Source organism: Solea senegalensis, linkage group LG9 (genome assembly GCF_019176455.1).
Source record: "Solea senegalensis isolate Sse05_10M linkage group LG9, IFAPA_SoseM_1, whole genome shotgun sequence".
NCBI lineage: Eukaryota > Metazoa > Chordata > Actinopteri > Pleuronectiformes > Soleidae > Solea > Solea senegalensis.
The window spans coordinates 19,575,686-19,858,582 of NC_058029.1; the positions used below are offsets into that span (position 1 = coordinate 19,575,686).

Genomic DNA, 282,897 nt, shown 5'->3' on the forward strand with positions numbered 1-282,897 from the left:
CTGACTTGGGTAGAGGTTGAAGTCACTGTTTATTATATTACTTCAATAAAAGTATATGACATTTACTGTAATCAACATCAACTCTTCCCCTGATTTCATTTGTTAGTAACGAGTAACAAAGATAGTAGATAGAGGAAATGTAGTGCAGTAAAAGTCAAAGTTGCTCGAAATATAAATAACAAAGTTGCAGTACAGACACGTGAATTTTGCACTGAAGTACAACCCTGACTGAAATGAATGATATTCGGTGCAGGGTCTACCTAGCATCTGTGTGTGTGTATGTGTGTGTGAGGGTCCTTTGTCCTTTCCATACATTTACATCTACATTTTCTCCGTAACAGCTACTCTTCAAATTCTTCTCCAGTCGACCTCGTGCTGTACGTTGTCATCTCCTATAGTGCGGCGCTTGTGTGGCTTTAAACTCAAAGCGAGACAAGACAGAGAGATTGATCACGCTCAGCAAGACCTCATCTGTATACTACATCGTTGGCATAGCAACTGCCATCCCACTTTATCATTCCTCTTTGTATTCTATTGGTAACTAGGTTGCATACCTGTTCAAAATTTAGAGTGGGGTAGGGTTAGTGCTGTGGCCGCGACATCCACTCAAACCAAAGCATTTCACAGTGAACACTGTTTTCTATTATTCACATATTTGCCACAGGGTGAGACTATGGTCGAGTAACCTTTTCATTCGTCGGGGGCCGGTCATTCCTCCTCCCTGTCACTCCTCTCCACTTTCATTGCTCCTAACCCTCTATCTTACTCTGCTGCCCTCTAACCTCTGCCACAATATTAAGTCTTGTGAAAGATATACAGCATGGCTCGCAACCATTGCTATTTTCTGTCAGTCCTAATAAATCCCTGGGATCCTGGCAGCCCTACACTTCATTGTATTTTACTGCGTCTCTAATCTCTTTTTTCCCCTCTTTCTCTGTAAAGAAACATCAACGTTGTTTTCACATCTGTTTTTAAAGAAAGCAAATGCAGCCATTTTAGAGCCATCATTTGGACAATGTTTTTCATTCGTCCATTTGATGATTTGATGATTAGATATTGATCATTAAGGAACATTAACATGTCAGATTATAACCATTGGCCAAGTGACATGTGTAGTCACTCAGCACATTGAAGGAATAAAACCTACCACTGGAGTATTTATACGACTGAGTGACAAAATTAGAAAATATTTATACAAGAAAATAGCAACAATATGATCAAATAAGAAGAAGCAGTTAAAGAAGACTGACTATTAATGATATAATACATGTGATGTAGGAAAGCAAACAGGAAGAGTCGACCACAAGTTTTAAAGTCATTAAGCGGTGAAGTGAATGGAATAGAATGAATGAATGAATGAACGCTATTGTCATTATACATATTGGTACAATGAACTCTTTCTCTTCGTAAAGACTAGAAGAACCGCAATAAGGAAAATACAAATATACACCGACTAATAAGAAAATAAATAATCTGAAATTGCACATGTTGTATAAAACCACCGTGTAAGAAAACTGCACATATGTTACAAGACATTGCACATGTATAAAAACTGCACAGATGTCAAATTGGACATATTGTGTGAGTGACCAGTTCAGGAGTTATACTGACTGGTGTTTAAGTGCTTATTGTATTGTATTTAGACACATTTCCTTCATGTTATTGCACTTTGACTTGAAAGGAAATTACACATTGCCCTTTTCTATATAGTTTCAGAATTCACAATTTATATAAAATGGTCACATCATGTCAACAATGAATCAAATTCTGTAAAATGTTGAGGCACTAATTCTTATTTCATTCCCTGCTATATAATTACAGTATCACTTATTTCATACATGGTAGAGCATTGATATTCTGTCACAGCAACTTGCAGTTTCTCTGATCAATCCTTTGTTTGTTTTTCCTCTTCTACTGTTTGAAAATGGTTATCAAAGTGTTAAGGTAATTTAAAATAAATGAAATCAGTATTGTACAGAATGGTGCTGATACCTAACAACATAATAACTCTGTCGCTCTTCTACTCCCTACATGAACACTGTTGGAGAAACATCAGGAGTGAGCCAATGAATTATTTGTAAGTCAGCTAAATTAGTTATGTTGATGACAACGCTCGCTGTGTGCACTTGTAGCACTTTCCCTTGGCTGATATCCCCGCGCCCCCCCCACCCCCCGCCTAAATGCAAAGATATTTGGTTAGTTTACAGGAAGAAAATCGCTCCATCATTGCTCCCCTGAGGACTTCTGAGTAATTATCAAAGCACTGCCAGCATCTCTACATGACCTACCACGTCTTCTCTCTCTCTCTCTCTCTCTCTCTCTCTCCCTCTCTCTCCCCACACACACACACACACACACACAGCAGCTGCGACTGACACATGCCAACATGATGTCAGGCAGTTGTTTGGGGAGCATTTGATTTGCATTGTTTGGTGGAGGGAGCATGCATTTTCAATACTTGACAAATATTGACCCTTTAAAGCCTCACCATCAAAATGTCTACCTTTTTTTGTTGTTGTTTGTTTTGCTTATTTTAACCATAAAAAGTCCACAAAATTATGAGTGAGCAAGTGAATAACTTTCAATATCTGGCAGTTATTTACAGTGTATTAACAATTTAAAATGAAGAAAAACAAAAGAGTGTGTTAAATTTGAAATGTGAACAGCAGAAAACGTATTTAAAATAACATTTGTTTGAGTTTTTGTCTCAGTTTTCAGCGGGTTTCTTAACATGTTAACATGAGCAAACCAGTCATCACTGATTCCTATTATAACACTAAACAGAGCAACAATCATCACGTCCTCTCACATGTAACGTAACGACATGTACAGGCACTCTCGCTCCTCTTTGGCGACAAAGACGCTGATTCGCCGGCTTCCTGCAACAGCACGCGTGAAATTACCGTAATAACCATTCGTTGGCTTTGATGTGCAACTTCTCAGCTTTCAGAAACTGCTGACATTTTTCCGATCGCACAAACCCGCCGCGTTATTGCGGTGATGTCACGTGTCCTCTGTGATACACTCGATCTTAAAGGGTTTAAATACTATTGAGATTTCCTACCCAGTGTACTTTTAGCAGTAGAATCCACTTTGATGTCATTTTATTAGCACTACACAGTAGCGCTGTTGTGCTTCTACCTTGCTTCCAACAGTCTTGACATAAAATGTGTCACTCTGTGCAGCGTGGGCATGTCGTAGGCAACACAAAAACAGAACACTGCTATACTGAGAAACACGGAGAAGGTTGTTTGGAGCTGATCAGCTTTGTGTGAACTGTTATGACAGTAGTTCGAAAAGTAGTGGGGCATTTGTTTACGCGTAAAAGTTACGCAGCGTAACTTTAAAGGTAGTTTGGTTGTATGTCTACATCATCATGACCCCATAGGTCAAAGGTTTTGGCTTCGTTTGGCACTTTTATTTGCAGTTTCTCTTCTCTCAGGTGGATGTAAGCAGCCAGGTTTGAATTTGAAGGAGATTGGTTCACCGTGAGTGGATGAAGAGATCGGGGCCTGGAAAGCAAAAACCCTCCCTCACCTGCACTCTGGGCTTCCTGCTCACCATCGTCATTGCAATGGTAGTGAGTGAAGACTGGATAATTAAGTTGAGTTTCATATTAAGTGAATTTTTGAAAGCTATGTAGATGTTTTGCTTTTGAGAGAGGTTTTGTTTACTTCAGATAAATAACAATTGTTGTAGTGTTTGGGCAAAATTGTTCATTTCTATGTTCAATTTAAAGTTAAGGTAGTAGAAGTGGTAGAGAGAGAGAGAGAGAGAGAGAGAGAAGCCATTTTGTTTCACCTTTTCTTTTCTCCTGTTTTAATTTGGGAGCTTAGATAAGTTTTTTTTGGTCATTTATTTTCTGTTTTCTTTTTGTAGCTAAGAAGGTTAGGTCAGACGTTTTGGTTTGTTATTTTGGCATTGTTCCTCTCCAAAATTAATAAAAATGCTACACTTGGTTGAACAGACTTTTGATTTATTTGGCTTTCTCTGAGGAAAGAGGAGATGGGAGACACACACGCATGCGCGTTACCCCTGGTTTCGTAACAGTCTAGGTGAAAGATCCAGCTGGTGTTTATCTCAACCAAAAAAAAAAGCCCAAATGACATTTTTAATTGAAAAACAATACAGACGAGTCATTGCTTATCTGAATAATTGAAGTTCACGGTCTGTTGACTGAAATCTCCCTGTGTCATTAAAACCTTAATCCTATTTTGACCAGTGACGGTGCATGCATGACTTCTGACCTTTCCTTGCCCGCGTCCAAGATAAAGTCACAGAAGCAGCGAGTCTTCCATCACTGACTCATCATGAAGCTGCCCAGCATGTGTCTACAGGCTCCTCACAGGGGAAGAAATGAAGAAATGAAAAGAATAGACACACAGCTAATAACTGTGACAACAGCATTAGCTTTCCTTCTCTATCACGTGTGTGTGTGTGTGTGTGTGAGAGAGAGTGGCGTTGGTGTTGTATAAATACTTGGAATCATCCACATGATATGATTTGCTTTACTGATGTGATGTCTGTCAGGTTACATAAGTGCAGGAGAGGCTGACCTGTTATGAGGAAACGGTCTAATCCGCTCCCACACGGCATCGACACTCATCCGATTAAGTATAAGCACATAACGCACACAATAAAAGCATAGTTTTAAACCGATTAGGTCAGGTGGAATAGTCTAATTATGCAGGATTATACCACAGGCTGTATATAGACTCTATAGAGTTGGAATTATAAATCTATTAGTACACTCAGAGTGAAATGGGAGAATCCCCAATGAAAGACTGTGGTCACATTCATCTTCTGTAGCCTAAGATGAAAGATCAGAAATTTACTTTGACAGGATTTTCCCTCAAGGAATTCATCATTCACATGGAATTCAATACAGATTTAATGATCTCCGTAAAGGCAGTTTTTAACCTCACAGCTCTCCACGGATGCACTCCCAACACTACTGTATGAAAGAAAGAAAATGATGAATTAGGACGTCCAACATATTAGCCTATGGCATTTTATCATATAGCCTAAAGCAGTGGATTCCAAAGTGTGGGCTGCAGCCCACTGGTGGATCCTGGAGGTATTGCAGATGGGCTTTAGTCTGTACAGTAAACATACTCAAATTCCCCCAATTTATTCACACATATAGTATATTTTAAATTGTCATAATACTGTATGTATAAGACATTTGAAATATAATAATACTAATATCCGTATGACGTATCACAGTTAGTTTAAAACATTGTAATTAGGATTATTTCTGATCGAAGAGCCTCAATCAAACCTGTAACGTTTGAGAAGATCTGATCAAAACTGTAAACTGTTAAAATCTCAAAATGCAAAAGGTCTTTCCCATCTGAGCTGGAGGAACAGAGATGCAAAGCGACACTGCTTTTACACCCACCTCCTCCTCACCATGTGTTTTAGATCTACCTCCCCCCTCTCTCTCTCTCTCTCTCTCTCGCTCTTTCTCTCTCTGGTTAGGATAAGGTGTTAGAGTTAGGCCAGTAGTAGTTATGGTTAAGGTTAGAGTAAGTCCTCTGAAGTCATGGAAACCAGTCTCTCTCTCTCTCGCTCGCTCTCTCCCTGTGCATGTTGTAGTTTTAAAATGATAAATAACTGTAATGATGTCCATGCATGCGTCCTATGGCGCGCGTAACAGGTGCCAGGCGCGCACAAATAGTCCAAGCAGGACATACTGCCCATGGTTTCCTGAGACAAATGATATGACAATTAAACCTATTTATAATAAACTAGTCGGATCAGTGTTGTGGTGAATCCCGTGCCACCTGTTTCCAGCGCTGATTTCGCCTCTGACTCCGTCCAATGGGAGTGAACGGTGAGACTGAGGGCGGAGAAAAGAGGGAGAGAAGTTGGAGGAGAGAGTGAGAGACGCATCCGGGGAGATGGTGAGCTGTGTTGAGTGGAAGTCGGTGGATGAGTCGCATTTTAAATCACGGACTCCACTGTTCGTCTGAAGACTGTTACTTGGCGTGCAGCTTTGCGGGGGTTTGTTTATTTTATCTTCTTTATGTTTCTTATGTATTTATTTGTCTCGCCCGTGTTTTTCCCGGGTTGATGCTCCTGCACGTTTTTGACGCGCAGCCACAGGTTGACCGATTTAATCCAGTCACCATGGATTATGATCCCTCCTCTTCATCTCGTGTCGATTGCCACTGACAGTATCGAAATGGGCACCGTCCACAGATCAGAGATGACAGAAACAAAGTGATCACACCTAGAGAGCAGACCCGGAGGCAGCATCTGTGAGGAGCGACGCGCAATCTCGAGAAACAAGCGAGGACCTGTGGAGGAGCCACATGAAAGGAGGCGATTAGATGATGGGATGGCCGTGACAACATGAAAAAGAAAAAGTGTGGCGGTCTATTTTCATCCAGCCAGTGATTCAACACACAACTAACCTGGAGGACAGGGACTGAGGGAGAAGAGGTAGGAGGAGGTAGGTAGAGAAACAGACAGGGAGGAGGGGCGTGAAGGTGTCTGGTTATATCATACGGAAAGTAGGTTATTGTTTTGGATCAATCAAACGCAGACAGCTTATGCTTAACTCCAGTCACAGTGCGTGCATTGCTATCAGAATGGACTGATGTGGAACCATTGTCCTTTAGTCTTTCAGTCTGATCTCATTTCCACATTGCAAAGCCAGATGATTTGCACCATTCACCAGACTAACAATGTAACACAGAGGACATTTTATGGCATAGATTGCTGGATGTATTGTGTCATATGAGAGATGGACACTGGAGCACACACACACAGAGAGGCTGACTGGACAGCTGACTCAAATGTGACTCAAAGAATATCATATCCCCAGATTATGGCCACTTTTCTTTAGTCTTCTGCCCTTCTTTATCAGACATCTTCTGTTTTTCCCAACTGCCCCCATCCTGCTTTAAATACAGAAAATCTCTATTTACAGCTCTTCTTCTCCTCTCTTCTTGTTTCTCTGTAGACAGGTGTGTGGCCACAGCTGTGACCATGGAGCCTCCCCCCTCTTTGAGCTTGGCTCTGCTAGGAGGCAGTGAGGATGAGGAGCAGCGCCTCCTCTTTCCCCTGGGCATCATATCCCATCCCTCCAGCACAGGCAACCAGCCGGGATCAAACCACTCCAACCACATGGGAGGTTCAAGCCTCGACCGCCTAAATGGCAGCACCCCATCCCCCGCCACGCCCAACTTACCTCCAGCATCGCTCCCTAAGTTACCCATGTCCTCCTCTGGAGTTCAGCCACTGCCCCCTCCCATCCCCAATGCCCTGCACCCCACCAGCACCCCGTTGTCCTCCTGCTTGGGCTCACAGCACAGCCTGAGCGGGGACAACTCCCCAATCTACAACGCCCTTTTTTACTCCTCCCACTCACCCTCCATGGAACGGGAGAGGGATAGAGATCGAGACAGGGACAGGGAGCGAGAGAGAGGGTGCAAGCACAGACAGGCCAGCCCTCTGGTTCATCGTAGGGACAGTAACCCTTTCACAGAAATTGCCATGAGCTCCTGCAAGTACACAGGTGGTGTCATGAAGCCCCTGAGCCGCCTCAGCGCCTCCCGCAGAAACCTCATAGAATCAGACAGCAGCAGTGAAACCAAAGAGGGTGGTGTTTTAGCTGTTGCCGGAGCAACGGCCACTGGGGGCCATGACCGACCAAGGGAGGCCCCTCCCACTTACTCTGTGTCCCAGTCATCCACCAATCAACCCCCAATCCAGAGCCCTCCAGAGATTGTGATTTCATCCAAGGAAGACTTGCCATACCCCAGAGGAGGCTATGACATCACTGACTCCTCATCTAACCAGATGTCCATCTACCACCAGAATCACACGTTGGTGGAGAGCAGGCGGACACAGTCAGGGGGGAGGAGCAGCAGGCAGGGAGGGAGTGGATCTACAGGCACCGGCGCCAGGGGCAGCACATCCAAGGCCCACAAACGAAAGAACCAAAATATTGGCTATAAACTGGGGCATCGGAGGGCATTATTTGAAAAGAGGAAGAGGCTAAGTGACTATGCCCTCATCTTCGGAATGTTTGGAATCGTTGTCATGGTGATTGAGACGGAGCTGTCATGGGGCGTGTACACAAAGGTGAGAGGGAAAGACCAGCTACACATGGGCACACAATGATTCAACTCAAAACGCCCCCTTTTCCACCAAGCACTCCATTTTGGTTCAGTATGGTACAGCACACAATTATGAGCAAGGCACAGCGGTCCAGCTCCTACAGTTTGGAGCTAGACGCACTTGATGTGTCGACACAGAATCATCACTTACATGAGACAGTAGGGAAAAACAGTGGTAATTTCCCCTGTAGCCACATCCTGCGTTAAACAGCCACATGTCACGCTGGATGTCCTCCATTGGTGCTCTTTGTTTACCCGAATTCCTCTTCTTTGTTTAATGTATCGCTGAGTTACGACAGTATCTTATTCGCGTAGCTGATGCATATTATGTAATTAGCTTTGAAATTTGCATATCTGGCTCACACACCTCACGTTGGAAATGCATCTCAGACCAGAGTGTACAGCTCCAAACCGTACCAATCGTGATGAGCTGAACTGGGCTTGTACTGCTTGGTGGAAACAAGGCTATAAAGATCACATTAGTAGTCATAGTTATTGCTACTCAGCCTGGAAAATCAGTTTAGTGTCTTCTGGTTTTCTTACAATGTCACACTCATGTCATCAGGGTCACCTTGGCTTGAGTGTGGAGACTATACACATTCTTTAGAGCAGAGCAGTGTGTGTCTGCATGGCTTCACAGCAAAGAGTTACTAATGTTGCTAAAGTAATGGCAACGTAATGTCCACTGTGTCCACCATTGAAAGTCACAAACAGTTAGTGCCTGTGTTATAATATTTGCACAGCGTGATATGATTGACCACAATTCACACTACTGGGAAATAGGGCTGAACATCAAGATTGCAATACGGCCTACTGCAATTTTCAAAATAATGTGTGTCGTATTACCATTTAAGATTAAATTGTCTTAACCTATACGCATCATATCCGACGGACTGAAGAAAACGTCTTTGTCTCTCACGGATCTGCACAAATATCACACAGTAATCATTTAAAATATGTTATTCAAATGAAAATGACAATCATTATTTAAAAATTACATTACAAGTTCCAAATCATTTGATATTGATAATCATCACAATAAAATGTCAGATAGGTAAAAAAAAATGTTGCTCCTGAGGCAAAACATCCTTTAGAAGAGTTTGTTTACACAGTGCATGGACATTATATCAATGTATATTTAACCTTTGTAAAATTGTTTATTTATTTTATTTATTAGTTAGTTGGCTGCGCCAGAATTAGCCATTAGCTAATTTACATCTGCTGGAGAACAGCATAATAAAACCTCATTTACAAAACAGGATCACAGCAAACGTGGAACATAATCACACATGATGACAATGTAACAATGACAACACTAAGACGTCACTGACATTTGAAGAAAGTTATACATCGCGATATAAATTGTTACTGAATTACTGCCCTAAATCTGCTGCTGGCAAAGCAACAGTGTAGTTTAACATGTGACGCTGCCCACATCTCAAAGCTTTTATGTTTGAAAGTGAATGAGCAGCATTCCAGTTGTGCGCAGTGTAACAAAATGGGCGTATGGCATATCAAGGACTTTGGCATATACCAGGCAGGAAGGGTCTAATCAAAGGCATTTCCATGTTGCATTATGGGAAATGTAAGAGACAGTTACCCACACTAGGAGCTTAAAGTCAGGATAAGGCAGCCCAACCTTTTCGACTGCTGTGGACGGGTCACTGGTTAGATAACTACAATCGGCTTTACTTGGTTGATAACCAAATTCATGATGTCTGACCAGCACCGTGTCCATGTTGTGATGGGGTTGTATACTCGGCCTGACCGGGCCTGACAGTTGCTGCTTGTGGGTGATGTAATACAACAATGTGGAGGACACAGGGATCAGGTTATCAGCAGGAGGCCAGGATCTCATTTGTCTGTGTAATGGGGAGTGTAATAAGCTGAATCGGCCCCTGGCTGCTATTGTGGGTTTATTTTGGTTGTTTGTGTGTGTATGTGTGTGTGTGCGTGTGTGTGTGTGTGTGAGAGAGAGAGAGAGAGGGTCCCACTGAGCCTCTGAGCATGTTGTACTCGCCTTCCTGATCTCAAGGTGTGTCTATCCTCGATCCACTCCTTACTTTCGCTCTGACAAATCACAGATTTGATTTTCTTTCACCTGATAAGGTGAATACACGAGTTCCACAGCTGCTGCCAGTCCTATAATGATCACTAATCCTGGGAAAGAGGATGAGGGATTGTTTTGAAATGACAGAAAACACAGGTAGTCCCTTAGAATAGGCCAGCTGGGTGTGTCTCTCATCTCCATCTCCCTCCTCCCTGTTTCTGGTTCAGTCAGATTTGTTGACTCCGTGGTCTCCGGTTGATACTTGCTTTCTGTGTTATTGCCAGTGCAAAAAAAAAAAAAATCAGATCTGCTTTGCTGGCTGTATTTTGGCTTTTTGGTTTTTTTTTTGCTTCTCTCAATTATTACTTTAAGAAAATCACAGTTTCAGAGGCAGTCTTTAATTTATTCATGACAGTTTGTGGTTTGAATGTTTCTCAACACCCCTCTCTCTCCTTCCCTTTTGTTGACCTATTCTCCTTCCTGAAGAAAATGGCCAAATCTCTCTCTCCGTCTGTCTCTTTTCTAATTCAACTCCACGCCTTCTGTCTTTTCATCTATATCTTTCATTTTCCCCCTCACTTTCTCGCTCCCTCTGCTCCTCTGCTGTTCCAGTAGGCGTCAAACTGGGGGAGTGTGATCGGAAGAGCAAAGCGGCTGTGCGAGAAATGAAACGCTGCAGAAGGAGAGGAGGGAAAAAAAAAAAAAGGAAATGCGATAATGAAAAGTCTGTCATAGGTTATTAACCTACAACCAAGACAATCCTCATCTGAATCAGGCAGCATTGTCGGTCAGTAAGAATTGATGGACATCAGAGACCAATGTGTTTGGTGGTTATATTGATCAATGCGTGTTCATTAAGAAGTCTCATTAACAGGGTGTCAGAGGTCAGAGTTTTTAAAATATCTTTAGATCCGATCTTTAGATCTTTAGTCGTCGCCTTTCATGCTTGTACATTTTACACAGAGGTTGAATCCTGAAAGAGAGTTAGGTGTGTGCTTCAGCAAAGCCTAATCAAAATTCATTTTTAAATACTGAGTGCCAAGTTATATATTTTGTCTTTTTTTTTTTATGGTTGCGGATTTGGTTTGACTCCAACAGATACTGGCGCCCTATTAAACGGCTCAAGCCCTCACTTAGATAATTGAGGTGGATAGAAGCCCGCTGGTCGTGGTGAAAAACGGTCAGAGATCATGAGGATGAAAAGGAGATCAGGAAACGAGATGGATGGGAGGATCACGCAGCGCTTCAAGCCTGTCTAAACGGGGGGAAGCCTTGAATGATTTTTTCCCCCCTCTATTGATTATTGATAATCACTCACTCACACGTGCACTCTCCGTCACCACAGACTCATGTTGAAAATGGACGCTGACGTTCAGAGGTGCCGTATTATGTGCTGTGTATTGACAGACATCCTCGAGAGGGGAAGTGAGAGCTTGTGGGGAAATGTGATACTACATACCACAGAACATATACACATCATGTATTATCTGACCACTTCATGGGACAGTGGCACCGTTTACTGCCCCTGTGCGAGTATGCATGTCCACCAAAACACTTTTTTCAGCCAGTCCAGCTGCTCTAAGTTGCTGCCAAAAATAGAGATGAAGAATAAGAATGGGACTAAGTGGGATGGGATGTATGCAAGTGTGTGTCTGTGACTGTGGTAGCAGGGATAAAGAGGAAATGTAAACAGAGGAGGGCAGAGCGGTCGTGACTGTGGATTTAGTGAGTAAGCATATGTACCGTATATTCATTTGCAGAAACAGGCTTCACGCCCTGTTGACAACTCATTCTGGACCTTCGGCTAACACAGTCCATTCATTGTATTTATAACCTCTGTGTTCAGCTAGTATACAGTCCAGCTTATACTAACTGAACTGTACACTGAAGTGGATGTACGTGTATGCAGCAGTCTGTAGGCAGTAAATTGATGTTCTTCTAAATGGTGTTCAGCCATTTTCAGATTACACAAAGAAAATTCTGGACGGTAAAATAATTTATGAACGTGAAATAATTAAATTTTTGCCAAAGGACAGATTTGTGTTTTCTCACACAAAAAAAACCCCCCATCCCACACAAAAGTGAAACAGCATGCAGCTTTAAGTTTGTTATCATAGTCTGTAAGATACTACAGAGGTACTACAGAGATACTACAGAGATACTACAGAGATACTGCAGAAACTCTGCGCTGCATTTTAATGTCTGTGGCCTCTCTTAAAGACCAGCGTCACCCCCTTCCCTGCCACACTGACCCAGGACCTTGACACTTCAAACAGTAAAAAACCCTTATATGAGCTTCTATTATTGATTTTATTAGGAACAGGTTAAAGGGGAAAGGGTCCCTGTTTGACAAGAATCTCTATCTGAGAATAACTGAGGCCGCGGGACTCCTGGGACCTTAGAATGTGGCCTGTCTCTGCCGCGTCAATATATCATTTCACAAAGACCCACTTGAAACCTCGATGGAGCATGGCTATGCTGAGGGAATGCACAGCTGTCACACTCTCAGTGGACATGTTTGACACCTCAGCACAGAGATGAGGCTGTTATGTTTAAGCGACAAAGGGACGTGGAGTCATGTAAGAATATGTACCCAGCCTTTGTATGTTGCACACTGTTCCCTTTCTTCCATCCTTGCATTTACATTTAAACATTTAGCAGATGCTTTTATCCAAAGCGACTTACAAAAGAGGAACAAGCTACCTAGAGGAAGTCTTGGAAATAAATCCATTAGATAGGGACAGTGGACTGACAGAGGGTGACAGAGGGTGAGCGTGCAGAAGTGGATCCAAGTGGATCCAAGTGCAGAAGGAGATTGTGCAGAGAAGGTGGTATGGTAAATGGTAAGACACAAGATGCTCTTGGAAAAGCTGGGTCTTCAAGAGCTTCTTGAAGATAGACAGGGACGCCCCGTTCTAGTAGCTCCCTTCCTTCCTTCCTTCCTTCCTTCCTTCCTTCCTTCCTTCATTCTGCCTGTAAGGAGTGTGAAACTTTAAATACATGCATTCCCCAAAGGGGCCATTGCCATCTCAGCGGGCATAAGCCATCTCCCTCATTCCCCCCACTGCTACCTCCACCTCTCCTCTCCCACCCTCATCCTCCTCCCGTGACATTTCTCACAGACATTTACTCTGAGACCTTTCTGGACCTTTCCCTGCACCGGCCACTTACGGCGGACACATGCTGCTTTTTCAGAGCAGACATGACGATCACCAGGGAATTGAACTCGCTAACTGCCAGCATATTCTCAAAAGGAGCCGTCGTCTCATCTCAATGCAAATATGCTAAATTGTTTCAGGGTAACACAGCTAGACTCCCCCTGCTAGCAGGTGTGAGGGTGTTGGTACACAAAACTTGCGTCATCCATTGGTAACAATTGACGTCACTGAGTGTATGGCATCTCCTCTGTGTACACACCTATGGAGTGTTTGTACCTATGTGTTGTGCTCGGTCATATAAGTAATTGTGGATTGTGCGTGTGTGTGTTCCTAACCCCCCTTGTTTGAATTTAATTGAGTGTATAGGGCCATGATAATGTGGTGCAGTGTGTTTGTGTGTGTGTATGTGTGTGTGTGCGAGTGTGTAATTATCCTAGTAAGGTGACATCGCTCTTCTGTCTATTGCCTGTTTCCCTGGAGACTGATTGCAAAAAGGCATTGCTCTGACATGGACAGACCCCAAGGCTAACCTATTACCACACAGTCTGTGCTCGTGCACACACACACACACACACGTATGTTTATTACACATATTGAGAGCAACTTAGAACTACGTGGGTAACGTGTTGGTTAGCGTTGTGTATATGCATTTGCGACAATGAGGGTGACGCGGGGACAGATGGGGAAAGCCCTCAGCTACAAACCAACTGGCCGTTCATGTGAGTCTGCGTGCCTGTGTGCACGCTAATTGGTTGAACAACAATGTAAAAAAAACAAAAGAAATGCTACGTGTGCTCCACCAAGCCTTTGATAAATACAGCTGGACAAAAATAAACTGGGAAATGTAAACATAATACACACTTGCACACACACATTATACATGCGTGCACAACTGAGAGTTTATGGCAGCGACAGGCTACTGTGATCAAATAACAGTAAAAACAATCAGTTTGGCTTCTAGTCTTTGTTAATAAATTGAGAAATTCCCCCAAAGTGTTGTTACATCTTGGATGGACATGTGTACGGACGTAACACACAGACAGACACACAATGCTTCAGGCAACAACTGTCACTGATGGAAAGCTGTAAAATCTGAAATAAACAGTACAGGTACACAAACACACTCACACACTACTGTCACAGTCAAGTCATTTCCTATAAAGACAGAGTAAGTGAAGTGGAAACAGGCAGAAACAAAATGCTCTTGACAATGAGATGGGCAGAGCTGAAAAACACATCCAACAGACGGTTGGAGGTAAACGACGCAGTGAGAGAGGTGAGAGACAGAGGAAGGAAACTCGGAGCAAATCTCATTTCAGCTCTCGGGAGTGACAGTATATTTAAACAGATTTGCTTCTAAAACCCAACTCTACATTTCTCTCATTAGCAAAACAATGTTGGCTTCCATCGCACCTAGTTTGCTCCAGTGACTACAAATGAGATGTTAGCAGAGGAGAGACAGGCTGGAAAAAAAAAAGAAAAAAGAGCACAAGCTAATACAGACGAGGGGACAGTTTGAGTGGTTTGGGCGCAATGATAGAGGAAATCAGTGGAGATCTAGCTCGTCATAGCTAGTTGGTAGTTGAGAGTGGTGTGCAGCGGTCCATAATCACACTGATGGAAGCAACAAATGAACAACACTCTAATGTTCTCCTTTATGTGACTCTATGTGTTTGTGCATTTGTATAAAAGGTGGAAAAAGGGCATCTACTCTCATAATCACTCATTGATATGACGGCCACAGAGGAATGAGTAAAGGACTAAACTGCGGGTTTGTGTGGTGTTGAATTAGCAACATTAAGGCCATGAAGCATCTTTGGGAAACCCCTTAACACACAGACTAACACTCTCCACTTTCCAGGAGGTGGTTTGCAATTTAAATTCATGATTTTAAAAATGCAGCGCAAATTGGACTGCACTGTTCTTACTGTAGTATTGTTGTGACAGAAAGTTTTTGGTGATAAATGCTTAACAGCATCTTCATTGAATCATCTCATTTGAGACGCAGCCGTGTTAAAACTGGAGTGCATGAATTTTAAATATGAATCAGTGGTGAGGCAGACAGCAAGGGAAGCTCAGCCTCCTCTAAAATGTTGTCAAAGATGTACTGAGTTGTGTTTGCATTTCAATACTATACTTGGTTTTCGTATTCCCGTAGCAGCCTCCGATTAAAACCACAGCTTCAACTGTTTTCTATGGGACGACACAGAATAGGTTTTTGTCACTGCGGTGATTGGACAAATGTGGCAAGATCGTCCCTTCCAGGGAAGCTCAGCTTCTCTCATTAGAGTCAATAGAGCAGTGGGCGGGTGCGGACGCTGGGCTTCTGCATGATGATTAGAGGAACTGTCTGAAACAGTGGAAATCAGTCCTGTGTGGATTTTGTGAGTGAAGTCTGTAGACAAATAGTTTGCTTGGTGATATTGAAAAACACTCTTAAACCATTTCAGTTTTCCATAGTTGTGTTTCCTTGTTCCAGTTGTTCTTGTTTGCAGTATTTAAAAAACTGGGCCTGAAATGAGCTTCTCCTGTTTCAAAGACCACCACTGATACATATGTATGTTTCAGTCAAATTAGTTCACACAATGTGACACCGAGAACATCTGCATGTTGCAGCAACCCTCGCTGGAGGCAGTTGTGACTGTTTGTCCATCTGTTTGTAAAATCCACTCCTGTCTCATAAACACAATGTGACAGGCACACCTTGAAGGAATGGCAGCAAAACAAGGGCCTTTCTGCATGGAGTTTGCATGTTCTCCCCGTGTGTGCGTGGGTTCTCTCCGGGTTCTCCGGCTTCCTCCCACAGTCCAAAAACATGCAATGTGGGGATTAGGTAAATTGGACACTCTAAATTGAGTGTGAGAGTGAATGGTTGTTTGTCTCTAGTTGTGTGTGGCCCTGCGATGGACTGGCGAACTGTCCAGGGTGTACCCCGCCTATCGCCCGATGTAGCTGAGATTGGCACAGCACACCCCGCGACACTCTGGTGGAGGATAAAGCGGTTAGATGATGACTGACTGACTGATGTTCACTTGGACTCAAGGACATACTCGTTATGTTGTGGTCAAAGGTCAAGGTCACTGTCACCTTGGGCTCCTGTGTGCGTGATATATTAGCAAAGAAAATGCAAAGGTGTCATGAAATCCTTGACATCTGACACAAAATCCATGAGAAACCATTAGTCATTAAGGTCACTCTGACGTTGACACACACACATTTGGAGCATATGTCAACAAAGGAAACGTTTGATTATGATAAGAAAAGACATACAGTACAACTGCGAGGTGGTGATTCTAGCTGCATATTCTTTCTTTTTCTGCTATTCAGAACAAAGTCCTTGAGCTGGTGTAGACAAATGAATCAGTTTAGACAGTGTCGCTTCACTAACTGTTGCACACGGAATGCAGCTAGGTTGGTTTTCTTTGAGGATGAGTCCAAATAACTGATGTTTACTCACATTTTACTTGATAGGTTGGGTGTGCTTTTAAAACCACATATTAACTCTAAAATATCATGGAATTTGATTGAAAAAAATCTAATTGCAAAGGCATTATAATAATCTTACCTTATTTCCCCTTTTTATTTTCAGTAAAATGTTCATTTTAATGCAGTGGTGTAAATGTAAATGTGTGTTTATGTGTGTGCACATGTATGATAAGGTGTTGCTGTGCTCAGACTGTGTGAGGTGAGGGGGGTTAAAGAAGCCACTGAAGTGCTATGAGTTGTATTGATCGGAAGTTCCCCACTGCATTGATTATAAACCCTATGAAACCAGACAAGTAGTGGATTTGAAGCTTGACTGCAGAAAGTTATTGACGGATAGAATACTACCATTCTACCTGTAAAACTGCTTTGTAAATGTTAGTTCTTATTGCTGAGGGTATGTGGTACACATGCCACTTTAGCTGCTGAGTGACATGGGCATGACGTGACATCTGACTATTAAACTGAATTCTGTATTATTTTCTGTCATGTTTATCATGTTTTCTTTTTCTCTCTACAGAGTTCCATGTATTCTCTGGCCCTGAAGTGTCTGATCAGCCTGTCCACAGTCATACTGCTGGGCCTCATCATCGCCTACCATGCACGGGAAGTTCAGGTAAAACACATTCATCGGCACCACACGCCGCAGCTATAGCCTATATAAACAGTGAGAAAACCCCAGATAGGTGTTTGACATTTTGGCCGAGAGTTAGAGAGGAGGATCGATACCACTCTAATATTTGTGCATGAAGTATGGAGCTCAAGCTGGAAGGCAATTAGCTCAGCTTGTCTTAAAGACTCAGAGCTGAGGGAAACATAACTCTGTGCCGTTTAAAATGTAACATAATCAGCCCAAAGTAAAGCTCAGTCATTAAGATGCTATATCGTGTTTGTTTATTCTGTGCAGAAAGTATCATGAAAGAGTCAAAAACAACTGTTTGTGGTTTCACAGAGTTCACGTAACTTGACCCACTGCGAAACATCTGTCCTGAGAGATCTGATCATTAGTGGGCAGTGCGGTTGTTCACAGCCCCAGAATGTGTCTCCTGTAACTTTATAATACTTTTGTGGTATAGAATATTGAAATATTTAAAATACTTAATCTCATCAGCGTCAATGAGCCAATATGCATGCAGCAAGCGGTTTGACCAAGATCTAACAGTGCTTGTAATTAGCTGTCTGGAGGCGTGCACAAAATTACGACCAGAGACGGAGCTCGTTCTGGAAAGAAGAAGAGGAAGGCAGGACTGTGAGGGTTTGTGTTGTGTTTTTAGAGGCTGGCACTTTTTTAATGAAGAAAGGTATGTTGGGAAGATTTCAAGTGACACAACTGTGCCAGCTAAAAACGAAAGAATTGTTCCTTAGTGTGCAATGATTTTTTGTTCAAATAGATTTTGTAAAATTGGAATTGAAAAAAGTATCATTCAGGTGTGAAATTGTGTATGAGGTGATGTTTTGTAAAGTGGCTCAAGCGGAAATAAAATCAACATTTTGCCACATTTAGCTTCAAACGATGTTTAAAAAATGACACAGTCTGATCAGCTAAAGCTTTTATTTTGGTACTTCCGGTTACCGACTGTGTGTATATTAGCTAAATATTTGGTTTCACCCAGAACATTTAGATTTAGCATTTGTGTTTAACATTTAGATTCAGATTTAATATTTAGATTTGATATTGAACATTTAGATCTGAATTTAATATTTAACATTTAATATATAGACTGAACATTTAGATTTAAATTTAATACTTAGATTAATATTTAACATAACATTTAGATTTAACTGTTAAATATATCTGTATATATATATATATATATATGTATACGTTAACAAATATTGGTGTAAATGTAGAAATTCCCAACACATTTTTAAACATTGTTTGAAGTGAAATGTGTCAAAATGCTAACGTTATTTTCAGCTTGAGCCACTTTACAAATGGCACCTCATAAGTGTGCTATTGGTTTCAAAGTTCAGACATTGAGACCGTATTTAAATGTTTGAATCAATACTCAGCCCTAGTGTAATGTGACAACTTGACAACAATGTGATCAGATCTCATGAAATTCTGTTTGTGTGAACAAAATTGTGTTTTAGCTGTATTAGCTGGCTGTACGTATGTGTCCACAGACGGTTTATTGTGGTGGTGGCTACTAATAAATAATATATGAGGACTGAGAAATGTAATAAAATACTGTGAAACTGCTGTGGGTCAGAGGACCTCCACTGTAAAGGAAGTCTCTAACACGTCGTTGCGATTGACTTTGGTTTGTGTTCCCAAACCACCTCTGAATGTGTTTTTTATGTGTGTATCTGACGACACGTTCAGGACACACTGGTTGCATTTAGCTGTGTACTTTCAGGACAGATGTTAATATCATGTCTGAATGGAGTTTATGATGTCAAGTGGTGAGCTGGAGCAACTTTTATGGCATGATTTACAAAGCAAAACAGAGATGTAAGAACTATCAAACACTTTGTGAGCTACAGATACTCCCCATATCTCCTTTACTGCTTAAATGTCAAATGTGCAAATATGCAACATGCACCATGGATTCATGCATCAGCAGACAATGTTTATCGAAACTTTTCTATTTTCTTTGTATGGAGCATACTAATGCGAGTGCCAACTATAAATGCCTCTGTGGCTGCTCATAGGTCATATGCGACATCTGTGGAGGTCCATGCCGCCGAGCCGCACACGTGTAAAGACAGTGGAAACATAATAGACAGCCAACAGTCTATTAAGTATATCATTGTGCGTCTGAATGGCACAAATGTACACAGCAAAGAAAAAGATTCATAAAGGTTCTTTTGTCTCAGTGCAATAACTGTGATAAACCAACTGTAGTCAATTTGAATATGAGAGTGTAAGCTGAATGTTGTGGGTATGAATGCACCGATGATGCAACATCTTCTTTTTTCATATGTATTGTTCTTATTCATGTGTTTATCTGATAGTGAGGTCAGCAACAATATTCCCTCGCTGGCTGGACAAGCTAACCGGCTGCTAGCTGGAGCTTCACATTAAAAAACCCGAGAGCAGCATTGAGCTTCTCACCCTTGGCAAGAAAGCACATTTCCCAAATTTCCCACATAGCTCCGTCCATAGTGTAAACATTATGTACGACGTCCCTCAGGCTCCAGATATAGACCAGGGGACCCAGGTGTGTGTCGGCTACAGCCAATTAATGACATTAATGAGAGTCTTTGTGGGATTGATGAAACACTCTGCATGGCTTTGCATCAAGTAGATATTTGACAAATGTTGGACACACACTCGGCCAATAGCAATCCTGTAATGCAACAGACGCAGGGAGAACACACATAAACGTGCACGCGCTCACACTCACCCGTGGCGTTCACAGACACACACAGACTCAACCTCTTGTAAGGGCTGAAACAATCAATCCCAAATGCTTTCATGCTTTGTAATATCTGTTTTGCTGTTTGTCATTTCACTAATATAATGCTACCACAGTCATTTAGCCGGGGTTTTCATCTGAAGCCATTTGCGATCAATACACATTGACTATTTATAGGCGCCTTGTGGAAATCAGACCCAATGAGTGCCCCCACACCAGCTATTACTCTTAGCAACCAAATCATGGAGCCTCTCTCATCCATCTAACCACATATTAGTTTAGTGCTGTGGCTCTTTTTTTCATTACATCACAGCTTGGATGTTGCTGGAAATGTCTATTAAAGTTCCAGCAGGTCTGTGGTGGGGATTCTGATGCATTCTGCTCTGAGGCTCAGGCTCTCTGTCTTTGGATCAATATCGAGATGACTGTTGCTTATTCACTGTCATACACTGTCACTGATAGACCTGTAATCACTCCATAACATGCAACGGGCTGTGTATTAACATGTGTGATGAAAGGCAGCCAACTCAATGTTTGTATCTTACCAGACATTGACTTTGGTAGAAGTTGAAGTCACTTTTTATAATATTACTTTTTTTTTAAAAAAAGATCTTTTATTGCATGAAAAGTAATGTTCTGATATAAAATGTACTTTTTTTTGCTAGTTTTAGAAATAAAAGTAAACATATCAAAAGTAGTGAGGAGTTATAATTGAGCCATGGACACTTCTAGTCTATATGTGTCCTTGAGCAAGACACTTAAGCCCACAGTGAAGCGTATGAATGGGTATGAAAGATGTGTGAATGGGTGAATGTCAAAACTTTAATGTAAAGCAGCTCATCAAGACTAGAAAAGACCATTCCCAACTCTTCTTCTTCTGATTTTATTTGGTAGTATCGAGTAACAAAGATAGAGGAAATGTAGTGGAGAAATATAAATAACAAAGGAAAGTACAGATGTGTGAATTTTGTACTTAAGTACGTGACAAAATATAACACCTGCATGTGTGTCTTTGCGTTCAGTATGCATTCATGCAATCATTGACAAAAGAGCTGGGACACACAGTAGCACAGTGGCTACAGTTGTTGCCTCACAACAAGAAAGTCACCACTTCAGATACTGATTTGACTGATTTCTTTTCTGTGTGGCGTTTGCATGTTCTCTCTATGTGTGTGTGAGTTTTCTCCTATAGTCCAGAAACATATACAGAGATAAATTGGACACTCTAAATTGACCATGGGTATAAATGTGAGAGTGAATGGTTGTTCATGTCTGTGTGTTGTCCCTGTGATGGACTGGCGACCTGTCCAGGGTGATCACTGTCTTTTGCTCCATGTCAGCTGGGATTGACTCCAGCTCCCTGTGACCTTCATGTGGAGGATAAACCGGTAGAAAATGAATGAATGAATGATAAAAAGATCTCCTTTCTGCTCACAAGTTCGACGTCATATTCACATACATGAGTTTTTCATCCACCCACGCACACCGTGGTCGCTGCACGTGACAGACACACTAATGCTGACGGCAGAAGAAGAGATTGAGAATTGCCACTGTAAGGCTGACAGAGAGAGAGACACACACGCAGACAGATAGAGAGATAATTCCTTTTGATTAAATGAAGTTAGGAGTTTGGGGAGGGTGCTGTGAAGGTATGGGAGGGAATCACAGCAGGTTGGGGGAGGTGATGTTGGGATTTAACCCAGAATCACTTTTCATAATAACTTGGTTTTGGATGCTGATAATTTACATTTTCAGCCCTTAGCAGCTTCCTACTTTAAAGGTTATTTCTGGTTTATTACAGTGTCAGTCTCTCTTCTTTTGTTCTTTTTAGCCGCCCTTTCCTTCAGCTACACCAGCGGTTCCCAATCCTGGTCCTCAGGGACTCACTGTCCTGCATGTTTTAGATGTTGCCCTGCTCTAACACGCCTGATTCTACTGGTCAGCTCATCAGCAAGCTCTGCAAAAGCCCGATAACGAGCCATTCATTTGAATCAGGTGTGTTGTCGCAGGGCAACATCTAAAACATGCAGGACAGCGAGTCCCTGAGGCCCAGGATTGGGAAACACTGAGCTACACTAACATCTTAGTCACCAGAATAGCAGCTGCTGTTGTGACCAGATGGTCAGACAAAGTTTAACCAGGTAATCGGATTTGTTTGAACAGTGTATGTAAATGAGAGATTAAAGACCAAAATCTAGCAAAGGAGTAGCATTTTTAGTTTCCACTTTCCTATTCTTATCTTTTGTTTTGATGTTTATTCCTTATGCTTGGTTTGAACGTGTCCAAATACAAATGCATTCATTCATAAACCATTCAATTAGGACGATGTGCATACAGCTGAATGTTCTGCACAGGATAACTGAAGTTGGTGCCATCCAATGTAAAACTTGTAAGTAAGTAACTTGTGAGTAATGCTTGGAGTATTACAATTGATTGCCTCTGTTATTTTCACTGATTTAGTATTTGAATGCCAAGCACGTCATGTTCATAACTTCCCATGTCATAAACACAAGATCGCAAGTCCCATTTGACTGAGGTGATTTGACTTAATTTACATAAAACCTGTATGATCATGTGACTGCTTTGTTGTTTGGGCCCAGTGGTTATTCTGTGTAGCAGCTTTCCTGATGTGCACAATGTTAATTAGGCCAATAGGAAAAAGATGGCTCAACAAATACGACCCACACTGTAGTAAACAAGTTATCATTTACATAATTAAGAAATAGGGGCCACACAGTAGGTGTAGCAGTGTAGTACTCTTGCCCTTGCAGCAAGAAGACCCAGGTTTGCGATCCGGTCAGAACAAGGGCCTTTCTGCATGGAGTTTGCATGTTTTTTCCGTGTGTGCATGGGTTTTCTCCAGGTTCTCTGGTTTCCTCCCACGGTCCAAAAACATGCAGATTGACCATAGGAGTGAGTGTGAGAGTGGATGGTTGTTTGTCTCTGTATGTGGTCCTGTGATGGACTGGCGGCCTAGGGTGTACCCCGCCTTTCACCCTATGTCGTATAGACATATTCACACTCCTTTTGTTTCTATTTGTTTTTTATCCCACTAATATGATCTGGCTCTTTAACCCTTCTGTTGTTGTCACCAACAGGATTGAAAGCTGAAGTTATCTTGGAAAAAAAGTTTGCAGTAGCACTCACTCACTGAACATTTTTTGACAATTCTACAGCTATGAAATCAAAATAAATCCAGGCGGCCTGAATATCATGTCATAAGAGGGTTAAAAGAAAATGCTACTCGACTTTCGGCTCGTCACTATAACCATGTCTGTCTGCTGTTTGAGACAGAAAAACAGTCCATTTATACTCCATTTATCATCTGCTGGAAACAATGCCAATGAAGTGAGAGGGAACCATCTGTAAAATTTATGAAATATTGATTAAGCTGCAAGAAGCTGGAGCTAGGATGTGTTTAGCCTAGCTTAGCACAAATAAGGAATGCAAAGGCAAATAGCACATTGTATGTTGTTGTTGTTTTTAACCCATAAAATTGTAATGTAATGTATAATGTAAAATTGACAATTTGTGTTTGAAGAAGTCACAGCTGTGTCAGAGTTACACAAACTACTTTCATGAAGGCTACACATGAATCATACGCATTACATTTTATTATTCAGCACCTGCCTTACTGGCTTACGTCTTTTTCTCATATACATGATTAGCATGGGAACGGCAGGTTTACCACACAAACACACACACACACACACACACACACACACACCCACACAGACACACACACAATGAAAGGCATTCTTCAATAAAGAGCTCATTGTGAGATTATGGCACACTCCGCTGCAGCATTTTGCCCATGTAACAGGATATGACACACATGTATATACACACACAACACACAGTCATTCATACGCACACAGCCATAATATACACACTTGTGCAGAAGGTTGGAGCGGCTGCACATCAGAATGATGTTATCAGGTTTAGCTGGCATTTATACCACCTTTCTCTCGCCTCTGTTCCCTGATCTCTCAGTTTCTCCCCACACACGTGTCTTTTATCGCGGTATCTTTTTGTTTACCTCCATCAGTGTGCTTCTTTTTTCTTTCTTTTCCCTTCTTTCTTCTCCTGCTTCTCCATCTTTATCAGATTAGATCTGTCTCCCTTCTCCTCCACGGGGCCTAAATTCAATTTTGTTGTTGAGTTTCACATCCTTTCTTCCTGATTCTTCGCGTTCCTTGTTACTGAGCGTTCAGCTTCTCTTCTATCCAACCTTCTCGTGTTGTACTTGAACACTCACCTGCACTTCTCTCATAGAAGCCACACTCAATTTCATCATTTTATGTTGCCTCCTTTTACACAGTGGTGTACATCTTTCCTCTCTTCCCCCTTCACTGTCCCTTTAGTCTCTCTCTTTATGTTTCTAATAATAAAAAAATCACACATATTATTCCCTTGAAGACTTAAGTTCTTATTGGCTTTTTATTATCTGACAAGAACATAGAGATGATATTTTTTAAACGTTACAGCACTTCCAGCATTACAGTGAAAAGTGTTTCTTATTTAAATGAAACACATTCAGCCCAGACAAATGAAAACGTTGTTCAGTAGATGGTGTTTTTTAAATCCCATCACAGTGACAACCTTGCTGCTAAACTACACAACCTTTTGATTTTTATTGGATGGCTTCTGATTTGTGTTTCTCTGTTCTGTGTTGTTCTCACATATCTTCTCTGATCAAAAGGTGTCTCTTCACATAGGAAATTTTGTGTTAAGGACGCTAATTCAATTATTGATCATTGAATTAGATTTATGCAAATCACTGTTAATGTTGTTTGTGTTGTCTGTGTGTGTCACATGTTAAAATGACCATCTGTAAAACTCTAGAGTTTCCATAACTCATTAACAAATGTGGCAACGGTGTATTATAATCAGAAAACTATATTACCTCAGACATTGAGTGGTATGAATGAAGTCATTGGAGCAGTTTACAGCCAGTTTCAATTAACCGTTTACCAAACCTAGATACAAAGTCCTGTCAAGAAACTAAATTGGCCATTTGTAAAATAAATGTTGCTGTCAATATATTCAATTAAAGCTGGGTCTTATTTACCTCTAATTTAATATTGAGAATTGTAAGTCATTTTCTTTTTTTTTAATGGAAAGTGTCTCAGTTTTATCAATAGATATTAAATCTGCAACACAAGTTCACACAAGGCTGAAATTGAAGACAGATGGAAGCAACATTATGCTCATAAAGCAAGACTGCCACAAACATCCACAGAAAAATTGAGAAATAAAGTCTACTGCTAAAAAAAAACAGTATTTTCACAGTTTGATATAATATGAAATCCTTTACCTCCACTCTCACTCATTTAAAGGATGAGAATGCAGTGTATGTTAATTGCTAATAGTATTTTTGTGACAGACCTGCAGAGAGATCTTTTCATACAGTAACTCAGTAACCTTGACATTACTTAATTATTTTAACTATTAATTTAACTAGGCCTCTACCTCTTTGTAGTTTTCATCTTTGTGTATTTTATGTATGTCTCTCCTCTGTCCTTCACTCATACAAAACACAGAAACTTTTACAAGCGTGGAAACATGAAAGAAAGTACTCTAAAACAAATGGATTCATTTTTGCTCATAAAAGAAATCAAGAAATCCAGACTTGAAGGCAAAATTGAATTGTTGTTGAAATTAATCAAATAGAAATGCTGAGAGAGTGAGAGAAGGGGATATTTCTCCAGTCCATTAGTGCACTTTATGCATTAGTGAACTGTGTTATTTGGTTACTTTTGGAGGATTTTATCCATTGATAAAGGAGACATCGGCTTGGCACTCACAGCCACTCATAAACAGGCACGATGGCATTAGGAAAATGTGAGTGAGCAATAGCCTTCAATAGAGGAATGTTTCCTCAGGTCCTGGAATGTGTTCAGCAGTCATTTTATGAGGTCAAGTTCTACAGATTCTGCATAATATAATGTACATACAGTAGTGTAAACAACTGTATCCTCCGTCTACTGTAGGGCAGGGGTCTCAAACCCAAATGAACTGGGGGTCACTAATGCTGCTTTTCCACTACATGGTCCCGCCTTGCCTTGCCTTGCCTCTGACAATATAGTAACGGGGGCGGAGTCATCGCAGTCTGATGATGTTACGCATGGTTTCAGGTCGCTTGGAACCTCACTAAATCAGGTACTAAAAAAAGTACCATGTACCAGGTACTATCGCGAATGGAAAAGCAAAATAACCGCACCGCGTCACGCTGGCACCATGTAGTGGAAAAGCGCCATATCTAGTCTGGTCAGAAGGGGGCGGTCAAGTGAAAGCAGTCCCGACGTTTTAGGAAAAGACAATTGTTTAGTGGGGGTATTCAATCACGTTAATGCAATAGCAATATTTGTAATGATATTTTTCACAATTTTCTAAATAAAATTGTTGGAGTGATTAACTGTTAATATTTGCAATGTAAAATAAATCTATAAATAAAGAAACATATAGAAATAACTCTTCATAACTTGATATTAAGTGCCACCTCGAGTTTGAGACCTCTGCTGTAGGGGTTTATTTATTTCCAATATCTTGCCATTTTTAATAAAAATGTTTCCTACATTTCAAATGAAGGGAATTCCTCGTCGTAAGGCACCACAGGTGGAATCCCCCTTTTCTTTTATTGCAGTTGCTTTTTTTAGACTTTCTAGTGGCAAATAAGACAACATCTCTCATGCACACTCCACAACCACAAATCTCTCCTCATCGCTCACACTTTCCTACACTTCCTTTGCACTTAGTTGACACCCTCTCCTTCCCTTTCTGTCTCGTCTGTGCCGGGGCTGTTCTCTCCTCCCTGCATATTTGTGTGTGTGTGTGTGTGTGCGTGTGTGTGTGTGTGTGTGTGTGTGTGTGGCTTGCCCCAGTTATTTCCCTCATTCCACAGATTTCCATGCTGTAGCACCCAGACAATTCCCATAGGTGTGACTATGTGTGTCAAAGTATGTGTGCATGCTGCTCAGTGTTCATTATGTCTCCATCTCCTTCAGTGATCAGGACTGTCTGCATCCCAGACTGAGATTTAGCCTTTTTTCCCTCCCATGAGAAATGCCGACTTGTGGCAGTTTTGCCCGACTCTACCTCTTTGTAGAGTCTGTGCTGAATTTGACAAGGCGACTCGTTTTGTGTGTGCGCGCACAGAATTTTTCCCTGCATGTCTCGCTTGTTTGCCCGTCAGATTCTGACCAGCACTGTGTCTGGTTCCATGATGAGAGACATCTGCAATAAGGGACTTAACACGATTACAAAGCTTCACCAGCCTCAGGGACTGTAGGAGGTTGAAGCACAGTTGGCACAGGAGGAACGATGGATGGGTGACAAATTCCTTGAACAGGTTACATATTGTGCCAGGAACAGAGGGAGGGCAAGGGGTTTTTTGTCAGGTCGAGAGGATCCTTTCAGAACTCACACCTTCACTTGTGAAAAAACCTTTGCCAGTCTTTCCTCCTGTCATTTTCACACATTTGTCTTTTCTTTTTTTTTTGTCCCTTCTTGTCTCACACTGGCCTGCTCTGTGTGTTTTCTGTCTGACTTTGCCCTCTTTCTGTCCTGTCCACATTCTGTTTCCTCTCTGTTTTATTTTCCTCGTCCCTCCCTCCCCACAGAAGACACTTCTTTTGTGGGGTTTTTTTGTAACCCGCCTTGTCATTTATCCTCTGGGGCTTGTTCTTTTTGTCCAATTTTATTTAGTTTTGCTGTTCTCTGACCTTCCTCCCAGTCTAGTTTTTCTAATGATAGAGTTGACAGGGTGTGTCACACACACACACACACACACACACTTAGAAACCTTGACAATCCCTACCTACTTTTCCTCTATACCAACGCTTCCTCCTCCTAACTCCCTTCCTCTGTCCTGGTCATGTTGGGGCAGTGGCACTCACTCACTCCCATTGACAGATTACTTTCCTAATGGAATTTAATTATTTATCCCTTCCTCATGGCGATTTAGCCAGGAAAAGACCGACAGGGGGAGCGTGAGGGAGGACAGCACAGCGAGGGAGGGCGGAGGAAAGAGGAAGGGAGAGGTGCTCATTTCCTCCAGTGGCAAGAGACTGGATCATCTCTGTTTTCATTTGAAGATATGTCATTCAGATAGAAGAGAGAGGAGTGTGAGGGATGTTAGAAGGAGGAAAAACAGAGAGGTGGGCAGAGATAAAAAATAAGGGAGAGTCACGGCTGATGGAGCAGCACGGACACACAAGCTCACTGTGAGGAAAAAATAGAACAAAATACTGAAGAAAATGAGTATATATGACATTTAGTGTCATACCATGTCTAACTTAAACAAGCATATGAATATATTGCTTTTTCTTGTCACAAAGAACATCGTATTGAGTTACATTCAACCCCGTAGTGATTTTTTGTGTACATGCCTAACTCTAATCATTAGTCCTGCGTCTCAGTCGTTTACTATGTGGCAATCAGATTTCTGTCCTTGATTGGGAGGAAAGTCCCTGTCGAGTAGATCACTGACGCCAAAGTGAGAGTGACAAACAAACACACACACTGAAAGGAACATGAGAGTGAGACAACATTTATTTCCTCTGTGTTCCTCTCCGTACTTCACCTGCGCTACACTCGTCACACACCTCTCCATCTTCTGCCTGCACCTTCTTTTTCCTTTCTTCGTCTGAAGCTGCTTCTCCCTCTCTCTCTCTCTCCCTCTCTCTCTCACTGGGGATCCTAATTAAGCTTGGCTGCTCTTTGATGTTGTCGCCTTGGCAACAGTCACCACGATGAGGCTGGGTCTGCACACTCTCTCAAACTCACTCAGGCATACACAAATACAGTACACACAGACACACACACACACACACATATAGAAAGTACTAAAGATTGCAGCCGGTGTGTGACCCCTGGTTCAGATGATAGCTAACACAATGACTCAGACATGTGCGTAGGCTTCGTGTGTGTGTGTGTGTGTGTGTGTGTGTGTGTGTGTGCGCACGTCTTGACTACATGTGTGCACACATGTTACAACAGCAGAGCAAAGAAAGCGTCCTCCATGCTGCTGAGCTGGACACAGATAATGAAGAATTAAGCCGGCTGTATTTGTAGAAGTGGCTGAAGAAGTGACAGAGCTTCGGTTCACAGTGTCCACTGAGATGCGACGCACTTTGTTCTGACATTCAACCTCTTACCTGTCCCTGTGTTTTGTCTTCCTAAATAAATGTTTGTGTGGGCTGAAAGCCCTCCAGATGAATCATGTGCAACTGTTAGCACTGGCTGTTACTCGAGGCAGTACATCATATGACAAACTTGTCTGACTTGTAGCAGGGGAGTTCCTCATTTTTCTCACTGAGCCCTGGCCTTTCTTCATCATCTCTGTTTTGAGCTTCTTTTCTGTCCACTGCAAAAATCTCCTATTAAGGCATCCATGTCCACGTTTGAGAATACATGCTTACTGTTTAGTTTTGGCTCAATATGGTTATATGTTGTTGTCCTTCCTTGTGCAATATGATCATTGATATTTTTGATTTAATAAATGAAGGCGCTCTAAAGTAAACGGTCTCTGTCAGTTTCACTCACTGGGCGTCGCGACTTGATGTCTCCAGTAAATGAAGAAGAAGAAGAGTTTGCTGCAGGATAATGGTGGAGAAAGCTACATGCTCCATCCACGTTCAATACATAGACTTCATGTTCTCTATGTTGTGAATAAATTGAGAAATCCTGCACTTTTAACTTTTCACAGACGTTTTGTTTTCTTCCGTTAGACAGATATCGGGATGTACCGCGATATATGTCTTTCCATATATTGATTAAGACAGAATCAGTGTATTAGACAGACAGACAGACGACTTTATTGATCCCTTTGGGAGGTTCCCTCGGGGAAATTAACAGTCGTGATATTGTGATATTATTGGTATCGTGGACCGGGTATCGTATCTTGAGGTTCCCCTGCTATTGTTGCTAAGTTAGTAACCTGTTTCCAAAGTAAATCATTTGTTCAATTACTATAGTAAAAAATGATTCTTAAAGACCGTGTAAAGCAAATGCACAGTTGTACTTCTTCACACACTTTACTATGTGGCTGAGGACATGTAAAAAAATACGACACTGTGGAGTAAAGACTGAAAACTGTTTCTCCTCAGTCTTCCACGTTTAAAAATATGGTTCAGCGACACACTGGAGTCATATAGTAAACATAACTCTAACTCAAACACTTCACCCTCAGTAAGCTTCATCAGCACTTTACCAGTTCACCTGTGAGTAACTGCACCTGCTCCTGCACTAGATCCTTTGTTTTGCTCGCTACCTGAGATTTCTTTGTCCCAAAAATGTGTCTTACCTTGAAAGGTAATAAACAGCAGAGTCCTGCTGTGAAGCTGCAGGTGCCACTGATAGACAAAGAGGCAAATAGAGGACAGGACTGTGACCAAAATGGTGAAAATGTCTCTTCTACGTGAACAGGCAGTTTGATCCCGGAGTGTTTGCATTCTGTGCAAACACTGACAGACAGCGACATTCGCCTGCTTTGGTCCCCACTGAAGCGTGTCTGTGTCTGTGTCTGTGTCTGTATTCGTATTCCCCAGCATTTCAGGGCATAAAATGTTGCTGAATTTTGCATGATTTGAAACCTTAGTTTTGAACACTTGGCACCTTCTTTAATCATTCAAATTTGGCAAAGTGGTTAGTAAGACGTTTTCCTGTGGGGTGACAGAGTCAGAGGATATTTTACATCACTTTACAGGCACTTTTAAACTCAAGCTCTCAATGCTAGAAACATTTATATTTCATGGTGTCCTTTCCCCTGGTGCCCGTCTTTATTCCCTTTAACGAAACCCGATTCTTACCACTTGCTTTTAACAACGCTGCTTTGATGTTAATATAGAGAGTAACCACAGCAATTACGAACAAAAAACGTCCTCATGCACAGAGACAGAAACTGCAGATTAAGTAACATTATTTAGTGGCGATGAGACTGGCAGAAAAACTCTTATTGTCATCGTCTTTTTTTGAATATTGTGTATGATTGTGATAAACTGGAACGTGTTTCACTCCAGAGCCGCAGCTTCTCATGACTTGGCATCTTTGGTTTAATTTAAGAGTCGTAGTTTAGATGAAAATGAGCCGAAGCACTGAATGGAGACTGAATGGATTACTGATTAGATGGATGTTGTTTTACATCTCGAGAAAACAACATTTACTTCAAATTGCTTCTGGTTCCTTTAATCATCAGATCAGTCAGCTGTACTGATGAGTGGACTGTGCCAGCCGAGGACCATGATGAACGGTTGCATTAAAACAACTCCTCACCACTTTTAATTCTCCTCATGTCCTTCCTGTCCCTGCAGCTGTTTGTCATCGACAACGGAGCAGACGACTGGCGCATTGCCATGACGATGGAAAGGGTCCTGCTGATTGCGCTGGAGCTGCTGGTGTCTGCGGTGCATCCGGTGCCCGGGGACTTCAAGTTTCAGTGGCGGGCGCGGCTGGCCTTCTCGTATGCACCGTCACAGGCGGAGGCTGACCTGGACATGGTGCTGAGTGTGCCCATGTTCCTGCGCCTCTACCTCATCGCCAGAGTCATGCTCCTGCACAGTAAACTCTTCACCGATGCCTCCTCCAGGAGTATAGGTGCCCTAAATAAGGTTAGATTGGTTTGTGCTTGCAGGTTTGTGTCTGTGCAGTATGCATTCCAAATGTGGTTGTCAAACATTTCACTGGAAACAGGCGACAGAGTTGTAAATGTATTGAGGTCAAGAGCTCTCTCTTCTGCATTAAAACTGTGCCCATGCTGTCCTTCCTTCCACTACGTCCTTCTAGACACCCTGGTCCTCTTTATCTTCCACTTCAAATCCCATTTTTTCTTCTTTTGCAATAATTGTCAATAGAGACTTAGATGTAAGCTATGGTTTCATAAAACAATATGAGACGGGGGCGTGAAATGGGAACAAGAAATTGCATACGGCTCAAATGGGGCATAAAAATCAAGTACGAGAATGAGATTGCTATACGAGCACGGGGGAAACGTGCACAGAGCATGTAATAAATGATTGGTGCCAGTTTCCTAATGAGTTTAAACTAAAGACATTCCTCTGAAATCAGGAAGCGGGTGTTGCACGTGTTGGAAATATGCGGTCTACCAGGAGTAGAGGAGAGGAGAACAGTGGAAGAGAGCAAGTCACTTCCAAATGAGTGATTTAGCAGTTTGAGAGTGTATCTGCGACGGCACGATGCTGACCCGCAGGCTGCAGTCACAGAGAGAAGAGGTGAAGTTGCCGTTGACGTGCAGCTCTAACGTGTGACAGCATATTTATCAGCTACTTTACCCTTCCAGGGCACAACTGCTGTACTCTGATGATCTATTTTCCTGACATGATGGTCTGCCTCTTATTGATAAATGAGCCACATATGAAAAAAAGGAAAGAAGAAACTGCACTAGAATGAGCCAATTACTCAGAGACATCGTATAGGTTGACCCGGGTCAGAGGACGAGCCCCGATCTTGACTCACATGACTGCAGAGTCCCATCAAAAGCTACTCAGAAGACTAATAAGTAAAACATAAAGTCCGAGTGGGAGACTGTACACAAATACAAATGTCTATTACTATGTCATTTTTCACCTCTGGTTTTTACTAACTGTGAGTATATGTGTGTGTGTGTGTGTCCATGCATCGTAGGTGCATTTTAACACCCGGTTTGTAATGAAAACCCTCATGACTATCTGCCCTGGGACGGTGCTGCTGGTCTTCAGCATCTCTCTGTGGATCATCGCTGCCTGGACTGTGCGAGTGTGTGAGAGGTCAGTAACAAAGCTGGTCCATTTCCATGTGTGTGTTTGTGTTGTGTGTCTGTTGTGTGTGCCATAGGACAAGGAATTAAAACTCCAGTGAATAAGAATTAGTGACTAATCTAATCTAATTTTGAGACTACAGATTGTAACAAATGGAGTCCTCCATGTGTGGCCTTCACATACCAGAAGAGATCATCATTCTTCATTTCTGCATCAAAGTGCACAGCACAAAGAAATATGATTGTGCCCTGTGTAAAGCAAGGCCGTTGCCTAAAGAACAGAAAAGAAAAGACTTATTCTTAGGCTATGAAAAGCAAACAATTTTTTATATAATAAAATGATAGAAACATAAACTATGGGTAGTATATTTCATTTTTGCCAACAAATCCTCACAATGGACCTTAAAATCAATGGTGCCTTTTTAGGCTGTTTGTATGTGGTGTACAGCAGATCACAGCAAGTTTGTTAAAACTTCCTTTTACTTCCTCCTTACCTCCTTCAGTATTTATAACTAGAACACAAACACCTAAGGGGCACTCGCAGGTTCTTCAGGGAAAATCTGGTTGGGATTTGTGATGGTGGCAGAGCAGAACTGTTCCTCCAAATGTCCTTCCAATAGGCAACAAATGAGATTCCAGCTCCACGCGGCTCGAGAGCTGAAGCCAGTGTGAATCCCCGTAGCACAAGGAAACGGAGCCTTAAGGAAAGCAGACTGCCATAAAGTGGCCTAACATTTACTGCACTAGTCAACACAACAGTGTGGCTCCAACTGGAGAAACGAGTCGACAGGCTCTCAACCACAGACCTAAAGGGACTTTAATATATAATTGTATTGTCTTGCCTTTAACTGTTTTTGATATCAGTTGGGTACGAAGCTTTGAATGCATCACTGCAATGCTGCTGAAAAGCCGTCTGGCACGACACAGCCGAACGAACGGAGGAAAAACACACACATCTTCATTGACTTTTTTTCTACCAAATAGTTTTTGTGAAAACTTTGTTTCCAAACTGCACCAGGCTCAGTTACTACGGCAACCATTTTGTGTGCAGGGCAGAAATTATAAAAGGAAGAGCTGCAGTTGCATGATATGTTCTGTGTCAGGTAAAATTGCAGGGCACGTGTTTGAGGCATTTATTTATGCAAATTTTGCATAAATGAAAAGGCAAGGTTTTCTTTTTATCGTTAATATTTATATGTGAATATAGTTGACGACCAGCAGCCTCTGAACCTTTGATCTTTGTTTTTAGGTATCATGATGCTCAGGACGTGACCAGTAACTTCCTGGGAGCCATGTGGCTCATCTCCATCACTTTCCTGTCCATCGGTTATGGAGACATGGTTCCGCACACCTACTGTGGCAGAGGAGTCTGTCTCCTCACAGGAATCATGGTTAGTAGATTTCCTCCCCCTCTGTCCTTTCTGTCCATCTCGCTGTGTCACTCTCGCTCCCCTTGCAGCTGTCCTGGCGTCATTCAAAGGTCAGCAGATTAGAGAGCATGCTGCCATTTGGGAGAGACATTCTGCCATTTGCGTAATTTGGGCAATCCTCTCTGAATTAGCCTGCATCTGTGTGTCTGTGTTTTGTGTGTGTGTGTGTGTGTGTGTGTTCTATAAACTGTTTCTGTCCTTATTGCATAATGAAGGTCCCTCCTTTCAGTGTGCCATGTCCTCCCACTCTCAATTTCTCTTTCTCTGTCTGTCAGTCACTTTCCTTCTGGACCGCTCTCTCATCCCTCTCTTTTTCTATACATCCATCTATCTCTTTCTTCCTCTCTGTCCGTGTCTTCTTCCCTGAGGCCATGTGTCTATTTCTATCTCCCCTCCATCTGTTATTATCAGTGTTTAAGCTACCAACTGCTACTCTGTTTGCTTCACTTCGCAGGTGTTCCTCCGTCCTCCGAACTCTTTTACGTTCAGTTTATATTATTTTCTTCTTTCTTGTAGTGTCTTCGCCTTCATGTCTTGCCTCTTTTTGTCAAAAAAAGGAATTACCACAGGTCTTAATCTACTGATGTGAATGCAGACCATTGTTTTCCTTGCTGTCACAGAGTTAGACGCTTTCAAATGCAAACGGAAAATCTCTACGTCTTAATATCAAGTAATGTGTACTAATAAGTACGGCAGCTGATGAAAGACAAAGTCGGATGCGACCTGGGAATGCTTTGCTCACAGGACACAGTGTTCCACATGTTTTATGTTGCAGAGGGAGAGAGAACAGTGAGTAATAGAAGACGAGTGTAAAGCTAGAAACTGAAAATTCACCTGAAATTACTGAATGACATAACAATTCATTATTTCCTAAATTGCAGACGTGTGCATTGCATTAAGCACGCCACTATCACGTTTGTCAAATAAGAGTTAGAGTAGGTAGTCTGGGTATGATGTTTAGAATGTCATATTTCGTTACAATGACATTTCTTATCTTTACTTATGTTGCCTTTTTAAAAGCTACGGCAGCCATTGTTCAGTCTTTGACGCTCACAAATCGTTTTTAAACAGTCCTCAGATCAGCCCACTAATGATATATAAATTCAACAAGCAAAGCTTCCAAATTGCTTTACTTGTATCATGAAATTGTTCATTCTTGACCATGTAACTGCTGAGCAGCATTCTGATGTCAATATTATTATCACTGCTGCAGACATCCATACTCCAGTTACACACTTACATGTCTAGTACACCCTCGAGTGTTCAGCAAAGGTGTCCCTGAAATAAAGTAGCAACCATCTTGACATCATTAAAAAACAATTAGAGGTCCAGTGTGTGACATTTAAGAGGGTTTTTTGGCAGGAGTGGAATTTAATATCCATAAATATGTTTGTATAAGTGTATAATTGCTTTAAAAATAAAAAAAATCATGTCGTTTTCGTAGCCTTAGAATAAAGCCGTGTTTCCCCTGAGTGGTTCCGTTCAGTACGTGTCCGAGGGAGTTGTAGCATCGTTCTCTTCTTCTTTGGTAGGAATGCGTCATATTCCCTGTGTCCAGATTTGTATCGCCACCCGATGGCGAAGTGAGATACTACAGGACCCTGACACGAGAGTATAGCAGGGTCTGTGGTATGCGACGTGCACCTCGGCGCACGTGGCGTGTGCACAGAAGTATACCAGGGCCTTTAGAGATCCATCAACATGACCCTAAAATTGTCATTCAGAATGTCATTTTTCTGTTCGTTGAGCTCCTGTGATGGTTGTTTCTATTTTGCATTGAAAATGATGTCTCTCACTATAGTTACTTCAACCCTAAACTAAACGGAAAACCTCCGCACATTCCTATATAATCCCTATGTCTGCATTTGTCAGTGCACTTTTTCCCTAACTGAATAAACAGACACTTTAACAAAGACATACACAAATGTCCATTTGTTGAGTGAATCATCCAATCAGTGCTTTAGTGTTTAGTGTGAGAGTGAGAACACTTACTGTAATGTTAGCACACTCACACACACATAAAGGAACAAAACAGGGGGTGGATACGCGGTTGTCCCGAGCCCGCTGCTACAGACTGCATCCTCCACACAACACTGACACAGAACTTGACACACACTCTTAGTATGACTCCCACACACACTCTCCTCCCCTGTCACACACACACACACACACACACTTGCCACACTCGTCAGAGTGTTCATGAGTGGTTTATTTTCGTTGATAATCAGAGATAAAGGGAGTGAGGATGCAGGTGGAAGAGGGGAGCGGGCGCAGCAGGTTGCTGGAAGTGAAGTTAACAGAGGATTTCTTTAAAAGTGGAGAGCAGGGGTGACGGGTCGGGGGCAGAAAACAGGATGTTGGGTTTTTGTTTTTTTTCCTTGGTTGAAAATTATTGTAATGAGTCTCTATAGGAGAAATTCTCGCCCTTGTTACTATGACAACACATGAAGGCCAATGTTGTTGGAATATACCACTGCCCCGAGGCTACTTGGGGGTGTGCAAGGTGTAAGTGTGTATGGATGTGTGCGTGCTTTCATGTGTCTGTGTGGGCAGGCGGATGGTGGTGGAGTAGACTACAGCAGAATGTTTGTACTTACATAAAGCAAAAGATGACTGATTTCCAAATTAGAGCACATATCAGATAATGCACAGGGCCCTTCGTGTACTACATGTTTATGTGGTGTGTGTATTTCCATTATGTGTCCATCCATGCATTTTGTTGATTCTTAACTTTTACTTTGACTTACTTAGCATATATAAGCAATATGTGAACATTCAGCAAATGGTTTAAAGAACAAAATAAGGTACATGCTGTCCTCTATGTGTGTGTGTGTGTTAATATGAAAATAATAGAAAATATTTTAGTATGAGAAAGTGTAACTGTTGACAAATGCTGTACATTGATACGTTTTTACAATACAATGCAACACACCAAAAGTTAAGTCATACATGATTTAAGTGTACATGACTTGACATACATAAGAAAATAAATAAATTGAAAATAAAATAAACAAAATGAAACATTTTGGTACATTTTAATCAATTCCAGTGACCAAAAACACATCAAAATAAGCATTTCAAATCTGTGTATTGTTACACTGATCGTATACTTATGAGCGTATACATTATAAATACATTACAAATGCTAAACATGGCATGAAGACAAAGTGTTACCATGCAAATGAGTGTTTATTGTTATGTCTTCAGCTTCCTGATACAGAAGGAAGAGAAGGAACCATTTTAAACTGTTGGGTTTTTTCCTTCATGAAGATGAGTAATAGATGTAATTGTTACCTGGAGAGTGTGAATTACAGAGGCAGAGATTGGTGATTCCCCATTTCTCTGACAGCTCTCTAGATGGCTGTGCTGTAGTGGAGGGAGCGAGGGAAACACCCAGGCATATGAAACAAATCACAACAGCACAGCCATCATCAGCCGTGTCGCTCTGTGGAGATTGCACAGGGAAGCCTGCTGGAATCAAATGGATGCAGGCGTCTACACAAACAAACGCTCGCTCTCTCTTACACACGCGCACGCACTAACACACTAACACACACACACGCCGGCACATGCACAAAGCCTGCCTTGACAAACCAATCAGCACCCCGCTGTTTTTGACCGAGAAGGACAATTTTCAACATGCTCGCAGACACGTGCACACAGCTGGGAAACAGTCAACGTGTAGAGGGATCTTTGCGCCCAGAGCACAGACATGTACGAGCTCTGAGGCTTTCCCATCAGTTTTCATCATATTTTATTCATAGTTGTCGAATAAACACAAATAGAGTAGATGAGTGTATAGACGTGGGCACTAATGCCTGTTTGTGCATTACATTTTACTGAACCCAGCCAAAGTTATTTCTGGCAAACCTGTCTTGTCTCTTAGTAATGTGCACGATGAAGACCTGACTATTCACCCTTCCCTTCATGCTTCAAAAAAGCTCTCCCTCTAACTCACTACGATTCTCTCCTTTATTCTCTCTCTCTCTCTCTCGCACTCGCTCACACTCCCTTTCTCTCCCACTGTGAGTTGCACAAACTCACAAGCAGCACTCATACATTTTCATTAAACTCTCTTAATCTTAATTCATTACTTATCAGATATGTGACCTCATTAACACGGCCTTCTCCTCTGCCTCTCTCTCTCTCTCTCTCTTCCTCCTCCTCCTTGCACACACACACGCCCACTCCTCCTGCATTCATCGCTCCCTTCATGTTTCCTGCCTTCCCCATTTATATTTACTCCTAGCTCATTGCTCTCTTTATCTTTTCTTCCTTCTCCCTTTGTTTCCACTCCATGCCTGCACCCATCAGAGGAACCGGTTAGCACTCAACAGCCCATTGAAAAATAGTGTCTAATCTGGAAGTTAATTAAGTCTGTCTCCCCCCCCGTGCTCCTGCTTCTCTTCTCCTCTCAAGCATGTCTTCCTGGATGAGAGACTGCTGTCACTCTCTCCCCAATGACTTTGCCATATGTTTCATGTGGGTCAAGCTGAAAACATACAAAGCAGTCGACGCGTTTAGACTGACTTCCTGCAAACCTTGGACCTCGGTTGACAGTAGAAGATTGACACCATGTACTTCAGATTGACAGCATCTAATTAAATGAAATTAGGTTGTGTCAATCTCGGGTGTTTATTTTTTTTTCATCTATAAAAGGGGCATATCTTTCAGCTGTAGTGGTGATATAGAGAGCATCTCACACCAGATGGATTGCAAGTGAAAAATAGACTTGGCTTGCATTTCAACATGAGGAAATGTGGATCTGGAACAGAGCTATCCCTCCTAATCCTCTCCCCTCTCTCCTCTCTCCTCTCTCCTTTTCACTTCTCCTGTCTTTCTTGTATTTGTCCTTGGCCCGTTCAATCATCTGGGCTAATTCCCCAGCGAAAAGCCACCGATTTACCCATTCCTCCTCTGTACTGACTGACTCAGTGCTCTGTTTTCTGCTCCTCCCTCTCTCAGGGTGCAGGCTGCACAGCTCTGGTGGTTGCCGTGGTAGCCAGGAAGCTGGAGCTGACCAAGGCTGAGAAACACGTACACAACTTCATGATGGACACGCAACTCACCAAGAGGGTGTGTAGGCCTGTGTGGTATGAATGAATATGTCGTTGTGTTTCACAAATGAGGCAAAACTACTGAATAGTTGGTGAAATAAATGGCGTGTTCTCTGTATGCAACGTAATTGAGCTCCCGACAGAACTATAATTTGTAAAACTGCCGGGGGTTTTATCTGTAAATGCCCTTTGGTGGGATTTGGCTCTGTTGATTTGGGATATCTCTGCTGTTAGACAAGGTATTTGAAAAGTCATCTAAATGGCTTGTCCTTTCACACACACCCTCCCTCACCCCGCCCCTACCACAGCATCCCACTATCACTGTGTATTTTTGTGAGCGAGTGTCGTGTTATTTGAGTGAGTAAAGGCAATAAAAGGTCATTTCTTTCTCGCTCTTTCTGCTCAGCTCCCTCATTTACCATCTCCCTCTCTTTCTGTCCATCTCTTATCTCCTCCCTCCATTTCATCCCTCGTCTGACATTTTACAGTAAACACTTTTCTCTCAGTCGCTTTCACTCCTTCCTCTTTTGATTTCTGTTTTCCTTGCCACCTGCCTCCCTCCCTCCTCACCCCCTCCTTTCCCCCCGTAGTCCTTTTCAATTTTTCATAAAGTTGAAAGACCCAAGTTTTAAAAATAGCTCCCATATCAAATATGTAGGGTACATTATGGCAGTGGGGTATCTGTGTAACTAAACAGGGCAGAATGATCAATAATTTCAGTCGGTATAAAATATCGATAGAGGAGCATTATTAATCCTTCTCTAACAGTTCAGCCGTCACCACGTCTTCCTGCATTCAACACCTTTGTGTGTGTGTGTGTGTGGAGAGAGAGGATTTGCACACCTTTACAGAAGTTGTTACTGAAGATGTTTACCCTCACTTTAAAAAGGATTTCAAACTTCATTTAACAACATTGTTTTTATTGTTTTTCCAGTGTAAGAAGAAGTGACAATTAGGGATTTGTCAAACTTAACTTTTGTATCTTTGCAATGTTTTTAGCTCAAAATCAATCTGTCAGTAGATTAAAATATCTCAGTACCTCCTGTACTGGATTGTAAACTGTGTACTAATATTTGTTGTCAGCTCAGCATGAATCCATATGACTTGTACTTTGTTGCCGTGGGGTGACATTTAGGTAGCGGTCGACCAATTTGATTTTAGATCTTTTGATGACCAATATACCAATATTGTCCCTGATAGAATATGAGTGTACAACAAATAATACAAAACTAGCTTGAAAAGACTTAATTGAACAATAGTTGGGGTCTGTCTCTCCAATCTGTAGTTATATATTGCAGAGAGCACTGCCATAGATATCTGTTCTTCTACTGAAGGTAACAGACTGTTTCATTCTTTGCCATTTAATGACATCACCTGTTTTGCAGAGCTGCTGCACTGATTCACAAAGTGCTTTGACTTTGAAAATCACCTTAAATCATAAACTTTAAAATGCTACTCAGTAAAATGCCAGAGCTCTTCAGTGTGAAGCCTCTGATTTGTTGGTGTTACAAATATTTCACAATAAAAGCCTTGTTGAAAATAGTGAGTGGAAACGGGGAAAAGAAATGCTCGAGTGTTTTTACTTTGAAAATAGGTACAGGACGTATTGTGTTTGTGGCTCATGCAACTCAGGAAGCCACTGATTACTGGTCACGTCGATGTCAAGCTTTTTTTGTTGTGTGGCGTAAAAAGAAAAAGCTGGAATACAAAACCACTTTGGGGAAAAAGACAGAGGATCAGTCACCTAATCAGAAAGTGAGCAGAAGCTCATCTTGTTACTTAACTTTTATCACATGAAAAAAAGAGAAATGTTTAAATGTAAATAAAGAATATAAGAAAAATATAAGAAATTATTAGACAGTTATTTGAAAATAATCTGGAAAAATTAATTCCTACATATTAGAATTTTATTCTGCCAAGCAAGTTCAAATTTCCTTTAATGATTTTATTGTGTTAATATTGTGTATTTTTAACTGAATTCATTAGCCGGAAGTTTAAATCAGTGTCTTAACAAAGACACTCATCATCCAATAAGGGAGGTGCCATTGAGTAGTTTCATTCAGCACAGTACACCATGCTGTGTGTTGACATTTCCTTCAAAGGATCTGAGTTTAATGCAGTGGTAATTGTCTCCTGCCCTCTATTACTGAGAGCCCAATGATTGAAGCTGTTGTACGTATGCACTTTGATTTACATGGTTGAGGCCATTCTCCTCCATAACGCCGTAACAAGAGCGTACAATCACTCAAGGTTTTATAATGAATAATGCAATGGTAGACTCAGTCACATGTGCACACACACACACACACACACACACTGGCGTTCTACATCAATGAAATGAGTTTTCTTCCCTTTGAAGAATTAACAAGAATGTCAATTAAATGCCAATCAGTGAAGCTGTTCGCCAGCAGACTGTGTTTCTGCTAATGTCTGTGCTTGTCAGCGCTGTTGGAGAACAGCAATACATCTGCACACACTCACTCCACGTACAGAGGATACTTAGTCCAAATCTGTGTGGTAGTCTTTAAAATGTCTGACACATGTTTCAGACACAGAGTGGCACAGGCTTAAATCACCTTATCACGGAGGACGCTGCGCTGTAAAGACATCGTTTAAAGTTCAGTGCGCAGGGATAATTCTCGCGCAGTGTTCACTGAAGTGAAGTGCTCCTCTCCCTCTCGCTCTTTGATGGGATTAACATGGTTGTTAATTAAATAACAGTTAATATCCTGAACTATGCGTGTGAGGTTTAGTTGCTCATGTTTGATGCTGGGGCTTTTTGTGTCCGTGCACACACAGAGTTGAAGGTGTGTTTCAAAGGCTGGCACTGTGCATGCAGTTTACAGTTTACGTTGGCGCTAAAGCTGAAGTACTGGTTCGTTTAGAGCGCTGCTGGAAATCCATCTGGTCAGAATATTGCCCAGACATTCACAGAGCACCCTTGACGCTGAAAAAGCAGGACATACTTACTGTCAGTGCTAAGTTAGTGGGGTGGAGTGGTGTCTCCTTCCCCTTGATAGCGCTGTACAATGTCAATACAATGCCACTCATTGAAGCAATAAGCCTATTGACTGGGTGAATGTGGAGTCTGTTTCTGTGGACAGTGCTTTTATGTCAAGCTTTTTTCAATTGAACCTGTCAGGCCTGTGTATATATACATTTGTATTCCTGATGTGCCCTCGCTCTCCACATCGAACCACTGGTTCATTCCGAGCATTATCAGATGTCGCTGTGGCATAATCAGAGTTTCACCCTGTGAATATTCAGAGTGCACTCTGTTCTCTGGCCAAGGAGGAGATAGAGCAGTGTCTTCCAATGTTTACACCACCGGCCAAATGGGAGCAGTCTAACCCCCGAAGAATTCGTCTTTGCTAGCTTTCACTCCACACAGTAAAAATAACTCCTCATCTGAAAGCCTTTCAATTCACACTCAAGCCAGATGGATCCTTATTAGTGCAGATGCAATTATTTTGACTCAGTGAAAAGTGCTGTGAACACATCATGAATAGGATTCTCTAGTGAACCCCTCAGCGCTTGCTTTAGATGTTAGAAAAATATGTGACTGTTCTTCATTGTGTGTCGGTGCAGACATGGAAGTGTGTGAGACTTGTTTCTTGCCTGTTAGGAGAAGGTCACAGCAGCAAACGCTGTGTGGATCTATGGCCCCATGAATGGGGTGAGAGGTTGTTGCCAGGGTAATTGGCCTGTTTGTTTATGTTTTGTCCTCTTCTTGGTGGCACAATTGTGTCTCCAGCACCATAATTACTAATTACATACACAGGTCATTAAAGTCCTACTGTGTTCAAAGGGTCAGGTGTTCCAGTTACTGTGAGAGAAAACATTCCCACCACTGCAGCAAAAATAAAGGGGAAAGAATACTTTTTTCTCTCTTTCTGCTTTTTTTTTTAAGTATTTAGTTAATTAAATGAGTAGTTCATTCAGGTTGCCAACATGCACATTGGAGTAATGAGTAAAACTAGTAAAGCGAGGTGGCTGCAAACAGGTTGGAGCATGACTGAGAACTCTTTTTCTTCTTAATGATAGTTTTGCTTGACGGAGCCCATTTTGCTCACCTAACATCATCCTTGTTCATGCAGGCGACACAGAAGCAGAACTATTATTATTATTATTATTATTATTATTATTATTAACAAAAAGCTTTACTTACCATTATTACCCTACCAGTCTGTAATGCCTTCTTTACCATATTTGTACAGATTGATTTATGCTCCACAGTATGTCATTAACTGCCCAACATGCTGAGGTGTGGAGACCCCCCATTTACCGTAAGGTTTGTCATGTAGGGACGCAGCCAGAACAAGTCTTTGACCCAAAGCAGCCATATGGTCCCAACATGGTCGCCAAAGTACAGGCCATATGGCCCAGAAACGGCTGCTGCTGCCGTCGTTTGGTTTCTCGCAGAGTATTCTTAGCAGCCTCATGTTGAGTCTTTTACATCTCTTAATGGCGTTGCCGTCTCTAACTCAGTTTTTAAGAGAAACCCCAGAGGGAAAGAGGGGGAAAACATAAAGTGTATTATAGGGAATTGACTTTAAAATACAAACAATCCGGTGTTATATGTCCCTGTTGTTTGCACATGAAGCAGTTTCAGGGATTTTAATGAATGTTGAAGCTGTAGCATCACTTAATTAAATGTCCTGAAGCCGTGTAACAGGCTCCCTCTGCACCACTGGACAGATGTTGCGTGAACATTTCCACAGTGAGGCAGCCCAACGGACACAAGATGCCATCATTCATCATATTTCACTTACCCCACAGTGATTAATCAAATGATAAATAGGATTTGACATATCAATTTACAGATGGGCCTGTAGAAACGAGGGGTATTAAATGTGCTCTTCAGTAACCTGGCCCGTGATTAAAACTCCACGATCTGTGTTTTGTTCCAACATAATCCAGACAAATTAACTCTTTGTTCACTGTCGCCGGTGATAGATATCTTTTTCAACCGTGTGTATGTGGAAATGATTAAACATGTATATTAAATCCATTAAGATATGAACAGTTATGGTGACTCTTGTGCTGTTGGCTTTCTGCTGTGCCTTTAGGATCCTTGCAGCCCTGTAATCCTGTTTGTACACACACAGAGGGACATGGGATAAAACATCTTGTACCTCCTACTGCAGCTTTAGTTTTAAATGTAAATCGTATTTGTCATGGCCCTAAACATATTTCCTTTTCTTTTATATTTCATTGCGTTTCTTTTCATGAGGTTTAAATACTATATTTGAATAAACTGTCGGTAAACACGTTGAATAAAGTTAAGAAGTAATAACTGTGATGCAATTGACTGGTAATATGGCAAGTTTGCAGTATGACTTAAGCTGCTGGAGGGGTTATCATCTACATAATGTTGGCTCCGTTTGGTACGACTTCACCTGCGTTATTGAAAAAAATGAATCTCCAAGGCTCAGGACCTCGCACTCTCTTCATCTGTAGCCAGTAGTGTGTGCACATGTGTGTGTAGGCTTGTATGCATGTGAGCAGTTCTTGACTGTGGTGGATGGATGCTGATTAGCCAAGCTGCATGAGGTCTTTTGTGCTCCTCAGATGGGGGACATAATTGTTCTTTGTTCGCTCCTCGGCTCCTCTTTGAAGTCTTTCATTCAGTTTATGTCCTTAGAATGTCTCTCTCTCCCTTCTCTACGCTATCCACCCGCACTTCCCAAACCTCCGTGTTGTAATTACATAGCAACCTGCAGACACATGTAATACACAGAAGCAGATATGGAGAGAAAGCAATGTACGAGAATGCTGATGATGCTTGTCCACACAGAAATCGACCGGGAGCCCACTCTGACATTTTGAGTCCGTATTTTATTAAATTATAGCAATCTCACGTTCAGATGGTATCAACTAAAAGCCTTTTTCTGACCGGTGAAATGGAGAAAAATAACTATCCTGCTATTGACTCTGATGGCTATCAACACTTTCCATATGTGAATGTTATTCCATAGTTCCACTTCTCTAATGTGTCTCTTGTGCAGGGCTGAGTTTCTCTCTGACAGTGACTTAAAGAGCAGCGTCTCATTCCACCGTTGTTTCTTTCACTTGTTGTCATAATTAAATGGAGGATCATTGGTTTTAATGAACCACTGTTGAAATGTGCTGAATTACCTTCCACCATCCAAGATAATGTGGTCCACTTGAGTTAGTCTAAAACACAATGTGGCTTATAGACAAACACGCAGTGTGTGTGTGTGTGTGTGTGTGTGGAAATGAGACTCCTGTTGGTTCTCATTGCCAAATCTCCCTAAGGAGCTAGCTGTTTATGCACGCTTGAAAAGCATTGGCAAGGAAGTCGATGTGTGTGTGTGTAGAGAGACCGAGAGAATGAGGGCATCCTTTAAGAAGAGAAAGATGGTGTATTGTTTTGTTTTAGTTTGTTTCATTTTTACAGGATGACAATGAAGCATGGGGCGGTGGGGGTAAAGTGAAAGAGAGCAGGGTTCTACAAACCTGTTGAGTGCTTCAGCTGCCAAGGGCTTACCTGTTGCTCACAAAATGTATCTCTGTGTCTTTGTGTCTATTATCTGGGAGCAGATAAAGAACGCGGCGGCTAACGTGTTGAGAGAGACCTGGCTCATCTACAAACACACAAAGCTGATGAAGAAGATCGACCACTCCAGGGTCCGCAAACACCAGCGGAAGTTCCTTCAGGCGATACATCAGTGAGGCCACTTCTCACACACACACACACACACAGCAGTGCTGCTGAACTGATGAAACCTTTGAAAATCAGCTGTACTTTCTATCCACCCACAGGTTGAATCAACGCTGATAATCAGATGAAGTGCATGAATCCCTAGTACACACACACATACCCACAATGAATCATCATCTGCTAAAGAGCAGGTTCACTACATGCAGATACAGGTGTGGGCCTGGACTGCGTGTACGATTAGAGATACTTTGAACATCAGAAAAATACAAATAAACAGAATTACGGAAGTAGAGGTTTTGTGTGTAACATTTAGTATGTTTGCATGTGTATGGGTAGTTTGGTTTACTACCCACAAGTGTCGAATGTTTTTTGAATAAAAATTCCCTTTTTTTTGTAGCCTTAGAAAAATCCTTTCACACACACAAGAGTCTTGCTTTGTGGAGGCAAAATCCTGTTAAAGCCGTGTTTAAACAGGTTTTTAAACAGTGTGAATAGAGTATTTATTACAATCTGCAGTCTCAACATTAGATGTCATGAATTCCAACACACTAGACCTTTAAACTCCATATTGAAACGTCAAAACAATGCAACATAATATAGCAACACACTGGAACAGTATTGTTTGGTTATATTTGAACAGTTACAACTGACAGTGAGAGGCTGAAGTTTTGCTTTGCTAAAGTGTTTCCCTGAAGCCACTTGTCATTTGTTTTTGCTTCCTCCTTCCAACTGGAACAGTTCACTCTAGAGTTGAAACCGTTATTAAGTGCCTTGAAAAGATTGTGTCAAGAGACTCTTTTAAGGTTAATCTTGAAGCATGACTGGCTGACAGGCTGATTTCATGGGGATATGAGCACATTTTCTGATACAAAGCTGTGAGACAACCTCATCTGGAGGTGGAGCATTACAAAATCAGTCTGCAGTTCACTTAAATGGAAAAAGCCATTCATGAAAACACACATTAGATCTCACTAATTGTTTTATTGAGTTTACAGAGTTATCCAGGTCCAATCTTTAATTAAACCGAAGGAAAATCTATTTTATTTTAGGCAACTGCTTAAATTTTTTTATATTTTATTTGATTCCCTTAATTGTTTCCTTAAGGTTTATGAGTACTGCTAAGGTTCATGAATATTAATGACCTTGTTTGTTTACTCTAGTGCTTAAGGTCACAGTCTACGGTAATTACGTGTGTATATTTTTTTTACCAACATTACAAAATTGCCATGTTTCAGAGCACATAGTGCATTCATATCCAGTGACACCCTGCAGGTAGAAATGAGGCAGAATTTGGCAAGGTGACCGCTCCACTGTGTCGCTGTCTGGACCTGGAGGGAACAGCGCTCTGTACCAACCCCAATCTATTTAGCAGGTTTCAACTTTGTGTGTACGTCTGTTTGTGTTTGTTTGCAGATTACGTAGTGTAAAAATGGAGCAAAGGAAACTCAGCGATCAGGCCAACACACTAGTGGACCTTTCAAAGGTGAGACACACAAACACACACACTGTACACTCACATGCCGGACATCCTTTACGTACAACACACACTTCCCACACGTCAATACCCATACCGTCCATACCACAACAGTCCTCCATTTCCATGTTGACCAGCCCATTTATGTGGCATTGTGTCGCCTAGCAACCAGGAAAAAGTGTTGAAAGAGGGATGACTGAGTGAGCGAGTGAAGAGGAAATGAGAGGAGGGAGGGGAGCGCTCATGTTTTTCTGTTGCTGTGTGGGTGTGTGAGTGAGAATGCTGTGTTTGTGGGTTCATGTGTGTGCGTGCGTTCTTGTGCGTGTGCATGTGTGTGAAAGAGAACAGGAGAACAGGGAATGATGAGATAGAGACTTGAAAAAGATCGATGGTGGGTGCTACTGTGTGTCTTTCCAAGGAGCAATAGCTTTAGCACCAAATATATTGCAATTATGGCATCTCAATGACTCCATCTCAATTGGCCACTTGTGCGTTTACCATGGTTACGGAGGCCAGGATGTACAAGGCAGGGACACTGCCGCCTTTCTTTCATGCTCTCTTGTCTCTTATTCTCTCTTTCTTCACAACATTATAACGCCCACATGGAGACTTCCCTCCAGCCTCTTCATGATTCCAGCTCATACTCCCTGATGGACCTTTTTTTTATTATTCACTCCTCTCTAACCTTTTGCTTGGCTTTTTTTTTGCTTCATTATGAATCTGTCATATTTCATTCCATGCACAAGATTTTTTTATAGCTTTAATATGACGCTTCCTGTTAATATATTTGTATCTGTCTCCCCTCTTTCAATACGCTGTGTGTCCCCTCCCTCTCCCCTCTCCTCCTCTCCTCTCCTCTCCTCTCCTCTCCTCTCTCCTCTCCCTCTCCTCTCCTCTCCTCTCCTCTCCCTCTCCTCTCTCTCCTCTCCTCTCCTCTCCTCTCCTCTCTCTCCTCTCCTCCTCTCCTCTCCTCTCCTCTCACAGATGCAGAGTGTCATGTATGAGCTTATGTCGGAGCTCAACGACCGCAGTGAGGACTTGGAGCGCCAGATGCTGTCCTTGGAGCATCGGGTGGAGCAGCTCACTGCTGGGTTCAACGCACTCCCGGCTCACCTCTCCGCCACCCTCAGTGCCCAGCATGCTGCCCTGGTTCACTTGCTGCGAGAAAGAGATTCGAGGGATGGCAGAGGAGGAGGAGGAGGAGGAGGTTGTGGAGCTGTGATCCCCTTGTCCCCCGCAACTTCTTTATCCACTGCCCCAGCTTCAGTGTCTCCAATCCAGGTCACCACTCTGGCAGCACCCCCAGCCCAAGTCCCTACTTTGGCCTTGGAGTCTCCGTCTCTGTCTCCTCCTCCACTGAGTCCAGAGGGGAGTCTGGAGACAAGTCCCAACCCCAACTCCTGCACCTCCAGCTGCTGAAGACAGCTGTGAGGACCAGGAATGGACAAACCTGGGGGACAAGAGCGGAGGAGAGGACATGCCCGTCCTCTCACTTCAGACTAAAGGAGAGAAAGGAGGAGAGATGTGACGTGATCCTCTGAAACCCGTGCCCCATGAATGAGGGATGAAGACAGTAATAATGGGATGAAGATGACGGGCCAGTATGGATGACTTGACATGCTTGTGATTTTTGGGGCACTTTCCTTGATGATGGGATGGAGCGGAAGAAATTGAGATGGAATGATGACTCTAAAAGGTGTGAGGGGGAGGAAGAATGTCATGAAGGTAAAAAATGGAGGAAGAGAGGAAGAGGAGAGAGGAGGGGAAATAACAAGGAATAATTATATGAACTCATAGCTCCTAAACGGAATCCACTCTAATTATTGAAAAAGGCCTTTTATTCTCCTTCCTCTCTCCCCCCCCCCTTCCTTGTCTCTCTCTCCTCCCTCCCCTTCATCAGGAATTAATGACCATGACTTTTTATCCTTATAATGTATTTTCTATCTGAATGCTATTTGTGTGTTAAAAAGCATCCCTTTAACAGTAGGTTCGATCATACGACCATCATTTAAAAAAACTAGTGGCATGCACTGCACGTACACACACACACACACACACACATCACCTTACACCACAGTACAAACACAAATACACAATCTTTCACAATGCAGGCCCTGTTTCCACTCACACAAAGAAATGAATGCACCAGCCCACGTTATAATACTTAAGCCTATACTGCCAAGCACTCAATGCACTCTCAATCTCCACAGAGCACTGCCAAGCAATGTAGACTCACTGTAAACAACAACAACAAAAAAATGTTCATCCTAACAACTTTTCTGTCAGTGGGTGTGAGCTAATGCAGCAGTTTAGACATCGCATAATTGTGATATTTTATCTACTCAGTCAGGAGAATAACAACAGTTCACCGAGCTCCTCCAAACTGCACCTCGAGCAGGAATAAGCTGCCGAGGGATGAGTCATTGTATCATCTGTTTGTGATGAAGGTGGTAGCAGGATATTAAAAAAAATAATAATAATAATAATAACACAACTACAAAAGAACTTTATTGCTGTGTTGACTGATTAAGTTGAACTGATGTTTTAGTGTAACTGTAGTTTTGCTGAGTCTTTAAAAGAGAGTAGATTTTTGTTTTTACTTCCTGTCGACATTATTAGTTAATAATGTGAGAGTTAAAGGTCCAGTGTGTAACATTTAGGAGGGTTTATTGGCAGAAATTGAATATTCTTCCCATAATTAGGTTTCACTAAGTGTATCATTTCTTTTCAACGCATTTGTTCGGTTTTTAATAGCCTGAGAATAAGTCTTATAAAGGGCTTTACTTTATGGAGGTTTCTACATTGGCCCGAACTAACTAACCAGCCACTGAGCGTGCATTGTACTGATCAAGTGGCAGCTTACTATGCAACCAAAGACGACAACATCCAATAGTGGACTGTGCTTGTGAAGACCAGGGTCAAAAAAACAACCACCTCCGGCACTCATGGAGCAGGAACTTGAAGGTCTTCATCAGGAACAACATCCCTTTTTTTGGTTTGCAAAGGCCACCGTAGTTCCCCGACACATTTGGAGAAAGTGAGGGGAGCAGTCTCACCATTAGATGTCACTCATTCTTACACACTGGACCTTTAAAAGAAAAAATAGACTGTACAAACATTTATGGAATTGGCATTTCTACAACATAGAACTTAAAATGCGTTCAATGGTCCACATACAGCGAGTCTTATCTTGATGTTTCTATGCTTCTGACACAGCAGGGGCTCTCCCCAAAATAAACTGTATGTGTCAGGGCTGGTCAGTGGGGTCAAATCGACTCGGATACAATAGGAATATTTTTCAGGAGAAAGACATATGATTTATAAAATATAGATTTGACTTATTCTTACTTTATTCGATGTTGAAGATCCAATAGCGATTTATTTGTGTGACGATAGGTTTGGTGTGATCAATATTTCTGAGCGTATGTATGGTTGTGTTGATGACCTTTTATCATCCTTTTGTAGTCCCGGAACATGAATGTATTCTGTGTAAAGAAATTCACTCACTCACTTACTCACTCACTCCCGCTCGCTCCATCACTTAAACTGCCATGCAGACACAGGAATAGACACTCACATGCACATACACACATTTAAAATATACAGTACACACAAACACACACACACACACACACCTCAACAACCAAAGTGCTCTCTCTTAAATGGACTTCAATAAGAAGCAGGGAACGCTGCTGTCACTGGGGACACGAGATAGCAGGAGGCGGCGCAACTATCGTGACAATATTTCCGAGGGAATAACTGTGAAAATCTGGCCATGGACTTGTTACCGTGCTGTACATGGACTGCTCTTCATTGCTTTAAACAGGTTAAGGTGGACAGCAAAGTGAACACAAGGGAACCCAAATAAAACCTTATAAAGGAGAATGGCCATGAAGGAACAGCTGTTCATGAAATAAATAAAACAAGAGTCTAAGTTGTATCTGAGAGGAATTATAATGGTGTGATGGGGGGGGGCGTGACACAAGCCCTTGCATTGGAGACATATGAAAACTGTCTTATAGCGACATGCTGTGGCCGGAATACTGAATTACATACGCTTGGAATATTGTACAGTATGCTCTTAACGAAATCTAGCTTTGTATTGCTTAGTCTTTTTCTACCATTATGATTAAACACAGTTATAGCGGATATCTAATATTACTGAACTCTAGTATTCTTCTCTTTGTCATGACAATTATGATATATGTATTAAGAATATGTTAATAATAATTATGAACAAGGAAAGTGCCGTTTGAGGTTGAAATTATTTTGTAATTTTATTTTATCAGAGAGAATTAATAAAGTATATATCCATAACATGGCAGCTTCCATGTTTTCTGTGTTGCTGTTATTGCATGTTGTGTTATTTATGTTCTGATTTCTTTTATTTCTTTCTTCTATTTTTTTTTTTTTGCATTTTTTTCATGGTGATGTGGGTTTAGGTGTGGAGACGTCCCTCACTGCAGAGCTCCCCAAAGTGAACATTATTAAAAGATTTGTAAAACCTCTGTGGCCCACGTCCAGATTTGTATTTTAAATAAAAGTTCTTTCTCACAATTATTGATTAATTAGGATAATTTCAATACTGATAATAAAAATTATTATCATTAAAATGTGTTTAACAAAAATAATTAATAATACATTTTAATACATTTTTAACTCCAGCATAAAGAATATATTTTGATTCATTTGGTGAATGAAAGTTTTTATTTTTATATTCCTGTCTGAAGCCCAACTGCAATACCTCCATGATCCACCAGAGGCCCATGGCCCAGACTTTGGCAAGTGCTGCTTTAATGTGCTTTTATGCTGCTTTTAATGCAAACCTGAGACCGTCTGTGTTTAAGCCTCGCTCTGTTCATCAGTGTCATTAACATCTTCTGAGGACGGGACTGCAGACGTGTCTGATATCGTTTCTTTATCTACGTCGTAAGTCTTATCGTAAGTCCCTTTTTTATTATATTACTTAAGTAAAAGTCTATATGACCTTTACTCTACTTAAGTGTCAAAAGTAATTTTCGGATATAAAATGTACTTAAGTTTTAGAAGTAAAGGTTTTTTGTTTTTTTTTGTTTTTTAAAAGTGAGGAGGATTGAGCCATGGTGGCTCATTGGTAAGGTGAGTCAACTGGAAGGTTGTGGGTTCTATTCCTGGCTAGTCTAGTCTATATGTCTTACTCTATATCTGTATAAATACAGACCATTACCAACATTATTTGGTAGTAACGAGTAACAAAGACAGTTAGAGGAAATGTAACGGAGTAAAAGTAAGATTTGCTAGAAATATAAATAACAAAGTAAAGTACAGATATGTTAATTTTGTACTTAAGTACATTACTTTGTTACATTACAACACTGCGTCAAATGCATTATGCACTAAAGCTTTTTAGGTGCTGAATATTGTTCACAGTAGGCAGCCATGAAAATGAGGTGAAGTTAGTTTATTTTTATTCTATTTACTTTGTCTATCTTGTTATTGATTAAGTAAAAATGATCAACTATCTTTAGTTTCCACCCTCATCTAAAAAAAAAGACCACACACCTATTTGTTTACATCGCAAAGCTGTTTCAATGAAACACCTCCCTGTTAGTTCACACTCATCATGTGTAAGTAAATTCTCTTGGGCTTAAAGGCAGTTACAGCATTCACACATCTCTTTTTAATAGAGGACATTGATTTTTTTTTTTTTCTTTCTTATGTTTGGTAAATTAAAAAGAGTGTTATGTGGAGCCATCTTGTTGTGTGTTTAGCCCTGGGTGAAAACAAAACAGGGAAACAGAGGCTTGAAAGTCAGGCAGCCTGAGGCAGAGCTCTGCCCTGGGCACAGCAGTGCATATCCAGATGTGATGAGCTTGTTATCAGTGTTATTTAGTGACAGGCTCCACTGCCGCAGGGTTTATAGAAGTTTAAGCCCAAAGTAATGCTTGTAGTTATTTTTAATTCCACTCTCTCCTTTCCTCCACCTGTCTCTCGGCCTCTTTTCATTTCTCAGGACGACTGAGACATTTAAGATTGCTGTTTGTGTCTAGAATAGCAAAATAACCTGTACACAGCAGCAGTCACACAAAGAGGCCGTTGTACTAAAGTGAATCGTGGGACGACATTTTGCTCATGTTATTACATTTTGATGAATTAGTGCAACAGCAGAAATAGGATGTTTATTTTTTTTAATGAATATAAATGACTCCATTGTTGATTACTCAAAGCCATTTATTTTTATAAAACAAAAACCTCACTTTGTAGTTGACCTCTTTAAAGTGTGTACACATTAAAAATGTTCTGTGAGGCAGCAGCAGCAGCAGCAGCAGGGTGTGAGTCACTGATTTATCACTAGATCAATGGATCAATGCGAGGCGTCTGTCCCTGTGTTGAAGGAAGACGTTGAACCCCAGTTGTTGTTGGTAATTATATTTTGACTAGTGTCTCGCATCGTGGTGTCAAAGTCTTAATAACGACACTGGGTTGTTTTGCACTGTCATGCATTGTAACCCTGGTAACAGTATCATTATGGAGTATAAATAAATGGGTGAGGTGATGATGCTGCGTTGCCCAGTGTGAGGTAAGGGCCACAGGTGTGTGTGTGTGCGTGTGTGTGTGTGTGTGTGTGTGCAGCCAAAGCAGAAGAGACATTGGCTGGTTTACTCCTGCAGTTTGTCATGGGTGTGTGTCAGTGAATGAGCAAGATGTCACCTGAGATAAGATAATGTCATATAATAACAAGATAAAATACCTTTATTGTTTTAGATATTTGAAATGTCAACGCACAAAAGATAATATAAAGACTTAAACAGAGTTAATCGCACGGTACAACTATTACAATTGACCGCACAAAATGAAATCCTTTCACCATTTTTTGTTGCACAAAAGCTTAGCTCACACGTTTGCTTTCACACAGATCGTTTAAAAACACGGCAGTGTCGTATTTTAATGCACTTCTTCTCCAGCTGTGTTTACTTCTGCCGAACACCTCCTGTTGCTGCGTCATCGTGCTTAAAAGCACAGAGGCCAAGCTCGGCTCACGTGGCTCAGGTATTCATTGTGCATGTCTGTGTATTATTTGTCAATGGGAGCGGAGGTAGACATATGGGTGATGGAGTTCGTCCTCCATTATCTCCCCTCATTACACCTCCACGATCATGTTGAATAACATGTCAACTGTAATCTCATCATAGCCACCGTTCAAAATGTCACCTTGTTCTGTCGGGGAGGGAGAGGTGGGTGCTGGGGAGAAATGTTTCCCATCATGACAACATCTCCAGTCTCTGACTTCCCTTTGTGGCTGAAGACACAGCACACGTGCACACAAACAACACTACTGTCAGTGTCTGTCCCTCACTTTTACTGACAGCAGAACTAATTAGATGACCTCCCGGGTCACAGGTCACCAGGAAGTGAAGAGTACGCACTCCTCAATCTTATGTCTGTGTCCTGGTGTTTCTATGGCAACCAGAAGGGCAGGTATACCAGCACATACAGGTTTTCTTTATATTAGTGCATGTACGAGGACCTTTTCTGGCATAAACACTGACTTTGTAAGGACCACTAGTCCTCAAGGAGACCAAAACATGGTCCTAATGAGGCAGAACCTCATTTCCAAGGAGCCGGCTACGTTTAGAGAGCTCCCCCGTCACCACGGCAACTTCATTATCACTCTCTGACCAGCTCACAAGGCGTCTCCCGCGCTTCAGCACACACACATTTATAGAGTAAACACACATGAAATAACAGTGGCTCGCTGTATTGTTTATTGAACAGCTCACCCCTCACACCTTCTTAGACCTTTGCTCATCACCTGATCTTGCTGCCAGCGCAACTGTCCTTCATGTACACGGACACGCAAGGATGCACTTCGCTCTCCCTCTCTCTCTCTCTCTCTCCCTCTCTCTCCCTCTCTCTCTCATTTACCATGTTGTCACTGTTGCCAGACTATGTTCATGTGCAGCAGCCATTTCCTCCTGCCTGCTCTCTCCTATTATGCTCCCATGTACATGTGTCCTCTATGTCTTAGCTCTATGGATGGATGGATGGATGGATGGATGGGTGGATGATAGGTCTATGTCCTGGCTTAAAAGGAGAGCCACGTCCATTTGCTACAGTCACCCAGCATCATGGGAGTGTTTCTAAATCATCATTCAGTCTCCAGTGTTTTAATCACATTAAATGAGCTGCCCTTATCGACCACTCAGTGAGTCACTGGTTTACTTCTGTGGTGAAAGAGGGGGAACAGGAGGAACTGACTCTAAGTCACGTCTGTGTGCACATTTGTAGTCCAGCACTTTTCTTTTACTCAGCACTGACATATTCAGTCAGACAGTTGGGAAAGAACATAACCATCGTCCCTCACTTACCTTCCACCTCATTATTTTACTCTGCAGACACTTTAACATACAGAAGAACTGGAAGCACACAGTTAATGGCTTCAAGAAATTTATTGCAATATGCTTTCATCGTCATCTCTCGCTCTCTGATCAATGAACATTTGTTACGCTAAGTCCATTAGACTTGGTGTGTTTTCTAACGCACACACAATCATGGAAGCAGTGTGTTTAAAGTGTGTAGATCAGATTACAGGGTCTTAAATGTCTTACCTGATCCATTTAGGCTTTCGTGAGCAGTCAGCTTAAAACCCAGTGTATTAAAATCAGGCATATTAACATCCCTTGCTGTCTTGTTTTTTTATGTTGTATTTATTCAATCAATATGCTTTAGTGTCATTTTAATGACAAGACATAAGAAGGATGGACAGCACATACTGAGGATGTCCGTGCTTGAAAAGAGCTGACTCATATGAAAGTGGGATATATGATATACTGTATGTGTTCCTACGCCAAGGGTTGTTTATGTATATGGTGATATTATTAACATATACATGCATTCTATAGCTATATAAATGTATAAGTTAAAAATATCCCTAGTAAAATCCATATATGAACATGAATTTGAAATATCCTAGTGCATATTTATGTGCGGAGTAGGTGCAGTGTATACATGTTATATGTGGTTTTTACTTCATATGTAAAGATATTTCATGAGTTTCATGAGAACATAATTATATTACATGTGTGCATGGGAATACAGATAAGGGAATACATTTTTTTCTGTGCACATAAATTGCAACAATTAAATGTTGTTATTTGCAGAGGTATGTGTGTGTGCATGTGCACATATGTGTGTGTACAGTACATGTCTCTAGTAGGTTGGCCTTGTGAGGACATTTTGGCTTTTAATGGGAGGATTAAGACTTTTTTAGAATTGGGTTATGGTTCGGGCAAGGGTTAGGGTTAGGAGGGGCTAGGGAATGCATTATGTCAAGGATGTGTCCTCACTAAAATGTAAAAACAGGTTTGTGTGTGAGTGTGTGTGTGTGAGAGAGAGAGAGAGAGAGAGAGAGAGGCAGGAAGAGAACAGAGGTTGTTAATTGACCTATTTTTCCGGGGGTGCAGGCAGTTGAATCTGATGATGAAGAGAAAGACAATTGGGTTTTTAATGAAACCACAGGGGAGCCGCGCTTCGCCTCTCCTCCTGACATGACTCCTACTATTGACACTTCCTCTGACATAACTCAGCTATCTGTAACCGCTCTGCATACTGTACTACACTCACACTGAATACCCAGTGCAGCACATTCATTTAGGTTCATGCTCTCATGATTCACTGTGGAAGTAAGTCCCAATTTGGGGGGGGGGGGCAACAGTGGCTCTTTGAGGGATTTCTACCAATATATTAAGGGATTTTCGTTTGACAGTTATGTGAGGAACGGGCAGATGAACATACTATCAGCACTGTTGGAAGGGAAGGTTGAGGTGAGTGGGTGAGGAATTGGAAGGGTGAGGTACAGCGTGTCTAAACTAGCACGAGCTAAACTAGCACCATGAGTCGACGGGGTGCAGAGATTTGTGGCCGGTGGTCACGACTAGTTTTTAACGGGTTGAAAAGAACTACCAACTGTAGGAGACAACATTACAAGGACTAAAATACACGGGCCTGCAGATGACATGGATGAAGACTTTGAGCAAAATACCTCTGCGAACAACATGCTGTACCTTTGTTTCTAAATGCTGTTTTGTTTGTGATGGCTTCATGCTTTAGTCTCACCTCCCTTTCTGTCCCCCACCTCTCCTTTGTCCTTCTTTTTTCCTTTCACCCCAACCTGTCTTGGCAGATGTTACTCAATTTTGAGTTTGTTGCTGTCAGAGTGTTTTTTTCCTCTTCACTGATGCCTAGTGTTTGCTCATTGTGTGAACTGTTGGGTTTCTCTGCTCTCCATGATGTTGTAAAGATTTCTGTCTCACTATGTATGTTGAGATTTGGTGCTATACAAATAAAATTGAATTAAACATGACACACAGTGGTCTGAGTCTCTCGCTATGTAAATGCTCGACTGCACTCAGTTGATGTACAGTGTTGTGGCAGGTTATCACATGAGTGTCCTTCAAAAACAGAAGAATAACAACCTTTGACTTTTCCTCCTCAAATTCTTTTCACGCACACATCTGTGGCCCACTCAATTTTGGTGCAGCAACCCACATGTGTGTTACCACCCACCATTTGAGAAGGACTGGGTTAGAGCTCTACATCGGTGAGCAGCTGTGGTACTTGGTAAACTGGTATTGGGTTTTTATTATGTTGTCCTTTCCCACAGCTGTCCCTTGAGATCAGCACTGGGGTTGTTATTATTGTATTAACAGTGTGTATGTGTGTATGTGCAGTTGCTGGTGTTTGTCAGTGCTGAACATTCTGGCCCCAAAGCATTAACATTTAAGTGAGGAGAGGCTGAAAATGGCTTGTAGCTTCTTGGTCTCTGTCCCTCCTCTTTCCCCTCTTCTCCGTCTTCGTCCCAAACCCAGACGTCAGTCCCTGTCCCAGCGAGTTTCATTTCCTTTCCTCTCCTCTATCTTGCCTCCTTCGTGCTAGCCCTGTAATGTCTTCCTCTTATCACACTTATGCATTTCGACATAGACCGAGACGCACAAACGTGCAGACACAGACAGGATTACATTAGAATTTCATATTCTTTTGAACTCTGTTTCACACACGCACACATTCACACTCTATCCCTCTGCCTGAGAAGTGGTGGTTGGTTTCCACAGCAACCATCTGTGTCTGTATCAGAGGGGTTTCCTTAAATGGACTAGAAAGGATGCCAAGCGAGGGGAGTCACAGAAACACACACACACACACACAGAGTGTGTGTGTGACTGTGATGATTAGCAATCAGCATGTCCTTCACACTGACGTTTTATTTTTAATGAGCAGAGAGAAAGCTGTTGATTGGTTGATTCCAGCAGGAATCAGCACGAGTATTTATCAAATTGGATATACAAGTCTAATGGATTTTCGTGGCAAATGATGTAATATGGAAGAAATCGGTGAGGGTGCCCTCAAGATTTTATTATTTTCAACTTCATACTGCACTGAACGGATGTCACTGAGCATGATATTATGATTACAATTAATTTAGTTGTGATTTTCAATTGTGGACTGATCAACAATCCCACCGAGCATTAATATTATTATTATGTAGGATGGATACAGTGCAATTTAGTGTCTTATATTTCCTAATCTGACAACGATGTGTGGAGGCTCATGTGACTCATTTGTGTCACACATGCAACAATGGTGTTTATTATTTCAGCATCCCTGTTTGGAGTTTCACTGTTTGTGCTGCTCACTCTCTGTCTGTCTCTCTGTCTATCCGTCTCTGTCTGTCTATCTGTCTCTGTCTCTGTCTGTGTGTCTCTCTCCAGAGGAATGTAGGTCAGGTGGACTGGACATATAAATTGCTTATTTCTTCACCCAAATGCAGGCACTGATAGAACTCAGCGTCCCCAAATACTAGATAGAAATGTGTGGGTAAAGAATATAAAGAACAATTAGAATGAGTGGGTGAATAAATAAATGAATGAAACAATATATACATACGTTCTATAGAGCTTTTGAGAAAGAATCAGTTTCCCAGCTGTGTTTAATTTGACAAACACTTGATTCTTCACAACAGTTGAGTGGCATATTAAGGGAACATATCTGTACATTCTGAGTCTCCTCTCCAATGCAAACAGTCCTTATTTGTTCCTTTAGAGGCTAACTTTCAATTAGCTATAGCAAACTCTGTGTTGTAACAGCTTGTGTTTACATTCTCTCTGTGCCGCCCTGTCTTTCTGCCCTCCACTTAGTTCCTTCCATCACTCTGACTCTACTCACTGCTTTGCTAAATTATAAAAAATTAAAAACAATAATGCACATAATGGGTGTCAATGAGGTGCCGATGGCTGGAAAATTGGGGGGGGGTTCACACCAGCTAAATGATGTTTAGACCTACAGGACTTCATCTGGATCTATTTCTCTACAGACATTCCTGTAGACCCTGCATCTCCATCACAGGGCCACATAGAGACAAACAACCATTCACTCTCACACTTAGGGTCAATTTAGAGTGTCCAATTTACCTAATCCCCAAATCTTCATGTTGTTGAACTGTGGGAGGAAACTGGAGAAAATGAACCAAAATGAATGCAGTCTCCTGTCAAACTTCATCACCTGAAAAAAGAGAGCCAATACTCGCGATGGTTGCAATACAGCAACACATGAATTTTAGTAGTTTGAACATTTCTTACAAATCATTCACACATTGATTGAACATAATAAAGCCCCAAATTATGAAGTTCATACTGTTTTTCTAAAAGCTTTATTTAAAAAATCCATAAAACAGTGACCGCAAATTCCTGCGAAATAAATCTTTGTACACCAAGGCTACACCTGATTGTATTCAGTTTAAGTGCATGGGGCATTATCATTTTTGTGCTTGTTATATATGATTATATTCAAAATCTATTCTTTTGATAGTGACTCTGAAGCAATGCAACAATTATTACTCTCTCTTTATGACTAGACAAACAGGACGCACCTCTTTGCAGTGGGAGAGCTGTTTGCAGCTTCAGTTTAAACTTTTATTTATGTATCACCTGTTTATTTTATCAATTCTTCTCTTGCTCTGCAGCTCTCTTCGATCACTGCCATGTAGAAGCTTTTAGGCCCACGGCTGCGGTTAACTAGGTTTGACCAACAGATTGTACAGGTTGATAACGTCACCTCCTCAACAGAGACTCCTCAAACTCCTCTTTATCTCCCTGGAAGTTATCTCAAGCATGGTGCTGACAGACACTCTTGCAGCAGGCAGACCATTTAAGCTACATGGTCAGAATAATTAATGAAGGACATGATCTCGGACCCAGGAATGATTAATCTCAAACTGTGGCAAACTGACATGACTGATTGTTTTTACCAGGTTGCCGAGCTTTTAACGCTCACGGCCATTCAGGAACCCCATCCATCACTGGCCCTCACTGTGTGTGAGTGTGTGTAGTATGTGTGACATTCAAAATGCTAATCACACGCTCTGCTTTGTCCTATCGGGCTGCCGTACGAACTTGACAGTTCATAATGGTGGCTTTCATTAAGTGAGACTTTAATCTTATTTTAAGGCTTTAAAGCAATCATACACTTATGTAAACACACCTACAGTATGTGTAGTATTTTTAATTTCTGCAGGGGAAAAAAAAGCCTAAACATTACATTGAGTGTCCTGGTAACATGGAGCCTCTAAAATGGGTTGTAACCAAACTCTTGTAGTTACCACTGATCATAGTATTTAAAGTTGTTCACACAAAGTTCTTGTTCCTGCGGACAGATGCAATCAGCTGTTCTCTGTGGCTCCTCTCAACTCAGGGCCCCAGTCAGCTGATTGAGAGAAAGGAAAATGGAAAAGAAGCACTGCTGTTAGATACTGAGTGGAAAAAAAGTTTTAGTGAAGGCTTTGATAAACTCTCTAAAATCTCCTGGAGATCTAACTTTGGAACATAAATCTGTCACAGCCAGCACGTGTTGTTCTCCTGTGTAGCAGAGGTGCAGTACCATCTGCCCTGTGCACCGTGCTCTCTGTGACAGCACACAGCGGATGTTGCTGCCCTCACATGTGGCACTTTTGCAACTCCTTCACACAGAAATATTTATTGGGTTTTTGAGTTTTCCAAACAGCAGAGACGACATCGACGTGACAAATACAGCAAATAGCAGGACAAAATGATCAAAAATAAAGAGGAGGACAATCATGTTCCAAAGTTAAGAGGTGCAATCAAACATTCCACACAGGTCAGTGTTTCTCAAGCCTGATAATCGACACACCTGATTCAAATGTGTATTTCTTTGTAATTTAAGAAAATGTATAACCTCACAAATTGACCTGCCAAAGGAAGGAAGGAAAGGAGGGGAAAGACCAAGGAAGAGGAATCAGTAATCCGACAAGCTACCTCAGAGTAAGCATCAGAATACTGTGAGATGTCCAAAATGTGTGTTACATGTTGGCAGGTGCTGCTCCACTGTGTGACCACTGTTAATCTTTCATTCAGAGCATGTGTGTGCAGATGTTGACTGACCGTCCACACTCAGACGAGACATTCGTTTTCCACTTGCTCTCCGCTGACTCATTTCTCTCTCTGAGCCTCTTTGCAGACAGAATCGGTCTCATCTCTGTCAAAAGAAATCATTTCTGTATATTTTGGTTTTCTTATGCTGAAAGTGTGGGCATCAATAAGTCTTTCTTTTACTTTGTCTATTGATTTTTAAACCTTGTGTTCAGACATTCATGAGTCCACAGAAACAGCAGTTTCCCAGTGGGTAAATGAACACGCACCATGTTCTGTCGGAGTCTCGTGAATCTGCCTGGTATGACCTCGTTTCCACTCCGCTGGTGTAATTATATCTGACAGGCTGAGACTTTACTGGCAACCCGATGTCAGCAGGTCAGACTCAGAGGTGGAACAGGCAACAATGCAATCACCTCATTGTTGTGTAATCAGGTGAGTTTTTGTGTTTTCTAGTCCGTGGAATTTTGGATTATTTTAGGTTTTTTAATTATTCATACCTTTTTCACTGAAAATTAGTCTCTGTCTAATAACACCACCATCAATCATGTAATAGAATATCATTAAAGAAATTAAGTTGCTACTTGTAGGGAACACCCTACAAGATAAATAATATGTCAGGACTCTCTTCCCTTGAACTTATTTGACTATAAATTGTTTTAGAATCTAAGAACTGTTTCACATAACTTAACATAACTTTTATATAAAAAAAAACCTACAGATAGGCTACAATTCTTTTAAAATTATATTTAACCAGTTGCTTAACACATCAACTATGAGTTTGTTTTCTTTTAATAATGCACTGTATTCTGCTTTTTGGTTGTTTTTATAACTTGTAGTCTGGGAAACATTTTCTACTTTTGTTATAAACAAAGTATCATTTTATTTAACATTATTTAGTAATCTGAATGCACTGTCATTTCACCATTTATGATTTATTCAGTAGTGAGGAGGCACACCAGAATGACATTTTTCCCAGATTTTATTTGTAAGCTGTATCAAATCATTAGACACACACAAGATGTCACTATAGCAAGAAGAAAGTTGTCACTAAATTTCCTCTCCTCACATAATGTCGTTAAGTATACAACTTCATGCTTTTAGACTGAAAATACCTGCATGCTCATAAGGCTTAAAGAGAAGTCAAATATAGATACACATTTATGTCAAGTATCTACACTTCTCTCAAGCTAGATACAGTTGTTTTTTGCAACTGAACATTATCGCCCCAAAAATCATTTTGCCAGGAAGTTCACAAGCATACATAAATGCATAATCTCAACGATCATTGTTTTGTCATTAAGTGTCACATCACTGTGTTTTACAAGCAGCAGAAAACACGGGAGCAAAGACTTTCCCTGAATAAAACCCCTCCTTCAGAGCAGGAGGCTCTGCACTGACACTGCAGGCACTGATCAAAAATCATAGTCTACTTAAAACGAAATGTTTACTTGACTGTGGAATTAACTTGGCAGACGTTTATGTTTTAGTCTGGATGTTATAGCAGCACTAACACAGAACACTTCCATACTTGATAAAACTCTGAGGCCTTAAATGACCTAAAATTTACAAGACAAACTTTGTCAAAACACAACTGGGTGACATGAACATGTGGGATATTTTGGATCAAAACAAAATAATCCCTGTTCATCAAGAGATTAAAATGAATTGTCATGTGTTATTGCTAGAGTCCAAACAAGGCCAAACATTTCAGTAGATAGAGATGATTTTAATCCCACTCTCCATTCTCTGATTGCTGCATCAGCTCCATGGCAGCATTAACTTGACGAACATCAAGTTTTACTCTCTCCTTCTCAGCGGCTGTCCAGCCAAGTCCGGTGCATTTAGTGCTGTTTCCTCCTGAATGAACACCCTACAGGAAAGATACAGAGACTCATCAATGAGGAATTTGAGATTGAGAATTGTGGCATTTGCTCATTTACAAAATAAGTAATACCAATTCATTTATATGGAAAATTAGATATTACATCTAAAAGGCCTTAAACATGTATGTGGCAGGTACACTGTACTAAACTGCATCCGTTTATTAACATATCCCTAACAAGCTGCCACTGGGATTTGGATTAACAGTACAGAGCCAGCAATTGTTGCAGGAAGGGTTTATACATTGACTCACTGGTGGAACATGGTTCTGTGCTGCTGTCTGCCTTTTCAAAGACTGATTCACCTAGAAACTGTGGTGTTGGGGCCAAAGGTCACAGCTGCACCCATAGTAACTCAGAGCACAACGTATTCAGAAGCCCTTGGTTACCACGGCAGCAGAGGACAGAGTGGGTGGTGCAGCGCTATGATCATTTCATCAATGTACTTACACTAGTGAAGTAATTCTCATATTCGATCAGAATTCTTATTAACAAGCTATTCTCCTGCAATTATTGTCTTGTGTACATGGCTCCAGTAAATGTTAAGAAATGTGGGTATAAATTAAAAGGCAAGTCTTATTTGTGCTTGCAGGTGATTGTGTAGAAATAGATCAGAGGCGATGTATTTCTGTCACAACCGCAAGAGTCAATGTATGCCTTAGTTGACACCCAGTTCACGAAGAAGTCAGTGAAAGGGCAACACAAAGGCAAATACCGGGGACAGAATCACACAAAATGGACAACAATTAACTGTTAATAATTTAATTAATACTGTCTGTATTAAACTTTTTCATCCATGTAACTACAGACGTTACACGCTGTTACAGATTGTAATGCAACATTAGTTTTCCTGTACCTTCTGTCAGACGAGCTTTCCCTCCCGTCGGCTGGCAGAGGACTGTGGAGCAGCCAACACACAGCACTACAGTCTGAGCGTGACTGAACACTGTGGTGATCTTGTAGCAGCCTGCAAACAGCACATAATCACACAAATTATTTTAAATGGCATCCCATTAAACCAGCAACAGAAAAATGTAAACAAAAACAACCAGCAGCTGAAAAATGTATGACCATTACATAATAAAAATGTGCTGAACATGTCCTTGCAGCCATTTGTGTCAAAGAGCCGTGTGAAACTCTTTTCACTGATGGAAACAAGTGTTGCTGTATGCCTTATTTGACACCCCAAACACTATGAAACAATGGAAGGGCAACACATAAAGGCAACAAAGTCACTTGGTTTGTACAGGTCCCCAAACAAGGTCTGTTTGGTAGGAAACCTTTACAAGCGCCGTCTGCTGGATGATAAGGGGTACTACTTCAAATGGTCCATGAGACTTCAGAAAAAGCATTTCCCAACATGTCATTACAGCTCAGACATGAACTTCCCACCCTATTCAAAATACTATCAAATTTCAAATGAAAAAAAAGCACCAGTCCTGCTTTGAACAGGTTAACACATGGAGAAGCTGACCTGGACATTTGACATCCATAAAATATGAATTTGGACTCTGCACGAGACGTTTCTTCTTGTGTCTTCTCTTTTCCTCCTCAGGGCTGGGGTGCACCAAATCCTTTGCAAGCTAAAAGCAAATAAGACAAGACATTAATTATGTTTAATACATATAAAGTACCTTGCAAGTCTTAGACCACCTTTAGACTTGTTTTACCAATTCTACAATGACCATATGGTACAAGTATTTCTCAACTACCTTATTAATGTGCAGCTTTAAAATACATTTTTAGGGAAAAACAAGCTTCTACAGGTTAAAGTGCCAAGTATTTAGTGGGACCTACCCTTACATTTTAATAGCAAAATGCTGGCTCTCTTATAAGTGTGAACCCTCAATTACCGTTACTATTTCATATCTATTATCTTCTGTGAAAAATGTCTATTGCACCAGAATTATTCAAGACAGTATGTCAGCATGAGCATTATATCCACATGCTAAACGCATCGACAACTATCAGTCACGTCATTACAATCCAACTGCAGATAATCGCTGACTTTGACAGACATAAAAACGTTGAATTCACATTTAATAATATGAACTCGTTAAACGTTAATTTTGCCATCAAATCTAAGACTTTCAATTCAATAGGTGCTAAAACACAAAACTATTGCTGGTAAAACATAATTTAAAAATCATATATAACATGGCTAAGTTGACACATACGACCAAATACAATGGTATTATTCAGAAAATAAACGTATGTTTATATATAAAAGGCTGCTGGTGAGAAATTGAAATGCAGTTGAAGAGTTACATAAATATATGATAGAAAACCAACTGTTTGTTGTTACACCTAGAAATAATAGCGATAATGACAGATGTAAAATCACTGATGTCGGTGTTCATATCGTTTTTATCAGTGAGTGTGAACACGGAGTTTTACTGCGCTGCCTGCTCGAGCACGTGGTCCTTCGCCATGTTGTCGAGTTTTTACGTTTTACAATATTCCGCCACATGGATTCCACTTTCCAACCCACGGAAACAAAACACAACTCTTCACCGCGTTAACTTCAACACTTTTAGACACAAATGAACGACAAATGACAACAGCAGAGAGCGAAGTGTTACTTACAGGCATGTCTGCGTATGTGGAGTATCAGCACCGGAAAGGAAGAGGGTTTTTTAGCAACGGACCGGAAACTGTGGAGTGACTGTAAAAACCGGAAGAAGTAGTAGAAGAAGAACTTTTAGTAGAAGACTTTTATTTATATATTTATTTAAATATACAAACAGTACCTATTATAAAATAACATCGACATATACAGTTGTACATTTATAAAAAAAATCACACCTCATACTTTGCCTTAAGTATTCAGGAAAATATTTCGATTATGTCAGTTTAACAAAGCACAGAGGGAACTACACAAACACAAGCAACGGGAACAACACATACAAATACATGCAATGAATATATATGAAGAAAAATATCTTCCATAAACAACAAGTCAAACAAAGGTAAAACATTAAATAAAAGTAAAGTGAACCACATACAAGGAGTTGTTGTATCTGATATGTTACCATAAGTCAATGTCATTTTCTAGCATACTTGTGTCCTACTGTGTTATGAAAAGAAAAGGAAAGAAGAAGAAAATAAATTGAAAATTCATATTTCTAAGAGATACTTCCATCTGAATATTTTATTTGAAAAGAGGGAAAATCTACATTTATGGATTTGGAAGACATCCACTACATATTAGTACATCAAATGAAAAATGTATCTGTGTTACAGTAATTTTCAGTGGACAGTGGACAAACTCAATGCAGCCAGTACTTTGATTATATATATATACATATACAATATCAGTCTTGCTTTAGAGCTATATGCTGTCATGTAAAAAAAAAAACTTTGCAAAATGTGCTGCAAAAATGTCAAGAAATATTGAAAAATGTGTGCTTCCTTGACCTCAATATGACAACATCCATATATTTTACATTACATTACATGTCATTTAGCAGACGCTTTTATCCAAAGCGACTTACAATGGAATTAAGTACAATCAGCCAGGGGTGGGATCGAACTTGCGACCATGATGTCTTTCGCACACAGGGCAGGGTCTTAACCACTGAGCCACTCCACCCCATATATATGTCATATATGTCTCATATTATTATTATTTTGTGGAGAGGTGAGAAACCTTGAAAATATTAACATTTAGGGAGCTGAAAATCAGAGAACCTGTTTGTTTTTGTTTTTTTTGTTTGAAATACTCAAAGTATTTCTCGATCGCTTGTGGGCATTTTGTCATTGACAATAACAAATCACTCATCACTCCATACACAGGTGGACAGTGAAGCACTTTGATTGACTCAACGGAATTTGAACTTTTACAGTTTTTTCATTTGCATTTCTTTTATCTATTCTCACTTTCATCTACACAAATGTCAGCATTGTTTTGGGGGGGTTTTGTGCTAATTGTGGGTGTCTATGAAAACTGTTTTTCTGACTAAGCCTATTGTTTCATAAATGTTTGCAGTCAAATGGCGCCATCTAGTGTCGATGCCGTGTAAGTGCAGGTGTGAGCCACTGAAGCACTCCCTCACTACGTAGCACTGGAGCGGATCTGGGCCGTCAGCGAAGTTGGAGCCTGGACATACACGTATCCACCCCGGTCTGTTTGTAAATGGAGTGACTGTGACTCCGTTAAAGTGAACGTGGAGAAGATTCACGGATGAAAGCTGTGCTACATTAGATGCTCCAACTTTTGTTTTTGTGTGTGTTTATCTAAACAGATCACAGAAGCAGTGAGGGGGATCGGAATTTACCGGTGACAAAATCTGAGAGGGAAAAAGGGAAAAGAAGTTCCACTCGATACAGCAACACTTTTTTCTTTTCTTTTCTTTTTATAATTTTTGTTTAACACTGAAAACAGTTTTTGCTTTTTGTCGCAACAAAGGAACGTACGATTTAACGCCTGGCGTCGATGAAGAGGATCTCCTTTAAAGGGACAATTCCAACTTTTCCCCCCTTTGGGTCACGCTTTAACTTTGAGAAACAGTTGCTGCCATGGCGAAAAAGTACGATTTCCTTTTCAAACTGCTGCTGATCGGGGACAGCGGAGTGGGGAAAACATGTCTCATCATCCGATTTGCTGAGGACAATTTCAACTCCACTTATATTTCAACCATCGGTAAGTTATTACTGTGTGTGTGTGTGTGTGTGTGTGTGTGTGTGTGTGTGTGACATTGCTGCACCAGCAGCTGATGAGTGGCCACTCTCGCTCTCTCTCTCTCTCTCTCTCAAACTTGGTTCATGATCAAATCAAATGTTTGCTGACATTTCTCGTCTGTCTCTATTTGATGCTTGACACTGCACTAACTGGTTTCTGAGTCTGTTTTCATGTCTGAACTAGTCTGTCCTCTCTCTCTTTGCTTCTTTCTCGTCTGTTTTCATTTTGTCGCTCATCTTTTTTTCTTTTCTCCTTCTCCATGTTGAATGTGTGTTCTCTCTCTCTCTCTCGCTCTCTCTCTCTATCCTGACCCTCTCTCCCTGATCTCTCCTCAGATCTCATTTCTCCCTCTATGCTCTCAGAAGGTCCACCCACCCTCATTCCTATCTCTTTTGCTATCTCCGTGTTCCCAGAAGAATAGTTTTCTTTCTAGCATGCAGAGTTTCTGCAAAGGACACCCCTCTTTTTGTCCCTCACTGTCTATCTGTCTGTCTGTCCATCCATCTGCATCCAGCAGGAAAGAAAATGTCCGGTCGGCCTGTTTATGTCTTTCCTTTAGGTCTATGTGTTGCTGTGAATGCAGTGCATCGAGGGGGGTCACCATCAACCATGAATCAGTCCCCACCCCACAGTTAGGGTGACCTATATATTCTGCTATGTGTGTGAGTGTGGGTGGGTGTGTGTTTAGTTGTTTAGTTCATGTCTGAGGTATTTAACTCATTTTCTGCCCCCTCCTCTTTCCTGTTCTCGTCTTATCTCCCAGGCATTGACTTTAAAGTAAAAACCATTGAAGTGGATGGAAAGAAAGTGAAACTCCAAGTCTGGTAAGAAATAATGTCCGGCTGCTTTCTGGGACAGTTTTTAGTTTTTCTTGGTGCTGATTCAACCTTATTTGTCTGAGAAGAAAGAGGAGCCCCCCCTCTCTCTTGTTCTCCAAATCTGGGACTTTATGACAGGGTTTATTGTCCAAGTATTCACATCACACATGGCCACCACAGAGAACCACCCCATGACATTTTAAAAGGATAGTTCAGGGTTTTTTTTTGTGTGGTTTTATGAGGCATTGACACATTATCAACACTGACTAGCTCACCACTGAACCGCCCTGTGACCAGGACTCTTGTTCTCACTGAAAACATGGCTGCTCACAGGGACATAAGTAAAAACAGACGTTAGCCAACTAACTAAAGGCTCACCTAATAAAACGTACACTGTAAGTCTGCAAGATCTTATATACTATATATTATATACTTATCTACTAATATGTTTGCCTTAATGTCGCTGTTATAGTGAACATCATATTCTTGCTATTCTTGCACTTAAGTCCATCTAGAAATCAGTGTTTTTAGCGTGCAGAGACACAGGTCATGCTGGTCTATGGCTAACTCCATCAGAAAATGTATATCATTTATTTAAGTCAGAACAAAGGATTCCATATACAAAAGTGACAAAATAGCACATTAAAATTACTAATGGAACAACCAGAGGATTGACAGCTGTGTTTTTTTGGACTTTGGTGCAGGGAGTGAGCCGTTCACAAACCTCAGTTTGGCAAGAAAAAGCAGCAAACACATTCTTAAGATATCATAGACTTAAACAGTCATATGTTGTATTAACTGAACTTTTTTGTTAAGTGGCCAAAATCTGTTTTCTCTTCTCTCCCTGTTGACAGCCATGTTCATTCAGAGCAAATCGCTGGGTCCAAAACAAGTCCATGGATTTGGACTTGGTGAAGTTAGTTAGTTAGTTGCTAATGTTTCAGTACCTCAGACACTTACACTTCAAGAAAAACCTGAACTAACCCTTTGATGGTGTTGATACAGTAATTTAAAGGTGCTGTGTTTTGAGAAAAATACAACAGTCACGTCCTGTCCCCTCCCATCAGTCCTCTGGTGAAAGCCATGCCCCCACAATCATGGCCACATTCATATGAATAAGGAAGCTACATAAGTGAAATACTACTTAACTTACTAATTACTACTAAGGGTGGGAATCACCATACAATATTACACATGATACATGGTCCACAACACCAATACTATCACTATACAGCGTATAAAGTGTATAAAGTCTGTGTATTGAACTTGGATGGAGCATCTCTTAACGTAGCTTTCTGTCCGCTATCGTGCTGTTAACTCCCTCTTCTTCAGCCAGGTAACTTCCACCCAAGTTTCCCTCATTCATTTGAGCAGTGACACCCGGCAAGTGAAACAGGCAGGGAGTGTTTACTTTAGAGTGCCTTCATTTGTTAATTAAAATATCGATATTTGTCCCGGTGCATTGATTAAGGAAGGACGACAATATATCACCAAATCGATATTTTGACCCATCCCTAATTACTACATTACTATGTAATTACTACATTCTGGTGTAATATCATGTGAGTATACATGCATCAGTGCTCATTGTTTGACTGCGAGTGTGTGTGCTTTGTGTAGGGACACAGCAGGGCAGGAGAGGTTCAAGACCATTACAACGGCCTACTACAGAGGAGCCATGGTGAGCACAGGACGCCTGTAGAACAATCAGCCTGGCATCATTGCCAATTTGTTCTAGCTCCGTACCTTTGACTAACTCTCCTCCTCCTCCTCCTCTGTGGCAGGGCATCATCCTCGTCTATGACATCACAGACGAGAAGTCCTACGAAAACATTCAGAACTGGATGAAGAGCATCAGAGAAGTGAGACTGCTTCTTCTTAGCCATGGCAAAGACAACCAGGAAATGCGTAACATTGACTGCATAGTCAGGTGGTTTCATAGTCATACGAGTCTTCACTCAGTGTAGCAAGAGACAAAATCAAAACAGCCATAGTCATCTCCTTCCTTCCTCCCTTCATGCAGTATAAGTCACTTATTTTACTACCTCGTCCAAGGAGGCCATGTTTTCACTTACTCTGTCTCTGTTTGTTGTAAACAGGATTATGTAACAGCTACTGAAACAAGTTTTATGAAATTTCTGACTCAAGGAAGAATCCATTATATTTCATAGCAGATCTGATTAAGGGGGATGTGTACAGGGTATATGCACTTTGTTGTTAATGTTGGTTCATTCAGGTAAAATTTGTTTGACCTGATAATCTGATGATTGTCTCACTCACTCACTCACTCACTCAATCACTCACCGCTTTATTCTCCACATGAGGGTCGTGGGGGCCGCTGGTGCCAATCACAGCTGACAGTGGGGATCACCAGTCCATCACAGGGCCACATAGAGACAAACAACCCTACTGTCAAACCAGTCACACCTTAACACAAGATAATAAACTGGGAACAAAACATGCTTAAGGCTTTATAACTCATAAAGAGTCAGCGTCCGCATACACTAAATACACTACTTTTATTTTGATTTAATAAAAAAAACTTCTCAGAGAGCGCCCTCCTGCCAAACAGCTGCTTTATTGCCTCTCAAGATATGATCTCATGTTTAAGTCCCTCCTCCTCGTCCCCTTTAATCTCTTTATCCATGTGTCTGCCTCTAAGCCGACACCTCTGAATCACCTGCACGCGTGCAAAGTCAATCAAATCTTGTGCTAATCAAGTAATTGTATTCCCTCTTTCCCAGAATGCATCGGCCGGGGTCAGTCGAATGTTGCTAGGTAATAAGTGTGACATCGAGGCAAAGCGCAAGGTTTCCAAGGAGACGGGAGAAAAGGTGAGGCGACTCCAAGAGGAACCTTATTTACAGCGCATGTATTGTGTCATTCAGAGAAGAATAATGTCAAAGCAGGAAGTTATTATTGCTCATATCCTGACTTACTATAAGTACGTGTCTGTTGTCAACAGCTGGCTAAAGATCACGGCATCATGTTCTTTGAGACGAGTGCAAAGTCCAGCATTAATGTTGAGGAGGTGAGTCACGACAAAATCACATCTGCTCCAAAGCTCATTCATTAATGAACTGCTTTTCTTTGTTATTGTGCTGCAGAGTTGAACTTTAACTGTTAATCTCACTCACTCCTTTTTCTCCATCTTTAGTCTTTTCTGTCTTTGGCTCGTGACATACTACAGAAAAACAGCAAGAAATCAGTGAGTGGGAAAATACACAAAATATGCCCAAACTGAATCCTTAGTTTCTTCATGAACGTGGAATAACTCATGCATGTATTCACGTGTACACCTGTAATGCTGCTCTTTGTCTCTTTCTCCTCCTTCGACAGGGACCCACGGGCCGAGAAGTGAAAATCACCAGCAGTACAGAGAAGAAGTCTTCCAAGTGTGCTCTCCTCTAGATGTGACACTGGTGCATACACAGAGCAAAGTGCAACACAGATTTAAGAGAACATCAGCATTGCAGAAGGAACACAGTACAACATGGTTTCTGTCTCCATCTGGTGGGCTCCGTGTCAAATACATGCATCTGCAAAAAAAAAAACAAAAAAAAAAACAAGTGTTATATCTTAAGTGTTGACACTTTTGTTTCCCAAGAAAATGCCAGGAGAAATATAATTTATGGATTATTCTTGTGGGATAGTGTATTTCACAATGAATATGTTTTCTGCAACATCTACTGTGTTCGCATTAATGTTACAAGAGCTGGTCAGGTATGCAAATCTCCACCATGTTGAGTACAGTTTGTATTACTCCAGCTTATCACCACAGTATAAACCCTGCAGCAGCACTGTCTAGTGGTTTTTATAGAACCTTTGTAGAAAATCACACCTCTGCTTATAGTAGAGCCATTCCAGGCATTTCTAATGTGTGAGCATTTGCAGTATAATAGAGGAAGAGGTTGCCATAAAAAAACATTTCATATTAATTGTGCTCCCGGTTTGTGCATCGCAGTGATTCAGTAGACGGGGAATTCATTGAAGTCGAGTCATTACGTGTTTTGGTGAGGAACGCACTCTCATTTCCTGCAGTGACACATAACAAACCGTGCAACGTCACAGAGAGGTCATATGTCGATAGACATATATAAATGTATCCCTGTGAAAACCGATCATACTGTATATGTTTTAATAGTGTGCGTCATCAAAATGCATTCCACAGAATATACAGTAGATACCGTGACAGGTTACCACCATGACATAAACGTTCCCTTTGTGCCGAATATGAGAAAATGGAAACCTGCTCTTTGTGTTAATGACTTGCTGTTTGTTCAAACCGAAACAAACAGGCGTTTCCTTTTAATAGATGGATGATTGACAATGTGGACGATGGTCAGTGAGATAAGTGCAATATGAGAGGGTGAGTGGAGAGATAAAAGAATGATGGACAAAGCAAGTGAATGGACAGGATGTGGGGGCCTGGGAGGCGGCACTGCTCCCATGTCCCTCATTTTGAATTGATTTAGTGGCTCTTGCCTTTTATCTGAAGTGCCTGTTATATCTCTTACAAACACCACCGCACGACATCTGACTTGACAGTGTCCCTGTGTTCAGGCATTGTTGTTTTTGTTTTTTTCAGGGCACTGACGACGACTGTGATTACTTGTGCTCCTCTAATCCTGACAGTTTCTGCTCCGACACACTGTTACTCTCACATTCTGTGTCTTTTTAACGCTGCCATTAGACTTTGTATGGAGACTGCAGACGTGCTGCTTGCTGAATTAAAATGCAAAATTGTAGACCATGGAAAGTCTGATGACGTTTGAAAACGCATGTTGACGCAATGATATAATTGGTGTGTATGCCTAGACTATGTCACTTGTTAATGTTTAGTCATATAATTCTCTTACTATCTCTGTGAAAAGGATCAAACCTGTAACAGAGAGGGGGTTAATCATTCAGGACAACCTGCCATGCACCAATTACACATACAATCTAATTTGAAACAAAGGATGAAGAACTGAGCCAAATATTTTTTATATTTGGCTCAAGTGTTTATAATGAACAAATATCTGATCTGTACTAGAAAAAACTTTTATACTACTTTTTTGGAAAGTCTTCTTAGTTGGCTGTTCAGTTCAAGCCACATGTGGAGGGTGACAGAGGTTCTCATTTAATGAGTGAGATAAAGAAAGTCATATTCTGTGACTATTGATAGAATATTCTTAAAGGTTTCTACATGAATGTGAAAAGAGGCTGGTTATCGTTTGATGTCCTGCTGACTGGAAGATAAGTGGTCATGTTTTATCCATTGAAAGGCACGAGCTAATGAATTAAAACCAAAGATTGCAGAAATGTTATACAACAAGCGGAGTCTTCATTTGCACTCGGCTGAAAATTGATCCTTAAAGCAGTGATAAATTATGTATTGGCTCATAATACGGCCATATAATTACAGAAGCCTATAAGCCCTTAAGCTAGTTGTTCCAGTATGTCTGTTGACAGAGTCAATATACTGTAATAAGATTACAGGCATGTGTGAGACACACACTTCCACATTTAGGTCCACAGGTCACCGTGTTTTAACGACTCTCCTCTCAGTGCAGCAGTCAGTCTCTCATTTCTATCATTATAATCTGCCATTATTAACAGGGACTGGGAGGAGTTTCCACATATCTCCTGTTTCTGACTCACTACACTGGTTACATCTAATGTTCCTGATCAAGTTCACGGCCCAAAGACTTGCTATACTGCACAAAGCAGTGTTGTAATGTAACAAAGTACAAATACTTATACTGTTCTTAAGTACAACATTCACGTATCTGTACTTCACTTTGTTATTTATATTTCTAGCAAATTTTACTTTTACACCACTACATTTCCTCTAACTATCTTTGTTACTACAAAATAAAATCAGAAGAAGAGTTGGTATTATGGTCTGTATTTATATAGAGTTTTTCTAGTCTTGATGAGCTGCTTTACGCTTATAGTTTCACCCATTCACACAACTTTCATATTCATGAAACACGATGCAGGGCGTTAAGTGTCTTGCTCAAGGACACATATAGACTAGCTAAAACTTAAGTATATTTCATATTAGAAAATGTCTTTTGATACTTAAATACAGTAAATGTCATAAACTTTTTCTTCTTCTACTATTTTTACTAAGTATCGTCACTTTTTTTATTAAAAAAAAAGTGACAATACTTGTACTTTTACTGAAGTATCCCTTTTAGGTATTTTATACAATACTGATACAAAGCTCAGAACCAAAAGAAGACAAGTGTCTTTGTAATCAATCATTTTCTCCCTCTTGCAAACGAGATGAATGATTCAAAAAGTTCTTAAAGCTCCAGTGTGTAACTTATGTCACCAACACACTGCATCAGTGAATCAAAGTTTCTCAGTTTCTCACACTTCATGTGTTTTGAGCAACATATCACGAGTTTCTGTGTAACTCGTGTTAAACAGAGTCATATATAAATAAAAATCTGGTTATTTGCTTAGTTTAATTGTTGCCGCAGCAGGGGCTGGAATCCGTCGCTAGGCAACCGTCCCTCCTTCCCAGCATCAGCACCGCGACGGTGTGCGCACGCTCTGCCGCAACCTCCATGTTGCCCGCACGTTCTGCGTGCTTTGTCATCACGTAGCAGGGCAGTTTTCGCTTTTTGCAAACATGATACTCCGCTCTCTCTGCCAGAGTCAGAGCTGAGGAACAGAGACGAGGCGTGGGAGCAGCAGAAGGGCGGGGCGAGGAAAGGAGAAGGATTCATTCAATCATTCATTCATTCATTCATCATCCTTGAGGGATTTCAGCATGTCATCGCGGGCACCCGGCGTATGTGGACCGTGTTGTTTTGCTCATGTGACGTTTGATGGAAGGCAGTGAGGTAAGCAGCATCCGGGATGCACACACGCAAACACACGGTCTGAGCGGGATGCCCGCGTGACTGCAGGGAGGAACGAGGCGGAGGAAGAGGAGAAGGAGGAGGAGGAGGAGGGGATGATGCTGCTGGTGGTGATGGTGGCGCGGGGGGTTTAGGTGCGTGTGGACCACCACAAACCCCCGCTGAGTTGGAGCTGTCAAAGATCGAAACCCAGGGGGGAGAGGTTTTATTGCAGAAGGGCTCTGATATTTTTGGTGCAGTTTGATAATCGATAGAGGATTTTTCTTTCTTTCTTTTTCTCGGTGTAATTAGTCTCGCGTTTTTCCGACACGCACCGATGTGATATTGATGGGGGTTTGATCTCCACGCCGTGACAGGATGGACCTGACATAAGGAGGAGGAGGAGGTGCGAGGGGCCGGGTTTGGCTCGGACACTGAGTGGACACTAGCGCCGGCTCCTGTCCTCATCGCTGCTGCTGCTGCTGCTGCTGGTGGTGAAAAATCAGCTGGTGTTCTATTGGATGCTTGAGAATTTGCGGCCTGCTCTGGTCTCCAGTTACCGCAATGCCACTGGCGAGAGGAGGGAGAGGTGGAAGGCTGTCCTGATGACAGGAGCGAGCAGCAAAAAGCATATGATTAAAACACTATTAAGAAAATTGCAAGTAAACTAATGCAGTTGTGTGTGAATATGTCAGAATGACTTGATAGGATGCAGCTCTATATGCTGTGCAGTGAATAGACTAGTGGTCATAATAGACTGTAAACTGCATTGACTGAATCAACCTCAGTATCATGGCTGAAATGTCAAAATCAGACAAATAAGGCTGCGAGTGTGTAGTGGCTGCTCAATTCTCAACTTTCTGCTGACAAAGTTCTTGGACTGTAGTGTGCACCACCGTGGGCCACTGCGCAGCACCTATGGCACCTGCCAGTGGAGATTTTGGTGCATAATTGTGAGAGTGGAGCTCTGAAGCCAGCATTGGTGTCTCCCTCTTCAACGCTCTTGCGCCTACACCACAACAACTTAACGTTGCTTTATCAAACCAGAGTGAGTGTGAACTGTTTCCCAGCCTCCTCCTGCACTCACGGATGAGCCTGCCATGCCTTCACCGTCAGACTCCAGCAGTGTGGCTTCGGCCTCGGGGTCTCGGGGCTGGTCAGACAGCCGTAGAGGGATGTCAGGCCGGGGGCCCGGAGGAGCACGGCTGCTCCTCTACCTGGGGTTGTGCCACCTGGGTCTAGGGGCCATGGTCCTGGCCTTCTCTTTTACCAGCATGGCCTTCACCTCTTCAGCTCGTGTGAGGCAGTCCTGTCCATTTTGGGCTGGTTTCTTTGTAAGTGTAAATCTGACCAAACCATATTGCACCTTTAAAAATGAAACAGTAAATATTGGTAATTACCTGTGTTATATTATATGTGCTCTCTGTTACCAGGTGGTGGCATCTGGAATAGTTGGGATAATCTCCTGGAAGAGACCTTTGACACTGGTGGTATGTGTGTAACATTATCTGATAACATTAAGGTTGTTTATCACAAATAATCTGGTGCTTAGACCAATACAGGGATACAGAGCAAGGCAATATGCAACTTCCAAAGATATTCTATTTCATTAAAAACTGTAATATGTATAAACAATGTACAGATTATCTAGTGAGAGGGGAGGGTTAGTGAGGGGGGAGAGTTAAATGGCTGAAAGTCTGCTGGCATTCAGCCACAGGAGAATTAAACCACTGTAAAGATTATTTCCATATCAATACAGCATCTCAATGGATCAATACAGTCCCACACTGACATACTGTAACATTTCAGTTTATCAATATTTAATTGCAGCCCTAAATAACATGACATTTCAAGTAATAAATGTAGGACAATGTGCCACAGAGGAAGACTGTATTACCAGGAGGGCAAAGACTTCCCAACAAACAGTCCAGGTTCACTGTGTTTCTATAAAGTTGTGATGATTTGACACATTCACCAATGATTACCTCTGCCTAGTGGGTTCTAGTTTTGCTGTGAGCAGCATAACTCAGAAAGAGAAGAGTAGATTTGGATTTTCTGGTGATGTAGAACTGATTAGATTATGGTTGTGATCCAGTTATGAAACTTTGTTGTCTTAATGGTATTTGTGATCACCACAAATTCCATTTAGTAGCTTATCTTCATCGGCAGATGTTTAAATGAGATCTTTAAGGATTTGTCTTAGTCTTAGTCTTTGATTCTAGAGGTCCTTCATTATTAATAATCCTTGTAATGTGTTTTTAATGCCATTTTAAGTGAAATGTGTCATGTTTGTGAGACAATAAACCACATCTGTCTGCCTATCTCTTATCACTGCATAGCTGTGAAAACAGAGGGTTTAGTTTGTCGGGAGTAAAACTCTTGGCACTGTGTGGCACTCTTTTCTAACGCCCCGCACTTGGCTGTGTGCTTGTCCACAGGTGTCACTGTTCATGCTGCTGTCTGCAGTGTGTGTGATCCTCAGTCTGGCTGGTTCAATGCTCTCCTGTCAGAACGCACAGATGGTCAAGTCCATGCTCACCTGCCAGGTACACAGCATTGTTTTCTGCTCTCATGCTGTAATACCCTTCAAACCAGCTGCATGTGGAAAGCGTTACAATATGGATGTTATTTTCAGTGTGGAAATACGTTTTTCACGAAAATCCTCTGTGTGTGTAATTGTTTGTAGGTGGAGAACGGCCTGTGTGTGTGTTGTGCGCCCACTCACTCCTGCTCCATCACAGAGGAGGAGACCCTGGTCCTGTACCTGAATGCTGACTGCCATTCAGTCAGACACCAGTTGAAGGTGAGTATTTATACCCAGGTTATCGATTAAATATGACTTTCTACAAATAAAAAGCCAGTTTACTGTATAGTCTTGGTTTTCCTTAATGTACATTTGTCTGCAGGACCTTTTGTTCAGTGCCTGCGGTCTCAGCATTCTCTCCACCATCATCTGTACTTTGTCCACTGTGACCTGCAGTATTCACATATTCTCCCTGGACCTTGTGCACCTGGTAAGTGCAAACGCAGCACATTTTTCATTTATCAGACTCGCTTTTGTTTTACCAATGTCCCAAATGATGTTCCTGCAAAACCAGGAGCTGCACTTCAAGGACTGATCTTCTTGGACCGTAGAGGTTATTCCACCCAAATGCTTAGGGTTAATCTAGATACTAATTTGTCTAAGCATAGTTTAAATTGCCATTACATCTAAATATTTATCTAATTAATTCATTTCAAACAGTTTTTCCATCGGAATATTACTTGAACTAATGCACCACTTTCTGTCTCACAATTCAAGTTGCATGTTGGACAATTTGTGTATTTCGTGTACATTGTGTTACAAAGAAGTCGGGTTGTAAAGTAAGAAGAGTGCTTTTTTCCTAACAATTCTGGCTCGTTTTTCCACCACTGTTTCAACAATCACCAGTAATTCATCACATAAGACTTTGAATGAAATGCATTTTTAAAAAAATGAAATCACTACATTTTTGAGTGGAGTTTGGTTGGTTTGGTGAGGACACTTTCTTTCTTCTCTCTTTCCTAACCCTCCTTTTTTTCACAAAATAGACCAGCTAATTGTTGACTTTGTGGTGAAATTCAGGACCACATAATTGTTTAATTGTCGTCAAACAAATAAAACTACGTGCAGCCTCCAGTATTACATGAACCTCACACTTACAATGACAAGCACTGTGCAATATCTGAAAAAAAACAAAACCCATTTAATTAGACTATACAAATAACCTATAATCGTCTTTTTGTGGTATAACTCTGCCTCTGTGTGTCCAGCTGGCTCCCCATCGCTCCCGTTCAGTCAACCCAGAGTGCACCACTCCTCAGGACGCGTTCCTGACCAACATCATGGACTTTGAGGAGTTTGTGCCACCCATCCCTCCACCTCCGTACTATCCTCCTGAATACACCTGCAGCTCTGAGACAGACGCTCAGAGGTAACAAGGACATTCAATGCTTTACTCTACATCAACTGAATGGTGTGCAGTTTTTCATGTACGTGATGTATGAAAATTATTTTTCGACATTTTGTATTCACACTTAGCATCACCTACAATGGCTCCATGGAGAGTCCTGTTCCCCTGTATCCCACTGACTGTCCCCCTCCTTATGAAGCAGTGATGGGACAGAGAGCTTGCAGCCAAGTAAGTACGCGTGTGTGTGTGTGTGTGTGTGTGCACGCATGTGTGTGTGCCCATGCTGATTAGTCTCTGTTGTCACCGTTAAAGGCGACAGTGTTTGACCCCCACGGCACTGAGCTGTCTGGAGAGAGAGGAACTTCTACTGCCTTCAGTGGAGAAGGTGAGAAAACATTACATCAATGACAAATTCACCTGTGCTAGTTGAAAGTAGTATCACTAATAAGAGATGAACTGTTAAAATGTGAAAATTACAATTAAAGGTCCAATCTGTGTTTACTGGCAGAAATGCACGTTTACATTTAGGTTACAAAGTAAGATGGGGCAAGTGTTATGACATTTGTATTATTTCATTAATGGTGAGTTTAATTTTCAAGTGTTGTTAAAAAAAAAGAAAGACAATAATTTGAATATACTACACACGTAGGTATACATTTTAAATAACAATTGCTAAAATAAAAAGGCCTCCATCTCGCACTGCCATTTCTACTGCAGACCAAACAGACAAACCAGCCAGAGCCTAATACACAAACAGACAAGAATATGTGGAGGCCATATTTCCTTGAAGCACTTATTAAAGGGAGGACTAAGTGGATCATTAATTCTGTAGATTTAAACAAATAATACTATATTATGTGAAAGGAATATAGAAAGTTACATAAGGAAACATTTAGTTTACCAGCTTTTCAGTGGAATATATTATTGATAACAAGTTCCCACATAGATTCTAGTCTTGTTATTAAAAGATCTAATTTGTTTTTACTTAATTTTCAAGTGTCCATGGACAGTGGATCTCTGTTGATGTCAGAGATTGTGGACATCCCTGATGATTCCTCCCCATCAGAGGACTCCTGCCTGATGGAGGTTGGACTGAGGCACCAGGGGGAGAGAGGGAACAGGACCGCCAGTGAGGTGGGAGATGGAGGGGAGCTCTTCAACTACCGTGGTCCTCCATCTCAAACACCAGAGAGTCCTCTGGCAGGAGGACCGAGAGCCAGACGCTTCCTCAGAGGAGAGAGGTCCAACTCTTGCTCATCTCCCAGCACTGCCACCACCACATACAGGTGAAGACTTACACACAGTTTTAGTACCAAATGATGGTTATCATAATCGCTTTGGATAAAAGTGTGTGAATGTAATATAATGTAATGTTCAGAAACAGGAATTTCCCTGTGTTGTCCTCTAGGTCTCCAGTGCTGCGTCGCCAGGCAATGCTAGCAAGTAGCTGCTCCCAGCTGGAAACAATACGAGGCTCCAGCTGTCAACAGCAATCCTCCATCCCAGAGATTCGAGTACACTCCGCACAAGGAGCTGCTGTGGCCTCCTTAGTTCCATCCCCCTCGGTTGCCGGTGCACCGGGCAGTAATGGGGCACCACTCCCTCACCAACCGCTGTATCTGCGACGTAGGGCGGGGAGGACTGAGAAGGATGGAGAGAGAGGAAGGAGGGAAACTGAGGGGCTGCCTCCCCTCGTGAGGTCACACAGCGAGCCAGGACTTGGCTCCTCGACTGATACAGGTGATTTAAACACACACACGAGCACTTTTGCTTCGCTGGTTTTATAGTTTCTATAACCTGTTCTGTTTTCTGCAGTTGACTATGGAAGCAGAGCTCTGGAGGACTCTGGAGACAGCAAGACATCCATAGATACAGGTAAGACCTTGTGATCTTTAGGTGTCTCCCTGGTCTAAAGATTAACATGTGTTATTGAAATGTGACTCAGAACCTCCACTGCAAACTGCCACTGCCTCTCTTTTCTTTGCTGTCTGCATTTACGTTCAAATTACATTACATTACATTACATGTCATTTAGCAGACGCTTTTATCCAAAGCGACTTACAATGGAATCAAGTACAATTAGCCAGGGGTGGAATCGAACTTGCGACCATGATGTCTTTGGTACACAAGGTAGGGTCTTAACCACTGAGCCACTCCACCCCACAAATTAAAGTGGGAAAAGCCCAAAAGAAAACACATTTAAGTCATTTTGATGAGATAAAACTCAGCAGCTAACAAGCGTCATTAATCAAACTCTCTTAGGCCAGAGGAGACCGATATGCAAAACTATCCCCATGTGAAAGTGATTTATGAAACTCGTCCACGACATTTAAATTAACAGTGATGTGATTACAGATTGATATATTAGATTCCGGTGTGGAAACTATCATGTGGTTCACCAGCTTCTCATTAACAATATTTTCAGATGATACACTTTATTATTTATGACTGTCGACACAAATCATGGAAAAGATCACAAAGCGGAGGCTGCGTACGCGATGTGACACGCAGTAATTAGAGGACATAACTGAAGATAAGCCATGACAACTGGGCTGCGCTACGGGAAACGCACTACAAATCTCTGATTATCTGATCTGTCATTATGTGTAATATCACTATGCATATGTGTGGTGTGAATTTCTGAGCAAATCCTTGTAAAAACTGGCAGGAAACCCATCGGGGGTTGGTGCCTTCTAACTTCGCTTAGATTAATTACACAATATCATTGGCTGAAAAAGAGTTTGATTCCGTGCACACTGTGGGAATATTCAGATAAATACACAGCATACATGCTCTACAGCTGTGACAAATATAGAAATGGTATGGCATTTCTGTTCAAGTCTGGTTTTCTTTGGGTTTTATTAAATACTGACAAAATGAATGAACTGACTTGAGTCATAACAGAATTATAACTGTTTTTTTTTTCACATTTTTTCTGACTCAAAAGGTCAGTCTTCTGATGTGTGTCTGCTGCCCCGCACTTCTCTGCCTCCAGCGGCAGCCTTACCGAGCAAAGGCAGCATTAAATCAGCAGCTGTAGGGGTGCAGGTGCCTGCCAAACCTCCACCCACATCGCCACTACGTTTACCTAAAGATTGCCACCGTTCCCTCGGAGACCTTAAGGCAAGTCTGAAAAAATAACATTGAAAATTCTCATGCAAGCTGTGTCACTTCTTGTCTTATCCTAACTGATGTTTTTGGTTTTTTTCTTCAGGTGACACGGGTTCTCATGGCTCGTTTCCTGCAACGCTCCAAACGCAACCTAGCTCCTTCCTCTGAGCATGCTGGGAGCACAGGGCAGGGACCTAAGAGGAGGACTGGAGCTGAGGGTGCTGCCACCAACCACCTGCCGCTGGAGCATGTATGACAATGATTCACCTCATAATTTCATGTATTTCCCTTGGCCTTTCTGCATGGGGTTTGCATGTTCTCCCTATGTGTGCAAAGGTTATCTCCACATTCTCCAGGTTCTCTGGTTTCCCTCCACAGTCCAAAAACATCCAGATTAGGCAAATTGGACACTCTAAATTGGCCGTAGGTGTGAAAGTGAATGGTTGTTTGTATGTGTCCCTGTGTGGAGGATAAAATGGTAGAAGATGGATGGATGGATATTCTTCCTCTACCTTCTTTCAATGAGCCATGTGCATCTCCAGTTATCTTGATTAATTCCTTTTCAGGTTTTGCTTACACCTTGGAACACAGGCCGAGGGCAGCCCAGCCGCAATGCTCACCATCCACCTCATCACCGTGGACACCACCATTCCCACAGTGACAGTCGACACAACCGACGCTACAGTGGACGGGTGCCAGAGGGGATCCACCTGCGCAGCTGTGGAGATTTAAGCTCCTCCTCCTCGGCGTCACTTCATCGACTGGTGACGCCTTGTCCACCCCATGGGTCATCGGGAGCTCTCTACTCAGAGTCTGCACTGTGAAGACAGGAGAAGGCTGGAGGAGGGATTGATGAGGAAAACCCCGGAATGACACGAGGAGTGGACGGCAGGTTTAAAGAAATATTTAATCAAGACAAAAGTGGTTTTGCAACTTTTAAAAGTCTGTTCTCCCGTTTGTTCCTGTCACTACTGTATTCGTGAAGTCATCTGAGCAAATGGCCTTATTCAGAGGTGCTCTTTATCACCCAGAACATTGACCCAGAGCTCACACATTCAACAACAGTGAAACAGCTCGTGTTTGGCTGCTGTGGTCTTCTAACTTACTGAGACCAACCAGAAGCATCTGTGCTGCTGAATTCTTCCTCCCTCACTATAGTCAACTGGAAACGTCTTTTCCTCAACAATGGAGACAGAACTCCATTGACAGAACAACCACTTACTCACGTGTACAGACAGTCTATTACATAATTATGGGTTGCAATATGCATCTGGCCCTTTTGTACATTGCTATATATAGCCACAGAATCACTTATGTAAAGTGATTATGGAATTATTCTTACTTTGTCTTCCATTGACTTCAATTGTTTGTTTGTTTTTGTTTTTTTTAAAAAATCTATCTCAATAAATATAATTAGCTTGTTTAGAGTAAGATTAACAGATGAGGACAAATGCTCTAATGTGAAAATATTTTTTCAAAATTCAGGTTCCTAATTTCCCCCCAAACTCTCACAGCTCTGCACTGGCCTTCAAAAGAAAAGCAACTAGCATTTCTAACACAGACACACTTCAGCCTTTCAAAGGTATTTTCTGTGCATAGCTCCTGGACACTGTGGTTTGATTTGCATATGTGCATGTTTTGCTAAAGCATACAGCAGGAAACCTTGTGCATCAGATCCTGACTGTCTGTGTAACTCAGTAACATGTCCTCAGAATGTCTTTATGTCTGCATGTTTGGAAAATGTTTATTACTTTTTTTCTTCCTCTTGCACCCAAGACCTATGATATTAGCTATATTTGAAATGTGTTTGTGGTGATAGGTAGCTGAGGACAAAGGTCAGAGTCAAAGGAGTGCAGTGTTTCCAGAGTTTTCTGTCAGATGACTCCAGACATGTCACTGCATCCTAATTTTATTTTGGGGAGACATATATCTATGATAATAGGCAAAGGCAGCCTGATCCTGTAAGATAAAGAGGTGTAAAGTGCACTGTGACTCGGATTAAACGAGTCTCTTGCAATAAATATACAGACATTCTGTATGAGGTTGGGTTTCACACTATGTCTCAGCATGGTTTCCACTTGCAAAGGGTCGTGAGTGTGTAGTCAAATGAGGACAAAAAAACGGACCCACCAGAGACACTGAACATACGGTGAGTGTGGACAACCGGATTCTGTTGATACATATTGAGCCCATATCAGTAAAGACTCGTTTCTGAGGCATTCATAATTATGTAACTACTTTTAAAAATGTAAACACATACACATACATGCTCTCATGCTCTCTTATCAAGGCACTGAGCTGTGGTGTTTCTACCTCCTGTCTTGCATAAAACATTATTTATTTGAAGAATTGCATATCTGTATGGCAGGCTTAACAGGACGTAGCCTTGAAAGCAGAATTATAAATGTATCTAAATACGACACCTATTCCAGATTTTAAATGAAAACTTTAAATGCAAGTTATGTATTTCAGCATATGAAATAAATGATAGAACTAAAATAAAAAATAAACACTTTTGTTGATGTTTTGTGCATAACAAACATGGATAATATGAATATGAACTACGGTTAAGCTGATCCTCCTTTTTCTCTCTCTTGCATTGTTTAAGCTTTATATTTTCTACAGGAAACAAAATTATTGGACAAGATGTATGTGACTACAGAGCGGTGCTGTTGAACTTAAATGTAGCAGAGTGATAGGAAAAATGGGAGTCACAAACAGCTGCTTCTGTGGACTTAATTTACATGTAACTTTGAAATAGTAGTCTTAATGTTTTTTAGCTTATGGAGGGAGGGTATAAACATGAACAGCATAATTAATATAGATGATTTAAAATAGAAACACAATGTAGGAGAAAAATTATTTACAAAAAAGAAATAGGTACATTGTATATATACTCTATACACATGTTCACATAGACATTCTACATTCAACACAACTACATTTGTTTGTTTAACTGTTTGGGCCTGGCAAAGTTTTGCCTCACTTGTATTTATCTTCTCAAGGATTTACCATGTTTATAATATTCTTCAAAATTTGTTTCTAACTCAAATTTAATTATATTGTACTATAAGAAGTGAAGCGTTAATTTGCCTTTATATGGCTGTGATTTAACTAGTTAATTTTATTTTTATGAAAAAAGTTTTGAAGCCTCTCAACCTGCTTTTTTTGTTTTTTCTTCCTTTCAGTCAGTAAAACTGATTATCAAGACTCACCAGACTCACCACTCCACTTTAAACCCCGCCTCTTCTCAAATTCTATTGGCCATTCCATATGAAAGCCCATCCTGGTTCGATGTCACCAGCCAATGAAAACACTTAATGTCAAATGGAGCCTTTGAAATCCACGCCCACGCGCGCCTCTCGCAAGGTAATCTGGGAAACTTAGTTCTGCTGCTATATAATAAAAAGCACTGCGGCGCGAACTCAAACTACAATCTACACATCCTGGGTTTGGGAATTACAGACTTTAGTTTTGCTGAATTAAACGCAACAGTTTGTGACAAGAACGCTGACACTATGGTATGTAAATGGTTTTGTACGAATAAATATATATATGTTGTTACGCTATGCGATAGCTACCCTATGTCTCTGACTGGAAACTCGATATTCACGAAGACTAAACATCAGCTAGCGCTTCCTCATGTCAACGGAACTTACGGACGATAATTCTCTTGACCCCGTCTTTGCTTCGTGTTTACATGAAGCATTGTGTACCAATGGGGCTAACGTGGTTAGCTTGGCGTTTTGTCTCACCCGGGATACATTGCTAAGGTTACGTGTTTACCTGGTGTGTACAGTAGTAACGCAGATGCTTGTTGCCGGTGTGGAAGACACTCACGCTGCTGTTTGAGGATGAAACGACTGCTTAGTTTGGTCACTAATGTCCCTAAGACGTGGCCGACAGTGTGTCAGGTTAAGTTAAAAAACACATGTCTTCTGCTGTGCACCTCGTCTCTCCAGGGAGACAGTATCTGCAATGGGACTCACGGCAAAAAGGCTCTGCTGTCCGACCCTCAGCTGTTTGATGTTCAGTTTGAGGAGCTGGTGGCGGAGCTCACAGAGAGAGACCTCACTGATCCTGCGCTGGCTGATGCTCTGAGGAGGCTCAAAGAGGTCAATATGAACACTGTGTATGCTTGTTTTTGCTCAGTTTCCAGCTTAACTGTTCTTACATGTAAGTGTGCTGTGCACCCTTTTTTTGCATGTAGGTTTTAGAGTACAATGCTCCTGGAGGCAAGAAGAACCGAGGCCTCTCTGTGATTGGCTCACTGAGGGAACTTCTCCCTCCCTCTCAGCTCACACAGGACACTGTACAGAGGGCTCTCATTGTGGGATGGTGCATTGAGTTGGTGAGTAGATGTTGTCACACCTTCACAAGCACCCTCACCTTTCCCAGGTATTACAATATGAACTCACTCAGGTGTATGTTCATAACACAGTGCAACACTCTATACACATTGCCCATCCAACAATGTTACATATTTGACTCACAACAAGGTTTTATTATGGTAATCATTTTATAATAGAATGCCTGAAAATATCATGTCTTTTCTTATACAGGTTCTGGCTTGTTAATAACAATGCTATTAGTTTTGTAATAAAGAGATAATATTTAAGTAATACCATGTTATTTCCAAAGTAATATCCATATTATACAATGAGAATTACTACAGGCTAGCATCAGTGTCATATCTTTACATGAAAATTACTATAAATTATTATAAAGTTGCAATTGGTCCTCCCTTATCTGTTTTCTTTAACCCTCCGTCATGAGCGAAATTCAGTCTTTATTTGTCTGACATTTGTTGTGATAATTATCAATATTGACAGATTTGAAAATGTTATCATGATACTTTTCAAAACACATTTTGAAATCTGTTAATATTGTTGTTGTTTTTTATAAAAAAGCAAAATCTACTTTCTTAAATGTGAATATTTTCCAAAGTTTTTGCTCCTCTGAAACAAAAAAAAGTCTGTTAGGAGGATGTCATCGTTTTGACACCGATCAACCTTTTTTATGACATTTTATAAAACAATGTCTATAAAGTTCTAACATTTCTGTATTTACCATCACTTTTGAATATTTTATCTTGTGCAGGAATGTTTAGGCTCGGTAACAGGTTGGTTATAATCTTGGTATTTTGTAATTGGCAATAATATAATGTAAAATTAGAGCCACAGAAAGCTAAAGCCATAGTAGAATATTAAAGTAAAGGTGCAAATGAGAATAGTAATAAAGATTATATCAGCGAGGGTGTTACCTTCTCAGTCCTTAGTGAAACAACTGTGCCTCTGTTGCTTTCAGCTTCAGGCATTTTTCCTTGTGGCAGATGATATCATGGATTCGTCTGTGACTCGGAGAGGACAGCCCTGCTGGTACAGGAAGGTGAGACTGAAATGGATTCTCTGTAGTGTGCTAGTCTACTTTTCACTCTTCACAGTGCTCCCAGGTTTTTATGTAAATGTGTCTGTTTGTTTTTAAGGAAGCAATAGGTCTGGACGCCATCAATGATTCTTTTCTGTTGGAAGCATCAATCTACAGGCTTCTTCGCAAACATTGCAGGGATCAGCCGCACTACATCCATCTACTGGAGCTGTTTACTGAGGTATTATTATTATCATTATTATTATTATTATTAGTCCTGATTGACCACGCAGGAAGACATACATTAGCTTAGGATTCATAATGCACCTCTGTGTATTTCAGACATCTTTCCAGACAATGCTTGGCCAGGCTCTGGACCTCATGACAGCACCCCCGGGTCAGATTGACCTCAACAGATTCACCATGGAGAGGTAATGAAGGGAAATATGTAAAATAATTTGCAAAGGAGAGTTTTGTTTACCACAGCAAATAACTGTAATGTTTTTTCCCCCCACCTTGTCTCTCAGATATAAAGCTATCGTAAAATACAAGACCGCCTACTACTCTTTTTACCTTCCTGTGGCAGCTGCAATGTACATGGTGAGTGTGTTGCCAACACATCACAGAAAGAAATCATAGACATGATGGCGATGACACAAAGAGGTGGCTGTAAAAATAAGTTCACAAACTGGGTTTATGGTAGATTTATGATGCTGATTATCTTTGCCTATTTTACTATATATAATAATAACAAAATGACACACAAAACTAAATTTAACTTAATGCATAACTGTATCTGCAATCTGGATTTTGTGTCTGCATTGCAGTCCACTTTTTGTGACTTTGCAGTATTTATATCATTTTCATCGTCAACAAAAATGTGTGAATCACATAAATTAGTAGTTATTAGCTGATGCCAAATATCAAAAGTAGCTAGTGGATAAGAAGAAGGGAATTGGGCTTGTAACCATTGGTTTGCCGATTCAAATCCAGAGACAGGTCAAAGGGCTAGGTACTGAGCCCCCTTTCCTCCCGGAGTGCAGATTTATTATGTGTGCGTGTTCACTAATGGTGTCTAATAAGGATATAAGTAATAAGTTACATTCACTATCACTTATGGGTGTGTGCCAAATATAAAAACTTTGTCAGAATGAGAACATTCAAGGTGCAACTCTATACCTCATAATGATTTTACTGTACTTTTTTTAGGCTGGAATCGAAAGTGAAGAGGAGCATAACAATGCCAAACACATCTTACTTGAGATGGGAGAATTCTTCCAAATACAGGTAATTACGTCATACACACCATGTCCAATTCCGTGCTAAATATTGGGCAATAATGTGCTGCAGACTTTATGGTGTTAATAATCAATGAATGTCACTTGCAGGACGACTATTTGGACTGTTACGGTGACCCTGCTGTTACAGGAAAGATTGGCACAGACATCCAGGATAACAAATGTAGCTGGCTGGTCGTGAAGGCTCTGGAGGTCATGACGCCTGAACAGAGAGCAGAGCTGGAGGTGAGACTAACAATCCCTTCTACTTAAACACTGTAATATACTTTTATAATGTGGCTGCAACACAGAGTCGTATGCAAAGGTTATTACATTCAAATTTGGCTCAAGAAGAGTGGGTATAGTGTCCAATATACTGTACTTACATTTTTACAATTGCACCACTGGTGGAAGTGCAGAATTGTATGAAAACGTGCTGCCCTTTGTCATAATCCTTAGATTTGTTGTCACTACCCTGTAATCTAATCCCACTTTAGGGAAAGAACACTGTCAGGTAGAGTTAAGGGATTTGGGTAAAGTATCTTATTCTTATTCTTGTGGTAAAACTTTGTTCAGAAAGCTTCAGTCCAATATTTATTATGTTATAGAATTTAACACCACATGAGGTACCATCCAAATATCAGTTACTGTACTCAAATGCAAGAATGAAAACGTACAGATAAGAACAGTTTTCAACATTTATGTATTGCACAAAGAACATATAGTGGACTAATGAAAGAACAGAATGAGTAAATTGCTCACTTTTTGATTTGCCAATCGCTCTGTTTCAAAGTGCGATGATGTGATTTGAAAATGAAGAAATGTTGAGCCCACTCACTGGTATGTCAGCAAATGCTGATTCCGTTTTCATTCCGTCCTCAGGCATGTTACGGACGCCACGATGAAGCAAGTATAGAGGAGGTCAAAACACTGTACAACACCCTGCAAATGTCAACACTGTACCAGAACTATGAGGAGGAGAGCTACCAGCGGCTACAGAAACTCATCGCTTGTCACGCACAAAACCTTCCTCACTCGGTCTTCCTCAACTTCGCCAAGAAAATCTACAAGAGGAACAAGTGAGAGGGGAATGACGATGTGATCTGTGCAGGAATATCAGGTGCATCATCCAGCTCCTCTGGCAGACGCAGAGCTCTCACTCCAGCAGCATGACCCAAAGCAGAGTGTGATGTATTTTTTTAAATCCTGGCGGCAGTTTCTGAACTTTTCAGTGATTTGTAAATATTTGGATGTGGATGACGATACATTACAAGTCTCTTCAGTTCTATTTATTGAACCCAGCGCAACACTGTACAGTGTAAGCAGTACTCTGTGAAGGATGATCTAGCTTTTTCATTTTTATCCGCCGTGAGGCTGAGTGAAGATTCATCTAAAATGATTTCAGTTTTGTGAGAATAGCTTTATTCATTTTTAATACATTAAATGGAGATTGTGTAAGATTCCTGAGGATAGATGGTCAAACCGAATTAGTTGTGTTAATTACAAATAAAAATTCTTATGATACTGTCTGGTTTTTTTTTCCTGTGTGTGTGTGTGTGTGTGTGTGTGTGTAAACACATCACCTTCCCCATTCTGATGCTTGGTTTGAAGTACAGAAGGAATATTCCAATACTAAAAATTTGTATGATTAATGTATGATAATAAAACAGACTTGTAATCTAATTGCTATAATATAACATAGGGGACACAATTCATGCGTACGAGGTTAGTTATTGAACATAATATCCAACAGAAAGCCAATAAAGATCATTAAAATTCAACAAAATATATTATGACTCACCAAGCACAGTAGTCAAGTAGACAAGAGCGCTAGTATTGGATTATTGGTCTGTGAAATTAATTTCATTACACTACAACATGTACAAGAGTCACAAACGGCACGAATGAAGTGCATATATTGATATTTTAATTCTTAAAATTAGGCTTTATGGTGATATGAAGGTTTGTTGAACATATGTTTATGTTTGAGGACTTACAAATAAGTACTTATAGTGTCCATTTGGTGTATTTCCCAAATTAATCGACTAAATCAATTGGTGGTTTCAAAAAAGTAACCAGCAGATTAATCACTGAGGAAAGTTCATGTTCATTTCCCTGAAGGCTGATAAGAGGACATAAATTATGTGAGAGAAATCACAGGAAATCACACTCTCCTTGACACTTAAATTTTTTTTTGTTGAAGAAAATGAGGTTAAGCTGATATTGTAGCGTGATGATAAGGGAAGAGAAAAGGGGTGTGGTTTGCTCGGGTTCGTCGGACGCTCGCGAGAGGACGGCGCTGAGGCTGCAAACGTCAGAGAGTCTCTGTGCTTTCACACGGACGGAGGATGTGAGAGAGACAGACCTGCACGATGGAGACCTTCATCCATCTTTACCTGAACCCGATCGTGAGTCGAGTTGTTATTTCACAGGCTGTTTTATTTTGTACGTGTTTCAGTTTTGATTGGTGTGAATGGACGTGCTCGGCGAGGTCCAGCAGAAATCTCTGCGTCGACGTCGAGACATATGAAATTCCTCTCCTCACACTGATTATACTTAAACGCTGTTTGTCTTTAAATGACATTTAATCATACTTATCATCATTATTGTATGGAGATGTGAATATAGGGTTAGTGTAATAGGGGAATCAGGGTGGATGGGCCTGTGTATCAGGGCGATGCGGTTGGAGGTGGTACCCCCTCCTCCTCTCCTCCTCCTCCTCCTCCTCCCATCCTCCCCGTCTACATCAGCTCAGTGGATCAATAAATGCAGGGGTAAATAATACTGTACTCAGGACGGGTTAAATTACATGTGATGCCATTTTTTGTGTGTGTGTTTTATTCCATGGCTTCCTTGTCTTAAATGGTTATTGTGACAAAGGCCTGCTGTAGTCAAGCACTTGATGTGATTTATATTCCTCAGTGATGTGAAGGGCACTGTGGAGGAATATATGAGCAGCAGCAGCCTTTCGGTGGATGGGATGTACAAAAAAAAAAAGATAAAGATAGAGTTTGTATTGTCCAGTGCTGCTGTGTGATTATTTCACGCTCCAGTTAAATGTTCAGTCATTTCTCCCTGGAGCTAAGATGTTTTTAATGTCATTTTAGTTTCAATCTGGACCTTGCTGCTGCTTATCTGGTGGGTAAAAAAAATAAAAGGACTTGCACAGATGGAGAGCTCAGTGAAGCTGAACAGATGAATATGATGAGTGACAAGTTAGGCTACAAATTAGCTGACAGTGATTATCATAAAGGACCGTTCGCTGAGATAGGCCTATGTGTGTGGGTGGGTGGGTGCTTGGTTATTATTTTAATTCTGGGACAACATTAAAAATTCAAATGGGGAATACACGAGCATTTCAAGCCACTTCTTTGCTCGGGCTGCAAATCAAAAGACACCGCAATGTTTTGGGTAAAGATAAAAATGTGTGACAAAGCAGCTGATGAAATGCTGCAGGGCTGCAGGAATCCACCGATCCTAAATTCCTGCTCTTGAGATTCTAAAATATGTAGTCAGAGAAGAAGAAGATGACCAAAGCACACTAATAAATCTTCAGCCCTTTAAAGTGCAATCTGACTAATGTCTTGACTCTGCTGTGTCTTTATCAGAGTCAGAGCAAACAAAGACTTGAGGCAGGTAATTAAGGCGGAATATTTATCAGTGTGCTCCAGTCCTCTTCCTTTTTTGTGAAAGTTTGTTGTTTTCAAGCTGAGAGGCATCTGAATCAGCTGCATTTGGCTGGAAGATTTTTCTAGAAAATATGTTTTGTTTGTTGACAGACTCCCTAAAATGTTAAATCATCATAATGTTCATATTTTCTCCCCCAACAAAAGTGATATTCAAGATGCAGAAATGTTTTTTTCGTCTAAGGTTTAGTGCTCGACACAACATTTTTGAGAGCTGCAACTAAATCTTAATTTCAGTTTCTTTCTTTTAAGTTCCTCTCGACAACATAGCAGTCAAAATCCCAGCAAGAAATTGAGTTTACAATCATAAAAATGCTAAGAAAATTCACATTCACTTAGTGAATAAATCGATGATCAAAATGCTTCTGCATCTCCTTTGATGATCGACCTCAGGGACGAGCTGGAGTAGTCCTAGTCGACAGTGACACTGGGTGAAAGGCAGTTTACATCTTGATTAATAATTTAGATTTATTATAATTTATTAATTATATAATTATTTCCCTTAAGTGCTGATATTTGATACTGTGGGGTTTTGTTTCTTTTCTTGTAGCAAGACTATGTTTGAGGCTGTGTGTGTGTTCTGTGTTAATATCATTGCTGTGATAATTATATTATAAAAAGCCCAAAAACTGGGTTTTCACATGATCCAGATGAGTGTGATTTTGTTATAGTCTAAACCTGTAGTGATGCAGAGCGGGAAATAGTCTTTGCTGTTGCAGAGTTTGCCCGTAGTCCTATTCACTGTGTTTTCTTTTGATGTTCCAGGACGGAAGTGAAGCCAAAATGTGACCGTCACGGAGCGTCATTGTTTGGATCGCTCCAGCCTTAGCAACTCTTGTTTCTATAGCAACAGAAATATCAGTTTATCCTAAAAAGTCCCATCCCTACAATGCAGTCCTCTAGCTGCTCCTCCCAGGCTTCAAAGCCACGACGCTTTGACGTCAGCAGACGGACCAGTACCTTAGCTGGACCAAAGTCTCACGGTCCTGGTGTTCAGAAAGAGGATAAAAACATGAACAAAATCAAGACATCATCCCCACGCCGGGTTGTTAAAGTTACCCCTGCTCCCACCAGGACCAGGGTGGGGGTGCAACCACGAGTTCCAGTCAACCAATCCAGGTTTGGCCCTCAAAAACAGGCTTCCACCATCTCCAAATCAGTTAAACCCAAGCCCAAGATTTCGCGTGCATCAGCAGCAACCAAAATTGCACCTGCAGCCGTTCCTTCTCCTCCTCTTCCATCTGTTCTCCCTCTTGACCCAAACTGCAATGAGCCGAGCCTCCCGTGCCTATGCTGTGATGGACGCTCCCCTCAAGACAACAACAGTATGTTCAACCATAACCACAACAACAACAACACCATCTCTCTCAGACAGCAGCTCCGGCTTCCTCCTCCTCCGGGCCCGTTGCCGAAGAGGCAGAATGGGACAGGGCCAAAAGCGCAACCTCAACCTCCATCGCAAGCTCAGTCCCAGGTGGAGTTACCGGTTTGCCCCGCTGCCAGCGCGGAGAACAAAGACAAGAGCGGAGATAAAAACTCTGATCTGGACAACAAGAAAAATGTAAAGATAGAGGAAGAAGATGACGAAGATGAGAGCAGTGGGGAAATTGATGACGACGACGATGACGACGATGACGACGATGATGACGACACTCTTGTCCCTTCATGCTGTGACGGTCCCCCATCTCTCCTGGAGTTCTCTCTCACCTCATCTACCTCTTCGTCCTCCACTTCCATCAGCTCCTGCTCTGATCTGGAGTCTGACTGCACTGATCAATGCACCTCCATCTGCTCTTCTCATGACCAAGATCGTGTTTCTGTCGCTCTGTCCCCAAAAGAGCGTTTTCTTCCTGAAGCCCTTGAATGCCAGCCGTTTGCACCGCCATCCCTTTCTCTTAGCCGTAATCCCTTTTTCTTGCCATCACATACCCCTGTTTCCCCATGTTCCCCAGATGAAGGCTACCCCTCTGCCCTCGACTCCCCGTCCCCTGATTATTTAGGAGACAAAGATGATTCTGAGGTCACCAAACTAGGTTTGCTTGACTTTCTAGAATCAGTGGGTGAGTTTGGGAAAATGGAGCGATTCAGCCAGGTGATCCAAGTAGCTCGTTGGGATCTGGAGGGGGAACAGCACTGGGATGTTTTAAGGGATCGGTTAGATCACCTTGATCGCTTGGAGAAGGTGAACAGGGAGGTAAAACTGGCTTACATCGCCAGACTCCACGAGAAGGGATTTGATCTTGGAGATCTGGAGGAGCACGATCTCTCGGACATCATGGATGAAATGGGCAACATTGACATTCCCTGGAAGTTGTATAAATGCCCCGGGGAATCAATGGGAGACTCTCAGGAGTTTTCAGATGCTGGGGTCGACCTCACTGCTCCATCAGACTGCGATGATCCTCTTGTTCCAGATTCACTCACTCCTTCCCCTGTTGAGCCACCACCAAGACCCCCTAAACCTCCTGCCCGACACGCCAGTGTCAACTCTTACCTCCATGACTACATCAATATCAGCAGAGAGACCACCTCCATGGCCGTCTCCACCTCTCCCACATTGTCTACTTTCTCCCCGAACTCATCATCCCCAACATTCACCACTTTTAGATGCGAGAAACCTCTTCCTCCATCTCCACCATCAGTTCCTCCTCTCCCTGCCTCTAAAGCAGTCCCTTACCTCACCCTCTATACTACTCCCTCTCCACCTAGACCCATCCCCACCCCAACTCCCCCCATCCCCCCCCCTCGGAAACGCCACCTTGCCAGGAAGGAGGCACAGCGACTTGCTGCTCTTAAAGCTGAGGAAGAAAAGACCCCGCTGTCTCTCCCACCTCCTACGTCGCGTCCACCACCTCTTCCCCCTCCACCTGTTATCTCCATATCCTCCGCATCTCCTCCTGCCGTACCACCTGCCCTGCCTCCTCCACCCTCCTTCCATGCACTGGATGTCGAGATCCGCAAGCTTCTAATGCTTGCAGGATTGACCCAGGCTGAACTACTCAAACTCAGTCCAGAGCTTGGCGTCTGTGTCGGAGGGCTAGACGATGAGGTAGATGGAGTAGATCTTCCTCCATCCAGATCCGTGGAATCACATGAGTTTAGACTAAAAAACAGGGAGGAGGAGAAGGAGTGTGACTCCCAATTCATGGAAAAAGACGGATGCAGCAGCAGAAGCAAGCTAGACGGAGATGAAAGGGTAGCTATAGTTGAAGAAGTTAAAAGAAAGGAGGAGAGCAAAGACACACAAAAGACCACCACATTCACCGAGATGGCAAGAAGAAGGAAGAGGAACAGTGGCACTGGTCTTAGCAATACACATGATACCAAAGCAAATGACATGAGCTTTGAGACTTTCCATTACTCCACTGAGTTGCTAGAGTCACCTCCTCCTCCTCCTCCTCGCCCCTTACCACCGATCCCGCCATCTTTGTCACACCCTAAAGTCAGCACTCTTTCTGCCAACTCTGCACAACCCGATCGCTTTGACTGGCTAATAGCATTCACACCCGACAACGACGCCCCACCACAACCTCCGCCCCCTGAAATGAGAAAATCTCCTCTGGAGAGTCAAAAGAAGACTGGTTCATCCGGTTCCGCTCCAAACGTCACAACCTTCAAAGAGCTGCGCTTCCGTAACAAGAGCAACTCCCCACTGACGAGGGTGATCACTGACCCAGAGCCTGACCCCACAGTCATCACCCCGGACCCAGATATACTGTACAACCTGAAGTGGAGAAGGGAGAAGGTCGGAAGCGATGGTATCCAGTGGGAATACACCTCTCAGGCTCAGGCGCTGTTCATGCAGCCACCACCTGCTCTCACCTCCATGGCTGCTCTGAAGGAGATGCTCCAGAGGGCTGACGAGGAGGGTGGACAGCCAGAGCTGTGCCCATCACAGAAGATTGGCTGCTCCGTCAGCGAAAACAGTCTGTGGACCGTGGGCAGAGAGTGGCAGAGTGAGGAAGTTCAGAGGGAGGAAAAAGAAGGAAAGGAGGAAGAAAAAAAGGAGGAGGTGGAGGTGAGAGGACAAGCAGATGGAGGGCGGACTTTGCAATCAAGAACTACAGGTGAGTATGGATTTCATGATCATTCAGCAATGATAGAGGAGTGTGTGTATGAGTATTTGTGTAGAAAATTAACACGACACAGTAGCTCAGCGTAAATTGGGTGACGTAACAAATCTGAGCTGGGGCGATGATGGAGAGAAACAGATGGAGAATGATAGACTAACGGTCGGCTGGTTTCTCAGTATTGCACAAATAATATCTTTGGACTGAACAATAAACCGAGGGAGATGGAAAGAGAGCAGAGACAGATTGTGAACATGAGTCACAGAAAAGGATGATGATGGATAAATTATGTCGATGGAGATTTTGGTGATTTCGGTTGGAGGAGGACAGAAACATGACAGAAAGAGCTGGAAAGAGAAGATGAGGGAAAGTGAGGGATAGAGGGATAAAGAAAGAGGGAGGAGTGGAGATAATGTGGAGAGAAAGTGGAGGCTGGAAACTTTCCAGCCAGTATTTCCTCCTCTGTTTATCTCAGTGTGATGTCACCACTGCCTTATTCAATTATTCATCCACTTTTCAGACTGAGGAGTGAAGGATAATGGAGGGCCCACTGAGTTCACCACCTTTTTCTACCTCTTTCTCTCCCTTAAACTCTCAGCTTACACCTCTTTTATTTTGTGCTTCCCTCCTTTATTAGTGCTAAATCTCATCAGCTTAGGATGCTTGTGTGCTTTTCTGCTCTCGCTGTCTCTCCTGCCTCCTCACCCTCATCCCTGCTCCCTAGAGTGGCACAGACAGCTCAGATCAAGTTACTCATCGCACGCAGTGCTGCAGTAGCCCGCACCGAAACTGAGCATTAGATTGACAATGTCCAGCTACAGCAGTGTGTAACTTCGTTTAAAAAAATGGTTTGACTTCTCCCAGTCGCCATCTGCCTCTAATTTCTCAGTTTAACCATTTATATTAAAAATTATAGCATAACTTTGGCGTTATTTCACACGTTTACACTGGCTTTGTAATCATGACAAAATGAGTTTGAGCACTCCATTTATGGTATGTGCTGTGTGTGTTTCCAAAGAAATCAGTGCAAGAAGGTTCAGTGGCCGTGGAGTTAGAAGGTGTGTACACCTTTAAGATCTCAAGAGGTGGTGCTCAGTTCATTGGCCAATGGCTGACAGCCAGTGTAGGAAAAATAGGAAGTGTCATGTGTTGGTTCCCCTGTCGGATACTGCACAGTCAGACCACGGTATGGTTGCTTTCCAGCTCATTTTGTAGATCACAGCTTATCAGTAAGTCATTGGGTCTAATGGACATTGTTGCCAAAGTTTTAGACAGTCACAGTGACTGAGCGCGAGCCGACAGAAGACAAGAGTCTGTTGACTGACTCAGCATTACACTGTACTGCTGCTGTGCTGCTGGTAAGGGGAGGGGAGGCAGAGACGGAGGTGTAGAGAGACAGAAAACAAAGGCAGAGAACAGCAGGGAGAGACAGGAGAGAAGGTGATCCAGAGGTGATCCGTCCAAGATCTGCATTGAAGTACGAAAGCTTTGGCTTCGAGACTGGCATTCGTACTCAATACTCATATCTGTGAAGGAAAATGTGAAAGAAAAAGTGAAACTGTGTATAAAAATGTGATCAATCTTTATGACTGATGGTGACGTTTTAGGTATGGATCAAGGGCCGATCGTGTATTTTAAACACGTAGCTGAGAGACGGGCTGTTCACCAGATGTTATCATTTCCTGTTGTGTCAAACTGTTCTAAGTGGAAGAGTGTCATTATTGCCCTTCATAAATCAGCTCCATTGACTCTCACACACTGTTAGTTTGTACCTGTCAATCAACTATTAGACTTCTTAAGATGCTGCATTACTGCATGATGTTACATGATGACAATATCTGCTGGAGAGCATGCATTAATGTGCATTTTTCTCTCAACTGACACTAACATTTTCTTCATCTCTCTCTCTCTCTCTCTCTCTCTCTCTCCTTCCAATTTCGTTACCTGATTTCTTTCCTGTTTTTCCAACTTCCCGTGGCGTTGTGTTGTTTTCATTGTCTGTCCATGGCTCTGCTTTGCTCCCTATGCTCATGCTATTGCTCCTCTCCATCTGGTCTCCTGCACCTTACAATTTTGCGTTCTTCATAAGAAGTTTCCTCACCCCCACTCTCCCTTGCCCAGTCTCCCCAACCTTACTTCCTCCACGCTGCCGTGCCTTCCTATCGCCCTGGCTACTCTAACTCACAGCACCATGCAGATCCAAGGCCCCACACCCATGTAGGCAGAGAGTCCACAGACAAACACTGCAACACAGAGCGGGTTTCTGCAGCCAGCTCCTCCTGCATCTACAGAGACGATTCCACCACTGATATAAGTTCTGGCTTTAATTACGATTCCCTGGCTGATGCAGGTGTAGATCTCCCTCCCGATTATGAGAACGTCTTAAAGCAAACCACACGCGCTAATGACAGGAAGTTTGTGTCTGACTCTGTTTGCAATTTTGACTCTCTTTACTGCAGTGAGTCAGGGAAGAATAATGACACACACACTGAGTCGGACCCGCCACTTAGTGGCACCACTGAGGCACCAGGTTGCACTACTCCATATAAGAACATAGATGTCATGATGACGTATTCAAACAGCATTAATGCAATGGATTCACTGTGTGCAGAAAAGCACACACACTCACACGTAGACATCCGCAGCAGCAGCAGCAGCAATAAGGCCAGGACATTCAAAGAACTTCCTCCGCTGCCTACCTACTACCTATACCACCCTAAGAACTGCCCTCTGCACAGGGGTGCACCTCCTCGCCTCTCCCCCATTGGAGCCTTGTCTCCTCCCCAGCGCCCTGGAGCTCCCCCTCCAGCCGTTGCGGGCTCCTCAGGCCTCAGCTCCCCGCTTTTTCCCCGCTCGCACACCTTGCCTGCCCTCGCTGCTCCCCTCTACTATCCAAACCTCTACCCTCCTATACCAACCAGGGCTCCCCCCCTACCCCCAAAACTCTACCAGGCTCCTCCGCAGTCACGTTTGGCGAGTAAGATTTCTTTCTCTCTTCCCTTCTCTTCCCCTACACCCTACACACTTCCTCTCTCTCTCTTTCTCTGTGGGTCTCTGACATCTTGCTTTCATGTACGTCTGTCTTCTACTGCCTTTGTACCTGGCTCTGGACACGGTGGCCCTCACCCTTTTTCCCAGAGGATTTTGCAGATTTGGAAGAACGGGGTCAACGGGGGGAGCTGTTTTTATGTATCATGAGGCAGCTTCCTGCAGGTCATCTGATAACCTCTTTTCTACACTGTCCTTTCAAATCTGCAAAAGGCATCCAGAAGAATAACAGCTGCTCCCGTCAGTGGGTGTCAAGAGCCACTCTAATCACTCCCCCTCTCTCTGTGTCCTCCTCTGTCCGTCTGTATTTGTGTTGGTATTGTCTTCTCCGTCTCCATGTTTGTTTTGTTCTTGTTGTTTGTGCTCACTGTATTAAAATGGACACATGCATTTCATGCAAAGCACACATTGTTGTTGTTATACTGTTAAAGTCCTAGCTTTTTATTAGTGCGTGCAATAAGGCAAACTAAAGGCTCACAGCGTCCCATTCGTCATTTCTGGTAAATGTAAACATCTAAACAACCCTTCACACGTGTGTTAATTTAACTTTAATGACTCTTGTGGTAGGTCACGCAGTTTCACTCCTGTGTATGATTCTGCTCTCATTAGGTCTGTGTGAGTCAAGGTTTATGCACAGGATCCGGTTAATCCCTGATGCAGACATGAAGTTATTGTCGTAGTTCCAGATGCTGAATGCTCGCCACGTCGAAGCAGTATTTACAGAATGTACTCGCACACTAATTATTGTCAGTAGCACCATCTGCTTCTAACTTCCTTTATCCGATGCTTCACCATCGCTTAATTGCTCTTACTAACACGGATATTTCAGTTTTTTTGTCTGGTGATTCATTTTGCTTTTGTTGAGTTTGTCTTTTTTTTTTCCGTACTTGTGCCGTAAGTAATTGCACTTTTCTTTTGTCAGCTGTTCGTAGTGTCTCATACGCTGGCTCCGTACAGAGGGGAGACTCATCCTGGATGGGCGAAGATGTCAAGTTTTCAATGAGAGGTCTTGGCCTGTCCTCGCTGTGCCTGCAGGAGAAGAAAGGTGAGTGTTTGTCTCCTGCACAGCGGTGTGTCAGTGACTTTCTGTGTTTAACTACAGACCATTGTTCTCCCTCCAGCTCTGGTCAGTGCAGTCAATGTGGCAGTGGAAACCATTTTGGCCCATTTCAGTTCATCTCGGACTGTGGTTCAGAAGGTCAGTCATTGCTTAATGTACATCATTATTATTTCCCTTAGAGTAGTAGTTGTTTGTTTCACACACACACACACACACACACACTGTTCTTTAGAGCTGAATGATTTGGTGGAAAATACCTAATTGTTAGTTTTTCAGATAGATATTGAAATTGCGATTCAAGATGATGTATACATTGCCATTCAGTATACACTGTGTTAATGGATTTAAAACATGATGGAGCATTAGCACAAGACACACCATTAATGTGTGAAAAATCTTTGTTTCACAAAAGTTGTGCTTATGTTAAATGAATAATAAATAAAATGTCCAATAATATAATAACAGGACTTTGCTGAAAGTAATCTCACTTTAAAGTAGTTGTGTCATTCATTTGTGGCCCAATTACCAAGTTTGTGGTCTCCTAAGACCAGTTAATCATTCAGCCCTAATGTTATTTCTCCCAACAGATAAAAAAAACATGATCAGTCTCCTGTATATATAGAAAAGTGATAAATGCATTGTTTGTCTGAAAATGATTTCCCTCCCTTTCTTCTTGTTCTGACTCTACACATTTGGTTCCATCTCTCCTCAGTCTCTCTCAGTTAACAAGGTACTAGAATATTCTTAGATAACCCAGATTCATAGTTGCAATATATCTTTTTAATCTGACTCCCCCAAACCTCTGGCCCAAATCATCGCTCACCCTCATCACCCTGTTTACTCCACCCACCCCGCCGCCCCTCCCTGGCTTGATTCACCCTGTCTGATTTCTTCCCCTGTCTCTCCTGATCACTGAGCATCATTTCCTCTTCCGTTTACCCCTTTACTCCCACCACATGTTCCTCTCACACTCCTCATTCCTCTCCTCTCCTCTCCTCTCCTCTCCTCTCTCTCTCCTCTCCTCTCTCTCTCCTCTCCTCTCCTCTCAGGCCTTATCAGGCGACAGCTCTGTAAATCCATCTCTGGGCCGCCTGGTGCTGCAGTGCCTCTGCCCTGCGCTGCACAGCTTGCTGACCGATGGCTTGAAACCCCACCAGAGTGACCTGATTGCAGGCAGGAGGCCAAACTCTGCCTGGGGCTTAGTGCAGGCCTCAACCAAACCAGGTAGGGTACCAGAAAATGACCTGTTAAGAGTTGTTTTTTTTTAGGATTTTGATTTATAGGCTGGTATTTATTTGGGTTTTATTCCCCGTAGGATACAATCGTAAAGCTGCGGATTTGTCTGTCTCGTATTTTCCCTCACATACGCGTTTGTCAATGCGTGTTGATTTTCATGCCAAAAATACTGAATAAAGTGAACAGCAGGATGCAGATATTGATTTGCCTCTAAGAGCAAGCTTCACTGCAGTTTTTCACTGAATCCCTTTCTCTGTCTGACTCTCTTTAAGTGTATTTATGTGCGCTTTCTTTTCTCCTCATCAACCCACTTTTCCAGGTCCTAAAACACAAGCTTTGTTCAACCTACACGTTCGAGTCGGGGAGCTGGGCCAGCTTAGGCGTAACAAACACCGGTTCAATGCATTCCTCCTTGGTCTCCTGAAGTAAGTATTTCTATGTAGTCGCCACTTGTGCCATGAAAACGGACAAAATTGGTTCTGCACATGTTCTCTGTGTATATTCACTTTTCTTCTCCTCTCTGTTTTTCCCTTTAAGTACCAAGCTTCTGGATTTCTGGCTGTCTCACCTTCAGTCGTGTTGTGGTAAGTTTCCATCACTTGCGTGTCCATGTGTCCTCTTCTAAAATCATGCAGACATGTGACAGCCTTTTGTCTTTTCTCAGATGTGTTGGAAACATTCTACCATCCCTCGTCCTTCATGCTTCTGTCTCTGACCACCTGCCAGCCTCTGTTTGAGGAGCTGCTCCTTGTGTTGCAGCCTCTCAGTCTCCTCACCTTCAACCTTGACCTGCTCTTCCAGCACCACCACTTAGAGCCAGACAGTCACGTCCCAGAGATCCCTCGTCCGCCCGGTCCGGGAGCAGGGATCCAGCTGTCGACGAAGGAGTCTCAATCCAAAATCCCAACCGGCAAATATATTAGAAGCCTGTCAGAAGTAGACTTTGGAAGCCCAGAACATCAGGCAGCTAAAGAAAAATGGTCACCAGTGACTGATCCAAAGAGTTCAGGCGAGGCGACCGATTTCAGTGCTGCGACTTTAAACGTTTCGAACACTCTCAGTCAAACAAGTCCACAGCTTTTGTGGGTACAGGAGAAGGAAATTGAAGCGTTACCTCCTCCAAACATGGAGGACGACAGCCTTGCTCAGCAGGCAGGACAGGTAGCTTTCTTCTTTTGTAACTGTTCAATATTTTTCAATCATTAATGAGGGTGAGGTCACACAGGACTGACATTTCTTTTAATCGTAGGTGATCCAGCAGGGATGGGGTGCTGTAATGCGCTGGGGAGGCAGACTGAGCCAGAACCTGAATGAGCTGAGCCTGTCCGCAGGTAAAAGGGAGGAAATGAGGGCAGACTTGCCGGACCTCCACACTCAGGCAGGAAGTGACTACGCTCCGGTTAGCAGCGGTGCTCAGGTTCCCTGGGGTCTGGGCCGGCTGTTTGGAGCTTCGAAAAGCCCCATCAGCCCCACAAATCACTCACTGCCCACCAGGTTTGCCTTTTGTCTTGAGACATTGAATACATAATAAATGAATGAATGACATCAGCGACTGCAGCTGCTGCTGATGTCATTGTTAAGTCTGGGTCACACAAACAATCGATAAACGCTCATTGACCTCGTCAGGACAGTGTATGCAACACCGTTGACCCTTGTTGGAGTCGGCATCACTGTTGATGAGAGAGATCACTGTGATTGGCTGATTGTTCCAGTCAATACAAATATGAGTAATGAAGACGCAAGCAAAGGACTTGCAGCCAAAGGGACACACAAAGGCTCTTATACGATACATTCTACCATATCCTCTTTATTTAATTAAAAAATCGGTATCGGTCAGTATCGGTCCGATACTGGTCAAAATCACTGGATCAGATATCGGACAGATAAAAATGTAGAATCCGATACAATCCAAAAATCCTATATATTGCATGCTTCACTTTATATCAGCAAAACATTTTGGCTGAGTCATGTTTTGAGCTGTTTATGTCTTCTTTTTGGGAGAGCAATATTTGTTAGGCATCTGGAGAATGATGTCTTTGACATGACTCAGCACACGTGCTGTTAACAGCTTCATACGTTCATAAATGGTCTAAAATGATATTGTATCGTTATCGGACACAAATAAGTGGTATCGTCCCATCGCTATGGCAAACATACGTGCTGGTTGCTCATTGGCTGTCGTCGATGTGGGTTGTACGCGGTCGTGGTGAAATAAACTGCATGACTATGCAACTGTCTTTGGTTAGTGACTCTTCTGTCTCTCTTCAGGCGTCCCTCTCAGTGGTTGGCTCCTGGTGTCACGGCATTGACCCGAATGGTGAGCAGCACCTCCGCTCCGATGTTAAAGAGGGCCCCGGAGCCTCAGCGAGAAAGCGAGCCAAAGTCAGAGAGAGAGACTGAGTCACTGGAGATGAAGGACAAACCCCGACCACTCAGGTATGAGGACGTGTGACGGTAAAAGCGTGTGAGTCATTACATTGGTTGGGAAGTGATAGATCAGACTTTCTCTGTCCTGCGATGCATAAAGTCATCTTGTCTTGATGTAATATAATTAGTGACTCACCAGGGTGACTTCATCCTGCCACTGTGACTCATGCGAGACTGGGACACATGATGTTCTGGTTTGTGGTGGTGGTGGTGGTGGTTGTTGTTGTTGTTTATTGTCGGCCATTTTGGCTCAGGCGGTCTCTGCTGTGTGTTCTCAGGTCAGTGCGAACACTGTGCGACCACAACGGAACAGGTTCGGAGCTCAGCTTCTGCAAAGGTGAGGAACTCCAGGTGTTGGGAGGCGTCGATCAAGACTGGATCCGTTGTCGTCAGGGAGACAAAGAGGGACTGGTACCTATCGGATACACGTCCCTGATCATGTGACTTTGGCGCCATAACTGCTGCACTACATAAAAAAATATATATATATTTTAGGCAGTTATGGAAACGTTATGGTGAGGCCCCCTCTACTCTGAAAGGGATATTTCACACTTGCTTGGTTAGAGTTCGAGTTGAGTGCACAACACCATCTGTTCTGCTATGCGTTCACTGTGAGCCGTCTGCAGCTCTCTTCCTTTATGAGCATAAGGGTTTTTCCCCATAACAATTCATCCAGTTTGGCAGCATGAAACTAATGGGTTTTAGCAGCAGAAATGCAGCAGATGGTGTGAAATAATCACTCAAATCAAATTTTGACCACTTCATACTGGAAGCCTTTTGGATCTTAAGAGTGAAGTATCCCTTTTTAAAAAGTCTCTCTCTCAGTCTCTGCTTTACTCGCTCTTAGCCGCTGGTCTGAAAACGACCACAGCGGACGATCAGTGCTGTCGAAACCAATCGTGCGTTTTCAGATCAGTGGCTCTTGTACCTGTGTTCATCAGCGGTGCAGAGCCGTGGTTCACAGGTTGTTGAGTGGAGAAAGCACCGGGGCCCAAAGCCCCTGATGCAAACTGCGTAGTAATGTCGTGAATTGTAGCCGTGTACATCCGTGTTCGATTGACCTCTCACCTCTATCGCCTGGTTTCATGTGAGTTTGTCATGTTTCCGAAACTATATGCGACTGTAAAGTATACATAAAAAATATATATAAATAGATATATAAATATATATAGGTATATAAATTCAGATTATTACCGAGGTAGATGGGAAGATAGATGAACAAGAGAAAGGCAGCGAAACATGAGCAGCTCGATGCGGTGGCCTCGCCGAGGAGGGCGATGATTAATAATGGATGGATTCATTCTTTATCTTAACATCTGTGACTTTTCACACACATCCGATGGCCGCCAGTCGCACTGGAGAAAAAAGAACGGTGTGTGTGTTTCCTTTAGGTATGAAATGCAGCGACTTCCCCACTTTTATGTATCACCACTGTCTTGTTATAATGTCATATTAATGAAATAATTAGACATGTAATATTATTCAGAACTTAAAAAAACAAAACAAAAAAAAAAACACGTATGCATTGTAGTGTGCCATGAATGCTTTGGAATAATGCCAGAAGAATATCCATCGGTCCCACACATTTAAGTTAATAATATCATACAACAGCAGTCTGTAGCTTCTCTCTCTCCATCCATGGAAAACCTCACAGGGCCAATGTGAGCGAACACCTCACTAAACTATGCTCAGCTCTTGTTCCTCTCTATCTAGACTTAAAAATATGAAGAAGCCCGTTGATTCATGTAAATCCCAACAGCTACAGTAAAGTCTGCAAGGTTTGGTGGCTGGTTTTCACCGTGTACCTCAGCTTTCATATTTAACTTCCTGCCATATTTCATAATCATTGATATTATTAATGATAGTGGTAGTAGAAGTGGTCGTGGTGGAAATGATATGTTGACCCTAAAGTTGCTCACCTGAAATATGTTGCTTTTGTGTCATAATTATTCTCTAGATTCTGTATTTATGACTATGCATAATAGTTCAATGTACAAAGTCATAATTATAATTTTAATGTTACTGTGCACGTGAAGATAAAAGTACTCGCTTAAATGGTTACAAGTTAAAAACAAAAAAAAAAAAAGCTGGTCCAAAATAAAGAAATAAAAAAGAAATAAAGAAAGGACCTGCCTCCAAATGACCTCATCGTAATTCAGCAGGAACATTTCAGTGATGTCAATCAGGGAAAAGTTCAGTCCTTCAAAGTTTCTCCATCTTTTTTGTGTTGATGCCATGTAGCATGAGTTCACTGTCACTACAGCAAAAGTCCAGTAGCATAAAACTCAGCCAGTGCTCATAATGTGTAACGAATGATCCTAGCAAAATGCCATCAAATGGAAATTACCTAGGTGTTTTACAAGAAATCAAGACATAATATAAAACTGAAGTGATATAAAATCAGTTCACTCTTTGACACATGGTGTTGATTCATTTTTTTTTTATAATGTGAGATTATATTCTAAATGCATTTTGTTTTGAAAAGCTCTTAATTTATTAGATGTATTTATTGATCTTGAGGTTTTGGAGAGGAATAACTAAATGTCCCATCTAATGTCTCTCTCCCTCTCTATCTGGGTTGAGTGCGTGTTTATGCACATATGAGGCAGTGAAAGCAGTGACGAGTGTGAGCACAAATGAGTATCTGCACATTCTGCACTTCAACTTGTGTGTGTGTGTGTGTGTGTGTGTGTGTGTTCTCCTTTTTATCTCACTGGTGTCATGTAGCCTGTAGACGGCCCCCAGTATCCCACTATTGCATTTAGTTGAGTGCCCCCCTAGTGTCAGTCACTGTCCACCTCCTGCATGTGCTTGTTTGTAAATACACCAAATAAAAAGGATCAGTATAAACCAATCTTGTTCCGCTGTGTGACTCAACTATTTGCACTGATGGGTAAAACGACTTAAGAGAAAGGTCGAGAGAGTGTTCACCACATGAAGTACGTATCCTCTTAAATGTGACAGGAGTTCCCCTGAGTGTTCCAGACGATTTTCCTGTAAAGACCTGTCCAAACACTGCTGACCCTACTATGTTTCAATGGGAACGCTTCAGGAGATTCCTCTCACTTCTGCTTCGCTTGATCCAAATATTTCAGGACGCCCTGGGATGAGTCGCACGAAGGGCAAAAAGAGGAGAATAAATCTCCAGTGTGAGCCGCAGCCCTCCCCCATCTTGTTACCATGTTCTTTTGATAGTGTCCTCCATTGTGGGTCATTATGGAGGACAACACAGGGTGAGATGTACAATGAAACACCACTAGATAGCACTGTTAGCTCAAGCTGATTAGCATCACTGCAGCACTCTCACAAACACACATTAAGCAGAAGGCTTTGTAACTGACGCAGTTTTCGGAGTTTAGTACTAGTGGACATAAAATGCTTTTTTTATTATTATTATTATTATTACTATTGTTGTTATTATTATGGATATAGAGGCAAAACATCTGAGCAGACATTCTATGGCAATGAGTTTCAACAGTTTTTGATGTTTTGTTTGCAGATGCACATCTTTAGAGGCAACAGGCGAAGGTTACATGTCATGCAAACTAGTGAATAACTCTTAATGGGTACCTTTGCTATAAACGTAATCATCCACTGGCAAAAACATAGTGCTCTTAGTTAAAAAAAAAAAAAGAGAGAGAAATGAAAAGAGGAAAAATATACGTACAGTATGTAAACAGTCAAAGAAATTGCACTTTCTTGGCTTGGTATTAGAAGCCACACTACTGAAAGAGAGCAAAAATGTAACACTGCAAACAAACTAATTCACTGTCACTGATTGTCTGACCAATTTAAGAAAAAAAAAGGGATTACGTTCATCTAAAAAAGAGACAAATTATATAATTCTACAAAAATTACATACAATCATCATCAAGGAGAAATGTGTGATATATTGGTCAGCTGTATATCTGGTTAAAAACATCTTAGTAAATGAAAGATATAGTTATTATCCTTTATGTATAATCCCAATAATATTGTCATGTATGATAATAGATTTACACGCTACTGCTGATAGAAGGAAAACAGGTGTCTCTCTCTCTCTCTATGTACATTCACGTGAAACTAAATGCTTACGGTGACTTCCACAAAGCGGATTAGCCCAAGCACAAACTACTCTGCATCTGTACAGAAGAAAATGACGTCCAAACCGCAAATATTCACAACTTTAAAAAAGAAAATAGTAATCAAAACAACAAAGGAAGTCCTTATATAGTTGTTACCAGAGGAGATATTGCTTTTAAAGACTGCATGAGAGCGCTTAGTAAGGTACACAAGACAACATGGCACTTCTACAGAGCATTTGGGGCAAATCACTTTTCATTCCCTTTCCTCTCTTGTGTCTTTCTCCCCTTCTGACAGCATTCTGATTGTCAATGCTCCAGAGCAAAGAGCGTAACATTCTCAAAGGCAGTCTGAAGTAAACAGAAACACTTTTTTTTTTTTTTACACCCTCCCTCCCTTCCAACGGAAGCAATACTGAAAACAGTCAACAATAAACATTCCTATCGTGAACATATTTTGTCCATTTCTTTAGCAGACAGTACTCAAGCTGCCTCTTTTTTTTTTTTCTCAAAAATAACTTCTTTCTTAAAACCTCATTAGAAATTCTCTTGCAGCGTTGCCAAAATTCCTATCACTAAGCCCAGCCCCCTCCCCCTGCCTTTTCACTGGTACATAGCAGACACTATGTGAAGAAAAACCCTAACACTATCTCAACAGATTTTTTTTCTTTTACTGGCTTACTTTCCCCGTGTGCCATTTTCCCAAAGGTGCAGTGTGACTTTGAAAGTCTTACAAGGAAATTAGGGTTCAAATTTGACCTACTTAGGGCCTGGGCTACATTTTTGTTCCTCCAGGCAGTTTGTGAGCTCCTTGTCTCATGGAAACTTCAGAACCCAAATGCTCAAAGAGTATTATGTACATCCACTTTCAAACTCTGTCTTTCCCAGTTTGCTTAAGGTGCTGAAGTAAGAGCAGTCAAAGTGTATGTGTGTGCATTTATAGTGTGTCCACTCAGCATACATACAGTCTTTAGTGTGCTTGTTCATCCAGCACTAGTGCAAATTCATTTCAGCTGGTCTGTTTCTGTCTTCCATCTGGGACAGTCTATCTGATTCTTTCATCCCTCGCCGCTTGGACAAAAGGTGCGTTGCCATGGTTTCATCCTTGGTGTGATGCCCTTCAGAGTGCTGGGTTCAACACACTCGTCTGTCAGTGTGTGAGATGTCTTTCTTGCAGTTTTAGCCTCTATAATTCTGCATCTTTTTTTCTCGCTTGTTCTCTGCGGCACTGCTACTGTTAATAGCAGTGCCTTGTGACATCAGTTTGTGTCCATATGTCCAGTGGTGGGCCTGGTCCCTTTTCAGAGTGCTCCCACCTACATGAAGGTGAAATACTGTTAACAAAACAATACATGAACCTCACTGGCCTCATTCACACCTAGTGTCAACATCCGTCGTATGCAGGCAGTACCAAGTATTCACACCTGGCATTAAATGCATCCTAGATGCGTCTTCAGTGACCAAATATGAACAGATCTAGAGTCTGTGCAAATGTCTCCGCTGTCAGCAGGTTTGTGTGCATCTGTGTGTGTGTGTGTGTGTGTGTGCCAGAGAGAGATGAAGAGCTTGAGTAAAACCAAAGCTGTACTCACGCTGTGAGAAGAAATTAATTACAGGACGATCAAGTGTGGCTGCAAATAAATGAATGTATGAAGCTACCGCTGGTCAGAGGACAGACTGTGTTCATGCAGCTGAAAAATGTGGAACACATAAGTCCTCAAATCAACTCTGAATGTGGTTTGTCTACTTAAATTTGAGTATGGATTCAGATTCAGACAAGCGTGATCTGGATGTGAACGGATCACTAAGAACGGATGTTAATACCAGGCCTGAACATGCTCTTTTTCTGTACCTGATGATCTACTTACCTCTCTGTGTTAGCTTATGAGTGCTGCAGGGTCAAAAGTAAATCATTAAGCCGCCTCCTCCTCTGTTCTCTGCTGCAGGCCTCTTCTTCCCCTGGTTTTTCATTCTCTCTCTCCTCCTCTCTGCTCTGGGTTCTGGTGGGCTGTGGTGAACCAACATGCAGGAATAATTGCAAAAACAGATTTTTATTCATGGGGAAATTTGCATTCCGAAAAGAAAAGTTTTGTTTTAACGTGGGAAGTGGTTTTAACTCACAAAGGGGCTGGCAGTGTGCAAGCTGGAGGTGTCCTGACTCTGATGGAGGGGGTCACTGCTGATAACCGTCACCTCCACCCCCACTTGCTGATCTGAGGGTCAGACGTCAAACAGTACAGTATGTCAGTGAAGGCTTTAAAGAAAGAAAAGGAAAAAAAAAAAGCACATTGCTTTTTAACAGATATTTATCTGTATTTATGCTAATGTCCTCCTTGGTTCTTATCCTGAATCAGTCAGGGAGCTTTTGATGGAAACTGTGTGGTTTCACTGCTAATGGGGAAAGTTGATGCCTGCTGGGTTTTTGGACACCAGCAGTGGATGACAGAAATGGGGAAACATTTCTGCAGGCTGAAATTCTGTGGTTGGAAAACTGCTTAGTTTGTGCTGCTGAGTGCGATATGGAGACACAAGCCAAATATGAAGATGACGAGCTGTAAGCAGAGCACACACAAACACACACACACACACACACACACTCACACAAAGTTAAAGACATACACGGGACACAAAAGATGGTTACACAGTACAAATGAGTTCGACCTCAAACACAAATGCATACACAGACACCTACAGAAACAAAAACTAACACACACACTTGCTTCATGGACCTGACTTGATGTGGCTGTCGTCCCCATTGGCTCCATCACAGGACGGAGCTATTGAGTCCCTCTCCTCCCCCTCTGCGTCTCTCTCTCTGTCCCTCTGTATCCTCAGTCGGATCTGTCTGTCTCTCATGAGCTCCCAGTTCCTCACGAGGAACACGTGGTGCTTCACCACAAAGCTCCTGGCCCAACACACACACACACACACACATGCACAGAAAAGTTAGCTGTCTGCGCCGGAGTAACAAGCAGTTTATCCTGCGGTCTGTCCATACCTCTCGCTGCTGGTCAGAGGATCCATGTCAAGATGAGGGAACAGGCTGGTAATGTCACTGGAACTCTCCTCCTGCACAGGAAACAGAAAATGGAGGGATGGTGGTAAGTTTTAGAGAACAAAAGATGCAAAGTTAGGTTCTTTACTCGTCCTAAAAAACTCACTGTTGTCTGGTGAGGAGATATGGTCCTTTCCTTCAGTCGGCCTGGGAAAACAGACACAGAGACATTTTACACTGATCAAGACTTGTAACTGAACCAGAGGTTTTTGTCACCATTCCTTAACATTGCGATTCTGATAGTATCGATAACTGCAATATTCTTTTCCAACTAAATTTCTTGAGACAATAGCTAACGGATCATATTTCCAAAGTCAATGTGGCAGTTCCATACACATTTATCTAAATTGAGTGGAACAGTGGTAAGAAATAAAATCAAATGCTTGCCAAGAAGAACAGAGCCTCTCAAAACAGGAGACAGCACAAATGTGAGCCTTCAGAAAAAAATGTCATTTCGAAACCATGGATTGGAGAAAACGCTGATAAACAGAACTTCCAGTTCTTTTTGTGGTGAATTGGCAACTGCTACTTTTAGCTGTTTCAATTCTGGGAAAGAAAACTTTCTTTTAAATTTTTTTTCACATAATGTTAAAAATTAAAAAAACAAGAAAGCACATCTAATAGTGGCAACTCACAGTAACGACGCTTCCTCTTCAGTGGAACAGCGGGCTGTCTCTGAAGCTGTAAGCAAAGAAGATGAGAATTAATTACATCCCTGAATGTTTGTAAGTCTTTTCTCTCTGTGCCATGAAGCACTACTATACCTGGTTGTGCTGCCACAGCCACATAACATCATAAGGTAATTGGAAATGAATCCGCTTCAGCCTCAGGTATTTCCCTAGTGGACACAAAGGCAGTTTATACACATTCACAACCACAAAAAACTTCAGTGAAATATTAAACAATATTGTTTTTTTTTAATCCACTCACCAACATGTATGGGAGCAGGTAAAAGTGTGTACTCGTGCTCCCCTGGTGTATACTCCAAACTCTCTCTGCACTTCTGCTTGGCTTTAGAGGGAGGGCTAGGAAAGACAAGAACAACTATCGATTAACACAAAAACTGAAAACAGTCAAACTGTTATCACTGCTTGTTTATGGAATCGCTCGACTCACTCTGTGGTCTTGTAATCATCGGAATAAAGACCAGCTCTCAAAAACCTCTTCTTGGGATGACTGTCAGCTCTCTCCTCTTCTTGGATGGTTACTGGTTGGGACGGAGCCTGATCCACATCCGGTTGGCCAAAACATTCAGGGAGGGTGTCACACTCGGGCAAATCCACAGCAACACTAAAAGTAAAGCATGAAGAGAGAGAGATAGAATGATAGAGAGGGAAAAGGAGAAAGGAAGAAAAGGCACTGGTTTAGCACACAGTGCTGAAAACAATAGGTTAATATGGCAGTAGTGAGTGGTTGTATTGAATTTTCAAATCAACCAGCTCAGGTGCTTTTTAATGCAACTGGGAGTGTTTACCTCTGATGACAGGGAGAGTCACCATGTTTTCTTTTCCTCCCTCTCTTCTTCCTGGCCTGCAGCTCCAACTCTGTCACCTGCTGCACCGTGACACCTCCTCCATCTCTCTCTAACGCTCTTTCCTCTTTTCTCCCGCCCACCTCTCTTGCGTCTGTGTTGTGGTTTTGTCCCGACACGAGGTCGAGCGATGACATGGAGGGAGCTGTGGATAAGTGTGTGGGGGAGGATGCAGTGAAGGGCAGTGGGTTCTTCCTGGGCCGTCCTGGCCTTCTTTTGCTTTTCACCGTCACACTGTCAGGCGCTGGCACACTTTTCTGCTGCCCCCGGCTTCTTGAGTCACCTTGTAAACCTGCAGTTGTTGAAACAGAAACAGGGAAGGAGGGGTTGAGGCGGGGGTTGGTGGGGTGTAAGTGGTGGAGAGGAAATGAGACAGATGTGGATCAGTGATTGAGGTGTGAGGTGAGGCCCGTTTGGGCTGAGTCATGTGGATGGGCCACATATTATGTGAGTCACAACATTTCCTCTGACCAGATCACTTCTGGGAAATGCATTAACAAGTGATTTATGTATGCACACACACACACACACACGCACACACACGCACGCACACACACACACACACACACACACACACACAATAGACCACAACACTATGCAGCGACATGTATAATTCTTTGTTGTGAGCCTGCACACGTATGCATTTTTGTATACAGTTAGTTAATGTGACACACAATCTCAACGGACTGAGCAGACAGAAAAAGAAAAGTCCCTCTACTAGCATACTGTATTTTAAACATGTGTGTGTGTGTTTAGCTGGATGATGAACTCATGTTTCCTTTGTCTGACCCTCATGCTGTTCCACCATCAATCACTCCAGTGGTCATCTATCTTTTTGGTCAAATTTCCACGCTCCCTGACAACTATGACCACTCTTTCCTGATTTGATTTTTCCAAGTCAAACAGGTTCTGTTGGCCAGCAGTGAGGGACAGGCCAGGCTTTAAATAGCCAATTTGGTGGTTAACTAATGATTGTGTTCACTTGGTTGCCCTAGGCAGTAACAGTGTGTGGTTCACTTCAGACTGGGAAGATTTCAAAGATTTTCTGGCAGATTCCCACCAAGATGCTGCCTTTCTGTTATAACACTACATAAAAATTCTATCAGCGAGTGGTGGTTGCTGAGTGGTTGCATTTGTCTGTGTGCGTGTGTCAGGTGCGCCTCCTGCACAGCAGAAGGAGTCTAAAATTGGCTGTAAAAAGAACAGAGTCTTGTTTCCTCTTACACACCCTACAGGCTTTGATGTGAAGCTCAATACCACCTGAGAAAAAGCTGTGCTGCCAGTCTGCCACTATGTTGGGCAAACTCTCAACGCCACAGTCTCTTTGCTACATTGTGCAAATATAAAGATCTGTCAAAATGGGCACATGAAAAGATGCCCTTGAAATAAATCCTATTACTGTAGTTAAATTTCAGTTTGAAGGCACCGTTGCATCTAGATTACTACTGGCAATCTACATATTCATGTTTTCTGAAAAAAATAATAACATCATACAACTGAGCTGTCAGATAACTTAAGACACATTTATCAGCACAGTGAAATACAAACAAATGCTACTGTGTTCCAAGTATTTGATGCAATTTTAGCTCTAATGCCAACATAACATAATCTTGTGCCATCAGGCAGAAGCACAGATGTTGCTGATTGTTTTACCCACATATTTATATATTTGAGTCGTCCACCTCACCTGAATCTCTCCTCTCTCTCCAAGCTGGCTCATCTCTCCTCCATGACCTATCTTCATTTCCTGAAATTCTCCTGGACAATCCACTCCTTGGACCCCTCCCTCCTGTTGCCATGGCAGCAGATGTGAACAGGTTAGTATGTGTTGGGGACGGTGATGTCCTGTACAGGTGCGACTCTTCAGCATCGTCGCCATCTTCGTCCTCTAAGTCTGATGCAACCAGTCTGCCTGTGTGTTGCTCCCCAGTGAAGCCTCTCCAGCTGGGGTTTGGGTTTCCAAACGCCAAGCCCCCCAGGCTGCCAAATTTCATCCGGCTCTGGTCCAGCCCACCCCAGCCTCCTCCAAATGAAGACAGGTGAGAGGAACCCAGCCCCAGTGAGGTGAGAGACATGTGTTTGTGCCTCTCAGCAGTGGACAGTGATGATGATGATGACGTGGCAGCAGCAGCAGCAGAGAAAGAATTATTTTCATTCTCACGTAACCAAGGCGATTCTTTGGACAGCATGTTCCCCATTCCTCTTGTCCCTTTCCTTCCTTCATCTCCTTGCCCCAAAATGAACCCAGGCCTGTGCTTTGAGCTGGTCAATCTCTCCCTCTCCATGCTGTCTTCCTCCTCGTCCCCATGCAACTCCTCATCATCATCCATGTCTCGGTCGCAGTGCCGGTGACGGTGTTTATGTTTGTGTTTGTGTTCGCTCCTCCCACAGCCACAGGAAAGGCTGGATGTGAACCCTGAGCTGAGATGTGGGCCTCCTCCACTGCCTCCTCCTACATCTCCATCAACCTCTCCGCCCAATGCTCCCTCTCTCAGCAACCTGCTCCTGCGTCTGTGGAATCTGGCGGGGTTGAGGAGGAAATGGGCATGATGGAGCTGATGGGGGCCAAACTGGTGGGGAGATGGAAGTGAGTAGGAGCTGGGGAGGTGATGGTAAAGTGCAGTGGCTGGGGGATAGCTGCTGTAAAAGCCCATATTTTCAATGGACTCCTGGAACTTTGAGGGGCAGCCACACTGCCTGCGGTCTGGCTTTCTGTTACAATGAACCGGCTGGCAGGGGTAGAAAGGCTGTGGGGAGAAGGAAGGATTCGTAGGGTAAGATGAAGGATGAGGTGAGTAGAAACCATTCAGATTGATCCTGAAGATGTTGGAGCGGAGCGGATGAGAGGAGGGATGATGGCGCCTTCCTCCAGCTGCAGACCCACTCCCATCAAAACCTTGTCCCAATTCTGTCCTCATCCAACTTCGTCTTCCAATATGGACCTCACTGAACTGAACAATCAGATCTTCAAGTTCAGCCAGAAAGTCTGGATCCTGTGTGTGTAGCTGCTGGTGCTTCTTTTTATGTTTGTTTTTCTGTCTCTTCAGTGCATTGTGCCCAAGGCAAGGATAAAAGTCTGAATGAGTGCACTTATTGTGTCCTGGGCAGGGGCACAAGCAAGTACAAGGAGAGGAACAGTCGTAATCCCTCCTCCTGTGCCGATGTCTGTCTCTGTGCCGCTCCACATTACTTGAGTTACTGATTAGGTTTGTGTGCCTGGGGATATGAGAGGGAGGTGAGGAAACTGGAGAGGGACGGTCAACAAGAGAGGGGTGTCTCTGACTCCCAAGCATCACTCCTGACCCCTGGCCCAGTGTGAGAATGCCTCGTGCTCTCCTCATCTCCCCTCGCTCAGACACACTGTTGTTATCTGTTCCAATTCCGCTATCACTAGGCAGTGTTTCCTCACTATGTGATTCACTCCTTGGGGAGGGGGTGGCATCTTTGATGTGGCCAGGAGAGCCAGGTGTGTGGTGTAGTGGAGTGGTAGGAAAGGAGAGCTTACATGATGACTGGTGAAAGGGGAAGTGGTGCCTTCCCTGGCATGGACAACACTTCTTCACAAATGGAGAGATAGAACAGGAGGAGGGAGGACGCGGGGAGGTGCAGGATGATGATGGGGAAGGGAGGGAGAAGTGGTGAGGAAAATGTAGGTTAGATGTTGGTTCGGTGACGCTTCCCTCACTGTAAGGACTCTGAGCCCCACTGGAGTGTGTAAGAGATGGGGACGGAAAAGGGTGAGAGGGAGGAGGAGGCTGAGGTTGGGTAGATGAGAAGAGAGATGTTTCAGTGGGATTGGTAAACAGAGACGACTGAGTGGAGCTCTGGGCATTGGAATTTACATTCGCTGTTTGGACTTTAGGCTTGCGTCCTCGCCTCTTGCCCATGTAGATGGTCCCTCTCTTGCTCACATTGATCTGTGGGCCCAGCTTACTCCCAAAAGAGGAGGACAGGGCTGAGAGTGTCTGTACTGTTGTAGACTCTATTGATTTACACATTCTTAAAGTGGTCTCACCATCTGCTGCCTCAACACCCCTTCCCTCCTTTCCCACATAACTGGACAGCATTACTTTGTGAAGTCTCCTCTTCTTTCTTTTCTTCATCTCGTTAATAATCCTCCTGATCTTAAGCTGCCTGTTCCCCTTGTCAGAAGTATGAAAATCTTTACTCCTGTCTGTATTATCAGCATGATTCAGTGCATCTTCACTCTGGTCCTCTGGGAGGGGTCGCTTGGGAGGACGGCCACGCTTCTTGGGGCTGGATTTAGACTGAGCTGCAAGTACCGGCTTTGGCTCCAGCACAGGGGCTTTCTGAATGTCGTTACACCCAAGAAGAGGCTCCTCAGCTGGAACAGCATTTGCTGAAAGTCTAGGTGGAGGCTCATTTAAACTAGAACTGTGGGATTGAGGGCGGCCCCTTTTTCGAGTAGGAGTTATGGGGCATCTGGACACAGGGGGACTAGGGTCTGACATGGGTTGCTTTGGGGATGGAGGTTTGGTTGCAGAGGAGAGTGCGGATAAGTTGCTGCTTAATGCGCTAGTTACCGTATGTGTGTCGTCTGTATGCTGAAAACTGGCCTTGGCAGGAAGAGAAATCTTGGGGTTCTGGGGAAAACTTAGTAAAGGATTATGTTGGGAATCTGAAGGGTTTTCATGATTTTCTGCTCTATGAGCGCGGTGCACCAGCTTGGTCCAGCTGGGCCGTCTCGCTTTACGTTTCTTTAGTGGGCGGCTGTCTTGCTCTTGGGGGAAAGAGGGGGGAGAAACTGGGGCACGGGCAGACAGAGTTGGCAGAGTGGGAGGAGCAGAACAAGAGGGATGGCTTAGAGGCACAGCTGAATGTCTTGAGCTGTCTTGTTCTTTTGATTTACTAGTTTCACCTGTTGTTATTGGCTCAGCTAGTTTAACTGACCCGCAACTGTCAACTGTCTCATTCTTCTCTTCTGGTCTGCCTGGATCCAGTACTTTACAGGTTTTATCTAGTTTACCACAATCAAATGTTTCACCACATTTCTGATTATTGTCTTCTGTTCTTTGTCTGTCTGGACTAAGTTTGTCCCTCTTTCTCTCAGCCTTTCCTCTTTCAGTCTTCAGATTATCTCTCCACCTATCGTCAGTCCTTTGTCTTTCAGCTTTTTGTTTACCATGCCTTGGTTTTCCATCTTTCCCGTTCTCCTTTTTCTTCTTCTTGCCCTCCTCGTCACCACTCTTTGCTCTTTCAGCTTCCAACCTATCTCGTTTAGATTTTTTGTCTTTCCGTTTCTCTTTCTTTGCCTTCCTCTCTTTCTCTCTCTTTTTCTCCAGTGAGGTCTGTTCAGAGGGATTCTGATCTTGAGATTGGGCAGAGAGATCCACAGAGGGGGCAGACTGTGGTTTAGGGGTGGCTGAGGGAGAGGAAGGTGAGTCTGGATTACTCTTATTGGACAGGCTAAGTTCTCTATGGGAGCTGGTGGAGACTGGAGGTCTTGATGAGGAGTCCATGGAAGAAATAGAGGAAGAACTGCTGTTTTTTCCAACTTTGATTTTCGAGGAGGTGCCAAGATTGTTGGCACAGACTTTTCCATTTGATAGTCCCTTCTGTCTCGCTGTCCGTACCAAACCGTTATGTTTCTTGGTGGTGTTTCTTTCATTTCTGGTCTCAGATGCAGACTGGATGCATGTTGTGGAAGGAGTAGTTGAGGCAGCCTGGTCTGTTGTGGGTGAGCAGGATTTGTGTCCTGCAGGAACGGGCTGACCATTGATACTAGGAAGCCTCTCTTTCTTCGCTCTCTCAGATGAACCATTTGAATTCACCTCTGTTTTATCGGCCAGCTTGACAGGAACCTGAGGAACGCAAGCACATAATGTTTGTCATAAACAGCAAAGGCTGTGACATCTATAGTTTGTACTTGACAACAGTCTCTCAATGGGGAAGTAACAATAACTAAAATGCTTTTGTTTTTGTCTAAACAATGAAACAGAGTGTGAGGAGTAAATTACTCAATCAGGCAGAAAAAGAGGGCACAATGTGGAGAAGAAGAGAGTGAAGTGATGAAAACACGAATGGGGTTGACACAGAATAGAGAAATACAAAGGCTATAAAGGCAAAGAAACAGAGAAGCGGGAGTGGGACAAAGAAAGAGGGGCAGAGAAAGATAAATGTGAGCAGGTAGAGAAGAGGGGATGTAAAAATAGAAGAGAGGGACAGATATAGTGTGCCTGGCAGAGACAGAAAGAGAGAGAGAAAGCTGTGCTATTGGTAGCTATAAATTGCCACTAATACAGATGAGAAGGCTTGACATTTCATACTTGTCCTGTAATTTTGGTACACTGCAGTTTGAGTGGTGTTTGAGCAGCTAAAGCAATAAGATCCCCCTGAGGTGATTGTCTTAAGGACCGATGGACCAATGTCTGTAATTGCTCAAAAGGATTGCAGTGACATTGTCCTATTTATAGGTGTGTTTATTTAAAAGTGCTGCTTAAGCTTCAGCATTGAGACAATACCTTATTTGATCTTATTACAACTGAGCACAAAGTCATGATATTTTTCTCCACATATCCCTTTCTGGTGGATGTTTGCCTGCAGAAACAAATCAAAGCTATAGCACTGATACCCTATTGGTTACAAGGTGACGAGCTGACGCGATACAGGAAAAAGAAAAACATTACATCTGATTCACTGGATTAAGCACAGACTGTAAAAATGTAAACCAAAAGCAGCAACAGCTTTTTAAGGAGTCACGGTGTGGCGAAGTAGTAGATGTACCAAATGTGTTATTTACAGTTTAGTATTTTAAAATATGTAAAACGTCTGCATCAGTATCAGTAGATATTGAAAGTTGCAATATATGCATTGTATTTGACTCAAATAAGTGGTATTGAAATATCCTTATTGATTATTGTACATCTGAATAACGTCAGTCACTGTGACGGTTTTACTTTTTAAGATAATAATAATTGGCGGCTGACTGTATGTTGGTGAGGATTGTCCTTAACTTACCTGTTTGGCAGACTTTGACCCTTGGTTGGCTATGGTGGGGACTGAGGCTGGAGTGGATGGTAATGGCAGTTGCTGTGATGACGACGAAGATGATAGTGATGAAATAACATCCAAGCCTGAGTGTTGCTCTCTGGTTGTCTCATCTGGAATAGAGCTGCTTTTACTCTGCTGCCCCAATCCTTCAGTGTCCCCCCTCAGCAGCCCTCCCCTGCCCTGCCTCTGATAGGTCCTAATGGTGGGCTTGCAGACATAGCTCTCCAAGATCTTGGGTGGCTTCTTGGTGCGTTTTGCTTGAATTCCCACCCGGAGTCGTACATTGCCCTCAGGGCAACTGGTCTCTTTGCCAGAGATCTGAAGCTGTTCCTGCCCTGAGCTTCCACAGCGCCCCTCTATGAGCAACTCCAGTACTGCCCCCTTGTCTCCTTCTCTCTTCCTTCCTGTTCCTTTTTTCTCCAGCTCCTTTTTCCCCACATCTGTGTTCTCCCCATCACACCGTCTCTTCTTATCTGCCACTTGATCCTGTTCTGAGTCCTCCAGTGCAGCTGTGGGGCTCAGAGTGGAGTTTGTGGCCGGAGGGGTCCCCCCCTTCACTCTCTGGTCCATCAGAGACAGGGGGAGACGCAGGATGCTGTGGGATGCCCAGTATAAGACTTTCAAATGTACCTGGTGGTGGTAATGGGGTCAAGGACAATGAGCTGAATGCAGGTCTAGGTCAGACGATTTCCAAAAGAATATCCTATAATAATAGCCGCAGTTGGGTGCCTTCATTCAGTCAAGGTCTCTCTCTTCTCTTTTCGGCTCAATCTGAAAGGGGATTTAAGCAGAGACAGAAAGAGAAAGAGAGAGAGAGAGGGAAGGGAAAGACAGACAAACAAAGACAGACAGAAAGATAGAGAGGCCAGTGATTAGTCATTTCAGTGAGCTCAGATGCAGAGCAGCAGCGGCACAGGAATTGAAGGGAAAGTCCCCTTCCTGCAGGCAGCCGTAGAGAGGTGCTAACGTCTGTGTCCACAGAGATGATCTCATCATACAGAAAACCCAGGGGGCCAATCCATGCTGCCGATTCCCAGAATGTCGCAAGTAACTGGAAGAAAGACCTACTCACATTCTTCAAAAACACGACCAGCTACTTTTCAGTGACAATCTGTAAATAACAGCAGCCCTGAAAGACATAAAATACTCTTTAAACCTGGACACATTTGCTTATGTTTTAATCCTTGCTCTGCCTCCTCTTTCCAAAATCAATATATCAATCAATCAGCTCCTGACTAATTCAAACACTTGATCCAGTCTCCTCCTCTCCCCACTGTCTTTGCGCCTTCTGTTCTCAGCTACTCCCACAAGCACTTCTCCTCCCACCCTTCCCTCTGCTGTACTGTCTTTTCTCTCCGAAACTCCCCTTTTCATGTTTGGCAGAAAGCTCTTGCATGCATTCTCTATTAGCCCCATCCACTCTCTTTCTCTTTCCCTCTCTCCCTCTCTCTCTGTAGACCACACAGTAAAATGGTCAACTCATACACTACATCCAAGTTAATCAGAACCATATTTCCTCCTCCACTTCGTTCTTTTCTCCTCTCCAACCTAAATCCCTCCATTCACAGTCCTACCATTCCCCTCCTCCCCTTTCAGTAGTGGTAACACAAATCCGTAGGAAAGGGTAAAACTTATTTTTGGAAAGGAGTGCAAATTCCTCCTCCTCCCATTGCTTCCTCCAAGTTAAGTAAGCTTTTCATTGACCCCATTGTAAATGGACTTTTAATGTGACATTACAGCAAAGCAACACACCCTAAAATAACATTCCACTTAGCAGAAAAACTTTCACTCTCACTCGTTCCATGCTCAGCCCACTTTTGAACCTAACGCATCGCATCTTCTGTCATGCTTCTTTCATTAGACTCCCTCTGCCTCATTAAGAGAGACACTCGTCAGTTTTCTAATGAAACACACCCTGCTTTCTCCTGAGAGCCTCTTATGAAATAGCTAATTTGTCTCTCAACGCAATGAACTGCCCCCTGAAACTTACAAATGCATCTAAGATAATATTTTACTCAGGACCTCAGTGGGCCATCTCTCCTGCCTCTTGGTCCCTCCACACCCAAACTCTTTTCTTGAGTCATACCGAGCTCAAATCAACATCTGTTCCAGTAACTGCTGTTATGCAACCATATTGGAAAGCATTTCCAAGGACAAAACCTCCTCAGAATAAAATAAAATGAGCACAGCGATGGACAGTGGTTCTTTTAAATCACACCAGACACTTCTATTATGATTCTCTATTCTACTCCAAGAAGCCAGAGCTGGAGGAAGAAGAGGAGTTTGTGCAAAGTGTAAGCAGAGAACAAGAGGTAGATTTTCAAACATAAAAGGGACAATTCCATTCAACTGGAGACAGAAGAAGTACATATTTATAGCTTTTTATAATCTCCAGAGCTATACCTCTCAAACATAACTCTAGATTATTCTAACATTAGACCACAAGCTATTCCAAGTGACAGGATGATGAGTGGACTTGACACTGTAGTCAGTGTGGTTCCTTGGCTGTGCCGAGGCGACGATTAAATCACAATAATGGCCACCCATACTTCCAGCTACCATCAACATCCCATGATGGTATTATCATCAATTACTACAATACCGATGCCATCTGCCCGACAACAGCATGAGCACAGCAGCAGTGCTGCCCCCAGGAAATTGGGATCCTGTAGTGTATCGGCATCTAACATATTGTATATTGAACTGTGAAGTAGTGTTGTAGTACTCAAGATTAGTCTTGGTCTCAAAACCATTTTTCAAAGGTCTTGGTCTCATCCCGTCTCAGACTGACACATTTTTACTCAGTCTTGTCACAGTCAAAAAAGAATTTGCCAGAGAATGGAAACAGTTGCATTGAGAACTGTCCAGACGTCACTAAACAAGGCTATTTGAGACCACAACTAACTTATTTGACAATTATTGGATGGAAAATTTCAATCATCAAATGAAATCAGTAACATAAGTAGTTAAGTTAGAATGTTTGATGTCAGAAATCAGATGATGCAAAATCATTGTGGTTTTGACAGAAAAGTATGTATAAAAATGTGTGTAGTAACTTTTTGCATGACATTTACTGTTAATTACTGATCCACAACTTTGCAGCTACTGCCAATTCTGATCTTGGGAAGCAAAAAATGGTTAATTTGATATTAAATTACAATATATTAGATTTGATTTAACTGATTCCACACCGGGGAATTAACCCACATTTATATGGTGCACTGGTTTTGGTTTACAATCTGTCAAGCACCATTTTGGTATTGGTCTAGACTTGGTCTTGGTCCTTTTGTCTTGGTCTAGCTAAGCTCTGGTTACGATAAAGAGGTTATGTTTCTAGCATTGTCATAGGGATGAGTCGATGTGATAGTCGGCATCATTCTCAGTTTTGATACTGACCAAAATCACTGGATTGTACTGCGTATTGGAATAAGAAAAAAGTAAAATTTGCTGCTATTCATAAACCCTAAATATGAATGGACCTAAATGAGAGCAGCTAATGTCTGGTACACAGTTGGAACATTATGTTTTTGAAACGCCTGGTTGCAGCTGCAGAGGTCAACTAAGCTATGCGCGACGTAAATGTTGTAATATGGCCATTTCTGCCAAGGTCTATGCGGACCCTTCATGGATGATTGTGTCCAGTTTGAGTCAGTGCGGACCATATGGGGCAACCTCGCATGCTCCATGTGGCACTACACTTTCCAGCACAGTTGGTGGCACGCTCTTGATTTAGTCAAGGAAGAAGATGGTAATCACAAACATTAAGCCAGAAGGTTTGGTGGTACCCACGCATGTGCAACTCAGCACTCAACGTATACAAGGACACACAAAAGAGGGAAAACTCCTGGTGAGAAATTGCCACTCCTGGAATGGAATGTGAGATCAAGCATGTTTGTGTGCAATGCTAGACTGACAAAGACACTCTTTTAAATATGAGCCGGGTTGTTCAAAATATGTAAAAGACTGGATCTGACTAATGTTGGCATTGATAGATACTCTTGGTCTAGGTTAGAACATTTTCATTAATGTGTTGGTTTTCCGGTCTGAGTGTTAAGGTTAGGATGAGCCTAACAGTGTTGTTCCAAAATAATCGCAATCCAGAAAAGCATCATTGACCAACACGACCACATCCTGACCACCAAATTTAAAATGATGCCATCAGGTTGGTGTTTTATAGCTCCACCCACAAGAACTATCCACTAAAATCCTTAAATCCTTCATCCTAGTGGCCATCTGAGTGTTAAACCAAGCACCTTTTTAGTGCTTGGTTTACCTATTTTTACCTATTTAGTTGGACTAAGACAATAATTCATATTTCTTAATGTCATATAAATACATTAGTCAAAATCAAGCTAGTCTTAGTCAGACTAACATACCTGGTCAATGCTATTCATAGTCCGACTACTCCTGCATGTATACGCTTAGTTGGACTGGAGTGGGACTTGGAGTTCTGTGCATGCACCAAAATGACCTCCCTTGTGCATACACAGGCCACCAGGGAGACATCTCTTGTCCTGTCCTCTCTGTTGCTTGTTTACTTTGTAATTAATGTGTATGCATGGTTTTGGGGTCTGTTTTAATTGAATTGTCCTTTGGGACGGACACATTTGTCTCATCTGATATAGGTATCATATCAGAAACAAAAAAATTGGTATCTAGTCATATCATTAGTCTGTCTGTTTGGGAACTGCAAACCCCAAAAAAGTAAAGAATGGATTTGGATAACATTTTATGGGGTTATAGGTTATGGCCCTACTAGGTGATGCTTGCTCCACATAAACAGGGAAGTTTCTTATGTGAGTCTACCTCCTCCTCCTCCCACACACACACACACACACACATTAGCTGATGTATTAAAACATTGTGCGCCCAGATCGCAGCTGCGTAGGCTGACTGATGTGGCTACTGTAGATACAGTACGGGCAGTGGGGGTGTTAACCGCACTCGGCAGCCTATCACTGGTTTACTGAGGACGTCAACAGGAGCTTCCTTCTCGACAATGACTTTGCGCACCCCTGAAAATCACCAACTGCCGCTGTCGCACTTAGAAAAGATACACACATGCACGTGTTGTTGGTGTCGTCACTCACATTTCCATAATGAAATCTGTCGAAGCTCCTAAAACACGCAGTTGCACGCTGAAAGTCAACATACGTATGTGAGAGTGGATGGCACGAAAATGTGCTTGCTGCTGGTGTTTGTGCTGTGGATTAATCCCCAGATACCTTTTTTCTCTTCTATGTGTCCTCTGCTGGCCCTTCTGCTGGTGTCAGCAACATTGAAATAAGAAATATCACCACGCACGGAGAGAACAGAACAGAGCAGGGGGGGAGAGACACACACACACACACACTCAGCAACAAGGGATAAAATTAGCGCAAAGCGGATGCACAAAATTCTCTCCAGCCCTCAGTTATCTGAGCTGGTTGTTGATGACAGGCCTGCGCACATTAATACACACTGCCATTACAGTCTCTAATAAGGCTACGTAGGCTACTTACCCGAGAGCGCGTCCCGGAGCCAACTGCGTTTAGGCAGGAGGTGAAGGTGTTGCTGTCCTGCTCCCCTCTTCTTCTTCTTCTTCTTCTTCTTCACACCGACAGCGATCCAGTCTTTGGTGCATTAGATGTTGCTTTGATTACATAACTGAGGCCAGCGGAGGTTAAAACACCTCCTAACACCGAGTTTCAGTCCCATCCGAGCGCGGAGCCTGCTGTGCAACAACATTGGCGCGGGTGTTTTCATAATCATACAGTCGACACATCTCCGTCGTCGGCGCGTCTCCGCAGCTAGGTGGCGGACTGGTTACACTGGATGTGATTTCTCTCCCACTTCTCTCGGGGAAAGTTGTGTCGCTCCCGCCTGCGATAATAATAATGGCTCAGACTGTGTGCTGCTCTCGTATATGCGCACGCACAGGCTGTGTTAACGTGTCAGGAGGACTGAGGGCTGCTGCAGCAGTGTGTGTGTGTGTGTGTGTGTGTGTGTGTGCTACAGAGCAGAGGTTGAGGATGTGCGGGAATGCAACTGCGTGGCCATTTGCATGTGGTCAGAGGATCAGAGAGGAGGGGATAAAACTGTGAACACAGCACTGGATCTCTGTGTGGTTCTTAATAGGCGATAGGGGAGGAGGAGGGCTATTTAGACGCTTAATAAAATGGCGACGACTTGGCTAAAATGGGCCGTTGTTGGTAGTGATTTTAAGAGCAGCTTCGAAAAGTTGCAGCGCGTCCTGTGAACGCGGATTTACTTTACATTTGTGTGTCAGAGAGGGAGGAGAGTGGCAGGCAGCACTGAGCACTTATTCAAAAGTTCATTTTAGGGACGGGGGATCGTGTTTAACAAAAAATACTGATCAGAACTACACGTTTTTAACCCCGCAGGATTAACACATGTTGTATTCATGTGTATTTTAAACATAGGCCCATGTTTTAGACATTAAACAAAAGAAGGTCAAAACAATTATTTCACAACTTTAAAAATTACCATTATCTATCTATCTATCTATCTATCTATCTGTGTGTATATATATGTATATGTATATATATATATATATATATATATATATATATATATATATATATATATATATATATATATAATATAAAGTAGTTCTTAGATTTATGTTAGTGCAGCTTCACCTGTCCAGATTTGTTTTTCCTTTACTTTTGTAAAAGGGTCTTGAAACACTTTCACTTGGTGGAGTTTTAGATGACACACATCAATAATCTCATAATAATACAAGGGCTGCATGAGGCAATACGATAAATTTACAGTTTAATGTAAATTAAATGATCTGAGAGAGATAATGTCACCCCTCCTCTGGTCTCTGTTTACAGCTTATGTAATATGAATCCAGTTATGACCAATCACAAGACAGTTCACAGAGAGCGTTAGTGATCTTTTTGGCTACTACAACCCTGCAAACAGGTCCCTTCAGTGGAAAGATCACTACTCCAGACAACAACTACTGCAAACAAAAATCTAAAAAAGAAAAAGGAAAAAAGGTAAACAGTCTTTAAGAGAGTCAGATGATAAGTGAAAGGAGGGTAGGATATTACGCAATCCCAACACTATTTTCTATTGATCCTCCTTCCAACTGGAGCAGCTGGGAATACAGAGCTGAAAATAGATCTTACTACAATCATCCTATTGGTCCTTGATATTGATTTAAAAAGTCAAAGTGGGCAAAATCTCGTAGGGTTCCCATCAAAACAGCCACATTCGGTGCCTTTAAACAGTTATTTTAAAACCTGAAAAGGTTTTTTCCTCTTTATACCACTTTCATCACAATGACAATTGTTAAGCAAACAAACAACGAGAACAAACAATGCATATGTAAATTCAAAATAGGTTAAAAATGGAAGTATTTATGTCTCGTTAACATTCATGTTCCGAAGAGTTATTGGATTTGACTCTCCATTTAATGTTTCAAACATAAAGTCTCATTTTATTTTGAAAACTGATCTATAGTGTGTAATTTTTTAAAACAATTTACAATTACGGACGTGAAACGTTCCATATACAATAAGATGTAAGAAGAAAAGATAAGAATACAAGGACATACAACAGTACAAACTCCTGGTCAGAAATTGCCAATACTGGAATGGAACTTCGTTAATTATCCTCATTTGGAGATATCTACATTGTCCTTTTTAGATATCTTCAATTAAGTTTCACATAGTCACAATTACGTTGTAGATATCTGGAGTTAACTGGAAACTGGAATTAGCGATACACTCCATACACATGAACGCATGTGTGACGTCATTTTGACAAGTAAAAACTGAATTGCAGATATCTTTAAACTGTAGTTTTGGCTAGTAAGAACTACGTCACATATATCTACAAATACAATTCATACTAGTCACGATGAAATTACGACTAGTCAAAACGACGTCACATGTATTTGTACTGGTAATATCCAAACTTGGCGATTAAATGTTAAAAAAAAGGCTTGTCATGGAGACTGACGCGGACCCTCGTTTAAATGTGTACTAGGTTGTTTAAAATATGTTAAAGAGAGGAGCTGACTAATGTTGGCAGTGATAGATACTCTTGGTCTAGGTTTTAACATTTTCAAATGTTCGTGTACTGGTTTAATGTCCTGAGTGTGAAGAATTTGTCAACCTGACCAAACTCCATTTTCCTCTGTTGTTGTTGTCGTCGCCGTCGTCTGGCTCCTGTCACCTGATTGGCCGATATGAATTGTGCTAATGCTGCGTCATTTCCTGCTGTAAGCTGCATGATGGCGGTGCCCATGGCTGCTCTGGCACATTGACGTCGCCGGCAGGTGTGCGCTTTGTCCTATCGCTTAAACTCTAAACACTGGTTGTGTCTCTTCATAACAGTAGCCGAAGTCATCGCCAGTGAACATTGATGAAGTGAACTGAAGGTAAACGGCTGTATGTGCTCTCACCACTCCGCGCCGCTGTTAGCTGTTAGCTAAGAGCTTACTACACAAGGTTAGAGGACTAATTGTGTGAAAAAGCACATGAGTTGCTGTTTTGGATTCTTGAAATTAATTTAACTCTCCTTGTCCTCTGTGTTTTAGATCATGGCGCTCCACAGACTGTCCTTCAGACTACGGCAAACGGTGAGGTCAATTTGAAAGGGAATGAAATGTAGAAGAATCTGCTTCAGGGTTGCCAGGTCTGCGCATCAAAACCATTTCAATGGCCAATTGCATCAAAGTCAGCTCAATATCAGTATTCAAAATAAACTATTACCACACTGCATTCAAGTGCAGCATCTTTACTGTGTTGTAACATCTACAAATGCAGCACACTAACATGCATGTTTAGGTGGTAGACTTTTACTGTTATAATCATTGACCTATTGACGACCTTGCATAATTACACAGTACACTATAGATGATGAGTAAGTTGCACATATGCAAGTCTCAAGCAAGTCATTGTAAGAATCAAGCACATCAAGTCGTATCATAGCTTGATGCAAGATGAAGATGATTTCCCAGAAGTCCACACTCTTCCAACATAAAACTTTCTGCTCATATTTTCATTGCAATTTATCAAGAAACCAAAGACAACCAAAATCAAAGTAACCTATGTTAGATATTATTAATAACATGAGTTAACCTGGGAACTGCAGACTATATTGCTGGGACATTATTCACAACAGTCAGATACAGAAGCACTTATCCTACCAGAGAGATTAAAACCAGCCAAAATTAAAGTTAACTTAAAGCTAACATTATTACATTATTATAACATCATTTCAAAACAATTTGAAGCCAGTTCTAATATCACATGATCATACTCACACTTGATGTTAGCTCTCATATCATAACCAGAGCTCCAAGTAGTCCTGGTACGCGGCACTGACTTATTATCTTTGTCTTATTATTTTATGAATAAATCTTATTATTTTTGGAATAGCACCTTCCATGTCTGTAGTCTCACTCATCAATCTCTGGTGTTACATCCTTTGGTAGGTTGTCAGGTTTTTACAGAAGCCTGCGAAATTGCAGCATTAAGTCCTCAATATTTCACGTCGCATAACAATAGTCCCCCACCTCTGCAGTCTACTGTATGTTTACGTCAATGCCGTAGCTTGATTTGATCATTATTAGCTGATAATTGCATTGTACTTTTTAAAAATTTGAATTGGATTATAGTTCTGTTTTGTTTTCTTCCTTCATGTATCATATTGTAAAAAAAATGTGTGTCTCATTCAAATTTTTGCAGGTAACACATGTCAGGACCCTTCATACCACTAAATGCAGGCAGCAGCAGGAGTCTGTGGCTGTAGAGTCAGAACCTGAGCCTTTCTCCGTTTTCAGAACGCGGGAAAACGATCCGGTGAGCAAAGTGTTCATATAGCACCAAGAGACAGAGTGAACATGTTGTTCACCTGTCTGGCTGAATCAGATTTGTGTTCATAGTCACTGTGATTTTTAGTTGACAAGCTCACTGTATCTTTCCAGGCAATTCAGTGTGAGAAAAACATTGGGCAGTATTACACTCTTCCTTCTGCACACATCCGCACTGTGTTCCCTCATGGCCTCCCCTGGCGCTATCAACAACAGGTGAGCTCTTGTTGGTGTCATTGCATGTGCACACCGGTTTTATTTTACTGGGTAAAACCTGTGGTGAATTTGTTTGACAATTTCAAATACTAATATATCTGCAATTAAGACAAATTTGACATTGTTGTTTTATAGATGAAGACGTTCAATGAAGCCTGTATTATGGTGAGGCAGCCTGCTCTGGAGGTCATGTCTTATCTGAAGAAAACAGACTACAGCAAACCTGTGATGCGATATGTAATGTGTATCCTTCAAAACACACAGGCAGAACAATGAACATGCTCCTATTGTCTTAAATATCTTGATTTGCTGAATGCTGTTGGCCTTATCCAGTTGTTCAGATGGGGGGAGGGGGAGTGGGAAGACAATGTCCCTCTGTCACACAGTCCACTACTGCTACACGCAGGGTTGGCTGGTGCTGCACCTTTCTGATGGTGAGACAAGCAATCACACTTGACAGATGGTTGAACATTTCAGTAGTTACTCCTCTACATCTTCTGTGTTTGTTTGTTTTCAAACAGCTTTTCGCTGGGTAAAGAATTGTAAGGAGCTGCTGCCATCGTCGTTTAACACCTCTCGCTTTGACCAACCATTACAAGCTACAGAATGGCTGCGCAATTTTAAGATTACCAATGAGCCGTTCCTTTCAAAGGTAAGGAATTTTTAGCCAGAGGGCCTTTTAAGAATCAGAATCAGCCATCAGATAATATAAATTTAAGATTAATTTAAATGTACATCCATCAAATTAAGGCAGGGAGGAATGGATAGATTAATTTTCATTGCACAAAAAACTACAAAGAAATTAGTAGCAATCCTAAGGTGCACTCAAACATGACATTAAGCTATTATTTAATGTGCAAGGATATTAATACTAAAAAGCATGCTGTGTGTGTGTGTGCATATACATATATATGTATATATATATATATATATATACATATATATATATATATATATATATAATGTGACTAAATTTTTCACATTATTAATAAGCGCTTTGGCATTAATGGACTGTAAATGAGCCTTGACTGCCTCTCCACAGCAGTTGCGATCACATGCTGATCCATGTAAAGCAGATTAACTGCTTGATAATACAACCTGAATGTGCCCATGAACTGAGTTAAATGCAGTTTTTCTGCACAGTGCAATAGAAACAACGGCATGAGGGAAAAGTCGGATGTTTTAATGGAATCAGTAAAAAGTCAAGCCCTGCATGTAAACATGAATGTATGTGAAATGGGTTTGCATCCTATATCATTTATAATATTTTTAGAGCTTTTTAGAACATTAACTCAAGCCTTTTGAAAGACTTGCACGTTGTTCACAATCTTGAACATACAAACACTCCTATCTACATAGATCATTTCTAAATGATTCTGGGTGGTAATATCAGTTATCATGGAACTAAATAAAAATAATAATTCACATCATCTTTATATTACTTACTTTCCATGTTTCTTGTCTGACGCCTTGTACAGGAACTCCAGTGAGAAGCATGTCCATATAAAAGAGTCAGTAAAATTGTTGTGCTTCTTTCTCAGATAAAGACAAAGCAGCGCTACGTGTGGACAAAGAGGGAGTTCACTGAGGAGGGAAGTCTATTAGGACAGCTGGTGGATCAGGTTAGTATTTATTTGTCTGTGTTGGAGTTGTGGTTTTTCTCACCTACAAAGACTTTTTCATCTCTTTGTTTTATTTCTGTCAGTTATCAGCTATTTTTCCTGCTGCCGTAGCAACTGCCCCACAGGGGTCATTAAAGTTTCATCTTTCTCCTCGCCTGTGCTTAGTGCTGATCGATAGCCGATGAACTGAGCATGGTGATGGATCAGCACAATGGGGTTTTTTTTGTACTATAAACTATCAAAGGCTGAATCCAGCAGTAAATGTATGTGCAGCCCTGGGAATTTCTCTTTTTTGCTCTGCTGCTGTTTAACTAATCATTGGACCCAAGCACTGCTGTACTGTGTATGGCCTGTCAGTTAATCTCTGTTGATATTACCATGAGCTTTTTTTTAGGAGATTTTAATGTTTGATTTAATGTTTTCTATTGTAATAAATTATTAATAAATAGTGGTTTGATTAATTGGCCATACAGATGAATTGGTTTACCTCTATAATGTTGTGTCCTGTGCTGTAGGGTATATCCCGTGTGAAGAGCAGCAGCGATGTAGTGGGGGCCGTGATGAAAGAACTGAAGCTGCAAAGCGGGCAACCAGAGTCAAACTTTCGCTTAGCTGTGGCGGTGGATGGTGTCAATGCCCTTTGGGGACGATCCACCATCAAGAAGGAGGATAAGAGCACTGTATGGAAACACACTGACAGACATGTCATTTGTCACACTTGTCTTCTTAACCTCTCAGTTTCCACAGAACAGAAGTCTTATCTGTTTCTCTTTCTCACCATCATCAGGTGGACCCAGATGAGCTCACTTTAGTTCATAACATGAGGAAGCTGATAAAGAACGACTGGGTGAGAAGAGCAAACCAACAGTGTCAAACATAGAGATATTAGAGATTTAGACATTTCTTCCTTTTAACACTCAATCTCTTGTCTCAGACTGGAGGAGCCATCATCACCACTGTGGCTCAGAATGGGTCTCTCTACATGTCAAAGTCTGCCTATTTGCCTCAAGAGCTGCTTGGAGAGGTCAGAGGTTATTTATTTGTACTACTTTTACATGAAGCAGCTGTAATAGCAGCTTGGTCTTTCTGTGCCTGGCTACATTTGATTATTTGTCGGGAAATTGTGATGTTTAACCTTCAGACTGGACCATTCTGTATATCAGGTGTTAGTGGCAACAGCTGTTGAAAACTAGTAGAGGTTGAGTTCATTGTTACATTACCTGTAGTCCCCATTTCCAAAGAAAAGAACCATCAGAAATGGTAGAAAAGCTCAGTCAGTGTCATGATATTCCAAGAAAAATATCCAATAGAAAAACCAATAATATTAAAAAGACACAAAACCTCAAACCATTGCGTGGTTAAAAATGTTTCTGATCTTCTCCAGTGACCAAGTAGTTGCCTAAGTAATAGAAATACATGTATTTCCGCAAGGTGGCAGCAGCAGCAGCAAGCTCGCATTTGAACGCAACTGCATTCACACTCTAAGCTCAACACACTGTGGACCCTGCATTACTCACACTAGTTCTCAGTCGCTGGGGTTTGTTGTTGTTTGTTTCCCGGGAGTGAATAATTGCCCTAAAACAGTGGTTTGGGTTATTAATCATCAGGAGAAATCATGGATACACATTTCCAGCAAAAGTGGCCGTTTAAAGAGCAAATACAGTCATTAACTCCACTCAGACGGGTTGAGGCAGAGCACCCATCAAGGACTATGAGAGCCAGTGTTTGCCAATACCAACAGGTTGTAAAATGTCATGTCAGAGACGAGACAAATAATTGGTCGACCTCTAAAATCTAAATACAGAAGGATATGTTGTTGGTATTTGAAAAGTATTTAAATTTGTCGTCCTTTTGTTAAGCCTATATATGCCCTCCTCTTTACTTAGTGAGTTATTTTATACAGAAGAGAGAAAAGCTTTGTGGAAGAGAAACATAAACATACCGATTCCAAGAATGTGTCAGAACTGTCCCCTTCCTGTCTGCATTGTGCTGTTTGTTTGCCTGGAAGCTGCACCTGCTGGCAGTGTGACACTGCATCGTTTTTTTGTTGCACTGCGTTATTGTATTATTTATTGCAGTCATATTCGTCTGCTCCGTGTAACTCGATCAATTTCCTAATGGAAGAATAAATCCTTCCTTGTCAACCACCTCTTCCATTTATGGTCGACATGGATTGAACAATAAAACTCAAAGAAGGGTTTTATAACATTTCACAAAATGAAAAATGTCGCTGTTGTAATTGTACAATATTAATCATTTAGACGTCTGTTCATGATTCCTCTCCTCTGTCTGGATTATATAAAAAAAAAGCATAATCTGTATTAGTTTGTATGTTGTGGCAGTCTCTGTAAGCATATTGTTATATTGAATTAAATTAATTGTGACCCAGGCAGCTTTGTGATGATGCATTGACAGGTTTGATGTCCTCATGTCTGTGTTTTGCTCATCAGAAGGGTTTTGACTACATGGACCCGTTTATCCCGGTGTCCGTTGCAAACTATAGCGAGAAGGAGTTTGAGAGCTGTTACCTTTACTATATGGACCATCAATGGCTGCAGCATCCACAGTGTAAGTGAAAATGGCAATTATCCTCTAATGAAATTATTCAAGTGATTCTGATGAACTAACTTGGATTTTTTTTTCATCAGGCCGAACAGAGGAAGGAAAGAAAGAACTCGTCTTTTTGAGCAACAGAAATCCCAAAGTAATGGAAAGAATTTGTTCTTCCCTATGAAGTTGCCGAAAGACTTAACTCATCACACGCATAAAAACCCAAACGTCACACAGATGATATCAATGTCCTGCAAATATTATACACAAAAAACATTCAAATGTCTTTGTCTACAAAGTGTAAATTATAATGTATGTGTGTTTACTTTGATAATAAAATGTTAAAGAAACCACAGAAGCTCTTTAAAACTGATTCACTCTCTTGTCAGGTCAATACAACTGTGATGGATGTTTCTTTTCTGTTTGACAGTGATATTGCATAATATTCATGAGAGAGAGCGATTTTTCTATCGGGAATGCTGATTCAGCATTTCCAACTTTTTTCCTGTTAGCTTTATAATATTCTCTTCTGGGTTTTTTTTTTAATGTCGCTGTGATGTATTTCAATCAAAAATGTCCGACTCTTAGGACATTACCATGACTATTTCATTTATTTTCCTGATTTTCTAACCCTTTTTAAACTCTTAATGTTTAATAAGTTAAGAGGGTAGATGCGTGCGCACACACACACACTCACAAAGGGTGAGATGACTCGGCATTCTCTACTGTATTTTCTTGGGAAATGTATATGATGTCTACTGAGCATTTGTATTCTCAGACAGCTGGGAGACATAAAGGAAACACAAAGCAAGAAGCTGATAAATGATGCAATATAATTATAACATTTTCCCAAGCTATGTTTTTTTTTTTATTATTGGACCACAAATGTAAAGTTTAAAAAACCCACACTAAACTACATATTCACATAGGAAATAATATATTAATAAAATATCCGTAATATTTTAAAAATAACAGGAATCGTCGATAAACAGTTATTAATTATTTTCTCTTGAACTGTTTTTCCACAACCTCATTAAAAGGGACAGCGCCCTCTGTCTGCCAGCACTGGTTGTTGCATGGGAGTTCACGTCACCTGACAGTGTGCAAAGTCACATGACATGACAGCCAAAAGTTCCGTTCAAGGAAGTAGTGGAACAGAGAGCAGACAAGTGATGACTGAGTGCAGATATCTTTAAATGAACTCTCTGGAAATGTCAGAGTTTGTGTCAGGATCCTACAAGGTGAGGTCATCTACTATAACAATGCAGTGTTTATGTGTGTGTGTGTCAACTAAATAAATAGATATATAAACAGCAGCTGAGTCATTGTTAACAGGCAGTTTTACCCCATGTTGAACTCATTTAAACATTGTTTTTCAGGTAGAATGGCGCTGTCACTGCCACCAGCTGTTCTTCTGATTCTTGTTTACCTGACAACACGAGTGACTCTCTCTGCAGGTAACCGACATGCCAATTAACCTTCTGTGTTTCACTAAAACAACGTGTCACTCACTGCAGGGTTTCTACAGATGCTTGAAATCCTTGAGAATGCTTGAGTTTTAATGCTGGGCTTTCAAGGTTTGAAAAGTGCTTGAATTTTTGGATACAAAGCTTGAAATTGTAAATATTTATTTCACCACAAATAGCTTTCTGACTGAAGAGACCTTAAAATGAGAAAGTGCTCACTCGGTTTACTTATTAAACGCAGTTCTGGTTGTTTATAGTAGCACAACACCATTATGAGTATACAGGGTGCCCGTGCAGGTCTTGAACGTCTTAAAAAGTATGGAACTTTAAAACGCTGTTTTCCAGACTTTTAGAGTCTGCACAAAAGCATTTTAAAATACGTAATATAGGAAGAAAATCAAATCAAATCCTGATATGATTTTGCTTGCTGGTCACATAAATGTGCTGTAGTGATCAATCAAAAGAAAACTCCTGTAACGTGTTCCGGTGTCTGAATGTCTCTTCTTTTATTCATGCATCCATCCATCTATTAATTAATTAATTCATGCTTTCATGCATGACTGTTTTTAAAACCTTTATTGTCTGTAAAACATAATTTACTGTGAATTCTGTGTTCATTCATCCATGCTTTCATCAAAACTAACCTTTCTACTAAACACAACAGGTACAATCTCAACAAGAAAGTATTCAAGTATAAATCTTCATGGCCAATAAGGTCTTTTTGCCTCAACAACAGTGAAAGCAAAGAAGATTTTTTAAATTTGTCACCACTGAAAGTGGTTGAATGTAAAGAACCTTTAGGATCTCCTAAATCAACAACTATCACCTTATTGATATCTAAGCAGTTTCTGTGCTTTTGGCTTGTGATTAATTCTTTGATTTTATACAAGATTTTATCACAAGCAAAAGAAACAAACAAACAAAACTGTGGTGCTGGAGAGGGAGAAGCCAAAAGAAAACATAAATAAATCTCTTAATGGGTCTGGCTCACAATAAATAACAGAAACACTGATGCAAAACACTCACTGACCTCTGAGGCAGAGCGGAACAATTCCCTGTGTTCACGTTGACATCACAGCTTTAAATTAAACAGTGCAATTAGCAAATTACAAAGGGTGCAATTTAATCATTCTACTTTTGATTGTTCTATGTCAGTGTCTGAAACAGTTCATGTTAAGTGAGCTAATGCTCCACCACATTTACATTTTTTTTTTATATCGCAACTCGTCATATTTGCAATATATGTCAGAAATAATTAGATATTTGGTCTGAGGTCAGTGTGGAGTCTATTCATTACGTGTGTTTCCCAACACTGGTCCTCAGGGAACGCTGCCCTGCTCCAACACACCTGATTCAGATGAACAGCTCGTTATCAGGCTTCTGCAGAGCTTGATGACGAGCAGGTGTGTTGGAGCGGGACCGTGTTCCCTGAGGACCAGGGAATGTAAAACTTAACAAGTAGAAGTAACCTTTAGTTACTTTGTGGTAAAAACACTGGAACCAGCAGCCTGAATGTTTATATATATCTATATATGTATATGTATATACATATATATATATATATTTTTTTTTTTTTAAGTAAACTGTTTCACAGGTAATACTTATTTATTTTATTTATATATTTATTTGTTTTACCTGAGATTGGCACAGCACCCCCCGTGACCCTCCTGTGGTAGAAAATGGATGGATGGCTTTTCTTTGTTCTTCTTTATCTTCCAAAAGGATAACATTTTTGAGGCACTAAACGTTAGTGAAAATGAAAAAAAAATTGGCACTGGCGAAAAATGTTATAAAATAAGGGTAATGTGTAAAAGTGGTCCAACAGGAAGTCATCCATTTTGAGTTTGGCGTTCATCTTGGCGATTTGCACGTTTCGTAAATGAACAAACTCGTCTGAGCACATTAATCATACCAACATTTAAAAAGGCATTCATTTGTACTAAACACATAAAAGATTAAAATTTGCCACAAAACACGAAGTGCCCTGTAATTTTGCCATGCATTGACCCATTGGTCAATGTACACAAGTCAAGGAAATAGCGCCACATGCTTGCAGCATGGCAGCTGTGAGTGCCCTCACAATGCTGCTTGCAGCTTTCATATCTATCTATCTATCTGTCTGTCTGTCTGTCTGTCTTATCTGTCTATGTATATCTGTATATCTATATGTATATCAATATGTATATCTATCTATATATATATATATATATTGTGTATATATGTGTATATGTATATATTTTTTTTACGTAATTCTATACTTTAGTTAAAAAAGTTTAATGTATTTCAACTTTTTAATCATTTTAACTCTTTTATTCATCCTAATCTTGTGAACCTGTGATTAAAAAGTGTTTTATAGATGAAACTGCTTTGCCTTTTATCAACAGGCAGCAACAAATGTGTTGCCAGAAACTTTGGTCATGACTCTGTGGTGTGTGAGTGTAATGCCACTTACTGTGACAGCGTTGGTTCAGCCTCCCTTCCTCCACCGGGACAGTTCTCCTCCTACCTGAGCAGCATGGCAGGCAGCAGACTGGAACCAGACCCGGGTCGGGTGCAGGTGAACAGCAGCGGCGCAGGTGAGTGAGGTGGGCTTTGTGTGGGGTTGTCAGTGGAGTCGGTGCAAGTACAGAGCATGTCTTTCATCTGTGTCTCTTGCTGTCAGGCCTCAGGTTGACTATCGTTCCCTACCAGAAGTACCAGAAAATCAGGGGATTTGGTGGAGCCATGACTGACGCAGCAGCTGTCAACATCCTGTCCCTCTCTGCTGCTGCTCAGGACCAGCTGTTAAGACAGTATTTTTCCAGTGAAGGTAAAATACATGAGCAAAAGTATGTGGTCTGCAGAGGTCATTTAGTGTCTTCTGTAGTGAAATGAACATAATATTGTTCATACTCACTGTGCAACAGATGTGGATATAAAATATGTTCATTATGCAAAATAAATAGGCATCAATAAAGTAATAGCTGTAGGGGGCGCTAGCATAGAAGTCCAGGAGGAAGCAGCTTTTTCATCCTATTATTTTAAGCATTTGTAATATCAGCAGATCTTGGTGTGTTTGCTGATATCCAGTAATACATTTTAAAGCTGATATCATGCCCATAGTATTGTGCATCCCTAATTAAACTATTCATTTTTAAACATGATTTTTTTTCCCCTAAAGTGCAAACAATCACAAACCTTTATATCATATCATATTTATATACCTCTATATGTGTGTATGTATATATGTATATGTATATATATGTATATATATATATATATATATATACACATAAATGTGTATATATATAATTATTAATGTTGTGACGAATAGACTCTATGTATGACACATACTTGTGAACAGAGAGTAAACAGCAGCAGCCAGTCTCTATGTGACAGAGATAAAACCTTATCATCGTACAGAGATACTTTGTGTCCATTGTTATCTGTTGCCATCAGTCTAGCTGTGGCTGGAAAGAACCTGCTATGAAAACCTGTCATAAAAACATGCTTTGTGTGCGATCACACTGTTATGTGTGCAGTGCAGACTTCAAAGCATCAGGAAAAAGTATGCAAAATACACATAACATGAATACAGCTGCATTATTAATGTATTATAAATGTTTCATATACAAACACGTAGCAGAAAGTGTAATAAAATGCAATTTAAAAATAGTTAGTTAAGTCTGTAAAACTGGTTACGTTAATCATCATGCAAATACACAAATGTTTTTTAAATATATAGATCACTATGTTCAGGGTAGTAAACACTAATAGTCCCCAGCTTCAGTATCTGACTCAGAAAATCTTTGGCCTCTCACTTTTAGCATTAACACTATTAATATTCAATAAACGGATCATTACGCACAGTAATGTATCTGTATGCAATTATGACGGAATGTCAAAGGTACAGTACCACTTCTCCAGTGAAGAAATATTTCACAGAATTGTCAATTTCATTGTTATAAATACAAAATAGAAGGGGTCACAATAAAGATTTACTTAATTCAATCACAAAATTAGTAATGTATTCTTTATAAACATTGAAACATATTGTGAAGGCATATAAACAGAAAATCTGAAGACATAAAAGAAAAAAGCCTTGTGAAATGTTAATACTCAGTGTTTGAATGTGAAACAGGCTGATGCTGTGTCTCTGGCAGGTATCGGCTACAGCGTTGTGCGTGTCCCCATCGCCAGCTGTGACTTCTCCACCCGTTTGTATACCTACGCTGACACACCTGGAGACTACAACCTTCATAACTTCTCTCTGGCCCTGGAGGACACTAACATGAAGGTGCCTCTCCGTCTTGGACTTTTAAAGTTGTGTGGACCAGCCAAAATGTCCTCACAAGGTCAAAATGTCCTCACAAAGATAGGTTCGCTTGACATTTGGTCCACACACACACACACACACACACACAATCTTGTATTTCTATCTTCGTGATCAAAATTCACAGACATTATTCACAGACAGCTCCTTAGCCTAACCATAACCATCACAACCAAGTACCTAACCCTGACATTAACCTAAACATAATTGTAACCCTAACCCTAAAACCATGTCTGAGGTACCTCTTCAGAGATAACTAAGATGAGTATACACCCACAAAAACACATCCTTCAGTCTCTACTTTTCCTCTCCTCAGATCCCTCTCCTGCAGAAAGCTCAGGCCATGTCTCCTCGCCCTCTGTCTCTGTTGGCCAGTGCCTGGAGCGCCCCCGCCTGGATGAAGACTAATGGTGCACTCATAGGGAAGGGCTCCCTGAAGGGTCGGCCTGGTGGCAAGGAGTATAAAACCTGGGCTCAGTACTACATCAGGTGATATGACGTCACATGCTAGTAATGCTTGATATCATAAAAGTGTTTATTCTGATGGTGCTTAAATCAATCCTCTCAGGTTCCTCGAGGAATATGCTAAATATAACCTGACCTTCTGGGCTGTGACCACGGGGAATGAGCCCTCTGCAGGAATGATGACAAACTACAGGTCCCTCCTCGAATAGTTTTGTGATTGATTTTATATGAAATTATATTAATCACCCTCATGGCTTCACAGCAAGCTGACAAGTAAGTTGGTGTCGATGCAGTTTCCAGGCCCTGGGCTTCAAGCCTGAGGAGCAGCGGGACTGGGTGGCCCTGGACCTGGGCCCGGCCCTGCATGCTTCGTCATTCCCAAGCACTCATGTCCTCATACTGGATGACAACCGTGTGCTGTTGCCTCACTGGGCTAAAGTGGTGAGTCTTAGGTCAGAGGTAGTGGGGGGAAAAACCATGGAAAAGTAGTTTTAAACATGAGGCTGCACTAGTGATGCACAAACCAACGCAGGACTCTTCAGCATAGCAACAACAAAAGAAGACCGATCTTAAAGAATATGTTTTTAAAAACATGGATCTCTTCTGATTTTGTGACCCCCACAGAAGAACGCAGTAATATCCACATTGCCAAATTTGAACGATTTGAATGAAAAGTGTTTAAAAATTAGAATTGACTTCACGTAAAATGCAGCTGCTCTGAGACAATGGGGCTTTTATATTGTTACAGAGTTTGAGGACGAGGTGGTGTGTCATTGAGACATATTTTTAGACATGCATAACTAATCCTTGACACAAGGAAACGCTTTTTCAATCCATAATTCTTTACTACTTGGTACATATAAGAGTGTGAAGAGAAGAAAATTTGTCTGATTTTAGCTTCCTAACTGTGAATATTTTCTGGTTACTTTGCTTCTTTATGACAATAAACTGAATATATTTGGCTTGTCATCACTTTGGGGTTTAGGAAACAGTAATTAAATACTTAACTGTCATCAGTGCCATTTAGTGGCTTGTAAGTGGAAACACGGTTTTCATGGACACCTTACCTTGTCTCTGCAGGTCCTAAGTGATATTCATGCAGGAAGGTACATTCATGGTGTGGCAGTCCACTGGTACATGGACAAACTCATCCCAGCAGAGATAAGCCTGGGAGCCACCCATCATCTATATCCAGAGTATTACCTGTTTGGCACAGAGGCATGTGCTGGTTGGAGCCCGCTAGACCGAGGGGTGAAGCTGGGCAGCTGGGCCAGAGCTGAGCAGTACGCACATGACATTTTAGAGGTGAGATCATCTCACGCATGAGGGTTTTACGTGTTCAGTCAGATCTGTGGTAACTGATGTGAGATTTGACATGCTGTGAGCTGTACCAGAAAGGTGAGTCATCTCGCTGGATACTGCAGTACGGGTTTACACAGTGCTCTCCAGAAACAGCCTGCAGGCCTTGACAGCAAGCTGGAACTAGTGTTCTCTCTTTCTTCTGTCTACCCTCTTGAACCCCCTTGAACTCCAGCCATTCCATTTTGCATGGATGCATTCGGCCTCCAGACATCTTACCAGTCAGGAGGGATTTGTTTATGTAGATGTGTTGTCCATCAAAACGCCAAACTCCACTCCTACACAACTACAAACTAAACTGTGGATGTTTGCTCCACGGCAGGACCTGAATCATTATGTGGTGGGCTGGACTGACTGGAACCTGGCTTTGGACCAGACTGGTGGGCCAAACTGGGTTAAAAACTTTGTGGACAGCCCCGTCATAGTGGACGCAAAGCGCGACGTCTTCTACAAGCAGCCAACTTTCTATAGCATGGCCCATTTCAGGTTGTACATGATTTGTTTTGTACGCTCTGCATGTCCTGTTTTACCTCTTCATCCTCACGAGGCACATGTTGAATGAGAGGTTCCTCTGTTTTCAAACAGCAAGTTCCTGTGGGAGGGGTCTCAGAGAGTGGGGGTGTCTGCAAGTCACAAAACAGACCTGGAATACTCTGCCTTCATTAGACCTGATGGATCCGTAGTTCTGATCGTACTCAACAGGTACTGTTCCTGTGTGAATGTGTGGGCATTTTGAGCATGAATAGCAAACTAGTCAGTATGAATCAAGATCTAGAATTCGACCAAACTACACACAATATATTGTAACATACAATAAGTCCATATGAGGAAATATTACATTTACTTTTCATTAATGAAAATGTCAAAAACAATCTCACAAGGTAAATTATTTTATACCTTATCCAAGATCACCAACATCTTATTACTTCTTCCTTGGGCTAAAAACATACATTCTGGAGAAGAAATCAAGAAAAAGTCTTAAAAAAAAAATCAGGCTAAAGGACAATATTGCGTCAGTTACATGATAATAGATTGTACCAACGTGTGTGTGTGTGTGTGTGTGTGTGTTTTGTAGGTCATCGTCAGTGATCCAGTTTGATGTCTGGGATCCTGCCGTGGGTTTCATCACCTCCACTGCTCCGGCTCATTCGTTGCTCACACTTGCATGGAATACGCACTGATAATAAATTCAAGGTCAGATTTTAATTAGCATTTCACGACCCATAAGTCACCTTATAAGGACTGAACATGCATTTAAACAGTTCTTTACTGACAGAGTAACTACACGACTGCTCTGTTGACACCAGTCTGCTCAAATGAACTCTTTTATTCCAAATTAACGACTGTAATTGTTTTTTGAGCTGCTTTGCTTTTAAGATTTTATCGTTTTTGTTTGTTAATTATTTCAAATAACCACAATTCATTTCATGTACATGTCTCAAGTGTTTTCTGTGCACCAGTTCATATGAAACTGATCACCTGAACTGATGCGTTGATGTCCTGGTAATAAGATGCTTAAATGTCCTCATGTCAAATCACTGAAGTTGTGTTGATTTATAGTTTGTAACTACCTTCTGTTGATGCTATTAAATATTAAAATTTGAAAGCACGTCTTGTATATAAAAAAATATTTCCTGTCATATGGAGGTTGCATGTTCCCGTGCAATCTGTTCCACGGGTTCCCATGCCCGTGACCCTCATGTGGAGGATAAAGCAGTAGAAGATGGCTGGAAGATGCTTTATCTGTGGGTGCAGAGGAATGGATATAAAATGAGGCAATTAAAGTCAGAACCAAAACAGTTTTCTGTCATTTATTAATACCTCATAGACATTTTTTCCCCATATATATATAATATACAGTTTCAATAACCAGATAGTTCACATTTGTGTCTCCATTCTCATTGGTTTTTTTTTGTTTTTTTTCTTTTTCTTCCTTTGCAAACCGTAAGTAGTTGGACTAAAATTATTTACATCAAAAAGTGATAAAAATGTGAAACAAAAGACGGTCATAAACAAAAGGAATAAAATGAAAGTGATGCCATCCATCTGTGATATATACACTGGGAGGATTATGACTAAAGCATTAATTAATGGGTTGGGCTCCAAAAATATTTAATGTCATTCCCTTACTAGCTTTTTTTTTTTTTAACCTGATGTAGAAACATCTCAAATGGTGTCAGGAATCCTAAGCTTTAATGCCAATTCTTACACATTTGTTGCCATTTAACAGCAGCAACTTAATGTGATTTCGAATAAATACTCTTGAGTTTTAAATAGCATTACAGAGGATGGACACAATAACATCAACCTCACTATGCAATCCAATGAAACACCTCCAGATAAACAGCTCAATCAACATCTTTATCTTATAACGGTTATTGCAGGTGTCCATGTTGTTAGGTCCAGTCTCTGTTGATGCCAAGAGTGCATGTAAAATCTAATGTATTCCTGTTTGCCGTACATGGCTCAGTTGCAGGTTTCAGTGAATCATCAGGCAAATAAAAAGAGGGAACGGTTCATGAGATTAATTCTAGCATTTCCCCATAATCGTGTATTGTAGCAGTGCCTTTTAGGAGAAAATGAAAATGAGTTTGCCCGTAAAGACATGGGCTTGATATTGTTATCAGGCAAAAAAAGAAGAGACACCTAGCAGATGTCAACCGACTGTTAAGACGTCTGTTTGGAAATCTGTACAAGGTCGAGGAGAAAGTCATTGAAATAGAAAATAAAAATACAAAAGAAATTAGACTGAGATGATTATGACTGCAAAAGAGATGAAAAGAGGGAAGCAGTGAAGTGTTTTTGTCTTCTTGGGTGCGGTGTTGAATGTAGGCAGGGAGAATTGAGGGCTGAAACAGGTGGGTGTCTCAGAAGGACCATCTGTCCTGTGTGCGAGGGTCCATGGAGAGGGAGGGGGACTCTGATGGAGGCTGGCTGCTGCTGCTGTCTTCACCGTTCAAACTCTTCCTACACACTGGACACGTGTCATGCTGCATGGCCAAAGAAAAAAAATGTAAATAACAACATTAGCTGAAGACAGTTTGCCCACACAAGTCGCCTCCTTATGTTTGTCTTTTTTTTATTATGGATGACTTGCTTGTATTTGTTAGCGCCTGGTCAACCAAACATACGTCAGTGAATGTCACCATTTGTTAACAAATAGTAAGCTTTGTAAGTAAGCAAGGGTAAAGCCCTCGTTCAGGCTTGCATTTTGATAGAAAACAGTACGTTTACTTGGTAGGTGGGGTGAGCACGGTGCCTGATGGCCGCATCAGCGAGATTCGTAGTGTGATAATGTTGTACCGGTGCGCCGACAACGGACAACAACATCAAACGCGACAAAACAGACAACAGAGGACATCCAGCAGTTTGTTTGTGGCCGTTTGTCTCAACAAGACGTCAAGCTTTGAGAGAAAATACATTGACGTTAAAGACACACTGGTCGCACGGGAACGATGCTTTTCTGTTGCCCAATCAGCTTACTTTCGTGTGTCAAGCTCCACCCGTACATACCGTACCATTCTTCTGGTAGCCCAAGGGAAGGGTACTATAAAATGGAATGGTTGGGGCCAGTGCTACTATTCCTAATAGAAACGCAAAACAAATATGTACCGTAACGAACCAAACAGTTCCACTAGTAAAGAAACCTGAAACCAGTTTGCTGAAATCTGCAGTGCAGTTATAAAAAAAATTATTATTGAATTTACATTTCTCCTTAATGTCACAGACAGGGGACGGTGGAGTTTAACATACAATAACAGAAATATAGAACATAGTCAGTATCATCCCTTAAATGTTTACTTATGTTTCCATGTGAATTACCAGGTAAACAACTTTCTGTCAATCCTGCCATGAGCACTGCATGTATCAACACATACTGTACATGTAGTATCTTCTTGCATGTTTTTCCTTCTTTGTTTTGACTCACCATTTCCAGCCATGGCACTATACAGTCTGAATGAAAGAAGTGGTTACAGGGTAACTGTCTGACTGGCTCGCCCACTGTGAAGTCCTCTTTGCACACTGGACACTCCATACAGCAGTCTACAGGAGGAAACAATGCACATGATTGTTTGACTGTTTAATCATTAACTATGTCATTTCAAAAAGTAATCATCTTTCTTCTGGAAACACGGAATCATCAGCCATTTTGCAGCTTAATATTTCTGAGCAGAGATTGAAGACAAAATAAGCATACAGAGGTTAGCCTAGCTGATGAATAAAAAGAATTGGAGAAAACCTCACTGTCTTTCCTTAATCCTAATATGTCACCGATCAACAAGCCTGCAAAACTGACAGCACAGTTACAGCTCAATGGAAAAATAGGACACACAAGACAAAGTCATGATTCAAAGTAGACTTGGGAAAAATAAACCACAGGAGGCGAAAGACCGAAGGACATCATCTGAAAGTTATTTATAGAACAAACAGGTTGATCCTCTCAAGGTTAATGAACATTTTCGTCTTCTCTTTGCAGCAGCATATAAACACAAGAGACCGGTGATGCTGTATCCTAATGCTGCAGTTTTGGCATCCAGGCTCTGACTTAATCACTCCCCACACAGATATGTTTACGTTGATATCGGGGAGTGATGAGCAAACATCTTAGACGCCCCAGTTGGAGCCTGCAGGTGGATGTTGGGGTGGAGGTGGGGCTTAAAGCACAGGGGAGCAGTAGCAGAGATTAAGAGGGAGTGTATGTGAGGCTTGCGTCATCTATTTACATATTAACAAATGTGACTAGCCAAATTTAATGAGCGAGCACACAGCTTTGTATATGTCAACCTATAATATATATATACCAAACTTGACTTTATTTTTGACAGGATTTTTCAGGAGGTTGTGTGACTTTTGTCTTGACATTGTTGCTATGCGACACAGTTTACAACGCTAACAGCTTTAAGATACCTACTTACTGTAATGCTATCTAATTTAAATGTTGTTTATAACTAGTCGTTTCATTTTAATACACAAAAGCTAACAGGTTTATTAAGAGAACTTAACCAATTCTCTCACTACAGCCACAAGAAATATTGAAATGTGTTCTTACCTGCTTGTTCCTGAGATATATTGACAGTTGGGAGAGAAGAGATCTTCTCTTTCTCTGCTGGAGGAGGTCCTGTGTTTTCCAGCTGACCCAGTAACTTCACAAACACACACAAGCAAAGTGAATACAAATTCAAAGGTGACAGATCACAAAAATAAGATGTTATATTCAATTTGGTTTACCTGTGTTATGACGGCGTCTAACCCTCCTTGTCCCCAGGCGTAATCCCCTGGGTTAGAGTGCAGCATCCCTGTCCTAAAAAGACACAGATGACCGAAGTTGATAAGAAACAGCACCGATACTGTGACTGTGACACTGAGATGCTACTGTAAAGTCACCTTACCATGACAGCGGAGGAGAGCCAGAGACTCCAGAGTTGGCAAAGAGCCCAGCGAGAAACTGTTGCACAATCCTAGCAGGTGGAGAAAAAGAGAGAATAGACAAGAGTTAATGTCATCACCGAAAATAACACTCGGGATTGTAGGAGCATAAATAGCACTGTCGTTATAAGTGGGAGTATGCAAGGCAGATAGGGAAGCCAAGAAAATGTTGAAGAAGACAGTTACTCACCCTTCCACAGCAGGCGAGCGGTCTGGCCTGCTGCTGCCTCTGGATCGGTATCTTCTCTGGCTGTGTAGGCGAGGAGGACGTCCCGGTCCCCAGTGATCCCCGGCTCCTAGTAGACCCCCCATAGGTCCGCCTAAGCCTGCTGGGACTGACCCCCCGATTGGTCCCCCCCCCAAACTCCCCAGGTCATTGAGACTTCCCAGGCGTCCTCCAGGGAGCCGAGGTTCTGAGTCAGGGGTGTCATTCTCTGTTGTAAATGGCCGCTCCAGTAACAACAGGTGCCATAGCTATGGGGATGTTGAGATAGGACAGGGGACAGGTACAGGTTTGAGGAAAGATGGGTTTTGGGTAAAAGGAAAGGAGACGGCATGACGGGAAATTATAGAAAGCAAAAGTTAAGCAAAGACCAGGGATGAAATGGAAAGTAAAGGAGCGAAATGGGTAGGGGAGGGGAAAAAAAAGACTGTTAGGAAAACATATAGAATTTTTTTTCCCTTTACCCTCATCCCGACCCTGTTCTCCAAAAAACCCTCAGATCAACTCGTACCTCTGCAAACTGTGTGGCTGTGTCATCCAGCCCGTTTGATCCACCCTCTAAAAGACTGAGGGGACAAAAGACACACTATTAACATCCACTGAACCATCAACATGGCTGGGCGATATGGCCAAAAGCCTTATCACAATACAAACATTTCAAATCAGTTGATATCAATGACTCTCACTTAAAAATACCAGATAATTTAAGGTTCAATTTTCCTCCCGAGTAAAAGTTGAAAATACCAGTTAGCTGTAGTTTTACAATTTTTTTATGGACAAAAACATTCTTGTTTACAAGAAATACTTCACAAATCTGAGGCAGCACATTCAACAGCAATTATGTGTTGACACATGAAGTGTGTTTGCACAGTGTACAAACACTATACCAATATATATTACATTTTTATTATACTGACACTTTAGGAACATTATATCATGATAGATGTTGTTATTGAATTACTGCCCAGTTTAGTCTGGCACAACATTTGTAACTCAAGAGAACATCTAACAGTCCGCCAGCCAGACTATGAACTAGACATAGGCATGACTAAATATCAAGAAAATTATCTTACCTTGAGTCTTCTGTTAATTCTTCTATGAACCCTGAATCACATCGTGGACAGATGTACTCCTAGAAAAGAGTCACATGACACAAAAAATATAAAAAATATATTGTACATTTTCTTTTGCAAGGGAGTGTCTTTTGAATTCTTATTCTGTTTGACAAGTTGTCCAAAACGCAAAGCATATTTTCACTCTGGATAATCAGGAACTATTCTTAAAAAGTGACTGGAACAAATAAGTGCTGATCAATTTGGAAGCAGATTACTTTTCTGATGATCAATTCATTTATTTCAGAATTTAAGCTCTACTTAATAAAATATCTGCTTGGTGACATAGTCTCTCATTATTATAAGTGTACTGTGCAAATAAAAAATACAGAAACACTGAGGATACGGCAACAAATCATATTTTTTACACTATGACTAGGTGTCTTCAAAAGGTTATCAACATAAATGTGTATGGCTGCCCTTGTTTTTATGAATGTAACCCAGGAGGAAGAGCTGGTCTACCAACCACACCTAGCAGTGTTTTAGATACAACTGTGATAGAAAAACAAAAACATCAAAACACTGCTTTGTTCAGCTGGTTCATATGTTGTCACTTAATAAACAGAGATGAGACCAATATCTGTTTTATAACATACATTACAAAAAAGTAGGTCACAAACATTTTAGCTTCTATTGATATATTATGCATGTTATTGTGTGTTATATTCTATTCAGAGCAGATCATTATTATTAAAACACTTTATGATTGAACACATTCTGACACACTGGTTTAGAAAAGGTATTGTATGTAGGTCCAGAGTCACACAAAAAAGGATTGTTGTGAAAAATGGCAGGCGAGTGTAATCTACACTGAGGTTATCCTTTATGTTGTATAAATGAATACAGGACTGAGAGATGATCCATGTAATATAATGTTGTCGTGTGAAGTGTTAAACTTGGTGTTGCAGTCAGTAGGCTCATTCCACAGGACTGAATGAGCCTAAGACAAGAAGGCCAGTTAAGTCAGTGACAGAGCAGGCAGGAATTTCCCTCAGCTGTACCATAAAAAAATCAAAACAAACTAGTGGACTGATGGTCTCACTTTTTCTTTCTGTCACTTTTAGAAACTGTATACAACACACGGCTTATAAATAATAGCTTGATATTTACAGGCTATGTCCCAATATCTTGATATAAAGTTGGACACACAAGACAATATATTGTAAATACTGTAATATATAATAAGAAATTAAACAAAAAGCACACAGAATTTTCTGTATTTGAGCCGTTTATGATTGATTTGTGTTACATAGTTGTAATACAGTCACCACCTTTTATTTTAGATTATATCTAGTGAATTGAAGGAGTTGTTGTGAGTTGTCTTGTATACTTAAATGTTGAATAATTTTTATTTACCATTGATTGATTGGTAAATATTAACTTCAGTAAAATGACAAGACATTAGCATTAATATTAAGTGAGCCTAAAAACGACAATGCTCCCAAGTGTCTTAATTAATCACTTTGAGTGATTAGCGACTAATTAGCGACTAAGAATACATTAATTGATTACAGGTAGCAGCTCTGATAAATGATGATGGAATTGAAAAACAATAAATCTTTACATGTGAAAAGTAGAAATTTTGTAAACAAATAGGGTACAGTCAAAATTGTAGCAGATTAACAGCCCATAATTAAAAGATTAATCAATTTATCACACACGGAGATGACGACAGTTTTATTAAACAACTGTCTTCTACTGTTCTAGCTGTTGAAAGTAAAATCTAAGCTTCCAAAGTTATTAAAAATCTGGGTACAGACCAGTCATGTCAATCACCAGACATCACGTTTGCTCTCACTTTTGACTTTAGAACTGAAACTAAACAAAAATTATTCCCGAAAATTCCCCAACTCCACTTTCCAACAATGCATTTTTCCTGAGACAAACTGAAAACGAAAACATCCTGGTGTCAATCGGCTAGTAATGAAGAGATATACAAGAATAAATGACAAAGTCCAACAGATCTTCTTTCTCTGAGCTGGTTGTGTTGTTCTGTGTAAATTAACATCAACCTCGAGTTGCTGTTAAATGTCCAGTGTTTTGACTAAATCGACATACACGTGTAATCTGAAACATGCCTTAATTTGGTGTGAATGACTTACGTTATTGACATAGAGACATTCATCTGTGTAAGGAGTTTATTTAGTAAGTAAACGATAACAAACGCTGCTAGATGCTAACAGGCTAGCTAGGATTTAGCTGTAGCAACCAAGCGAAACAAACGCTATTTCGGACAAATGTTGACTTGTCAGCGGCACGTATGAAACAAGACAGTGTCACAGTAAAGAAGAGAAATGCGTCTGCCTTACCGGGAGTTTGGGATTTACTTCTCCTTTACAACAGTGACAGAAAAATCGATGCGGTGAAACAGCCGCAGCCTCCGCCATCTTCCACCAGAGCAGCACTAACACTCTGACGTCGGTCCTCCACAAACCGACGACAGCTGTCCGCCTCCAGTCCGGCATGCACCGCGCCTGTACCGGGGAAACCCGAGCGAGCGGAGCGAGAGGAGCCGGGGAGCGGAAGTGCTGTGCTGTGTGTGTTGACAACGAGAAGTCGCATGTGTCCAGTGGAGGCTTAAAAACCTCTGCCGAGAAAGGTTTGTGAAACATTTACATTGTGTTCAGCGGTATCAGTAATTCTCCAGTGTGATGCTTTTTTGTTTATTTGTAGAAAGGCGACCATAAAACTGACCTAACTGGCTGTTTATTATTGTATTAAACTAGCTGCGTTGATGATTCGGTATGGCAAGCTATTTACTTGCTATTTACATTTCTGCACTAGCAAGACAAGTTTGGTATAATTTAATAGAAGAATACAATAAATATTAAAGGCACTAATGTAGAAACAAGTGATGAAAAGAGTTTGACTGAGAAATGCTAGTTATTCCTTTTCTTATATTTGCAAATTACCCTATAATTGGACATTTTCATTAGGACCTACCATTATGTTAAACGATATCCCATTGAAAGCAGGAGTGAGTTGAAATGTGACCTAAAGTTATTTATGTAAGTTACTAAAGCTTAAAAGAACTTGCTGTGAATTTTGGGTTTTCAAACACCATGTTGGGCATTACTTTACCTGTGTGTTATAATGATTAGTCCTGTTTTTACAGTTCCACATTGAATTTCATTATTTATTTATGTATTTGCTTGCTTGCTTTGTGGGTTTCTAATGGTCGATTGCAATGGTAGCTGCAGGGTGTGATTGGAATATTTCAATCGCCAGGTGTTTCCCAAACTCTTTTATGTTGAGCCACTTTTTTGACATTGACAACAATTTTGACTAATTTCGCAATTTGAATAATGGTGAGCAAACTCTGCATAATATATCATATCTGGCTACTTTTGCTGCCATTTCCAAATGCCAAATATTATTTTGAATAGAAAAAAACTGAAAAACACTCACACAAATCCCGATCCAGACTCTGGGAATTGCATTACACAATGTGTTTTTGGGACATCTCACTTATACAACTAGGTAAAGCAAGGGAATAAGGTTTAACTTAGGTTTAGTCCTGTCGTCCATCACACTTCAGATCTTCAGATAGCCTCAGATATAGGAGTCTACACTACTATACCTGCAGTGTCCACATTAGTTAGAGAGCTAAAATGAATAAGCCATAACACACTTGCAATTGTACTGGGAGGTACAGGTTCCAGCTGTCTCAAAGTGTACATTAAAAATAGGCCTGAAAACTTGCACTGAGTCTAAATGTAAGCTCTTAAATCACTTGTGTGTGTTTGTGTCCATGCAGATGACAGCCCAGGAGGTGCGTCTGTGTGGTCTGCTGCTGCAGGAGCACTTTGGAGAGGTTGTGGAGAAAGTGGGAACACACCTGCTTAAAAATGGAGCACAGAATTTAAGAACCATCATTCATGAGACTGACACCTCACTGGACCTGGTACTATTTTACTTCTTAGCTATCTCTAGGTTTTTACTATCTCTGCTTCACGCCATATGAATATCATAATACATCATATAATTAATAATATTATTATGTACACTGTTGACAGTTGACCCATTCTACATTGTAGTTGCATGATAACTCAAGTCATTGATCAATTGGTGCTCCAGAAACGTGTTAGATAAATGTTAGATTGTTTTAGCACAATATGAGTGCTGCCAAAATGCTATGTCAAGGATAGAAATGCATTTTCAGCCTGAATGTGATTAGTGATCTGGTTTTGTGTGTCTCCCTCTTCTGTCTCAATGCAGGTAAAGAAGTCTCTGTGTGTGCTTGTGCAGCATGGCACCTGCGTGTTCAGCTCAGGCCGTAAAGGACCCGGGAGTCCCACAGAGTATCAGACATGCTCTAATTGGATTCTGAGAATTCTACGTTACCCACGTTACATCTACGCCGCAAAAACCCTGTATGGAGACACTGGAGAGCTAATCATAGAGGAGTTACTGCAGAGAGGTCACATGACCCTGAGCAGCACGGTTAAGACAGTCGCTGACCGCCTCACACAAAACATGGAGGGTCAGTATTTCAGTGTCTTTTTAAAATATTGACTGTAGAAAAACATAGATGTCATTCAAAGTGTTCTGATGTTCTGATCCACATTTGGTCAAAAGAGTGTACTTTTGATGTTCCCGAAAGTATTGTTTTACTAAGTCTTTGAAGTCACCTCTAAGATTCACATTAGTAATGATTTAAAAACTGTAGTGTGTAACAACAGCGCGCTAGTAAAGCAAATTGGCTGCAAAGAGGTTGAAGTATTACTGAAAACACAAAGAAAACAAAAGGTTTCAACCCTACTGCTTCAGAAAAAGTGCTTATTCAGCAGTTTGACAGAATAAACGCTTCCTGTGTTGTTCACACCCTCAGTAAGGTCTGACAATATTGCATGGCAGAGCCTGTTTTCACTTGAAGGATATAAAACATGTTGCCTTGTTTCTGTTCACAGTGACCAAAGCCAGAATAATAACATGAAGGACAACAAGAAATGTTTAAAAACTGTTTGTGGCTTTTTGTACAACTTAATTATGTTTGATAATGTAATTATGATGCAATGTCATTTCTTGAGATTTGTATAATTTCCTGGTGTTGTAGAGGGACACAGCATGGATTACGGTGAAGTGTCTAATACCTTCTCCAAACTGGTGGAGACTCATTTTCTTCAGCGATGCCCTCCACCACCTAGAGCGGGAACAAAAGACAGTAGTACTCCAGCTACACCAGCTACTCCAGCAACACCTGCTACTCCTGCTAGCACCGCCGTGCCCACACCAGAGAGCTTTCCTGACTGCTACAAGATACCACATGTGACACTCGCAGGGCGAGGCAAGCGCCAGCTCTCCGCTGAGGATGGAGAGGACCAAAGGAATGCAAAGAAACCCAAATTAGACTCACAGGTGAGTGTTTTAAGTTTACTCAATCTCATTGTTCTCCTTCCTCTCCCACTTTTATAATGTGTTTTCTCCCGTTCACATGTTGTCTGGTCCTCTTGTTCAGACACATGGTGACGAGGGGATTTACTGGCAGGTGAATTTTGAGAGGTTCCACCTTCACTTCAGAGATCAGGCCATCGTCACTGCAGTGGCCAACAAACTGGACCAGGTTTGGAGGCTGAATTTTGTGCCTTTAGAAGTTTGACCTGTTTATTTGTCATAAAACCATGAATACAATTATACTGATGAGGTTTTTATTCTGGAAAGTTTGAATACATGCTATACCATCAGTTTAATTTTTATATATTCAATGCAGTTATACACAAACAACAGGCTTTATCTTTTTCTGTTCACAATGGAATTATGGTTTTGATAACAATGTTAAAGCGTCTTTATTTTTTTAGACAAGCAGTGAGATTGTGAGGACTATGTTGAGGATGAGTGAGGTGACTACCTCGCCCACAGCCGCCTGCACAAAACCTCTCTCAGCCAACGAGATCTTCCGGTCGCTCCCAGGCAGCTACAACATTTCTAGACCCATCTTAGACCAGTACCTCACTCTGCTGGTGGATGACCCGGTATGACCTCTGCATCCGCACAAAACATTTTCAACACTTCCACAGCTATTGTTGTTTTATTTCTTCTTTTCATTTTTCCAGATGGAGTTTGTGGGGAAGGCTGGTGAAAGTGGAGGAGGGATGTATGTTGTCAGTATCCTCTTTATTAAAAGCCAGAGACGTCACAGTGGTTTCTTAAATTTAATTCATGACACACAAAGATGTGGAAGTTTTTTTTTTAACTCATCACTCAGATCTTCACAAAGCACTGGCCAATCTGGCACGAGCCACAATCGAGTCTGTGGTTCAGGAGAGGTAAGTGTGAGTCAGTGGGTGTGTGCATTGAATTTTGTTGGTGTGTTTATTTATGTCATTGAAAACGTATTGTCTTAACTGTCATCAGGTTTGGCTCCCGGTCAGCACGTATTTTCCGCCTGTTGCTAAGGAAGCGTCATTTGGAGCAGAAGCAAGTAGAGGATTTTGCCATGGTTCCAGCCAAGGAAGCCAAAGACATGCTCTACACGCTGCTTTCACAGAACCTGGTCCAACTGCAGGTATATGTGCTTCACGTTTGATTGCTCCTACTGAGCTCTTACCAGAGAGAAAAAAAATGTAGTCTGAAACCTACTGTATATTTCATTTAACGACCACCAGGGGGCAATTCCATTGATCACAAGAACAGGTCCATTTATATGCAAGTGTGTGAGAAAATTACCTCTAGTGCTTGAAAATATCTCTCTGAACGATTGTTCGAGTTATCCTTCTAAACATCTACAGAACACCCAAATACTGTGATGCCTTTTTTGACCACTCTGCTGAATTGCTTTCTGAAATCTGTGTTGACTTTGACAGCGTTGTTATTGAGATTTTTAAAATCCATGTTGACAACCCTGCAGACAGAAGGTCTGATGAACTGTGTTGGCCTGACTCAGCACATGAAAGGACCAACCCACAACAAGGAGCACACTCTGGATTTGATTATCTCCTAGATTTAAGATTTATTAAATATTACCTATTGCAAAATAATATTTAGTGTTAGTGCTAATAATTATAGTCAGAAATGCACAAATAGAGTAAAATGGACGGCATTTATGTGGACATGGATGACAGCTAGTGTTGCAGGTAGAGGTGAACATGCAGTGTATGTCCTCTCGCACAGGCCCACATCTGCTCTTCCAAATATGGTTTCAAAAAAACAAAATGGTACTGGCCAGAACACTGAAGTCAAGCCTTCAAAACAGCAGTTCCCAAACCCGTAGGTGACAGCACGGTGGGTTGCCTTTTGGCTGTTACCCAATTCAGACCCATGACTCAGCAGTTTGATATGAGGAAGGAAGAAAGGATAATGGTTTTTGGTTTGTTTCCAAAGTGTACTAAAGATTTTAGAGATGACATCCCCCTCCTTTCAGTCTCTCAGGCACTTGAACACAGCAGGAACTGTCTGTTATTAGTTTCAAAGCTCCTCAAGCTTATTTTCAAAAAACATCTGATCCAAAAACTTACTTTGGTAATTATTTGGCGCACTTTTTTAAGACATACTAAGTGGATGAGACTTTTTTTCTTTACAATGTTGTAGCATAATCTTTTATTACTGGTTGTGTTTTGAAAAATGTTGTAGGGAAATTTTAATAAAAAAGAATGAACATCTGGCCACTACACATTCTTGATGAATATTTGTTTTTTATTTTTATTTTTATTGCACAGGAAGTCCCCAAAACCCCTGACTACGCACCCTCTCGTACCTTTTATCTTTACACCGTCAATCAACTGCCAACTGCTAGGATGCTGCTGCAGAACTGCTACAAGGTAAAATAGTAATGAACGTAAGTGAATCTGTTGTGTGCATGCTGCTTGCTGTTTCATTTATTTGTACATTTGTCCGTGCAGACGGTGGCAAACCTCATAGAGAGACGCCTGTTTGAGACCAAAGAGAGCAAGTGAGTGTCTCATATCCTCATGTTTCCTGTTTATTTAGTGCATGTGCAAACCAGAGGATCAGCTTTAAAAGTTGCACAGCTCATACACCGTGATACAGATCAATAGTCTTAATTGCGTCGCTTCTGTATTTGACTGACAGACGTCTACTGGAGAAATCCCAGCGAATTGAGGCCATCCTGGCATCACTGCAGGCCGGCGGGGCGGAGCCTGAACAGCTGACAGAGGTTGAGGAAATGATAACCACTACTGAAAAGCAACAGCTGGAGGCCTTACGACTTCACATCAACAAGTAGGGACAATTCAGTATAATGCAGATGTTCGTCATCTCTCTGATGTGGTGATTGTCACTATTCTCATTTCCCCTTTTTTTCCTTCCAGGTTAGATTCAGCGGAAAACCAAGTAGATGAAACCATCTTCCTTCTGGAGTCTTACGTGATCTCCACTGCCACATCCACCAGCTGAGTCACATGTTTGAGCATTGAAACTCACCCATAGCAAACATGAACATTTGCCCTCACTATTTGTATATAAATGGTTTCAAGTACAATTGTTTTATAGTTTAATGCTGGAATATTTGGAGTAGAATAAAATCATAAATATATCGGGTTTTATACTTTTTGTTGCATCAGCAAATGAATGAACTTGGAACCGAAATACTTTCCAACACTTTTAATTTCATTAAAGAACACAAAACTGGAAGACAAACATAGAACAAAGTGATTGCTTGCAATGTAAAACCATGAAGTTTCTGAATATTAAATAAAAGTATTGAATACACATTGGCGTCACTTAAAATAAAATAAAATAAAATAAGATTATTTACACAAGTGCTCCCGACCCTGGAAACAGCGGGTAGTGCATTTTAGTTTGACCCTTGTGATGCTCTCTTTGGTCCTGAAGTGTCCCAGTTGCATCTGAGTCATGAGTCCAGTCCCAGGATCTGTTATCTGTGGACACGGCTCATCGCTGACTAGTTGTTATGGCACATGACTGTTGTCATGGCAGCTTAAGTTGGACTCAGTCCTCATGGTTTTCCTCTTCTCTTTGTTTGCGCGTGAAGAATCCCAACTGATGAGAGGTGAGATCAAGATTAATGTGCATTCTGGTATTTTTACGTCATGTCATTTAAATTTTAAATCACTGCGACAAATACTTGCCAGGAACCAAACAGAGGGAAAACCAACAGGCTTAAGTACTGTCAAAATCCTTTTACAATAGTTCTTTGGCAGTGTTACTTGATACTGATTTAAGTGATGCATACAACTGAACGAGTGCCGCTTTAGTCTTGTTAGTGCATGTTATCCAGTAAACCTAAATAATGTTTGTTCATCAGTATATGTATTTTAATTCATTATTGTATATGAAATGATAATATGACAAATATAAAGGCTCGTCTAGGTTCTTTCTTCTCATACACAGTGTCTGTCAATGGACGCAAATCTTTATGATTTTTATCCAAATAATGTTTATATATGTATATATATATATTTGAAAACAGTATATAACACCATTTTACTTCATTTATCTCTTCTCGCTCATTAGTAAAAGCAATCTTAGTATATTTGAAGTGCTGTATATTAGTAAGTAACATACAGTATATAATGTATGTTTAAAACTCAACAGTGTAATTGTTTACTATCTGTACTGTTGTAACATGTAACATGAAAATACCTTCCATAGTACGAAAATGATCAGGGCCAGTAGCAGCAAACCTCCGATGATGCTGCCAATCAGAATCCAGAGTGAGATGGGAATGGCTCGGCCCTTTAACACTTCCAGCACAGTCTGAAATAAAAAAAGATGGAATGAGAAATAACAGAAAAGTAAATGTTCTGGGGTGCTGTTGTCTTCTTACCTCCCTCCAGAGAGTTTCTGTGTCCAGAGTGATGAGATTAGTCTCCTGTGCTGTGAGGCGATAGGCCCCCGTTATCCTCACTGACTTGTATTTGGCCTGCAGAGAGACACAGTGGTGATGACCAGTGTTTGAATGAGTTGGACTGAAATGAGCATGTGTCTGAGTTCATCTTACTTTTCTGAAGAAGTCATCGTGCACTCTGCGGCTGACGCGGACGACAGCAGCCTGACCTTTGAGAAGTTTCTGCACTTCACACACGACCTCTGTGCACCATGACCTGCTACAATTCTACACAAAAAGATACACACATATTTAAACATGCGCTGATGCTACACACTGCTCAGTAGCTGCTGTGTTGCCTCGGGCCTCACCAGTATGTCATTCTGCATCATGTCCTCAGGATGAAGAGGACGGACGTCCCTCTGTCTGACCTTGAGCTGAGTCACATCACTCACCACACTGCAGTTCACTCCTGTGGCCTGCAGAGCAAATTAAATATGTCAGATTCCATCTAAAGGAGAAATAGAAAGTCTCTGAAGGAAGGGCTACTCACGTTGTATGAGAAAACTTCTGTGACAGTCATGAACACTCTGTCTCCTGCAGCCACAGAAGGCAAAAGCAGCCTCAGCTCCAAGTTACTCACAGAGTAACAGCCGAGGTTCTGCAGCTACAAACAGAAACAAACAAGGCTCTGTTTTTTTGGTTCCTCTGGTTTTTAACAGTCTCACAACACCTGAAGCCACTGGTTGAATCGACGTTTTTAAATAAATGAGCACATGAGACATACCCTGAGGTGTGTATAGAACTCTGGTCCAATTGCCTCAGACACCGAACGAGTGGGGTGAACCTCATACCGGTTCAAATTAGAGTCACTGTAAAGAAAATAACAGCAAAGAATTAAAGTACATTAACACATGAAAAGAAAAGCTAAAATGTGTTTATGCCATGCACACATACCTGTTAACAAACAGGTCTGGTTCATACTGAACAAAACTCTGCAGCTGGACACTGTTGTCCCCTAAGGTGTCCTCTCTTTCCACACTGTCGCTGTAAAAGGAACAAATATTACATATTATACATAACATACTGCATATACGACTTGTATGATATATACTATCTATCTAAAATATATGAGGACCTTTAAACATTGCTGCTTGACTGAGTTACCTGGAAGCATTGAGCTTCATCTGGACTCGATTGTGCAGAGATGTGCAACTGAACTCAAACTCCAGCATGAAGTTAACCTGCAAACAAAGGAGAGAGCAGCTTGAGGTGACACATTTCGCCTGCAGTGAGGGAAGTATGAGCAAGCTCCACTGAGAGCGATGCTTCTTCAGCATGGACGTACTGTACAGTACCTTCGACTGGGAGCGAAACACCGGGTAGCTGACGTTACACGAGTGGCTGTTTGCACCAAGTGCTGTACACTCAATCTTAACGTGGGCGTCCTCCTACAAGGGGAAAAAAGACACGAAGAGAGCGATGTCATGTCAGGTAAAGCACGTTGCTAAGTGGGTATCGTTATTCATGTCTTTAGCTGTCTACCCGAATGCTGAGGCTGGAGAAGTGCAGGTTGCGTGAATAGTGCAGTATCAGGCTTGTGTTGTAGGCATTTTCAAGTCTGTTCTGCAGCTGCACCTCCACCGCCAGACGCCTACGAGGGCTGCGGATCACATACGGCTTCTGTCTGTGGAGAAAACACAGTGGGGACTCAGTGAAACCTAAACAAGTGAGAAAGTCAACAGGGAGGGATTTCTCTTCTTCAGATGTGTACCTTGTTCCAGCGATGTCCATATAAGCCTGCAGCACCAGGTCTGTGGTACACACATCGTCCTCCCCACAGTCCTTGAAGAATGGGATCTGGAGAGCAGGAACAAGAGTACACAGCATGGTTGATGGACACATGAGTTGGGTAAATGAGGAGCATTAAGAAGTCTGTCAATGTCATTTTGCCACTCACTGATTTCTTGACAGTGGTTGGCCAGCCCTCATCCAACACCGGTCCACTCTCAGTGTTGTTAATCTTAAACCGCAGTGAGAAGCTGATGGGACGAATGTAATCGGCTGTGTCCTACATCAGAGACGGAAATGCAAACATTTCAAATATTCAGTAAAAAGAAAATGCACATATTGGGAGTTAGTTCACCAAGATAAGCAGCAGGTGGTGCAAGTTGCATCACCAGCAGAAGAAGGATAAGACGGTGCAACTTCATGATGTAAATAAAACTCACCAAGGAGCTGTTGATACTTTAGTTTCCAGCACACAAGGCTGTAGTGAGGTTGCAGCCACATTATGTCTAAACATCATCCTTTATCTCACCTCCCTCAAGCACAAAAGTCTTTATACCAGATTTATTTTCCTTCTTTTTTTATTGCAAAAATGTGCATTAAAAAGAACCTGATGATGATGTTACTGTCACACAGTCTGTCCCGATTTTGTTTATAAAAGATGGCAAGTGCGTCACTGTGGCTGGTGTGTGTGTGTATGTGTGTGTACAGATACTCACGTAAACATGGAAGGGCAGTTTGTAGCAGACAGTTTGTCCTGTTTGAACTCGGACTGCCAGCTGCGTCTGTCTGTGGGAGCTGTCGTCAAACAGAGCTCGCGCAGACAACTTCCTGTCATCCAACATGGCTGACACCCACAGATCTGAGGGAAGAGCAGGTCATCGACACAGATGGTTAGTGTTGGAAGATTCCCATTTTAATAAACAATTTGAGTCCCTGGCCAAGTTCCAACTCTTGTGTTTCTTGTTCTAAGGATGACACAGGCATGCAAATTTGGGATTTATGAAAAAAAAAGTGATACCAAAGCTGTTGCTGTGTCGTCCTGGAGAGCGGGTAACAGCTGTGTAGCAGGCAGTGGCATTCAGACAGGCCGACTCTCTGCCGCCTCTCTGGCAGGTTTTCTGGATGACGTTGATGGAGTGCGGCTGGAAGGACAGAGTCACATTGACCTGGACGATGCTTCGAGAGCTGCAGACAGTGAGGACACTCATTACGTAAGCAGCATAGGACGATTTTGAACAATAGATGTAAATGTACATATAAATAAATATCTCTTTTGTACTGTTTGTTTTTTAAAGGTCCAGTGTGCAATAATTAGTGCCATCCAAGTGGCAACCGGTAGTGATGTCACCGATAACACTTAAAGCCTGAAGACTCGCGATATGGCCACTGTCAAGCTGTCAATCACACCGGTTGATGTGTCCACACATATGTACCGTACATTATCGTTTATTTTCTATGTTCTATTGAAGAAGACTAGGAAGAAAAAAAAAAGTGATTGAGACCATTAACTCCTCAGGAAAATGTTCACTGATGACGTTATGAATTCAATGAGAAGCTTATTTTTCCCTAGAGGTCTATTCAAACAGAGTTCTCTATATTTTTACTTTCCTATGGGAAACAGGAAGATTATGTCCACTATGTATACACAGTTTATGGTGCCCTCTAATGGTGAGACTGCAGATTGTGGCAAAAAGAGGACTTCTCCACTCACTACTCCCTTTCTCAAGTGCATCAGGGAACTACGGTGGCCTTTGCATACCAGAAAGTACATATTGTTCTTCTTCATTTACATCATAAGCTTCCACTTCAAAGTGTGAAATGCACACTTTGGCTGGTGTGTTGCTATAGAAACATGGTGACCTCCATGAAAAGTAAATATAAAAGGCTTACTCTCATTTTAATTTTAAAGCCGTTCTACACTTAAACACACCTACTCATGTGCAGTAGATTCAATTCCTTCCTATAAACCCTAATAAATGCTACACAGTGGACCTTTAAGTGTGTAAGTGATACATTTGTTGCATACAGATTTATTATTTATTATTATTATAAATAGACAGATAAATAAATAAATGATCTCCCAGTGTTTGCAGCTATAAAATGAAATCAGTCCTGGCACTGACTTTCCTCTCCTCCTCTATGTTTACTCACCTGAGCAGGACTGCGCTGCCCTGTGCTCCCACTGCCAAGTCTATTAGCTCATCTCCATCCAAGTCCAACTGAGCACTCAAACTGCGGCCAAAGTACTGCAGGGAGGAGGAAATCGATGACCCTGCAATACGCTGTCAGGAGAAGAGCCAAAGTTAGTTTAAATTGACTTCTGAAATAAAGCAGCCAGCTTGAAGTTGTAAGTAAATGGCAGGTACCTGTTTGTAACTGTGGTTGATGTAAATACCGTCTCCGTGGTAGACATAGATGGCTCCCTTGTGTTCGTCCTCCAACGGGGCTCCAACCAGCAGGTCAGTGAAGCCGTCATGGTTGAGGTCAGGAGCGGCCGCCAGTGCGTAACCAAACCTGGCATCCTGCGCTCTTTCCTCCGACTTCAGTGTGCCATTAGAAACAAACACCTCCTCCTGAGAGACACGCGAGAGGAGAACACACATGACATTACTGATACAGACATCACACTTTAACCTTCTCTGCCGCAGGTGCACTCATGGTAAATTGCCATCGGAATATTACACAACTCCTTATATGGACATCCTGGGGGTGTGTGTTTATATCATATTCAGCCTTTAATTTTTTTTTTTATCTTCTTATGTGTTGTTGAGTCAAAGTTATGATTTGTTTTATATTGCGTTTTTAGTAGTGATATAAAGTAGCATTAATTCTGCAGAAATCAGAATTTATTATTTTTTTGTTGTTGAAAAAAGGATATAAGACACTCTATATTGCACATTCTTATAGCCTCTGTATATACTGTACGTTTTAACATAGTAATGGAAAAAGCAGCTGAAATCTGTTCTGTGTTTTAAGGGTTAATAAGTGAGAAACACAGAATTAAAGCTGTCGTACATACATATTTAAATATAAACAAACGTCAATTACATTTGATTTAATGAGATCACAAAACTCTGATCAGCTCCACACAACTGTGTGTTTCTCAGTATGGCCGTGTTTGGATCTTGTGTTGCTCGGCAACATTCGCACACTGCAGGGTTGATGTGTAAAGCTTGATGGAATTTTCTTTTTCTTTTTTGTTGGTTGCTTTCAGTTATGTGTCAATTTCAGCTGACATAGGGTGACAGGTCACCAGTCCATCACAGGGACACATATAGAGACAAACAACCATCCACTTACACCTCAATACTGCAGGTGTCTTACCCCACTGAGCGTGTAGATGTAAACTCTCCCTGCTTCCTTGTTTCCCGAGCCGAGGTACATCGGTGCGGCAACCAGAAGGACGTCAGTGATGCCATCCTGGTCAATATCCAGCCCACACACCTCGCTGCCATAGTAAGACCCAATCTACAAAAGAGAAACATGTGATTTCAGTTTACTGCCACTAGGTGGAGTCCTTGCTTGAATCTATAATTATGGAGGTTCCTGCTGTTGGGTGTGTTGTGACTGAAAGGGATAAAAAGAGAGCTTTACCTGTTCTCCATTGAGGGCCTGCACTATGTTGACATCGCCGTCGTCACTCAGTTCAAACAGGATGACTTTGCCTTTGTGTTTGAAGCGAGGAGCCCCGGCGACATACAACCTCCTCCAGTCACCAACGATCACTGACGACACTGTGTAACCTGAAAACATCACACACACACACACACACACACACACACACTGCTCAGTCTTAAGCCATCGAGGATACAGGATAATATCACATATGCATTGTTTAAACTTTTTGGAAAGCTCTGACTCTTGTGATTTCAGAAGTGGCTTGAGAACAGAGGTGCATTGCAACGTTTGATATGGATGGATCAAGTCTATGTTTGTGTTGTATTGTAAAGAAAGAAGTGTCTGTGTCACAGAGAGTTAAAGAGAATTAAATCGTTCCGATGACCACGAGCCACAGGCTCACTGTTTGGCAAAAATACTGCAGGAATTGAATTAACTGTAAATTTGGAACTCTGAGTTAAAAGTACATTTTATTAATTATAATCTATTTTAGCTTATATTAAGCTTCCCTCATCGGCCACTTTTATTAAAATTTTTTATTTATCTATTAGGCCCACAGGACACCTGGTGGCAGGGGTGACACCCAGAGTGGTCATCGATGTTTGCATGTGTTGTACATTCAGAGATGATCTTCTGCAGACCTTATTTTTGCCTTTCTATCATTTTGTGTGGTCATTCTCTTACCACTGTAATCAACACAGAAATTTGCCCAGAGAAGTGTCGCTCACTGGATAGTTTCCATGAATTCTCTGTGAACCCTAGATAGTTGTGCAAAAACACAACAGCGTCAGTCAATATTTTCCCGAGGAATGAATGTCTCAATTGCTAGTTTGAAGTCCTCTTCAATAGCACATGATGTGAATAATTTAGTAAATGATGTTTCCATTTGGAGGAAAACCGATGATAAATGACTGCATCATATGTATCATCCAATAGGAGCCTGGTTGCAGGTGACATCTGTGAAGTTTTGTTTGCAAAACCTTAACACGAGGACACAAAATGGGACTGTGAAAATGTTCCCTCTAGGGCCGAACAGTTTTAATCTAATCTAATTGGAATTATTTTGACATGAATTGCGATTGTGATCTGATTGTCGATATCAGAGGGAATAGTGATTTTTACGTCATTATTCTCATTTTCATTCGAAAAACATATTTGAAATAATACCTGTGTGATATTTGTGCTGATCTGTGACAAACAAAGATGTTCTCTTCAGTCTGTAGAGTAAGATGTGTATAGATCAAGAAAATAATTCATCTAAAATGATATTTTGACACATTTTGGCTTTAACAAATATAGAAAATTGTAGTATATTTCAGATAAATTACTCAGCCCTAATTCCCTCCCACCTTTGCACCTGCCCATACTCAGGTAATCAGAGTAATCAGGCGCAGGGAAGCCACCTGTGACTGATTATCTGCGCCCAGAGTCACGCTGATTAGATGTGTGTGTGATTTCAATACTAAGACATTGGAATCATGTTTGTTCTTGACACTTCATGATTATTTCTCATACTATCTTTTACATCGTGGACATTTTACATGTTATTGAGTTCTGCCTGTTTTAGTTTTCCTGCTTTTACCTCCCGCTGTGGTCCAGTCCACTTAGGGTGGGGCTGTGAGGGACATCAGAAGGCACTCTGTGTGAGGGGAGAGACAGTTGCAGTTTGTTTACCTAAATAAGCAGCATGGTTTTTCAGCTCCAGTGGAAACTCGCTCTCAAAGGCTTCTCTGGGCGGCACGATGCGTCCACTCGTTCCCTCCTTCAACACTCCACCATCCCAGTCATAGGCTCCGACCATCCCAAACAAAATGCCATCCTGACCAATCAAGAGCACGGCACGGATGAGAAACACAGGTACAACATATTTACTTCTCACGCCAACGAGAGAGTGTACGGGACTCACATCCAGTGTGTGTGTGGAGAAGCCGATCTGAGACATCTCCATGTGGAACGAGCTCTCGTTGTAACCCAGTGTGCCTGCAGGTGCACAAAGACAACAAGTTAAGTCAGCGTTTTTTCATCTGCACGTCTCTTCTCACATCTCCACCTTTCCTTCCTGCCCTCCTCAGTATCTGATCTTAAATGGTGTCATGAACACTCACTCATCTGGAGGACCACAGGTGGCAGAAGTGCCTCACCCGTTTCCTCAGCTCCTCTGCCTTTTCCCTTCTGATTTCCTTAAATATTTAAGGGTAATATCACCTTTCATCAGCCTGCCTCTCATCTCAACTGTTGTGATAGCTGTACTCTACTCTGCTGTGTTTTTATTTTATTTCTATGACCCCACCCAACTTCTGACTCACATTCCTCTACGTCGAACTTTTCTTTCTCACACAGTGTAGTAGTCAATAAAATAATTTATTTTATTGACTTGTCTGACTAAAATTTAGGAATGACTTCTTGCCAAAATATTGGGAGTGCTCGGGCTGATAACCGATACCGATTCCTTTTGCCCAACTGCAGAGGTCATTTAGTCTCTTCTGTAGTGAAATTAACATAATATCTTCATCAGGGCAGATGTGGATGTAAAAGATCTTCATTATAATAGCTGTATGGTGCGCTTTTTAGTCAAGGAGGCAGCAGTTCTTTCATTCAACTATATTAGTCATTAGTCATATCGGCAGATTTGAGTGTGTTTGCTGATATTCGATAATACATTTTAAAGCAAATGTCTGCCGATGTTGTGCCGATAATGTCACACGTTCCTAATAAAATGATGTTAATTATTGGTTAAAATACATTTAAAGAGGAATCAGAGGAATTAACCACGTAACAACTGCTGTCAGTTGTTGGAATTGATCATTTCCTGGTATTAATGTCTAATATCAATGAAAAAAAGTGGTAATCACAGATATACGGTAAACTGGCAATTTTAAGAACTAAATTAATCTATAATTAATGTATTTATTAACCTTTATCGAACAGATGTATGGAAGACATAGAAGAGGAATGACTCCTTTATTTGTATGCTTTTGCTTGAGGTCACGAACAAGAAGAGTGCATGACATCATGTGACACCTAAGTATAAAACTTGATGGATTATAGACCAACTGATAAATCAGATGGTTGTAAACACAACAATCACTGTGTGTGAGTAACTTTGGTTCATCGCTCACCTTCCAGCGTAAAGATTCGGTCTCCCAGAGCGTCCACAATATCATTGAGTGCGGCTTCATCGGTCACATTAAAAAAGAATTTGTCATCAGGGTCACTCGCAATGTACTTGATCTCATTGATGAATGTCTCTGGATCCTGCTGCCGACGGATGTAGTGACCCAAAACCTGGAGGCCAGGAGAGGAGAAGAGAGAGAGAGGTAGTGAGGGTGAGAAAAAAGGAGCCTAAACAAACACTTAGGCATGTATCAAATATTACACTCCTCATGGTTTTATCCAAGTGACCTGGAACTGCAAGGTCCAAGTCTTTAACATAAAAATAAACACACACCATGGCTGGTTCACTGTCTGCATAATTTAGCAGTAATAAAGCAATACCTAAAGACAACAAACTGACTGGAAAACAAGACAAGAGGAAACAGCAGCCACCAGAGATCTGTAAATGAGGTGCACAGGCCGAGCTCGGAGGTGAAGAGACGACTGATGCACAAGATATACTGTGGCAGCAGTGGCCAATGGCCGAATGCCTGAAATATAAATGAGAAAATTCCATAAGAGAAACCAAACCCATGAATCTCCCAGTGTGACTCCAGCTGCCAAGCAAACTAAGGAAATCCTCTGTTTTCAAAGGGCAGAGGATGAAGTGTGGTACAGTGTGTAATGTACAGCGTCCACACATAAATTATGTACATTAAGCTGAGAAAGTCCACACAGACTGCCAACCATAGCAAGGTTTTATATAATTAACAACAGAAAAGAATAAATAAAAAGTCTCAATTTGAAGGTAAAGCACATTTCCTGCTATAGTACAGCTGTGGTTTAATGTGTCCAAGCACATTTTACACGGTTCTGCATGAACTAATGCCCCACAAACACACACATTCTAGCCCCTGACCTGCACTGATGTATAAAACACAGTCTGCACTTCCCAGGGTCTTTTTTAAAAAAAGCACAACCGTCCCGTGTGAGTCATTTTTACTGCACACAACCTGCACACACAGGAGAGCAACATCAAACTTTAACTGTCATCACTGAAACGTTTGGGCACACACTTGACCCACAAAACACACCTCGTTTTTCTTTCTGTCTCTACAATTCATCCGTTTATGATCCGCTCAGGGTGCATCGTAAAAACCGCGGCGATCCTCGGACTTTGTTACACGTGGCACCATCATTAGGTCAACAAATGTAGAAAAATGACGCACTGATGCAAGAATAGAGCATAAATTCAGCTTCATTTCCAAATATGTGATCCATTGTTTATACAGTTTATACAATTAGGAGATCATTTTTTTTAAATGGGATCCCACTCTGATCAGACTGGACCTGTTATTCCTAAGGCAGGACGAACACTGATCTTTAGCTTTGGTCCTGACTCGAGTTGTATTGTGAATCTGATTTATTGCGATTCGAAAGTATCGATAATTGCGTTTGTCTTTCTCTCCTTAACTCAAAATTGAATGATACTTTTAAAATAAAGTGCATTTTAGCTTTGTCTACTCAGTTCTCCTCTGTGGTTCTAGTGGAGTCTGAAGGTTCCCCAGTGTCTCCTGTGGGATAGGGAGGGGTCTGTAACCAGTCCTGCCACTAGAATCCGTCCAGTCCTCACATTCGAAAACCACTCGGAGTCTCTCTGTGTGTTGGGGGGGGTCGGGTGGGGCTGGAAAGGAAGAGTTTTTGTTCCCACTCTGCTATTTTAGTTCACTCAAGGGGTTCATTTGGTGCTGTTATTTCTTGGGGAGTGGTGGTGGTGGTATTGTGTGGCTGCCCAAGGGTGCACAGTTTGTGGTCAGTGTATCACGATCATACAATGCAAGAGGAATGTCAAGGATGCGCTCCACACCCCACTGATAATATACGTGATTCGTTGGTGTATTTTGCTAAATATCAAAGGGAGAGAGAGCTCTCCTGGGCTAACATTTGAACATCGTGAGGGAGTAGAACACTTGGGTTTCTGCATGGAGTTTGCATGTTCTCCCTGTGTGTGCATCGGTTTTCTGCGGGTTCTCCTGTTTCCTCCCACATTGCAAAAACATGGTGATTTGCGGATTAGGTAAATTGGACACTCAAAATTAACCGTGAGTGTGAGAGTGAATGGATGTGGCCCAGACCCCAATGTGGAGGATAAAGTGGTAGAAGATGAATGAATGAGGTAGTGGAATTTTTTTTTAACACTGAAGTGATGGGTCTTTTAAGATAGTATACATAGTATAGTATATATATAGTATATACTCACAGCGATGGCATATCTCGTGATGTTTCTCTTCTCACACTCCTCCAGAGCGTCCGGTAGCTCCTCCCCATCATGTGACTCTCCGTCCGTCACCACGATCATCACCTTGGTGGCTCCGTCTCTCGCACCGCGATCAGGGCTGAATGCCTCTGTGCTGAAAAAGGTAAAAGAAATAATTATTCTACGAGCCATTTAGCACAGCCGCCATTTTGACATGGTTTAGCGGGAGCAATACGGGTTTTACTGATTGAAACTGAAGAAGCTAAATGGAACTCAGATTTGCCGACTGTGGCCTGAATAAATGGCTGCCGTGCAAAGGGCCCATAGTGCTAATTATGCAAATGTGATTTGTGAGAGGGAGCGGGAGAGAAAAAGAAAGTCAAAATGAACCATAAAACAATAAAGGAATGAAAGGGCTGAAGGAAGAGAGAGGATAGCAAGGAGTAATCCAGTCATTTAGTAACCTATGTGATCTCAAATAAACTTCCTCCTTATATGATAACATACAATTTCAAGTGCTTCTCTACGAAAATGAGTAGCTAGTGAAGCAGTGAGACATTGGAATTGAGTGCCTTCCCATCAAGTATGTTATAAATGGTCCACAGCTATAATAGTCGCCCTCGACACACATGCATTTGCTGCCAGTTGACTCAAATTGGACATTGCGAGCAGCGTGCATGTGTCATCACACACACAGCGACCGCATCTGTGCATTCCCATCCGGCTGTGCCATGATACAGAGAGGAAACCTAAATGACAAACACATACGGACAGACCCAGGCCGCACCCTGTTTGTCTGCAGGAAACCTGTTCTCAGCAGGACCTGCTTCAAGTATTGAATAGGTCTGGTAAGCCTCAGACCAACACACACACACGCACACACTGGGGAGAGTAGTCACTGCTCGTGAACTCAGTCATTTTCAGGCCTAACTCCAGCCCTGGCCTAAATATAACATTGTGGTCGACCGCAAGAAACTCAGAGTCAAAAACAACAGTTTCCCCTATGCAGTCTGCAAATTACATAGGGTGCAGAGAAGGAGAGGAAAGGAGAAAACAGAAGGGAAGAGTGGAAGTCAAAGAAAGTAGAAGGACAAAGAGATTTATAGGAGTATTATACTAGGGGAAGATAATAAAAGAAGGTACAAACCTTGGCAGAGTGAAACGATAGCTGGAGAAAAAGAGAGATGAATACTGAAATGGAAAATAATTGGGTTTGGAGACCAAGTTAAAAGATACCAAAGATAGTAAAAATGAAACCAAACTTTAAAATTAAAACTAAAAAGAGCAAACACGGCTTTGATGTGGTGTTAAGAGTGTGTGACAAAATGCAATAAATCTGAGAAGAAACAAGAAGGAGGAGGAGCAAGGGTGGTCGAGGAAAGCCAGGGAAAGATTGTGAGACATGACGGACAAGAGGAGGTAAGACAAGAAGGTGGACACAAAATGGATGATGAAACAAACAGGTAGACAGGGATGAAAGAGGAGAGAAAGTGAGTGGCGCTAATTGGGAAGTGTGGTTTTATTTACAACACATTTTATGGAGTTGCAGTAGTATAGTAATGACACCGTGTGGTGGTCTGTGTGTGTACTTTTATGTCCGTGTGTGTGGGTGACTGAGTGTCTCAGACGGGTGGAGCAGTATAAAGTTTAGTAGCTAATTCAATTGTGGAGGGTAATTTGATGTTGCTGCATCAGTCAGTCAGTCATTGCTGTCATTTTGCACGTCGACATTACACTGACAAAACTTACTGGCTATTTTTGGCAAATGTGTCTATGGTTTAATGAAAAGACACATAAAAGTAGCTGTGATGTTTGTGGTGTTTAGTGTGTCCACATAGGGAAAATGTTCTGCCGCAAATGCACGCTATAATATACAAAAGATACGCTTTTTCTCCTTTTTTAAATAAATGAAATATTCCTAATACGTTGACCTCTTCTTCAGTTTGCAACCGAACTGAACATGCCATGTAAAATTTCTGACTTTTCTGACTTTTCTATGATTTATTGGTCTCTCCCCGTGTGTCTCACTCACTGACCATGGTGCACATGCTCATCAAAGTTCACTGATATGATTGGCTGAGAGGTGATTTACAACTGACTGGTCTGAATTTCCTGGACCTCTGCCTTTCAGGCTAGAAAAGCTGCACCAGATAAAATACAAATGCTCTGTCAAAACGTGTCATTTATCAACTATTGATCATGGATTATTGGACCGTGATCCACCATTTAGGGACTTCTACAGTAGCAGAGTCCTACAGTCCTACAGTGGAAATCCACGTCAGGCTACATAGGAAACATAAAAGTTAATGCAATGTATGTTACTATGCCATTATTTTTAATTAAAACATAAAATTAGAATATGATGAAAACTACATCGTAATTTTTAACTACAAAATATAAAATAGAATCTATATAACAAATATCACCATGATAATAAAGTGGTCAGGTTTTGTTTATAGTGCACAGAGCCTGCTGTTTCCTCATATTTCCATCTTTGTGCTCTACTAAACTCAGCTTGTGGCTGTAGCTTCATACCGTATATTACAGAGTGGCATCATAGCGAGCATATTTCCCACGTCATAATTTGAGGCTTTAATATCTTTTTGCTTTATAGTCTCAAGTCAATTAAAATCTTGTGTGCGCAGTTGTCAACTCGTTTCAGATCTTTTTTCTAAATTTAGCCAGTCTCGCTCGCAGTGTCTCCATGTGGTCCAATTTTCCCGACTGTGTCGCCCTCACGTTCACGCCCCCTCTGTCTGCTCCCTCCCTGTGTGCAAGCTGTTCTTGAGCTTTGTTTAGAGCTTTATTCTTTTTCCAATTATGTAATTCACTTTACCCAGCCATGTCTACATTTTTTAAACAATTGTAAATCTGCTTATACAGCATATAGTATCAAACCTCTGGAGAGAGAGAGAGACATGAAAGGAGACAGATTGGCGTGTCAACGGTTCTTTTGAGGGCTATTTTAGCTATGTGCCCAGGTTTAGGGTTAAGTTTATAATAAGGACCAGGTTAGGGGCAAAGGTTAAAAGTCAAACATGCTGTTAAAGTTCAGGTTAAACATGCCAAGGAGTGAATGCGGTCCATGCCTTTGTAGATCGAGAAAATGAAATTGTACGCCTGTGAATCTGAAGTGTGTGTTTGGTGTGTGTGTGTGTGTGTGTGTGTGTGTTCCTCCTGTAAGTGTCTGAGTGTGTATTTTTACAGCTGTAGGAGAAGCTCTCGGCCGGCCAGGCTCGGTCAGGTCGTGCCACACCTGCAGCTGAGTTGCTGACCCAGCAGACAGCCAGTCCAGCTCAGCTAATCTCCTTGTTTTTCTACCCTGTCACTTTCCTGCCCACTGCCAGCACCTCTATATGTCCATCTGTGAGAAGCTGCACATGTGTTTGGATAAGTCCTTTTTACACAAATTGCCATATTTTGATATGACACCTCCTCTTGATATCAAATTAAAATCTTTAGAAATTCCACAAACCGCAACATGGGCTGGATTTATTTAGCCTGGCACAGACACAATAAACTTTCAGTGCTTTAAGTAATAAGGGTCTCATACTGATTACTGACTCAGCATTTTCACCATATTCTATTGGATGGAAGGTGAAGACAGTGGGAGACAGAGTGGACAGAGTGTGTTGTAGTGTGACTGGTGTTTTCAGCCCACAGGTACACAATTTCCCTGGCTCCATGTCACAGTCGCTGCTTTTCAACTACCTTTTAAATATCCCTCCTAAACGCCTCCAACTTTTACTGACTAATGTACCAGAAAACAGGAAATCACCAATTACTCTCCTGTGTGTGTGTGTGTGCGCACATGTCCTTGAATTTTTTTATTTTTTTGAAAATAAATTTTTGGGACCTTTTCTGTTACAAACAGAAAAACCTTTTTCAGGACCAGTCGTCCTCACAGGAACCAAAACCTGACCCTAATGAGGCAGAACCTAATTTCTAACCAACTAGTTAAGGTTAGGACTGAGATGTGACTAGTGATTATAGGGTAAGACATTAACTGCTTCAGGATAAGGCTTTGAAGAAGAATAGCTATGTGTGTTTGTGTGCTTGCATGTTAGGAACTTTTCTGGTATGAACAATGCCCTTTTTCAGGACCCGGTAGTCCTAACAGCAACCAAAACCTGAACCTAATGAGGCAGAACCTCATTTCTAACCAACTGTGTGTGTGTGTAGAAGTACAGGCCTTCTCCAAGACACACATCCAAAAACGGATGTCGTGGCCACACGGCCACACATCAGGTCTGGGTGTGGTGCTCTATGTGGGTATGACTTTATTAAAGTAGGAATTTTATTTTGAAAAGAAAAATATATTTTAAGACGTAGAGATTGCGACTGATCCTGAGCCTGCGGAGCTGATTCTTTGGACTCGGGTTGCAAACTTAAACTCTTCCAATGTTTGTTATTTCTCATGGTAATATCATGAAGATGATGACAGACGTGGTTGTTTTGTGTTCAATGTGAGTAAACAGTTGTTTATTTACACATCAAGTGGACATTCCCGACAAAGTCCAATATTCATTTCTTTGGTCTCCTCCTGAAGGAAAAATGTGGCTCTTTACCAGCTAAATGGTCCACTATGTTTCTGCTCATGTTTGGTGCTTCACAGTGGGTTTGACAGTGCAAACAGCTGTTATGAAAGTTTGTTTCATAAAGCAGCATAAGGATAGTTACACACTACAAGCTATTCCTTTCATGAGACACTCAGTAATTCAATCCACTATTGGAATACAAATATTGACTGGAGGTGTTCTAAGTAGCCAGTCATGTTTAGTCTAAGCCCTCTGATAACTTGGTAAGGCATAAATGAAAAGCACACTGGAGCACATCATTCTAGAAATGAACAGACGAGAAGAAAAATAGACCTGATTGTCATTATAAACACAAATTATACTGTGATATATTTGGAGGAAAACCCCATAAGAATGTTTCACCAAAATGTAAACAGTCAGACAATTTCCACTTGGTTAGCCAAATGTGCAGTATGTTTTCATAGAGAAAGCTCAACCAATAAGGGCAACGTAGCAGTGATTGACAGGCCTACCAGGCCATGTGGATGGCGTATGCTGTGCGCGTCTCTCGTCCCTCCTGTCGGCTGATGTTCTTGGCAGCCTCCACCACGTCCTGTGTGGTCTGGTAGTCCTTCAGAGACCACTCATGGACTGCTACCTCTCCATACTGCAGTATACCAACCTACACACACACAAACATGTTAGCAGTTCAATAATGCCACATGCTCATGGTTGAGCCAGCACATATTTGTGGAGAGCAACATCTGACACTTGTGTTTCTAGGGTGAACTATCTCTTGAAGTGCCAGCCCTTTCTTTAGCAAAGTAAACAGCGCACTTGGGGAGTTTTTGAATTCATTCAAAAACCAGAGGTATTTCCTCTTTACCTCACATTGCCTGCTACTCTCTCCACCCCCACCCTTTTTTTTCTAAACCCAAACTGCTTCTCACCTCTCTCTCTCTCTCTCACTCTCTCTCCTCTTGTTGTTTAGCCCAATATAAAGTCCTCAGACCCCCACGGCCAACTTCCATTCCTCCTCAACCTCAAGCTAGCTCAGCTCATGTCCCTTTAGATTAACACAGCAATCCATTCTGGACAAATTTGCCAAACCAGTTCTTTATATGTATCACGATGTGCATGTTTTTACTCAAGGGACTAACCCGTCCTACTGCTCAGGGCAAAAAGCTAAGGGGTTCCAGAGATTTAAGTGGGAGACAAAGTCAAAATTTTCCATTACTAATGTAAATCATATTTACAGGCAATGAACATGTTGATTTGCACTTTTACCTGCATTTGGTCTGAGCTGATGTGAAACTTGCTGAGGATGTTACTGAGGAAGTTCTGGACCTCGTACCATGGGTAAATACTGTTGGAGCCATCCAGTACAATCACAATGTCCATGTATGTGGAGCATCCTGCCAAATGTGGGAATTCAGAAATATTTGGTTGGTTAAAGCAGCCCAGTGCAGCATGTCTCTCTGCCTCAGAGCGTGTGTGTCTGTGTGTGTGTATGCGTGCGTGTGCAAATGTGCGGTTACTTTGAGCCGTTGGAGCGATGGTCTCTCTTGGTTCCAGGTCATCGCTGACGGAGGCACAGATGCCGGTGCTGAACATAGACGTACCACACTCCTGAGACCACAGTGGAGCACAAGCCTGCCACAAACACACACACACACATACACACATACACACACACAATGGCATCTGTTTTACAGGTGAGCCAATTTAGGGGGGCATTTGCAGTCAATTTGAGCCGTTTATATTCTTAAGTATTTATGTTCCGCTCTCTAAATGTGTTTTTGTTGTTCATTATCAAAGGGTTCAAACACGTAGACAAATGTCACCGGGTGACCAGAGTGTAAACACGGAAAGAAACAGATAAATAAAGGGTGGATGAGGAACCAAAAAGAAAACAAGTCAAGGGAATAAGTCATGGAAAAAAAACTACAATGGTGTGGTTTTGGGACGAGAGAGAGAGAGAGGGAGAGAGAGAGAGAGAGAGAGAGAGAGAGAGAGAGAGGTTGTTGATGATATGTTGGCAGCCACTGTTGTCATGAGTGGTTTAACAGAGCTGGAACACCAGACCAGTAAAACAATTTAAATCTGATTGTGTTAAAAGTAAGCGGGTTACAGTGGGGTGGTGGTATCAAGTTTCAAATATTTCTGTCTTGAAAGCATGCCGTTTATTTGGCTTCTATGCCCGAAAGAGAGAAATGGGGGTGAAATAAAGGGAACGTGGCGAAAGGAGATAAAAGAGAAACTCATTCGTACAGCTGGGAGACAAAAGGGGCTAGACTGAAAGTGGGTTGATTTGGGGTAGAATGAGAAAAAGAGAAACATCCTGATATTGCCTTGCCCTGTCATTATGGATGGGATTTTCCTCAGAAACCTAGACAAGCAGGGAAGAAGGAAGAAGGGATGGAGCGAGGGAGGGATGAGAGAAAAGTATGGAGGAGAAAGATGGAGAAAAACAAGAGAGGTGCTATGGCTTTTGGTAGGTCTGTCATTAACAAAAGGGCCGGAGACGCATTCCAATCCTGTTATAGACCTGACCACTGGAGTGAAGGCACACACACACACACACACATTTAAGTGGGTTATGCTGGCGAGCATGAACTGTACACGACTCCAAACCCGATTCAGTAGTAAAAAGCTGGCAGACACCAAAACATGGAGCATGTTTGCTGATCATTCAAGCTGTATATGGACAAAATCATTGACATAGTAACGAATATGCAAAAGCACACACACACACACACACACACACACACACACACACACACACACACAGAGTGTTTCCTCATGTCCAGGCAGAGTTGTGTTTGTATGAAAGCCAGAAGCCTCAGTACTGGTGAAATCAGGATTGGAGCAGCCAAGACAGAGCTGCAGACTGTAGACACTCAGCACAGCAGGAAGTGATAATATTCCTCTTACAGGATGGTAGAGGCAAGAATGTGGATGCAACACTATATGAACTTGATTTTGTTTATCGTTGAAAGTTCAAAATGTAGCTATTTCATTAATAGATTAATTCTTCAAACAACAGTGAACATCTGCCGGGTGTTGTTTCTGGGACATTTAGCAGGTAAATTTAGCGACGATGGAGTCAAATAAAAAAACAGAAATGATTCATTCAAATAATTTTAAACAAACACAGCCTGCGTTCACCACATCCCTTCAGTCTGTCACAGATGATCCCAGTGACCATGCAGCAAACATAAAAAGATTTATTTCCCAGTGTTTAGACTACATACCAGGAAGCCATCAGGTGAGTCTGGAGTGAGAGTCATTCCCAGGTGAGAATTCCTCAGGTTTTTAGAGACGTTCTGAAGAGCAGTCTCACCTGCGAGACATGGACAGAACAGTTAAGCGCCAGGTAGCTTATGAGTCTCAACTTTTATGGAGATAGTGGATTTTGGTCTGGATATTTGCACCTCACCTAGATTCACCTTGCTGCAATTTGAATTCTTCTCCTCTCCCACAATGCATTTGTAAACATCTCCTTTCCTGTTGTTTGGTGGCCCATCCCAGGGAGCACCAACCAGCATTCTTCAACAGAAGTGATATAGTCCATTATCATTATCACAAAAGGTTTCAGTGTCTTCCCTTCCTTCTCCCTCATACACACTTACGATTTCTCTCCATCCGCTTCATGCTGTAAAACAGAGAAGCCAAACAGAGCGTCCTCTGGACCACTGAAGATGCGTGGATGCTTCACATCTATGTTGAAACACTGACAGAACTCTGAAAGACACAAAAATACAGTGACAAACTATTATGATGATTTATTAAATGGGATTTCTGTAGTGACCTTAAATGTAATGAGCAAACATGAACGTTATTACCATTCTCATTTACGAGCACATCTACCAAAATATCGGACTATTGCTCTTCAAAGCTTTAAAGGTACAGTGTCGCGGATTTAGCAACATCTACTGGTGAAGTTGTGTGTTGCAGTTGAATATTATCACATATTATCCTTGTCTTCCGAGCATGTAGGACAGGGGTGCCCGATCTTTTTTTTAATGAGGTCTAGATTTGATAATGGGAAGATTCCCAGGGGCCAATGGTAACAGTATAAGTTACATACAAATGCACGGTTTATAATCATTTTATTTTCCTTAAATGGCAATGTAAGCAAAGCTAAGCCACGCATGTGAGTGAGCACATGAAAAAATTCTGCCTTTCTTTCACATCTGGAGTTAGATATCATAACAGGAGGTGAATGCATGTATCTGTCTGTCACACTGGCCTCCAGTTCAAAGCACAACTCCTTACCAGCTGCACTAATGGGGACTACATGTGACCAGAGCCGATTTTCTTTCCCTAGCCATAAATAATACATTATAAAACGGAAGCTGCGGGCCGTACAAAATCTGACCGAGGGCCGTGATTGGCCTGCGGGCTGGAGAACCTCTGGTAGCTTTCAGAGATTTTTAAAATTAAGCTCTGTAGACCTGCTCCCAATATAAATATAAAGGATTCATTCTGTTATAATGAAACCAATAATTCATACATTCAGGTGATTTGACATGCTTTTTTTTTATTGCTTTTCTGCTAAACGGAAATGATTTCATCTAAATCTTACACACTGGACCTTTAACATAACATCATAAGCCATTTAAATGGTACATAACTGCAGTCACAGCTACAGTGCAGACTTGGATGATCATTTTCTTTCTTTTAGTGTTGAAGAGAAAGCTGAGGGAAAGAAGGAGGGGGGTGAAAATATGGATAAACAGAACGACCAATGCAACCTCTGAGGAAAAAGGAGTTCAGTTTGAGGGGAAAGGGAGGGAGAGGAGAGAGAGAGGGGGAGAGAAGAAGCAAAGCAGAGAAGGGTGTGGGTTAGAAAAACTATGGAGTATAGTAAGCCCCCTGTTATGACACACAAGTCCGCCCTTCATGCCCAGAGTGTGTGAAAGAGGTGAGGAAGGCAGCAGCATGATAGTTGTCAGGCAGTTCACTGAGTGTAAACTGAAGCAGGAAAACAAATTACAAACCAGGGAAACTCTAAATAATGTTTTAAGTAAATTCTAAAACAAGTGACATTAATATACAATTACATGATTGAAATGTTTCCTGAGTCCAATTAAAACTGAAACCATAAATACTGTCATTTTGGGAACTAGACTTATTCACTTCTCTTGTTTCATAGATGAGAAGATAATTTTGGCTTTGAAATTCAGAATAATTATTCTCAATAATTATCAAAAAGATCAGAAACCGGAGGAAGTAGTTTGTCTGCCCAAAATAAGAACATCACCGAACACATCAGACTATTGCTTTAAAGTTTTACAAGAAGGATATGACTATGATATGACACACCTGCATACGTTACTGTAATTAGAGTCAGTTCTAATACACTCATGCCGAGGCTATTATGTGTCACTGTTCCCTCCATCACTCCATCCTTCTCTTGACACACTGTTTTAACATTGGTTTAACCCTTCTGTCACTATCCTGTCGTCGCCGACAGGATTTGACAGGTGTACTTCTCATTACCGTAACTCCTAGACCGTTTGTGATATCTAGAAAATTAAAAACTATGGACTGGTGATCTTTCCAGGGTGTGATCCCGCTTTACAGCCTATGTCAGCTGAGATTGGCACAGCAGCCCGCACAACCATCATGTGGAGGGTAAAGCGGTAGACGATGGATGGACACTGGAAGGCAGAGAAATAGAGCTTTGTCACTGCCAGATATTGAATGTGAAAGTTATCTTCACTTTCAGAATGAATCGCTCATTGAACGTCCAAAGAAGCCAGGGAATCAAAATAAATCCAGGCGGCCTGATGGTCATGATGGTCATAAGAGGTGTGCATAACTTCTGGTCATCATTGCTGATGTTGTTATTCTACCTCTTCATGCACAAAAACAATATAGCATTATTGATTACTCTGTCAAGCAGTACTATCAGACCTGACTGAGGGACTGTTTGTGTGTTACACAGGGAACATTTATTTGGGGCTGTTTCATTGTGTTTTCAGTCAAACTCCAACCTGTGCCAGTGTCAATGTCAGTGTTGCCTCCATCTGTTTTGACTTAAAATAAATCACTTCCTGTGTGTAGTGTGGGAATGTCCCCGGTCAACATGACATCTGCTCGTCACTATTCTGACAAGCCTCAGAGCTGAAAGGCTTAATAAATAGACAATGGTGTTGTAGTTTTTGAATGTAACAGACATTTGTTTACTTCAAAGATACATATCGCAGTTTTAAATTGCTGTGTGATTTCTAAGGTAATTTATTCCTTAAGCTGAATAGTTTTGTTTTTTTTAAACCTGACTGTAATAAACCCCAGTAACTATTAACATTTAATGACTTTACATATGTCACTCTCAAAAACATTGTGCAGCTCTTGACTGTGATATTTATCTAACTCATCCCCCTTTTGTATGTTAGATGTGTTTTATTAATTTGACTTGACGTGTAATTTTGCCTCATCGGAGGGTACAGTAACTCTCACGCTCAACATAACTCAGTGATTGCACGACAGAGAGAGAAAAGTGGTGCAGGACGGGGAACGAGATCAGGAGACTGCTGCTGTCATTATACACTCACTCACTTATATACAAACTCTTCCTCACAAATACACACTGACACACACACACCAACATTTACCTCAGCCAGGCCAGTCAGAGGGGGATTCCACTTGGAAACTAGATATGTTCACTGCTTTTCTTCCATCTCTTATTCTGCACTCACATACTGTATCCTTCAACCTGATTCGACTTTTCTTCTTCTGTGTTGCAGATGTTTTGTTATAATATCGATGCATTGATATTGTCATTTTCTGCTTCTTCTTGTAACCTGATTTGTTGTTGGGTACCCAACCAGCATGGTCCTTTTTTAATCTTAATTTTAATTTTAATAAGAAACACACTGAGATTAGAATTTCTTTTATAGGTGAGACATAGACCTCGTTAATGCATGTGTGTGGACAGTGAGATGATGCCTGAGCACAGAGAGAACATGCAAATATGGAAAATAATAAGTGTTTCTTCCTCTTAAACCATGAGATCATCAGTGGCCGTGTCGTATTCTGGGTTATGAAGACGACAAGTAGAGGAAGTATGGAAATAAATAGCTGGTGTTCCTCGAGAGTGAGACAGAGTAACGTCCTCTGACTTTGGTTCCTCTTAAACTGGTGAGAACGTGGGCTGGTTCGCCAGAAAGCACCAATATTCTGATGCTCCGGAACGGCACCAGAGCCAGAACCAGAACTGTGTCTGTCTGAAAGCAGAAGGGCCCTCAGTTGAAACACCTACAAGTGCCAAGGCACAGTCATCGATTATTGGTTTTTGGTCTTTCCTGGAGCAAGTGCAACAACACTAACCATTATTTTGATCTATTGGTTGGTCCAACGATTGGAGCGACTGAAATATCTCAACAACAATTGCAATGTGAATCTTGTGGATGTGGATCATATTCATTATATTCAGGAGGTAATATAACTGGACTTACTTTAACCAAGTAAATTGCTTCTCCCTATCCTTCTCTATTACATATTTAAAATGGCAACCATAGTTAAGAAGTGTCCATTGTTTTAGACTCAACTTTATGATCATTTTGACCCATCTGTGTACTTATAGTCCATAACATGTTTTTATTCTTCCCAGTGTAAAGACATTTACACAATGTAAATATCATATCAGTATGCACATTGAGACACAGAAACAGCTTCACAGAGCCACTGGCATGACTATAGATTTATCTTGTGTGTATCTTAAAACTTCACAAAACTTCAATGTGTAAACCTCCCGTGATTTTGATATTCAGTCATCTTTCTGTGATACACAGATGTTTTAATACACTTCAGCAAAGGAAATAAGCGTAGGCAAGGACAGAATCATTCCTTCATACTAAATCTTTCTTTCTCTCTCACCATTTTGTCTTACACACAATGTTGTAAAATCTTTCTGTCTTCATTGCAGCGTCACCCACCCTCTCTGATTCCAAATTACTTTCCACAACAAACCAGGCCTCTGATAACAAGCCCTGCCACTGATTTTCTTCTTCATGCCCCAATAGCGCTCTCATTTTCTCATAACCCATAAATTACTCCCCGTTCTTACGCTCTCTCCTGTAACATACAGAAACATATACTCTGTACCTCACCGCAAGGCCCCACAGACTCCCACAAAACAGTACCATCATTCCCTTTTATTCCCTGTCCTGTCCTCTCTCCCTCTGGTTTTGTTTGCATGCGGGTTTATATATGACACTATACCACAGGCTGTCTGACCACCCATCGCCATGACAACTGGCGACAAACATTTATCAAGCCAAACTGAGTCCAGATTCTCTCAACCACACGCTTGGCTCTGGGCACTGCTGCTGCTCAGTGTGTGTGTGTGTGTGTGGCACATGCGAAGTGCACTGAACGTGTTGAGAAAAAGAAACTCGACACTACAGTGTTTTGGACCTGCCAGGACCTATTGCAGTATGCAAAGACATTGCTGTATGTTGTGTTAAATGAATTAACATGCTTAGTTTTCCCTCCTCCTTGTCCTATTGCCAATCTCTCCAATTTTCATCCATGACTTACAGCACCTCTGTGAAATGTCCTGCACTCGAGATGTTTGCCCGAGTGTCTGTTTCTACAATCTAATTGGCTCACGATGTTTCCCAAGCATCAGTCTCATTCCTCCACCTCATCTCGCCCTCTTTCACAGATTTTCTCTCCATTATCTCGATCGTGTTCTGTTCTCATGTCTGTCATGCTCTCGAGGGGGGAATAATGGGGGTGGACGAAAAGAAGGGGAGTATAAAAATGAAAGTCAGCAAATGATAGGAGAGTGGAAAAAACACAAGAAGATAGCTGGGAGAATAATATCAAGAATTTATGAATGGCCGGTGAAACAGAGTGAAACACACACACCTGTGTTTGACATCTAAGTAAAGCATAACAGAGTGTAAAAGACATGGGATGCCTGCGGCCTGCATCAGGCGAGCCCTGCTGAAACCATTAACATCACACACATGCTCACTCACCTACATGTTCCTGTATGGCAGCTAGAAAACATCACTCACCAGTGAGAACACAAAACACACACTGAAGTAACAAAAAAGTTGGAGGAACTACTTATGGAGGGTAACGTGTAAAACCTGACCTCATGCAACAGTTGGCAAGCATATAAGTATGTGTGTAGGCTACATACTGTATGCAGTGTGAAAAACCTCAGTGTTTGAAGCATTCTTACTGCTCCTGCACATCACATTAACACTGACCTTGTGAATACAACAAGCTCAATAGGCTGCGAAATGATGTTGTGCATGGCACGTTGTGGTCATATTAGCTCTGGATCACAAACACATTTTAAATCACAAAAACATCTTAAAGTGCTAGTTTGGGATTTACAAAGTGTGGTTGTATGAGGTACTGACACATAGTTAGCGCTGATGTCACCGGGTGCATTTGCCAGTGTGCTGCCATCGTTGGGAACCACCCTGAGACGCAGATGCTTGCCCACAGTAAAAAATATGGCTTCTAGTAAAATCACAAGGAAAAGCAGATTTTAACCATGTAACAAATGCTTAAATTGACGCCGGCTCAAATCCACAATATCTAAACCTTTTTCATTTTCCCCGCAAACTCTCTGTAAATGAAGCTGACTTCAACCGAGTCTCAGTGGCTCTCATCTGATTTGGGGACATCTGTAAATCATGTTACACATGCAACATGGTGCTGGGCTGTGATCGGCTGCAACATGAGTCACTCACTCTCTGCTCTTCAGGTCAGAGACGCTCACATTACTGGAACTGAACTGACAAAGTGCATCGCGATGTTGTTCGCCAAGTTAAAGCGACGCAAAGTTGACAAAGTTTGAATATTTATTTACTTTACCAGCAAGTACAAGCACCACACCAGTGTATTTAACTATATTTGACAATTTTTTTCTGTTGTGTGGCCCACAAAACACTGCAAACAAAAGTTTGTTGCGCTTTGTAAAATGCTCACTCGTCTGCACCCAAGTCCATAAAGAGAAAATCAACAAATTTATATCACGAAAATCAGGAGTAGTTGATTCATTGTTGCCTCCATTAAGTTCAGTTGTGTTATTTTGTGATGTTGATGCCCAAATTCCTTTGTTTGAACCAAATGAGGCAACAGCAGCCCAAGGTGCTTCCCACTGCTCCTGTGCCTGGCTTGTGTGTGTTCACTACTGGTGTGTAATAAGGATGGGTTAAATGAGGGCAAATTCACTATCACTAATTGGTGTGTCTGCAAAAAGGACTAATTCTAACAGCAGACCAGCAGGTTCTGTGTGGTAGAGTGAGCAGTATATAAACGTCCCTTTCCTGTCAGAAAAGGCTGGCTACAGACAAGATAGCAGAGTCAAAGATGGCAGAACTATCACTTCGAAATCTATAGACTGACTTCAGACACACTGTGTGTGTGATTCAGGGCTGATATGACTGCTACATGCCACGCACAATATCATTTCTCGGCCTATTGATCTTGTTTGCCTTAATGGTTGAATGCTATACGGCAGCACTTAAACTCCGGCTTATCAGCAGCATAAACGCTTAGTTTTGGTAGACGACAATGGTCTTTTTCTTCGGTTTCTTCCTGGTCAGCAGGAACGGCACAGTGAGGTCTAGGCGTCCTCTCTGCCACAGCAAACGTGACTAATGGTTGGGTGCTGATGTTGCATGCTTCACGGAGAAAACACTCATGGCATAGACGCCTTATTAGGGGAACCTAAGACATCGGGTCTAAGGGAAATGGAAATGGCTGATATGGCCCATGAGGTCGTGTTACACAGCTGCCAGGGTCAGAAGGTGCCAACTGTAAGAGGATATGAACCAGTTACCTTTTTAGCAAAGGATACACGCATATATCACTGATAGCTCCAAACATCTTCCGGTTCCCCAGCACTGATATCACTGAATGATTGACTAAAGGATCAGAATTTAAATCAGGAACTCTGTTGGACCATTTCCTATTCTTGTGATCTGTTTGGCAAATGGAATGTAGCCATATGTTTTAATATGCCTGCTGCTTCTCTACTCTTCTACACACAGTCATGTTAGGAATGCCTTCATGGTCAGTGCTCACTGTCACACAGAGAGAAGCTCTTTGGGACACCGTGGGTGAGAGCTGTGACTGCATGGTTCACATATGTTGTCAGTTGGAGAGCAAGAGTTGTGGTTGAAGTTAATGACCGTGTCACCCTGCAGACAGCACTGGACGTGAGTGTGACCTGGCAGTGAAGGGGCATCAATCATAGACCAGAGATTGCTTTTATACAGAGTTTATATCGAGTAAAGTAACTTGACAATCAATGAATGACTTGATCTAATTAAAAAACAAAAGAACAAAACGACATGTTATTCAAAATGCAACAACTGTGAAAATGAAGAAACTGTTTCTTACCTTTAAGAAGGAGGATGAACTCCAGGCACATCAGGTATTTATACAACTCCATTTATGAAACAAGTCTCTATCGTTTTAGTCCTCTTTGTACACAGTTCACTATTCTACCACGCACACACACATTCGCTTTAACACACACACAGGCGCGCGCTTTTCAGCGCTCTCTTTCCCCATAGATGCGTAAACTCCAGTGCTGCATGTCTGCCGTTCGTGCGTCAGGCTCACTTCAGGGCTCAGAACTTCAGGTTCTCAGATTGACTTTAAAATAAATGAAACCTCTTCCACTCGTCCGTGATTTTAGTGTCTCTCCGCTTTTTAAAGCCCGGAATAAGGAGTATTTGAGTGACAGCAGAGGAGATTAGATTGTACGGTCATAATCTCTGTGGCGGTGATTGAAGCGTTCTTGAGGATAAAGCAGAAAAACCTAACTGAGACCACAGTGAACCATGTTCTAGCCGTGAAAATCGTGGCACCTGTCCCATTCAAACAAGAGGCCTCACTTCAGAGTCATCAAACCATCACTAATGCGTAACACCTTCCCAAACAGTCAGTCAGCAGCGCGCCATCTCCCTGCGGACTCCGGAGCGCGTCTTTGAAGATCAAACTCTCCTGGAGACAAAGTGCGATCATCAAGCTCAACGTTTGATCTGAGTTGTTTCCTCTGATAACTTGTCCACGATCCAGGCTGCGTTTCTTATTCAGAAAATGTTGTTTTTCAGGTGCGTCTGTGTCGATGTAAACATGTGCCTCCACGCTTCACTTTGAAATGAAAGAGCACGTTTGTGCGCAGATGAGGTCCCCTCCCTCCACCGTCCTCCTCCATCCACCAGACTCCTCACTGAGCAACTGCTCCAGCAACCTCAAACCCACATCTCTCTCCTTCTCTGGCTCCATCTACACTTTTTTTCTTTTTCAAACTCACTCTGAAATACAGTTTTCCCTCTTTTACTTTTTAAGACGTTCTATAAGATCTGCAGCTTTGTGGAATATATAGACAGTTTGTTGGGATACAGGGTTACTCTCATTTAACTGATGAATGAATGGATGAATGAATGTTCATGGCTCATAGTTTAGGTTGCCAAATTGTGTTGACAAAAAATATGCATGGGGGTGCCTAACAAAATGTGTGGGATTGGGGGGTATGTGGCTGGAGGTCAATTGTCTGAAGGGACACTGTGAAAGGTTTGGTGTGAAAGGTTCATCCATCCATGAATGAATGAATGTATGAATCAATCAATCAATATATAGTACGTAAACAACAATCAGTCAAGTCTGACTTCAGTTGAGTTACTCTGTGTTGCTGCTCTTCTCTACGAGTTAAGCAAATAATGTTTGCTCCAACCTGGCAACCCACATTTCTTATTATTTCATAGGCAATAAAAACAATCTTAGTGACTGTACAGCTTATAAAAAGGGCTACAAATAATTCTGGTTGAATCAATGAATTACTATTAAGAAGTGTTGCCATTGCACAGGTATACAGAATTGTAAATGTTTCAGTGACTCAGTTATCAGTGTGGGAATGGATTGTAAATGCTGACATGTGAAACACAGCATAAAATGCTGCATTACATGACAACAGTTACTGGGAAAGAGTGACCCATCCATCATCTACCACTTTATCCTCCACATTAGGGTCACGGGAGGAGCTGTGCTAATCTTAGCTGACAGAGGGTGATAGGCAGGGTACACCCGGGACAGGACACCGGTCCATCACAGGGACACATATAGAGACAAACAACCATTCACTCTCACATCAATGGTCAATTTAGAGTGTCCAATTTGCCCAGTCCCCAAATCTGCATATGTCTTTGGACTGTGCGAGGAAACTGGAGAACCCGGAGACAACCCCCACACACACAGGGAGAACATGCAGACTCCATGCAGAAAGACCCTTGTTCTGTTGTGAACCCGGGTCTTTTTGCTGCAAAGGCAAAATCGCTAACCACTACACCAACCGTGTGGCCCGGAGAGAAGGATCATCAACTTTTATTAGTTCCACCTGTGTTTGAAAAGTCAACATGCTTGATACTGAAAAACATCCATGAAAACCAATACAGGAATGCCAAATGTCATTCCTTGATGACAACACCTCCATCTATGTTAATATGTCCAGCATGTTAAGCATTAAAACAACAGTGGTAATACAAAATAAGCTGTGATCATGTTTTTAAAGGGGTCAAGCTTGTTTGTCTATCTGTTTTTGTTTTGTTATGTTGTGTTTTTGTCATTACAATTGGGTCAGTGTTTTGTTGTTGTCCGTACTAACTTTGAAAAAATAGAAATATCATTTTATGAATAAGAAAAGAACATCTTTGTATCTTCGTAGTTCTCTAACTTTGCCTGAGCATCAGAATATATGAAGTAAATGACATGCAGTGGGACTGATGGTGTTTTCAGTTAAAAGTTGTGTGTAATTTTTTTTTATTTTTTAACATATATCTTTACTCATAGTCCACATAGTCATAGTCAGGTATTTGACATAACGGGTCAGGTTTACTGATGGAGAAAAGTGTCCTGGAGAATTATAGCATGTCAACACGTTTTACTAATGTATTATAATATGTACAATATAATATTTCATTATAAAGGTGACACTTTGAATATCCGTACATACTGCTACTCAACAGCCACGTTATATAAATAATGAACTGACCATGATCTGTCCTGCATGTTTTCGTAAAGCTCATGAGCGCCACTCTCAGGTCACTAGTGTTACTTCTCCTCCATGAACACTGTTGTCAAGAGCATCATCCAGTATTTACCACATTTATATGAAACATTCAAAAGAAATACGACTATTTTAGATGTAGGTTCACCTGACAAAGAATGAATTGGAAAACATATTATATGATGCATAAATATATGAACATACAACATAAAAGGGGCGTGCCCCACTGGGGACATACAGTCCAATGTTGGAATGTATTAGTTTACATGATATTTGGTGATGCACTGATTAATGAAAAATATAATATTGATGGAAATTTGAGGTTAACTGTAAAGTGAATAGTTTGAAATTTATCATTTGTATGTGAATATCCAGTTTGGTCCATTTAATGACTGAGCAAAGGCCCCCAAATAAGTAACTAAAAGCTATTAATAATCTTTAATAGGTTTGAATTAATTTGGAAGAACACGTGTAGTTTTCTTATTTATTGTATGTGATTGTATTGATATATTTGGTATTTTCATAAAGGTCTTAAGAATGTAAAAAGGTTAAAATTATAGTATTTTATCTGTTGTGTTTTTTTTGTTTTTTTATACGACATGTGGAACAACAGTTATTTGACTTTAACCTGACTTTGCTTTGCTCTGTTTGTTTGCATATGATCAATTTAAATAAAGTTTTTGTTCAAGATAAATTCTGCGAAGAGTGTGTGTCATCCATGGTGTGTATGTGCCATTTATGTGTGCGTGAGTGTATGCTGTGAGGTTGGCCTTTTTTCTGGTTCACACTCCAGAGCAGAAGGGGGCGGTAATGCACCCATAGATAGACGCCAACCGCCGTAAAACAAAAAGAAGAAGAAGAGAAGACGATAAATTCTGCGCCATCTTTGAGCTTCTAAATGTTCACCTGTCCATGATGTTATTAGTGACTTAACACTCCCTTAATGTCGACTTTTCAATTATAATCGCGGCTGCATTAACCATTAACATGAATTTAATTATCAACGGAATCTTTGAGATGTTCAGTTTCCACTGAAGTCCGACATTAATTCTTGGCTAGCTGTTTGCTACTTCCCTAGCATAAAGGTGAGTGACAGGTGTTTATTTTTCATGGCTAACAACTATGTTAAGCTAACAGCTCGATGGTTTTCTGAGCCAAGGACTCTCTACAAGATATAAAATATAGTCCAAGAACCCCTTACTTTATTCCCCTTAACTGGACAATACATTATCAGATGTTAGATTTGAAGGAAGTACAATTTTTACTTGTGTCACACAATGCATTCTGATGAATACATATGAAAGTACTCACAAGGAATTAGTTACTTACTGAATAAAGCCCCAAAACACCTGAGTCATTTGATAGTGAATTATATTCATGTGATGGAGAAACACACTGTTCTCTCTTCAACTAAGAAAGCTATGTATTTTTTGGTTTTGAACTATCACTCTGGAGACTGCACTGACCCCTTGACATGAACCCCCATCTGAGAACTGTTGGCCTAGAATAGATTAGCAGCAGATGTGTTACTTCGTGTTTGAATCACTATAAATCTTTTTCTTAAAAACACATTTTGCTGTACATAATTGGGTTACCATGTGGACAAAGTTTATCCCAGGTTAACTATGTATGGAGCCACACATTTGGTTCAATGCCTTTTTGTAAAATACATTTTTTGATTCTTAGTTGTTTGTCGTAAACTGACGTTTTACATTTTTCTAGTCAAGCAGCTGACATAGTGAAAACCTTGTGCAATGTATTACTATTCCATCAGTGCAATATGTACTGAAAGGCTGGAATGAAAAATTGTTTTCAATTACATTATTTACTTTTATTATATCTGTCTATCAATCATAACCCTTAAGCACATTTTCAAAACAACACTAAGAAATAAAGCCAAGCAAATATTCACCTTGTACAACTCAACCATATTACTTACATTCCAGTTAATTGGCTGATCAATTAGTAATATTCATTTTCAAAACAACAGTAAAAGAGAAATGTTGGTGGCTATTGCAGTTAGGGCATATCACCACTTGATGTCGCTCTTTTACAATTTTAAGTCACCACTTAATGTACAGGTGTTAAGTCACCATGTTAGGTACATCGATCAAAGTGTAAAGAGTGGCACACGATGTGCTCTCCTACAACCTGAGCCCGTCTGATTTGAGGTTTTACATATTGTGTGTTCAGACATGGTCTTCTGTAGACCTTCTGACACCAGCCCATATGGCACCAGCAACTATGCCAGGTCAAAGTCTCTAAAAATCTACTTTCTTGCTCCTTTTGATGCTCGGTTGATGCTTCAGCAGGTTGCCTAAATTCACTGTGTTGCTGCCATGTGATTAGATATGCTGATTAGAGACTTGCCCTAAGAAAGTTTGTCATTTGTACCTAATAAAGTGGCCAGTGAGTGTATTTTGCAAGCCTGTTTGAATCTGAGTAGCTTCATGTTGGACTTTTATTCTTTTTATTATGACCTTTTATAACTAATTGATTAAGATCGTCCAAGGCCAGTCAGTTACTCAATGATTAGATGATGTCAGATTCATATTATGCTGTATCCCTCCTCTCAGATGTGTGGTAATGTTGCATGTCGCATGAATGTCTTTTTCTGTCTCCTTTAAATTAGCTCTTCCAGTCGAGACTCATCATGTGGTCATGGATTTTAGCCAGGACTGAGACAGAGAATTCACTGCAGTTGGAGAGTAAACTCGTAAGTGACCAACGCATCTTGAAAAGGGAACTTAATTAGCTTTGATTTATGAATACACTTAAGCCACTTGTTGAAAAGATGATCAATACTGAATAATTGACCTTGATCTCTTCATCATTCCTGTTCCAGTTACTGCTAAGTTGACATTGGACTCCATCAATGTCCTTGTCATTATTGCTTTCCTCCTTTTCCTCCTATTATTATAGTTTCAGCTTTCATTTCACACTGCCTTCATCACAACCAAAGCCAATCTAATGAGAACATTTGTTTATATAAAGACAGTCTATTCAAATTTGAAAATTGATACTCACACCAAAAGACAGACATTGTCAATTTGGCACAGGTGGCTGTTGCTGTGGCTCGACTGGGAACATAGTCATGCTGACTGGCAGCTCTGTGTAAAGTCAGATGTTCTGGCTCACACGCAACCAAACCTCACTGTACTCAACCACAGATTCCTGCACTGAGGTGGAACTGGTGAGAAAGCCAAAACCCACACATGCGCACACACACACACACACACACACAGTCTGTTTCACACCAGCTGGAGCTATGCAGAAGTCCATTTACGTCAAACATATGAACCTACGAGCCAAACCTATGAAATCATTTATCAAGTGTGCTGCTCTAACAACACAACAGCACAATAGAGGGAATATTAAATAACGCTGGTTTCACTCTCTCTCTTTTTTTTAAACATTGGTTTGCCATTTGAAAACTTGAAAACTCAATATTTTTAATATAATCTTTAAAAATGCTTTTTTTAATGGTTCTCTGATTGATTGAAACGTGCATTTTTAAAAAGATCAGTTTCTTAATCCCTGTTCCTTTCTGATTCAGCAGCAGGGGTATTTATGTCTAATGCTTGTGTCCAAGTTTTTTTTCCTTTCAAGGCAAGTACGCATGATATGCGCCACAAAAGGAATGTCTACTGGGCGTTCGGCATTGGTTGGCATGTCCATGGGATATTTTGTCTGCTGGATGATCAGTAAATCATTGTCAGACTTAAAGCTTGGTTTTGTGGATGGATAGATGGAGGGCAGTAGGAGCCTACAGCACCACAATGTTACATATTCTCAGTGCAGTCTGGCGGCTGTGATTTGTTGGCAGGTTCGACTGTAGTGACAATGTAGTGTTAGAAGACAAGCCTGTTTTCTATCTGTCACCAGATTTTCCTGAGATGTCACTCCTGGGTTTGGCAGGAGCTGTGCCAACACTTTCCACCACTGATTATCGTAATAATTTTCTGTCAGTGTGATTAATCTATTCCCATGAAAAGTGCATTGATATTTGTTTATACATTTGAGGATACAGTGTCTTCTGGGTTTTTCCATGCACACAAAACAAGTTTTTCAGTATGTGTTGCACGTTTGTGCAGCAGGCATTTTTTAAATATTAGGTGTGCTTCCTCCACACACACAATGCTCTGCAGCCAACCTCATATATGCAGTAATCAGATGTTAGTTTTCCCTTTTTCTTGTCCTTTACCTCTCACTTGAAGCCATATGCAAACACTGTTTTGTGCAAGCAATTTGTTGATTCATGAAAAAGTGTGTGCACACAGTATGTATGAATGCACCTGTACCGCAAGCTAAAGAAGAATGAGTCATGGGTATATGACAGTTGATCTCACGTAATGACTGATAATCCTCTTGGGCGCCGCCCGTCACACCCCCTCTATGTTACTCTCTCTACATACTTTATCTAATATTATGTACATGCTAAATATGTAGGATTTTAGGGATTCTTTACTCTTCCAACATGATCGTGCACAAATAGAGGTCTTTAAAGAAACAGGTTCCTGGGTTTGGTGACAAATGACCTTGAACTGGTCTTTAAGTCCAAAAAATAGTGGCCAAACTAAACACGAGAATAGTACCACAGTGTTTTACAGACAACATTTTAGAAAGTGAGCTGTTTGAGCAGCATCAGAATGCACATGGTTTTGGAAAGAGAGGTTTTATATGGGTGTGCTTCTGGAACATTATAATCAACCACCCCAATGTAATTTTATGCATTTTTAACTAGGTCTGGGCAGTACGTCAGTAACAGTTTACGGCAATTACGGCAAGTTCAATTTAACAAAGGTTCAATATATATACAGTAAAAATTTTCATGACCATACAATATGACTATTCAAACACTTTCAACATTTTCAGGGGGAAAACACTGAAGTGTTAACCACAATTAAATGATTTGTGTGAACTTCCATTCAGGAAAAAAGATCACTATTCAATTACCTGACACCTTGACTTAGTCAGTTAATATTACAATTTAATTGTTTTTATCCTTTTTTATTGCCCAACCCTATTTTCAGCATTCAATGCCTTCATCAAACACTCATGTGAACAATTGGCAGGTTGCATACAAACAATGACAGTTATCTTAGGAGTCATTCACAAATGTGTACATACACACAGTAAATGTCTCCCTTTAGCAGCTTTTGCAATATAATATTATTCTACCATAAATTCTCCTGTATTTCCCTCCATAGTCCAAAAACATGCAGAGGTTAATTGGATTCTCTAAATTGACCATAGGTGTGAATGGTTCTTCACCTCTGTGTGTTGGCCCTGAAGTGGACTGGTGACCTGTCCGCGGTGTAACCTGCCTTTCACCCTATGTCAGCTGGGATTGGCTCCAGCTACCCACGACCCTCATGTGGAGGATAAAGTGGTAGACAGTGAAAGATGAAGTGATGAAGTGAAGTACTAGAAGTAAGCAAAGTGCCATTACTGCTATGCTATCTCTGTGAAATTTGAATGCAAACTCTCAAGAATGTACTTATTTTTTTATTTACTTGTATTTTTGGTAAGTGTAGTTTAGCAGAAGCTCTTTATATTCATAAAGAACCTTTGTCATTATTGACAGGTGTAATAGAATTCAACTCCATTAAAAAAAACTGACAGTTAAATACTCAAGCCTTTAATTTATGGAGTGTGTCTATGTACAGCTGGGAATGCAGAGGATCAACATTTTTGTTTTAATTACTGTATCTGCTCCAGAATCCAATGTATATTCTTCATAGGTTATGTTATTAAACTAATGGGTTACAGTTATGGCAGTATATTGCATATCTATTGCAAAAAAAGTGGCAGCATTGAAGTGTCCTTCTGGCTTTTTTCACAACAGTTGTCTGCCTGTCAGTAATGCTAGCTCCATGAAATGGCAAAACATGCAAATCATTAATTTTACAGTTTTTAATTGACACTAAAATAATCACTCTTTAACAGTACGACCAAATGCATTCTGGAGTAATGTTAAAGTAAATTCTGTTAGTGTTGAAATTATATCAAAATAGTTTTCAGAGTGTATTTAGCCCTGAAAGCCACTGGTAGTAAATTGACTCTTTTACTGTTACTTGTAACATGTATAATTAAGTGTACAGTTGATGAGCTTGTCTGTATGTTTTGGCACGAATATTGTTTTTAGTTAAGATAGTGTATCGACTGGAATTTCTTAGTCCTCCACCTTTAATCATGACCTCCTCCTGACTAATAACTATTCTGTCTCCAGACAGCGTCGCCCTTTGTCTGTCCATGAAGTCAACGTTAGAGTCAAACGTATTATTATTACATTCCTCATCACTACAAAGACTTCATTCAGCCTTGCTGTGTACTGTACAGCCAATGTTCCACAGTTGGAGGTCGAGGATGATAATGACGAAGATGCTCATGCCTGACCAGTGATATCAGGCTACTGGGTTGACTAAAGATCTGTAGAGACAGTAGAATACCAAAGCACATGAGTATCCTCTCGGCCTGTCTGTGAGACAGTAAATGAATCATCTCTTTTTAAAATTTGACTGATAACTTCAAAGGAAGCTTCAATCCTCACCTTGCCCCTCCTTTGACTTTCTGACTCAGTCTGTCCACGTCTTTGTGGTGCCTGTGGTGAACTGTAAGGAAGGAAGAGAGGTTTTAATGTCCTGTGTGGCTCAAAGATGCCAAACATGCAGTCTTGATTACCAGACTTCTCCCCGTAGACTTTACTACATGCCTTCTCAACTCTCTATGTCTTCCCTGCGTCTTATCACTGCTACAACTTTGTTTGTATAAAATCTGTCAGTTAAGTTGAAAAGATACGTTTAGTAGGACCTAACAACTTCAAAGGGCAAGGAGAGTTAACTCTTTGGTTTAGTATAAAATAAGGTAGAATAAAAACACGGGATAGATAGTTATATCAGTGTATATCACGATACAGAGGCCACAGTACCATACAGTTGTTTTGAATAATAACCATACTCCACACAAATGTTGTAATTATAATTAATTATAATTGAAATATATGTTGTGTCATGTCAGTTGACCTCTACTGCCACCCACTGGCAGCACGTTTAGTGATGTTTATGTCTCAAGACTTTATCACAGCTTTTGCTGCCGAATTATTAATGAATGTCCTCACAGCTATAGAGAGATAAGTGTGCGTGCGTGTGTGTGTGTGTGTGTGTGGGGTATGCCCTAATGTGTACTATTTTTGACCAGTCATTTTACAAGAGACCTCAAAGGTACCTGGGTGGTCTAATGTGTGTTTGCCACAGGAGATTGGTTGATTTTTACTGCTGTAAAGAGTGTGTGACTTTTGCGTGTGTGTATCACTTGCTTGCCGGTGTGTGAGAGTGTAAATCACTATCGTGAACAGAGACAGCACTGTATGTGAGTGTGTTTAAAAACTGTCATCGTGCTGTCACATGCTTTCACATGCTTTCACATGCTTGCTATTTCTCTGGATTTGTGTGTGCATACGCAATAATGTATTGTTACTTGCAAAGAACATGGGGGGCTTCGCCAGCTGCAGGGCATTGCCACTCCAAGGCCTCCTGTTTCTCAGAATGCATTTGACTTTCATAACACAAATTGTTTCAACTAGATCACAAATCACCCATTGTGCTGTTTGTGACATAAGCAAAAGTATGCGGACATGTGCACGCACTCCACTCCTCCTTGCGCATAAATCGTGCGTCAAACTGCACCTTGACACAGCCATGGCCTCAGGGCACCTAAAGCCATCAGCTTTAACACAAACGTTGGCTTTCTTTTCCAATACCCGCAGATTGTCTCGTTATCCAGATAGACGTTGTACAGGATCAGATTTCCTTACAGTTGATTGATGGATGAAGTGTATTATTAATGTGTAGGCGTATTCATTCATTCATTCATTCATACAGGTGTTTTTTTCTGTTGTTGGTATGCATGTGAATGTTTGTTCGGTATCCTCCCTGTTAACTTCTTGAATTACGTGAGTTTTGCTTATCCTGTTGTTGCTAAAACGATACACGGCTCCGGTTTCTTGTTTAATTTCTGCAAAGTCAACAACCTGCAGGGATGATAGTGTTGTCAGGATGTCGGCAGCACAGCTGGCACACTCCACATTTGAGGAGTTGTCACAGGTTTATGCATCAAACAGTTTGTCTTCTCACTTTTTTTTTGGTGAGCCTCAGCTTTGATTGGACACGAAGAGTTCCCATAATCTGTGTTTTTAGTTTGGTATGTTGGTATGTGAACGTGTGCGTGTATATGTATGTGTTGTCTATTTTACTGAGGTGTGTGCAGGCCAGGCGTTTTGAAGGGGGCCAGACAGCTGCCTTTTACTGCCCCAGGGGGTAATAAACAGAGAGGGAGGGGTAGTTATTTGCCCCCTTTTATTAGGGCAGGAGGCAGAGGAGGAGACTTTATTGGGGTCACACTGTAACTATGCACAGCTGCAGGGCAAGAAAAGAAATAAAGAAAAGATAGTTAGTTTAAAAGGGGCAGTTTTAGCATCTGTAAATCCATCTGAGAAATCCATCCCTGTCTAGTTTTTCCTTGTAACTGTGTGTGTGTCCGTGCGTGTGTATATTTGGTTGCATAAGTAAACTGTGGGTCATCCATCTTTCTCCCTAGCCCCTTTTCCATTTCCAGGTCCCTCAACAGCTCAGTCCTTGTTAAGCACATCTGCTGTCAATCAGAGTTGCTCTGTAATCCAGTTGGCATTTCCTGCTATTAGGGACACGCCCACTGATCCTTGGTGACTGACCATTTGGTAATAGGTCAGATGGTTTACTGTCCGCCTCTAAAAGGTCCCAGGTTTGCCACCTCTCTTTGCCTCATCACCCTACTTTGGTTACCCTAACAACAGATGCATTGTTGTGTAAGTTGACATTTTACATGAGCTAGTTCAAAGTTAAGTTCACAAGCTAGTTAAAATTAATTTCTACTGTTTTAAATTAGATAGTACTCATGTTTTGGTAGAAAAATACTAAGTGGTCATTGTCATTTCCCAAAATGAATTGCTGTATACTGAATCACAGATGGAGATTAGATTTTAGGAACAAGGATTTAAAGTTACTTAAATTTGGTAAATTGGACAACAACAAATGCATTTCAGCTCAATATTGTTTTTATTATGCATAAAATGAAAAAAAAAGAGGTGTAGCCTGCAAGATCCCAATCATACTGCATTTCAAAAATGCATTGGAAAGAAATATGTTAACATCTGGCTTTCTATTTTGCTGTCAATCTGGTAGATTTTTAGTATTTTTAGTGATATTCATACAGCTGGCTGTATGTGTGTCACTTCACAGGCCAGGGGAAATCACTGGAAGACCAGATTCACATGAAAATAATGAGAAAAATGATGATGTGAAAACATTGAAGCGGATTGACAGAGGACTAACAAGGGCATGTAGCACAGAGATGAATGACAGAGTGAGACGAAAGGGACGGATAGGATAGACAGAAAAACTGAGAAGGAGTCCGGTACAGAGGGCGGGGATAGACAAGTTATTCTAGTTGCAGACAGCTGACAGAAAGCCTAAAATAAGAGGGAGCCTTCTAATGTGCACATATTATGCAGCTGTACTCACAAACCATAAAATATACACACTGTAATCTGTGATCTTAATTGTTTTGAACCAAGAGTCGAAGCCAAGCCAAGTTGATGTCATGCTTTATTGTTTTCCCATAGAAAGTGATGTTTGCTGTGATCACATTTCATATAAAAGAGACAAAAGTAAAAAACCTTAGCAATACTGTTTCAGACGCTGGTGTAGTGATAATAAATATAAAATGGCAACATGAGGAAGGATTAAAGTTGAGGGACAGAGAGAGACACATCAAAACTGACCTGGAACTGGAAGAGCTCATAGATTGGTTTACATCTACAAATAGTCTTGCATCTTTTCTGCTGCCATACACGCACACGCACACGCACACACACACACACCATATACCAAATACCAAATACATGAGCTGTCATTTAGCAAATCAGGCACACAACACAGCATGCAACATTTTCATGTCTAAAAACAAGCTGGTCATGTTTGATGGAGCTGGAAAGACAGATAAACCAGAGGCCAAGACTATTATGTAGATGCGTGACATACAAGATACAATTACCACACATTGTCATCTGTCTTGTGGAGCTAACAGAGATACAGGAATGAAACTAAACACTACTATCTTCCAGTGCTGCATTGATATAGAAAGGAGCTGTGACACAAGTGGTGATGCAGGTGATGGTCTTGGGGGGTCAGGAAGGACGAAAAGTGAGAAGTGCTTTAGTTCAGTGTCGTTCATAGACTCTGGTGCAAATCACATCATCAGCTCTCATGGTCTGAAAAGAAAGGAAGAGAATGTGGATGTTACACCCATGTTTCAATCAAAAGTTTTAAAAAACAAGAACACAAGCCATTGGTGTTGATGCACTATAACCATCCCAACTGAGCTATGTGTAATGTTAGTCCATGGGCCAGATGCATTCATTTAATATTTGTACAACCCACTCGCATATAGTTATAAAAAGTACTTGAGTTGGATTACTGTAGTTGGATTACTTCTAATTTATACCTCACAACAATGTGTCACAATGTAATGTTATGGGAATGTGACAAATATCCTGAATCCTTTGAGTCCTGTGCATTTTGTCTCTGAGTGATCTACGTGTTACGGGGTAAACATATTGTGTCAGTGACTGTGTGCAGGGAACTTGTACTGAGATTAGACCATCGTGAGACATCGTGAGTTTTACCCTACTGATAATGTGTTGTTGCAATAGTAATCCTCATTGTCTTCTTGACACAATATGGCTTCAATGAGAGTCGAGAAGCTTCTCTTTGAAATGATATGAAACACAATAAGTCATTTAAAAGTGTAAACCAGGATATGCACCAGCATCTAACATGCAATTTACTTTAGGGTTGTTTCACATCATGACCTAGTTACTGTGACACAGCTGCCACTCAGGAATGTCTATCATCTACAGACATGGACATTTTAAAAACATTTTTAAAGTCGAGTCCCCAAACTGAGTGTGTAATTTGTTTCCAACATTTACAGTATGTATTTGTGTAGAACAGTGGCATTAGAACGCGATTAGAGCGTGTCACTAGTGCGTTCAGAATTAGCTGTTTATCACAGATGACGGATCATCATCTGACTTTTATAAACCGCTTGAAGCTAGGCTTCAACTATTCTTTAATGGACGGCACAGAAAAGGTTTTTTCACTGCAGTGAGGTCGACGGTGATTGGACAAATGTGGCAAAAAGTCACTCCCAGGGAAGCTGGGCTTCCACGACAGTGGACGATGGGGAGGTTTCTGCGTGGTGATTGGAGGAACTCTCTGAAAGGTACACACTCTAAATTGACCGTGAGTGTTAGAGTGAAGTAATGTATAACATTAAACCAGCATTGAACCAGTTTATTGACAGAAACATACACAACAGTGGAGCCTCAGTCCTGTGTGGATTGGATGAGAGAAGTTTGAGACAAATAGCTGGTTGTTGTGTTATTTTCTCGGCGGTCGTGGTCGCCAATTTTAATTGCATCAATTAAATAAAAATGATTAGTAGTTAAACTCTGCATGTTCTATTTATTTTGTTTGTTGGCAGAGGACTGTAGAAAATGTGAGTTATCTCTGATCAGACTGTTTACTGACTTCAGTCAAATAAAGTTTGTCTTAATCAACCTGTAGTGTTGACTGTGATTAATACAGTTCTGGGCAGACATGTTGTCCTCTGAGATGAGTGTTTTTGTTGCTGTCAGCAGCAGAACAAAAGCTTCCAAACAAGAAAGAATTTACATTGAAATCATTTTAAAATCCATTTGCAACCTTTTCATCAATTATGACATTACTATGTTATTATTATTATTATTGATTATCAATTGTTTTGTTTTAATTTTTGATCAGATAATGTTTGCACAGTCACATTTGTGATCTTTTCACGCTTTCTTTTTCAATTTCAGCATGTGCTCTTTCATCCTCTGCCAGGAGAATAATTAGATATGGTAGAACAATTACATGATTATAAATCTAAAGCAAACAATTTTGTCCTATAGCCTGCAAATGTTAGGGTAATCTTGTTTTACAAATTGGCTACTTCTGAAATGCATACCAGTGTGAACAGAAGAAAGAAGGTTTCTGGAAATTAAAATTAAATAATGTATAGCATTAAAAAAATAAAATACACTTCTAGCATTTTAAATGATGATCGATGAATATGAGTAGCAAGATTTGATGTCATCATATGGGATAAAGTCTACAATTTTTTTTGCAGTGTTGCACCTTAAAGATATTTATATATTTTTAATATCATTTATATTAAACATATGACTACACAGCGTTGATACATTTTGGTTAATGTAAGTATGCTACTCGGCAAAAATCAGGGTGTTAAATAGCTACAGGGAACATTTATTTTGTTAGTATGTGAGCTATGGATGAAAGACAATATAATAGTCTGTGTTTTTGTTCGGGGAGGATTCAAATTATTTTCAGTAAAATCCAAAATATTGGTTTCTGGATAAAAACTCTGGCTCTGGGTCTTTTATGTGCCGTACCAAGATCAGCTTTCCATCATTGGTGAGCTCTCGGGTCCAGGACGTCTTAGGCCCGTCTCCTTTCTGCAGAGTCTGCTCACAGCTGATCTTACTGTCTGTTTCCCACCGTGGGAAACTCTGAGGACAGAGAAAATGAAAGAGGAAAAATACATTAGACCTTTTTGTAAACCCAATTGTTGCATGTATGGATGCTAAAATGAATGCTGCAGTATTCATAAGGGAGGGGGAGATATTGAGGTAGTGGCCAATGGCTATAAAGCAAGTATGGTGGAGCGGAGCCATCACTGAGAGGTGATAACTTGTGATGCACTCATCGTGAGTACAGCAAAGTGCTGGCTGGTCGCATGTGTTTGCTTTGGAGACGGCCAAACAGAGGCCATCTATGGGAAAACGAGGAGAGCAAGGAGGAGACACAGGGAGGGACAGAGGGCAGTAAAGGGCAAGGAGGGGGAACAGAGGGAAGACGGGAAGCTGAAAGGGGTCGTAAAGAGTGTGAAGGAGCGAAGTGTAGCATGATAGGCCTTCAGAGACCAAGGGAGGGGTAAAGATATGCTATCAGTCCAAATATGATAAAAAGCCAAATTACACAGTTGACTGATGTAATCTGGACAGCTCCTTCCACATACGCCCATTACTGCTGTGTCTGTGTTTAGTTAGGTGTTTTTTGTGGGTGCATATGTAGGGAAAGACAAACTGAAGACATTTAGGACTGTGTTGTTGTGTTAGGCTTGTATGGAGTACCGTGCAGGGACGTCCATCCACCGTGCTCTCATTGAACTCCTGCCCCACAGTGAATGTGATGTGGGTGGTGCGGACCGTGGTGGACGTTTTTATCGACAGAGTCTCTCCATCCTGTGTGATGTCCACCTGCGGCCTGGAGGCTGCCTTCACGGCAATCTTTCGAAGCATCACATTCACATCTAAAACACATATAAGAGAATTAGAGGACAAATGAAAATGACTGTGTCAGTAAAGATATGGGGTTCATATGAAGGACAACGCTCACACAGAAGGAAACAAGTAAAATGCTTGTCTTGTGCCCAGGAAGATTCCCAGGCAAACAAGACACACTAGGAAGTGAACTCCGTCGAGGAGTACAGATCTCTTTTGTTTCACACACATGTACAGAGCCTCAAGGAGCCAACACTAAACCTGCAGTTACCAAATTATGCAAAACAACAGGCAATTTTGTGTGTGTGCGTGTGCGTTTGTGTGTGTGTGTTCTGCATTCTCAGGGTTAAAGGAGCAGTCAACATTGAACTGCTCTGTCCAATAATGATGGTCGAAAAAAGAATGAGGTCATATGACAAAGCCCAGCACATGTGCATTCGTTAGTCTCTCAATCATCTTTGCAATCACACACACGCAAAACTCACAATGTCTATGTATGTGTGTATGTACTATCATGTATATTCACAGAATATTGAGCCACCTAAACTGTAATTATGTTTCCCACACTTTTATTTATATCATTAGTGTTTAAGCAATTGCATGTCTTTTAAAAAGAAATTGACAAAACATTTTATTTCTTAATTTACAGATGTTCTTTATAGTTTCCATGGATAGCAAATGCCACCTGCTATGGACCTTTATTTATTTATTTTTTACAATAACATGAATGTTATATTCTGTGCGTAAAAATGAGAATGAAGCAGCATTGTCAAATATCTATACAGAGAAGGAAGGAAAGCGATGATACAGCGTGGGAACATAAATGAGCAAGGAGCAGTGCTGGTGTGGAAGGAGGCGCAGAGGGAGGAGAGAGGAGGGGGGAGCCAGACAGATGAGGGGCAGTGGTCTGTGTGTGGAGTGTGTGAAGATTTCTGCCCAAGTGTGAGGGGAAGTGTGTACGGTTGTCCAGTGCGTATCTGCCGTCGAGTTGGGTTTCGCACTTCTCACCTCTCATACATTCCCACCTGTCACCAAGGGTAAATATATACACAGTCAGAAATGCATAGTCATTCAGCCTGCATCATGTCCAGGCTGCTCTGTGTGTGTGTGTGTGTGTGTGTGTGCGCGCGTGTGCGTGCACTGTATGTACTGAACATAAACAGTTCAACACTGTATGTGCATAGTTGCGGTCTAGTGTGATTTTCCTTTTGCAAATTGAATAAAATGTAAGAGCATCATGCAGTAAACACTTTGTATTGTTGCTTTGCTACTGTTTGTCTGCAGATAAGTGAAATTAAAAAGTACTTTTCCTTTACGTTTAATGGGGCAATACTGCACTGTATATTCACCTACTTTTACCCAACTGCAATAGAAACATTCAGAAAACAAATCTTAAATGTGATGCATTTCTATAAATTGAACTACTTGGTTGTAAAGAAAGTAACCTATAAATGTTGGATATCATCATAAAGACAATCCAAATATTCTGTACAATGAGTAATGTTATTTAAGTACTGACACACACTTGGCTGACAATAATCAAACACTTTTATAATAGTATTATAAAGAAGTAAAAGCAGTTTAATCCACTCACTCACTCATCTTCTACCACTTTATCCTCCATGCTGGTGCCATTCCCAGCTGACATAGGATAAAAGGCGTGGTACACCCTGTACAGATCACCAGTCCATCACGGGGACACTGATCATTTAAATCAAGTAAATATATGAAACATCCTGTTTCTACCATTGTGTGATATTTTAGATTGAATGATTCAGCAATCAGCAGTAAGTAATAATATTAAAAACGCTAATTCATGATGGAAATTTGAATTAGTTGCAGCCTTGTACATAAGTAAAACTTTGAGAAAGGTGAGAAATATGGATCTGGAGTTTACCACAGTGCTACAGAAATGCCTTAAAAGCTACCTTTGTTGACCATGTACTGTATCTCAGCTTGAGGAGTCCTTCCTAAAATTGTAAATTATTTCAGTCTGCAGACAGTAACTGACCACAGTCTGTTGGCTTGGTCACAGAAGTTGGACACTGCAAGCCCCAAAGGAGGCTGAAGCCTATCAACTCACTGCCATTTGTGAAAAGTTAACAATTGCCTGAGCAGACGTTTGCCAACCTGAGACCATGAAATGATTAGATTCACACAGACCTACCCACACCAGGACACACACACTCTGATAGACAGACAGTCAGTGTCACAGGTCAAAGAGCAGAGGGCAGAGGAAGCATTTGGGACACAGGGAGCTGGTGAGAACAGGGGAGGAGAGCAGGAGTGAGGAAAGGAAGAGAGCATGGAGGGAAGAAGGAGGAGGGCAAGTGCTGACAATCTGTGTCCAGCTGTGCTCTGCCCCCAATGAAACCAGGGGGGCCACTCCTCTGTCAGTCATACCAATGCTGAGTGACATAGGAATGAGTGTGCGTGTGTGTGCGCGTGTGTGTGTGCCTAGTGTGAAAGTGAGTGCCAATACAATACACTACTGTTCAACATGCATTGCTGCAAGGACACACTTTTGATCTATCTCTCTTTCTCTCTGACACTCACACAAATGGAGATGAACATAGACTCTAATTTACAGAAAGATTAAATAATAATTTTAATTGTATGGATAATTGGTATTTGTGCTCTGGCTCTGTGTCAATCTGTCTATTTTAGGAATACTGTTGCATTTTACTAGGGATGGCTCAATAGCACTTTTTGGTCTGATAGTGATACTGATACTTTTAAAAACTAATTTGTCTATAAACAGACAAAACATGTGATCACATGACAGGGGCAGCCCATGGCTCTTTTTACAGCACGTCACGTATTGTTACTGAAGCATTTCCCTGTTATGTAGGGGTGTATGGATTTATAGGATTGTTACTTATTTCTATTTCTGTAACTATGAACCACCCACAGTCGTGTGTTCATGCCATATTCATTAATACTAATATTGATATTATTATTAATGCCAGTGGATGATGTGGTTATTGTAACCATCTGCCTCTCTTCTGTTAGCTTCTGTTACAATTCCCGCTATTTTTCTACATTTTACATTTCTGTGTTTTAGGTTTCCACTCTTTCTTCTTTCCTTCCTGAGGTTTCTCCCATTTTTTTCCCTTGTACAAAGGTTTTTGTGGAGTTTTCTCTCTCTTGATGTGAGGATCCAAGGATAGAGGGTGTCACATGCTGTACGGACTGTAAAGCCCTTTGAGGAAAATTGTATTTGTGATGTTGGGCTGTATAAATAAAATTGACTTGACTCTGTATAATAAGAGCTGTATATCGGCAAAAACTTGGTGATGCAATGCATGGAACAAAGGTGACGATACTGTGATACAGTGGAATACTATAAGCAAGGTTTGCAATTGCTATGTACCCCCCAAAATAGTACATTTTAAGAAAAACTCTCTAATGTATAAACAATATACTTTTCTTTGCCTAGTAAGAGTGGAATCAAATAGGCTAAAATATAACAAAAATCACTTAAAATAACTGATGCAGGAATCATCATGAAATATACCAATATTTTAGTGTATTTTGTCATATTTATTTATATCGGTAGTGATGATATGTCTTCCAGGTGCACTGGCAAGTTACCAAGTGGGAATTAACTAATAGTGACAGATTATTCTCTCTCTCTCTCTCTCTCTCTCTCTCCCTCCCCGTCTATGTATGTGTGTGTGTGTATTGTAGAGCGGGAGAGAGAGTCAAGACGCCAAGCCAGACAATTGTATGAATGATGGGACGCAGCCCACAGTGTGGATCTCAGCAGCAGGTGTTTGACTGTCCTGCACTGTATCGCGTCACTACGGTCTTCTTCAACACACACACACACACACTGAGGCTGTGAGCGGACAGATGCGCCGCCGCTTGTTTCTATTGTGTCAGCAAACAGCGGTGAGTCTGGCAAAGGGCCAAGCAGTGAGTTTTGGGTTGTGCAGAATGACAAAGAGCCCCCTCACCCGTGCAGGACAGAGGGTGAGCCACACACGGACACAAAGCAGAATTTGACCCGCAGTGTGCTGAGAGGGTTTGAGCACACTGACACATCTGATCTGTCATCATGCACAAATAGAAGCTTCATTAAAAATAAACCCTTGCGCAACAAAAGAGAGTAATCATTTCCATCACTTACTCAGTGCTTTCAAAAGTTCTTCAAAGTTTTCAGAACTCTTCATCTCCCAGCTTCCGGCGAAATCAGGAATCTTTCGCTCCATGTTCGGCTGCAGGTAAAGTGAGTGAGTGAATGGAGTGAAACTGTCAGGTGTGCGTCTGGCTCTTGGCTTCTTGCGCTGCTGCAAGTGCGAGTCTGTGCGTCAAAGGCGCTTCAGTTTCAAATGTTCCAGTATTGGGCCGCACCGGATGGTTGGACTCTGCCTGTCCACTTACATGTGCTGTCCTCCCGGGATGAGTGGTTGACTGTCAGAGCTCCTTTCTCATCTATGAGCCAGTGCACGTTATAAACGCCCACGCTCCCAAAAATCGGCACCGAGACCGACTCGTGTTGGGGTGGGGGGGACATACGCCCCCTTGCGCGAGGACACGCCCTGGAGGCCTCACAGATACAGGCACATCACAACCTGACCACGCCCCTGCAGGCGACATGGGCACAGCACAGCGCTGCCCCCTCTCCTCCAAGCGTGCACCTGGAATCAGCCAAAGTGATGTGCGCGCTGTAGAGAAGCCGCTGCAGGATTCATGTGATGATGTGATATCACATATTCAGGTGTATGATGTGTGTTTTTGCTGTTGAGTCAATGAAGCTTGAGTTCAGTGCAACACAGAGAGGATGTAGTCAGGCTGGTCTGTTGGCAGAGCACGTCGTCTTGGCAGCGTGGTGTGAAGGAAGAACCAGTCATCCCGCAGACTGTGTGTGTGTGTGTGTGAGAGAGAGAGAGAGGCCAAGTTCACCCCTCCTCCTCCCCCTGAGCGCCACAGCGCTTCATAAAAATAAAAGCTGTGGTAATGGGATACAGCTTCTGGTCCCCACCGATGGACTATCCATTTAATGGGGCCTGCGTCAGAGGAAAAAACACAGTGAACCCACCAGGGAGGTGAGCGCAGAGCCGGGGAATTAAATAAGGGGTGTGATTGGCGCAGGTCGGCGGTGTCTCTCCACAGCTTTTTTTTCGACCTCCTCCTGTTCGGACGGAAGAGAGGAGGAGGAGGAGACGCAGGGGCATTTGGCGCAGCGCGTCATCAGACAGGCCAGGGTCAGGGGCCCGCGGGGTCGGAGGTAGACCCATAAAGAACACACACAGACACACTGCATGTATGCGCACACGCACGCACGCGCTGATGATTGATGGTAACGGACAAAGCCGACGTTAACTATTGACTCTTGATGGATGATCCCATCCGCTTCACTCCATGGAGATACTTGGGCGAGGTAACCCGGGCGACATGGAGGAGGGGGGGGGGTGCATCACAAGAAAGGTCCCTCATAGCAAAACCGGGCTCCACTAGCACACACACTGATCAGTTAAAGCTTACAATGACAAGGGTGACGTACAAGGCTGCAAAAGTGTCTGATTGATATACAGTAACATGATATGCGCTTTAGTGGCTTTTACGCACATATTTGTATCCAAATCCAGCAGCTCCCATCAGGACTGTTTAATGTGAACAAAGCTTGCTCACATTGTTTCCTTTATTCACACACACATGCACACACACGCACGCACACACACGATCATGGCATGCCCTCACACGTTCCTCCTGGTCCAAACAGCAGAGGTGAGTCTTTAGAATCACAAAGTAATCTGTCAGATTAAAGCAGAGAAGTGTCATTTCCAGGTCAAATGGGTCAAGGTATGTTAAAGTGATAGTTCAGGTTTTTTTTTTTGATGTATGATTGTATGAGGTTCTGACACATTTTCAGCAATGATTTAGCAAAGCACACTGCCATCAATGGGAACCCCCTGGAGACATGTGCTGTCACTGACACTCCCAGAAGGGAAACAAGGAAAACAGATTTTAGTCACTTAACTTCAAGGTTCAACTAATAAAATGTAGGCATTCTTAAGAGTAATGATATCTTTTCCACTTTTTCTCGCCATTAGGCAATCTTTTCCAACTGGAAACAGAAGTTTGAGTAACTTTGTAAACTACTCACTCTCATGCACCAAAGGCCAATTTTATGTCACAGCACATTATAGAGTTGCTTCTTCTCTTAGCACGTTCAAATGACTTAATAATGGCGCTTTTCCACTATTTAGTCCCAGCACTCCTCACCTCGGCACAGCATGGCATGGCTCTGCACAGTTTTCCATTAATATGCTATACACACACACACACAAACAAGTGACTAGTGACTTGTAAAGCAGTTGTTTTCAGTGTACCTGAATCATTAGAATCAGTTAATTTAAAAGATTAGCTCAGTACTTCCTGAATGACTCCATCTGACACAGTCACTGAAGTGAAATAGGACGGCAGGGTTTGTGATGCGGCAGTGCTGTCACATCAGACTCCTCTTTTCAGTGTTCAGATTTGAGATATTTCCTCGCTAAATGTTGGAAATTAGCGCATGTTTTCAGGGATTATTGTGTTGGACGTCATGCTCAGTGAAGACACTGACCAATCAGTGGATGGTAGTCTACTATGTTACATATAGTATCAGCTCAGCTTGCTTGGAACCTCACCAGAGCAGGTACTAAAATATCCCCAATGGAAAACCAACAAGAATGTGTTGAGTCAAGCCATGCCTGGACTATGTAGGGGAAAAAAAGCACCATAAGTGACACAAACCTACCAAAAAAAGGTCAAAAATGCTTTTTGCTGTGGTCATGAGTTGAAGAGCAAGTGGTTTTATTAACTTAAAGATAAAGTGAGGGTTTGCGAACACAAGTTCAGAGTCGTCACCTGCAACTTGGCTTCTATTGGACAGCAGCAGATGTCAATCATCCTGGTGTCCACTCATATGTGCCATACTTAGTCATCAACTTTTCTCTAAATGTGAACATAATTCACAAAACTGACTTCATGTTTTACTAAAGAAGAGCTGATTAAGACCATTAACTCCTCAGGAAAATGTTTACTGATGTTATTAATCAAGTGAGAAGTATAGGCTCATTTTTCAAACACAACAGAGTTGCCCCCTGGTTGCTATGCAGTATATTTGGTGTCCTCCAGAAAGCTGTCCACTTTTTAGCTACAGTATGGTCTATAGATGAGTCTATAGTTGGGTGTTCAAAATGCGTTTTTCCTTGTGTCCCTGCTGGCAGCCATGTTTTCAGTAAGAGCAAGCTCAGGCTGAATCTTTCTGCTAGCAGAGCACTCAACAATGTACTTGAAGTCATGTGTCAGAACCTTATACATCCATGGCTTTAAAAACAACTGAACTATCCCTTTAATCCAGTCTATGTATGTTAAAAATGAGTCTGATTTAGTGCTGCTACGGTGGTCTGTTGAATACAGTCTGTTCAGAGCCAAGGGAATTGATCATGGCCCCAGTTTGAGAGTGACTGATGCAAACACAAAGGTTACAAAGGAGAGCTGTCTAGGTTTGGGAAATTAATCTTCAGCCTCACCGCAGGCGTTTAGCATATTACCATGACATAACGAGAAAGGCATCAAAGGCCACTGAATCAAACGGGCAGCATAGCACGGTGACAGCCTCACCCATCGTGTGTGTGTGTGTGTGTGTGTGTGTGTGTGTGTGTGTGCTTTTCAGAGGGAACTCTTGATAAAGAGGTCCAAAATGTGTGTGATGCTCTGTGTCAGCACGTGATGACAAAGCACTGCTCAACATTCAGATCCATTCAACCGTGCTCTGCTCCTCTCATCCTTTCTGCCTCTCCTTTACCTCACTCAACTTTCTCCCCTTCGCCTTTTCTTCCTTCTCCTCAAGCTTTTGTTCTTTTGTGCTTCTCTGACACATTCCTCAAGCATGTTGAACTGAGGGAGACAGGGGGAAAAACAGAAGGGGAGAGGATGGAAAGGAGAAGAAAGAAAAGGAGGGAAGTTAGTGAGAAAGTTAGAGACTGGAGTGCAGGTCATTTTTTATCCCATTGTTGTAAAGAAAGGGATAGGGAGAGTGAGTCAGCAGAGACGGAGAGGCAGTGTAAGAGATCAAAGGCAAACAGATAGTGACAGAGATGGAGAGGTTGAGAAACAGAGAAAGAATGAAGGCAACCAATATGTAAAGAGAGACTCCTCTGTCTTTTGAGGTATCACAAGTATTATTTTGCTCCTCTGGTGCCAACTTTGCTTCACTCATCTCCATTTCCTCATGTTCCCTTCCAACTATTTTCCACACATATACTATTCACTTCTTTTGTTTAGTTATGTTCAGCTTTCTGTCCTCTATCATGCCAAAAGCGTCGCTGGTAAGTGATATTGCCGACTCACAGGCTGTGCCTCGCGTGAAAGTGAAAGTTGTTTACAGCAAAGATTGTCACTTGACGTGTGAGCCACGACTAAGGCTCACACAGGTTATGGACAGAATTTAAGGAGTAAACAGCAGAAATATGAAGAATAAAAGAGTTTAGAGATTAGCCTTTTAGGAATCTCGTTATTTAAAAATAGATTATTTAAAATATTTGAATAAATGCAAAGTGATCATTAATCACACTGCATTCCAGCCTCTGCACTGTGTGGGTGACGTGGGCAATTCTCACTATTTTTCTGACATTGTCTGGTATGATTACAGTGAACTGGGGAGACCTACTTTGTGTCCGTGCATTGTTTTGTTTCCTGTTTCCTCCCTTCATTCAAATGTTGCAGATTTAAATCATATCTGTGGATCATCCAGACTCTTTATTACCCCAAAGAGGCCCTGCTGCTGGGTGTGTAAGGAAAAACAAACTAAGTGCTCCATTTTACACCAAATGCTTCTTGTCCAGCATGATCAGCACCGCGGTGTCTCGTTACAAACGTGGCCCTTATCAAAGTCATAGTGCAGTGAATCACAGTTTTTTAGTAAGGAAGGAGCATGTCTGCACATGTTTGAGGTTGGCACATGTGAACATGAGTGGGTTCTGCCTGAAGTTAAGTCACACTTTAGTGGCATTCTTCTCTTTATCATCTTGATGACCTCTGGTAAAAACTGCTCACCCCAATAACCCTGGTAATCCCAGATGTGAACTTGACTCTTTCCCCTTCCTATCAGCAAACTCCTGGAAGTCATTATCATTGGCCTTAGCCCTCAGAGGAAGCCACAGGATAAAAAGTGCAAATGCATGCAGGCAAAATATCTTCTGATTTAACTGTGTGTCAGTGTAATGGTCCTGACCTCCCCAAATGGTTGTACACTGAATCTGACAGGTCGAGGGGAAATTAACTGGACAGGAAAGACGGAAAAACACTTCAGGGACTTCATATGTTGTACTTTTCTGTAATCTTTGCACGTTCCATGTGAGTTATAGGACACCGTTGCCTCTTAGGGGCTCTAAAGATTACAGCTCACAGACATAAACAACATGTGACACATAAGATGATTTTTTTTCGTTTTAAAAGGTCACAAGCCCAAAGGTTTTGGAGCCACCGTTCTGTGTGGCATGCACAGCTATTAAAGCCACACTGACTCACACTTCCACAACTAAAACTGTGTGCAGTACTGTGGGGCTGCTGGCACGCCGATCAGCCACACCATGTGGATTTGTTTAGGGCTGCGGAGATGCCAGCATTTAACCACGTACGTGAAAATGAGAGTCACAGCATGGGGAGAGAGCAGCAGGCAGACAGGGGAAAAGATGAGAGAGGAGAGTGAAATATCAGTGTGCACACAGGAGTTTGTTTGCATGTTGAATGTGTTATATTGTTGTCGCTCGCACGTGTGTGTGTGTGTGCGTCTGTCACACCTTTTCAAAACATCCAGACAAAATAGTGCTAAATGACTTTGATTCAGGGCAAGATGAGGTCAGTCTCAGGAGAATGCTGTAAATGCATGACGCTTTATTCCGATAAACCCGTGCATGCTCATGCAGGCTCTACCTGGTTGTTGTCATATCTTACAGGAATCTTAATCAAATTAGCTTCCCCCACTCTCACCATGTCATATTATCCACATTTTGCTTTAAGTGTGTCCATGACTGAGTTGAGTTTTTTTTGTACATGAGACTAAACCTCCAGATGCCTGGACAGTTGCACCCAGACGCCCGTATTACTCACACGCTATTCCTTTTGTCCTTCAGCCCCCTGTCCTCTCCAACAACTCCTAAAATCTCTCTGCCCTCCCCGTCGAGTCTTTGTGGTTCTAATTATCACGCTCATTTGTTATGAGTTGGTCTGGACAGTGGGAGAGCAGGAGCTGAGAGAGAAGTTACATTAGGAAGGAGAAGAAAAAATCTAATCGTGATTCTTTTAATTTTTAAATTTTGGCACAGAATTGTGTTTGATTTTCTTACAGCACTAGCTCAGAGCTGACAAAGCTAAAAAACACTTTGTTTTCTATTGGCCTGATTGTATTTATTTTATTATTAGCAGAGACAGCTAAATGTAGCAGTTAACTTAATAAAACAACAACATTCTCAAGTCAATTTTAGATAAATGTCAGACTGAGTGATGCAAATATGACTCTTGGATTATTACATTTTGGTTTAAATATCAATTATCAATACTATCATTACAAATAGAGTCAGTACCCAAGTATCCTGATACTATTAAATAATGTCTCAGGCCTCCTGGGAATATTGTATGCTCTGTATCAACATAGAAAGTTAAATTTGTGCCAGGTTGAATTTGATCTTTTGTGTGTGTGTGTGTGTGCACGTGCGTTTCTTCCAAACGTCCCCTTTGTTTTGGCAGTTTGTCCAGTGCCACCTGCAGTTTAATGATCCTGCGGGCTCCTCTGAGGCGCTGTATGTGACAACAGCACTGTAAAACAGCTTTGTAAGTCCTAAATGATGCTAAATTACTTTACACTCGACAGGAAGACGGAGGACAACAGGAGGGAAGGATTTAGAAAAAGAGAGGAAGCAAAGTAGATATATGCGCGTGGGGATGGTTGGGTGAAGTGTCATGAGGCAAAGTGGATGGAAGAAGATGGGGAACAAGAGAAAGCTGAGAAGAAAAACAAGCGCTGGTTCCCATACTTTTCCTGCTTTCCACTTTATTTTATGTCCACGTGGAGTTTTTTTTCTTAGAAAAAAAAGTTCAATTAAAGTGCAGCTTTGGTTTTTATCGTGTCACCCCTCCTTCTTACACCTCTGCCCTCTCCACCCTCACGCTACCTCTCACTCTGCACTCATTCTTTTATTCTCCTGTTGCCTTTCCTCCTCAACCCCAGTCAACGATTGTTGTTCACTTTGGCTTTTCCCCTCTCTCTGTGTGTGTATGCATGTGTGCACTTTTTAAAGGACATTTTCAGGTATCAACACTTGAATTGCAGTTAGGTTTGGATTTAGGGTTAGGCATTAACTGGTGTGCTGACAGAAGTTCCTTGTATATTATTGTGTATCAGTGTACAGTAGGTGCATTTGTTCATGTGACAATGTCATCTCTCTCTCTCTCCCTCCCTGAGTGTGTGTGTGTGTGTTTTCCCTATGATGTCATGCATCAGATATGGTAATAGTTTACTTCAGTGGAGGTCAACCTCTGGTCACTGTTACTCTGAATGTGACCGGTGTGGGTCCCTCCAGTCTCAGAGGTACCCAATAAACTTCTGTGACATTTGTGTGTTATTGTTGTTCATTGTCTTGAACAGCACTCAGCAGTCTTACCATTTGGCTCTGGGCAGAAAATACGTTCAAGTGCATCCTGTGATTTCTTCATGAGCTTGTGGCCTGAGAGAAAGTAGGAGCATGAGAGAAGTAAGTCAGCAAGCTGAAATGAACGTGAATTTCCCAATGTCACTGCATGAGGCAGAAAATAGAAGCCAATTACAAAGAAAAGAAGTGGATATAAAATAATGTGCACTGGCAGCATGGAAAGTTGTGGAAGTTTTACCGGGATCATCTATAAACATCAACGCCAGCTCAGACACATATACAGCTGATGTTCATCAGAAACATCTTTTGCATCACATTTTAAACATATGGCAACTATTTTTGCCATTAACCTGCAACTCTGCACTAAAAGCCTGCAACGAAAATAAGTTGTGTTTCACATTGTAAGTGTAATCCACTTTGCATGTGAGGTGTGATGCCTCATGAAAAGCAGGTAATGTGTTTTTTAGTTTGTTGTATAATTACTGTGTAGGATTTTGTCCATTAGTCAGTTTGACTGTCCATTCGAGTCCTGTGTCTCCTATGATGGGTGATATGTATCTCTGCTGCCATCTTGTGGTGGCAAATAGGCAATGTAAAATCTTTCATAGACAAAGGTATTCGGACGCCAAACCATTGCAGGAACAGGGACTGTAATGATGTATTAAAATACATGTACAGTATTTTTATATAGAGTTGGTTCCCCTTTTGCAGCTTTTACAGCCTCCACACTTCTCGGAAGTCTTTTCTCAAGATTTTTAAGTGTTTCTATGACAATTTGTGCCAATTCATTCTGTAGAGCATTTATGAGGTCAGGCACTGATGATGGACGAGTAGTTCCCGGTTCAGTCAAGTTCTTCCACACCAAACTCACCATGTCTTTATAGTCTTTGCCTTAATCTTCCACAAACTGTTGCCACAAACGGCGTTTTCCGTTGACCTACTGCCGACCACTGATTGGCAGTGTTGGCACTGAAAGAGTTGTGAGCACTATGTCCGAAACAAGAATCAAACCAAACAATAAGAAACTGTAGATCAGTTAAAATCCTGAAGACATTGGTTAATCCTCAACATTTTCCAAGGAAATGTACCAGCACCAATCTTGGTAAGGGGTATGTCACTGGGGATGAGGGGCCTAGCCCAAAGCCTGATTGAATCACCTCAATGACATGCTTAACAGGTGTGGCCAAATACTTTTGGCCATATAGCATAGGTGTATGAGTGTGCAATTACAAAGGAATCCAATTTTTTTTTTTTTTTATAAAAACCCTGAAAATTAATGCAATCAAGTCATTTGTAAGCCAACACTGTATTGCAGGAAGTAGTTCTGTATAGTGCCATCAGAATGGTGAGAAAAATATGAATAAGATAAAGTGCTTAGTCAGGGTTTCCTACAACAAAATATTAATCAAACGTCTTTTTATTAAAGTATCCATTTTAACATACATTCCACTTGTACATTCTGAGGCTTTTTTTGAGGCTTTTTTTATAAACAATACGAAAGTCAAGTAAAGAATAAACTTTTTAGAATATTAAAACAAGGTCAGTGGCATTTATCACACAAAGGTGACACATCTGGGTATATTTTTATGCAGTTTTTCCTTCGAGTAATGAAGCCTATGTATAATTTTAAATTGGACAAGACAGTGTCTTGTGTTATCTGAACAATTATGTATATTTTCAAGACTCTCCTTCCATAAATCGTCTGGAATTGATTCACCTAGTTCCTCTTCCCACTTATGTTTACACTTTTCAGTTAAGGGGAAGCTTATTAATAAGAGATTATTATAGATGTGGGATATCAATTTACTGTCATTAGGAGACAGTTTCAGACAGTCATCTATTGTAGATTGCGTTATTGTCTCAAAATCTCTTAAATATTTCCGAATGTAGTCCCTGACTTGTAGGTAACGAAAGAAGCTATTATTCACCAGTTCATACTTCCCCTGCATCTATGTGAATGAAGCAAAGACGCCTCCCATGTATAAGTCACCAATACATCGGACACCCCTCTCCTACAACAAAATATTGATCAACCACATTTATAAAAAAAAAAGAGCTGGACTACAGCGGAGCAACACAGTCTATAGACCGATCCTATTGTGCTTGTTTTTTTGATGATCAAAGTTCAGTGTTTTGTATGGAAGATAACACACAGTTGTGAACCAATCCATAATATAACACAACAGCAACTTTGTCCATATTATGTTTATTTTTTACAGCCATTTCAATATAAAAAAAAATTTATTTGGCAACTGCCAAATCAGGTGCCAATCAGTCAAGTTGAAGACTGACTAATCAAGATAGAAGGTGAAAACAAGAGCAACATGGACTCAAGAATTTTTAAAATATATATCTTATTCACTTTATAAAAACATCTTTAGTAAATACAATCCCTTAAGTATAGTAATATAATTTCTGCCCTTTAACTGTGCTGTAAACTCTCTGCTTATACTGAAATGATTGCTGGACAGCTATAAAAGAAAAACCTCCCTTATACACACACACACACAAGCATAACATGAATTATAAAAGTTAAACAAACATTTTTTAAACCTGTACACAATGTGATTCATTGATAGATTGTTGTTTGATATTTTCAAATGTCATTTTAATACTTTAAACACATTGTTTGCTCAAGTGTGATCCAGAAAGTGAAATGTCCCTTGAACCATTTAAAATGTGATTAGACTAAAATAACAAGCACAACAACAAACAACAATGGAAGCCATGTCATTTTAAAGCTGGGTGCATGGCCTCTAATATCAGTGTCCTGGCAGCCTTTTGCGTTGTTATTAGGTCCATGACTTTCAGGATTTCCCTCAAAATGTACAGGCAGGCACTGATTCTCCAACACTTCACAGGCCAGAATCAGATGTTTGGTTTCCTCACGGATGTTCCTGATCCCACAGGTTTCCGGTTCACTCCTCACTGTGACAAAAGTGAAAGGCTGCTGGCTGATGCACAGGTTCTCCTTGTATGTCTTACCTCCTGCACTTGTGCACACAGACTTCACCCTGTCCAGGTCTGCCGGGTGAAGGAAAGACTGTGTTGGTCTGTCACAGCCCCCGTTGTTTTTGATGTACGCCTTCCAATCATCTCTGTTGAGAGTAGCGGGCAATCCATCGCGGATGTGGCGTCTGACAAAGGTGTTGTAGCCGTTGTTCCACTTGGACTTCTGGCAGGGTGCCTCATTTTTAGCAAATGTTTGACTAGCCAACAGAAGACAGATGGCAAGTGTGGAAAAAACCTTGAACGCCCCCATTACTCAGCAGACCGACCTATGGCGGAACAACAATGATTCAGTCATGACAAAATGGATAAAGAGCTTTTACAGCCCTTTAACCTTGACTCCTTAGTCACATTTTACTTCATTGTTTCTTAGTTACATGACACACAATCAAGTAAAACATGAGGCTGGACAAAGCAACAGAGCAGTTTGTTTCTCTGTGTACGCTCTTCATACATGAAAGCAGAAGAGGTTTTAGAAAGCTAGCTAGCTAGACTATCTTACCTTATACTTATAGCAGGAGTGGCAACGTCTTTGAGGGGTGAGTTACGGTGAATTCCTGCTGTTTTTATTGCACTTCCTGTTGGAGGGAGTGGCCTAACCTGCATTTGTGCAGCAGCATGACATAACTCTGTCCACATGGTTGTGCTTTAGAGCAACATTCGGAATGAAAGGTGATCAGTTACAGCTATAAATACACACTGTGTTAAAGTTCAGTCAGCTATAATTAGATGTGCAGTGTCCATGTGCTGTCTGTGGCACATGGACACTGGCATCTTACTGATTTGTAAAAATGTGGCACAAGTTTTTGGTTGTGCAGTCTTGTTTGCAAGCTGGAGGTTTAATCTTGATGTGCTTGTAGAGAAGCATCTTGTTTGTCCGATATAGATTTTATCTGAGTGTGAGTGAGTGTGAATATCACACTCACACACACACACACACACACACAAAACAAACCGTGATAGACATGATTGTAGATCTAAAACAAATGTCAGTCTGACTTTTTTTCTCTTATTCAGTTTATTAAAACATTATGTGTTTCATTAAATGTAATTCCTTTAGAATAGCAGTATAATGTGTCCTTTAAATGTACAACACATTGCACAACAAAGTAAATTACTAATCCTCCTCCATCAATGCCAAAAGTGTACCTTTAAATGAAAAGCCAGTAGAGCTTTTTTACCCTCTTATTATTTCCATCTTACTGGACATTGGATAATAAAGTCTACGATTCTATTCTAGGATAGATGCAAGGTCAGTAAAAGCAAAGCTTCATATAAAACAAGCATATCGTAGTATGAACTGCAAAAGTTATGAAAACATTTTAAACATCATAAAAAAATATGTCTCATCGATGGGTTTATCTAATTTTAATAATACTTTGATACTTTGAACAGATTCTGCATGAATTTAAATGCAAGAAGTGCGACATTTGTCAATGTAAAATTGTTCTTCTTTTAATTCCTAATACAATATTATCCCCTTTTATTCCCAACCTTTTTTGATGCAGAAATTTTCTTGTGTGGGTCCTGGCAGCCTCTGGCATCGTTCCTTGGCTTTTCATTATTAGCGTTTCCCTGAAAATGTACAGGCCGGCACTTTTTGCCCAATTTATCGCAGGCCAGAATTAGATGTTTGGTGAACAAATGCTGAGAACATTACAGGTTTCTGCCTCGATCCTCACTGTGAGGAAAGTGAAAGGTTCACGACTGATGCACAGGTTCCTTTCCCAAACTTTCCCTCCTTTATCTGTGCACACAGACTCCACACTGGCCTGGACGTTTTTGTCAAGGAAAGACTGTGTGTATCTCTCACAGTCGTTGTTCTTTTGGATGTACGTCTTCCATTTATCTTTGTTAAGACCATTGGGCAAATCAGAGCAAATATGGCGTCTGACAAAGGTGTTGTAGCTGTTGTTGTTTGTGGACTCCTGGCAGGGTTTCTCATTTATAGCAAATGCCTTATTTATAGCAAATGCCTGACGACCCAACAGAAGACTGATGGCAAGAGTGCAACAAACTCTGAAAGCAGCCATTACTCAGCAGACCTATGGTGGAACAAAAATGATTAAGTCATAACAAAATGCACACAAAAAACCCTAAAGCAGTACTTTATTTATGCATTTATAAAAGTTTTATTTATTAGGTATAACAGTGGCTCAGACAGTAGGAAAGAGTGCTGAGAACTTGTGGGTTAATCCATGTCATCATAGCAAAATACTTAGTCACATCTTCCTTTTTCTGCATAACATGCAATAAACAGTGATGTTGGACAAAGCCACTGAGCTGCCCATATCTCTCTCTCTCTCTGTCTGTCTCTCTCTGTCTCTTTCTCCTTTTTACATGAACGCAGAGAGGTTTTAGAGAACAGCTGCTCAAAAGAAGAGTTTATTGTGTCATAAATGGGTGGAATACCCTTCTAATAGACCAAACTACATGTGCAAACCGAATAAAACTTTTCATGCCAGACAAAATACTGAATATTGTCACAGCAAGCATTTACACATTTCTGAACTAACTAATTATTGCGTCTAGGTGGGGTGGGATAAGGCCATGATAATGTTTGCAAGACTTTAGCTGTCTCTATTCTGTTCACATTATTAATTCATTGTTTCACCCACCTGCACCAGGACTACAGGTAGAACATATTGTTTTTGCTAAAAACAATTACAATGCATCTTTAATCCAAGGTTATTGTTTGATTGTGCACTGACCCTTTTGTTTTAAATTACAAATTATACAACACTAACTTACCTTATCTTTTAGCAGCAGTAGTAGGAGTAGCGACCTCTTTGAGCCACGATCTCAGTTGTGAGATCTTTCTTCTTCCGTTTTCCACTCCACATTGTACTTCCTGTGAGAGGGTTTGGCCTACACCTCTTTTGTGTAGCAGATTCACACTTGTTATGTCCAGACCAAGGGGGAAAAATTGTTGAACATGAAGAAGGAGAATCCATCCATCTATCCATCTGTCTTCTACCGCTTTATCCTCCACATGAGGGTCACGGGGGGGCACTGTGCCGATCTCAGCTGACATAGGGTAAAAGGCGGGGTACACCCTGGACAGGTCGCCAGTCCATCACAGGGCCACATATAGCCATTCTACTAAAATAACTTATGGCAACACAGTATACAAACCACTTTAATGGCTTAGTTTTTTATAAGTGTGACAGTGATCAAGCACAGTAAGAATCAGAGATTAAGAACGAACACTCTCACTCATCTTCTACTGCTTTATTATTGTGCCAATCCCAGATGACAGCGTGAAAGCTGGGGTGCACCCTGGACGAGGCTAGAGGCTAACCACTACACCGACTGTGTGGCCCAATATTAAAAACAATAATGTCAAAAATAAATAAGGAAATGTTGTCAGTAAAACCCAGAAAAACACAATACTTAAAATTCTGCCCAACTACTCCGTGTTCCGCAGTTTAATAGCTGAGGGAACAAATTATCCTGTAAAACGGTTTGTCTTGCTGAGAGGTTGCAGGTAGCGTCCCATATTGCATGTTCTTGGACTGTGAGAGGAAACCAGAGAACCCGGAGAAAACCCACGCACACACGTGGAGAACATGCAAACTCCATGTAGAAAGGCGCTTGTCCTGACTGGGCCGTGGACCCCAGCCTTTTTGCTGCCTGCAAATTTATTCAAAAATGTATTTAATATACTGCTGCACCATTGTTGTCAGTGATGCCAGTATTTCATGTTTCCTTAAGCTCCGATGCCACATTGTTGCCACTGCATGTCAATAAGATGAATTTCTTGCATTTATCACCTTTAAATCTCATGTTTTAATGTCACATTGTCCACTTTGTGTTAATTATCAACTCTCAAGGCGAAATAACATGATATTACATTGATTATTAATAAAACAACAAACAAGTCTATTACATTTAAAAAAAACACAGTGTGCTCATGTTTCAATGCAGGATGAACATGATGAAAGTATGGCCAAACGTGAAAAGAAAACACTCTACTGCATACATGTATATTATTTACATTGACCAAATCATGCAACTCAGAGTCAGCAAACTGACTTATTTACACACAGTGCTTCACATGCAAACAGGAAATGTCAGATACTGATAAGACTGCCAACATCTCTGGATTCAGATGGGGGAGAAAATAACAGAGATCATTTAAGTCACCGGGTCAGCAGGTGATTTGTCCTGTGTTCAGTTCATCCTTCGCTGTTTTGTTTTTTAAAAAATTTAAATTAAAAAAATTCCCACTGCATATTTACAAGTGCTGGGTGTGCACATGTTTGTTTTCTGTCCCCTAGACCAATGATGATGGCATCAGAGAGGAGAACATTTGTCACTGAGCACCTGAACGGGGCCTGAAGTGAACAGTCAGCTAAGGCTCAGTCTGAAGAAATGATGAGGACTCTTCTGTCTTTTGTCCTTCAGTGGTTGAGTTCAGTACCACGTCTTGTTGTTTCTCTTTTGCTGTCTCTGGCTCCTTTGTTCTGAAACATCATGAAAGAGTCACTCTTATTAAGTTGTAACTGACAGTGTTGGAGTAGTTGTTTATACTGACACCAAGAGCAGGATGTTTGTGGTAAAATACTTTTAGACACAGCAGTTTAGACCTTTACAATGAAACGCGTACTTTACCTGAATAATAACATTTTGAAACAAAATTAGACTAAAATTTAAAAGTACAAAAAAAGGGTAGGTTTGGCATCAATTTGATAAATTCTGACTATAATGAGTGAGGTTTGGAAAGGGATCGCCACTGGATCACCACATCTCTTTTTATACAGCAGACATTTTGACACATGCTAACACTAATGATAACAATGATACACTACTAGTGATAACACTAATGATGGTGGACTGTAAGTCAGGTGTGACAGTGAGGAAGCCTAATGATGGAGTCCATAATTAGATTATTTTTTACTCTTGTGCTTTGTGCTTTTCTCACTGTGACCTGTCAAAATGTCTGCCATGGAAAAAGGACTTTTGCTGAATGACATTTCAAATATCCTTCTTCAGCAGCCATATATCCAGCGTAGTTTTGATAATAGTGATTTAGTGATACAAACATGCGATCTTATATCTGTATTTCCTGAATATAGTTAGAAGCACAAAAACACATGAAGGAAACAGCTGTCTCATCTGCATCAGGGTTAAAGACTGATGCAGATGAGACAGATTCTTTGTTAGATCTGAAAAGCACAGGCAACACTACAGGCTAGAAGTGTGTTAATGTTTCTAGAGCGATTTCCCTCAGTCTGTGGAATTTCTTCAGACACTAATACTCACTAATAACTTGTTAGGGTCATAGGTAAGAGGATAACACGCAGTGAATGGATGGTTAAGCAAAGGGGTGTGTTTTGGGAGTATAACTGAGATGTTAGGGTAATGTTTTATGGGTTGTAGGTCATAATTATGAAAGGTGACCTTGGTGTGGGAGCAGGCCGGTTACTGGGCAGGATGTCCCAGCTAGAGGTAGAGCTGTCACAAAATCAAAACAGAATCACATGACCAGAGATAATCTGAGATTTGAGTGTTAAATATTTGAAACCCCATCCCCTTACCCTCTTCCATTCTTTTTAGAGGACATTACCGCACACTGATGATTGACGTTATTAAAACCAGCGGTGCCCAAAGTAAGTCATAAGGTCACAGGGTTTCTGGTAACCTCAGGGAAAATGAAGGAGGTAATCCCTTCACTGTAATCACATTTAAAGACCTGTTGCGATCAGTGAACTAATCTTTTTGAGGAACAAAATGTCCAGTCATTAAACTCATATTTTTGTCAATCAGAGAAAGTTCTTTGGACACAAATATGGGAGCTTTGGGAGCTGCTGGTCACTGCAGTGGAGTGGTGAAGTAACACAGGGAGGAAATTATGATTAGAAAGTAGTCACAGTACATTAAAACAGTAAAAAAAAAAAAAAAAACAGTAAAACAGCCATGATGTTGCAGCAGAAGTTAGAGGATCAGACTATCCCAAATGCTAATTTAACATTACTGTACAAACCTTATAACTATGATTATGCTTTTAGAGACATTTCCACAAGAACCCAACTAACATGGTTTCAAGACCGTTACCTCAACATAGCTTTTATATTCATGTTTTATTAATGCTGCTGACAATTTACATCAAAATGGCTCCTCACATTATTACACTGTTATGCTGTTACTGTTTGTTTTTTGATAACTAAACAAAGTGTCCTGATTGAACGTCTACCAATCTCACAAACTGTGTGGATACATTAGCTTAAAGCTTATTGCTGTTTCACTGCTCCCTACTATGATTATGATTATGAACTAATGTAAAATAAATATTTGAACACAAAGCGCAAACTATTTAAAAAGATAGTTCATATTGTTCTTGTCTGACATAGTCACTGAACTGAAATACAGTGGCAGGGGTTGTGATTTGGCTCACTGCTCACCGCTTTCAGCAGTGCTGTCACTAAATACACCACACTCATCTTTTCAGTGTGAAGATTGTAGACATTTCATTGCTAAATGTTGGAGATTGACGCACGTTTTCAGGATTTTTAAGGTTTTTTTTAACTGATCTACAGTTTGGCATTGTTCGCAATGTAACAATGCCAATGTGGAAAAAAAATTATATTATTAAGCATCTGGTCATTAAAATGCTGCAATGTAAAATAGTCATTCTACAAAAAATAGATACAAAAAAAAGCTTTCTGGTGGACAAACACATCTAAATGACCTCAAATATATAATATCAGTATGTACTGCAATTTAATGCTACTAATTGACACCAGCATCAATATATCAGCTTCTTTGGGATTTTCAGGAAATGTCTCAAATATCCCTGCAGAGGACACACAGGTGACAGTTAGTATTAAATAATATTCCATCATGGATTAGATTGCAAATAATTCTGTCCTCCCAATTAGCTTTAGCACATTATTTGTTTGCACTGGTCTGAACTCTGCACTTAAGGACATCTGTCAAGCACCAAAAACAGTCAGTGCTAGTTGTCTTGGTCAGTACTGAGCTCAGTTAGGCCACCTGTTTACCGCAACTCTTTCATGGTGAAGGAGAGTAAAAAATCTGCCAAGAAAGAGAAGATAGGTGATGAGAAAAGTCTGGGTTTTTCCACAGTGTCAGAGGCCCAACAGCTGAGTGGTGGCAGTCGTCTGCTGCAGCCACTGAAAGCAGCAGAATAGCAAACAGGAAGCTGAAGCGACCCAGCCATGCTGCAGACATTCCTTACCGTATTGTCTTCACAATGAAGCGAACGATGACCGCCAGACCTACACAGCCACACATCACTCCTATCACGATGGCAGTGACTTCGCCTACAGGAGAGAACGCGAAAATAAAACACAGAGCATCATTTTCAATCACATCATATTGTTGGTTTTATGCTTTTACAAAAAAACATGCAAAAATAAATAATGTAGTCTCACCAGAAGTGAGCTCCTTCCTTGATTCTAAAACAAATGACAGACGGTACATCATTAGAAAGTCACTGTGCATGTTATTTTCCTGTCACACACCGTTTAGAACATGATTTATGGCTTTATCTAAACACAATCTGCTGTTCAGCCTGTTGAAAGTGTGTCTAGTCAGTTTGACTGCTGTACTGATACCACAGCCCTTCCAGTTCAGTCACTCACTACAATGAGCACTTCACACAAAATTCTTTCTCCTTTGTCTTTGTCGACCACCCTGTCTCCCTTGTTCACTGTGACATATTTTTTTCCCTCTCCCCTTTAATCAGTTAGACTGGCATCATAACAATGAAGGCAGTGTTTTGGGTTGGTTTTTTTAAATCCCTTTTTCTAATCAGCCTGCAAACAAACACTGAACCTATGTACTTCTCCATAATTTCCCCCTGTTTCTGTTACTCTCTCACCTCTCTTTCTGCTTCTCAGACAAAGTCAGCGGTAATCCCAACTCTTTCTCCACATTCTTTCTCCACATTCCACTCTTCATTCTACGCAGGGCTTGTGCTAATTGCTTGCTTTGGTCTACATGCCCACCCCCTATCTCATTGTAGGAGTGATTTTGTATTATGAGCAGGATGCACAATCCTGGAAAAGCAGTTTGTGGTCAAACAGTGGATTAAAAGCACCTCTAAATGAGTGTTAAACACAGAAAATGCCAGCTATCAGCATTAATTTTCATTAATTTTCACATCAGGACAATAACATGTCATTGTGCATGCTCTCTGTTTGTCTAACCTCCAGAGAAGGAAGTGAAGATGACCCTGCGGTTGAGTGGCTGTGTCACGCGGTAGTTGTCCTGCAGCAGCATCTTCTCGTGGTCTTCAGCTCTGCTGGCGTAAAGTATCGTCTCTAACTTTAGCAGCTGGAGTGGATAGACGAAAGGTAAAGCAGTTACATCCCTGTGGCAGTGAAACTGACTGATATTAAACTGAATAATCCAGCCAACTTTGATTAGATACTCAAAAAAGCACAACTCAGTCAATTAAATTGTGTTAAAGGTCTGGTGTTTAACTTTTAATTGCTTTTAAATTGAAATCATTTGGTTTTATTGTCTTAAAATCAGCCTTTTGGCCTTCTGGGGCTGTCCTCTCTGTAGAAGCATGAGCCAGAATGTGTGTTTTGCATGTTGAAGTGAAAGTTAGTGACAGCTGGCATCTCTGTATGGTATGTGAGGGCCACCGTAGTTCACTGATGTGCTTGGTAAAGGACATCAGAAGATCCCTCCGTTTGTTGAAATCTGAATTTATGAATGAGCTGCACTCCTGTTTTAAATGGGAATAATACACAACTCCTTGTATGGACATCCTGGGGGTGTGTATATAGGTCACATATTCAGAAATGTGTTTTTTCAGTGTTCTTATGTGTTGTTGAGTCAAAGTTATGTTCTGATTAGTTTTATATCATTTGTTTGTAGTGATATAAAGTAGTAATAATTGAACAGTAATCACAAAATAGAATTCTTTCATTTTTGTTCATAAAAATGAGCCATAATATGTGACATATTTCAGATCAGATTTGAAACATTTCGAGTACTGTTTGTATATAATTGATCAAACTATATATTTTTTTTTAATCAGATTCTCTAGACTGTGCTGAAAAAGGGGATATAAGACACTCTATATTGTACATTCTTATAGCCTCTGTATGTTTAGACACAGTAATGAAAAAGGGAGCTAAGGGTTGTTCTAAGGGTTAATATTCACACAGTTTATTTGTGTTTGTTTTTTGTGCTCCCTTTTAATTTGTCACCACAGTAAAGGATATTTACTCCATAGATGCTTTGGAAACTATACACAGTTTTGTGTGGTGACTTGATATACTTGAGTAATTTAAGAATATCATTTATGAGGCCAATCATTGTCAGTTTGAAGAGACAAATGATTTAAACCCTGTAGTTAAGGTATTAGCATTTCTATCCATTTCATTACAGTGGAGTTTGCTTAAAAACTCAGTTGTGATAAAACTAGGATCTGCTTCTTTATACTGCAGGTGAGTTGTGTCTGAGCCTCACCTGTGCTTTTGAGATCTGAACCATCTCGTGAAACAGCGTCCAGATCACGCCCTGATAACATGGTGGCGTCGTAAGGGAACCGTTGTAGCGGTAGTAGCTTCCCAGATCCTTCGGGAGCAGGGATTGGACGTCAAACGCTGGGATAAATGCTTTCTGGTCTGACCGTGCAAGAAAGGAGCAGAACATAGGTTATTTATGTTCTGAAAATCACGTAGAAAGAGTGGAATGGATCAACATCTAATAGAATAACAAATATTACAGTATTCATGTCCATGTAAGTTTTGTGTTTTCTGACAGCATTGTCGTGAGTGTTGGGAGTTTGGATTTACATGTAATTCAAAACTGCAAATGACAAAGTAAGAAGAAAACCCCATAATAACCATTCCCTCAAACTATAATTTAATTACCATGAATAAAGACACAGTAATCCAAACAAAAAAGACAGTGTGGCTCATTGTTTGCTGGTCTTACCTGCGTTTCTGATGCGGCTCAGGTAGCTGAGGATGTTGTTGAATGCCAGGTTGGTCTCCTCACCTGTCTGAAGATGAAAAACTTCACGTTACATTTGTCAAACATACTCCAGCTCAAGTGTAGAGTAACTGCCTTATTTCGTCTTTCAGCGTTTTCAAATCAGCATTGTTTTGTTACCACAATGAGAATTCCTAAAACAGCCAGGCCGTTTCTTTGTCTCATCGCTGCAGAAATGTTGGGGTAGAGTTCAGAGTTGTAGTGAACCACATGAAGCTGAAGAGAGAAGGAGAAGAAGCACAGTTTAGTCAAGGTGATGCGAAGGAGACACTGAGTTACAGATATCTAAACAGGTAAAGGAGGCAAGGAGAGGCTGCTTATAAGCTTTTTATAAACGAGCAATGAGGAAACACTCGTGTGAAAGAGACCCCTCATATTATGGCAGAACTGCAATGACAGATGGACAGGGACTTACCTTTTAACACATTCCCAAAACCTCAGCTGACTCAGATACAACAAATGTGTTTGTGAGACACGTGGGGTGAGATAAAAAAAAAAAACTGTCAGAAAGGAAGGAAGAAATCACACTAACCCAAAACAAAACCTTTGCTGTTTTTTGTTGTTGTTTTTTAAATCTGGCCCCTTATTTTTACTAAATTGCTAAATGTACAATAAATTATTCAATTTTTTGTGTAAGTTGTGTTTTTTTGTTGTTGTTTAATACAGAAAATTAAATAAAGACATAATAATGGGGGGCAGAAGCGGCTGTTTTAGCGATCTGTCACACTTGTACTGATATCTCTTGCATTTCTTATCCAAACGATGTCAAAGTCGGCACTGCACAGACTGAGGTTCTTAGTAAGTCACCAGTTTGAAGTTTGAATCAAGCAAACCGTTGGACAGTTATGCAATTACCAGGCAGATGCTCCTTGCATTTATAGAAACATCACACAGAACATTGATCAACTGAGCTGTAACAGACTCATAATGTGATTGTCATGTTCTCAGTGACATAAATTCTCCACAGTATAATAGAAATGTCTTCAGTTTACTTTTCTTTACTTCAGGTTTATTTTTAGGTCATTCAGTTTCAAACATTTTCAGACTAAACAGTACATGTACATGTGGCTGCTGTGTCCAAACGTGGTACCTCTGCATCTGCACTCAGACCGTTGATGGTGTGTTCACTGCTGCCATGGTCCGGGCCGCCATTGCCCCAGTGGAGGTGCATTTGTACAGCCGTAAAGAGCCAGGGCAGCCCCCCCAGTCCCATCCACTCTGGCAGCTCGATCACCACTGGACAGAGGAATGAAACAAACCTCCATGGTGAGTGAATGTGTCTTGAACTGAGTCTGCTTGTTTTGTTTTTAATTGTAACTAATCTGAATTACTCATTAATAAGCAGTAAAAGGTTTACAGCCAGGTCATGTTGAGGAAGGTGCAGTATAAACATAAAGCTGCTTGGATTGGTCACATTAGCAGCTGCTATAGTTACCTGTGTGTCCGTTATTGTGCAGAGTGAAGGGTTTGCTGCCGTGTTGATTGTAACCCAGTGGGGTCAGAGGACTCAGAGTGGGGTCATATTTAGTCTGGGTGGTTACCACATCAATAGGGGATTGAGATGTTCCACCACAGTCTGGGAAATACTCGGACCACTGCGACTGACCCACCGAGCCTTTGACCAGAGAATAAACAGAAAAGAAATGATGTCACCCAATCACACAGCTCACCGACTCTGAGTCCTGCAGTCGCTAATTGTGCAGGACAGTTATTCCTCAATGTTGTGTTTTGAGTCCCATTGTGCATTGTGTCGAGGATCTTTACCAACATTAAAACATTAGACACAGTCCAGAATAAAACCTTAATTCAAGAGACATTTGTCCCCCACGATTCAATTTCACTAAAAATATAAGTTATGATGACTAATGTCAGAATTTGGTGCTTTAATGAAATAAATAATGTCATCAAAGGACAACCACAACCTGGTGAAGCTCTGAAGTCAACAGGCTTGTGAGTAATGTAAAAATATAATAGTTTAGTCATTAGAACACATCCAAATAATAAAATGTTTTTGTAACCTGAAAAAGTCTGAAAAGATATTGAAACCTGTTTTCTTAAAAAACAACAACAGCATTGTGATACTGTTCCGTCCCTTTTTTCATGCTACTGCAGTTATTTATTTATTTTTTAAGATATTGAAACTAGTCTTAATTCCTGTAGCTAATTTGCAGTGGGGGAAAAGTAATTTGGGTACCACACATTTTAGGAACAATGATGTGTGTGTTTTTGTATCAAAAAAGTTTTAAATATATATTTGTTTTCCTGTGGATTGCATTATTCTTATTAACAACTGTGGGCCTGAAAACCAACCCTAAAATAAAGGTAATAATCGCAGAATTGACGGCTTTCAGGCTCCAAACAAGCGGAGTCTGGAGAACATCTTAACAAGAATATAGGGTATAAAGACATTGCTCTCTTGTGTGCGAGAATGCTGTGAGAGGAGAGCGAGAGTGTAAAGTGGGAGGATTTTACCAGCATCAGTGAACGCATCACAGCCGAGCAGATAGATCGCGGAAACGAGAGAGAGAGATGAGAGTGGGTTTTTAGGGCCAAACCTAAAGCACACAGGCAAATCTTTTTGTCTTCCCTGTTCTCTCTTGCCTGTAATACTTAGCACACATGTCATTTAGGTCCGTTTTCTCTACTCGTTTCTACTCGTTTTCTCTTATGCCACCAAAAAAGAGAGGCAAATCTGCTGTCAACATTAGAGGTTATGGACCCTAAGTGTTAGAAAAGATTTCCATTTGATTCTTCATCTTGTGTTGAACTTACACTTCACTGCTGTATAACCAGTAGATCCTCTCCTCTATTATGTGACCTGTTTGCATGCTTGAACAATTATCATGTGATGGGTAAGTATACTGTGTAAATGTGAGAATTAACTGTGGGGAAATAGACGTCCAGAGGGTTTATTATTGTCAGTGTTGGAGAGGAGGATAAAAGGAGACCGAACGCAGTAACCGCTCCATCTTACAGGATTAAAACTTTGTTAAACTTGAGATTCCATCTTCCGATCAATGGCTTTCTTTTCTTTTAACAGTAAGTGATCAAATGAAATTAGTTGAAGTCACTTTTTACTGGAAAATATGATGTCAGCTAATGTTAGTTCATCATTTTTGCTGTCAGGAAATCAGGAAAAACATGTATGTAAAGATGATGATGATATAGAACAGTCAGTCATTTTAACTTGTCACACAAATGTTCATGAGTGACTTCACCTCCCCATGTGCCTGCAAATCCCCAACCTCACACTTCTCACCCGTTCTCTCTAGCCCCAAACTCACTCTTTTCCACAGCAAAGCCCCCCACACTGTGACTCAACTTCAAAAGTCCTGTCCCGCTGCCCTACTATTGGTCGTCCTGGAGGTCTCCATGGCAACCGGAGGCCGAAAATTTTGACCCGGTGTGTACATGCCGTACCTCTAGCGTGCTGCTGACACACACATGCACACACTGATTCACTCACTCAGAGCATGAAGAGGACAATGATGGGAATGTTAGACCAACAATATGTTGTTGCAGATCAAAAAAAAAAGCTTTCCACTTGAGCTAACAGCTCAGTAGCTGCCACATCATGCAATGCCGTGTCACACGGCATGCCTCACGTACATGTACTCTCCCCCTCTGAAGCACTGTGTGGACTGACAACGTGTCGCACTTTTGCTTTGGAATTAGTCATCTTCATTTTACACATAATACAGATTATGTTTTTTTTAAAAGCGTGAGGCAAATATTATGCCATGTTTATAGGTCACATCTTCAGGCTTTACAAAATACTTTTTTTCTGTCTTGGTATGTGTTGTTGAGTCAAAGTTATGGGAGTAGCGGAAAGTTTAGAGATGTCACAAAGTAGACCGTTTTTATTTTATTTTTGTTCATAAATTCAATCAAATCAAAAGATTTTTGCTTGGTGTGTTTCTATAGAAACTCTTTTTCATCAGATTGCCTATAGATTGTGCTGAAAAAAAGGATATAAGACACTATATTGCACATTCTTATCGCCTCTGTATATGCCATTTGTCACAGTAATGGAAAAATGTTCTCAGGGTTAATACTGTGAACTAAATCATAGGGAAACCACAGGTTCAGCTCAGTGATGCTGCTCATCAGAAAAAAGCTCCTGACATGAATGATCTGTCTCATCCACTGCTCTAACTTAAACTTTTAGACTAAGAATGCACAACATGTCTACAAGAAATAATTTGTACCAAGTGCAGTTAAATTATTAAATCGTTAATTGATTCATTTATATTTTTGTAGCCTTTATTGAACCAGGCTAATCCCACTGAGCTCACATAACTCTTGGCCAAGAAAGCAGCAGCAGCGTGGTTATAGTAAAAGTCTGAGCACTTAAATCAGAGATCTCACCGCTTAATATCAAGTCATCATTTTTTTTTTTAATCAATAGATTCATTTTGCATCATAAATATGTTTATATTGTAAACTATTTGTCGTTCCATATCGAAACAAGAATTTAGTTTGGAATATCCTGATAAATTTTCCTATATGTCACCTACTGACCAAACTAGACACTCAGTGTCCCAGAGATCATTTGAGTTTGGGATCCCTGACTTAAATAAACATTAAAACTGGCTCGTATAAAACACTTGCACACAAACAACCTTGTATCCAAATTTGGCACCAGAGCGTCAAAGTTGTTCAGAGTTTGGACTTTACAAAACAACAAATCACACAATGTCACAATCACACAGAAAGGGAATTTGCCCAATGTGATTTTGTAGATAAACATATATACCCCTGACTGAGGTGATGAGCACGTAATGATGACACTCAGTCAGTTCCCTGTGGCACACACTACACACTATCCAGCGTGATGTCCACATTCAGCACGTCTGCAAAGTCAGTAACAGATGAAACGTTTCAAAAAAACAAGAAAATCAAGACTTGTTTGTGTTCAATTCTTTTTTTTTTTTTTTACAACACACTGAATGTGCACCTTCAAGTGCTATTTAAATGTAGACACCAGCTCGATCTGTTGAACATATCTCGTTACAGTTTTCTCCAACAATGCTGACCTTGCTGTTTCTGTGATAATGTGATAAAGGACGTCATTTCTGTCTGCATTTAGAAGAGGTTGCAAATGACTAAGCTGTTCCTCTATTCTATCAAAAGCATGGTGTGTAGGTGTTCAAAGGCCTCAGCAGGAGTGAGTGCAGAAGAGTAAATGACAGCGTCATCAGCATAGAAACGAAAGGCCGAGTTAGGGATATTCTGGCCATATTCTTGTCATATAAATAAATTATTAAAGTTAAATATTAACAATTGTATTTATCCTTTTTTTTTAGGTCCCATTGAGATACAATATCTCTTCTTCCAGGGGAGTCCTGATCAATTGTCTGTAAGTAGAACTCACTTTAAATTATTGTTAAAGTTGAACCTAACTTGACCTAAGTTGGCCACTCAAAGCACCAGAGATGACAATATTACAAATAACCACACAGAACAATCACAGCAAAAAGAGCGTAATCCTTTCACCATGTTTGTCTTTCATTGAGTTTAAGATGATAATGGTTCATATTCAGACTTTCAAACACAACAATAACACAGACACGTTGTTGTAGAGGTTCTGTAAAAGGAAGTCCTATGATTTTTGAGCTGATATTTATTTTGTAAAATACAATTTAGTGTTGAGAAAGAAAGAGAGAGGCATTTAGGACAAAGCGATCGCTCTGAGATCACACTCATACTGTATCACACTGTACACTTTCCTCTTGTCTATTATAGCATACATTCAAACAGACTGTGTATAGGATGGCGTTGGCTCCGGGCACAGCCTCTACAGTTTGCTGTGTATTTTCTGTATGTATATACTGCTGTACATTGGTGTTGGGCTCCTGAATACACGCAGAGTGGACGTCGTCTGTGTGGCCCATTCATTCACACAGTGTCATTGTCCATGGCAGAGGCAGCCAGTGTGCTTCCACGGAACAATAAACACACAGGTTTTTTTGTGCACTGCAACAATACAGGGCACAATTTGGTATGCTTTTGCTTCATCCCGTCCCATCTCCCTCTCTCTGTCCAGCAACGCTCAGCCTTCATCCTCATGCACCTGCCTCCCTCCGCTAAGCCTCTACCAAGCCTTCTTCCTCTCTGTCTCCCTCCAAACCATTCATCATCTCTTCTTTACTGCTGTGCTAATGTCAGCCTGCCGAACAGTAACTAGCACTGACAAAAGAGGGACGGAGAGGAGAATGAGGTACATGGGGAAAATGTACAGATCTTATCCATAAGTACAACTTCTCCTCTATTCCAGTGTTTCCCAAACGTTTTATACTAGGACCTCTAACCACAGCAACCTCACAAAAGAAGTCATGACATCAAGAGCAAACTTGGGCACAACTATAACATTTGACTACTTTTTTTTGCCATTTTGAACATGTAAACTAGCCATTTACAATAGATATATGTTGGTGAATCAATCAAAACTGCATTCTATGCATGTCATTTACTATGTCTCGTGTTAAAATTCAACCCACTCTCTGAAAATGACTGCTGTATTTAACTTAAGCTGCTCACACTGAATTGTAACAAGGAAAAACAATCCAATGTCATCACTCCACTGCTCAATTTTCTCCATGCATGTAGGATTTTTGATCATTTATCATTTGATATACCAACATATAACAACATGTAGAGTATTATTTTCCAAACTATTTCAAAATACAATAATATTACAATATATTAACTGAAGAGTTGAACTTACCAGTGTAGGTCCAGGGACTTTTGTCTGGGAAAAAATGAAAGAAAAAAAACTCCTTTTATCCACTTTTATGTTCATCCATAGTTCTTCGTGTGATCAAACACTAACTCATATTTCTCTTAACTCCACGTCTCCCTCTTTTCACATCTACAGTTGAAAACATGTAGTAAACTCATAACTTGTAGTCACTCATCAAATACTGCTTACATCGGATTATTTCTTTTTACTGCAGCTCACACTGAAGCACCCAAAACAGTCTGCTACACCAACATCCAAACATGTAAACTTGCATGATGCTGATTGTTATGTTAATAGAAATCTTACTGGCATCAGAAGCAGCTGTCCCCTGGAAACACAGAAGCAGCAGAAGGATGAAAAGACCCAAAGAGTCCATCTTAGTCCCCCTTGCCCATGCACAGGAATGAATAAAAGAGGACAGAGAAATGGGGAGAGAGAGAGAGAGAGAGCGAGAGCGAGAGAAGGTGGGAGCGAGAGAGAGAAGGTGGGGGCTGAAGTATGTCCCGCGTTCCCACCTGCCTCTGCTCTGGTCAACAGCCACAGTGTGGATGTAACGTGCTCCAGAGCATGAGACAGAGGAAGAGAAAAAAAAGAAGGTGTGAAAGGAAAAGAGAGAGACGAGATCAGAGAGGAGACGAGACTGCAAACAGACCAGTGAGTGAGAATTAATTCAGCGTTGGTTACCAAGTACAAATGTGGGATTCTGAAAAGAGGTGACAGACTCGCTAAACTTTCTAAAACAAGTGTGGCATTAGTCAGCTGGGTGAGAGAGGAGAGGAGAGGAGAAGAGAGGAGGCTGCATCAGTTTGACAGCGAACTTCATCTGATCTATTTTATCCTCAGGATGAAAAGAAGATGTTAAATACTGTGCATGTTTCCAAAAAACAAAATATGTAAAACATGTGTAAAATGCCACTAATAATATATAATAAAATAATATATCATATTTGCGTTAAAATCACAATTTGAAGAAAAGAAGAAAAAAAATGCGGTAATGATTCAGCTTTTTAATCTTAGGGCTGCAACAATTCATTGATTAGTCACTGAGTACTAGATTAAATGCAAAAAGGATTATAATATAACAAAAGACATTGGGGGTTTTTTGGAGTAAAAGGAGTAGGCAGAATTATAACCTATTACACACAAGCCAATAATATATATACTTACACCAAATATTTACATATTTACAGTAACAATGTTCTTAAAATTCTCAGTACAACACAATAATACGTCTGGCTTTAAATGACCGTTTCCATCACCGTCCTGGATAAATGGCTGTTCTTCACCCTTATACTTATTTTAAATGTGTAGTTTGTATATACTGTATATATAAGGATGCAAACCATGCTCTGCGATCTCAGCCTCAAATATGAATATGATTTGGTTGCTTTGCTGTTTCATGACAGTAAACTGAATATTTCTGGTCATTTTAGGTCATTGTAATTTAAAAAAAAAAACACTGATCATGATTTTAAAGCATTTTCTGTATTTTATGGGCAAAACAATAAAAATCATTTCATCAAGAATATGACATTGCAAGTAATTGTTAGTACAGTTTGGAAACTTTTATTTTATCAAGTTCTCATCCTTGCTTTTAGGAAGGCGTCTCATACTCAAATGACCTGGGAGCCACTGAGAGTCTAGTTTGCTCAGTAGGAGGCTGGAAAAAAGTAATTTTATGATGATATTTCACGTAATTTCTAAAGAAAACTGTTTCTTTCGATGTGGAACGCTAAATAGGTCACACTATCAATGTATTTATGATGCTAAATTAATCTATTAATAAAGAAAACATACAGAAATAACTTGATATTAAGTAGTGGGCCACATGACTATGATGTATAGTAAGAAATATTTTGATGGTGTCATGATAAATGTTTGAAAAATCACTATGAGTTATTTTTATCCAAAGCCTTCAGCCCTAATTTATAGTGTTGCACTTGTTCTTGTAACTGTGTGGCTTGTACTGTATATAAAAGTGTTGGTTAAGAAATATTAACACATTTGAATTGTTTCCAGCCATTGACTCATGATTAATTTCATATCTCATGCATATGGAACTGTATTGTTCAGCCTATTTAAAATAACATTAGAAATGACAGTAAGAAATGACAGAAACAGTCCATTATGCACACATTTGCATTGTGTGCATATGTTACATTTGCATATAAAAGGCTGATAAATCAGACGTTAACATTATAAGTTTTTATATTGTTATGTAAACATTTGCCGCAGCTTGTGATTTCATGTCCACATAAGTGACTTGTTGGGCGTGACCCTCAGGATGGGAAGCACAAATGATAGAGTCTGCAACAAGGTAATGTGTGGGCTTGTTTCTCTGTTTACATTCTTTATAGTCACGTCCCACAGAAAACAAATATGCAAACAAACACTAACAATGTTTTATTTTCCTTTTTAACCTACTCATGTATCTGCAGTGTTATATCCTACTGCCAAAAGAACAAGAATCAGCTGCAAGGTGTTGTTGACCTTGATTTGAAAATGAGTGGCCAAACACGAAGATCTCTTATGCGGCTTCAATCTGAACAGTTCCTCAGAAAGGCAGAAAGGCAAAGCCCCAGCCCCGACCCAAACCCTTGTCCAGGGCACGCACACAAAAAAGAATAAACTAAAAAGTTCATATGCAAAAATAAACAGCAGTTTAGTTTAGTAGGTTTGTGTTCCTATTCTCACAGTGTGTATAGATAAAAATGTCCTGTGCTTCCATTAAATCAAAACCAAGATATTGCCTTTTTTTCTTTTTTTGATCCTGGTGATTCTTCCGTACTTATCCAGTAGATTGTCTGATTGGGATGCACAAATATAATGACATTCACTGCACAAACTCAGAGCAGTCAAAGCTCTGCGCCCCCCCAAGTGATCTCTTGCACCCCACTAAGGGGGCTTGGACCCCAGGTTGGGAACCATGGTTGTAGATGATACTTATAGTACATTGTGTGACAGTAATACAGTAATATATTTCATGTGACACTACTACATGAACGATACCATAAATCGTAAAATGCCTAATCCGTTAATTGCTTTGTCTATAAATCTTTAGTTTTCAAGGCTCAACATTTAGGAGATTTTATTTGTCCTGGATAATGTGGCATGTAAACACCTCGTCCAGATTTCTGACAATTCTTCTGTTGGAAGAAGAGATGATAAAAGGGTTAGAGATGATAAAAAAAAAATATAAAAACATTTTTTTAAAAAGGCACGGCAGCACACACACAATCAGAAACCTGGATCATGCCACAGGAATATAAAGGATCAGCTTTATGATTGTACTGTAGGATTCAAACTTTGGTGCTCACTGTAGCATAAATAAATAATTATAAATTACTCTTTCATCAGTCCCGCAGGGGAGATTCCTTATCTGCATTTAACCCATCCTCTACGAGAAATCTACCCAGAATTAGGAGCAGTGGCCACTGAGCAAGGCCCGGGGAGCAATGAGGGTTGTGACCCTTTTTTTTTTTTGACCTGGTGGGAAACCGGCAACCCTCTAGTTACAAGCCAAGTTCCCTTTCCACTTGGCCATGGTTTTCCCAAATTTGAATACTTATAATGAATAATAAAAAGGTCTGTAATCTCTAGTTCTCCATATCACCCACACTGACTACACTCTCTGTGAGAGTTACATAAACTTACATCATTCTGTGTAAAGAGAATAATTTATTTTTATATATGTGTTTGTAGTCTGAGCCAAAGACTGAATATGTCTGCGTGTTTAAAATGTACAGCGTGTCTCTATTAAAGGGGCGAAGCAAACTGCTCACTGTGTTCACGCAATTCTTTTGACGTATTTCCTTTTGAACACAAGGGGGAGCCCTCCCTCCGTGACATGGTGTGGGCTGAATTCCACCCCACAGCATAAAATTCACAAGGAAACAAGCACGTGGATGTGGATGATAAATAACGGAATACATTTGATGAGAAAGTGTGGGTGACATGGTGAATAAATGTAATCATGATGGAGCAAATTAAAACAACACACAAGTCCATGAATATTTTTCCATCACTGCCAGATGAAGCCAGGATGATTGATGCATTTCCATTTTAAATCAATGATTTAATGATCTGAATTGTGTTTTCAGGGGGAAAAAAAAAATCAGTGAAAATCACTGCAGCCCGAAGCCTTTTGGTCTGGATTACACCACATCACATCACATCACATCATGGAGCCCAGGATCAAGTGGAAACAGTAAAATACAACTGCACACGTTACATCACGTACTGCACATGATGGAACATTCTAGAAGAGTTGTTTCCCTCACAGGAATAATACGCTACTCTTTTTATTACAAACATAAACGTCCTAAATTTGAATGTCCCTTTAATTATCAATTGGCTCTTGGGTGGTTACTGTTTCATGTGTAACCTTATTGTAAACATAATCTTCTTCCTCTGAATATATATAGCTTCAGTTGTGGTAAACATGTAACGTTAACATTCTCTCACTTTAGCGACACAAAAGTTGTCTCTGTGTGTCTCCATCTTCTCTCTCTCTGTCTCTCTCTCTGCTTCTGTGTGAAAATCTTCCAGCGCAGCGCAAACGTGAAGCTCTTCAGCCAAATTATGCAACAGCAGTAACTCTGGCCGGTTTGTCATTGGTCTGCCGGCGTTCAGCTCGGGGGCGTGGTTATGGTGTTTCCCACACGCCATAGGCTGTGCGTCCCCCTGGAGCCGTGTCTTTGGATTTCATTCACAAATCTCGCAGTGCAGCGTCTCCCCAGCATGTGGAGATTTATACCGATGTACACATGTCTGAGCAGGGAGGGACCGCTGCTGCTGCTGCTGCTGCTGCCGATGCTGCAGCTGCCGTGGAAACAATACATCATTGTTATTTAATGTCTCATTACATTGTGTAGTATTATCCGATGTATCATATTTAATATCGACAATGACAAACTGCAAAGGCTTCAATTTGGGAAATAACTGATGCAGCGTCCAGGTTTTATGCCTGGATGATCCTCTGCATACCTTCCATAGATGACCCTCTGCATACCTTAGTGTTAATGAGTGTGGGGTCTCTCTCTCACAGTCTAAAAATATATGCAGATCAGGTTAATTGAACATGGGCAACAGTAGCCCAGTGGTAGAGTGAGGTTGTGGGTTAGATTCCCGGCTCTGCTAGTCTACATGCTGGTGTGTCCTTGGACAAGACACTTAACCCCACTTTGCTCCTGACATATGAAAAGTATGAAAAGATGAGTGATAGAAAATGTGCTGCACATAGACGTGCTGTATGAAAGTGTGAGTGAAAAAACTGTAGTGTAAAGCAGTTGAGTGGTCAACAAGACTAAATCAATTAGCTGCAGGTGTGAATGGCTGTTTGTCTCTGTGTTGGTCATGTGATGGACTGGTGACCTGTCCAGAGTGTTCCCCACCTTTCACCATATGTCAGCTGGGATTTGCTCGAGCTCACCTGTGACCCTCATGTGGAGGATAAAGCAGGAGAGATTGCTTTATCTGTAAAGAAAAAGAAAGAAGAGATGGTTGTGTATAAATACTCCACTAGATCTAGTTTATGTAATACCCAGAACGGCTCGTCTGGCACAACGATAGTTAAACCACCTTTCTTCCTCGTTCTAAAGCTCGGTTTAAGCTTCCACAGATCTTGATTATGTCTGTATACGTTGAGCTGCAGCCATGTGACTGGATGATTAGATATTTGACTTAACAGGCAGTTAAACAGGTTTACCTAATCAAGCAGGCCATGGGTGTAGAGTCGGTTATATATTTTTAATAGTATCTCATGTAAGTGTAAAGTGATTATGGAACTGAAGCTTGACTTAAAAGACATATCTAATGAAATTGCAATATTAAAATTGCAGTAAGCTCTCGATCAGCACTAGTCAGTTACATCATGAGGTCTGCTAAAAATAAAAAAGACTGTTATGAAAGTGCAGTTTTTTGTGCTTTGCATTTGAAACCAAATGTAATACTTTAGTATTGTAGGCCCTTCTTTTCATGAGCTCAAGCATTGCTGCTTATAAGCACTGAAATGAATATGTCAATACCAGGGTGGCGTTGCAACAGGCAAAGCAGACGACTGACTGCCATGTTGGGGCCCCTGAAAACTGCTGAGTGAGTACCTGAAGCATAGGGCTACATCCTGACTACTTCAGTCTCGTTTCACATAAATTCTGCTCCAGATACAGCTGCGGTCCACATTACCCTTGTTTTTGAGGCCAAAAACTGTGAAGTTGCATTTGAGTCTAGCTGGACAGAAACAGAGACCTCTGTTTCTATGTTACCAGCAGTCACTTCCTGACTGGCTCAACACACGTAAAGTGCTGTTAACACTCAATGTTGTTTCATGATCTTATGATCAGTCCCATATGAGAAATTGCACTTATAGTTTCTCATAGAAGTCATTTCTGAAAATAAACAACTGCAGAAGAGAGAACCAACAAAAAAGCATGCACACACTGACTGGTCATGCATTATATGCTGTTTTAGATATTTTAGTTTGGATCCAACCCCATTAATTTATAAAGCAACCAGCATTTAAAAACCAACAGCATTGACCAAAGGTGCTTTAGGGTAGTATTAAAAAAAATTATTAAAACATAAAACACAGAAACAGACATCTCATGCAAAGAAAATGCAGTCTCACACTGTCTCAAATATGCAAAGGAGACTAGATGAGTCTCTAAAAGAGATTTAAAAGTTTGACAGGGAAGGAGCCTGACTAATGTGTAATGACAATCCATTCCACAACTTAGGGGCTGCAACTGCGAAACCCAATCCCCTCTGAGCTTCAGCTGTGATTTAGGCACAACTAAGAGCAGCTGATCAGCTGATCTGAGAGACCGCAGAGGCACATGTGGCTGCAGCAAGTCAGATGGGTAGGACACAGCATTTAGAGTCTAAATGTTCTTGAAAGTGCAGTACAAATGTCTACATTTCAGACATTTGTACACAAATAAAAGGATCTTAAAAACTATTCTGTAACGCACTGGGAGCTAATTGAGGGAGGCCCATAATTAGGGAGATGTGCTCACGCCTGTGAGTCCTTGTTAAAAGCTGAGCGGCAGCATTCTGGACAAGCTGAAGGCGGTAAAGGGAAGCCTTGCTAACCCTTGCATAAAGGTCATAACAATAGTCTAGACGAGTCGTAATGAAAGCATGAACAAGTTTTACAAAGTCTCCACTAGACAGAACAGACCTATTCCTAGCTGTTTGCAGATCATTTCGGATACACACCACAAACACTTGTCTCGATGCTGTATTTAAGTTAAAAAAGAAGAAGTATGTAGCCTGATTCACATTGAGTCACATTAAAATATTTAATTTGCATAATCTGCTTTGTTGACTCTCTGCTCGTTTTGCAAGTTGCAGCTAATCTCCCCTAAAAGCCTTGTGTCCGCCTGTGACTCTCCAACGGCTTCCTGATGTGTCGCAGACTCTGATCCCATTCACACCATGTTGATGATGTGATTCTCGGCTACGATGTCGAAAACCACCTCAGCCAATCAGATACCAAGAAAACATTAGCAATGGAGAGGGAGAGGGAAAAAGAGAAGGAAAACGTCTAAAAAAAACATGACAGAGATCACAGTTTACGCTGCTACTTTAAATGCTCTGCAGTCGACCTGTCTGGGTTTGCTGCTCAATCCCTGTGACTCTCTCGTCGTTTTTTGTGATGAGACATATCAGTTGGCATCATGTCGTGTGTGAGCCTTCTAGCCGATCCCTCATGTCGTGTAAACTCACAGCAACGACATAAAGCTTCTGCTCACATGACAGCATGTTGTGGAGTGTGGGACGGACATAAACCCTCTGACTCTGAAAGTCGTGTCGTGTTAACTTTGCTTGAAGCAGTTGTCAGAGCTGCACTGAAGTCTGGACTTTTTCCAGACATTGTTTCAAGGGTTAGGGTTAGGGTTAGGTGATTCCGAATCACACAATTATCTGCTGCTTTCCAAATATGTTAACAAATATGTGTATAAAACACATTCTGTCCAAACTATTAATGCATGAATAGCAATGTATGGGCTGTTCTATGGGGGTTCGGTTTAGCTTGATGTGGGCTCCTAAACACCTTTGAAACACCTTTAATGACTTAAATTCAGGAGGCTGAGGACAGACAGATAGACAGGCTGGCTGGTTGGCAGACAGGTGCATGTGCAAAGTGAACACAGCAGCGGTGTGTGATTGTTTCCCAGCTGTCCTGGTTTCCAGGTGAAACCTGATATTTTGCTCAGCCTCTGTAAAGAGAGTGGAGACAGTTTAGTCTCTCTTTAGGCCTCTCTCTTCCCTCTGGCAGATCAGTTTTCTGTTATGGTGTCTGGCTCTTGCCACAACTGCTCAAGCATATTTCACCTTACAGAAACTCAGTGCAGGAATGTGGTACAATTATGATGTTCATTGTGTCTGTATAAACTGCCAGCGAGCTTTCTCAGACTCACCCTCACATAAGGACACCCTGTCATATGAGGACACGAGCACCAGCAGTGTAGCTGCCACAATAATTTACTCTGGGTTGTAATTCCATGGTCAACAAAACTGATTATCTTCCAGAAATGTATAACTCAGTTTCTGATTTATAAAAAAAACCCAACAACAACAGAGAAAAGGTGTAAACGGTCACATTGGAGACTAATTTGACACCTTGAACTTTGATCCACTTCAACAACAACCACACCACCTACAGGCTTAAGCTTAACATGGTCATTCCTATTGAATTCTCAAGCTTGTCAATACTAGGGATAGTGATGAGAGGAGGGGAAAAACACACACTGAAACCAGGTGGGGGATGGGACTTCGGCGAATGGGAGATGGAGTTGATGGGGGGGGGGTGGTCGTCAGTGCTGGTGAACTCAGAGGAGGTTCACTGGGTTCATGTGCTACAAAGGAATGCTGTTAGGGTTGGAAAGCTTTTTTTTCTGTTGACCTGGTCCCTTTTAGGTATACACACAAGCAGGAGCATTGGTTTACCATTACCAAAGGTTAACCTTTATTCTGTTTGGACAATAAGATGGTATAGTTCGCTCACCTGATGTTGAGGTTACTGTGGTGTGTTGTTACAATGCTCTAAGATAAGTATTGTGTATGTGTATGTGTATGTGTTTTTTTTTTTTTTTACATTTTCTGCAATAAACATTGACCTTGTCAGGACCAGTATTCCCAGTATTTGGTTATTATGAGGCAGAATCTCGTTTGTGAGTTACAGGTGAAGGTAGGAGGTCAGATATGAATGATATAGTTTTGGTTAGGCTGTCCAAATGAATGGAAGTCAATGCAGTGTCCTACAAAGAATAGCCGTGCAAACCTGTTTGCGTGCACCCTGCGTGTTGAGAAGAAGGTTCAGTGAGTTCATGTGTATGTTGTATGTATAGAGGGGGATGGGCAGCCCCTTCCCCTGTGACTGCAGCATGCAAAGAGCTTTAGAGGCTTCCCCCACTCCTCATGCTTCAACTTGGTGTTTCACAGCCACAAATCCCAGTAAAGTAAACATAACAACTGACCTGCAATTAAAGTCTTTTGAGGAGAGAAAATACCAATATCTGATGATGAGTATGGGACAGATGATGATGATGATGATGATGGCGATGTGTGTTTGTGTGTGGTCTATATGTTGGTAAACTACACTGCATGTTTCAAACGGGGGTCATTGAGTTCACTCTGTAGTAACTTAAAGGCAGGGGGAGGGGGTTGCTTTCTACGTGGTCATAAATCAGGGATGTGGAAACTTACATGTCACATTATGGACAAGTCTCTATCTCCTTTGATAAATTGATATATATGTGTGCAACAACACAGCCACAGTGACCAACAAGTGTATGTGTTTGTACATTCAGTATATGTTTTTAATCTATATTTATTGAGAAAGTGTGTTAGTGTCCAAATTATTAAATGTAAACTGTATGTAAATATTCTTTTTATCTTTTTTCAGTTGTGCAACATGGAACAAACGTGGCTGTGTTTTTTCAAGAGAACTAGATCTTTGGAGATGCTTGTGACAAAGCTTGACAAACAGGTTTTTTTTCTAAACTCAGATTTTGTTACTTACAAGACAATTGAGGAAAATACAGAACATTCCAAAATGGCAATAAGACATTAAGAAGAGCAGTTATGATACCAAATAGATCCCAGGTGGAAATTGCTGTGATATTGCTGTGCCTGACAGCGTTATTAGAAATGTCACATCTTAGGGATATTTGCATCTCTGTCGATGACTAACATTCTTCAGAAGAGCTGAAGAAATGAGGAGGGGGGGGAGGTGAGGTCATGGAAATGTACTGGCACCTTTTTGTAATGACTTTGACTTTAAAATAAAAACAAAATAGTTAAGAAATAACATCATTTATCATCATTAATATCTCCTCCTCTGAAGCTTTCTCCTTTTGTGATATATGAGACAGGCTACATCACCAAGTAGGTATCTTCCTATAAATACCTGGGAGTAATAGTTGATCACCTGTTGTCCTGGGAAGATCACATTAAATTTGTTTGCAAACAATGATCCCAATCATGTTTTTAAATTCTGATTATGATCCATAGATCCAAGATATTACTGTTTAATAGAATCACACTGAAGCACGCAGTCCATATGAGAAACTTAAATCAAGGTCAAAAACATGTGACTGGGTTTTTGTGGCTTTGCTGTAGACCTAGTTGTTGTGTGTGGGTTTTTTTCTGTGTGATTTAAGTGTATTTAATGCTATCTTGTGTGACATTAATGGAGCTGCTATGGCAAAAGAGACACAAGAAACATTCTAGTCATTTGTTTAACAAAGTGTTTATTTTTTTAAATGAAAGTGCAACATTTAATTACATATCTTTTTTAGTAACAAAACACAACACATGGTAGCATGTAAGTTGAACACGGAAGTCTGTAAAGGTATTTTTAAATATATAGCGAATTTATGGCTCTATCAGTGGCAGTAAAGGTGTTTCATATTACTGCTCGTCAGATGTGAGTTTAATCAAAGCCAGTCTGAGTGAGTGTGATGGCAGCACACGCACACACGCACTCAGTTGCATAAGGTTCCATATATTATGTAGCGCGTTCACGGCGTGCGCGTGCTGTCAGTGTGAGTGGGCGGGGTCATTCATACATACTACTGAATGCAACGGATGCACAGAAATATCACCCAGCTCTCGTGCCGACGACGCTGCGCGTGTGTTTACTGCCGCTCGCGTCGCGATAGTAGCGCCGCCGCTCCACACACACAGATCTCGTGCATTAGTGGGCGGGACAGTGAGTGCCCGGACCGCCGGCCCGTGAGCACCGAGTAAAGCGATCACTGGCTGGACGTGTCAGCCAATAACGTGCGCCCCCCGACAGGCCGGGAGCCAATGGGATGTGCGCAAAACGTGGGCACGTGGATCCGTGCACATGTTGACGCTCGTAAAGTGTGGAGAGAAAGAGTGAGCGCAGTCACACCGATGAGCGGCAGAGTGAGGAGAGGACAGAGGGACACAGAGGGAGACAGGGAGGCAACACTGACCGGCGTACGTGCGGGACAGAGCCGTTAACGCCTGTTTCTGGCAGCTGCTGCTAAATATAACATTATTGACGGTGAGTAATAATATATAATATATAATATTTGTGTGTGTGTGTGTGTGTGTGTGTGTGGAATCCCGAAGTTCGCAGTTGACCATATAGGAATGTCCTGTCCACAGTCATCCCGTGATGTCCGTGCATTTTATTTAAAAATCCAAAAGCTACTTTTATTTATAAATGAACCAAATAGGCTGCATTAATGTAGTAATAACACAAAATAAGTGTGACTGTCGGGACTTTGATATTGGCAGAAGAAAACAACAATGAATCATATTCCAGCTTGTGTTTAACACATTGTTAAATCCACGTTGAGTCGTGATATGTGGAGTGTTCTCAGCTCGCCTCTGTGTGCACAGAACATTTTGTTGGTGTGAGCGTCGTAATGCGCAGAGCAGACACAGACAGGCAGCCAACACCTGAGACGCAGCCTCATGGTCCACGCCGACCTGTGCACACTGTGTCCACATGCACCAGCACACCTCCATCCTCCATCCCAGCAGTCACCGCAGGCCACGGAAACAACCCAGAAAGGGCGTTGGGGTTTAAAAATAAGCTTAATGATTACATGTAATTATTGTCTTCTTCCACTCAATTGTCTGACGCAAACGCACGTAACATTTTGTTTAAAGAGGAAACAGTCAGTGTGAAGGGAAGTCAGCCATCAGTCACAGATAAAGTGCATTGGTGGAGCAGTTTGTTGGTGGAATAACAACAATGTTCTTTTTCTGCATGTGTGGGTGCACTGTAAGAAAACACACTCCTCTTTATCTCTTTATTCTATATTTATTGAGAAAATGTGTGGCAATATGTGGCAGTGACCTCCTCTAATGTGTTGGTGGGATCAGAGAGCAGCAGGCACCTAGAGATTACAGAGAGCGACATAAAGAAAGAAAGAGATACAGGGGTGAAAGGAGGGCACATGGATACAGAGATACAGAATGTAGAATTTGAGTTAAGAGAGGAAAACAAGGAGAAGGATGATGATTAGGAGGAAGGAGAGAGGAGGAGGGCTGGTCTGTGGACGAGGAAAGCAAGAGGAGCAGCATGCAGGCTGGTGTGTGTGTGTGTGTGTGTTAAAAAAAGAGAACAGGATGAGCTGAAGGGAGTGTGGAGCGAGAAGAGATGATGAGAGGCATACAGAAACACAGCCGGAGAGGAAAGAGAGAGGTTTGTGTGTGTGAATCCAAAGGGGGGATGGAGAGTGAGCCTGAGACAGAGGAGGGGCTACACAGAGAGAGAGAGAGAGACTATTCTGATTCCACTACTCTACAATCTCCCATCCCCCTCACATTTTACTCTCCCCTCCAATCTCCTCAATGGGAGCCAGACATGCACTACCATTGTGTGAGTACTGCTGAGCTCCAGTCCCACTCTGCACCAGGGCATTTGTATACCCACCATTTTGAGTGTTTGGGGTTATTATTTTTGGAAGTGAGATGTGTGTCACATGTTTTTGCTAAATAGGAAGCGGTGGTTTTGTGTCACTTATCTGTCTCCACATCACCATGCTTGTTTTTGAGTTTTCAGTCAAGCAGTTTCTGTTGGTTTCCTCCATAATAACCTCTGCTTCCTCGTGCCACCCCAACAGCAATGCAGTCCCAGGGCAGCACTTCCTCTCAGCCCTCCTTCGATTCCCTGAGCTCCGGCGACAGCCTCCTGCTCAGTGACTCGGAGCAGGTGGAGGAAGACACCGACGTCTTCCTGACGGACAGCTCGTCCGCCTCGGGTGGGGCCGCTGCCAACAGAGACGGGGGATCTGAAAGTCCCGGGTCCCAGTGGACGTGTGACGGCTTCACAGATAAAGAGGAAGAGGAGGAGTCATACAGGCTGGAGAGTGCCGGCAAAGCGGCCAACATCAGCTTGGACAAAACGGATCCCGCAGTCCAGATCCCGAAATCAGAGGGAGATGTGCTATTTGCTCAAAAGGTGAGGGACTGGTCTGAGAAGAAAGATGACAGAGCAGTGTGTGTGTGCAGAGTAATTCAGACAGAATGTCCTAAGCCAAACTCAAAGTAGTATTCTGTCTTTTCTCTGTCTTCCTGTGTCAGTGTGCTGAGCTACAGGGTTTTGTCAGGCCTCTGCTGGAGCTGCTGAATGGACTGAAGAAGGGTCGATTTGACCGAGGTAAGCATCTTCACCTACACGTCACTGCCCCCAGACAAGCATGTGTGCAGTCTGAGGCGTAGCTGCTGAACATGTGGTCTGCGTGGCCCCCATCCTCTGCAGCAGAGTGTTCTGTTCTGTGTATTGACGCAGCCTATTGATGTAGTCCAACGTGCAGTGTGTGTGTGTGTGTGTAGGAACAGGCTTGTGGCTGACTCATCAGCTCACGAGAGTGTACTGATGTCTCACAGTGAATGTGCTACGTGGGAAACGTCTGCACGTGCATGTGTAAATAAGCGGCTGACTGGAGGAACATGTTTTTGATTGACAGGTTTGAGCAGTTTCCAGCAGAGCGTTGCCATGGATCGAATCCAGAGGATTGTGGGGGTTTTACAGAGACCCAGCAATGGGTGAGATATCCTCCACATCATCCCACCATCCACTCTCAGTGCACCCACTCTCCTGCCTCTGTGTAATTAGCCACAGCATTTTAGTTTGGTTTTATATTATTATAGCCAGAAGGACCAGTGTGCTAGTCTTCTCTTTCAAGGCTCATCTCCTGTTTCATGTTTTATTGAGCAGTCTCTACGCAAGTTAGAGTTACAGCATTCACTGGTACGGCAAAGAAACACCACACTTTATCTTGATCTATATACAGAAGAAACATGAACATCCAGATGTTCTCACTGAGCAGCGCACAACTACATCCCAAACTGTTCTTTACGTTACATTCATACGTGGCCTTGTTTTTTCTAGGGAAAAGTACCTGAACACTCTGCTGCAGGTGGAGATGATGCTGAAGCTGTGGTTTCCTCAGATCACCACTCAGCCCGGCTCCGCAGCCTCCAGCGTTGCCGCGTCCCCCGCCCACTTCCCCCGAGACACGTCCAGCTCCACCCCGCCACACAAGCACCGGGACCAGCTACATATTCCTGTCAAGGTGAGGATACACAGCCGAGCATGGGGCGAGTTTATCCTGACGCAAGTAATTGCAATTTATTGTGATCATTTTAAATGTGTGAGTTTTATTACTTTCATTTATTTTCCTTCATTGTGCAAATTTTCTGAAAGCTCATATAGAGGAAATAGATGATCTAATGATACAGAAACATAACTTGTGTTTGCAAAATATTGTAAGGTTACTTAGTATAACAAACATCTTATGATAATAATATTTAATGCAATGTGTAGGATATTTGTGAATATAAAAAAATGATCGAGGTCCTGAAATAACTGGAAAGATGCCAGCTCCCCCTTGTGGCAGTTCAAAATAAATCACCAGCACTGTATGTTGTGAGCCAAACACCATTATCAAGGATTAACCTTAAACTAAATTGTGAGTGCTTATGTCATGATGCGCGACATAACCTCTTGCACACAGAATCACCCACTACCACAACTCCTAAATTAATGTACAATTGCGTCTTTTTGTCATTCTGCAGAAGCGTAGGCTCAGCTGGACAGGTACAGACACTCCCTCGCCCTCCCCGGGGGTTCCCAGGTGTCCTGGTATCAGAGCAGAAGTAAAGAGAGTGAAGAAAGATCCAGATGAGAAGGTTGATGCTCCTCCTCCTTCCCCTCCATCACTGGCATGTGATGCGGATCACAATCTTCCAGATGTTGCCGGTAACAGCCAGCAGACTGAGGACACAAAAGGAAAAGACAGTGACAGTGAAGAACCAGGCAAGCTAACAAACTACAGAGCAGGTCAAAGCTCTGAGCCCAGCCTGACGTGGGTTCACGTTGCGCCCATCCTGTCCCCACGAAAAGCCTGCCCTTCACTCGAGGGGTTGCCGGCGGCAGGTAACGCTGACAACCAGCCTGTCGCTCCCGTCCCCCCACCGAGCAGGAGGGGCAGCCCCGCTACGCAAGACAGCGCGGTCTCGTCAACAACACCCGCCAAGCATCCCACAAATCTGAAGAAATCCATCCGGTGCCAAAGCCAGCCTGTTGCTGGACAACAGAGTGAGAGCAAGACCGTCGTGGTCCGTGAGGGTCAAAGCCCGTCTCCTCCTGTCACGCCGAAGCCTTTGCCCAGGGTTTGCCCCGCCCCTTTAGAGACCTGATGCATCGAAGGAGCGAAGAGCCGGCAGCCTGGCTTTGATACACCACCGAGCTAAACGCTGCTGTGAGAGGAAGAAGGGAAGACACTGACATTGGAGAAACAAGCAGAGAAAACAAATGTAGATGCTTTAGATTACAAACAAGACGACATAATGGATTTCCATTCATCAAATCTAGTTGATAATCACTAATCTGTAAAAGTACAAACGTGGGCTCAAAGGTGGCAATGACCAATAAGAGAATTTCCATGAGCAAAAGCTAGTTCCTCTTCAGCATGAAAAGAATAATCAAGAAATGGCAGTGTGGAGGATCATCCTCAATCAGAAATAGAGCTGATGTCAAGGATCAGCATGATGAGTTAAATCAAGTTTAGGATTCAGTCCAGAGTGGATAACACAGGGTGAGCTGAATCCAGTCCAGTTTTACTGTAGCCTGAACTGAGGCGAAACGATGACATTGGAAAATCTTCTAACTTGTGATGTGAAATGCAATGAAAAGAATGCCGCATTTGTACTGGACATGTGGAGTCATAGGAGACAGTGGAAAAAAACGATGTCATCAACCCAAGAATGTAATCCAAGAACTGTCCCGGGCACTTGGCTGGCAGATCAGTGGCATGGCATCAAAAAGGAGTGACATCACGGCGACCAGAGGTCACATACTTTGTGTTGTCGTGCTGTGGGTCGGACGTTTCTGCCCACTCTCTGGCTGCAAACTGACCAATAATCAGGGTCAGGAAAATCCAAGAAAGCCTGAGGACCACTTAAGACACATGACTCTTTAATCCCACACTTAATTTATTCATGTGTTGATCTGACACTGTTTTTTATTTATTCTTTGTTTGTATTTATTTATTGGGCAGCTTCGTGTAGCCTCCTGTGCACTTGCACAGTCTGGGCTATGATTTTTTTTTTCTTTCTCAAGGTGACTGGTAAAGATGCTGTTGACAGTTTGTGGTGTTTATTGCCATCTGATGAAAAAGAACAACTGAAGGAAGTGAGATAATTACGTACTATTGGGACTACTGTGCCTTTTTTACCAAATAGGATGTGTTCAGACCGAAGCATCTGGTGCTTTGAGTGAACTCGTACTGTGTTTTGATTGTTTGCTTGTATTTCACACATACAATCATGAAGCCTATACGTAGTCATTTTCACACACACACACGGCATCACCCACTCCACAGTATCATCAACTATGTACTGATTAATAACCAGTGTCCAGCTCTGGCATGTACAGTAAATCTAAACTGCCTACATCACCAGCTTTCACACACATACAGCAGTGGCCACCGGTCATCGTGCTGTGGTGCACCTTCCTTTGGGGATTTTTCTTTTGCTTCAGATCAATAGAGGATCAGACTGACCGGCACTTAAAGTTGGTTCTCTTAAAAAACTTGAAAAACAGTATCTAATAAATGTAACCCTCTACTGCTGCTATTTGATAATACCACTTGTGATTTAGATGTTTGATTGGAGGCTCTCTCTCTCTCTCTTTCGGTGTGGAAATCTGCTCACAACAATCTTGTAGATGGATGAAAATGAATAGAAAATATTTAACTAAAGTATTTTTAAATTATATGAGTGGTTCATATGCTATTAACAAACCCACAGAAGGAGATGCGAGATATCGATGTGTCAGACCTCCTTCATAAAAAAGCACCACATGTGAACACACAGCAACTGGCAGCCTCCATGTTTCTGGAGTGTGTAAACCGTCCGCCACAGGTTCAGCAGTCAGTCAGTCAGTCTGTCTGCCTGTCTGTCTGTCCTGTCCGACTCCTTTGCTTCGTTCTGTCTTCAAAAGAAAACGACAGTACGTCGCATCAGACACTGACTCACTGATCTCAGACTGAGGGGGCGTCTTCCACCTAATTTTATACGTTTGTTGTACGACAGACAAACCAATTGCACTTATTTTTCATTGTTTATTGTATGTTTTCTTCTGCTGACTGGTCAGAAATAATACGTCATTGTTCGTTTTTCGCTGCCTTCTTCTTACACTACAAAAGCTGACTGTAGTTGCCCCCCTTGTCTCCCCTCCCCCACTCTGCTCTTACCCTCTTGTCCTTCATCTTCCTGAATCCCGTTAGTATGATTTCTTTCTAAAAAACTAAACTCCCGTTCCTCTCGCCCCCCACCCCCTCCATCTTAACTCTGTGTTATTCTTCTGACTACTTTTCAATAATGATACTAAAGGAAAAGGTCTTTTAATAAATAAATGAAATGTTTTTTGAAAGCTGAACGGCGTGCTAATTTTGTGAGTGAGACTTGTTTTGAAAAGCAGCTCCCACTAAACAGATGTGTGACTCAATGGGATGCAGATTTACAGACTGCATTTCAAGTGAGTGTGTGTGTGTGTGTGAGGAAGGAGAGGGTAGTGAGAAGGAGGGGTGACAAAGTGCGAGACTGCAGCTTAGTTAATCTGACGGACTGATCCTCTAACCAGCTGCTCCTACACAACCCAAACATTAATCTAGTTTTTATAAATATTTGCGTGGGTTGGGCCTTTATTTTCTGAGCTAATGTCTTTGACAGGGAGAAGAAAAAGGTGTGAGTGTGTCAGACACGACTTGCTCGGTCTTTGCATCTAGGTGTGGCGATAGCAGACATGGTAAATGTACCCCTGCTAAAGTTTATGATGCCATAGGCATGCCCCTGTCATCAACAAAGAACCATACATTACATTCAAAGAAACTATATTATATATACAACAGGATGGAAATAATTCCTGATGCTTGATGATGAACAGGAAATTGCCACACTTAAAAAATATAATTTACACAACACAAAATACTTTTTAAATGACATAAGTGAAACAGTGATTTGGACGCTGCATGAAGTCATGAAAAAAAAAATCCTCAAAACACCAAAATAGGAAGTTGACACAAAAAAGGGGGACATTATTATCTGTACTTAATTTTTCTTTCTCATATATTTAAAAAAAGCATAAATGTTCACCATTTTCTCTCCACGCCACAATCACCATCATCCATGAAAACTGCTGCGGGCACATGGGGCACACGAGAGTGGCATATTTGAGGAGGGTGTGGTTTGATTTCTCCCAGCTCAGATGGGATGAAATCAGCCATGCAGCACATACACACACACACACAGATATAAACAAGGGATGCACGCACGTGTGCCACTCCCTGCCGACCACTGTGACACACTGACTGGCTGATTTTGTGATGGGCCTGTCTCTGACACACTGACTCCGCTGTGGTACAACAACGGAGACCGCCCCCTCTCCCCTCCGCCTGCCTCCCTCTAAGCCCCCCCTTGTATCCATGCAGTTTTTAGCAGAGAAGACAAACCCCCCCCTTCTCCTCTGGAGAATGGAAACGAGGGGCAAGAGGAAAAGGACGGGAAGAGGATGTGTGGAGGGCACAAGGAGGAGGAGGAGGAGGAGACCTCATTTCAGTTTTGTGAATGCATGACAGACAGGTGTTGTTTTTCCCACTTATTTTGGAAATCATAATTTAATCAGCTCCACCTACATGGTGTTTGCATGTTATTTTAGTCTATTTTTCTAAGTTTGCTTTTCTCACTGCATCACAGCAGGCGCTGAGTGTAAGGTCGTTTACAGATCACCGGTTGTTTTCACTCGTCAGTGTCCAAAAAGCGTGTGTTGGATTAATCGAGCATGTGTGTCCAAGCATCAAGAGGATTGCACATAATGGACTTACTGTCCCTCTTATCCCTCGTTGTGTACGTTTTAATTGTGCGCCCGAGTCTTGTTATTGGTTTTAACGCGATGTCTGAGCAGTTACCTGCTGCACGGGCTGATGCAACCAGGATTCTAAAATATCACCCAATCAATCACTCACTGAACTCCAGTGAAACTCATGCAAGGCGAAGTCATCGTGACTTCGTAACAACTGCACACATGAATTCATGCTCGTGTGTTCACACACACACACACACACACACACTTCCTCTTACTCACCCTGAGTCCTCGGGGGTTTTAGTGTCGACCAGTACCAAAACAGCCTCAATGCTCATTAAAATTGCACACTGTGATGAAAATCAGAGCTGGTGTTCGGTCTTTTCTGCCACGCTGGAGATCACAGGGATGACAGGCCTTCCTGTGTTGTCCACCATCTGTGGTCCCCATCACTGTGGCGTGACCAACAGGGGACACAGTAAAGACACAGCTATCAGGACTGCTCTTTCAAGGGCACACGTGTAGTCCATGACATTGTGTGTGTGATATTTGGAGCACACTCGATGCTACAGGCAAATAACAAATCCTCATCAGTTTCTTTGGCCTAAATGTGTTCTCGGTAGCCTCTGTCTCGGATGACGCCATCTTACACGACTGCTCAGTGTCTAAGTGCAGTGAATGAAGGGGAATCACCTGAGAGGAGAGACGCCACTGGCGGAATAAAAAGAGGGGGTGAATGAATGAGGGGGAAGAAGAGAGAGATAAGATAAACCCACACTTCTGGGTTTCAACACATGCACGTGCACTCACACTGAAGTCATGTGTGAAGCAAAGACAGCACAGTCTCCTGAGATTCTATCCTCCAAGACGATTTACTGCCCCTGTCAGAAACAATGAAATAAATCTGGGTCAGCATGAAATAATAAACCATAAGCACACACTTGATGACTCAAAAAAGAGCTGTGTGTGAAGAAACACATGCGATATCTCAGTTAAAGTCATACATTATGCTCTTATGTAATATTAATAGTGCAGCAATAGTGCACCTCAGTACACTCAGCAAATGAAAGGAAGCACTTGTAAAGGTTTTGGATGTGGACAGGGATTCACTGCAGACTAAATGCTTGGGGTTCCAGTAATATGACAGAATAATTCATACAATTCTCATCAAACGGCCCGGTGATGCCATTTTCTTTTAGTGGCACAGTGTGATCGTGCGTCGCCTGAGCCTTGGTGTGTAGTTGTGGAGAAATATCATGTCATATTATGTGCTGAGGTGTCATTACATAATGGAGTTGGCAAGAGAGAGGAGGGCAGTGGTGGGTGGAGCAGGCAGCTCATGTGAGGAACCACTGAGGAATTCAGGGTGATCACCAGTGTTGGTGGATCATCATGGAGATAGGTGGGTGGCTAAATGCAACTCTCTCTTTTTTATATTTACTTCCTGATAGCCATCAATCAATAAAAAATAAAGGAAACCGATCAAGCATCTCTATCTAATAAACACATCCAATTATTTCTTTATGACCAAACAGAGTGAACCTGTGACAAACCGACCTGCCAGACTGTGCGGGTCTTTATGATAATGCTTGGTGTTTTCTTACAGGTGATTCAGACATGATGTGGTCAGTATCAGTGATGCTGCGCTTGCATGCAGTAAAGCCTGCTATTACAGCTTTTCTAGACTCCTTCTACACTAATACTTTCAGAAACAAATGATGGGCTCATGCTATAATCCGCCTGTTTTCTAGACTTTCTGTCTAGAATCTCATGTTCTACCACTTTATCCTCCAAATGAAAGATCATCATTAAATGCAAAAAACATCACCCATTTAACAGTCCCACAGTCATGTTTTAAAATGGTCGTACTTCTCTGAATAAAGAATAATGACAACATGTTATTTTTGCTTTCATAAAAGTTGAAAATAGACACATTTGCTTATTTGTGTTTTATCTGTACTTATTTTTGGTTCTTTCAATGAAAATCAATGTATTGTTTCAACTCTGACCATCAGTTTGTTTAAGAATTTCATACATCACATATTAATTGATTCTCATCTTTATCTTGTTTCTTGCACGGAAAGATCACTGAGCGAACTCGATCCAAAATCATGTTTCTATTCACACAGACGAATGTGGTTTTGGAGGAAGGTCACATGTTAGGGTTGAAAAGGACATATATGCTTATATACAAAGAAAGTCCATTCTATTATTGTGTTGTAATAAGAGGTTTTCTTTATGTTACCAGAAAAGGGGGGAAGTGCAAATGCTTGGTTCTTCACATAAGCTGAGCCACGGGCTGCATGTAAACGTGGATGTAAACTGACTGGCTGAGTCAGTGAAAATGATAAGCAACATATCCTCGATGAATCAGCATATTGACAGGCTGATGGAGGGGGTGCTGTTGTTGAGTGTAGCAAACTAAGAGCATGGCTGGTATAATGTGTTTATCCTGGTGGTTATATACACACAACATTGGGAGTGTGAGTAAAAGCGTGTATCGTTATAGTGGGGATGGGCTGATCTGATGGGCTGGTGGAGCCTCAGGCTCAACACTGCATTCATACTCACTTTACTACTACTACTACTACTACTACTACTGCACTCACTTGACTCACTGACCCACATCATGCAAAGACAGAGCGAGCGAGAGAGAGAGAGAGAGAGGGACGGACGGACGGGTTGACAGTGGGAGGAAATGAAGTTCACATGATTGACTCAGACAGGAAAACTGGGTTGTACTTTGTTGGTAGTTAAGCGATGGTTGAACAATGTTTCACTACTGACTGAGAAAAGATGATGCAAATGAGTCTTAAACCATGACCGTAGATGAGGAGGCCATTGTATTTTCTTTTTTTCCACAACGTGATAAAGTATCAAAATCTCTATATTTGTTGATAAGCAATGCAATTATCAAATTAGCTGCATCTTAGGCTATATGGATGTAGATCATTACAAATTACTGCTAACGTTGTCATCCTCACCATGCTTCCGATCCCTAAGTGAATGACCTGATCTATTTCAGTGATCATTATTGCTTTAAGTCACAGCTTTTGCGTATTGTTAAATGCTCTACTTTTAATTGTTCTCATTCAGTCTAATTTTATCTTGGGTTGCATTGCTTTAATTACTGTTATTTACTATTTTGAAATTATATAATATAATATACTCTTGCTGCTTTTGCGTGACGTCTTTTTTAAATTCTCTTTTGCTTTATTCATACTGATTTAATTTTTGATTTATTTAATTTGTTGTTCTGAGTATTGTGTCATGGACACTCCATTGCAGGACCACACACATAGAGACAAACAACCATTCACTCAAATTTAGGATGTCCAATTTACCTAATCCCCACATTGCATGTTTTTGGAAGCCGGAGAATATGCAAACTCCAAATCAATGTAAATTTGAAATGTGATGGAGCATTACCACGTGACATTCAACAAAATTCTACATTCTAAAGCAAGGATGAGATCTTAAAGATATGAATTGCTTCCAAAATATAATAATTGTTTAACTAAGTATTGAAGAAAGTCTGAATGTATAAATATTGTCTGGTTTTTCAGTGCATGAATATGTATTGGACAATAACCATCCATCCATCTTCTACTACTTTATCCTCCAGCAATTTACTCTTAAACAGACACATGCTCAGTCCAAGCATTTTGCAGGAAACTGTTATCGGATGGGCTTTAGGTTTTACAATGTATTTAAAAATACATTTCATAAAGCACTTGTTACATTTATAGATATAATTAACTTTGATTAAAAGAGCAGTAGTGGGGAGGTTCATGTGTGATAAGAACTTTGAACTGTGATTTACAACTCCAAACTGTGTATAGCGTTACACTGCCGTAAATGATTATCATTATTATTAGTATTATAATATTATTAGAAATGCTGCTTTGTTCTTGTACAGTACCCCGTTTTATCATATCCTTTTATGCCTTGCTGACGTTCGTTTGATCTAACACAACATATTTCTTGTGATGTCGAAAATATTTAAAGCATAATTCTCAAAGTGTTACCTTGAGAGTTACATTCTATCGTGTCCGTCGGACGCTGCTAGGTGGAACCATCGTGCATCTGACCGGAACTATCGCAATGTAATTGTCCCGATGAAGAAGAAGTCCCGGTTTCCGATTCCGGGTCGTAGATCCGAAACGTTTTCAGAACGGCGCGACTGAACATAAAGTTTCGGTCAACATTCTGCATCGTGAGTGTTTTATACTTCACACGCTTGATTATTTGTTTTTGACTTTCACGAAATACATTGTCTTAAAGGGGACAAATACGTAACTGTGAGGTTCGTATGCTTCTTTAAGCGGTTATTCGCCGATGTTGATAGCTGGCAGACGGTAGCATGCTAAGGTTAGTTAGCAGGAAACTGTGCAGTTTGGGCGGATGTAATTGACTACAGCGTTTTTGTTGCTATTGGTTAGCACATTTGTCGGCTAGTCGAACAGTGTAGCTATTGGCTCACACACAGTTTAAGGACTGGGTTAAATGTGCTTTAAGAGAGGAAGTTGTGTTTGTTTATGCAGCGTGTTAATTGTCAGACGAGGTTATAAGTTCTGTGAGGCGATCTCGTCCATATGTTTAATTTTACAATGCTTTGTTGTTCTTCAGGATTAGAGGATGTCTCTACCTAAACGAGAGGTGGAGGAGTTAAGACCATGGGTGGAACGCACTGTGAAGAAAGTGCTTGGTTTTTCAGAGCCCACTGTGGTCACTGCAGCTTTACACTGTGTTGGGAAAGGACTGGACAAAAGGAAGACAACAGGTAACTACTATTTGAAACTTACTAGCATTTACATACCTGCACATTTATTTCAGATCCATGAAATATGGTGCAATGTGGCCCCAGGGAATCCAGGGGTCTTAGAAACCTTATATTTTCTGTGCATAAACGGGGGTGGGGGGTGGGGAAGTAATAATCAGTTTAATTCTTGATGATTCTGTTCTGATTCTTTCTCAAGTACGTGATTGTTACTTCTTTTCGTTCTTACACAAGCGTAAATGTGTTTAAAATATCAACTGCTAATTAAACACTGTAAGAGAGCCCAGAAAACAAAATGTGTCACATGTTTGTGGCTAGTGGTGGGGAGGTGAACGTAAACAAAGAGCTGTGTTGTCGCTGTGAAGTAATTTAGACTGAATAGCTTGCTTAAAAACAATTAAGGGAAGCAGAGTCACCGACTTGACTATAAAGTGAATGGTTTTTGGCAAAAATACAGGTTACAAATGGATTTGACCCATATTTAATCCCCAGTGCAGAGTGGAGCAGTGATTGGATCTTCTGCTTCCATTGTCCACAGCAGACATCTTCACTTACCTTATTTGTGGTGTAACTGCCGACTGCATTCATGTACTACTTGATGATGGTGGTTTGATATTGCAGCATTAACGTATATATTTAGTACAAACACTAACAAGTGTCATTGTTTAACTCGAGTTAATCTGAGGTGCAACTGTTTGAGGAGTGTTCTCCACTTTGATTGAGGAATGAGTGAAACATTATAGAACAAATTGGGGCATTGTATTAAATATGACCAATTATATCAGTAGAGTTTGAGATTGTTGGTATTAGGCGCCATGCCACTCCAGTCTGTTGCACCCCAGCAGCTAATTTTTACCGCTTATTTTAACCACTGTTGTGCAGTGAGAGGGCTGGCTATGTGTTAAAGATTTCCACACTAAATAGTGCACCATAGTGGCAAAGATTAATTAGTGTTTAATGCTTGATTCTTCCATGTGTATCAGTCAAGGCACTGAATTTTCTAGTCCACCTAGGACTAAGGTATGTGGTGACATCAAAGACATTTTCTATCTATGTGTTGCCTTTTGCGGTCACTTGTAGTCCCTGCTGTGCAGAAGCAGGCCCAAGATTACAAAGCTAAACACCCCGTCTTTGCTAATTCTGAGGAGCAGTTGTTTTTATGGCAACAACAACTGAATTTGACTTCTGACTGACTTCAGTTACTTCTAACTGGATGTTCTCGGTCCCATGCATCGAGTAATATGTCAGTCTGGTTCCACCAAAGCTGTTGCTTGTGGAAAGACCCACAGTTGGTGGAAAATATTGGGGTGGGGTCCTCAGTGTGGTTGCTGATCTCCTTCCAGTAAAAACAATCAGCTCTGATACTTAAGATAGTGTTTCTTCCCTAGTAATAAGTAATAGAGTTTGGCTTTGCCCATCCATATTTTCTATTTAAGTGAAGAAATTATAATGCTCTGTACTGCACATGCTCCTTTCAAAAGTGATCTCAATTAATTCATGTAAATTATGTAGTTACAAGGAAAGGTTAACATACATATTTACATTCGGAAAAGTAAAGAGATGTGAAGGCACATGTTATGGTAGACCTATATTGTTGTACTGGATTAATGAATAAAGTTATTTGGCATTCTTTTTTACCTCAGACCAGCTTCGTCCTTTCCTTGATGAATCTGCCGGAGGTTTTGTGGAGCGTCTTTTTGAAGCACTGGAGGAGAGCCGCAGTTCCCGTGGTAACAAAGGAGCAGGAGACAAGAACCGCAAAAGAGATCTTAAGGTAAGTTAAAGTTTCAGACAGAATTTTCTGAAAGCAGATTATTTATAAAAATGGAAAAGAACAATGCAAGTATACCAAGTGAAAAAACTGTTTTTGGCCCAGCGGTTATGTCATTCTTTTTAAGATAATCAAATTTTCTGGTGTTTCTGGTTGGTCTCAGGATGTGTTTGGTGATGAAGTGGAGAAAGGTGCAGTGCGAGAAATATCTGAAGCAGGAGACGGAACAGCGCCCAAACGTAAACGGGTCCCTCGCTTTGAGGAGGTGGAGGAGCCTGAGGTCATCCCTGGACCTCCATCTGAGAGCCCTGGAATGCTTACCAAAATGCAGGTATGATGCCATTTTCTCAGTGACAAGAAAGATCGTGGCTAAATTATTGTTTTGGATTTTTATGATTACTATTTTGAATTTACTAACATATGGTCTGTATTAATAGATTAAACAGATGATGGAGGCTGCCACAAAACAAATCGAAGAGAGAAAGAAACAACTCAGCTTTAGCTCTCCTGTTTCTGCCACACCGGTAAGATTATTCCCCTGTAAATGATGCATAGGTATTATAATTTCAATAAATACTCTTCGAATTAAGACTGGTCTTACTTCTGCCTGATTTAAGTGTTTACCACTTCCACAGTCACAAATGGAAGCCTCAACAGTGTCACGGCTTCTTGGCACCTCAGCTGCTGCAGCACCTGGTAGTGGCTCATCTCTTGCCCCTTCCCAGGCTGCCAGCTTTATGAATGATGCCATAGAGAAGGCCCGCAAGGCTGCTGAGCTTCAAGCACGAATACAGGCCCAGTTGTCCATGAAACCTGGAATCCTGGGAGCCTTGGGGAACACTGGACCTCACAACATAGTGGCACTAGCTAATCTACACGCCATGGGAATTGCTCCTCCGTGAGTAACATTATTGATTAAAAAATCTAAAAGTGAAAAAAATAAAATAGATAATGTATTACTTATTATATTTGTTGATGTTGCAGTGTGAACACAGCTGCTTCTTCTTCTAATAATGCCCAGTAGGCTGTTCACTGAAAGGTGTAATACTGCACTTCATTTGAAGTTCCTAATCAGAGTTCTTGATTTTCACCACTTTTCTTCCTCTTCCAATACATTCTTTAGCACAGAATTACAAAGCCTCCCTTCACTGATCTTCTTCTGTGTCCCATTTTTTATATAGAAAAGTAGAGATCAAGGAGGTGAACAAGCCAACTCCTCTTATTCTGGATGATAAGGGAAGAACTGTGGATGCGAGTGGCAAAGAGGTTGAACTTACACACCGCATGCCCACGCTGAAAGGTATGTTTGCAGCAGTCTAACAGATAGATACAGTCATATTTGCTTGTTTGGATTTTTCTCATTTACATTCTTCTCAATGTGTAGCTAACATTCGAGCGGTAAAGAGGGAGCAGTTCCGTCAGCAGCTGAAGGAGAAGCCTGGGGAGGACTTGGAGTCCACCTCCTACTTCGATCAACGTGTGCTTATAGCACCATCCCAACGCCCTCGCAAGAGCTTCCGTTTCCATGAACAGGGACGCTTTGAGAAGATTGCTCAGAGAATTAGAACCAAGGTTGGATATGTCTTCCATGGTTTTCAGTGGCAGCAGTCATCTGCTCCCAGTCTAGTTGTTTGCTATGTAATTATTTGTATAAATGGTTCACACGACTTGACTTTTGTCTGTCTGACACTGATTCCTACCTCACTCAGGCCCAATTGGAAAGGTTACAAAATGAGATTGCCCAGGCAGCAAAAAAGACTGGAATCCAGGCTTCCACCAAGCTAGCGCTGATTGCCCCTAAGAAGGAGATTGGAGACGGGGAGGTGCCTCACATTGAGTGGTGGGACTCTTATATCCTGCCCTCCCACATAGATATGTAAGAAACTATAGCTACGGAAACTGTTCTTTGTTCTCCACACTGCACCAGCAAAACAGTAGAATACTAACAACAATATTTGCAAGTTGTACTTGCTCAACTGCCTTCTATTTTTCATCTTGTGTAGAAACACAGAAACCAAATTTGATCAGATGGCGTTGTTTGGTGTGACCAACCTTGTAGAACATCCTGCCCAAATTAACCCTCCAGGTAAGTATTTCTGATTTCAAATGAAAAAACTTTCTTTTTAAATTTAATTTGATGATGCTAATACAGAAGTGATAGACAGGTTGTCAATAAGGTATAAACATTTCCAAATGGTATCAATTTAATGACTACTATAATAATTTGCTGCAATGATTTTGTGTTGGGGATTTTCAGTTGACACAGATAAACCAGTCACGCTGGGGGTGTACCTGACAAAGAAAGAACAGAAGAAGCTGAGGAGACAGACGCGAAGGGAGGGCCAAAAAGAAGTCCAAGAGAAGGTTCGACTGGGACTCATGCCTCCACCAGAACCTAAAGGTACCCAGCTCTTGTATTTCTCTGTTTAGAAACGGCTACAGTGTGAGGCCACATCCATATCACTTTTGTTTGGAAAGAGTGTTTTCAAACACAAATTATCTGCGTCCAGACAAACCTTTCAGGTCTGTGTCAGAAGTAATCTAACACAGCACCTTAACATCAAGTGACCATGTGTGTGCAATAAATATGCACATGCTGGTAACGGGAAACTGTTATCTCTTCTCTGCAGTTGTTTCTTAATTTCTGAAAATACTACTACAGCAATGGTGAAAAATGAGAGCAGGGATTTCTGTTTTGCGACTTGAGGCGAGGTAAAAGGAAAAGTGTAAATGATTGTAAACAGGGCTTTTCACTCACAGCTGTCAACCCATCAGAAAGCGAATCAGACTATCTGCGTCATTGTATAAGGTGCTTGGAGAACACTGGGATAGTGTGGATGGAGTCATATCTGCTTGCAGATATGACTCCATCTATAACTCTATAACTTGCAGAATATTGTGGATGATAATGTTTGCTTTTCATTTTCTCAGTGCGAATCTCCAATTTGATGAGAGTGCTGGGGACAGAAGCAGTTCAGGACCCAACAAAGGTTGAAGCCCATGTCAGAGCACAGATGGCCAAGAGACAGAAGTTAGTACAGCCATTAATCTCATCCCTCCTTCATTGTTTTTCGAATAATGTATGACAGAACAAACTCCAAATTTGTTTCCCCCCTGTAGGGCTCATGAAGAGGCCAATGCTGCTCGCAAACTCACAGCAGAGCAGAGGAAAGAGAAGAAGATCAAAAAGATAAAAGAAGACATCACAGATGGTGTTCATATTGCAGTGTACAGGTTTGTATTTGGATAGAGAGAGCAAACACCGTCCTGCAAGGATAGTGTATGCTTTTCAGCTTTTGTGTTGCTGTAGTAGTTTGCTTAATATAATAAATTTTCTTTCCATGTACAGAATCCGTAACCTGCAAAATCCTGCTAAGAAGTTTAAAGTGGAGGCCAATGCTAATCAGCTGTATCTGACGGGCACAGTAGTTCTGCACAAAGATGTCAACCTAGTTGTAGTGGAGGGAGGTAAGTGTGGAGAACATTTCTCAGGCTTTAAGTAACATCAGCTTTCTTGGCAGTTCCATGGTCAAGATTGATAAATATTAAGTATTGACTTAACATAAATGCCAATCACTTGTCACACGGTTACTTGATTGATTATTTTCAGCGTTCATTTTTGGTCTTAAAGCAGTTCTTACACCTTTTCTATTCGTCCTTAATGTTGAAATACCTGATGTGTCTTACCACCTAGTGATACCCTCCATACCTTGCACAACCTTATTCATCCATTTGTTTTGATAGACTTAGATTGATTATGTAAGTTCTCAGTTTCTTTTACAAGTGATGTAGGAAGGTCTAGAAACACACAAGAAACTTTTTGAAAAAAAATCAAACTCAGTTTATGTATTTTGTGTCTGAGTTTGTTGTACTTTGTAATTTGTTGCAGGTCCCAAATCCCAAAAAAAGTTTAAGAGGCTGATGATGCACAGAATCAAATGGGTGGAACACAATAGTAAAAGAGATGGTAAGAGTAGTTGTCTTTCATTCCTCTTTCATATAATTGTGCTCATTTTCAAGACTCTAAACTCTTTATTCTTCATTAGATCCAGATGGTGATGATGATACAAGGAGAAACAACAAATGTTGGTTGATTTGGGAGGTGAGTTTCTCGCATTCTGTTTTCTTTTCAATATTTAATAAATTATTTGGGATAGTCCAATGATTCTTTTTGTTTTTTCAGGGAACATCCAAAGAGCGCAGTTTTGTTGGAGACATGAAGTTCAAGCAGTGCCCCACAGAGAACATGGCCAGAGAGCACTTCAAGAAGCATGGCACTGAACATTATTGGGACCTAGCCCTCAGTCAAAGCGTGTTGGAGACCTCGGATGACTGAACTCTGGAACACACGGCTATAGTCGGCACGCCCTCACACGGTCAACCTCACTTCCAGCTGACCCTCACTGCTGACAAGCTGCTGCGTCCAAGTGCCCAGGAAACAAAACCCAGTCAAGAGACTTGAACAATAAAACCTGTGTGGTTGTTTTTGTGAAGTGTCACATGAGGGTGTGTGTGTGTGCGCGCGTGCGTGCGTGTGTGAGAGGGTGTGTGTTTGTGTGTGCACCTCAGTGTCCATCTCTTTGGTGATAGACTCCTCTATCAGATGTTATCCATGATGGATACATATAAGTAAATCTCAAACCCAAGGCTTTACATGAGAGGACAAACACTGTCAGAATATACTTTCACTTTTTTTTTTTAATGAGATCCCTGTGTACACTTATGTATGTGTCTATGAGAGTGAAGCTGGTAAAACAAACAGCCAATGACTGCACTGTAATTGTGCTAACACATGTAAGGTAAACCTGTGAGATTATGAGGCTGTAGACAGGTAAACAGGTACATTTCAAATGCATTTTATTTTCTGTTGGATAGAAGAGCAAATATTGACTCACTTGCAGCTCTTTCTCTGTAATATTCTGGTAACAGCCTTAAATAAACTAACACACGTATTTTTTTTTTCTGGTGTGTTTTCTATCTAATTTCACTTGCTCTGACTTCAGATAATATCTGTTGCTTTGTGGCTCGCTTGGTAAACAGTTGTATTTACGGCGAGTCAAACATGGGGGCGTGTTTTCTCTGTACATTAGCTCCTTCACCACCGTCACTTACAGAGCTGGTGGAAAGATGGCGGCCGGTTCAGGGGCTGCAAGCGGCCACGGAGCCCGTGGTTCTACCGCTGCTCTGGAAGCGTCTTTAGACAGGAAGTTTCAAGGAGTATCCAACACTATGGAGTCGATACAGGGACTTTCCAGCTGGTGCATTGAAAACAAGAAGAGCCACAGCCTTATCGTTCGCCACTGGATGAAGTGGCTCAAGAAATGTGAGTAGCTAGCTTGCCGCTCATGTTAACCCGCTAGCTAGCTCATTTTAGCCAATTCAAATACATGTCTTATCAGCTACTGTAGCTGCTAGCAGCGTGTAGGCTTTATGCGATGTGCAAAGCGAATCCATATATTAGGGAATAATGTTGATTTATTCTCATATGTCAATGTTATTCTTTAAGCGACCAAAGTGAAACCCAATACTGTTTTATCACCACACCAAATGTGTGCTTAATACTGCTAAGCTACTGCTAGCATATCCCGTTTAGTGTTTACAGCCGGGCCTCAGGAGCTCACGTTCCGCAAGAAACTTGATTCTGCGTTTTCACGGAGAATTGTTCCGCACTGCACTGCTAGTCGAAAACAACCACCTCTGTGATCCCCATTTGTGATGAATTTTCGATTTTATTTTTTATAGAAGTCAAGGCAAAGTAAAAGTCCACTCAAAGCAGAAATGTGGCCCATAAATTGAAATATCCTCAAAATTCACCCTGTGTTTTGAACCGACTACAGTTTATGTGATTGAATATGATTGCAAATGTTCCCCTTGTATCTGTTTATTTATGTGACATTCGACAAGCGATGTGCATTTATGGAATTCGCTTCTTTGACTGGGCTATCGTCATTTTAAGTTAGAATTATCTGCACAAAGTAATGAAGTTCTTAAAATATTTCCATGCTAAATATCACTTTTGCAACAATAAATTGATAATTATATGATTATTGTTGTTTATTTTTTAACCAATTGCCTGCTAATTTGATAATCTGGTCAATATGGTCTTGTTTATTTGCCAATACTGAATAACTTTGGTTTGTGGGGAACAAACTAGTTATTTGAGGATGTCATTAGTTTGAAATCTGGTAAAAACTTATTTAATATTGATATTTTCAGTGCCATTTTATGAACCAAACAATGAATAGATGAATATTAGATGAGTAGTGGACAACCTCTATTTACTTCGTCAAGTTTTACATTATAGTTATATTTTATAGTTTGATGTGGGGTAGAACTAAAATCAAATTGTAAATGCAAATCAAATTCAAGTAATTTTACCTTCCTGACTTGAAGGTGGTCTCACTAATAGGTCCAGTTAATATTTCGCCAATTGGTAGAGTATACAGTGCAGTAGCAGCTGATGCATATGGTACGTTATGTCTGAGTCCTGCCTTAAAGCAGTGTCATTTCTGTCCAATGAAATTTATTTGCACCATAGCAAAAAGTAAATCTTAGAATTCTCACATCTGTGAATGTGGTACCAGAAACATTTGTCCTTTTCTGTTTTAAGGTCAATGACTAAAACATTTATTTGGTTAATTAAAATAAATGGTGGTGAATTTTCTGTTATATAGGCTAATCAGTTAGTCTGTGGTTCAATGCTGCTTTCCTCCATAACGCTCTGGCAAATGTGGTTTTGTTGTCTTGCAGTTGGAAATGAGAATCGGTGTGTTGTGCTTTTGTAAGCTAGTAAGAGCCATTTGGTGGCATCAGTGTTTTAGTTATGTATTTATTAAGGCATTGTAATAATCTTAAATCAACAATATTCATTCAGAGATGATGAGAGTGAGATGTGGTAGATAGTGCTGGAGATTTTGTCTTACATTTTCAAATCAAAATAATGATCATACGCAATTGTTATATTAGTATTAGTGAATGAAGTTAAAGGTATTAAAGCGAACTGTACTACATCTTTCAGACTGCAATTTCATCTAAATGGTCTTGTTTGGTGAAATCTAAAGTCAGCATGTCCTCTTTTGCCAGCACTGCAATACGCAGTATGTCTAAAGTGTTGGTATTTTGTACCACTGTTGATCTGTGATCTTGTTGCTTGCAATATGCCTTTAGCAATGTCTTTTTAGTTTGTGAAGAGTAAGAACAATTGTAAACATTTTTAAAATTATTTTTACGTTATTCTAAGATGGTTGTTGTTAGGAACTTAGAGTGATGAATGCAGCAGGACACAGACTCATTTAATCCAGAAATGGTGTGGGTGATAGTCTCAACTATCACCCACACAAACAAACAACTTAGCCAATGGAATATAATGTTGATTGTACAATTGTCTTTGCTGGTTGTCTGCTGCTGTTTTATTGATCTGCTGGGGCCATGCATTTGGTCATAATGTTTACTTATAACAGTTCATGTGCAAACTCGCAATTATCAATTATTTATATCCATTAGTGAGTTTCCATTGTGGCTATTGCCACAGCTGCAGTAACTAACCATAAGCCAAATAGTTTGTCCTTGAATCAGAAAATGGGTCTAAAAGGAATCATCAAGCCAATCAGTTTTCAGAGTGGACTACAGTGTTATGCTGTCTTTTGCCCTCCACTTGAATGTTACTTTTGTTAATTTATATTTTTATTTTGTAATTTTTTTTGTAAAAATGTTGATTTATTATTTGTGTGGGTGACCGTAGTTAAGAAAATATCCCAAAATGCTTGTTGAATGTGTGCAGTAGGGTCAGAAACTATGAAAATACCTTCATACATCAACACAAACATGTCATTGCTGGCATATTATCGTTTGTGCATATAAATGCAGCAGTCTTCATTGTTGTCAATGTCGATGCTGAGTACATTTGTTCAATGTTCTAATATGCTACAATACAATATAATTAGCTACAGTGATTTGTTTTGTGGGAAAGTAATGAAGATCCAGTTTTAGCTTAGTTATGTTATTAATGTTGAGGACAGTCAAAAATCGCAATATGGCCTGCTGCAATTTTCAAATAGCAGGAGGCGCAATATTTCTTAAAGCCAAAATGTGTGTGAAATTACCTTTTAAGATTAAACATTGTCCTGTGCTATACACATCATATGCTACAGACCGAAGAAAACATATTTGTTTCTCACAGATCTGCACAAATAGCTCACAGCAATCGTGTATTTCAAGTAACGCTGAAAGGGCCATTCTTTAATCTCAAAGCAGCAGCTTTGCTGTGACATTTTATGTTGGTAAATGAAAAATCACAAGAACTGATTTTTAAGCTTTTTTTCCAATTTGTATTCTTGCAGCTGGGGGACGATGAGCAACAATAAGGGGTTTGTAATGTTTTAAAGGCACATTGATAATAAAGAAATGAAGCAAACATTTGTTCTGAGAACCACATACTCAACAAATACGATGCCACATTTGACATTTTGAACAATACTTTTGTTACTTGAGAGCCTCAGCTTTGTCAATATTTGACTCTGATGTTCCTTCTGCTTTGAGCATCTTCTTTTTTAAGCTGTTTCCTTGTGCGGCTCTTTGTTGTCCAACTCTTTTGTATTGTTACAGGTATGCTCTGTGAATTTCAGACTCGTTTTCTCTATGGAGATTGCTTTATCTGCATTTATCTGTACATGTGTACATAGAGTTAGATTCATCATATACTTTTCCTTTTTAATTTAATTTCACTTGAGGAACCCTGGAACTGTGTCTTGTTGGTCCTGAATTGGGATTGTAGTTCTTTGTGGCTTGAGTTTATATGTGGCAGTTGGCCTTTTCCTATTTTTGTTTACTATCAGACTTATCTGTGGAAGTTCTTTGGTGATTGTGCTGTGATGGTATTCTTAGACTGACAGCTTCTATAATGTGATATATTAAGACATTTAATTATAGTGTCTGCCTCTTTAAAGCTGGATAAAATTGTGAAGAACCTGTGCTTTTGGGCTTTATTTGAATTGTTCTTGATTGGTAATTCCTATTTTAGGAAGCAGTAGAATTGATTTTTGTGCTTGCCAGTAATGTAGTTGTTTAGTTAGATGGACCTGGAAAACACTTTTCTACATTTACTTAATCCTGACAGTAAAAGCAGACAAGGCTAAATATGGATATTATTGGCAAGGGATGTAACTACATTAAAAAGGGAATGCAAGTATCCTCAATCTCACTACACACACATATATATTAGGTGATCAGCCAGACCTATGTTAAAAAACAGTTCAAAAAAGTAATTTAAAATGTTTATTTTGATTTAACCTTTATCTTACTGGGAAGTCACATTGAGATTAGAATCTTTATCAAAAAGGAGACCCATGTTTAGTCAATGCATATAAATACCTCAGGGCATGTATGTTCAAGTCAGCAGCAAATCTTTTTAGTCCTCACAGGAGGACACAATAAAAAAAAACTGGATTTCTATAATGATTGTACATACAAAAAATAAAGCTAAATAAAACGTAGTTAGTAAATATTAAATATTTTTGTAATGTGGAATCAAATTCAGATGTCCATGCATAGGTTTGACCACCATAACTATCTAAGTAACTACCGTAAGTTTAAGTTTACCTGGAACAACAAAAAACTAGGGCTGCAACTAACTATTTTTGGTGGTAATGGTTTGGTCCATGAAATGTCAGAACGGTGTTTCCCAAACATGGATGATGATCTCAAAGTTCTTCTTTAGTAAGAAACCAGAATATATTCACATTTAAGAAACTGAAAAATCAGAAAACATGTTTTCTTTATAAAAACAAAAACATTCAAACAGATGAGTTGATTATAAAATGATTTGAATTTAGTAAGATATTAATAATCAATGAATTGTTGCAGCCTTACAAAAAAACATTTGAATCCTTTTAGTGCTGGTACCACAGCCTGCTAGTTTAAATTGTTAATGGATCTAAATGGTATTTATTTGTTATGCTTTATTTACAGGTAGACTGATTTAATTAATCTGGCCAATTTTTGCCATTTCCTTTTGGTTGGAGAAATCAAGTGCAAGTGTTCAATAAATGTGTATTTCAGTCAAACATTTTCCTTTTATCATTTATTCATCATCAGCTGTTGTATTCTGACAGATTGCGGGTGAAAAAGAAAACAAAAATCTGCATCATAGATCAACCACTGCACTCATATATGTGGTTGATACAGTGCCTCTGTAGGTGTATCTATTAATGGAGCTTCCACAGTAAAACAAGATCTGCAGCTGTTCTGAAAATATGTATGTCATTTCATACTGTTCTTTGTTTACTTTTTTCAGCTGACAACAATCATCGCTTGAACCTTTTCTACCTTGCCAACGATGTCATACAAAACTGCAAAAGAAAGAACGCCATTGTCTTTCGTTCGGCCTTCGCAGAGGTCCTTCCCAATGCTGTTCAGCTCATAAAGTGAGTGCTGAGTGTTGCTGTCCACCTTTTAGTAGATGTGTTTGTTCTAACATAAATAGCAGTTAAAAGTAATGTGTTGTATCTGTTCTACTGCTAGCACTGATGTGTTCTGTTGTGTTTTCATTTGTCAACATCAGAGATGGAAAGGTTCGGAGGTCAGTGGAGAGGATCTTTACAATTTGGGAGGAGAGGAGTGTGTATCCTGGAGAGGTCATCACTCAGCTTAAAGCCAGCATGAACAAAAGGGAAAGGGAGCGAGAGAAGCAGAAGGAAAAAGCAAAAGAAAAGGAGAGGGAAAGAGAAAAGGAAAAGGAAAAGGAGAGGGAAAGGGAAAAGGAAAAGGAAAAAGAAAAAGAAAAGGAAAAGGAGACTCCACCTGCAAATGGTCAGTTTTTTTTGTACATTTCCTTACATTTCAGTCAACTAATGACTCAATACATAATTCCCAGATGCAAGAAGTGTATCTATCTAAAATATTAAGTTTATATTAACTTTATGTTGTACTTTTTTCCCCAGCCAAGGCCAAAGCTGCACTCAAGTCCAAGATAGTAGCAGAGTTTGCAGTAAGTGTGAAATATGTGTCTGAAATCAGTGCTGTCAGTTAAGTCTTGTCATGATATTAGAGTAAGTATTTATATAATTCTCTTTTCCAGCCGCACTCCCTCATTGATCAGTTGTCCAGACATAAGAGAGCAGTTGCAGAACAGGATTTGAGGGAGAAGCAGCTGGCAGCTCTCAGGCTGGATATCTGCAGCACAGAGGCACTCAAGAGGCTTAAAGGTCAGATGTCACTGATCTTATTTCTGCATCATCACACATACCTATTGTCCTGTCCACTCTGTCTTAATCCTTTACCATACCCAGCTTTTAATGTATCTCTTCTGTGTGTCACATCAGAAGAACATAAATAACACAAAGTTAGCGAATGTGTATGTGTAACAGAAGACATAATGTATTTCTATTGTCTTTCTACAAAAAGACAAGCAGGTGAAAACAGTTTCCAGTGAGGTGTGGGATTAAGTTTCTTTCACTTGAGCTCTTGTTTCAGTGCATACTGAAACAAGATATTTTCTGCTTTAAAGCAGAGAAACTGAGTTCATCTTTAAGGTTTATGTTACTCAACCAATACATTAAACACATTCAGGTTCAGTCATTTGGAGGCTTAACCATCCATGATCATAAAGATTAAACATCACTGCTTTAATTCACTGTTGACAGTTGAAGTGATAGAAAATCACAGAAGTAAAAAGGAGCTGAAATATCCCATGGGATCTTTTTTCTTTTTTCTTTTTTTTAATACATACACATTTTTGTGAATTTCATTTATTTTTTGCTTGTCTGTCAATTGTGTCTTTCTCCAGACAAGGCAGGAGGGAACAAGTTTGCAAAGGACTTTGAGGATGGCAGTTTAAAGCTACAGGAGTTTGTCGGCTTCCTGGAGAAAGAGTTGAAAACAGGACCTCCTCTGGTGGAAGCTTTGGGAAATGCAGACATTTTCTACGAGATGCAGTACAAGGAGGTTAAAATTGTGGCCAATGTGAGTGCTGGGTTGAATCAATTTATTGTTCCTAATAATGCCTATAATTGGCTGAGGAAACATTTGAAGACGCAGTACTTGTTAAGATCAGTTTTGTTATTGTTTCTCTATTGAAATAAAAACTCAAATATAATGTCAATCTAATCAATTATTGTAAAGACCTCTGTGATTTTAGGGTAAATGTTAGTTGATTTATCCTAGAAAAACAATATAAATAACTTTTTTTTGCTTGTTTCCTGCCATTTTGCTCAGGCATACAATGCCTTTGCCAACCGTGTGGCCAGTCTTAAGAGGAAATTGGATTCTCTCAAGTCGAATCTACCTGGACCTGATGACTCCCCTATCCCATCTCCCTCTGAAGATGCCCCCTCCCCAACTGGCTCTGACTCACCCTTCCTGGCACCGGGTGCTAGCAGAGCCCAGGTGGATCCAGAACTGGATGGCAAAGCCATGGATGAAGGAGAACCACTGAATGACAATAGAGACATGGAGGACATGGACATGTCTGATGAAGAGGCTGATGCTGCCAGAGCAGGGGGTAAGTGGCTACAGGTTGTTTCTACATTAGAGGGTTTATTGTTGTAGCGTTGTAATGTTGATTCAAAAAGTATATATATATTATTAGTATATTATTTTCACCTGCAGATGCGAAGAAAGACAAAGTCCCCACTGCTGTTTCCAAGGCTACTAAGTCAGAAGCAGCATCAAAGCCTCCAACAACACCTACAAAAGCTTCTAAGACGAGTGCTGCTACCACTGTTGCTACAGCAACTCCAGTGACTCCAACCTCAGCTTCTGCTCAAAGTGCTCCTGCCACTGCACTAGGGGTCAACCTGGCAAAGGTGGACTTGGGAAAGATCAGCTCCATTCTTAGCTCCCTCACATCTGCCATGAAGAATACAGGTGTGTTTGGGCCTGTACAAGTTGCAAGTTGTGGATTTAATTTCCTTGCAGTCAATTATATTTCACATTTTGACATTTCTTTAAACACTGTTTTTTTTCTTTCATAGTTATTGATTTTTTAACGTTTGTCCTTACTGTAGCAGAAAGATGTTTGTAACATTTCCATTAGTGGCAGATGTGCCAATATGTTTTATTCTTACTCTGATGTGTTGCAATTTAACACTATTTGATTGAACACAATTCAAAGTCAAAACTTTAATTTAAGTATTTAAATGGTCAATATCTCCATGCTTCACTCCCTCTCAGCAGCTAGTCCATCACCTCGGCCCTCTCCTGGGACCCCCACCACCCCCTCTGGCCAATCATTGGCTTCTAAAGTGACCCCTCCTAGTCCTGCCCTGGCCAGCATCCTGTCACGTGTTGACATCACACCTGAAGGCATACTAAGTGCTCTTTCGAAAACAAACACACCAGGTACGACGCACAAACATTGCTTTTATATTTAATCACAAATGGCATTTAATACATATGTTATTTGTCTTGTGTGTCATTATCTCTCTATCTTTGCGTTTCTGTCTTGATACAGGTTTGTCCTCTCTCCTGCAAAATGTGACAAACACAACTTCAGCTCCTCCCACCCGAACCTCCCCGGAATCGTCAACATTAAAAACCCCACCAACCCCAAACACCACAAAAACCAAACCCAGTCTGGCGAACAGCCTTAAACGAGAAACGTCTGGAAGAACCAGAGACTGGGAAAAAGATAGACAGCTGTCGCCTCCTCCTCCACCTCCTTCTCGTCCCTCAGCTCCTATTGTCTCTCCTCCCAGCCTAGAATCAAAAATCAACAGTTTCTTGCAGGGTAATCCAGCTTTTAGTCTCGCTCTAGGTGATGTCAGTCCTGATGGGGTTGAAGGAACTCCAGTGAGAGATGAGGCTGCTGGTACCCCGACCCAGGATGAGATCATGGACACACCTGGGAGTGTTCCAGAATCCATGGGTTCTTCCGGAGGACATAGCCTCTCACCGACAGCCTACCGCAATGAACTCTGGGATGCTGTGATCACCCCATCGGGAAGCAATAGTGATGGAGAGTTTCTGGGCTCCTCTTCTCGATATGGAGCTGGTAAGAAGAGTAGCACAAAATTGAAGGATGATAAAGCAATGAATGTCAGGAGGCAGCATTCCTCCTCCCCCAGTAATGACACGAAAAGTAAGAAAGATGGACAGCACAGCCAGATAAGAATGATGGGCATAAACAGAGGAATGGGCGAGAGGAGACTCTCCAGTGGCTCTCGTAAAGCTAGCACTGGCTCAGATGATGGATGTCTGAGTGCGAAAAGAGAAGACAAGAGCAAAGGTCAAGAGTCTCATGCTGGGAATGGGAAAGAGGGTCAGTACCATCGTATTGAGACTCTAGTGTCACCGTGTACTGAAGGCGCACCCATTCAAACTCTAAGCTCCTCAAATTGTCCTCTGGCTGGAGAGCCCATCAAGACAGTCGAGAGCATCCGTGTGATTGGCCGAGGGTCTCGGCGCGGAGGAGGGGGTGGCGGACGGCCAGGTGGAGCGATGTGGTATGAAGAAGAGGAATACATGGAAGCTCAGCCTCTGTCACCTCTTCTTAACATTGGCCAGGGAGGCTCAGAGGACATGACCCGCTCCATGCCGCCTCCTCACCCACAACAGCTCCCCCCTCATCTGCCCCATCCTCACCCACATGCCCTTCCCTTACCTCCGTTTCAAATGCCGTTCCACACGGATAACAACCAAGCCCCTCCATCCCACCTCCACCACCATCATCATCATCATCATCATCCTCCTCCTACATCCCCTTTCTTCAGCAGTCTGCCAATCCCCCGCCCCCCTCCACCGCCCATGCCTCTGCACCCTTCATCCACCCACCCTGCTGTGCCCTCTGCAGTAATGGTGGGAGGAGTGTTGGTCCCCGTTGATCGTCCTCTATCTCTTCCTCCCTCACTCAGACCTGAAGTTGCAGAACGAGGTGGAATGGGGAACAGAGGAAACAAAATGGCTCCTCCACCTCTCATGACGTCACTGCTAGGCGAGCCCCCTAAGCTTCCCCGTCCTGGCACAGTTAAAGAGCATTTTATCCCACGCCATGCACCCCCTCTCCACCGTCCAGGTACCCCTGGTGTTCCTCCACCTTTACTTGGCAGAGTAAAGGAGCCTCCAAAGCTACCTCTTCCACCCCCTTCTCCGTCAACCACATCCTCCTCAACCTCTCCCTCCACACCTAATTCCCCAGCAGTCGACACTGCCCCAGGTCACCTCTCTTCTCAGTCCACTGCGCCACCCCTCCAGAACCCCCCCACAAGTCCTCCACCTCATTCCCGCAACCAAACCTCTAACCCCGTTCCCCTCCTCGCCTTGCCCACTCCTCGGCCCCCAGTGCTTTCCCAGAGACCTCTGCCACGAGGCCGAGCCCCGTCTCACCAGCATAACCAAGATCACCACAGGGGGGGGTTTCGAGGGGGCAAGCGACACGGTCCTCCATTCACAGGTGTTCCTTTCCATCATGGGCAGAAGAGACCCTTCCTACCCCCACGCTACTGAAGTGGTCATCTATAACAAGCTGAACGAGAAGTGCAAGCCACACAACTAGCAGTGCAGTGTGTGTGTTAGCCCCACTGGTATGAGCCCAGATATTTTTACCCTGTTAATTAGCTTGAATCAAAACTACCTTGAGTTGTGTGTAAATAGCTGATTAAATCTTTTTGCTTCAGCTACTGTAGGTAGCTCAATAGTCTTCTTAAGCTGTAAAGTGAGGAGTGTAGTATAACAAGCCTCAATTTGTCCCTTTTTCCGTATTTCCATAAACCACAGAAAAAAGGTTGCATTAGTTCTCGTTCAAGAGTCACATACAAACATATAGGAATAACATAGATAGTTCAATAAGTAAATGAAACCAAACTCAGTTGGTCGACCTGTGTGATTGAGTTACTTTATGTCAGATAGCATGAGAGTGAAAAGAAACGAAGTGATAGTTTGAAGTAAAAATATCTAATTTTTTTTCTCTTTGAGAGTTGGATGAGAGGATCAGTCTGCTAAAAATGGAGCTGCAACTACTAGCCTGGTAGCTTCGCTTAGCTTAGCATAAAGACTGGGTATGATGAAACATCTAGTCTGGTTCTGTCCACCTGTAAAAAAGAATAATATACCAGCATCTCTTAAGCTCATTTCTCCTGAAATCTAAATAAAAACTCATGTTTAAAGTTGACCTGGTTTTTCAGGGAGTAGTTTTGTGGCTGAGTGTTGATGTTATCACCAGACAGATCAAGACTAGCTGTTCATTTCAGTCTTAATGCTAAGCTAACTGTCTCTTGTCTTCCGTTTCATGTTCAAAAGCCACATATTTCTTCCTCGTAAGACCAATAACCACATTTTTATGTCAAAATATTCAAAACAAATTTATGAAAGTTTCTCTCCCTCTCTCTCTTTCTCTCTGTCATAGAAAGGATATTTCTTATTTGAAGTAATGGGTTTTGTGTTGCAGCTGAGGATAACACTTCATTTTTCTGGAGAACCTGCTGTAAATAATCATCTTCTCTTGCTTAACCTTTTCGCCTCTCTGTTCCTCCTACTGTATATTTCTAAGCTTGTAAATATAAAACACTGAGATGATGCAGCTTTTACTCTTCAAGCTGTGGTTTCTGGTAATGAGGACAATGATCATGTCTCATGTTCCCTGTCTTGAGGGCTTTGAAAAGCTTCAGCGCCAGAATTTCTCTGCAGTGTCTGTTACACCTTTCTCTCCTCCTTTTTGAAACCACCATGTTGAAGAGGAGGGTGAAGATAATTATGTATTGTTGTATCTTTGTGCGCGCTTGAAGTTAGACTTCAGTCTCTTAAGATACTTGGTAGAGGATGGCAGCTGGGAGAGGCATTCCAGTTTAAACCACACTCTTTTTCTAGGCTTCAACATGTACTGACTTGAATAAAATCCACAGTTTCAATTCAACTGGGGGGGAGGTATTTTATTTGGTCATTATAACTGGAACGGCGCTGTTATTTATTTGCGTTGTTAGGCTGTATTTTCTTTGTGTTCATAGAGTAATTGTTTTAATTTACTGACACAGCTGCTGCCATTTTCATACTGCATTAACATTTAACTTGTTTTCTTTGTGTATTTTTCTTTTAGATAGGTCTGGTCATTTTCCTTTTTTTTTTTGCTAAATTCATGCTTTTGCCCCCAATACCTAGTCCTCAGATGGCCTTGTCCAAAAACATTTGTGCACCTCTCAACACATCTAGGGATAAACAATGGTCAGCACAATGGCAGCAGCCCTCTAGTACAGGATTTGTTTGCCATAATGCTGATGTAGTAGTGAGAGGTGGAGTGTTTCTGTCAAAGCCTCATATCTACTGTGCTTGTCTAATCATAGTGTGTGTGTCGTCTCCGCCGCCAGTACACTTCATTGAGACACACTTGAGCTTCTGCAGATGTTCCCATACACATGTGTTGGAGCAGATGCATTGTAAAAACATATTCGCTACAGTGTTAGCACAACATCTGAGTTGTAATACTAAACATGACACAAGTCTGTTACCACTCTCTGTAAAGTGTTTGTTTGTCGTCACCGCAGTCACAAATAGCTAATGATCAAACCCCCCAAGTGTGGTGTGTTCATCAGAAGCTAAATTAACTGTTTAATACATTCATACAAACCCAGCACCTTCCAAGTTCAACACTTCAATTATCCCTGTAAATAACCTGTCTTCATTTGTTTGACAGTTTTGAGTTTGAAAATGACTGAAAATGTGTATCTGTGTACATTTCATAAGTTTAATTGCTATTACTGCTGTTCTCATCAATGATGTTATATCACTGGTCTTTGAGTGTCCAATCCTTTCTGGTGTGATGCACACATCCTGCAGCAGTTATTCTACACAGTGACTATATGCACACATATTTATGATTTTTCCAGGGCATATTACGTTATAGTTAACAAAGACTTTTTTATTTTTATTTTTTACTTTGTTTGGTTTCTTATATATTTAACTTTGTCTATTTTTCTCACTCTTAATGTGTCTTTCATTTTGTGTATTTGTACCGCTGACTGTAAGCAGTTAGCACACTGTCCTTATTTGACAATGGAGGGGTTTCGCCATTTTTTGTAACTTATTCCCTCTGCAAAGACCTCAATTTACTGCTTTTAGAAGACTTATCGATTTTGTTTCCCCTTAACATTTGCATATTATAATGTGCACAGGTGATGGAAAGCCATATTTTCTAGATGGGATTTAAAACTTGAAATGAAATGTTGACTTTACCATTGAACATTAGCAAGCAAGCCAAAGTAACACAATCCAGCAGCCAAAAGCTAAATAACAATTTTACATTAAGCACTAAAAAAAACTTTACTTTTCAAATACGTACTGTACCTCCACCAAAAGACAAAAAAAAATTCATGTTTAATCTACCACATGTATGCACCTTCCTCGTTTTATTATGGACGTAGTGAAGTACTGTGAGATTAAAACATATTTAAAACTGCCACTGTATAGTCCTTAGTTTAGAGGCTTAACTGTATTGATGTTTGGACCTGGTTTATGGTCCACAATCTACCTAAGGTGTTGTGGCTCCCCCAAGTGGCAGTTCAGTGAAACCTCAAGTCACGAGTGAACACATTCAGTCTCCATCACATACAGTTTCACTGTTGCTACTGCACAAATGTAGACTACTGGAATGATTAAAACCAAAATAAAGCTTTACTCAGGTTTATATTAAGCACGTTCCTCTAAATCGATGCAGACTAGTTCATAGTGCTGTTTAAAACTTAATTTATTTCAATGACATTTCAGAACATTTGCCTTTGTTGGTATGAGTTGGTGGATTTAAATAATTTAAAGCAGTTTAGTAGAGGTTAAGCCAATCGTTGTGTTCACTTGGGATGTGTCCGGTTACTAATAGTTTGAATTGATACTTCGGTCAGCAAACTTGAGACACGGCTCCATCGGGAAGTGTGCAGTTATTCTCGTCTGTACACAGCGGAGCGTCACTAAGGTGCAGACATGCTGTTTATCTCATCTCTTATTCAGGTGGAGGGGCTGATGTTGTGCTTCTCCTGTCGCATACTTGTAAACTTTGCGTTGTTTCGTTAAGACCTGAGTACATGCTATTTAACCCAGTCTGACTGTGCGTGTCTCCACATTATGTTGTTGGTTATAATAATCATTCTCTAACCGCAGCATACCTCACCCAGATGGCGTGCGCTGCTCTGTCGCGGAAGCGCGGTCTCGCGTTGACTCTCACGAGCGCGCACGCTGCTTTTTACGGCGGTGTCACGGTTTTCCGTCCGTGACGTCACTAGTTGCACTTCTCCTTCGTGCTTCCTGTACAATGGCCGCTCGCAGGGAGGCGGACAGTAATGCCAGAGACTAGTAAATGAACGCGTGTGTTGGAGTGTGTACAGTAGGATGGCGGTGACACAGCTAATACGGCTGTTAGTCTGTCGACCGGCTGCTCGTGCGACACTATACGCGCACCGGAGTTACAGCAAGGTGCCCAAGCTTGTTATTACTAAAGTAACATCAGCTAATGTTAGCTTCAGCTGTGTGTGTGTGTGTGTGTGTTTTGTGTGTGTGGGTGTTCTTACTCTTGTTACCATTTAAGGACCGTTTGGTATAAACACTGACCTTGTCAGGACCTGTAGTCCTAATGGAGACCAAAACCTGGTCCTAATGAGGCTGAACCTCATGTCTGGGGCTCTGGTCAAATTTAGCAGTCAAATGTGAATTGTAGTTGGATTACAATTAGGTATTATTAGTCACGGTTATAGTGATGGCTTTGAATTAAAGTGGATGTCAGTGCAGTTTCCTATCAGAAATAGCTGCACAATTATGTGTGTTTGTATTAGGACCTTTTCTTGTATAATAAACACTGACCTTGTCAGGACCTGTAGTCCTCATGGAGACCAAAACTGGTCTTAAAGATACAGAGCCTGATTTCTGGGAAATTGGTGAAGTTTGGGGCCGGGGTCAAGACCATGGTTATCTAAGGTTAGGGACCATGCTTTGTTTAGACTGTCCAAATGAATGGAAGTCCATGCAGTGTCATAAAGAGAATAGCTACACAAACCTGTGTATGTTTACATGACAGATACTAATGTTTGGTTGTTTGTTGTGTGAGAATGAAGTTGACATTTTGTGTTGTGATGATAAAACTACCCCCTCTCAATTTAAACCCAGATTTATCTGGATTAAAACACATTTGCAGTTTTATAGGACATGGTCGGACACATGGTTCTGAGATAGACACTTTCACAGCTATGGTCCAATGTAATCCTTCTTACCATTTACTCCATGAACAGAGTACTGTTTACTGATAATACATAGATCGTTTAGGACAATTGATCAAGGAAGACCTGACTTAGAAGATGTTGCTTCAAGCTCTAGGACATTTTTCATAAATGTTAAACCTTTTCCAGACAAAACCTTTCAGCCCCTAAAGAAGCTCACAGATTACAAAGATAACACTTCTCTTCATCTTTAACTAGAGAAAGCACTCACAGAGTGCTAACCTCTGCCACCTCTGTTTAGTTGACCAGTGTCAGTATTTTTCCAGTTCCATATGTGGATCACCACTAAAATGTATTCAGTCCATTCTCCTTGGTTCAGGCCAAAAATACAACATTAACAGCCAGCTACAGTGTTGGACACCAAGCAAGTGAGGACTGGAATCCTTGAGCATTGACTTAATTATGACATGGCTTTCAGTATTACATTCAATATATAATGTTATGATTGTCATAACATATAATATGTAATGTTATTTGAGAGGTTTAATTGGTTTGTTAATGATTTAAAAAAAATCATTATCATTTGTATTCATTATTGCTGAAATGCACCCAGTACACTCAAGAAAAGACAAACCCTAACCCATAATAATAATAATAATAACAATAAGAATAATAAGCAACATGGGTTTTATTTAAGGAAAACTGTTGGTAAGGGACAAAGTTGCTTCTTCTTGTGATACTTATCTCTATCTCTCCGTGTCCAACTGCAGGTGTCCCCACTTTTAGCTGAGCGACTGCACATCTTTGAGTCACTCAGGGAGAGACGAGGCAGTGTGAAGAGAGCTGAAGCTTCAGAGAAGACCCTCAGCATTCGACTGGCTGGTGGCCAAACAGTGAAAGGAACAGCTGGTGTGACTACACCACTCATTGTTGCTCAGAGTGCTCGGTAAATACACAATTAAGTCAGTAATGTGTAATTTTAATGGCTTTGTTTTGACTACTATTGCTACAAAAGTATTGTTTGTGTTCTGGCAGGTTGAAGGGAGCATTGGTGAGTAAGGTGAATGGGCAGCTGTGGGAGCTTGGACAACCTCTAGAGGTCGACTGTGAACTACAAATTCTGGGATTCGACACAGAAGAGGGAAAACAGGTAATCAAAAACAAATCCTTTGAGTTAAGAATATAAATAGAAGTAAGAATATAAAATATTAGCAAAATGCAAACACACCACAAACACAACATTTCAATAAACTATTGGATGAATCGTGATTGTGGCCAAACAGTTTCATCACACTTGTATGACCACAAGTGCTGTGCTCACATACCACATACAGGTTACTTTGCTCAGTAATGGGACATTACTCACAACTCCCAGCCTTCTTCATAACACTCTCCCTTTCTCAGGCAGCCTGGAGGACAGCAGCATGTGTCCTGGGTGCGGTGTTGGAGCAGGCTTTTGGTGCCAACGTGTTCAGAGAAGGCGCGTCAGAGCTCGGTTTTTACTGTGACCACCTGCAGAATAACAGGTGAGATACTCATTCAACCACAGCTGATGAAGGATAGTCCAGTAAGTGGAATCTGTGTAGTTTAGATGTTAAGATATGTCTTGAATGTAGCCTGTGAAATCTCATAGTACAGTATCTTTATGCATTTATTTGTGTACTCTACCTGCACTGGAAATAAGGTCCAACAAATAACTTACGAGTGTATTTTCCCAGTAATTATCAGCACTGGTACTCTGAAGTTTTAGTCTCACACATTCTTATCTTTACATTATTCTGCACTTCTATCATGGTTTGAATTAAACTCCATCTCACACAAATACATCAATATGTTGTGTCCAATTGCCTAAGATAGTTTGGTTTATGACGTTTTTCCTGCATCTGTCTTAACCTGCAGTGCCTCGTCTCTGAACGACATAGAGGACAGATGTAAGGACACCGCTGCCCTCAAACTTCCTTTGTCCACACTGGAGCTGAATGTAGAAGAGGTGCGAGAGCTCTTCCAGGTCAGTTGTACCATCATAAATACTACAGCACACACAACTGCACAGTAACTAACAGCACCTCTGATTACTAAAACACCTATAATAGATTGCTGCAACTAACAAAACTTACTGCACTGAGATGATATTGATTAGTTAATTGATCATTGATTGTATTATTTGCTAGTAAATGTTCAGCTGGATTAAGAATAGAACAATTTATTTGCAGTGTACTTGTTGCACCTTCTGTATCTGAGTGTTTACACTGTATTTTGCCACTGATAATACGAGTAACATACGAGGATATTTCTCACTGTGTGGGAGTTGCTCGTCTCTGTGTTTCGCTGAGCATACTGTATTTTGCCTCAGTGTTTAATCTCTGAGCACAGTGTCTTTCCTTCTCGTTTGCTGCCCACACTGAAGTGTAGTAATAGAGGAATGTTTTGTTCTGTGGGTTTTCTGCTTATAGAGCAGCAAGTTGAGGCTGCAGCTTGTTGAGGAGCAGATGAATGGCCCCACCGTGACAGCATACAGGCATGTACAGACACATACACACATGTAGTCCCTGATGTTGACCTACATGTCAGAGTTTTATGAATTTCCTCTCCCTCTAAAACTTGTTTCATCCTTTTCTGTGTGATTCAGGTGTGGAGACAGCATAGGGGTCTGTAATGGCCCCCTCCTCCCACACACTGGCCTTCTCAAGGTCTTCAAGATGCTTCAGGTGAGTGTGTTTCTGTGGTTTTACCTTGTTTACTTGGTTTGTGTTTTTACACAGCTGTCTGAACCACATTTTTTAAATTTTCAGTATATACTGTATCTTAACTTAATTCACACAGTAACATAACATGGGACAACCTTATCTAATATCTAACAATCTGTTTTATTTGGACTCTTTTGGCAACATTGGCCAGCACAACACATGCTGGGTAAATGGAATTTTCCTTTTCTTTATTGATCCAGAGAGAGAGAGAAAGAGACTTTGACTGGGAAGACTGGAATTTCATGGCAGCCAGGCTGGAAATATCAGCAGCAGGATGTTGTGTTTGTCAGAGGCCAGTTTCCTGTTTCAGGCCCTCACAAACACGCTGCCATCCATCAGATGTGCTTTCACATCACTCTTTCATCCTTTCACACTTCTTTGTTCACTCATTATTTTCTCTTTTTTCTCTAACACTGCAGCTTTCTCCCGTGACCCTGGCCAATCAGACGGAGTCATCAGGTTTGATGCGTCTGTTAGGGGTTGCCTTTCCAGGAGTGAAGGACAAAGAAGAGTGGGAAAGGGAGCAGGAGGAGGCGAGGAGGAGGGACCACAGGCGCATTGGCACAGTAAGACAA

General features: G+C 41.2%; 18 protein-coding genes, 3 long non-coding RNA genes and 1 other non-coding gene across 35 annotated transcripts in view; 14 read left to right on the forward strand and 8 right to left on the reverse strand.

Annotated features, from left to right (window-relative positions):
• The first annotated feature begins 5,870 nt into the window (after positions 1–5,870).
• kcnn3 (potassium intermediate/small conductance calcium-activated channel, subfamily N, member 3) lies at positions 5,871–49,635 on the forward strand. 3 transcript variants are annotated; one of them, XM_044034910.1, is made up of 10 exons: positions 5,871–6,457; positions 6,971–8,094; positions 17,341–17,436; positions 31,495–31,791; positions 32,825–32,946; positions 34,186–34,327; positions 39,332–39,442; positions 45,988–46,115; positions 47,522–47,591; positions 48,567–49,635. In XM_044034910.1, exons 2-10 carry the CDS (start codon positions 6,997–6,999, stop codon positions 48,999–49,001), a joined length of 2,499 nt encoding a protein of 832 aa, XP_043890845.1. In that variant the 5' UTR covers positions 5,871–6,457; positions 6,971–6,996; the 3' UTR covers positions 49,002–49,635. The 3 variants fall into 3 exon arrangements, with proteins under 3 accessions (XP_043890845.1, XP_043890846.1, XP_043890847.1); XM_044034911.1 differs by having other exon boundaries at positions 5,871–6,447; XM_044034912.1 differs by lacking the exons at positions 47,522–47,591; positions 48,567–49,635 and adding an exon at positions 46,210–47,515.
• A 13,331-nt stretch (positions 49,636–62,966) lies between these two features.
• On the reverse strand, positions 62,967–66,550 carry rps27.2 (ribosomal protein S27). Its single transcript, XM_044034294.1, has 4 exons — positions 66,472–66,550; positions 65,360–65,468; positions 64,742–64,852; positions 62,967–63,875 (listed from the first exon to the last, which is right to left on the reverse strand). The coding sequence occupies exons 1-4, from the start codon at positions 66,475–66,477 to the stop codon at positions 63,847–63,849; spliced, it is 255 nt and encodes an 84-aa protein (XP_043890229.1). The 5' UTR covers positions 66,478–66,550; the 3' UTR covers positions 62,967–63,846.
• Positions 64,464–64,595, reverse strand: LOC122775316. Its single transcript, XR_006361090.1, has one exon. It is a non-coding gene; the product is annotated as a small nucleolar RNA SNORA13 (small nucleolar RNA).
• Positions 66,551–67,925: 1,375 nt separating the features above from the next.
• LOC122774778 lies at positions 67,926–68,178 on the forward strand. Its single transcript, XR_006361027.1, has 2 exons — positions 67,926–68,008; positions 68,130–68,178. It is a non-coding gene; the product is annotated as an uncharacterized LOC122774778 (long non-coding RNA).
• A 51-nt stretch (positions 68,179–68,229) lies between these two features.
• Positions 68,230–74,137, forward strand: rab13 (RAB13, member RAS oncogene family). Its single transcript, XM_044034293.1, has 8 exons — positions 68,230–68,527; positions 69,330–69,390; positions 71,005–71,065; positions 71,169–71,246; positions 72,129–72,218; positions 72,350–72,415; positions 72,542–72,592; positions 72,724–74,137. Exons 1-8 carry the CDS (start codon positions 68,404–68,406, stop codon positions 72,793–72,795), a joined length of 603 nt encoding a protein of 200 aa, XP_043890228.1. The 5' UTR covers positions 68,230–68,403; the 3' UTR covers positions 72,796–74,137.
• A 1,979-nt stretch (positions 74,138–76,116) lies between these two features.
• On the forward strand, positions 76,117–85,780 carry fam189b (family with sequence similarity 189 member B). The gene is made up of 14 exons (XM_044034345.1): positions 76,117–77,554; positions 77,654–77,710; positions 78,659–78,766; positions 78,907–79,023; positions 79,127–79,234; positions 80,013–80,173; positions 80,281–80,380; positions 80,465–80,537; positions 81,150–81,438; positions 81,561–81,892; positions 81,968–82,027; positions 83,100–83,275; positions 83,367–83,513; positions 83,830–85,780. Exons 1-14 carry the CDS (start codon positions 77,321–77,323, stop codon positions 84,085–84,087), a joined length of 2,220 nt encoding a protein of 739 aa, XP_043890280.1. The 5' UTR covers positions 76,117–77,320; the 3' UTR covers positions 84,088–85,780.
• Positions 85,781–86,568: 788 nt separating this feature from the next.
• fdps (farnesyl diphosphate synthase (farnesyl pyrophosphate synthetase, dimethylallyltranstransferase, geranyltranstransferase)) lies at positions 86,569–91,431 on the forward strand. The gene is made up of 10 exons (XM_044034346.1): positions 86,569–86,784; positions 87,226–87,378; positions 87,474–87,614; positions 88,571–88,651; positions 88,749–88,871; positions 88,973–89,061; positions 89,158–89,230; positions 89,840–89,917; positions 90,019–90,153; positions 90,790–91,431. The coding sequence occupies exons 1-10, from the start codon at positions 86,584–86,586 to the stop codon at positions 90,988–90,990; spliced, it is 1,275 nt and encodes a 424-aa protein (XP_043890281.1). The 5' UTR covers positions 86,569–86,583; the 3' UTR covers positions 90,991–91,431.
• A 785-nt stretch (positions 91,432–92,216) lies between these two features.
• On the forward strand, positions 92,217–108,288 carry rusc1 (RUN and SH3 domain containing 1). Of its 5 annotated transcripts, none has more exons than XM_044034011.1 (13): positions 92,217–92,315; positions 94,359–97,660; positions 99,753–100,640; positions 101,634–101,756; positions 101,833–101,909; positions 102,484–102,501; positions 102,821–102,995; positions 103,327–103,432; positions 103,545–103,591; positions 103,672–104,168; positions 104,257–104,501; positions 105,276–105,443; positions 105,713–108,288. In XM_044034011.1, exons 2-13 carry the CDS (start codon positions 94,483–94,485, stop codon positions 105,876–105,878), a joined length of 5,688 nt encoding a protein of 1,895 aa, XP_043889946.1. In that variant the 5' UTR covers positions 92,217–92,315; positions 94,359–94,482; the 3' UTR covers positions 105,879–108,288. The 5 variants fall into 5 exon arrangements, with proteins under 5 accessions (XP_043889946.1, XP_043889947.1, XP_043889948.1 ...); XM_044034012.1 differs by having other exon boundaries at positions 99,756–100,640; XM_044034013.1 differs by lacking the exon at positions 102,484–102,501 and having other exon boundaries at positions 92,218–92,315.
• A 603-nt stretch (positions 108,289–108,891) lies between these two features.
• LOC122774591 (histone-lysine N-methyltransferase ASH1L-like) lies at positions 108,892–127,565 on the reverse strand. Of its 3 annotated transcripts, XM_044034009.1 has the most exons (14): positions 126,594–127,563; positions 121,060–121,863; positions 115,769–119,903; positions 114,025–114,373; positions 113,667–113,840; positions 113,481–113,575; positions 113,315–113,388; positions 113,186–113,231; positions 112,657–112,697; positions 112,494–112,564; positions 112,225–112,400; positions 111,617–111,708; positions 111,364–111,503; positions 108,892–110,811 (listed from the first exon to the last, which is right to left on the reverse strand). In XM_044034009.1, the coding sequence occupies exons 2-13, from the start codon at positions 121,660–121,662 to the stop codon at positions 111,378–111,380; spliced, it is 5,982 nt and encodes a 1,993-aa protein (XP_043889944.1). In that variant the 5' UTR covers positions 121,663–121,863; positions 126,594–127,563; the 3' UTR covers positions 108,892–110,811; positions 111,364–111,377. The 3 variants fall into 3 exon arrangements, 2 of the variants coding, with proteins under 2 accessions (XP_043889944.1, XP_043889945.1); XM_044034010.1 differs by lacking the exons at positions 108,892–110,811; positions 111,364–111,503 and having other exon boundaries at positions 111,645–111,708; positions 112,212–112,400; positions 126,594–127,564; XR_006361008.1 differs by lacking the exons at positions 108,892–110,811; positions 111,364–111,503; positions 111,617–111,708; ... (3 more) ...; positions 113,186–113,231; positions 113,315–113,388 and having other exon boundaries at positions 113,667–113,927; positions 126,594–127,565.
• A 1,738-nt stretch (positions 127,566–129,303) lies between these two features.
• On the forward strand, positions 129,304–135,685 carry dap3 (death associated protein 3). Of its 2 annotated transcripts, none has more exons than XM_044034977.1 (13): positions 129,304–129,557; positions 129,647–129,688; positions 130,800–130,913; positions 131,039–131,140; positions 131,276–131,384; positions 131,482–131,574; positions 131,662–131,792; positions 132,682–132,762; positions 133,278–133,442; positions 133,550–133,609; positions 133,697–133,786; positions 135,213–135,330; positions 135,411–135,685. In XM_044034977.1, the coding sequence occupies exons 2-13, from the start codon at positions 129,650–129,652 to the stop codon at positions 135,494–135,496; spliced, it is 1,188 nt and encodes a 395-aa protein (XP_043890912.1). In that variant the 5' UTR covers positions 129,304–129,557; positions 129,647–129,649; the 3' UTR covers positions 135,497–135,685. The 2 variants fall into 2 exon arrangements, with proteins under 2 accessions (XP_043890912.1, XP_043890911.1); XM_044034976.1 differs by having other exon boundaries at positions 129,304–129,487.
• Positions 135,686–136,426: 741 nt separating this feature from the next.
• gba (glucosidase, beta, acid) lies at positions 136,427–144,711 on the forward strand. Its single transcript, XM_044033562.1, has 12 exons — positions 136,427–136,553; positions 136,692–136,769; positions 139,163–139,354; positions 139,441–139,587; positions 140,921–141,054; positions 141,407–141,579; positions 141,659–141,748; positions 141,849–141,996; positions 142,636–142,860; positions 143,237–143,400; positions 143,500–143,616; positions 143,990–144,711. Exons 2-12 carry the CDS (start codon positions 136,697–136,699, stop codon positions 144,093–144,095), a joined length of 1,569 nt encoding a protein of 522 aa, XP_043889497.1. The 5' UTR covers positions 136,427–136,553; positions 136,692–136,696; the 3' UTR covers positions 144,096–144,711.
• rnf115a (ring finger protein 115a) lies at positions 144,712–152,156 on the reverse strand. Its single transcript, XM_044033564.1, has 9 exons — positions 151,986–152,156; positions 149,638–149,696; positions 149,076–149,130; positions 148,532–148,815; positions 148,305–148,373; positions 148,144–148,216; positions 147,965–148,058; positions 146,843–146,958; positions 144,712–145,904 (listed from the first exon to the last, which is right to left on the reverse strand). Exons 1-9 carry the CDS (start codon positions 152,139–152,141, stop codon positions 145,782–145,784), a joined length of 1,029 nt encoding a protein of 342 aa, XP_043889499.1. The 5' UTR covers positions 152,142–152,156; the 3' UTR covers positions 144,712–145,781.
• Positions 152,157–152,191: 35 nt separating this feature from the next.
• polr3c (polymerase (RNA) III (DNA directed) polypeptide C) lies at positions 152,192–158,167 on the forward strand. Its single transcript, XM_044033561.1, has 13 exons — positions 152,192–152,275; positions 153,434–153,580; positions 153,895–154,159; positions 154,733–155,034; positions 155,135–155,239; positions 155,475–155,648; positions 155,730–155,781; positions 155,882–155,942; positions 156,031–156,181; positions 157,332–157,433; positions 157,515–157,564; positions 157,705–157,854; positions 157,944–158,167. The coding sequence occupies exons 2-13, from the start codon at positions 153,434–153,436 to the stop codon at positions 158,026–158,028; spliced, it is 1,644 nt and encodes a 547-aa protein (XP_043889496.1). The 5' UTR covers positions 152,192–152,275; the 3' UTR covers positions 158,029–158,167.
• A 53-nt stretch (positions 158,168–158,220) lies between these two features.
• Positions 158,221–186,886, reverse strand: itga10 (integrin, alpha 10). Its single transcript, XM_044033560.1, has 30 exons — positions 186,080–186,886; positions 178,330–178,441; positions 178,137–178,246; positions 177,952–178,040; positions 176,236–176,350; positions 175,985–176,112; positions 175,231–175,379; positions 170,184–170,334; positions 167,950–168,115; positions 166,737–166,810; positions 166,505–166,649; positions 164,807–164,955; positions 164,537–164,680; positions 163,579–163,785; positions 163,364–163,494; positions 162,231–162,397; positions 161,929–162,071; positions 161,382–161,492; positions 161,196–161,281; positions 160,967–161,108; positions 160,780–160,872; positions 160,589–160,665; positions 160,379–160,468; positions 160,209–160,293; positions 159,975–160,088; positions 159,793–159,900; positions 159,596–159,709; positions 159,422–159,517; positions 159,238–159,351; positions 158,221–158,634 (listed from the first exon to the last, which is right to left on the reverse strand). The coding sequence occupies exons 1-30, from the start codon at positions 186,129–186,131 to the stop codon at positions 158,584–158,586; spliced, it is 3,513 nt and encodes a 1,170-aa protein (XP_043889495.1). The 5' UTR covers positions 186,132–186,886; the 3' UTR covers positions 158,221–158,583.
• Positions 186,887–189,661: 2,775 nt separating this feature from the next.
• Positions 189,662–191,932, forward strand: LOC122774284. The gene is made up of 3 exons (XR_006360979.1): positions 189,662–189,835; positions 191,383–191,466; positions 191,810–191,932. It is a non-coding gene; the product is annotated as an uncharacterized LOC122774284 (long non-coding RNA).
• Positions 191,933–198,377: 6,445 nt separating this feature from the next.
• crabp2a (cellular retinoic acid binding protein 2, a) lies at positions 198,378–206,689 on the reverse strand. The gene is made up of 4 exons (XM_044035041.1): positions 206,306–206,689; positions 202,024–202,202; positions 201,283–201,399; positions 198,378–199,059 (listed from the first exon to the last, which is right to left on the reverse strand). Exons 1-4 carry the CDS (start codon positions 206,385–206,387, stop codon positions 199,009–199,011), a joined length of 429 nt encoding a protein of 142 aa, XP_043890976.1. The 5' UTR covers positions 206,388–206,689; the 3' UTR covers positions 198,378–199,008.
• An 8,528-nt stretch (positions 206,690–215,217) lies between these two features.
• On the reverse strand, positions 215,218–217,417 carry LOC122775225. The gene is made up of 2 exons (XR_006361078.1): positions 217,330–217,417; positions 215,218–217,096 (listed from the first exon to the last, which is right to left on the reverse strand). It is a non-coding gene; the product is annotated as an uncharacterized LOC122775225 (long non-coding RNA).
• Positions 217,418–220,596: 3,179 nt separating this feature from the next.
• ca14 (carbonic anhydrase XIV) lies at positions 220,597–234,099 on the reverse strand. Of its 3 annotated transcripts, none has more exons than XM_044033198.1 (12): positions 233,854–234,099; positions 233,533–233,556; positions 228,241–228,420; positions 227,896–228,041; positions 226,926–227,021; positions 226,749–226,815; positions 226,278–226,435; positions 225,002–225,128; positions 224,225–224,248; positions 224,029–224,113; positions 223,824–223,865; positions 220,597–221,293 (listed from the first exon to the last, which is right to left on the reverse strand). In XM_044033198.1, exons 1-12 carry the CDS (start codon positions 233,921–233,923, stop codon positions 221,182–221,184), a joined length of 1,131 nt encoding a protein of 376 aa, XP_043889133.1. In that variant the 5' UTR covers positions 233,924–234,099; the 3' UTR covers positions 220,597–221,181. The 3 variants fall into 3 exon arrangements, with proteins under 3 accessions (XP_043889133.1, XP_043889132.1, XP_043889134.1); XM_044033197.1 differs by lacking the exon at positions 223,824–223,865 and adding an exon at positions 222,231–222,284 and having other exon boundaries at positions 233,854–234,087; XM_044033199.1 differs by lacking the exon at positions 223,824–223,865 and having other exon boundaries at positions 233,854–234,092.
• A 3,162-nt stretch (positions 234,100–237,261) lies between these two features.
• LOC122775094 (circadian-associated transcriptional repressor-like) lies at positions 237,262–251,479 on the forward strand. Of its 2 annotated transcripts, none has more exons than XM_044034827.1 (6): positions 237,262–237,754; positions 246,657–246,994; positions 247,117–247,192; positions 247,503–247,581; positions 247,928–248,111; positions 248,614–251,479. In XM_044034827.1, exons 2-6 carry the CDS (start codon positions 246,659–246,661, stop codon positions 249,235–249,237), a joined length of 1,299 nt encoding a protein of 432 aa, XP_043890762.1. In that variant the 5' UTR covers positions 237,262–237,754; positions 246,657–246,658; the 3' UTR covers positions 249,238–251,479. The 2 variants fall into 2 exon arrangements, with proteins under 2 accessions (XP_043890762.1, XP_043890761.1); XM_044034826.1 differs by lacking the exon at positions 237,262–237,754 and adding an exon at positions 244,749–245,083.
• A 5,561-nt stretch (positions 251,480–257,040) lies between these two features.
• Positions 257,041–264,404, forward strand: prpf3 (PRP3 pre-mRNA processing factor 3 homolog (yeast)). 2 transcript variants are annotated; one of them, XM_044035022.1, is made up of 17 exons: positions 257,041–257,117; positions 257,531–257,684; positions 259,325–259,455; positions 259,616–259,783; positions 259,890–259,976; positions 260,088–260,350; positions 260,634–260,752; positions 260,837–261,024; positions 261,162–261,328; positions 261,456–261,538; positions 261,710–261,853; positions 262,384–262,483; positions 262,573–262,686; positions 262,802–262,920; positions 263,342–263,419; positions 263,499–263,554; positions 263,636–264,404. In XM_044035022.1, the coding sequence occupies exons 2-17, from the start codon at positions 257,540–257,542 to the stop codon at positions 263,786–263,788; spliced, it is 2,115 nt and encodes a 704-aa protein (XP_043890957.1). In that variant the 5' UTR covers positions 257,041–257,117; positions 257,531–257,539; the 3' UTR covers positions 263,789–264,404. The 2 variants fall into 2 exon arrangements, with proteins under 2 accessions (XP_043890957.1, XP_043890958.1); XM_044035023.1 differs by lacking the exon at positions 257,041–257,117 and adding an exon at positions 257,124–257,207.
• Positions 264,405–264,547: 143 nt separating this feature from the next.
• Positions 264,548–277,168, forward strand: LOC122775208 (regulation of nuclear pre-mRNA domain-containing protein 2-like). Its single transcript, XM_044035021.1, has 10 exons — positions 264,548–264,775; positions 269,744–269,873; positions 270,011–270,258; positions 270,390–270,436; positions 270,527–270,653; positions 271,235–271,410; positions 271,663–271,948; positions 272,056–272,313; positions 272,620–272,787; positions 272,900–277,168. The coding sequence occupies exons 1-10, from the start codon at positions 264,580–264,582 to the stop codon at positions 274,888–274,890; spliced, it is 3,627 nt and encodes a 1,208-aa protein (XP_043890956.1). The 5' UTR covers positions 264,548–264,579; the 3' UTR covers positions 274,891–277,168.
• A 1,466-nt stretch (positions 277,169–278,634) lies between these two features.
• Positions 278,635–282,897, forward strand: part of tars2 (threonyl-tRNA synthetase 2, mitochondrial) — a 9,253-nt gene continuing 4,990 nt past the window's right edge. Inside the window, exons 1-8 of the mRNA XM_044035024.1 lie at positions 278,635–278,838; positions 280,346–280,521; positions 280,611–280,725; positions 280,980–281,101; positions 281,475–281,583; positions 282,029–282,093; positions 282,205–282,283; positions 282,742–282,888. Of these exons, the coding sequence (XP_043890959.1) occupies positions 278,755–278,838; positions 280,346–280,521; positions 280,611–280,725; positions 280,980–281,101; positions 281,475–281,583; positions 282,029–282,093; positions 282,205–282,283; positions 282,742–282,888 (897 nt within the window). The 5' untranslated portion in view covers positions 278,635–278,754. The remainder of the gene's footprint in view (positions 278,839–280,345; positions 280,522–280,610; positions 280,726–280,979; positions 281,102–281,474; positions 281,584–282,028; positions 282,094–282,204; positions 282,284–282,741; positions 282,889–282,897) is intronic.

What these genes read in the sequence shown, in the direction of transcription:
- dap3 (XM_044034977.1), top strand. Translation starts at nt 129,650, where the DNA reads ATGGCGCTCCACAGACTGTCCTTCAGACTACGGCAAACG. An exon ending in ATGAGCCGTTCCTTTCAAAG is followed by an intron (nt 131,793 to 132,681) that starts GTAAGGAATTTT and finishes CTTCTTTCTCAG; the next exon opens with ATAAAGACAAAGCAGCGCTA. An exon ending in ATGGCTGCAGCATCCACAGT is followed by an intron (nt 135,331 to 135,410) that starts GTAAGTGAAAAT and finishes TTTTTTCATCAG; the next exon opens with GCCGAACAGAGGAAGGAAAG.
- rab13 (XM_044034293.1), top strand. Translation starts at nt 68,404, where the DNA reads ATGGCGAAAAAGTACGATTTCCTTTTCAAACTGCTGCTGATCGGGGAC. An exon ending in CCTACTACAGAGGAGCCATG is followed by an intron (nt 71,066 to 71,168) that starts GTGAGCACAGGA and finishes CCTCTGTGGCAG; the next exon opens with GGCATCATCCTCGTCTATGA. An exon ending in CCAAGGAGACGGGAGAAAAG is followed by an intron (nt 72,219 to 72,349) that starts GTGAGGCGACTC and finishes TGTTGTCAACAG; the next exon opens with CTGGCTAAAGATCACGGCAT.
- fam189b (XM_044034345.1), top strand. Translation starts at nt 77,321, where the DNA reads ATGCCTTCACCGTCAGACTCCAGCAGTGTGGCTTCGGCCTCGGGGTCT. An exon ending in GACAGAGAGCTTGCAGCCAA is followed by an intron (nt 80,381 to 80,464) that starts GTAAGTACGCGT and finishes TCACCGTTAAAG; the next exon opens with GCGACAGTGTTTGACCCCCA. An exon ending in ACCACCTGCCGCTGGAGCAT is followed by an intron (nt 83,514 to 83,829) that starts GTATGACAATGA and finishes ATTCCTTTTCAG; the next exon opens with GTTTTGCTTACACCTTGGAA.
- rps27.2 (XM_044034294.1), bottom strand. An exon ending in TATGGATGTCAAATGTCCAG is followed by an intron (nt 64,853 to 65,359) that starts GTCAGCTTCTCC and finishes TGCTGTTTGCAG; the next exon opens with GCTGCTACAAGATCACCACA. An exon ending in GAAAGCTCGTCTGACAGAAG is followed by an intron (nt 63,876 to 64,741) that starts GTACAGGAAAAC and finishes TCTTTCCTGTAG; the next exon opens with GGTGTTCATTCAGGAGGAAA.
- rusc1 (XM_044034011.1), top strand. Translation starts at nt 94,483, where the DNA reads ATGCAGTCCTCTAGCTGCTCCTCCCAGGCTTCAAAGCCACGACGCTTT. An exon ending in TCCGCAGTCACGTTTGGCGA is followed by an intron (nt 100,641 to 101,633) that starts GTAAGATTTCTT and finishes TTCTTTTGTCAG; the next exon opens with CTGTTCGTAGTGTCTCATAC. An exon ending in TTGCTCAGCAGGCAGGACAG is followed by an intron (nt 104,169 to 104,256) that starts GTAGCTTTCTTC and finishes TTTTAATCGTAG; the next exon opens with GTGATCCAGCAGGGATGGGG.
- polr3c (XM_044033561.1), top strand. Translation starts at nt 153,434, where the DNA reads ATGACAGCCCAGGAGGTGCGTCTGTGTGGTCTGCTGCTGCAGGAGCAC. An exon ending in GAGTCTGTGGTTCAGGAGAG is followed by an intron (nt 155,943 to 156,030) that starts GTAAGTGTGAGT and finishes AACTGTCATCAG; the next exon opens with GTTTGGCTCCCGGTCAGCAC. An exon ending in TGCTGCAGAACTGCTACAAG is followed by an intron (nt 157,434 to 157,514) that starts GTAAAATAGTAA and finishes TTGTCCGTGCAG; the next exon opens with ACGGTGGCAAACCTCATAGA.
- prpf3 (XM_044035022.1), top strand. Translation starts at nt 257,540, where the DNA reads ATGTCTCTACCTAAACGAGAGGTGGAGGAGTTAAGACCATGGGTGGAA. An exon ending in GGACAAAAGGAAGACAACAG is followed by an intron (nt 257,685 to 259,324) that starts GTAACTACTATT and finishes TTTTTACCTCAG; the next exon opens with ACCAGCTTCGTCCTTTCCTT. An exon ending in GCCATGGGAATTGCTCCTCC is followed by an intron (nt 260,351 to 260,633) that starts GTGAGTAACATT and finishes TTTTTTATATAG; the next exon opens with AAAAGTAGAGATCAAGGAGG.
- LOC122775208 (XM_044035021.1), top strand. Translation starts at nt 264,580, where the DNA reads ATGGCGGCCGGTTCAGGGGCTGCAAGCGGCCACGGAGCCCGTGGTTCT. An exon ending in GATGAAGTGGCTCAAGAAAT is followed by an intron (nt 264,776 to 269,743) that starts GTGAGTAGCTAG and finishes TACTTTTTTCAG; the next exon opens with CTGACAACAATCATCGCTTG. An exon ending in AATGCTGTTCAGCTCATAAA is followed by an intron (nt 269,874 to 270,010) that starts GTGAGTGCTGAG and finishes TGTCAACATCAG; the next exon opens with AGATGGAAAGGTTCGGAGGT.
- LOC122775094 (XM_044034827.1), top strand. Translation starts at nt 246,659, where the DNA reads ATGCAGTCCCAGGGCAGCACTTCCTCTCAGCCCTCCTTCGATTCCCTG. An exon ending in GAAGGGTCGATTTGACCGAG is followed by an intron (nt 247,193 to 247,502) that starts GTAAGCATCTTC and finishes TTTGATTGACAG; the next exon opens with GTTTGAGCAGTTTCCAGCAG. An exon ending in AGCTACATATTCCTGTCAAG is followed by an intron (nt 248,112 to 248,613) that starts GTGAGGATACAC and finishes GTCATTCTGCAG; the next exon opens with AAGCGTAGGCTCAGCTGGAC.
- fdps (XM_044034346.1), top strand. Translation starts at nt 86,584, where the DNA reads ATGTCAAATGGAGCCTTTGAAATCCACGCCCACGCGCGCCTCTCGCAA. An exon ending in CTCTGAGGAGGCTCAAAGAG is followed by an intron (nt 87,379 to 87,473) that starts GTCAATATGAAC and finishes TTTTGCATGTAG; the next exon opens with GTTTTAGAGTACAATGCTCC. An exon ending in GAGAATTCTTCCAAATACAG is followed by an intron (nt 89,918 to 90,018) that starts GTAATTACGTCA and finishes TGTCACTTGCAG; the next exon opens with GACGACTATTTGGACTGTTA.
- rnf115a (XM_044033564.1), bottom strand. Translation starts at nt 152,141, where the DNA reads ATGCCGGACTGGAGGCGGACAGCTGTCGTCGGTTTGTGGAGGACCGAC. An exon ending in GAATTAACAGAAGACTCAAG is followed by an intron (nt 149,131 to 149,637) that starts GTAAGATAATTT and finishes TTGTCCCCTCAG; the next exon opens with TCTTTTAGAGGGTGGATCAA. An exon ending in TATATCTCAGGAACAAGCAG is followed by an intron (nt 146,959 to 147,964) that starts GTAAGAACACAT and finishes TTCCTCCTGTAG; the next exon opens with ACTGCTGTATGGAGTGTCCA.
- gba (XM_044033562.1), top strand. Translation starts at nt 136,697, where the DNA reads ATGGCGCTGTCACTGCCACCAGCTGTTCTTCTGATTCTTGTTTACCTG. An exon ending in ACGCACATGACATTTTAGAG is followed by an intron (nt 142,861 to 143,236) that starts GTGAGATCATCT and finishes GCTCCACGGCAG; the next exon opens with GACCTGAATCATTATGTGGT. An exon ending in GTTCTGATCGTACTCAACAG is followed by an intron (nt 143,617 to 143,989) that starts GTACTGTTCCTG and finishes TGTGTTTTGTAG; the next exon opens with GTCATCGTCAGTGATCCAGT.
- LOC122774591 (XM_044034009.1), bottom strand. Translation starts at nt 121,662, where the DNA reads ATGGACCAGAGAGTGAAGGGGGGGACCCCTCCGGCCACAAACTCCACT. An exon ending in GGCTGTGGCAGCACAACCAG is followed by an intron (nt 113,232 to 113,314) that starts GTATAGTAGTGC and finishes CTTTGCTTACAG; the next exon opens with CTTCAGAGACAGCCCGCTGT. An exon ending in CGACAGCCACATCAAGTCAG is followed by an intron (nt 111,709 to 112,224) that starts GTCCATGAAGCA and finishes TCTGACCCTCAG; the next exon opens with ATCAGCAAGTGGGGGTGGAG.
- itga10 (XM_044033560.1), bottom strand. Translation starts at nt 186,131, where the DNA reads ATGGAGTTGTATAAATACCTGATGTGCCTGGAGTTCATCCTCCTTCTT. An exon ending in TCACGAGATATGCCATCGCT is followed by an intron (nt 168,116 to 170,183) that starts GTGAGTATATAC and finishes CCTGGCCTCCAG; the next exon opens with GTTTTGGGTCACTACATCCG. An exon ending in TGATGCAGAATGACATACTG is followed by an intron (nt 159,710 to 159,792) that starts GTGAGGCCCGAG and finishes CTTTTTGTGTAG; the next exon opens with AATTGTAGCAGGTCATGGTG.
- ca14 (XM_044033197.1), bottom strand. Translation starts at nt 233,923, where the DNA reads ATGGACTCTTTGGGTCTTTTCATCCTTCTGCTGCTTCTGTGTTTCCAG. An exon ending in AAGTCCCTGGACCTACACTG is followed by an intron (nt 228,421 to 233,532) that starts GTAAGTTCAACT and finishes CTCTGGTCAAAG; the next exon opens with GCTCGGTGGGTCAGTCGCAG. An exon ending in CTTCACTTCCTTCTCTGGAG is followed by an intron (nt 224,249 to 225,001) that starts GTTAGACAAACA and finishes CATTTGTTTTAG; the next exon opens with AATCAAGGAAGGAGCTCACT.
- crabp2a (XM_044035041.1), bottom strand. Translation starts at nt 206,387, where the DNA reads ATGGAGCGAAAGATTCCTGATTTCGCCGGAAGCTGGGAGATGAAGAGT. An exon ending in AGAACTTTTGAAAGCACTGA is followed by an intron (nt 202,203 to 206,305) that starts GTAAGTGATGGA and finishes TATGTGTTTTAG; the next exon opens with ATGTGAATGTGATGCTTCGA. An exon ending in TGGATGGACGTCCCTGCACG is followed by an intron (nt 201,400 to 202,023) that starts GTACTCCATACA and finishes CTCTGTCCTCAG; the next exon opens with AGTTTCCCACGGTGGGAAAC.
- kcnn3 (XM_044034910.1), top strand. Translation starts at nt 6,997, where the DNA reads ATGGAGCCTCCCCCCTCTTTGAGCTTGGCTCTGCTAGGAGGCAGTGAG. An exon ending in ACACGCAACTCACCAAGAGG is followed by an intron (nt 39,443 to 45,987) that starts GTGTGTAGGCCT and finishes ATCTGGGAGCAG; the next exon opens with ATAAAGAACGCGGCGGCTAA. An exon ending in TTCCTTCAGGCGATACATCA is followed by an intron (nt 46,116 to 47,521) that starts GTGAGGCCACTT and finishes GTTTGTTTGCAG; the next exon opens with ATTACGTAGTGTAAAAATGG.